Consider the following 276750-nt stretch of genomic DNA (forward strand, 5'->3'; position numbering starts at 1 on the left):
AAGTAGACTTCTCTTTTCATTAGATTATAGAGAGAGAAAAAAAAGAGTAAATAAGAACATGCTATTTTTAGGAAATAAGGAAATAAAATTCAGGACAAAGATAGCAGAATTTGGGGGTATTTAGTAGCTTCAGAAAAAAGGAAGAGCTTTCTAAGCAATAATCTTTTGCAAAAGGTCCATTTAATACTATAGCTACTGACTTCCAAATGTAAAGGGATAGAATAAAGAAAACAGCATTCTTGGAAACAGCTTCTTTAAAAAGGGGATTGGTGCTCAGAGAGGTTTAACAGTATCTGCAGCTGCAAGAGGTGGAAGAATGGCTCCTGTTCTGTTAATCTTGTACTATGACTGTACAGCTAGGGTTTTGTTCTAACTAATGCATGAACTCTTTCAAATTTTGCTTAAATATTAGATATGAGTAAAGCATAAGAATGAGAAAGGCAATTGTGGTTTAAATTTGTATCTGAAACAGCTTCTATTTGGATATTTTTGGAATACTTGCTACTGTAATACAGAACTACATGAAAAATTATTGCTTTCAGCCTGTGTTGAAGAGAATGTCAGAGATTTGATGCTCTCTTATCATCTTCCAAGTCTTTGTTTTTGTTGTATAAATACTAAGGGAACTGAGTTTTGAAATTTCACTAACTAATATCCATCTCTATCCCCATTAATTTCATCAAGGAGGATCTATTTCTAACATAAGGAAACATAAGCTTCCAAAAGAGTTTAGGAAGACAGCATAAAATTACTTTAAAGACTTCCAAATAGTACTCAGCGGGTAACTGTGGTAATTGAAGTACTGACTTTAGTTTGACCCAAATCTGAGCAGGTAAGACCCCTACTACCAGGGATTAAACAATGCTTTGGAAATTAATTTTGCACTGTTTAATCTTGCTGACAATTAGCATTAGAAACCTTGGTTCACAGACTACACCAGATTTTAGAGAACTGCCTCAATTTGGTGTGAGAAGTTGTTAGCAGCATGTGCAATGGAGGACAGCTGCTGTAGCTGCCAAGTTGCAAGGCACATTATGTCTTATGTGCTGTCTCACCTGCCTTTCAAAGCCTACCAACTGCAGAGGAAAAGACTGCAGTTTGCTGCTACAGGCTAGAGTCCTCCACTGTGGAAAAGGTGATTCCCCCTCTGTTTTGGGGGGACTGAGCATGCTTTGGAGGAAGCAGCTGCCCTTGAGGTGGGGCACAGGAGGATGGGGCTGCTGGCAGGAGCCTGGCTAGCAGTAACCTTGGGGATGGGAGCCAGGCAGGAGGAGAAGGTCCCAGGCAGGCCTTTGAGCCAAGGAGAGCCAAAAAAGGCGCTGGAGAGCTTCCTGCAGCCTGGAGGGTGATTGCCTTGCAAGGAAACTACAGCAGAAGGGACTTCTGCTTAAAAATCCTCATTATTTCTTTTGTGTTCTGGTTGCTTTGAGTTTTCTCCCCAAATCACTATTTGTTTCAGGGATGGTTCAAATGAAAACCGACTTTTGAACCTAAAAGCCCTTTTGGTGTTTAGTGTTTTGTGGGGTGCTTGCCCAGGAAAAAAGTCTGGGCAACTAAGATTTCAGCTGTACTGACCACGCCTGCATCTATTCATGTTATGGTATGGTAAAATTAAGATGGAAGGTGGACAGGGTAGCATATTTTCTTCTCTGCTGCTTGTCACAATGGCAGTTGTCCAGTGGGGTGGTTTACTGATACCATTCTGTTTCCCTGCTTGTTTTGTGACTTTTGATAAATCATCACTTTTGTATGTCTCTGTTTCTCCTCCTTTGTCATATTTATTTGTCATATAGGTTGAATTCAGAAGGCCTAAGTCCCTGAATGTGATGTTTCCTTGTTGGATAGGTGCTTCTGAAGGCTTGCAAGCAGCCAATTGAAAATCCAAAATAGAGGACTCGAGGTAGAATTTACACCATCTGTACATGCCACTAAGTTTTTATGCAATCTGCAAGTGATACTGTAAAACTGATAATACCTGTTAAGAGAAATTAATATTATGACAACAGTTATTGTAGGGAGATATATTACATTTTTATGACAACAGCTGTAATTTTATAAAGAGATTGCTGCAAAATTTGAGAAAGGAAAGAAGCCAGTACTGCCCTACTTGTCATTATGCCGTCTAAGATGTCTTTACACGAAAAAATAAAATCCCAGTGTAGTGTGTGGGATTAGAATCTCCCATGAAAGTGTATTGACAACAAAACTGTTTTAATCAGTTAAATTATCATTTTGTAAAAAAAAAAAAAAAAAAAAAGACAGATTTGCTTAATAACCTCACTACTCCAGGGAAGTAAAAAGAAATTGTCAATAAAAGCAATTACATGTTAAATGAGAGAGGCAAGCACAGTACAGGATGGGTCTTGCTTTTTTAATTTGTAATAGCAAATAATTGTCCTCATACAAAGCAACTTACCCTACGTGTCATACAATAGATCAATACTTGTGGATCACCTTTAGGATAGATTTTTTTCTGTCTAGCTACATTTAAGTGATGTTTCCTGAATTAGATTTTTCCTGTATGTTAATTAGGAATCTTTTATTTGGCAAACTGACTGAATTTGGATTAAAAAAATGATCTTTAGCATCATGAATTGAAATCTTCAAAGTTCACTAACCTTCCCCTTCAGTGTGCATATTCAAAAAAGGCTCTACCAAAATTAAAATTTCACAGGTTAGATAGAAGTCTCACATAATTGCAGGTATGACTATTAGAAAAAAATCTAAAAGAACCCATTTTCATACAGTTCATAACCACACGACTCATCATATGGAACTGTATTTCCTTAAATATGTTCCGATTGCTCTGCCGATGGTATCTGTGTTGCTAAGTGCAGCAGGAAAAGCGAGGATGCTTGCTTTAGAGAGGGGCTTGGGCTGATTCACTTCCAACCTCTTAGTGATAAGAGTATTTAGTGGGTGTTTTGAGTCGCTCATGATAAAGGGGCAATGCCATCTCTACCTTTTAGGCATCTATAATCTAAGATACTGTGGGAGAGAACAGAACTATAATACTTTTATAAACTGTTAAATTGTTGTGGGATAGAATTCACTGGTGAAGCATTTTTTCAAAAATCTGATATACTGTATTTTTTCTGAGGTCTGTATGATAGTTGAAGTTGGTATGTATGTGTGAAAACTAGGCTTCAGGACTCTGAGTATCTTTACCTTTTTCCAGAAGTCTTCTAAGTTGGATCCAATTTCAGCGATGAAATAGCATGGACTCCAAAGAAGTGGCATTTCTCATTGATGTAGACTTTTTTTTTTCTTTCTGCTTTGATTGTTCAATACAGGAAAAACTGGCCCTGAGGAAAGAGAGCCAGAAAATATAGAATGAGAACAAACAGCTAACTTGCAGAAACATTCAAGACCACAGTAATAGTTGATTTCTTTATGAGAAGATTAATAATCTTCCCCTTGTTGTTACACTGGATTTGGTGCGTAAGACCACCTCTGTTTCAAAAAAACCCCCAAATTTACAAGTGAACAGATGACAGAAATGTGTCTCAAGTGCTGATGAGTTTATATGCATAATGCACTAAAGTGAAAATAATTAAGAGCTGCATTGATCACAGGATTTTAATGTAGTTTCAAAATTCAGAGTGAAGTTGCACACTTTCTCCATTAGCAAAGCTGCTTTAGACATTTCCTGCTCACTCCTTCCCTGCCTACCCTTCTGTTGCAGCTTGCAGTCTCTATGGTGTTGATTGCACTTGTTTTGGGGTCTGTGCTGTGAACAGGACTGATGTAATTATCCGGATTAAGAAACTAAAAACATAACAAACCTCCAAATTATACACTCTTTTTCTAACTGGGATCATGCACTGATCCAATTTACAGCACAGCCCTACCAACAGTTGTTATGATGAGAGTGAGGAAGGGAGTGAGAGGGAAAGGCTGAATTCCACTGATGTTTCTCTTCTACCTTCAGCCATGTATACTATTACCATGTACTGCCATGTTAAGTGAAAGCAACCTGAAACCTTTCTTTAGCTTCTTTTAGGCCCCTCTATTAGGATAATACTCCCATCTGTGCACATGAGTTTAGAGGATCATCCTGAAAAGAGAGTAATACTCCTCAAATAACCAGGTCTCTCTATACCATCTTTTTAAAAACAAAATCCTGTTTTTAGCTAAGCCATTCAATAAATCTATTGTGTGCAATTATTTTATAGTCAAACTGGCACACCTGTGGAAGTAGCCACCCCTGGCAGGATGGGGCAGGGAGTGATGGCTACTGGTGGGAATTTTTGCAGCTGCAGCATCAGCTGAAGGAACCACAATGTGGAGCCAGAACCAAAACCTCAGGTCATGTTCATGGGCACCAGGACTGAATCAGCATGTTCAGTATTAGACCAGAACCGGTCTTGCAAAAATGTAATTCTTTTCAGGGTAATCCTTTCATGTGGCTCACAGAAGATGAAAAGTAGCTTTGGATTTCTCTGATTCTGCTGTTTCCAGTTTATTCAAAACCTCTCAGGGACTGTTTCAAATAGCTTAGAATGAATAAGTTAACATTCCAGGCCTGTCTATTGTTTTTTGATTATAAATTAGTTTGCAGTCCACCTGAAACAGATTAAACATTATTTTGTGAATTGTCAACATGGCTTAGGCACTTCTGAAATTCTTACTTCTGGGCATATTATGAGAGGAAGGTGGCAGAAATGACATGTGCAGTGCAAAACCTGATTGACCTTGTTCCACAGAAAATGTAAAGATAAACTATTTTTTAAATCAAATTGCAGATGAAAAATGAAAAAATGGTATATGTCCCTCCAAAGTGGGGTGTGTGGGGGGGAACGTATCAAGACAATACCCGTTGTGACAAAGCAATGAAAGCACAGAATATTTGTCTCCAAATTGGAAACTGAGGTGGTTCAAAGACCTGCCCAACTTTTTGAGGGGTCCATCCGTTTCCTGGCTTTGTTTTCCCTTTATTACTTAATATGCCTTTAAACAGATTTGGATGGGGGAGGCAATTTTTTAAGAATGATTTTTACATTAAATTCAACCTTTAACACAAAAATAATGAGTTGTTTCAATCTGCATAGAGATTGTTCAAACTCCAAACAATAATCAGCAACCTGGAATTTCAACTTACTCTTTTTGATACAAGTCAATGTCTTTAGTGGTTTTTACTGGATGAGAAACCAAAGAACTGTAGAAGACCAAAGATGCTTTTTCCTTTACTATGAAACAACATGAAGATGAAAGAGTTAGGTAAAGAGAAGAGAATTTTCCTAATCTCAGTTCTTAATGAAAGTAATAGTCTCCTCCCAGTTCCCATGGGTACAGGGAAACTCCTCCCAGCTCTGGTAATGGCATGTTGTGAGTTTTGATACGCTGGCTGCAACGCTTATTAGTTCAGTCTGCCATCTTTTCCCCCTTCCTTCCAAATGTTCAACATTGCCTCTTCAGTAGAAGTGTATGCCCCTCCAGTTCTTCCACATTGCAGATGCAATCATTCTGCAACCCAATTCTGTCAAAATGATCCAGTTAATTTGAACACTTTCAATAGTAGAGGCTTTGGTTTCCTTTTTCAGCCTGGATGATTTTGACAGAACGTGGAACTGAGTGGGCTGGGGGAATGGATTACACTTGGGCAGATGGCCCTTTAATTCATGGTGTTATTACTACTTCTATTACGGTGCTGCGATACTGTAATAAGCTCTATGGTGATCATAGTTCTATTGCAGTAGGTGCTATACAAACATAGAGTTTGAAATAAATTCTGTTCTGGAAAACTTACTGCGTTATGAAATAAGATATCCAAGAGGTTGAGGGAGAAACTGAGTCAACAGATAAGTGAAGAGGTGCATCCCCTCAGCACCAGAAGCGAGAACTGAAACTATGTCTCTGTTGACCAGAAGCATGGCTAGCCAACACCCCACTGAGTTCAAATGTCTCTGCAGATTGCTAGCGAGCAAGCTATCACACTCAGATGCAGTCTCTCATGTTCTTATAAAACACTACCTTCTGCTCAGCCCTTGCTGCTAGTGAGGGGAGGCTGGAGATGCAGGCTGAAAAGCCTATGCTGAGAAATTCATACTAAGGTTTGTAGAGGCGCTAGGTTTGAACTGGATTTAAAGTGTATCCTGGGATGACAGCCTGGATATTGTAGGAAAACTCTAATTAGAGGCTCACAGTCTCTTAGACAGATTAAAGGGGTTTAGGACCATGGCAGCTGCTGTTGAACAATAATTATAAATTAGGACTCCAGCCATGCTCCCGTCTGAGGAGCAATATTGTAGGCTCACCTTCGAGCAGTAAACTGAGTACAAGGCCTTATACTGTTTCTGATCCCTTTTCACAGTTTGCCGAAGTCATATCAATCTCTGTTGGATTCAGCCCGGGCTCTCCCATCTGCACCCAGGCTCGGCCTGACGACAGAAAATTCATGCTGTGGTTCCAGCTGAGCCACAAGTGACAGGAGCATAGACACGGTATCATTAGCAAATTGACAGGGATTTGTAGGGATGCTATGTTGTTATCCTGCAGATAAAGGAATTGGTTGCAAAGCATCCTTTGCCTTCAGTGGAGGTAGGGCCCTCCCCCATGCTCTTCTCCGAATAAGGAAAAGGCTTGCCATTATAGCAATGTCTGTGGTCTCCAGTGGAGCCCCAGCCCTTATTTCTAAGCACTGTACAAACACACACTATGACAAATTACATGCCATGAAGTGCATACAATCTAAACAGACAACAGAGATAAAGGGTTAGAAAGAAGCATTATTCTCCCACTTTTACTAAAAGAGGGGATTGAAGCACACAGAGACAGTTAGGTTAGGTTGTCTGAGGTGAGTGCAACAGATGCCAGTTTTAGCTGCCTAATAAGCAGACCAATGTTGGTCTGCAGGAAGATATTTAGCAGAGAACTTTAAACTCACAAAATAAATTCTTCATAATGCAGTATGTACTTCATTTCCCTGAAAACTCTTGAGATCTAGATAGTTTTCCTGTTATTCTGGAGCATGACAAAGTGTTCTCCCAGGTAACGCTAATCACTAGGAGACAATCCTCTTCCATGTCTCTCTAAATTATTGACCCAAAATCTGCTCCACAAAGCTCAGTGGAGAGATGCTATCTCCATGGGGTTACACTAGAGGAGTAGAAGTGTGTGGCACTGAAAGTATTGATTTTAGAGACTGCCTCACCCACAGGGTTGAATTGCCTGATGATTGAGTAGACTAAAGAGATTACATACTCTTGGAATACCTTAAAATTTAAGGATAAAGGAGTATGTTTACTTGTAAATAATAATGTGTAATAGTGGAATATTTGTAAAAAGATAGACAAACAGAGGATTCAGATGTTATGGAAGAGGAAAACTTACTTGTAGCTCTTCTGCTCTCACCTGGCTCTCCACAGTAAGAATTTAGGTAGCAACTGCATGAAGGCTCCTTTGGATGATTCCCTTTGCTTTTCCTTAATGACACCAGGGAGCTAGAAGCTGCGGACAGGATCCAATCCACAAAGCTTTGTCCAGGGTCATGACGTGAATCTGTAAGAGCAAAGGACTGAACTCATTTCTACATCTACTGTCTTAACCACAAAACCATCCCTTCCCAGTCCCGTCGAGCTCTTCCAAACCTGGCAAAATTAATTTGATTTTATTAAAGGGAAGCAAAAATGCTAATATAATGGATAACTTTTTAATAATCTTCTTTGTGCCAGAGTTTATACTTTTTTTTTGATTTTCCTGAGGCTGTATTACACACTGTATAGAATTACCAGAATGTATAATTCTGCCACAATTGCTCACTGATCTTTTCTTCTTTTTCAGTCACAAATGGTCTGACACTAGAAAATGTACCTATGTTACCAGTGAACAGGTTAAAGCTTTGTTAGATAAGGTCAGAAATTTCTCTGACAAGTATGTGTACCTGGAATACCAATCCAGGCACATCAGTGACTGAAAGGGGCATGGGAATAATCACAATAAATAACACATCTCAACAGCTTACTCTGTGTGGTTTCAGCTCTATTTTTCACCTTGCATTTATGTTTAACTAAACGAATACTATATGATGCTGTTAGCAGGGCTTCTTCTTCTTCCTTAGGTAGTCTCAAAGCCAGTAAAATAGGCTGTGGTGGTTGAACAATTATGCAATTAATAGCTCAATATGGTTTGCAAGTGTGTTGCTAAGGAGATAGTCAAAATGATTTTTTTTATTAGTGCCGTAACTCAGGGTGGGTCCCAAAGAGTATTGTAGTTTCTGCCTTGTTCGCTGTCATCTGTGCTCTAGATGTCAAAGAGAGAGTACCTTGTTCACGTTGTTTTGAGAGCATAAGGGGAATGGGACAGAGGACATTTTAGTGTATTGATTCTTCACTTGTTTTTTCCATCTTCCTAAACCATTTTCTGGCCTTTTAAATTTTCTCTGTCAATCATGTTCTTTTTCTTATTGTTAGAATAGCAATAAGATGTTCTGTATAAATGTCTTTCCCTTATTATATAATATCCTCAGTCAGGCTGTAGTCTATAATTATTTTCTGCTCCTACTTTTGTCTGTAAACACCTTCAAGAGGATTTTTCTCTTAACTCCTTCACAGTAACACAATTGCTGTGTTATTTCCTAGGTGTATCAGCTAGGCGTTTTTAAAAACTCCTACACAAAATGAGGTACTACGTGTCCGTATGTTCATGACTGTTAGAAAGCTGATCCTTAGGAGTTTTTGACTACTACTACGCCCACACTAGAAGTGCTTTAGAGACTTGCAGTGGTTCACCCACCAGTGCCTGGTAAAACTGGCAATACGCAGAACAGCTTTGCAGGTCATTACATCTGGGGCTGCAATATCACTGTGCCAGGATACCAAGGCAATCATGCTATCGCATGTACTGCCAAACACAGATGTGCTGCTGCAACTCTATACAGCAGCTGTGGCCAAAGGCCTTTCTACTTCAAGCGAAGGGAAGTCATGTGTCATCTCCTTTCACTCAACTCAGTATAGGATTTGAATTAAACAAGTTCAGGGTGTATATTAAGTAAGTTAAGCAAAGAGGCCTTTAGATATGTATAGAAGACCTTACTTAAAGGCATCCTATGACATGGTTTGGACACTTCCCCTTGAGAGTGATGCATGTTGAAGAAGCCATATCATGATTCATCCTACAGTTTCATCTTATGATTTGCATGTTTTATCTTCTGCCTGCTGGCATAATAAAAATGTGAATCCGTATGGATGTAACAAAAGATAACATATCCTACAAACAATGAGTAATGCCTCTTACATACCACCCCTATACCAATTAGCACACCATATTTCACAGTACACAGCCTCATAAAAATAAACCCTCCACATCACTGTTATTCACAAGTTATTTTCATCTGCAGTTAAAAGCTGAAAACTGAGAGCCTGCGGTCCCATGAAAAGATAGCTATCTGCTTGGATTTCCAGGACAGCTTTGAAAATTTTGGAAGAACCAGCTTCCAAGCAAAATCCCTTTCTATTAAACCATAACATATTTGCAATTCTACTCCTGCAATTAGCAGTGAGCCTACTGGGTGAATGGCATTTAGCTTACAGGCTTTGAGGGACTTGCTTGCTAGACTTTGAGGCTCCTGTGCAAAGCATGCTGTGATTCTGTGCGTTAATGACATGTCAGAGAGTGATAGCCTTGGGCAACAGAAATCCACAAACATGGAAATTCTCTGAATTTAGGGTTTTCACAGGGTATAGGGTATTCACAAAGATTTCCTGAAAAATGTGTCACATGTTCCAGTATATAAAGATCTCACTTTTAGCAAATGATATTTCTATTTGCCCTCTAGTCCTGGGAAACAGGCTTGAAAGTGAAAATGAATGTATTTGGATTTTACTACTATGTGGAACTTAAAAAAAAAACAAAACCTCATTCCTCAGCAATAAAAACTGAAAACAAAATATTAAATACTATGGATGTGAATCTGCAGTTTTCACTCACTCTTCATTCAGGCAGAACTTCCACTGAGTTTTACTAGAATCAGGACTGCCGTTCAGCCCAGTGGGCCAAAATTCACATAGATGACAGTCATTTCTGCTTCTTCCTTTCATTCATCTACTCATTAAGGGCTAGATCTTGACAGCAGGCTTAAGGAAAAAAGGATGATATGAATCTACTGTTAAAGAATAGCTCCAGGAGATGCTGTGACTCAGTCTTGGCTGTCATAATCTTTCCCCTCCTTCATGTTTGCTCCAGGGGGTTAGTGTATTGCTGCTGGCCTGTACTAGCTGCTAATTACAGTCCTCCGCTGGCTTAGACTGTGCTGGTAAGAGGAGAGCAATGGGTGCTGGCTTGCTGCTATGTGTCTTGGTCTACCTGAATACCTGAATAAGTCAGGTAATTAATAGAGGATTTTACTTCTATTATTCTTCATGTCTGAGTAGCCCACATCCCAGTCCAGCATTGCACATGTATTAATGTCAAACAGTCAAAATAATTTACAATGCCCTGCAAGACACAGAGCAGAGGTTAAGGGCTGTGTGAGAGAAGTCAAGGAGAGCAGAATAAAACCAAATGAACACATTAAAAGGGAAGTAAATATAATTCCTCACTCACACACACACATACAATCTTTACCAGAGAGGTGAGCAGCCTCCCCTCATTTGTGTGTATGTCTCCTCAGTCTCTCCTTTCTGTGGTGATGAGATACTCTCTGAACAGTGAAGATCACAACCTGGCCCTCAATAGTGCTATGGAGGGCAGAAAGAGCCTGTGAAGAGGCTGTAAAGCTGGGAGGTTAATGCACCTGCAGCCAGGCACAAAGCGAGAAACAGGCTGCCCTTCAGGGCAGTGTAAGAACCAAACAACTGAAGCTAAAACCCAGAGTAGGGCCATGGAAAGCCCCTTTCTCTAGGTCTCCTGCCTTTTCCTCTCAATGACGTGAGAGGAGAGGGTGGCACCTGGCATGACAGCACAGGGGGACTATGAAGGAAATCTGGCAATTCCCATAATATAGATATGGCCATGCAGAAAATGGAACTGGAAATAAAGGGGAATGACAAATGATGTAGTTCTACAGGAATGGAGGCTACAGGATAGAGGCCTCATGAAGAGTAAATACTTGAAAATTAGAGCAGGGAAACGAGCCAAAAGCCAAAACCATGCATGTTAGTAAGCAGCTTAGCACCAAAAACATTTTGAGATTGTATTTCTGTATTTCCTGTCAGTATGATGAGAGACACCTATCTGCACATGCTACAAGCCAGTGAGTGAGAGGAAGCAGGCATGAAGACAGTGGTGCACTTCAGACCAATTTCACAGAATAGATGTTCACATAAATCCCACTTACTTCTGTGCTAGTAATTCCTTAGAGCAGAAGACAGGATTGTAATGGGAATCCATGCCACAGTATCAGAGAAAAAAATATTTGAGAACCATTTTCCATTTGACCATCCTTAAAGCAGAGAGGGAAAACATTACAGAAGAGGAACAGAGGGAAGCTGGCAGAGTGACAGGAGCAAAAGACTTGAAGACTTCTGCCTACCTGCCAAAAGATTTCTGTTTACTGGCATCTCTCTATTAACTAATAACCTTTCTCATGTTCCACCATCCAGTGATCTTCTCCTACCTGGACATGGAGCACAAAGAGGAAGCTTCCTCTGAAATGATATCAAAGAGCTCATCCTTGACAACTTGGCAATGTTACCACATCAGTTGTCCTCATAAAGAACACTAGCTGGGTGGCATGCTATGGTTAGGCAGACATAAACTTCCCCAGTAAATCATCAGAATGATCCGGAGGACAACCAGGATAGTTTTGCCAAGGTGTACTGTCAAATTTGTAGCTGTGCTGCCACACGTCCCAACAAATGAATCTGTTCTCATTTCAGAGAGTTTGTACACCCACCCGCCCAGCCTTTGGCTCATGCTCTCACTCTTTCTCTACTTCATTAGTATAAGTTCAAACCTTGTCTTTCAGCAAAATCAGTGTGGATGCTGCTGGCTGAAGCATCTCAAGTCCCTGATTTAGAGCACTGTCTGGAGGTCACAGGTTTGATGCTAAGCAGATCGTGTGTGATTAAATAAATATTCAGATGATGAGCAGAACCCTTGCGTGGATGAGTGTCTCTGTAGTTCTGTGTTAATGACAAATGAGTCATATCATTTAGACAAACCGATCATGTCTTGTGTATCTGTTTATTAACCTAAATGGCTTGCTTCTGTTCCTGTTTTGCATTTATATAGAAATGAAGCTGCAGGAGCTAAAGGAGCTACAGGAACTAACTCAATCTGCAGGAAAGTATTGTGGGATAACATAAGAGGGCTAATCTGAAGGTGAATAAGGCAAATTGCAGTGGGGTTATGCAAGCACCAAGCTAATGGTTTTGGAAAGAACAGGAAAGGTTCAGAAAGAATTGGGCCCATTTCTGCCCATTTTGTGCCTCTGCAAACAATCTAATTGATTTTAGTCTGCCAAGCCACTCCTGGAAAGAAATGTTACAGAGTACAGCAAGGCTGAAACAGTCTGGCTCTCAGGTTTGTTAGCTTAATAAAAGCAAATAGCTTGTATGAACAAATGAATGGGTACGCTGTACATACATACACGCTACAGTGCTTTCTACCATTTGCTTTTTTGAGGGTGTTAGCAAGGCAACCCAAAGAGAGAGTTTGCTGATTGAAATAGATTAATGAGATCGAACTGTACCGGACTATAATGTTGAGGATGCACTTTGATTGGATGCCTGAATATCCATTGTTCCTCAGCTTCCACTTTAGAGCATAGCTTTTACTTTTGTCGATTTTTTTCTTCTAAAGGTGCCAGAGAGATCAGAAAGAGGAGAATCACTGAAGGACAATTTAGTGTTTTACTTACAGGATTTGAACAATGTGCAGCTGAGTAATATAGCTGTTTCAAACGTAAGCAAATACATCCAGTAGACAGCTAAAAACCTTACCCTTGATTCTTTCTAACAGGACTTAGTGGATGCATAGAATGCTGAGTTGTTTGATTTTAAACATATCTTTTCAAGAGCAGTGAGCAGAACAAGGCCAAATCCTCAGATGATGAACACAATCCTTGTGTGGATGAATGTCTCTGCAACACTGTGTAAAAGACAAATGAGTCACATCATTCTGACTAATTGATCTTGTCTTGTATATTTGTTTATTAACATGAAACCACTTACTGCTGTTCCCATTTTTCATTTACATAGAAATGAAGCTAGCAAGTAGTTAAGTTAGGCTTCCATTGAACTATAATGGTAGAGGGTAACCACTCATTTTCAGGTGTTTTTATGCTCATGCAATTAAAACAGCAAAACAATTTTTTTTTAAATGGCAAGCTAAATTGTGACTTCATTCCAACAATTGCTGCTCAGAGTTACTAGAAAAAGTAAAGCTATGGACATACTAGTTTTTCCAAGATTTTAGACTGGGCTTGATGCCATCTAACTTCAGGGACTTAGTTAGAGCATTGCACTTAACTCACAAGCTGGTGGTCAAAAGCTCCTTCTTCAGTATATATCAGTGTTTTCCTAACTTTTGACATCTGGGAACACTATTTCCTGAAATAAAATGGGTGGCACGTGGTAGATCTCCCCTGGCCACTCCGAACTTGGAAAACGTGGCTGGGCAGCAGCCTCGTGACAAACGTTGAGTATGTCAAACTGCACATGCTCTCCACCAGCTATCGGGGGCTGCTCACACCTGCCAAGGCCTTCAGACTGTTTGCTAAGGGAGGATAGATGAGAGCACAGGCTGTTGCCATGGCACACGCTACATTAGTACCGCACTTGCTTTGGGAACTACTAGTTTATAGGAAAAGTTATAAACTCCTAGGGGTGATTCAGCCCTTGTAGGGTTTGAGCAGCCTCTAGGGGAGCCAGCTGCCTTCTTGACTGCCTATACGATCTAGTAAAGCAATGTTTGTCAGGTAGTTGCCCTATGTTAAGGGGGATGATGCTGTTTTTTGTCTCTATCTGAGACAAGGCTGATCTGGACCTGAAGAGAGCACAAGGACTTGATTGCCAAGGAAAGACATGACAGAGGAAGATGTGGCAAGCCAGAAAAAATTTGGCATACTCTTTCCTGGTGGTCTGATTGACAAGGCAGTATCATGTTTGACAAGAGTATCATGATTCCAAGGACTCATCAAACAGATTGATAAGAGAGTAATGGATAAAAAATAATTGTTTTCAGCTTTGCATCTTCCTCCTCCCTTCAAGATAAAAATAAAGCAAAGTAGTGTGAAGAATTATTTATCTAGTGCTAAAATCATGACATGAGCAAACAAAACCCAAGGAAATAAAAAGGAAACCTGACTATTTCTCTCTATCTGTCCTTTCCCTGATGGTTCTTGCTTTTAAAAGAGTGATATACTTCAAAGTTACTAGAACCTGTTTTTGTTTTTCTGGATAGTTCTAGAAGTGGACTAGAAGTACGAGAACTAAGTCCCTTAGAAAATTTAACTGCTTTTCATGATGGCACACTTGCGACCAAGGAGCTTTTAAACTCTCACAATAATCAGTGTTTTTTCCAATGTGCGAAATGCTATAAAGTGTCCACAAAAGAAAAGTAAAATTAAAACTGAGGTATTCAGAGATAGCCATAAATCTATGCGGGGCTCCAGAAGCAGAATTAACTATTAAGCTGCCGAAGTAAAATTAAGCACAGTATCCTTAAACATACACTGACAACTGAATCTGCTAACACAAGCTACTGGAAAAGAAGGTGAGATCAGCCCTCTCTTTTGTGAGTGTTTGGGCCCTTCTCAGTAGTTAATGAGTCCAGAGACTTAAACGTGTTACCATGGATTTTGAAGGTAACTGAATTTAAGGAAGTGAACAGTTTGCGAAGAGCAAGCTGTACATACTCATTTTCAAATTCATATTTCTTCTATGTATTGTGAATGGAGACATGAAGTGGACTCTAATAGCCGATCTGTAACAAGCCCAGAGAAGAATGCAGTGGAAGGAGAGGCACAAAGTAAAGGATTGTGTCCTCTGCTGATGGAAAACACTATAGCCCCTCCTCAGCCGAGTTGATTTTCAACTAAAAAAGGCCAGGTTCTTGACAGCATTAACAGTAGGAACACACTGGCTGACAACAAGTTGGCTGTAGCCTTGGCATGAAATCATGCAGCATTAAAAAAAATTCAACAGTAAAGAAAACCAAGGAGAAATTTGAAAGTAAAGACACAAAGACTCAGTTTGAGCAGTTTAAAATTTAAAGAAAGTATAATGTTCAAGAGAGAATTAGTAGGGACAGAATGTCTTGTGTTGCTGATAGGAAGTAAGACGTTCTCATGTTGCCTGGTTCCTACTTGAAGGCAGCTGTGCTTATTGCCCAAACCAGAACCAGTTTAAACATAGGCACTTTTGAAACTAACCTTGATTCCTCTGTCATGAACATGACTGAAGATACTGTCTAGCTGGAAATGGCCAGAGGAATTATTTTCACCTCAACACACAGGGAATTTTCAATGCTGAATATATTTAAACAGCCTAAGAGGAGAAAGGAGTACAGCAGGAAGAAATTACAGTCAGTAACTGACCGTATGCTCTCAGGGTGATACTCACTAATACATGGAAGATGTACAAAGCCTTTGGTAGAAAGCTTCAGTAGTACATAGCATCTTTGCAGGGACACATTATTCCCACTGCCCCGATGGCCTACAGTGCAGCTGGATTGACATCTTACATGATTTTTTCTACCAGTTTTCAATGGTTTTTAGTTCCTGGCTGGTAGTTTCCATCCTGCTTCAATATTGGTTTAGCAATAGGAAGAATTTTACTGTCTAAAATATTAAACATGTCTTCAAATATTAAACAGTTAACATTCTTCTTCTGATTGTTAAATTTGTATTGAAACTGCCTGGAAACTGCGGTGCAGCCTGTATCTATGGAACTGGTGTCACAAGAGCTTGCTCTGCTCTTATATACATACATAAAAAGCAGACACTGTTTCTCAGTGCCTGGTCTTTTAAAGCCTTGCACTCTGCACAAAGGTAAAAGCTTTCTTTTCAGAATATGTGACTTCATTATTGATCTTGTAGGAAACAAATCCATGCCAATGAGCCTAAAGGGCCAGACTGATCAAAAGAATAGACAGGTTGTTGTTGAGGATTTTTTTTTTTCCTTTCTGTTCCAGTTTTAACAAATGTGATTCATTAAAACTGGAAGGTAGATAAATGACAAAATCTAGTTTTGGCAATAACTTCTGGGGGCAAAATGCTATCCCTGTTCATCCCCTGTGCTGAAAACAAAAGAGCAAATAAAAGTGCATTGTGAAGTAGCATCTAAAAAGCAGTAATGGTGTTTAGAGGTGAGATATCCTCACCCTCTTTCGATCCCTTTGGCATTACCCAGATGGATGTGCAGCCTAAATCATTATAACCAGTGAATTGCAAAAGTAGCTGCTTACCCTGATTCCGTGAAGTGATGTGGAAAATAAGCCATTAGGTTTGTAAACCTAATCACAAAAATCATGTCATGTCTGTCTCAGCCCAGCCACAGACCCCAGTTTCTGTTGCTGCAGTGAAATGGTCTTATAGTATGGAAATGCTCCAAGACTTTGCCTTCTGGTGCTGTTACCAGGCTGCTGATCTCTAGTGGTTCTGCTGTACTTTGTATCGTACCCATCCTCAGAAATGGAAGAAGAAAGTAAACATTCAGCCCCAAGTGCTTGTATTTCTAAAGAAGAATTGACATTTCATAAATACTGAACTATGCTTTTCTCAATATCCAATTTTCTATATTGGATTCATTTCTAAAATCCACTTATTCTGTTCAGAAGACTGAAATGTGACTCTAACAAGTCCTGCAGTTTCATAAGCAGTATGTAGGTTTTCATTCAATCTGACAGTTGCATTTAAATAACCCTATAGCTTTAGGGCATTGAGACAACCATTGTTTCATTATAACATTTCTATAAAATAATAAATAATCCTGTATGTGCTAACTCTTAAAAGGAGATAACACAAATATGGTATGGCCAGTATCAACTACTGAAAGAAGTGTGCAGTTGTGAAAATTTTTCTGTGAGCACGACAGGAAATCTCCAATCGCAGAGGCCAGATATCAACTGTTCTGTAAAACTGAACAGTTCTTCACAATAGTTCACTATTTCCCTAATACGCAGAGAAGCAGCCTTTTGACCTCTGCATTGAGACTGCCAGCAAAAAATTCTAGTTAATGACAATGCTTGTAGATTTTGGCATTTGTAATTTAGGAGTCACCTAAGACTTTCTATTCAGAATGCCACTGAGCAGCTGTCAGTTGTTAATCAGCTGAAGTCAATTAGTGTCCTTGCTATGGATTTGTGCAGTGTATGACAGCACTGGGGAGCTCTATGGGATTAGAAAACACCTGAAAAATGGGAAAGAAACATGTCTTGCTTCTGTGCTTGAAATTCAGGACACTTTTGAAAGTTTTCATCATCATTTGTAAACTAAAGCCTGAACCAGTCCTGCTCAGCCATTTTACTTAGCCTTACAAAACTTCTAACAAAAAGCACACGTCAATTGGTTTATCCTCAGAACAGCCTCAGTTAGTTTTTCACTTAAGGTATAACCTGCTGAGTATTCCTCAGTAGGTGAATGGTAGTAACTGAGCATGGGACCACTGCAGTGCTAGCAAAACATCTTAGCCTAAACACATCTTTAGTTTCATCATCTATTTTCACTGCGCATAGACCAGTCCTGGGTGCTACAGGGAAATCTGAAGGGAGTTCTGCATACAGCTAACGGGCAAAAACACCTCTCTTGTGAGAACAAAATACTGTACAGTGAATCGCTTCTAAGCTCATAGCTGACCCTGCTTTGAGCAGGAGGTTGGACTAGAGACCTCCTGAAGTCCCATCCAGCTTGAATTATCCTATGTTCCTATGAATACGGGAGGACAAGCTCCTGACTTTTTCAAATTATAAAAAAGCCACTGGACTGATTTTTAAACAGAACATAAGCTGTTGTATTTTTTCATCTCAATTCTCCCCATCCAGAGGGGCACACAACTCAAAGAAATTAATTTATTCTTATTTTTAAGAATCTGTTGAGATGAACTTTGATGTTCGTAAAAAGTAAAATTTTTATTTTTAAACTAAAATTTGTAAGTTTCTATCAGAAGCTGCATTCCATAGATCACTGGAGATATGCAAGTACACAGACAATGGTAATTCATTAACCGGATGAAGTAGGGGAATTTCGTTTGCTTTGTTGACACTTCCTTTCATATGGAAAATCCAGTGCCAAGTTTTCCTCTATTCATGTTCTGTCACCTCTTGTAAAAGTCAATATGTCACTATTTTCTGTATGTCAGCTGAGACTGATGGGAGTGCTGACTTTAAAGACAGGTCAGAAAGTCATTGAGAAAAAAAAGCCACAACCTTTGCTAGAGCAGAATGATGCTAAATGTCATAGAACAAAGATTTAGACAGCTGACATGCAAAATGTGTACACTGTAGAGTTCAGAGACTTGGTTAAAATGTAACAAAGTCTGCGATATTATACCCAGATAGCATATTACTTCCTTCTCCTCCTCCAAAACTCCACTTCCTTTCTAAGGCAGAGATCTCTTTTAGCAGCACTGCAGGTCTGCATCATCTACTACAACATTCAGTAGCATTTTGCAGGCTGTCATTTAGTGTTCCCTATCACTCGGAAGTGTACCTACTCATATCCATTTCTGGATATTCTCTCCTTTTACATTATTCCATTATCCCTGAATGGGGAAAAAATGACTGAAAGTTTGGTTTAAGGCTACTTTTGGCTACCCGAACTACCACTTAGAGCAGCCTAAGGAGAAAACAGCGGCACTAACCAGAATCCCTTTTCAGGAAAATGTCAGATCCAGGAATTGTGAACTTGTTTTAGTCCCATTTCCATTCCTTATTCCTTGCTACTTTTTAAAATTCATGGAGTACCTAGAAAAGCTAGACTGCAACACACTTTTAATGCACAAGAACTTTAGTCTGAGAGCTGAGCTGAGGGACTCTTATTCATACAAGTAACTGTCATCACAAAGAACTATCCTCACTGAAATCAATGGAGATGTATGAATTAGGATGCAGTTATCTCTTCCTGTCATTCTTCAGAGGTCACCATTTTGGACTGATGAACTGTGTGAACTGGAGTATCTGCCTGTGTATAGTTTAAGACCTGATTTTCAGCTGTTCATTCCTATGACCTCTATTGTTGTGTCTAGATCGTTACTTCAGGGCTCGAAATCAAAGGCAAATTCAGACTAAAAATACCGTAAGCAAATAATGAGCTTTAATAACTCGGTCTTACCTTCGAATTTCAAAAGATCTGTCACATCACTCTAAGAGCCACACATTTTGAAAGATAATGCCACCTGTACTAGAGGCACTTCTTATCATACCAAAAATTATTAATTCTTTAACTAATTTAGAGTAAAAATAAAAGTGAACTAGATACGCTCCCTTCTACCAATGGGTTAAAGAATCCTTTAGTTCTAAGTCATTAGATCATATATATGTGTGTAGATATAGATACACACACACACACACACACACACACACACACACACACACACATACATGTACCCTCCCACATACGTATACATACATGTATATGTGTATATATGCATACATATGGCCAAGCCTGGAAGGGATCAGGAAGTATTGCTACCTGGCTGTTCAGCGATCAGTGTGCAATGACTTGGCAACTTCCTTCTATGCTTGATAGAGACCTGGTCCCATCATAAATGTCATGAACTGACAGCCTCTCCACAGAGAGTCTAACAGCTCAAGGAGAAGACATGCTGGAGCCTCTTTATTCTTTCAGAGTCTTGAATGACTCTTACAGAGGATACAAAGTCAGGCTCTCTTCTGAAAACATAAAAGAAGTGGAGATCTTCATCACAGGCCCCAAGGCAGCTCTATCAGCTTTCTAGTCAGGTACGTCCAGATTTATCATACTGAAATATCTGACAGATTTCCTTTGCTAACCGCTTTCCAGGGTGCCTGTTTCTCTTTGAGGGCTTAGAACTCTTCTAGGATTTACGCACAGGTCTCTGTGTTGATAGAAAAAGCATCACCATTTCACAAAGGTTTCCTGGATATTAATGTATGATTCTATGAGATGTTATTTATATTAGGATGAAATAAAATTAAAGCAATATTCTGTCATTTCTAATTCCATGCTACATCTCTTATGGAAATGAAAATAAATGAAAATAAAGTAAGCCTGTCTAAACCATGCAAAAAATAAAACATTCTATTTTTAGTTTGTTACGGTATTCCGAGTTACTCATGGGGAATATCAAGGGACTTATAACCAAGATTTTAAGAACTTTGATCAGTACAATGGTTTGAATAATTGTGACTGACAACCATAATTATTTAAACTGTTGCAGTGTGTAGCCTTCTTCCCCCTTTTTAATGGTTCAGGGAAGAATATATGTATCATATTAGCATAAATTTAATTTACTTTCCCATACAAAATGCAAATCAATAAGGCCAAATTTTAAGTAGCATTCATTTAGTTTTTAATGCAGGGCTCTGCAGGGCAAGGATTCTTACCAAGGGTGAGGGATAAGCAAATCAACATAAATCTACGAGTAATTTGAACTCATCTATGAAGATACAGCACAGTCCTTCAAAGTATCCCCTTTAGACATGTGGCTGATGATGGTTGTAGGAATTCTAAATTGCTTGCTCTCTACCTACTAGTTTTCTCAATTGTGATGTGATGCAATCCCCCTCAAATTCTTCGCTAGAGACCCTTATTTAAAGGCTCAGACCTTCAAGGTCAGAACTCCTGCAATGGCAGTGAACACTAACTGCAGGTGCAATGCCCCAACTATTTTCTTTCCAAGGCCAAGATCCGGCCACTACTCTAGGGCCAGAATAATGAATATTGTAATTTACAAGTAGGTGATCCATTTACTTTGTTTTGGCATTACACATTACCAGTTATCATGACTAAGGGTATCAGAATCCAGCACTGCATCAACTTCTCAGACATTTGTAGCCTTCAGCAAACAAACCACCCCTGTAAAACACTAAAACCCCTATATATGAAAGCTCCCATTAGAGCTTGTTTTCTAACAAGTCTGGAAAAGTAAATAGGCTTTGAAATATGCCTGGAAAGTCATTCCAAATTGTAAGTCAAGTGTGACTTTCTACAAGATGACAAGAGTCTAACATGATTCCTATGTTTATATATATTTTTTAAGTCAGAGTTCTTTATTTATCATAGAATTTGAGAAACAAAAGTCTCCTGCCTTTGATTGCCTGGGAGAAAACATTTTACAGATGCCTCTGTAGAGTTCTAAGGGTTGTTTAAAGTCATCTGCTTTTTAAAGATGGAAGTTCAAGGGAAATAATTTCAAAGAACCTCAGAGGAGAGACACCAAAGTTGGCATATCTTCTCATTTGTATATTCTTTAGGTCTTGTTTGAAAGAAGAAAATTCTTGTTGCTTTGTGTGGACAGAAGGAACTGATGGAAATTGCTGCAAATTTAAATCAACTCCAAAAGAATGAAGACTTGTTCTATCACCTGCTGAAACCAACAGGGTATTTCCATTATTTCATTTCAGAACTGAAACTGGAGGTAGATAATGCAAATAAGAGTTTCAAGCATGGGCTACGGGCAGGGTATAATGGTTAAACGTCCCTAGTCCTATCAACTCTCCATCAAAGATGCTATACAAGGCAAGGCATTTGACTAAAATCTGTTTAGGAAACTTCTGCAAGACTTCTGCAAGACTGAAATATTAAAAGGGTGAAAAAACGTTCTTCATTTTCTTATCAGTTCTAATTATAAATTGTCATTTGTCTTCTGAGTATCATTCTGTCGTTATTAGCTTTTTTGAAGGTGATGGCAGTGCCAAACACCATGTAGGGGTTTATCTAATATTAGAGGATAATTTTGAGGTGCAACTTGCTTTATTTATGTACAAAGAACAGTTTTGGAACAGAAGTCAGAAGAACATTCTGCAATCCCCTTTCACAGAAGTTGCTAGCCCTTTAAAACAGACACCTTGTCTGGGAGTCTACTGCTTCTCTCTTACAGCTCAATTTAAAAACAAATACTGCGAAAAAGGCTACACCTTTATTGAAACACGTTCATTTTGTTCATTCACTGAAAAAGAAAATCCAAAACAACAGCAAGAAATGGTATAAACTATCTACAGGAGGTCTATCTGACCATTTCTGCTTAGAACATTATCTTAAATTGTGAGACTATATTGTACTCACAAAAATAAGAAGCCTTAATTAATTAAAAAAATAGATTGATAGTCTTTCATTTGCCATTGGCATGCTTACACTTCCCTGATCTGTGACACCTAGTGAACTGTTCACAGCAATATGACACAATAATTTCAAATAGGATGAAGCAATTATATTATCTAATTTATAATACAGTTGCATCACGGGAATGCAGATTATCAGACAAAATGGTGTGTCAGCTTTATTCAGGAGAAAGAAGAATTGTACATATCATTTTTCCTTTCAGATCTAATATCTGCTGTGCACAGTAACTGTATTTTCTGCTTGGTCATGGTTAATTTCTTTCTGTTTTTAACATATTTTCCTGATTTTCATAAAAGTACTGCAGTACTCTTTGTTATTATATTGTCTATAAACTCATGTTCTGTTTTAAAACAGTGTCTCAATGTCATTTATTTATATCTTCATGTAGCTCCCTTTTTCCAAAGTACTTAGGGCTCAGTGCCTTGAGAATCCTCTCCAGAATGTTTAAATGAAAGCATCTGACAGCTAGATTTAGTCTTCTGTAATCTAATCCTTGCCAGCCTGCATGTAAGTGCTATCCTCTCCCATATCTCTTATCTAACAGCTTGGATCAAGCCAGTCCCTCTCTGGCTTTCAGTCCTTGAAGGGCTACTGTGGGATGAAATGCCTTTGACAAGCATACAGTAATTTATTATTTTATCATAATAGCAGTTTAACAACGATAGTTTTCCAAAGATCGTCCTTAATTAGTTTACTGAATTTTATCAGCAGACCAATATCCAAAGGGTAGGTTGTTACTTAGTCTCCTCACTCCTCACTGTCTTTCTGACTCCCATCCTTACCATTTTGCCCTCTTGCATTTGATGTTTGATCAATATTATCAGAAAGCTGATCTGACCGCCATTGAAATGACTGCAAAACTTTCTTTGTTTTGACTGGAAACATGGCCAGGCTCAGATTTTTGTCTTTTAATTAACAAGAGGTTTTAAAGATGAGTCTCATTATATCTGGCTTCATTTGATCTCATAGTGACCTTTTCTGGTGCACTCACGGCAACCTTTCAGAGAGCTGCACTGGTACAAAGCAGAATCCTTACAGTGAGGTCTTGGTGGGTGAAGGGAGCAAAGCAATAGAAGAATAAACCTGCGAGCTCTGAAGGTGTTCCCAGAAGAACAAAGAATAAGACTAATTAGATTACTTTACGGCAGTGTTTAATCTTTTCAAATGAATTGAAATCTGTTTTCTGTGCCCCTTCCCTGGTGGCTTCTCTGAGCTATACAAAATCAGTGTATTCTTTGTAGATGTTGTTCTAAGGCTGAATAAAACCCTGTGAAAATGTCTAGCCATCTGACTCTGTTAATCCACTTTTACAGATTAATGTCTAAACTGAACTATAGTATCTGTCCGGCAAGACTACCTAGCATTCGCTCTGCTGTATAATCAGTCATCCCAATGAAAGGATTAGCCTGTCCCTTCTTAAGATTAATTCATCTTTAAATCTCTTTTCAATAAATTTTTGCAATTAAGATAAATGTTATAAATAAGGGATTTAATCAACAATGTAGTTTTAGTGTTCTTGTCAGTATAGGTTTGGTCTCTATACTTTCTGAAGTCCGTGGAGATTATTCAGTTTCTCTTGCAATCTTTTCCTTTTATCTATATGACATATTTAAACTTTTAAGATTTAATAATGATGAATAAGTTTGACATTGGAGCTTACAGCAAGTTAAGGAAAATTCTTTCATTTCAGCCAGGGATGGTCTAACAGCAGCAATATCCTGCTTCTTTTAAGGTTTTGTTCGGGGTCTTCATAGTTAAATGTAGTCTTTTTCTGTTCTTCTTAACACACTGTTACCATATTTTAGATTTGTGGACTAAAAGGACCCGAATTTCACCTGATCTATTTGGCTCTAATATATTGTTCTTTATGTTGCTTTTTCGGAGACCTAGGCTTAAAAGTGACCCCAGTTCTTTTGGCTTCTTAGTTCAGCAGAGGATTGAAGCCCTATTCTGTCTGTGAGGCCTGTGCAAGCTTCACCAATGAAATTATTAAAGCCACGACACACTGAATGTGAGAGGAAAGGTTGAAAAACAGTGATCCGGGAAGAACTGAGGTGTCTAAGTGTTTCTCAAATCCTACTCTCTCAAACATATTTAATGTATTAAAATCTAAAAGCTTTTGAAAGTTACTTTTATTCCTTTTTAGTTTCACTCCTCTCTGAGACAATTCTGAACCTTCCTTAAGATACACATAGCTATTACAGACGGCAATTCTCTCCTTCCGATTCTTATATTTAGATGTATTGTAGTGCATGCAAATAATATATTTTAGTTACCGGATGTTCATTCAAAGTGCATGTTTTTCTAAATGACATATGCTATTTGGGGATTTCATTCATTCACTTTCCCTAGTACTCCATACAGAAGGTAACACACACAATTACCTCCAGATGTTTCTGCCTGATAGAAAAAATACTAAGCCATTACCATTCTGATATCTTGCTGTTCCTTTGATTAAGTATATATGGTTTTGCATGAATTTATGATTTAAAGTTTGATTTGCGTTTCTCTATCCAAATACTCATCCAAGTTATTGATCAAATTCCTTTGCTATCTTGTCTGTTTCCACCTATGCTTTGAGTTAGTTTTCATCTTAAGTGTCCTTTATACATTTGCTCACTTATTCTTTTCCAAACTTTTTTCATTAATGAGCACATCATCCTTAAAACGTGCACATAAGCAAAGCTGGAACAAAAGACTTTGGTGCTTTGAGAAAGACAGTCTCCTCTTCCTTCATCTCCCACTCACTCCCATCACTAATTCCCGTGGAGCCCATGTTGCCCTCTATTCTTCACTTGTCCTTAGGGGGAAGAAGACATTTTGGAAATTGAATCCCAATCCTTTCACACTGCTCACATACTGAGTAGTAGGCAGTTATTCTTCCTGCCAGTTGCGGAGTAAAATTAGTACAGAGACTGGAAGAAAGTGGTGCAACATCTCTGATGGTCCCGACAGTACCCTCAACCTATGGTGCTGACAGTACTTGGGCCAACCCAGATGCAAGTATGAGACTCGGCATTTCTGGAAATCTAATTCAATGCGGCATGTGAAAGAGCACAGTTAATTTTGCTGTAGAGTTGAAAATGCAACTGAGGTCCTCAAATCCCAGTGTATCTCTTTCTTAAGGCACTCCACATTACTAACGTGAAATGGACAGATGGTTGTGCCTAATATAATTGGGTTTCCTCTGCTCTGCTCTCAGTTATAGGTGGGTCTAGATCATCACAAAATGCCTGAAAACAATCATTATGCCAAGATAAGGCAGAGGCTCCTCTAATTCTTCTCTTCATCACTTCAAAACTTTTAAAAGGTCAAACATATGTAGCTACTGGAGGCTTTTTCTTTACATGAAGTCCTACATTATTACAGCACTGACATAGAAATATATCATAGAGTTTACAGTTTACTGTATGTTATTTAATAGCTATTTATTGGGTTTTACTGTGGTTATCTGAGCAAATGTGCCACGGCCAATGTATATGTCCAGAACAGTAACACCAAAATGCAGTAATGGGAAAATCTTGACAGGCACTCCCTCTTCTGTTGTGGTCCTTGCCTTCCCTCCATTCAAAGAAAAAACCTCTAAAAGTTCCCTTTTTTTTTTTTTTTGTAAACTTTGTTTCTCCCTGCCTGGCAGGAGGGAGAAGCAGCTAATGTCTCCCTGCTGAAAGCATTAACTGATTGCATTGTTCCTTGAGCACAGCAGCTGTCCTTATACATTTAGACTCCCAGTGACAACAAAATTAAGGCAGCCTCCCCTTCTGTCAGGCAATAAAATGATTTTCTCAACTTCTTTATTTCTTCTGAGAACTTCTTAGTGCCTGCCTTTCTATGACTACAGTGAGAAGCTACCTCTGAACTGATCATAATGAAGGGGACCTTTTACTCGGAGCTTTCAGGAACGGCAACAAGGGAAAAAATAACCCAGATCCCAGTGTGCCCTGAGGACTTATTTCCCACACTTTTCCAGTTGCTTTAAATGTGTTCATGTGAGCAAGTGTTTAATCTCATTTATGCCACCAGTGGAATGCTCAGTAACTGCCCAATGCTTTCTGGTATCTGATTAAACAGATCTTGCTAACGACAACCATGGCAGAGTACAATTCCCCAGCAAGGAGGAAGGAAGGTGCTCCTCCTCTGAACTTTTTAATTCTTGCATTTGCAACAGTCCTAATGCTTTCTGCTAGATGGCAAAACTAAATTGGTATCCATACATTTCTGGCAAGTTTACTCTGTCTCAGTGTCTTCAAAGTACCTAGGCACTGTAAGGGATCAAAGACGAGAATCTGAACCAAATTCCATCAGTTCTTCCAATCCTAATGGGCTTAACATTAAGGGGGTAATCAGGTCTTCGGCTACCCTAAGATATGGAGACTGCAATAACTGTTCTGCTCTTCTTTTATTGCTTCAGCTTCTGTCAAAAATGATCTAATAAGGCAATCCAAGATTTTTCATTTGAAGTGGAGTCTACAGGAGGCACCTCAGAACAGTGGTGGGAACAAAGCACATCTGCACAGAGCCTATGGGGAAAACAGCACCTAGAACAATTTAAAATTCATAACGGAGTTGAACCAGGCCCAGGCAATACCGGACAGGAGGTCTCAAGTACATTTGGCACATCTTACATCTATGCCTTTTAAGATCAAGGGCTCTCTCTTCTGAGTCACCTAAGATTTGGGTCATTTTCTCTCTTTTTTCCCCCATCTGTACTAAACAATAATTTAAAAAACAGGCCTTCTGATAAGACACTTTTGTGAGGGATACAACAATCCCATATAGCTTCACCTGCCAGGATCTTAGGACTACATAAGTCAAGCATAATTTATTAAGAAAATAATTTTAAACTCAACCCTTTTCTCTTTCAATGACCTGCTTTGGATATTTCTCCTTAGGTAGACATCCTGCCTGAAAGAAAAGTAACAGGAATTGAAGCTGCATCACTGCTGCTGAATAGCTGAAATACATTTCTATTGCATGAATATATCTATATTCTCAGCTTCTGATCTGGTATATATTTACATTTAAATACATACTGTTTTTAATGAGAAAGTAACCCTTCCATCTTTTAAGAAAGAGTTTGGTCCAGTTCTGATTTTGTCTGCTTATGTGCAGTTGGTAGTTCCAGCTCAATACTCTAAAAACACTGATTCTACTATAACTTACAGATTACAGGAAAAAACACCACCACACAGCACACTAAGCTAAATCATCCAAAGTTGCCACAGCAGGATCCTTCACCTATTTTCTGAAACATTTAGTTTCATTTTTTCCTCTCGATCTGACCCTTGCAGCTCAGTACTGGTAATTAGCCCCCTGCTTCTTCTGCAGCTACTAAAAACTGGGGAAAAATAAATGTTTCCTTTTTAAACCATTATTACAAAGGCACAGCCATGGAACACTGAAGACTCACCCATGATGTAAGGGCAACTGTAATAAAATGACGCTCAGGCATTTGGGTTCCAGCCTTCAGAATTAAGAACAGTGTATTTTCTTTTTTCTTTTTTTTCAAATTAAAACTTCAGGCAGTGCTACTTCTGTGGTTTTAGAGTATTAATTCAGCTGTCGAAATCTCAGCTTGAAGTCGTAGCAGCCTAAAACCCCTTATATGAAAAATACCAATGTGAAATGATAAAAAAATTGGTATTGAAATAAGCAAGGTAAAGGCCTTTGGAAACGTGACTGCTTCTTTGGTACCCAGAGAAAGTGATCTCTATATAGTAGGATGGTGAAATGATGAACTTTTTATAAATTCTCATTGCAGGCAATCAGCAATATGATTTATTGTCGCACATAGTCCAAAGAGTACTTGAGAGCTTTTCATAGTAGCTGCCTCAGCAAAATATCCTTCCAATTACTGTATCTCTGCCCCTCAAATTAAAATTAAAGTTTAAACAATCCAGCTAAAGGTTAAATCAACTGCTATGTTGCTGTTCAGTTCTGAACTTTCTGCGAACAGATACAGTTAAATAGACATTTCATTAAACCAGTAAATATCAAAACCAAGCAAGAATTTACCAAGACCGCTAAGGAAGTATTCCCCCTAGCTAGCTATGAAACTGCTACTCTGCTTCTTGTTAAATCTATGCATTTAAATTTAAATCCTATTTTCCTCTTTCATACGAGGGAGATACTAGAACAGATGTTATTGACTGAGAACCTAAATCCTACAACGATAGTGTGTCCAACTTAAGAAATTTGATGGTGTTCTTTAAGCTCCAGTTGCTTGTATCAACCAATTGCATAAGAAGCTCAGCTTTTCATTTGTTTCAAGAAGTAAATTTCTGACTGGCAGGATTGAGGGCAATGCTTGGCTTGGGTACATTTTAAAAGCTCAAAAAGCCTCGCATATATAAATTCTAAAGCATTGCACATTTTGGGGACCAATTGTGATTTCTGAATGCATTCACCTGGAAATAGCTCGGTAAGTTCCATGAAGATCCTAATCTCCTGTTGCAATAAGCTTTCAGTAGCACATAGTGACAAAATTTTCCACTGAGATGAGGGAAAAGTAGCGCAGTACATACCAGTAACATCTGAAGATACAGAGTAGTTTTAGGTAGTTTTCAGAGGAGAGTGAAATGACTAACAGAAAAACTTAAAGGATCTTACACTGTCGATTGGCTTCATTGGAAAAGGATTCTAGCTCCAAACACAGAAGCTTTGTCATTCCCTGATTCCCTCTGGCTTTCTGTTCTGTGCCTCTTACCATTCTCAGAGATTAATTTGGAAATAATGCAGCCTTTTTGTGTGTTTGTATTGCGCTCCCGTTTACCTAAGAAGGTTTTCTGTACTCAACTGTTGACTTGACGCCATTCTCTTTCAGAAATTCTACTCAACTTAGACTATCTTGTAAAACAAAAGCAGTCTGAGAGCCCTTAAAGACATCGTTAAAAAAATTATTTCCGTGCCTTTCAAGCCTCTGGAAATATATATTGTATTACATGCCATCATTGTAAATAGCATTTCTCTTAATGCAATAATCTCAGTCCAATCTTCCAGTGGTGTGAATATGCTAAAAGGAAGGCTTAAAGAGAGAGATGTTAAGTAAATTACATTGAGCTAACGGAAGATATTTTAAAACCCTAGAAATATTGCAAATATTATTTAAAGTAGTTAATATTTTTACAGCTTTGTGAATGCTCATCTCTGGGAAATCTCAGGTAGCAAATACAGTTTTAATTTTCAATTTTAGTTATCACAATCTGGAACTGCAAATTAATTTCAACACTAAAAAGTAATAAAGATGTTTATTTTCTTAAGCAATCTAGCTAAGTCAGCTGTAGACTAAATGTGAATTAATGATCTCGTTATACCGAATACAAAATTAGTGAAATGCACCTAACAATAGTATCAACTGGAAGAGTTACAATGTTGAAGTCTAACCTTGTCTCATTAATATACTCTATTAGTATTAAAAAATGATATTGAGTTTTCTGTCTAGCACCTGAGTGCTTTTCTAGTGATTTAAGAAATGACAGCTTTTGTGGTATGAGTATAGCCTAAGTTTTCTTATGGGGATGCACTAAAAGTAAATTTATAGTACCTGCTGTATTGTTATAATCAAGATGCACAATCTTAGATGTGAAACCTTAGAAAAGTCATTGGATGTGACAGACAATCTTCAGTTCTAGATAGATGGAAAAAGTTGCTAAACTCTTCTTGCAATCACAAACAGTGGAAACAATAGGAATCAACAATGAAAACACAACGCTCTTCAAGATCCAACAGGTTCCAAAGTAGACGTTTCATCAATATTGACTGAGGATTTGCATCTATGTGTATATATGTTTACAGAAGTGGCAAGAGAACAGACAAGAAGTGGCCAAAAGGAGTGCATGAGGAGAACTGAAAATATAATCAAGAAAAAAGTTAAAAGAAGATTTGAGGTTCCGTGCAGATAGAACAGACTAGATAGGTAGACCTGTCCCTCATACATGGCCCCATGAAGAACTCAGGTCCACCTGTGTTTCAACACTCCTTGTGCTCAGAAGTTACCTGAAAAATTTTTACAAAGAGGAGGTGACTCAGTCTGCACTTGTGGCATTAAACAGAAGTCAAAGCAAATAGCAAAGCAAGAAAGAACTTATTCTCCAGCACTGAAGATGAACATCTTCAGCTTGTGAGCTTGCAGAGAAATTCGTCACATCATTGTGAGACTATGTTTCTGTGAATTTGTGAAGATCAGCAAGTGGAAAAATGCTATTTAAAACACTCACGTACTGAATGCCTCTTTGCTAGATCAGTGGGTATATTTTTCCCCGGAAAAGGCTGTCTTCCTCCCCGGAGCCAGCCAGTTAACTCAGGGTGATATTGGAAGGCTGTTAGTTCTTGGGATTTTTTTAGTTTTTCATGAATTGTAAGGGCTAAACGTGGTAAGAGAAAGTGAAAGTGGATAATGTTTCAAGTGCTGGACATTTACAGATGCATTTAGTTTGTGAATGGTAGAAGCACTAAAGAAATAAAATGGAGCTGGTGGAGGTATGTCAGGAGAGGTCAAGCTTTCCTGGAATTTGGGAGGCAGCAGTATTTTTGCAGGCAGGAAGAGGTGGTGGGAATCACTCAGTTGTGCTCAGTTAAGCTTCAAGAGGTGGGAGTACGGCCTTTGAGGTTCAGACATGCATGGTGAAGATAAAGTGGAAATGTAAACTAGCAAAGAAGGGGAACTGCTCCAAGGAATGAGATCCCGCTCCAGCCCAGCCACAATTTTGGATTAGAAAAGCCTCAACCTACTATTTGAGAGGAGACGGAGGATCATGGTCTGAAATGGTGACAGCAATTTCTTCAGATTCTCACCTAGCCACCTCCAAACATTTTTACTTCAAAGTGTTTCTGTGGTAAAAGTTCACTAATGTGTTTTCTTTACCTTGGGTTAACAATCCTGAGTCAAGAAGACATGTAGGGAAAATCAGTATGCTTTCTGAATAGTTTAAACATCAATGCAAAGCTATAAAGTTACAGTGGGCTATATAAAGATTTATTAATCAAAACATTTGCAAAATATTGACTATGCATGTAGCCTGTTAGGCCTGAGATATCATCTGCAAAATAAAGCTTAAATTAATCACTTCTTTTCAAACTGTAATCCTTGCTAAGTAAAAAATATGTAGGAGATAGTTCTGGACATTTTTCTAGCTACGTTTTATTAAACTTATTCTCTAATTTAAAACTATTTCCACTTAACAGTTGTCACGTAGCTGGTAGAAACAAAAACTCAGTGCAAGCAGCCAAAGCACGGCTCATGTAACAAATGTTGTTTTGGAATAGGCCTGGCTCCCTTTTCCTCCTTAAAATACCGAGAGAGACTACAAGTCCCAAAATGCAAAGCTCCATCATGGTCCAAACAGAAGGGCTGCAAAATAACACGGGGAGAATTTTGCTGTCTCTTTTGGGTTAGACTGCTATAGTGAACCCAGATCTAGGAAAATCTGGCAGTGCCTTTTCCATGCAAAAATATAGTTCTAGCATAAGAATAAAGCAGAGGAAAATGTTTTATTTACAAAAAAACCCCATATTTTAGCACCCAGTTGAAGAAATGTTCCCATTTTTCCCTTTAAAATTATGTTTTATTTAAAAAGTCTATTTTCGCTTGCATTTTTAAATGCAAAATATAATGTTAAAGCATTAAGTAAATGTTAAAACATTAAAACAAACATTCTTCACTAGAGAACTTGTTTTAAGTTTCATTCCTAATCAGAAAAAAAAATTTGAACACTAAAATGCACTAAAAAATGTTTCTTCACAGCACCAAAAGGGACCTATATTTTTGACAGCTCTTCATAAACATGAAGGCATCTGCAATTCTTTGTGAGAGTTTCTATAAACTACTTGTAGTTCTTTGGTTACTGGCAAATTCTTTTAATGAAGACTTTGCTTGGAAAACATGTAGGAATTTTAGTGTATTTAGATCTCAAAAAAAAGTCATAAAAATCAAGTATCTCTGATGAAGTCTGATGATGTCTTTATTCCAGTATCTACCAGGCTGGGAGAGAGGCATATGGATATGAGGGTAGCATTCCGGCCACTGTGAATAACAAAAGCCCTATTAAACACTGGAGATTGTACTGATTAGAAACTGATGATATAATTTGGCCTGAGATATTTAATTTTATTAAATGCCAAGATATGTACCAGCATAGCTTGGAGCACCTATGAATCAATAAATGTTGGCAGGCTGATTTTATTTAAAGATGTGAACTCCCACAAAGTGACCATACTACAGCTGATATCTTCAATTAAAAAAAAAATCAAACTGTTGGGCTGGCATGATGATAAGCAATAGCAATGACTTTATTTCATATGTGCCTTTTACTGTTTTTATTAAGATGTTTTATAGACAAAGTTTTAAAGTGCAAGGCATGTTATCATTTTATTTCCTTGGAACAAGTATAAGTCAGAGAGCTATAATGTATTTATAGAGGGATGTATACAGATAATAAATTTTTCAGCAAATGTAGGGGAGTGGGGGAGACACACACATCCCCCAATGTGGAGAAATGATTGGGAGCTCATACTCATGAGCCTTTATGTAGTGCCATTGCTAGATTAGATAAATTATTATAGGCCTCAGATACAAATGTCTGCTGCTATATTTTACCTACTATTTCAAAATCACTCTTTTGATTTTCCTTCTCAGGGAGACAAGGAAAATGGAAAACATATTACTCTTTTCATTACATGTATCTTTATTTACTGCTCCTAATACAAGAAAACCCCAGTTACTAACTAACCTTTAGTTTTATTTTTACTAAGCGCACTCAATCCCCCTGTGAATGCTGACAGTGAACATGTGTTGATGCAGGACATGTTTACGCTCCATGTGCGCCAGCTGCAGTACAGCCCATGGCAGCAGCTGAGCCTGCACATTTTGGCACTGTGGCAAGATGGAGTTCAGTGCTGCCACTGTGCAGGGTGCTGCTGTGCTTGGGTGGGCGCTGGAGGTCAGCCAACCGCTGCCACGCTACCTGCTATGGCCGCCTGAGCTGACTACCTGAAAGCTGTCTCAATGTATGTGTATGTATGTCGCACAGCAGCACCTGAAGTGTGTAAGATATTTCACACCTGAGTGTTATAAAATCCTGTTGAATATTCCTTTCTGAACTATGTAGGCATCTGATCTCTGTGTTTGACTGTGACCTAACCTGCTGTTTTAAGGCTATTCGTTAGACGAAAAAGAAACTGGAGGGAAAAAAATCTCAGAAAAAAGTGAATCTTAGGTAAAACCAAACTCTTTTGTGCATTAAATCCATGACTTCATGGAATAAACTTCATCTTTTCCTAACCAATAAAATAGGCACAGAATATAGCATCTCTCTTCTAACAAATAAGTGAGATACTTACATATGAGAGAAAGGTATATATACTAACCAGAGGCAAAAGGGATTATTTTATGGTTTAGACCATAAGAAAAATTTTCAAAAGCCTTGTGTGACTCAGTGGCCTGCAAGAACATCCCTGTTACAGATTCTCTCTGAATTGGAACAGTGTAGGTGTTTACAGAAGTTCTCTAAAGAAGCTGTTTATTGATCTATAATTATTTTACTTTACACATTTCACTACATACAGGAATGCATAGGTAGATAGATATTAAAAAAAAAACACTGCTGCCTTGTAAACCTGGAACAGCACAGATTATATGGAATTAAGAGTACAAGTGTTCCACCCTGCAGATAATTCTGAAATTTTTTACCACTGTAAATGAGAATAGAAACTGTAAACATTCAAAAATTCATTCTGAGCTACTCTATTTGAAAATATCAGAAAGTCCTCATAAATTCCAGCAATGTTGAAGAATGTTATTATATTCTACTATAACAAAAAACAGGGTGTGTTTGTGCTTGTGCACATTTGTGCACGCTGGAATGCCAGGGAGTGTAGTAAACCATATACATCATTCATTACAGAACCAACAAAACTAGTAAGTAAAAATGTTTGTATAAGACAAAACAGCGCATGCATCAAAAGAAAAAAAAGTCAGAGAAGCACAGACTTTGAAATGAAATATCCAATTTAATTCTGAGTCACTGGGAAATTTCTGTCTTGAAAATATCAAAAATCAACATGTTCCTCTTAATGTTTTGCTCTGATGAAACAACATTTTCTGATGGGAAACTGTTTCACGAAACATTTTCCAACAAGCTCTAGCACAAATATTGCCTATTGTCACTCTTTGGGAAAGCGAAAAATATATTTTATTTTAGCTTCCGTTCCCACAGTGTATAGGAAAGTGGCCTCTCTAATGGAAGTCTTTGAGTCAGAGTACTGGCTGTGAGGAACACTGTAGTTAATGGGACAATAGCCTCTGCTATTTCTCTTTACCTCTCTTGACCCTGAGTAAGCAAAAGTATCGTTACGAAACCCCACTCAGTAAAACTCGGTAAAACTTTTTCAGACAAGCTCATAAAATCAAATAATGACTGAACTGCCAAATTTCTGGTCGTTCAGAACTGATAATTGCTTTCTCATTTTATTTTACTCTTTTTAAAGAAGCAGAAAAAAACACTGAAGATTGCCAGCTAAACCAGAACTTTTCTACAGCTGCCCAGCTTAGTCTTTTTCTTATTTCCTAGGGCTTTAACAATTGACCTGTCCCACTGATGTTTCTATATGTTTGCTGTAATTTATCTATATATACACACCATTAGTTGAAGTAGCTTCTGGCTTTGTGGCCTTATTTAAAATCAGACAGGAAGCGACATCAGCATTCCTTCTTAGTGGCCGCCATAGGAGGAAAGGGGCTGACAAAATTCAGGCTGTCATTCACTGTGGACTTAGAGACAAAGTCTGCTCTTTCCTTTTTCTTATTTTTGCCCGTATTTTTTATCCAACACTTTATGTGAGCCTTTTTTCCTCGTCCTCCATTAGGGTTCATGTGAAGTTATGCAAGATTGTCTAGGAATGTTAATTCCATTTGAAAACTGTCATCATAAAAGGAGCATTGAATCCTCAGTAGGAAAAAAGGTTCAGTATTTAGTGTATAGTTTTGCTTTGTTTGTTTGCTCTTTTTTTTTTATTTTTTAGAAAAACACAACCACATCTGCAGAGTAGGTCTGAGACCTGGGAAGAGCCTCAGAGTAGAGAGAATTTACCCATGAGAATAACTAACTGCATTTGAAGTTAATTCAGTTTTCCAAGCTACTCATTACATATAGAAGTTATAGGAAACCATGATATGTTGCATAGGTATCGAGGTGGATCCCGTGTTATGATCCAGTATTCATTCAAGGGTGGCCATTTGTGATTTTTCTTAGTGTGGCTGAAAGAACAGCTCCACCAGGAGAGATAGCATAAAGCTAATGCATTATAACCAATCACATGCTTCAGAACCATGGAATTCTTTTTACTTCATTTTGGGAAAACTTAAAAAAAGTCATGACAAATGGGAGTTAAATCCACTTTATGGCACTGTAAAGCAACATCTACGTCCCAGAGCCTATGCTAGTAGCTATGCTAGGGGTAACTCTTAGATGCTCTAACTTTGCATACCTTGCTAGTACAGCAGGAAAGGTCTTAAAGAGCAACATTCCCCTTTTGGGGGAATTTTGGGATGCCTCAAGACTTTCATCAGGAGCTCAGCTGAAGCTCCCGGCCTTTTACTGGATAAAAGCGACAGAGATTATTAGCATAAGCAAACAGTAATAAACTCTGAAAAATGCATTCATTAGTTGAAGTTAGCAGAAAGAATAGCAGTGTAATCCTTTTCTTCAAAATCCGGATGCCTGTCTCCATCTTTTTAACATCCAAGTCTTCTAGCTCATTCTAGCTTCTTAGCCCTTGCTAAGATTATGGGCTAGATTTTAGCTCACCCAAAGTAATATAGTAGGAGTTAAACCTTGTAACTTCTTTCCTGCACTCTGCGTCAGCATTTGTCTCATACTTTTCTCTGCTAGAAGCAGCAATACCAAAAAGTTGTTCCAGCTCAGCCAGAAGGATTTTTAACAGCTCATTTTAGTCAATAAATCAATTTAGTCAATGGAGAAAGAAGTCGATCGCTCTTGGAAAACAGCACTTTTCAGTACTGTATATACCAGGCCAGCGTAATTGCAGAATAAATCAATAACCACATTAATCAATACGATATAAACTGATGATCACTGTGGGTAAATTGTACGGGTGTAAGAAGGCTTTCAAATAAATTCTGAACCCACTCAAACTGCATAGACTTTAAATCTACTAAGGGCAGTGAGACATGTGAAAGATTTGCGCTGTTTCTTTTTAAAATCTCAGGGATAGCAGAGCTGCAGAATAATGTAATTAAATCATGCTACACTCACACACAAAGTCTACTTCATGGCAAATTGAAAGCCTCAGAAAATATTCTTTAACTTAAACCTGCCAGCAAAAAGGAATTTCTCATAGGGCAATATATCAGGAAGAAAGGCCACGTTTAATATGAAGGAGTGCAGAGAAGAGCCCAAACTGCAATCTGGTTATATTCTACAGCCACAACAGCTGCATGAAGTTTTGCTCCTCTAGGCACAGATATTTTTTTATAAAAGCCACAAACTAAGCATATCATACTTTTTATTTTACTCATTGTCATAATAGCTGTCCTGTGAAAGAATGCTGGCAGAGACCATGGACTCTCATTGCTTACGAGGGAAAAACTGGGTTACTCCTAAAGAAACTGCACTCAGTGAAGGTTCTGCTGTCAGCTTGGCTTGCATTGTGCAAGCATGCATCTGCTGCATCTGCTCAGCCTGCATTGCGCTACATGCATGGCTGACCAAGAAGCTGAAGGAAACAAACAGGAATATAATTTGTGAAAATTTGTACTGGGCTTTTCACTATGGGTCTGAATGTGTTGTGGAAAAGGAAATTGTTAGGAGATGATTGGTATCGATTCAACCTCATACCATGAACTTGTATGTAACATTAGTGGGAATGCATAAGGGATTTATAGAGTTGGTGAGTATGGGCTGAAGGGACATGTCAAGCTTTAGCAGAAAAATTCAGAGCGCTACACTAAATGACTGTGCTATAGTCATACCAGCTGTTTCTGGCAGAGCAGAAACTGAAGCCAGACACCCCAATGTACAAGCCAATGCTTTAATTATACTGGCCTAGTCTTTCACGCCATCCATATAAAGCTGTATTTTCTCAAATGCAAAGATTCCAGACACCTGAATAACTCTTGTGAAAAACTTGCATATTTTAGAGGGTCTTCTGGTATCCCTCTGTATTTCAGAATTATTTCAATTCAATCTCTAAGAATAGGAAATATTTGTAGCCATTTTTTCAGTACTGAAATATATTGGCATACAGAGGATAGGTTAAGTAAAGAAATGATACATAACAGTACTATTAATTTGACATTCTAATTGCTACATCAGACATATTTTCAAGCACTAAGTGCTAGGAACTGATAAAAAGTAGTAGTTCATATTAAAAAACCTGAATGACTGAGGCCATTTAGAGGCCTTTATTGTACCATGCTGTCAAAAATGTCCAAGTGACCTTTTCTACGTGGTAAATTTCTCCAAGAAAGATTTTATACAAGCCATTTTAATAGCACTGCTTTTTTGCCTCATAGTTTTTGGATTAGACAATGGTGAGAGCAAGAGAAATGCCAAATCCACATACATACTCTGAAGATGACCAGGGGCATATTTGAATTATATACTAGCTCTCTGCCACCTTGTTTACATTTTTAGATAGATATGTTTAAATGCATCATTTGCCATTCTTTCGTATTTTCAGTCCACAACTATCCTTCTAGAAGTGGCAGCACTCCATTAATTCACATGGAGCAGCAGAAGGTAGCATATAGACATTATCTCAGTTCAATGACTGAGTTTGCTTGAACCACTACTTAAGACAAGTAATGCAAAGATTGAGATGCAACATATATTTCCACTCTACCTGTGCTTTGAAGATGTCATCTACACCCCTGTAGCAATATTTCAATAGTCCACTGCTTATACCATTGGTTATCAATCCACATTTACCCAAAAGCCATATTGTGGATGCATCCATGCAGGCCCTTGAAACCTATCCAGTCTTCAAGGTAACTAACAGCCAGGAGGAGTGGAATGTGACAAGTTTTCCATTACTTTGAGAGAAATTGTGGGGGATGGTGCCTCAGGAAAGTAGGTCCCGGACAGAAGGAAGGGCTGGCTCAAGTAAGGGCGCGCTAACGGTATACAGAGCAGGGCAAATTCTGCCCTAAGTTTCACCCAGAAAAAGGCAAAGAACAGTTAGAAATGTGCTCCCTTTTAAGACTAAAAAAATAAAATCTGTCAGGTGCTCTGTGGAACACAACGGCAGGCACAGCAAGAGGGTATCAGCTCCAGCCATCACTTTGGAAAGGTTTTACCGATATTTCTTTGCCCCAGCAGACAGAGCAAGGCCTGCATTCGCCATCCGTCGAGGAAATGGGTTGCCATTAGAGCTGCAGGGACGAAGGGGACTGTCAGCCAGCCTGCGAAGTTGTCTGCCACTGTGCATAGCCAGCTCTCCCCCATGATGTAACACCCAGCCAGGCAGCACAAGCTGCTGCCCCCAGGCCTGGCAGCTGCCCAAGCAAACCTCGTGCCAGCCAGCCCCCCGGGGAAAGCAAGGATGTAGCACATGCTGAGATACGCCAACAGCAAAAGACGCTAGAGGAAACTCTGTGGCACATTGCACTGACAGAAGAAAAGCAAGGGACGGACGAGGAAGGCAGCCAAGTGGCACATCTATATTTGCAGCAGGACAAATGGGCGCATGTATCCCACACGTTTTTAATAGCACACGATATATCAGCACAAAGAACCACTGTAGCCGAAACCCACAATAGCAATGCAGGATATAGCTTTCCTCACTGATTTTCTGTACAGACACTGGAAAAGAACAGGAGGGGCCTTGGAAAAGGCATCCGTGTGAGTTGAGTAGTATTTTCCATCACCAGCAAGTGGCAGAGGAAGGGAAGCAGGATCCACAGACATCAGACCAAGACAGCCCAGTCCGATGCTGCAGCCCACAACCTAAGCCATGCAAAAAACTTTCTGGGCAGATTAATTCTTGCTGCAATATAGCTTCCACACATATGCTCTGCAAATCACTGTAGGAAATTCTTACTGACTGCAGTACGGTCAGATATTAATAAAATCTTTCTTCGCTTTCACAACAGGTTTATACATAGGTGTGATTTAGAGTTTTGTGTCAAGTTATCACTAGTGCTGCATTCCAATAATCAGCAGAAACATAAGGTATTTCTGCACTTCAGACTTCAGGATTATCTTCATTTAGGGGCTGGTACAATAGCACAAGATACACACGGGGTATTTTATTTAGTTTCTCGGTATTCATATTCAAAAATTGCCCTATAAAGAAAGGGAAAGGCATTAAAAAAGTTTAAATAATCTTAAATCAGAGTGAAACATTGAGTTTAAAGTGAACTGGAACATTTGGATAGACTCAAAATTGCCTCTTTCAGGGAGATTTCATTGATGTATTACATTTAAAATAAAAATCTCTCAGTGTGACATCCTCCTCTTTATTTTTTTTAGTATTTTGCTTAGGTCATCAAAATAGAATAGGCAGTACTCTTCCAGCTGTTTCGAAATTTAGACCTGTCTGTGATCTGATCTGGTGCTCTAAAATCTGCTAAGACTGGAACCAAGGTTCCCAATACTGGGAACCTTTAAGTGGTTCAGCTTCCCAGTTATTAAAAATCATAAGCATCTTGTTTTCCTTTCTTCTTTTCCATCGCTTTCATTTGGACTTCTGGTTTTAGGGGTTTTACACTGTTCATATTTGCAGATTTTTTTCTGGAACTATGAGTGACAAAACTATTTTTTTCCTTTTTCCTTTTAATGAGAGCTGCCAGTCATCTGAACTCTTTCTATTTCAGCATCAAGTACTTTAATAATGTTTTTAAAAGACATAAGATAAAATCATCAGAGTTAGACACTTGCCATTTCTCACACGGTTCCTTAGTTTGATTAGCCTAGTTTCTTCCAGGCTAGCTACATGTGATAAACAATTTCATATAAAAGGAAGAGCTGAACTCTCCTTTCTTTGGACAGGCCAGACCAGACCAGACGAGGAACTCAGTTCCTCTTCAAAGGGAAATACTGAAGAAGAATGGGGCAGCCGAAGTGCAGAAGATGGCCTTCATAATTTGGAGAGCTACATTTATTCATACAGTGGTGGGGGGGCTATTATTAATTAATTATTTAAAGCTATTCTCCTTAAGACTGCTTAAGTCAGTTGTGTTCTAAGGCATTCTACTCCAGTTTAAATTTTTCATTGTTAGGCTTTAGGAACCACGACAGCAGAATAAAATAGTGAATTAGATTAATTTAAGAAGTGTTTGCTCAAATAAACATTTCCTAAGGGAAACATTTAAAAGAATTAAAAGAATTAAAACATTGCTTGCTAGAGTTGCATGTCTCACTTGGTTTTATCAGTTATGCTATCAAACATCTGACCATGCAATCTAGTTTTGCTAGATGCAAACATCTGACCATGCAATCTAAGAGCAATCTAAGAGCACTTCACTACAGTGGTGGAACAAAGCTGGATGGGTTCTGTTCACCTGGTAGCACTTAGCAGGGGTTCCAGTAGAACAGACAAGCTGTAATGACTGTCGAACGTTAACTGTAATTTTGCTAGGATACATGTAAGCGTGCATACAGATTCCTCCACTAACAATCCCATGACAGAATACTCATTTAGAAATCTGTGCTCCAGATTTAAGGGAGTTTAGCATGGGAGTCGCTTTACGAGTGGTCTTACTATACTTAAGGTTGTCCCATACTTTAATAAGGGCTACTCACCTGGGAATGACAAAACAGGACTAATGCAGAAATTATGAGGTTAAATAATGGAGAAATAAAAAGCATAAGTTTGAAAATCGTCTTCTACAATGAAAAAAGCACCTTGCAAAAAACATCAGTAAAGTATATAGAAATGAAAATAAATCTGAAGAAATTATTCATTGTTTAGTTTCCCTGCAAAGAAAAATGTTTTTACTTCATTAGGGTATTATCAAGATTTTTTAATACCATATCCACTTCTTTCTAAAACATTCTCTTCTATTGAAAGCTATGTTAAACGGCTTCCTAATAGCTCCTGTGATTAGCATCTTTGTAGAAATCCCAGAGGACAAGCTTCTAAAAGTGGCATTATATTTCTAGAGCATCCCTGTAATTAAGCGTCTATCAGGCCTTCTATTCAGCTCTGCATAACTGTTCTGCAGAAAAATGTCTCTTTGCTTAGATAAAAAGAAGAGCTGTTGTGTTTAAACTTAGCAAAAGCATTGTATATGTGTTATAAAATATAATAAGAAATTTAGATTCAGTTTAACTGAGGAAAAAAATGTAACCATTGCTTACTGGATGCAAGGATGGAAACCCCAGATCCGAAGATCAGACCTCAGTTCTTCTTTGCTGAAGCAAGTGTGTAGCCCGAAGTCCTGGTGCACTTGTACACACAGAAGTCTTCAACGTGAACCTCAGAGGATGAAGGATGAATATCCTTCAACTGAGGGATGTTGGCTCCCTACCGAGCCACTAAACAGGCTGCTGAAGAATCAGTGATCTCGCTGCTTAGGTCTCCCAGCCGGCGATGGTATGGAGTGCCAAGAAGGTCTGCAAGTGAGCTGGCAGGACATAAGCCAGGTTCCTGGTAAAAACCTGCTGGAAAGGTATGTTAGAAAAAGCTCCGTCAGACCCCTAAAAAATGGCTGTCATCTGTGTGAAACATTTGGTTACGTTCAGTATGAGGGTTATTAAACTTCACTAGTTGTGATATTTGCTCACCCACAGTAAATTAAAAAAAAAAAAACAAGTTTTTATGATAATTTCTTCCTAGTAACACTGCAGCTGTATATCCACAAGTACATGAAACATATCCTCTTTTGGCTTTGATAATGTCGGCACAAAAAACAAATCTTTAACAGCGAGTACAAATAAAATATCTTGTCTAGGGCTTTAATATACTTTTCATCATCTGCAATCTTTAAATCCAACCAGGGCATCTTTCTGTAATGCATGCTCTAGCAATGTTTTTCTCATTTATGATTTTACCTCAGTGCACGGACTTCTTGGAAGTCCAGCACATAGGCCCTAGAAGAAGAGGATAACTACACTTTTTGATTTTCAGAGATGTGTCTCTACAAGTGTGAGAAAAAACTTGAAGACATAAACTCCCCAAAGTCCAGAACAAAAAGGCAAATAAGAGCAGTATTAATTTAAAAAAAAAAAAAAGCCTGGTTTGGGAAGGAGTTAAGTCTTTCCTCTTTGGCGTTTTGATTGTTATTTCTTTTACAGTTTAACCCCATCTTACTGAACACAGGATGGGCATTTTTGGATGACTTCATTTAGTGTGGTATACAGGAAATAGTTAGATTACCAAACGGCCTCGCTCTAAACTTTCTGAGTCTGAGTACAAGCGATTAGAAGTTTTACCATCTACACTTTGCATAAACAAAACGCCTATTGTTGCTGTTGATGCCTAAGCCTAAGCTTTGCCTCTTGCGTAATACAAACCTAGTAGAGCAGACGCTTTTCACACTCTTCAAGGAGGGAGCCAGCTTTCGATACACCTGTACAGGAAAAGTTTGTAGTGACCATAAACAGCAAGCTTCCGGTCGCAGGGTGCCCGGGAGGCGGGAAGGCCACGAACCGCCCCGTACCGGCCACAGCCGGTTCCAGCCGGCTCTAACGGTTGGAACAACCCCCCCCCCGCGCGCCCAAACGGCAACCAATCAGAGGAGCCGGTAGCGCCCCTGGGCGCCAAAACAGCAGCCAATCAGAGGAGGGCGCGTGCGCGGCGCCTGTGCGGGTGCGGTGATGGCCGCGGAGGGGGAGAGATGGCGGCAGGCGGCGGCGGCAGAAGCGAAGCGAAGCGAAGCGGGGAGGGGTGGGCCGGGCCGGGCCGGCCGTTGTCAGGGCCGCGGCCTTGGAGGAAGGCGCCCCGCGCCGGAGGAGGCGCGCCGCTGCGGAAGCTGCGCCCGGGGGAAGCCCCCGGCGGGGCAGAGGAGGCGAGCGAGGAGCCGGGAGCGGCAAGAGGTGAGGAGCGGCGGGCGGAAGCGGCCGCGCGGCGCCTCAGCGGGCGGCGCCGCCCGTCGCCTGCCCGAAGGGCGCGGGCGTCGGGGCGGGGAGGCGCCGGGCGGGAGCCGAGCCGCTGGGCGGGCGGGCGGGCGGGCGGCGCCGCGAGCCCGGCTGGGGCTGGCTGGCGCCGGGGAAGCGAGGGGCCGGCGGCGGGGCCGAGGCCGGCGGCGGCGGCGGGAGCCTCGCGCCTGGTGCGCGGCCGGCCCGGCGCGCGTGTCCGCGGGCGGCGGCGGGGAAGGGAGAGCGCGGGGGAGCCGGGAGAGCTGCGGCTGGGCCGGCGGGGGCCGGGCCGCGTCCCGCTCGAAGCGGCGGCCTGGAGCGGGGCGGCCCGGGCGTGGAGGCGGCGAGAGCGGCAGCCCGGGGTCGGCGGCGGCGGAGCCGTGACCCCGGCGGGGCGAGGAGCTGGCGGTCTGGGGAGGCGCTGGCCGCGCGGGGAGCGGCTGGCGGAGCCCGGGTGGGGGCGAGGGAGCCTCGGGGAGGCGGGCGGACTTGTGGGCCTCCCTGGAGGAGAAGAGGGAGGATAGGCGGAAGCGGGCCCTAAAGCCCTTCTGGGATGTAGAGCTGCACGTAAAGGAACGGCAAGGGTAGGGGAAAGAGCAGTTTTAACACTGTAACCGTTAAAAACGTTAAGATGAAGCGAGTTCCGGGGATCAAAGCCGTTAGGTGCATTACTTTGCTCCCCAGAGAGTTCCCGTGCTGCCTCAAGTAAATGCTGGTCAGCACCCCTTTCGGTATGGGTGAAACCCTGCCTGACTGGGGTCAGGAACCTACAGGTACCTCCAGAAGTGGTGTTGTGGCTGTTTGTGTTATGTTAATCGCTAGCTTGTGTGCTAAAGTGTAAGGAATATTCAAACCGCTGTAATGTTGCGGGCTTTGTGTTTGGCACGCAGGGCACAAGGTCTGAAGTTTGTGATAGTAGTTCAGATTATTATGAAGTTAAGCCTAATATAATCTGTCGAGAAAAGGGATGGAGTTTGTAATGGATAAATGCTAAAGCTGTTGTAACCTCCTTGGTTGCATCCACGGATGCAATCTCTCTGGGTCCCCATGGCAGCGCCGCTGTGGCTGTTACACGCTGACCAAACCTGCGGCTGGCCCTCGCCTGACTGGTTGAGGGGGGGTGAGTGTAAAGTGTGCCAAAATCAAGGGAAAGGGGTATGCAAAGGCATTTCCTGAAGCGTTTAACTATTGTCTTTGTTTCTCAATATCCATACCACTACTTAAAAGCTTTTGTTAATTGGCACCAAATTAAGTGAAATTCCACCAGGCAAACTTGCCCCGAATAATGGTACAGTGACAGATTCCATGATAGTGGCGCAAGGCATGTATATAGTGCAATGTGATGTATGCAGTATACAGCCTAAGAATTTGCCATTGCAGCACAGATCTACTTCTGCAAACTTCAGTGAATAAAATGAAGCGTGTGCCTAGGTGTTATGATCATTTTGACCGATGTAAAAGCTACATCTTTATGGGCAATGATGGAACATAAACAGGAAAGAATTGAACCTAACTTTTAGTTCCCTGGAGAATTTCTAGAAATAATAGAACTACATTGGTGATAAAAGAAAATTGGTCTAAAATGAAGAATTGCAGTACTGTATTTAAGTGTCTTTCTAGAGCAGAGACGTGTTTTACCTAGAAGGTGTTTAGGACTAAAACCTCAGAGAAGACTAGAAGTATGTTCAGCCGTTTCCGTATCCACCACTACTACATTACTTCTTGATAATAGTAAATTCAGATTAAAGAAATCTGAAATTGTTATTAACATGGAAATGTCACGTGAATCTTAACAGGCATAGCATTTCCACTGATTACTGGAAGTTAGCATTAAATACTTTAGTGTATGTCTACTTCTAAATGTCATCTATCATAAAAATATTAACTCACTGTAAACAGTGTTCAGAAGAACTGCAGGGATGTGCACGCACGGAGATGCCTGCCTTAAGTCTGTGCTGAGCCTGTGCTCTCAAGCATCAGAGAGACAGAGCAGTTCATCATATGAATGCAAGGTTAATACAGATGGAAATTAATGAGACAGTCTTTTCCTTTTAAGTTGACAAACAAAACTGTTCAGGTTTTGAAGCGCTTTTGTGAATGGGTATGTCTTGACAATATCAAAATGATGCTTTTAAAGTTCACTTTACTCTTCAAATCATCATGACTTGACTCATTTGCTACTTTGACTGCCAGGGAATAGTTTTGATACTTTGTGTCTCTGGATGGATATGCCATCTGGTTTATCAGTTTCTTGTAGAGCAGGTTAGAACTTTTTTCTATGCTCTCTGAGGGAAGGGGAAAAACACAAACAACCTAAACTAATATTTGAAGCCATAGTATTCCTTAGTGTTGACCCTGTTCTTCAGTGCAGGAAAGAGAAGAAATTTAGCAGCTCTGTGTTTTATTAAGATAAACCAAATAAATGATTTTTCCTTGACAGCCTGCCCAGGACTGCATATTAATGAACCTGTGAGTAATTTCAGGCACTGAAGTTTTTTGGTAGTTTCACTTACACAACCATTTTGTATCTTTCATCGTTCTCCACTATTACTATTCTGCAAAAGAACAATTTCCAGTCCATATAAATTCATACTTTAAGACTTTTTTTGGCTACCAATTTGGCCTCCCATAGCCATGGATGAGAAGCATGTTTTGTTATGTTGCTTGCAGGATTATCAGCATGCATAGATGTATCTCTAGACTTCTGCTTGTTAGTATGCTTACACATTGCCATCTCCATGCTGCTGCTTCCTTTTTCTGAGGAACTTTGCTCTGAGTCACAGGAATGTAAGAAGTTTCCTCCTGCTTGAAAAATAGCTGGGCAAATTACTGGGAACAGTTGTACTAAACTGTCTCTGTCTCAGGGAGAACCTGAGAGAAATTACGAGAGCCTGGAAAAGTATTCTGGGAGGTGTCATTTTATGTTTGTCCTGTTCTTGTATTCTGTCCCAGTCTCTTAGCTGTTATTTAAGGCAAAATACTAGTGGAAATGGGCCTTTGGTCTGACCTGTTACAACTGATAGGATAGTCCTTTCAAGGAAAATAGGCCTATAATTATCAGTAGGACTACTGGGAATGCTGAAGTATTTAGGGGGAAGGGAGAATTTGATTCATTTGTGGTTATAAAGATGACACAACACAGATACTTGACAGTGGTGAAAAGGAAATATACTTGAGAGTAGAGCGAGAAGGAATTATAGGTCCCCAGCAGTGATATGAGACATGCCTTTTATTGGGTGCTTGTAAAGTTCACACCATTGTGACAACGTGTTTTAAGCCATATGTAGTGACTTGAAAGCCATGCTCACTCTGTTTATCATTCTAATAATTAGATTAAGGACTTAATTAGGTGACTTTTTTTTATTATGTCAAGGTGATGAAAATCAGTGTTCTTATTTACCTTCATACCCAACCCAAAGATGCTCTGTGGCTTCAAACTGCAGCAAAAGAATAACAATACCAGCTGATTTTGAGTAAAGGGCACTTGCTAGCAGACAAATTTATTTCAATCTCTGTTTTTAAAAAAAGGTGTTTGAAATCTGTTAGCTTTGTTCATCTGAGTAGTCTTTGGATTGAAGAGTCATTTTAAAGTGTGTCTGAGAGTATCTAGAGTGTCTTTGTAATAAAAAGTAGCCTCATTCAGATGCGATTCAGAGCTTTCTGATGCCCGTGGAAGGCTATTGAATTCAGTGGGCTTTGGATTGGTCCATATGATTGCTTTTATTTATCTGCTTTTCTCTTCAGAAGAAAATAATATTGTACGCTTAGTATAATACATTGTGTGACACAATTTCTGGTAATGCAAACAATGTGCAAAAAGTAAACAAGTTTATTCATTTAAAGTGTTTTTTTGAACAGGTTGCAGTGAAGAACATTAAATAGCCACGTCACAAATTATTGCAGGTCTCAGTTGCGGTAGTTTGGCACAGGTCTTTCACGTTTGCCATACAACTACAGTTGTTACAGTTGTTTACAGAGTTTCAGTAAATTACTACTTGTAAAATGAGACCATTCCCCTTACACGCTCACAGCTATATTTGGCACCACTCCATTTAATTAATGCATATATACTTATCCATGAAACGCAAAGCTTATTTCTTTAATGTAATACTGATACTTACATTTCCTTAATGTTCCATTTGTCTCCCTTCCCTATCCCCATTATCTCTATCAGGAATGGTGGTTGTGATGAAGTATTAAGGTTTACTGATGGTTTACTTCTAGAGGTCTGTAGCTAAACATTGTTTTAATCCTCAAGGAAAGGAGAGTGTAAGAAGGCAGCTAAGTAGCAGAATCCCAGATGTCAATATATGGTTTACCCTTTGGGAAGACTTTATTCCTCCAGAGCTTAAACCTGTAAAAAATACAAATGTAAATCTAACAAAAAGTAAATTTATATCCCAAACCATTTTTCTGTACAGTCTACTAAATAGCAGTCCTTGTTCTAATTTCAAAAATGAAACATCATCCACAAATGTAACTTGTATTGTAGCAGCATTGTGATAAAGCATGGACTTGAATAACTGTTTTGGCCAGTCAGTTTTGAAACTGCTCCATTTTTGCATGGAAAAAGTATTTATGAGAGACGTGAACCTCCACACCTACATCCCAACTGTGATAAAACGATGAGGTTAGAGGGTCATTTTTTTTTCCCCTCTGTGAAGAGTACTTGACTCCAGAGCACCCAGTAACCCTTCTGTTTCAACACCTGAAGTTGTAGGATCGCAACTGGAAGACTCTGTCCAGCTGGATACAGGCCAGAGATCTGAATCTGTTTACTGTTTTCCACAAAAACACTTCCTCATCGCTGGATGTTTTCTCCGTTTTCACCAGAGATTATATCCTGAGTGAGCGTAAGCCTTACAGAATCAAGTAGGTTGCTGCAAAGCAAGTGATCAGCAGAAGGGGAAAATGAAATGTTTTGTTGAAACATCTCAACTAGTCTTAATTTCAGTGACATCCCAGAAAACAGAATTTGGGGAGATTTAGAATGTCAGGGTCTTCCTAGTCTGTACTTGAAGTGCCCCTAACTACAGTATAAAAGACACCTAGCAGATTAAGATGTGCGAGCTCTAGCTTTGCCTTTAGTCTAAAGAAAGCTTATTTCTGTGCTTGCTGAAGTGTTATAGGCCAGGACATATGGAGACATGCACTAAGAATTAGGTCACTTCTACATGTTTTGCAAAAAGCTTTCTCTGCCAAAGAATGCAGGAGTGCTAGAGACCAGTCTACGCTTACCCATCCTTCCAAAGCAATGGGAGGTCACCTTTGGTAATGGAAAGTCTGTTCATCTGTGGTACCTCTTAGAGAAACATAGTTTTCTAATTAAACAGTAATATTTAGAGAAAGGAAGCAAAAAACGTACTTGATATTTTTGGAATTCTAATTTCCTCACTGCTGCTGCCATCCCCGCTGTCGCTGACTGTTCTTATTTCTATGAGATAATCCTCTTCAAATGGTACCAGAAGTTCAGCTGAAGTGTTGTTTGTCTCCAGTACATGAGTTTTGCTTTGTCTGTTCTGTCTATACAAAATCTAAACAAAAAGGGTTTAGAAAATAGGAGTTGCTGGATTTTTTTTGTGGGTTTTTACATTCTAATGGATTTTCTTTTGCAGAGAATATTTTTTTTTTACCATCTCCCAAACTTTTCAGAGCATTTTCAGCACCTGCAGAGTATTAAGCAGAAAAAGGGACTTAATCTGAAACAAATTCTATGGAATTTTGTGATGGAGACCACAATAGACAGGACAACTCCATTTACACTGCCTATTTTCTACATGTGATCCCTTGTCTATTAGAATTACAGCAAACCTTGGAAATAAGGTTATAAAAATGCTTATTTGATACAGTTTTGTTCTGTAAATAAAAAATGAACACACTTTCAGAAAACTTTACTATGCACTATCTTTTTGGCTGTATCTTGAAATCACGTCTTCTCTGTGGGTACTGAGTTCTTAGATTTTTACATTGGCCTGTTTGTGACAATGCATAGTCAGAAGTAGTCACGCTGACTCCATTGTAAAATTGCCACCTGTTAAAACATGGAACACTTCATAGCAGTATATTTAGAGTTCGGGGGCAAATTTGCATAATGGCATCTGGGATTTTTCTTAGTAAGCACATTGCAAGAACTAAATAGGATGGATTCAGTGCCTGTTTGTACTTAGGTCTTCCTGCTAATGTATCATTGTGCCAATGTACAAGGTCAGTTGCCCATGTCCCTTGTGCATGAGTGTATTGTTAAATCAAGATCGGGAATTCTGCAGACTACAGTAAGTTGTGTGTTTTTTTTTTTTTTTCCTCCCTCCATCTAACAAGCTTTTCTTGCTAGCATAGCAATGATGGTGTTTGACTCCTCTCTCTTGTCAATCCGGCATGTTTATGCTAAAAAGAACTGAAGAGCAAAGCAGAAGGAGAAACAGTTAACAGGAATCATACAGTAAGTATCGCGGTGAGTACTTAAAGCACTCTTACAACATCAAAATGTAATAGACAAGTATAGCCTTAGAAGCAAGTAGGCTAGACAGAACAGCTCAATAGTCTAGTTTTAACTTTACCCTTAGTGTGTGGAGCTATTCAAACACACATCACTAGGGTATAAAAAAATTAAATCTCAGACTACGAGTTTTTTTTTGTCTCTTCCCCTTAAGGCATAAATAACTGTACACACTTGGACTAAATTTTGCAGCAGCAAAAAGATTTTGGTCCTGATAACGTTTCTTCACATAAATGTTCTCCACTCCAACTTTCCATATGTTGTTTTGTGGCCAGAGCCACTGCAAACAAACTTTTACACTTAAATCCATCCCCCTAAAAGGAAAGTTACGGAAGGGCTCTTTATTTCACTTGCATGGAAAATACATATTCACATAGATCAAAGACACATTTATGAATATTCATAGTGTTAGACTTTCATATGTTTTATGCCTGTTTGAATAAGACATAATGCTGTAGAGACTGTTCTTTCACAGATGTGTGGAACACCATCCCAGAAGATGGGAATGCAAGAACCTTGCAAGAGTAAGCTTGCAAGGGAAACTAACAAGAGAGATCCAGTGTTGGAGACAGTATCAATCCCTGTGTTGGGATAAGGAGATCCTAGTCTGAACAACAGCCAGTCTGTCATACTTGTGTATAAGTGTCAGCCAACTGTCCCAGTAACTCAAGAGAAGTCGCTATTTTGCAGGCAATGAAGTCTCAAGGAAAACCTTTCAACAAGTCTCTTTTGTTTCTGTTATAAACAATATGTATGAGTAATGAAATAAATTACAGAAATTACTTACTTTGTAGCCTAATACTTCTGATTCGTTCTCCATTGTTTTTACATGTTCCCAGTTCAAGCATATTTTTGAATTTGTCAGTTTCCATGCGATGTTTGCTGGTGGTTGACTTGGTGCTTCAAAAAAAATTGTGATAATCACAAGATACAACTAGATATTAATTTGCATGGTGTAATTGCATGAGCTGCTGACAGGAAAGTAACAAATGCATGGATGATTGAAATGTAAGAGTAGGAAGTATTTTCCAGTCTATCATTGCTCTCATATTAGTCAGAATAAAAGATCTATTCATAGCAGGAAATCGCTTACTGTGAGTTCATTTCGGGATTTAGGCAAAGTCTGACAGTGTCTGACAGTTTCAGTTGCATTTGATAGATTTTGGTTTAAGTACTGTTTTTGCTATCTATATTTTAATATACTGTAGAATGTTTCACTGTACACATTTCAGAAAATCCTAAGACTAGACCACACAAGACTAGATTCTCATGAACTATGAGGACAGATTACAAAGAGTTACACACTACATCTGTATGTGAGTGTAAGCCATCATGAAACACTAAGATTTTGTAAGTCCTCAGCACAACAGGCTGAAAGTAGGTTTTTTTTTCCAAGCTTTTTTTTTTTTTTTTTTTTTTTTTTTTTTTTTAAGCTTAAGTGCTAGGACTGAAAACTTGCCCACAAGTGACTGAAACTGAATCCTCTGAACATGGGAAGCTGAAACTGTGCCTTTGCAATACATCTCAGATGTAGAATGGCACATAATTTCCTCTATAGTCTGTCCTCCCAGATCCTGCTTGAGAGGACAGCACTGAGAATATAAGAGGAAATATGAATTTGAACAGAATTAAGAAAAGAGAGGAAAGATTTGGAGCAGCCAGACTTCTAGGTTGTGAATACTCCAGACAAGAACTTAAAATGCTAACTAAACTTCTGGGATCTTTCTCCCTACAGTTCCTTAGATTGCTGATGAACACAGGCAGAGTAGAAGATACTGTAAGTTTGATAATGCACTCTAATCTCTTGTGTTTGGTATAGAGATAAAATAAACTGGCTGCACTGTGCAGCATTCTGCTTTGTAAGCAACTATGGAGAAATTTAACCCATCCCACTAGCAGGGAAAGGAAGTGTTAATGCACCACCCAGGTGAATCTAAGCAGATGTGCTCCTTCTGTAAGGAGTAATGTGAGATCTGAATAAACACTACTTTTCTTCATGAAGGCATTTGTATATGTTCACTGGAATAAAAACTGAAAATTTACTTAAGTGGTGTTAGTAACCCCTCTGTTTTCAGTGCATGTTTGGTACCAGCAATTTGGTCACGAGATATTCAGAGGCAAAGCATCTCAAATACTCAACCTGCTGGATTGGAAATCTTGGAAACACTCAAATATGGGTGAATGTCACCCTATACAAAGACTTTTATTGTAATATTTTATCTCAATCCATAGGCTTTGGGCTGGAAAACCATTACAGGATGATTTTTTTCAGACCAAAATTACTTGGTTTTGCTATACAGTGAGGCTCTGGAATAGGTGGTCATGAGTAGCACCTCCCATAACCCACAGTAGTCATAACTGTAAGCAAAAAACGACGAATGCTGTGAATCTAAAATTATTGGATTATTTTCACAACTAGCTTCTTGCAACCAATGTTGTCAAGGTTCATCAAAGTCCTAAGTCTGTGCTCAACTTTAAGTTATGTTGTTGCATGTTTTGCCTAATACTTGGCTTTGTTGCTCTACTGAGTGGAGGTTTAACCTTGCGGCATTTCTAACATATTTGTTGAGGTATGTAGTTGTAAAGAGAAGAAAAAAAGCTGAAATCTGTGTCAAATAATACATATTTAAAAAAAAAAAACCCAAACAACCTTGCACAGTTGCTAATGAAGCAGTATGTTGAAGTAGTTTACGCTTGGAACAGGATATGTACTTAGATCTTAAATTTATCTTACATAAGTAGATTTCAGTCAGAATGGTACTTGTTTGCCAGGATACCTGTTTTGTTTTTGCTTAGTCTATATACTAATGCCATGCACAGAACCTCTTAGAAGTCTTGGCAGTGAGTATGACACAAAGTTATTAGCTTGAAGCTACAGCTCCTACTGTAGCTGTATGTTGTTTATATTCTCTTGACATTCAATCTCAGTGTGCCTACATCTTTCAAGAGACTGGAGTTTAAAAAAATTAATAAATGTTTTAAAATACTGGATGGGTTATTTTGACTTGAATTTTTAAATGACCCATTAGTACAAACCTTAGTTTGACAGAAGATAAAAGTCAATGAACAGTAACAGCAAATTTACTCTTTATGTCCTGTCACTTGGCTGCCATGTCTTGAACCTCTGCCTTTTGTATATGTACACATGAACAAAGACAGAGAATGATTGAGTCCCATTTCCCATTAAGAAACAGTCTTGTAAAAGAGTCCTCTTTGGGTCCTTGGAAATGTCTTCTCTGGCTCTATTTTGTTTTTTGTTACTTATATTAAATTGTAACTTTTATTATGAACTCATTTTAGAAATAGGGTCTTATTTTGCACTTCAAGTAATAGCATCAAACAGCATGTGGACAAGAGGATAAATGATGAGGCAGGAGAAATATCTCCCTTTTTGTGCAGAAGGTATGCGCAAGTGTTACTGGGAGGGTGGTGGGGGGGGTATCATAAGGAAGGTATAAAAATCGGAACACTTGAACAGTATTAAGTTCCAGGCGCTTAGATACATAAGTCTTCTGAAACAGTTCTCTACGTGTGTTAGTCAACGGACTCTTCATTTTAGCGTTGAATTTTCTATGGAACCTGCCTGTTACATAGCTGCAAATTATATGCCGATGGAACAGCGTTGTAAGTATTTGCCTCTGTAAACTAGAACGGTCTTAAGACTGCTGCAGATAACTCAGGGAGGGGTCAATGTATCCTCCAAAGTTATCTTAATCCCCCCTCACCCTGATGATATTGCAGAGGGCTAGTTAGCTGCACGTAGGGTTCTTATGTTTAAAGTTAAAATAGTCTGCCCAACTTCCTACTAAGGTAAAGTTACCAACCAGGTAAATAAGCCTTTACATGCCAAGTGTTCTCAGAAGAAAGCTAACCTTTTAAATATTCTGGTAGAAAGATATAATAATGCTTCATCTCATCCATAATGCTGTGACAGTAAAGAGAAACGACAAAATGTTTACTTAAACTACTCAAAGTACTTTGGTGTTGGAACAAAGAGGGGTGGTTATTGCCTGATGGTGATGGCAGTAAATTCACGGGGATAGATAAGCGATTAGCCTTGAAAGAGTCGGAAACATAAAATTGATGCAAAGCCCTTTTTTTGAGACTCCATCAAAATGCTGCATGGCTTAGCCTAATGTTTATCCGGTAACCTTTTACCATGCTTGTATCTAGCGCTCCATATTAAACAAGGGAGCGCTTCAATAAAATTACAAGTACTTGTAGCTTACAAAGCACCCTAACACACTAAGAGCTACCTTCTTCCTATCATAATCAATCATTTGGTAGTGGCCAATTCTGTGCTTAAAAAACTAATCGCCATGCTTCACTGTCCAGTCATAAGCATCAACTGCTCCAAGTGATGAATGTTTTGGAACATTCATGAGCAAACGGGAGAGCAGTAATTTCCCTACAAAAAAACAGCATACCGTGACTACAAAAAAATCTTTTGAGTAGTGAGGCCATTTGGATTATTTTTGCAGCTAATTCAAACAAGATATAGGATTTGATTCAGAAAGCCAATCATTATAAATTGTTTATTCAGCTCTTCAGTGCACTTATGGAAGAATAGGAAGTACCTGTTTTATTGCTAAAGTTAGAAAAACTAGAAGTTAGAACATAAAAATCATCTTTCCAAGATGATTTTTTTTCATTCTCCTAAGAGCAAGAAGGGGAGAGTTGCAAGAAAAATGCAAGTCCAGAGTTCCACTATAACTTTATGTTACACTATAAACATAGCTAACAGACTTGTCTTTTAAGTAGACAATAGAAGAATAGCCCTTTCACCCAAATCAAAAAACCTGAACTTTCAAGTTTTCTTGGGAGCATCACTAAGTCTGAAATGTTCAGTTTGGGGGTGTTTCTCCTTTATGGCTATGCTGGCCTTGCCGAACGTTATTTTGTGGCTTCAATCCCACAGGATGGTGCTCAGCACTTCCTTGTTATCTTGGAGGATGGGCCCATAAAAGCACTGGTTTCATGAAGCAGTTTATCACAAACAATAGCAGATTTGTTGCTTCTATAATTGCAGGAAATTTAAACAGCTGTTGTTTAAACAATAGTATTTTTATGTTCAAAATGACTTTAGCATATAAATAGTATAGGGTAGATGAAGTAACCTTCGCAGGTTTGATTTAAGTCCACAATGAATTTGGCTTCCACTGAGTCAGAAGTGAATCCCAGGAGTCTCCTATGGCTAAATATTAAATTGATATCCTACATACTGGAGCCCAGGTAAATTTCATGGTGACTACAAAATTATCAAGGAACAAAGAAGTTTCTTAGTCAATAATTCCATGATTTCATTTTACGAAGAAATTTAGGATCAAGCTTTATTTGGCGTTCCCACATTTAGCAGAGATGGACCATAGTAAGTTGAAATGTTGCTTTTACACTTATGAGACAGCAGTATTTATTGTATGAAATAGAATACTTACGTGACTTCTTAGTGGTGACATTTACTGGGGTGCTAGAGGGCCCTGTCCCTGCAGTGTTGTAAGCTCGAACTGTTGCAAAATAGACTGTGTTAGCTTTTAGTCCTGTGATGTTTTTGGCTGTTACGTTTCCCTTGACTCTGACTTTACCAGCTGTGCTTTCCTTGGGATCATCTGTCCAATATAATACCTGAAAAGTAAGAACAAAGAACCAGCAACTAATTGTTTTCCATCAGTTAGTTACGAATCTGGCTGGAAAGCAGACATGCTGACAATGAACATTTCAAGCAGTACTGGATTTTGTGTTTTCAAAACTATCATCGGGAAATAAAACTAAACATGAATACTTAAAGAGAATAAAAGAAAATTTCAGAGACTGAATACTGATTAGGAAAGCAAATGAAATTTTTAGCTTTATAGATAGCCAAAAGAAAAATTTTGATAAGGTGAGAAATTTTAAAAGCGTGGCTGTTCTTATGGTTTGAAGACATCTGAAGGAGACTTACTTAAGATGCAAAGAAATATTTATCTCAATCATCTAGGCGGATTTTAATTATTATGTATCCTGTCTCTAGTTTTGATTCAGTGACAGCTATTTAGACGACTTGCCTTTTTTTTCCAGTGAGTGTTTGATTTAGGAAGGTTTGTACATGCTTCCTATTACCTTGATCTATACGTTTGTCATGACAGGACAGAATTTCAAGTTATTTCTGATGCTTGCACTGGGTTTACTTTTATCTACCAAAAAAATCTTCCATGCACTAAGAACTTGAACGGAAACCACATTTGAAATTACTTTGAAGTATCCCAGGTATTAATCTAAAAAACTCCATCGAACCATATCCTGGAGGCCCCTCCATTCTTCCCTGTGGATATCAGAGGCCGTTTACAGTGGGTTTCCATCCCGACTGAGTGCTTGAGACCAGAACTAAGTGGGAAGCAGTATGGCTGGCTGTGTACAGCAGGGCTTTGGCATTACCTGTTCCTCCTTGCATCTTCCCCTCCGGTTCAGACCCTGAAATGCCTTTCCCTGGCTCAGGCCCCAGAACTCACTGCTAGTACTTTGACAATACGCTCCTGCTTGCAACTGAATCAGGGTGCTACGTAGGGACAAATAGACTGTCAGTTTTTATTAAATGAGCAGCTGGTCACTGAGAACAGTTGCAAGAAGCCCCAAGGTTTACAAATATGCGATAGCACAAGGTTTTGATGGTCATGACTTGCATTTTTCCCAGTTTCTTCTCGTTAGTAAGGTTAAAATGCTTCCTGTAGGTCATGTACGTGCCCCAGACGCTGTCATGTTTAGACCGACAGCACTGTATTTGTGTAAGAGAAGGGATGATTAGCTTTGTTTCATGGAATCAGGCATGAGTCCTTTTATAGTAGTCATCACAAATGATTATGCCTGAGGTGTTAGTTTACATTAGAGGAAGGCTTAAACAGGACCCAAGTCCTGGGCTGTAAGTGATTGTGATTATTTCAGGTGAAATGTTGCTATTGAAAGTTGGATGAAGAACTCTATCATCTATTAACTTGGAAGCAAGGGAGGAAAAACCAGAATGTGAATGCATCTGGAAAATGAGATGTTTGAATATTTCAGAAACCAGCACTGCTCCAAATACATGTACTCGATGCCTCACCTCGTAGCCCAGCACCCTTCCTGTGTGCCTGCTCCATGCAATGGCCTTCCAGGATACTTCCACCTCTGCTGCTGAAATGCTCTGCACCGAAGTCCCTGCTGGTGCTATCTGTGGCTCTGGGGTCAGGAGAAAAAACACAGACCTATAGTAAACGAAGGTAGTAGAACATCTGTATAATTAAAAGGCTGATAATAATCAGAAACTTAGGAAGACTGATGAAAAGAGTAAGAGTTCTTTGGTTAAAGCAGCAGGCAAAGGCTTGGGAAACCTGTTTGTTATGAAACCCTAGCTTTGCTGTTAATTTAGTGTGACCATGAGCAGAACTGATTTTTCAGAATTGATCGTTACCCACAAGCTGGGCCAGATGTTGAGAAGAGAGCAGCTGCACTGAATGAAATGATGAGAAAAGGTGGGCCTTTTGAGCACGGAACTGTTTCGAAAGTCCTAATTTTTCCCATCCACTCAGTGGGGGAGCTTCTTGGGGCTGATGATTTTGAAATATATCTTCTACTTACAGAAATTCTGAAAATTGGTCCCTTGCTTTTTATTTACTTGATTTTCCTATCTTCTGTCTTGCTTTGTCTCTCTTGTCAAACTCCAAACTTTAAGCAGTCTGCTTACTATCCCTGCAGAAATGTCTCGTCATACCTGAAGCCTACTGACGATACTCAACCAGTAAACTAGTAACAGTATGGCAGTTTACCATCTTCTCCTGAGTAGACAATGGATATGGAGCTCAGGGTCCCTTCTCCTTCGTTGTTGTAGACACCGACTTTCACTTCAAAAGGAGAGAGAGGTGTGATGCTTTCATTTCTATAAACATATCTGCTTGCTTCTACTGAAGCCACCGCTGCCTTTGTCCACGTTGTTGAGCCAAGAGGTCGAAACATGATGATATAGCCGAAACCGTCCCCATTTTGCAGTTCTTCAGGTACTGGCTGTAGTGACAAGAGAATCGGTCGATAAGCGTTTGCAGCTATACACTGTTTTAAAGATTTAAGATTCAGCTATACACTGAATCTTCATTCTCTTAGTCTATTTTAGTAGCATTGATTTAGCTGACTGTGCCTTAGAGGAGATGGTAATGTTTGCTCCATCAGTCAATGTAATATTGAAATAAAAATCAAAATAATAAATCTGTTGAAGCAATCAATTTAGAAACAGAAGATTCTGATCAGCTCTGTAAAGAGTACTCTCAGGCATGAGGTTTTCAAAATTAAAAGCATCTCACTTAGCTTAGGTTGTATCTCTCCGAGTTTCTTTTTTTCCCAAAGGGTAGAGGAATGCTAGTTTTAGATGATTTTTAAAGAAAAAGATAAGATTTGGGAAAGGAGCAAATGAATACAACTATTTAACTGCCTGCATACGAGTCCAGTACTTTTTTTTTTAGCACAAGTGAATTATCAACTTCATGAACATATTGTTACTTAACTTTGTTTAGAACAGAAATGTTACTGCAAGTCAACATCGCAAAATTAATGTTTCTATTAATAAAATATCCTATCAAGATACGTACTAATGACTCATACTGAACAGGCAATTTCATCAACACTGCATCCAGCATGAGCTTTTTTATTTTCTTGGGATAAAAATAACTTCTGTGTTGGCTTCTCAAAGCAAAAGAACATTTGTGAAACAAGAAAAGATGGAGGAAGCATTCCTCAGCAAAGTGATGTTTATTTAGATGTTCACAGCTAAGAAAAGTGCACTGAAAAGCAGCCCCGCAAAACAGTGGGAATACAGGAGAGAAAAACATGGGACACAACTGCAGCCCTTTCAGTGATTCATAACTTGGAGCTCCAACTTCCTCTTCAGTAGAGCATCTCCCATAAGCAGTAGTGATGTGAGAAGATGGGAGAGAAAAAAGTATATGGAGAAGATTTTAGGGCTATTTTCTTTTCTTCCCTAAGTTCCTTCTAGCTCTCTGATAAGCAGTTTGTCAGGTAATAACCCTGATCTGGCGTATATAACAAATCTGTCACTTTTTAAATGTTTTGCAAACATTACTTCTCGAAACTGCCCCCTTATATCTTAGCCAGTCCTGAGAGAGTTAACTGTGACGGATAATGGTACCGTGGGGGTTTCTAAGAGTTCAAGCTACTTTCTAGAGCGTTTAATTTGTTTCTGAGGCTTCTGTGACCTGAGATTTAATCAGGATGTTTAGTTCATCACAGAAAGCTGAAGAGTTGTGTTCAGTGTTGTTGGCCTGGCATAATTAGTATTTCTTCTGACTGTTTTTCAGGACACACTGTGGAGTCCAACAGGATAATTTGATTGAGATCTCTCAGGTTGTTTTTCAATTTTCATGTTCTCCCTCTCCCAAAGAGTAGATCAGCAGAGGAGAAAATGAAGCAAAATAGTGAAAGATAGCTAGAGAGGAAAATTCAGTTCAGTAAAAGTGAAGTTTCACTCCATTTGGCACATGCAAAGGGGAAAAGACTGGCAATCAGTCTCAGATTTTCCTGTCGCTTCCCTTGCCCTCCCCCCCCCCCCCCAAGGTTGGTTAAGTGGCAGTTTTCAGCATACATTAAAACACAGGTAAATTCCATTTAGCTGATGAGTAATAACATCACTTTAATTCCTTTGGTTTGCTTTACACTATATATATAAAGTGTTACGTTTTTTCTATCTCTGGAAAAAGAATAAAGTCGGGGGAAAGAGAAGACAGACTACTTTTCTTTGCTTAACCTGAACTAGTAGAAGTGATTTTTTGTTGTTAATGGGTTTTTTTTGTTTTTTTTATAAGCAAGACATCTTCTATGACATAATAAGGAAGCGTTGTGGTTTTGGAGGCCCTGACTTAAGGGACGAGCTCAACAGAGATCATTCTGCACAGCCTGGCATACATCTCTCCTGCCACTAAGACATAACAGCAAGCCTGCCTGGCCCTGCCCTCCAGTCTGGATGCTTCTGCTAGGCTGGGCTAGCTCCTGATCAAATAGCTCCTCAGAGCTAGGTGACGTATTTACCTTCATCTTTCTAATTAATTTCCTACATCTGAACTGTATTTCTCACCTGTAATGAGGAATCCAGAGAGCAGGAGTTGTTTTGGGTCAGTTTTTCCACAGAGGATGGAGCCGTGACCAAGGGCCTGCCTTGTCACCTGCATCTGCTTTGTGAGGGAGCGCCTTACTGAGCTGCTCTCAGCGCACGCAGGGAGGCTGCCAGATGGGCTGGAGAAGGAGGGCAGCTTCTCACTACGCTTACTGTCTGCACTCTGCAATGACCTGTGCTCACACACTGCAATTGGTAGCATGGATTAACAGTTCAGAAAATGTATAGATTTTTGCTGGAGTGCTGCAGAATTAAAGGACTCATCTCCTTTAACACATAATAGGATGTGTCTTGTCAGCACAGAATTCCAGAATGAAAAACATGTAAACAAAACTATGAAGAATGTTAATGCAGAAAATGGTCAAGCAGATTAGTGTGTTAAGCACCTTCTGTACAACAGAGATAAGAGGGTTATACAGACTTCTAAACATCTTTATAACATGCCTCTTAAACTATTTCTTTTTCAAATAAATTGTTCACTGTGACACAGAAAACTTGCTGTATAACTTAAAAATTTTTTACCTCTCAAGAGGCAGGATGACATGCAGGCTCAGACAAAGCCAATGACCACGTTCCTGTGGATTTCGGTAGGGTGCTGATTTCACCAATATACTTTTCCCCGTTAGACAGCTTAAGTAAGTTAATTGATTTTAAAATTACCTCCCATGTGATGACGAGCTCGGAACGACTTCCTCCACCTCCACGTATATTTGTTGGTGCCACTACAGGAACTGGAGAAAAAAAAGGACATCGGTGCTTGCAGTTTCCCACAGCTATTGCCAGGAGTCTTGTCAACTGAAAGATGAGAGCTTTTCCTCTCAACTGTTCTTATATGCAGCTATTCTGCCTTTCAACATGTAGAACAGGGACTACATCATATAAGAGCACACTTTAAATGAACTGAAATTACGTTTACGCATTTTCAACTTTCTAAGGCTCCTGAAGCCACAGACGTATCTGATACATGAGTACCCTGGTTCAAAAAATTAATTAAAGAAGCTAGTAACATCAAGTATCTGACATTATTATGCCTCATCAGCTAATTGGCAAAATGATGTTCCATTCAGACTGTAGCTGCAACACTACTGATTTACTAATTAGGCGTTTGTTCCGTAAACATGTTGTTGGAGCAATATATTAATTTTTTTTAATTGGCTATATGCTTTTCTTTGGAAATTCAAGACTTGTAACGTGCTTTTCTCCTTCCTTACCAGGCTACAAAAGGCCAACAGTGTATGTATTAGAGCTTGAGGCACCCAGTGTTGGTTAAGGTTTATACCTCCATAGGTCCGTTCTCAAGGTCAAATAACATGCTAGTGTCCCCAGCTAAAGGGGCTTCTCATCACTCAAATTACTGTACAAAGAGGCAAGGAAAACACTGGTATTTCTTGCCTCTTGCTCCTTTTTTCCATTAACATGTCCCCCACATTACCATTATAACTGTTACTGGGCTTGTAAATTGGATTGTGATGCAATAGATGGGATTTCGGCAGGCCAACTTCCTATTACATACCTCACTATAGATAGACTTACTGGCAAGGATGATACCGTGGTTATTGTCTGCCGTTGGAGAAGTATAAAGAAAGAGGACAACTCTGAAACTGGCCAAGACAGAAATCCCCGAAACAGGTTTTTGAAGTGGCATTTTGTACTGTCTGCACCTTCAGGCCCTGGGTATTACTTTTATTCATTTCAGGAATGTTTTGTTGCACACTTCATTCAGCTTTCACTGTCTAAAAATTGGGTGTGTTAAGACTGGGCTGAGGACGGTCAGAAACAGAAAGGACAGCTACATCTCAGAAGCTTTTACAGAGATTTGTGCAGATGAACTCTGGCCCTTCTGCAGCAGTCGTCCTCCCAGTGCTACCACAGTTACTGGAGGGGCTTCTCCATGTTACCCCGGCCACCACCCTTGAGAACAGGGGCACTGGGCAAAATTATACCTGCGACTATGTTAGGATATCTGAAAATACAGTCTTTTAAACCATGTTTGGTCACCGTTACATTCTTATGGAAATCTTTGATGAAACTAGTATCAAAAGGAGGCTTCCTGTCATCTAGCTTTGAACTTCTACAAGATACCCATCCAGTTTAAGTTAATCATTTTGTTTTCCTCATATTCAGTAGAGAAAAATACATACCTCCACTGGGCTTTTGCTGTATCTCCTGTAATAGGTGTCTGAAACAGGTAGGAACAATGACACTTTGTAAGTGTCTCCAACTCTCCACTGACTATGAAAAACTTGTTTAGATTAAGTAACTAGTTTTTAGATGGTTTGAAGACAGTTGAAGTGAATCTCGTTCATAAATAAGAAAGGTAATAGCCCTTTAAGTTCATGGTGATTTATGTTGCTATTAAGTAAATATGTGAACACACTTTCACTACGAGATTCAAGCCCACATCTAAATCTTTATCTAATTTCATTCTCTCTAGAAACGTAGAAATTTCAAGATTATTTTGTTCTGCAGTCATAGAAGTGAATGCAAGTACAAATGGACTAAACTCTTTTGGAGAAGGTAGAATAGATATTCATTTTTGTCACTCACAATCAATGTCTTTGTGCACATTAGAGGTAAACAATTTAAGACTGAAAAGCACAGCATTAAAGGAAAAAAAATGAAGAAACAGACTTCCAAGCTTGGCTCAACTAGTATTTTGCTGTTTCATGAACCAGTTGATGCTCAGTTAGCGTGTATGTTAAATGTGTTCAGTACTTACCACATTTGCATGGGGAAAAAAATTTATGCTGCTCAGCAGAGCCTCAACTGGGTCATAGTTGAGAAACAGATGAAAATTTACAGTTGAGTGCACCAACAGAGGCTCATTTAATTCTCAGCTCCATTTTAATGAAATGAACAGTGGCTCATTTGCATCTACAAATCTACTAATGCTCAATCAGATTTTAGCTCGCAAAACAGCTATTATAACAGGGAAGTTCAAACTCACCCTTTCACTGCTAGTCTTTTGCTTTCTGCACTGCGATTCTGCTTTCAGTTTCTTCTGCTAAGAAATTAAAGATGAAGCCTCGTCTATGCGCAGCAATGTATTGAGACAGAATGATTTACAGCAGTGAGCGGGTTAAGTAACTAAAACCTGGAGTGAGTCTTTCCATTCCTTTTGTTGAGCTTCAGATTAGGCTACACTGTAAGAAAGCTATTCCTTATGCTATTGCCATGATAAATAATGTTCGTTTTATTGTTGTTTTTTTTTTTTTTCTTTTTAACCTACCCTTGTGAATGCCTCTGATAAAACTGAAGAAAACTTCTACTAATTGTACAGGTGGTTTTGAATATCACACTTTCAAAGCCCCAAGGTGGCAGAAAGAAGGACCCTCTCTAGATTACTTTTGACTTCATGATCCGTCATGTAATGCAGAGCACACATCTGTGATACTCTAATGGGGACTGCAAAATCTGTCTTTTTCCTGCCTGCAGCTTCTTTAACCTTCCCTTTTCACACTGACCCTTACTACTTGCAAGGAAACCTTCTTGTGGTCCTCCTGCAGCAGGAAGGAGTCATGTACCACCTAGCAGCGTAGATTCCCCCCAGCTGTCTGAGCCCGAGCAGAGTTGCTCCCTGTATTCGCGCTGGAGGCTCTCAGCTCTTGCCCTTCACTGTGGGTGCAGCCCTTCTGGTCAGTTGTGCAATCTGTTTCACTGCTGTACTGGTCAGGAGTTCTAGACTGTTAATATGCCTCATTTGATCTTTCTGTATCTGGCAGGTGGACAATTTCTGCTATGAAAACTGCTGTTCTAATGATCAAATACTTCTTTCTGTTACTGATGCTCAGTAGAAACTTCTGCTTCAATAATAGAAAAAAAATCTTATCAAATTTAAATCAATACCCTTGATACATTTTGAAGTACCTTGGGACAAACATGGCCTGTTGGCAAAAAAGTCTGATAAATATTCTGCAGAGCAAGTGGATGGCCTCTTTCTCAGGGTAATGTACAATACTGTATTTTGCGTTCAGTCTTGAAACGCAACTTGCCAAACTTCAGGTCATGGCAATGAGATAAAGCGTAGAACAGAGAACGTACTGTAAAACCTGCTTCCATTTCACCGCTTTCCCTCCTATAATACTGATTTTATAGGTGGGAGAGAGTTGATAGCCATGGGGCAGGGAGAGACATAAACCAAAGGTTTGGGCTTCAAATAAATTGTACATAACAGAGAAGGTCAAAGGACTGACAGTGTCAGCCATCCAAGAATCAATCTTCTTCCCATGAGGTTCCAAGTCCCAGAAGATAAATGTGTAAATGTTAGACAGACTGACACAGCAAGGATCCCACGTTGGAGTCACTGGAAGCTATAAGCTTCACTGGGCTTTGGATGTTACAACTTATTTCCTCTAGTTAAGGCCAATATCCTGTCCCGACTGATGCTCAGACATCAAATTCCCTCTGCAGCAAAGGCATTGCTTGCTTGTAGTAGGATATATCAGAGTGGGCATTATCCCTTTCTATTCAAGTAACAGAACAGAGCATAGACAGTTATACCTGGAAGAAAACAAAACGGTGTTTCCAATTGCTAGGGTGAAAGCCTGTCTTCAGAATGAGCATTAGGTATATTTTGGGAGATGTCAAAGGGAGGAAACATGGGCTAACTCCAGCCTTTATTGCTGGCCTAAGTGAACTGACTGCCGGGGAAGCATGTTGTACCTAAGCCAAGTCTGCCCATGCTTTGTGCATGAAGCCATGTCAGCCATGAAGCCTCTCCACAGAAAACTCTCAACTTGCAGACTAAATGGCAGATAGGTATGTAAGCAATCCTGTAGGACTGAGTGGCTCTGCTGTACTGAACTGCTAACAGCCTAGAGCTAGCAGCATGCCAGTGCAGCATACTGATTTTCTAAGACTGACAGAAACCAGGAACTTACTTGCTGCTTTAGTTTTCAGTAGTGCTGATCTGCTTGGCTCCCCAATTCCAACGCTATTGCTGGCAACCACACGAAACTCATACTCGACCCAAGGGCTTAAGTCAACCACCGTTGCTGTGTGAGTCCTACCATTAAGGACTTCAGGAACTAAAGATAAGATAGACTCGTAAATGAAAATGTATTTTTGCAGCAAGTAATGGTATATGCAAAAAATACAAAGCAGCTCTCAGATTGCTCACCTGTTGAAACTGCCTGCCATCCGACTGAGAAAGGAGTCCTTGTCTGAATATTGTAGAACTGGACTGGACTATTATTATCTATTCCAGATTTCCACGATAACAGAGCAGTGGTGCTAGAAATAGGTCCAACTTCAACATCTTCTGGTGGACCTGGGGGGCCTAATATGAACATTTATTTTAAGATAAAGGTATTTAAAAGAGAAAATTCATTGCTGGACTGAGTGGGCAACTCTTACTTAATAAGGTGGTGGAATTACTCAGGAAGATGCAGTTTCATAATAGCAGCACAATCTCTAGATGATATTTTAAATGCAAACCAATGCAATGTCTGCATTACAATTTTTGAATTCACGAGGGATTTTTCACTCAGGAAAACAAATATGTTACTAATAAGAAAAATATAAGGAGGGTAATGACTTTTGTCTGGCAAAGAAAATTACCCGTTATGTCTTTTGTTGAACCATGCAACATTTGCAGAATTTCTTTTGATTTAACAAAAACTGAGGGTTAGAAAGAATACAGGATTGCACACCCTACAGATTTCTCATTTCTGGTTAAGGACAAAGTGGATCTGCTCCCATCACAGCATTTCTCTTGCTGCTGACAGTAAAAGGTCAGCTAAATCTCCAATCTGGTCACTTCGTTGACCATAGAAAATCGCCTTTCATACAATCTCAAGATATTGGAAAGAAGACAAGTCTTTTGTTTTTCTTGTGTCCTTTCGCCAGCCTGTACAGTGCCCCAGAAATACCCATCGAGGAGCAGATGACACCAGTTTGATGGAGGAAGAGGGGACTTCCCTGTGCGTGGCAAGAGCAATCTGTCTTCCAAAAAGGCCATGACACAACTGCACGCTCATCACCCTGGGTTAGCTGCACACCTGGATCATATTGGCCAGAATCTCAATCCAAACTTGGACCCAAGGGTACACGATACATACCACTGCATTACTGAAATGTTAAATTAACATTCTAGAACTTCTTAAACAACAGCTGATGCTGAAAATTTCTAATTCTTTCAGAAGATATGAGATAGACATCTACATTTACTGGACATACCTCTTACAATTATATGTCCTGTTGCAGATTGACTGTCTATAGTTGTTTGTACTATGCAGACATATTTCCCAGAATGATGTAGCTGAATATTTCTTATCATCAAATCCCCAACAGATTCCTGGAGATACACGGAAAATAAACTGATTACTCACAACATGCTTTCCATCCTGGACACTTTTATAAATTGCTCAATATTAATAAAAAATTCAGCTTTTAAATTAAAATATTCATAGCTATCATCAGTTTCTTTCATGTGGACATTTTTATTACAGCTTCACAAATAACTTTATGAAGCATCTTTATGAAATTTAAGAAAGAAAAATAAACAGCTGCAGCCCTTATAAAGAAACCGTTATTTGCCATGCATATCAGTCATGATGGAAGAATTATGATAAATGTTTGTGTGGTCTAAAGGCTGTGGCAAATAGTTTCATTAAGCACTATGGAGTTTAAAGAACTTACTCCTCCAATTCTTTCAAAATGCTGTATTCCTCTTTTAAAATCAATTATATTGCCATTGAAGGACCATGTGAACACCACATCGACAGAGGGGTCATGAGACACCTGGCAGGGAAGGACTATGCTTTCTCCAACTGTAACATCCATATTAGAAGGTGGAAGAGTAATTACAGTCCTTTCTGTGGAGACAAAAAACTTCCCTTGTATTAAAATGCTTATAAAAATAGTAGATCTTGAATGAGTTTTGTACCATTTGTGAAATGGTTTAAAATTGGCCCAAATGTTCCATAATAAAGAAAATTATCTCTAATATGGTGATGATTTCAGAACACTCTTACCCAGGTATAGCCTATTGCTTTTCCAGTATCAATGCAGTGAGTACGCTGGGCGCCTCACGGAGAGCTTGCGGACGTCAGAGGCAACATTCTAAATTAGCCGTACCTACTTTGTAAAGCCCGTAGTCAATAGATATGATTTCAGCTCAGAAAGTGCAGAGCTGATCATTAAAACTGTTAAAAATAAGCCCATGGTTGTTCAAACCTTGAAACTCTTTTCTTACAGGAAACCACAGCAGAAGCAAAACTGGTGTCTTGTCTTCCCTTACCTTATACATTGAAATTCCTCTGCTTTTTAATCTATATTAACAGTAGTGGTAGTTTACTGCATAGTGTTCTTTACTTTACATCTTCAAAGGAGATCTCTCAAAAGACAGAATAACTAGCTATGTAATTTTATTAACCCTTTACCCTGAGAAACACACACTCTTAATAAGGGAAGTAGGAGTCTGTTGAAGGGAAAAGAAATGGGTTTATATGGCTTCACGTCTGTTGACGTGACTGGCAGACAGATTAAAGATAACAACCACTTTGTTGTAAGCAACTCTCTTGAATACAGCTTTTGTGCATGAAAATGTTATAAAACGGTGAGAATCCAGAAGCACATGAATGAAATGAGAGCAGAATCTATTCAACAATATTAACACGTTCTGAAAATAATGTGAGAGGAGAAGAAAATTTGCAGGAGCTCTATTAGTTCAGCATTCATCCTGGCTTAACCCCATGTGTTAGAAATGTATTTGAAAATTCAGGATTTGTTTTTACCAAGGCCTTGGTTCTAAAGGGTTGATGCATGATAGGCCACCCAACACGTTACCTTCAAACACATTTTCATTCAGATTGCCAGAGTCATTACAGAAAGCGATTAGTATTTAGGCAGTAATGGGCAATACAGGCTGAAGTTTGAATGACTTCTTCACAGAGTTACACTTAGTGACTGTTGAAGCAGTGGTCAAGTAGCAATGAGGTGGAATACTGCATTTTCTGCTAGCCTTTTAAAAAAAAACTTGGATCTCCCTAGTTCCAGTGATATACCTGATACGGGTATCAGGTTATATTTTCTGAGGAACGTAAAGAAAGAGCCTGTCTGATTTGTATTGTTATAAACAAATTAGGGGATTTTTTTCTGCTATCATTAAGAAGCTTACGGTCTAGAGAAAGTATAAGAGATTCTCATAAGGAGTTAAGACCTGGAACACACTTTCTCAGATTTTTCTGCATACTGATTGCTCAACTATTTAAAACTATCATCATGGCAGTTTCACCAGTTTGTTTGATGTCAAGATCTGCAGAAATGTGAAGGCCTCAGGTGACAGTCTTGAAGGTACTTGATGGTTATTTAGAGAAATTTCTTCCTTTTCCTGGAAGCAGAGCGTCAGATGCAATAAATTCCAGATGACTCAAGGGCCATATTCCTTGCTGGCCCAATTCCAGTGATTTCAGCATATACTGGCAAAGAACCTGTTTCCATAAATCTCAAATGTATTCCACTATGAAGCACAGGTAACTTCATAGAGTAAGGTTGAAAAGTATCTGGGAACGTCCACAGAGATTTCTTTTCTCGCTGCTTTGCTCCTGCACTTTATATTTCTCGCAAATGAAGTAGAATTTCTCTCTGTGAAGTATTTTTCTATTGTAATCATGCTGTAAATGTTAAAATAAGAAGAAAGAAACAATATTCAAGTGTATGTCAAAAACTGGAAAGTCTCTTATGTGATACCTGGAACTTCTTTTTGCCGCTAGCAGGCCAAGAAGCATTAGCTACTAGCCCGATACGGTTCTTTGTATCCCCTCCTCTCTTCCTTCAAGGCCATCCTATAGGACTGTCTCCCTGCTTAAGCCTATAACCGTGCACGCACATCTCTACAGTAAACTATTAAAGCCAACTAAGTAGGCCAGCAAAGAAACAAAATCCTTCCCCAGCACATTAAGACTAAGCATAAGTTCTTCATCTCTTTGAATGTTTATGACATGCTTTTCCCCAAACTCCACCTATGTTTTGTCTGTTCTGTCTTTACCCGTGCAGGAGAGATGCCTTCCCACATCTTTGCTCAAATGTGACAAAAAGATTTTGCTTGATTTAAAAAAGGGGGCCTGGGAACACAGTCTGTTCTGCCCTCCAGCCTCATGTGGCCACTGGGTATGTTTTGGGCAATGGTGCTGGAGAGAGACGGTGACAGGGAACTGGTTTCTTTGAAATTCCTGCAAAGTGCCCTGTCTCCACAGCTCCCTTCTCCTTTAGCGTGTGAAATGCCACTGGGAAGGGACAGGGCTGTCTCTAACAAGGCTCATTCACAGTGTCAGTCAATTAGACTGGCAACAGCGTGTTTTCTGAGCATTACATTGGTAATATTTTGGAGTATACATTGGAGTAGATCGCTCAGTACCTAGATAAGCCTAAAGGGTGGTTGTATGGTTCAACTTCCCAGGCCTCTCAGAGAGGCTCTAAAGCCCATGACAAACTTCCTGATGCCAGGTATAAACTGCTGCTAGTATTTCATCTGTCTAGCTTAAGCTAAGTTGTCAGATATATCTGTTTTGCACTGCAGTCCTTGCCTTATACTCTGCACTGCTTTGACTACAGCTGGAGATATCCTCTGAATTGGGTTTACCCCAGCGAAACTCCCAAATGAATATGCTTACAATAAAGATAAAATTCACCTTATATGCTTTAGTTCATTAAGCTCTAATAAAGCTTTGCACTAGTGTGGAATTTTCCATGTGCCATGTACTCCCTGTCCTTCAGATTTCTCTTTAAAGTATCTATTCCTCACAAGACCCATGTCACCTCTACTGCCAGAAGTCTTAATACTACTTCATTCTGTAACTCATGCCTCTCTGTATTGAATAGTTAGCAGAAGTGTGTTTTGCCTCTTTTGCAATGTATGGTGTAAAATTACAGCAATCTATAGATAAGTAAAATACTACAAATACATTATTTTTTCTGGAAAAATTGAAGTTAAACTAAGCAAGAACTATACAAACAGGATTGAAGAGAATTTGTAATCAGGTTCAACAGTTGCATTCCAAAACCCATAGCATACAAATAGAAAATCACAGAATCACAGAATGGTTGAGGTTGGAAGGGACCTCTGGAGATCATCTAGTCCAACTCCCCTGCTCAGGCAGGGTCATCTAGAGCACATTGCACAGGAACGTGTCCAGATGGCTTTTGAATATCTCCAGCGAAGGAGACTCCACTACCCCTCTGGGCAACCTGCTCCGCTGCTCAGCCACCCTCACAGGAAAGAAGTTTTTCCTTATGTTCAGACGGAACATAGGAGGTTCCTATGTTTCAGCTTGTGCCCGTTGTCTCTTGTGCTGTCGCTGGGCATCTGTCCCCGGGGAATCTGTCCCCATCCTCTTGACACTTCCCCTTCAGATACGTGTATACATTGATCAGATCCCCCCTCAGTCTTCTCTTCTCCAGCCTGAACAGGCCCAGCTCCCTCAGCCTTTCCTCCTAGGAGAGATGCTCCAGTCCCCTCATCGTCTTTGCAACCCTCTGCTGGACTCTCTCCAGGAGTCTCCATGTCTCTCTTGTACTGGGGAGACCAGAACTGGGCACAGTCCTCCAGGTGAGGCCTCCCCAGGGCTGAGGAGAGGGGGAGGATCACCTCCCTCGACCTGCTGGCAACGCTCTTCCTCATGCAGCCCAGGATCCCATTGGCCTTCTTGGCCCCAAGGGTGCATTGCTGGCTTAGGCTTAACTTGTTGCCCACCACAATTCCCATGTCCTTCTCGGCAGAGCTACTTTCCAGCAGGTTAACCTCCAGCCCGTACTGGTGCAGGAGGCTATTCCTCCCCAGGTGCAGCACCCTGCACTTGCCTTTGTTGAATTTCATGAGGTTCCTCTCTGCCCATCTCTCCAGCCTGTCAAAGTCCCTCTGAATGGCAGCACAGCCCTCTGGTGTGTCAGCCGCTCCTCCCAGTTTTGTATCATCAGCAAATCTCCTGAGGAGACACTCTGTCCCTTCATCCAGGTCATCAAAATGATGTCCTTTCTGTAAAATCTTGAAGCCTCTGTCAAGGCCAGCATTCTGTTTTATAGAAAGGGGCCATTAGCTTCAGCTGGTTGTGATGAAACTCTGTGAGTTTTTTGAAACTTTCTCTCAACAGAAAGTGCCAGTAATACTATGGTTGCCCGTTATGTCAGTCATTATTACTTCTTGTACCATTATTTGATCACACATCCAAACAGATCAGAAATAAGACAACAGCAAGCCTGTTACAGAAATGTTATTAGTTGGATTAAAAATTCTAGAGACCATTTATCACTCTGTTAAAACCTGCAGGATGCCACCTTAAGGGAGAGATAAATAATGTGAAAAAAATGTGTGCTCTGGAATAACACTACTGAAATTATATTTTGGAATATCAGAACTTAAAGGTTTCTCTTATAATGTGACAAATAATAATTATATGCTGTTTTATAAGAACTCTGCTTTCTTACTGGCCGGAACCTACTTGCCTCTGCCAAATGAATGTTCAAAACCGTCCTACAATGAATTGTACTGGGTTTGTGTGTGGTGTATGGTTTTAGCAGAGTTAGCAAAAAAATCTCTTACGACATTACCATCCTATTGTATCTTCTGTTGTAGCCTGCTTATATCCAGGGACACCACTGACGCAGTTGTTCACCTCTGTGGTATTTTCTGCTTCTTTTATCGAGTTATGTTTAAGACTCCCACCTCAAAATACTTTTAAAAGCTCTTGGTTGTACATTATCTATCTATCTAGCTTAGCAACTGCAGATACGTATTATACAGCAAATCCCATTCCAGAGGAAAAAACAGATAAGATGTTGTGAGTGCTTGAGGTATAATAAAGACTTCTCACACAAAGAATAAACAACTCAATGAGCAGCAATAAACTTAATTTGCACATTAGATATGCTTTTCCAAGTTCTGACATTTCAGTTGAAAATAATGCTGAAGCAATGAGGCCTATAATTGAACAGCCAAAACTTCTCCAGAGGGGAAACAAAAACAAATGTTCCCTGCAAACAAGATCATTTTTATACCATGTTGTTACTCAGTGTTTTAATAAACTTTGTAAATGCCAAACAAAATATTTTTTTCATTTTTGTAATGCGATTTTCCCATACTGCTCCATTAGGATATATACATGTGATATGTGAAATGGTATATAACCCTAATGAAGTCAGAGCTTCCTAAACCCTATACTTCTGGTTTTATTCACTGCTAGCTGTGCTGTAACACTGTCTCAGATTACACATCGCATTGCAGATGCTAACTGCTCTTTCATAATATGAATATGAGAACTATTTTAGCCAGCTGCAATAGGTTAAGGAGGAAGTCACCCTGGCAGGCTATAGTAATTATTCTGAAATCACTGAAAATAAGTATATTAGGGGGAAAAAAACCAGAGCTACAAATTATGTCTAATAATGTGTTCCTCTTGTAACTACAATTATTATTAATGTTATGTTATGCGTAACTGTTAAATGTTTCTTATTATCTGACAAGTTAAAACATTTTAACTTGTTCTCCTCATTTCAGATCAATAAACATGACTACTTGTATAAGAAAACACCTCTATTGAAAAGATCATGCAGGACATAAGAGAAAGAAAACATACCAAGTTTGCCTAGTTTTTCTTTTTTTTCTCAAAGATCAGCGGATATAGAATATAGCCATTTCATATGCTGCTCACAGGAATCTCTGTGCAAACAATATCTCTTTTTATGTCCTTGAGCTCTGGACAAAACCACCTAAAAGATAGGACTGTACTAATGCCTTTTATTAATGGAGATAGACCATCCATCAATATAGCAAAAACTTAAAAAGTGAAGGACTATTTTGGACATAATATAATTTGATGTGTCCTGCAATATATTTAACTGCGTTTCAAAGAAAGGTGAAAAACACTGAAGGGACGATACACCTCTGCAAAGCATCACTGAATTGGTACTACAGTCAGAATGTGCAGTTATGCCTGTAGCTCAGCCCCACCGTAGACAAGGCTGTAGCTTTGGAGGGAAGGAGAATTACAGCAGACATGACCTTTTGACATGATGTGTCTCCTAGCCCGTAATATGACTTGCTGGATATTTAAGTTGATGGTCACAGGATGCCTGTTAGGGAATTTATTTATGTATCTCTAACTAAGTATCACAGCATCTACAAATTAGACTCCTGGCCTCTGCAAGGTGATCGGGAAAGCTGAATTAGGCATTGAAGATCCCTAATGTCTTCAGCAGGAGGAGTAACACCCTTAGAAGAGATCATCAGAAAACAAGAGATTGCTCAGTAAATTGCCTAGAAGTTACCAACAGGAAAAGCTAAGCATAGCAGTGCATCTGAAGGCTTGCTGTTCCTGCTGCAGCTTAGACTGACAGCCAGTAAGGGCTGTCATCCAAGCGAGTCCAAGCACAAAAACTCCTTTTCTGAGAGTGTACACCTACTTGGGCAATCTTCACACTCTTCAAAGTGATACCGATCCTGTGGCTATCCACCTTTTACACAAATGGTTGGAGTCCCACTGTTACACCACTCATCCAGAGAATAGCAGATCTGGGATCAAATTCCTCACAGTATAGGGAACCAAACTCTCTGTCTCCCGTTTCTCTTAGTCATGACTTTGTACAAGTCCATTGAAGAAGAGCTGTGAACAAAGAGAGGAGCGCTCCAAGGGGCAACTCATTCAGTTCTGTGAGTGAGGGCATGCGATGAGGATAAAGGGGAGATAAAAGCAAAGAAAGAAACCATGCTTTCCAATCTTAAGGGTTATTCCTGTTTTATATCCAAGTACTATAAAATGGGATAGGTACACTATTACCTGCACTTAGTAACTTACTAAAAAGAAAGGGGTGGGGGGGGCAGGAACCAGACAAGACTTGAATTATTATAACTGGTAGTGTTACGCAGTCAGAACAATTTTCACTGACATCCATGCAAAGTTTGGGAATCACCACGTACTAACTTGGTAGTTGCACTCTGGTACATCTCGTCAGGTCTCATCAGTCACTTTGTCTTAGTGTTTGACTTCTTACAATGAAACCTGACTGGGACAAGTTCACAGGGATGACTCCTGAAGAGACAAGTCACTTAGTTTTTAAGGAAGAGAATTAAAATTTTAGATCATATACATTATGGAGAAGAAAATAATGGTAATGTGAGAGGAGGCTGTTCCTCGCTCTCCCTTCAGAAAAAAAATCTGCCGAGTTACATGAACACTCGTAGTTAATTGTCAAATTGGTTTAGCTCAAACAAAAATCATATTTAAGGAAATACAGGCAAAAAAACAATTGCTTTCAAATAACGGAGTGCCAGCTGAGATGACATACCTTAAGGTATTAATATCTTGGAAAATAAAATAGTCTGAAAGAATAGAAGATACCCTAACCAGTCCCTTGATTTATTAGTAATGGAATCATTAGACTGGGGAGAGCTTTGTTGAGGATAACCATTTTAATATTCAGAATCAAAAGTCATGGGAAGGACCAAAGAATAAGTCATGGGACTTGCTTGCCAATAAGTTGCTTGGCTCTGCATTGTTTTGGAGTTATTTACCACAGTCGTGACAGCAACTGGGACACAGAGAAGAAGTGGGCGGCTTCATCATCTACAGGAATAGAGCATATGCAACATATATGCACCATGCTGAAGAAAATAAAACCACCTGAATTTCAGATTAATTCAGAACATCTCATTTCTTTTTGACAGCACAGCTTTGAAGACTCTTCTGTAGTCTGAGATGTGATGTGAATTATAAATGAGCTGAATAAACTTATCCAAGCACACTGCAAAAAGGCCACTGAACCTCCAAACTGCCTCTGTCCGCCCAATGGCTGCAATAGTGTAGCCCATGCCTGCAAACTTCTAAACATTCCTGAGTGCAAATATTATTATTAATGTTACCATATATTTCTGTTGATATCTTGGGAGGTCTGCCTGATAAACAAATTGATCATCGGAGTGGTGTGGCCATGAGATTTTCTTTGCTGCAAGCAAAAGCTTCAAACGGCAAGTAAAAACCTGCCAATACTGACTGGCAGAGTCTTGGGCATCCCAGTGTGTTTCAGCAAAAAAGCACGTACTTTCTAACATTCATAAAGCACAAATGGAGATACTAAAATACCTTTCACAACCAGGTTCCCTGAATTTCTGGCAACTCCAAATTGATTTGTTGCTATACAAGTGTACACTCCTGCGTCTGATTTGGTAATGTTGTAGAGCGTAAGACTGCCATCCTCCAGTAAGGAGACCCTGAGAGGGGAAAAAAAAAAAGAAAAGAAAAAATAATTCTATTACAGGAACTGTAATAAAAATGCAGCGCTACTTTTAGTATTTAAATGCTTTCATTATGCTTCTTTGCTGCAGCAAACTGAATATACATCAACTTTTTCACCTCTGCTTATTACTGATCTCTGTATTGGGAATAGTTTATTGACATACTGGAATTGACCAGTAAGTGATCAAGCTTGCTTTCTTGTGGTACGTTTTAGAGTCTCACGAGGAGGAATTAAGACCCAACTTGCTATCTAATCGTGCTCATTTTACCGTGGGATGCATTTTTCTTTTCACATCCCAATGTTCTTATGCTATCCTAACGTTACGTGTGACGGTCAACTGCCTGTGCAATTTTGTCACGATTATTAAAAGATATTAGCAGACTAGCTGAAATGCCATCTCACAAGCCAAGGAACCAAATCAGATAGACCACTGTCTCATAGGGCCCTAAAACCACTTTATTAGTGACTATGTTGTTTACACTGGTTTGCAGAATATTGGCTAGATTGCATTTAACAGTAATTTCAGAACCACTCCTGGGTTTTTTGCATGAAATTAATTTCTGAGTTTATTTATATACCTCTTCATGTCAATGAGGTACTTTAGGATGTAGGAGTTCAGACTAAGTTTTTCTTTGATAAGCTTTCACAGTACTTGGCACCTTTGTGCTTATACATACAAGGGCGCCACTTTAAGGTTTGGGGATTTTCTTCACGAATATATAGAACGCTTAGCTAGTCAAAGAGAAATTGGACTGAAAACGGAATTAGTAAAGCAATGAACTTTAGCACAGAAAATAATATTATCCCGTCATGTTGCGCTCATTTTGTGTCAATTCTTCCATCCACTCATTCCAGCTAACAGACGTTTCAGTTCTGGACCAATTTTTTTGGAGTTTATAGGAACGCTAGCGAGCTCAAAGATATTAAGTTCCTAGAAGTTTCATGAAAACAGGGTCAGGGTTTCTATTCATAGCCCCTACAGCCAGGAAGGTTACTGTACGAGCACAGTCCTTAGCAGGCATCAGAGAATCTGCACAGGACAGAGCTGTTACAAATCACCTCATTGTGGAAAAGTTGCACTCAAATGCAACACCTTCCTAGATCTGACAATACTCAACTGGAAGTCATGCATCTACAGAAAAACAGGCTTCACTCATTCCAGTGCTTGCAGAAGCACTGCTTCTTCTTTTTTTTTTTTTCTTTTTTTTTTTTTTTTGGTATTCCTCTTTTAATTGACATTTAAATCAAATACAGGAATCCTTTCATATAAAGACAATATCTAACTCATGCATCACAGCTTGGGTATTTAATATTTATTACCAGCAACATAAGATCGGATGATACAATGAATTATTAAAGGAAATGAACAATAACAAGAGCAGAAGTTGAAGCTGACAGTAATATCATAGCCATTAAACACACACAAAACATCATAGTACCTTGCTGTCTTCCACTTTTGTATTTATATGCTTGTAGCTATATGCATAACACGCATTAGGTCTTGTTCTGCTTCCCGTTACACGTTCTGAACCTCGCAACTGCCTGAGCAAAGAGCTAGGCTCTGATTTCTGGCCGCTGCTTTGCGACACAAATAACAATCCATCTTGTAGCCCTGCCACGGAGTCTGCAAAGAGCGTGAACAAGCTCTGACTCCAGTGGAGGCAGATGCCTGATTTGGAGTCAATTATCACAGGCTGTGTTCAGCTAACTGTCAAATGAAGAGGAGTGCTCGCACCTGTGCTTAGTGTGCCAGGTGATCCGATGTTGGAGACCAGCTAGTCCGGGGGTTGTTTGTAAGGGCTTAATTTTTTTTTGTTTGCTCCCACTGCTGAATCAGCAGGATGCTCTAATGTGCCTCAGAGCTGATTAAATTCACCTTCAAATCTACATTTTTCACCAGCTGTGATTCGTGCTGCTTCTTCCCCCCATTTCTCTCCTTAAAAGATACCATGTTGGAAGGAGAGGACCAACCCCTTTCACGGTGTAAATTAGTGCTGCTTCAGTGAAGGCAAAAGAAAACGGGTTTTAAAAATAGTAGTCCTGCTGCTATGTCACAAAGGTGTTTAAAAGGACATATCAATAAGTGATTCTCTATGGAGCAACTTTAGGCAGCTGAAGCTCCACAGTCTGAACTGAAATCTGAACTTAAATCCAAAGGGATGCATGTGTGTGGCTAATTCATATAAAAGACTCATGAGAAGTAACCAGTGTATGTGTGGTCATTAGTCCTGCCCTGACACAGCAGACTGAATTACAGCTGCATTGCTAGGTGGCTCTTGGGGAAGAGTCCTCCCAGCATTCAGCACCTGCCCATGAGATTGGTCTTCCAGGGCCGTTCGTTACTTCTCTCTCCATTTCACATGCACCCCTGACCAGAATGCACACCAGTTGTGTTTCCCTTGCCTTTGTCCTGTGCATCGCCCCTTCACACAAGGACTGGGGCCAAATGCCACGGGCATCGTCCTGTAAGAGGATACAACAGAAGGAAAAGCCCTGCACAACCAGTGCTGCTGACTGCGAATAAACTCCTGATCTCTGTTCCACAGGATATATCTTCAATCCCGTGCTTTGCTATGCAAATCTACTCAGTGTGTTCTCTGAAGCTAAATTTTTACTCCCTGCTCATTAGGGTGTTTTTCATAATTTGTGTGTTCTCTTGTCTCAGCTCAGTCTTTTCACTTACACCACTCCAATTTCACATTTCACACTGTCATCAGATTTTGTCCATTTGAAAGATCTGGCCATGAATAGGGGCAGATTTAGGAATGAGAAACAGGTGAGTGGTAGATTGTCCCACCATGTTCTGCGGTGCAAAGGCAAAGGTTGCTTTCACTGTCTTTTTAACAATAGGGGGCTGGTGCTTAGCCCCTGGCAGGAGCATGGCCTAGCCTAGCGCTGCCAGCTACGGTGCGGCAGTGCGCAGCCCAGCCCATGCAGCATGCCAAATTCCCTGCGGATGGCAAATTTTGTCACTGGAGTATGTAACTGAAAAGGGAAGGGATTTAGACTTCAATGAAAACTCTTTGTTACCTTGACAGTGGTCAGCAGGTACCGCAGTGGTTACTTGCATGCAAGTTGTAGTACAATGAGAAAGTAAGCTGGGTTTAATAATCCATCATATACCCATATTAAACTGGAGAGGAGCAAAATATGAAACAATAAAGTATACTTTCAATATAATGATGTATCAACCAAATGACATTTTGAGATAGGGATGGAGGAATAAGCAAGGAAGAACTGTACTTTTCAGATGACAGCCCTATGCTGCACATCAAAACAAGAGGCTACAGGTGCCTCTCCTTTTCAGTTTAGAGAGATACTCGATGACAGTACTTCAAGGATGGCTTTAAACATGAAGAAACATGTGCAAGTGTTTCACTCCTGCCTCTGCAATTTTTTTTGCATCTAAAATCAGTTTGTATCAGCTGCTAGAAAACACTGCCATTAGAAACTGCTGGTGATAAAACAGTTGATTCAGTTGACCAGTTAGCTAACGTGTGTTGGCTTTACTGGTTAGTATCAAGATATTCATGTGTTGATCTGCATATGTTCATAAATGGGATACCTGAGCTTTAAGTTCTAATGAGCTAATTTAATGAGTTTCTCACCATCAAATATTAAGGCCCTGTTTATTGCAGTTGCACCTAAAAGTTCCAGCAACAAACTAGAGTCTTGAAATGGGCATGGGGCAAAGCAAGAAGACACTCCCGGTCCCCCGAAACTTCCAATCTAGGTAAATATACAGGAAAAAGACAGAAAATAATAAAGAGAAGTATCTCTGAATGTACAAGCTCCGTGTTTAGCCCTCTCTATGTGTATCAGGGACTGGAAAATCTCAGGGTCTTTTCCTCTCCCTGAGTCACAGGTCAGCTGGGGGCCAGGACCATTCCCAGTCTTCTCTAGTTTACACTAGTTTGCAGTAGGTGCTAGAAACCATTATTAGAGGTTTCTCTAATAATTTCATTATTATTCTATTATTCTATTATTATTCTATTATTTCATTATTATTCATTATTATTTCTCTAATAATTTCATTATTAGAGGTTGGCGCTCTCTTCTTACCTCAACTTGTTTTAGTTGAGAAATGCTTCAGCCAATTAAATGGAAACTTTCCTCTTGAAATCTGAAGGAAAATTATATTACCAAAATGCTTAGGGTCTTATTTTGCCAAAGAAATGAAATTTGAAACTCACGCTAAGAAAAAATCCTTCTAATTGTGAAGTTAAGCCAGCTCAGAGATGGGTTAGCGGTTATGGCTCTTTTGCTGAAGTTGTGTGATGCCTAGCTGAGGTTTTTTTTCCTATATTCTTTACTAAGAATTGAGACTTGAATAACTCGACATCCTGGTTTATCCACAAAGAGGGCTTTGTACCCACTCAAGTGCTCTTTAGATAACCTTTGCCCTGAAGAAACGTTGTTATGAAATAGTATTTCAATGATTAGGCAAGCTAAGAATGACATGGCTCTTCCTACCGATCAAAACATGACTTAACAAAGAGAAACCATGATGTGAGCTAATAAAAGTTTCAGAGCTGTTTGAAACAGAGGTCACATTACCTAAACAACATTAGAAAGCTAGCAGTAAATAAGATACTCTGGCAGAATTTATGTGAAAACACAATGGACTCGAGGAATTAGTTACCAGGAAAGGGAATTAAAGCAAAGAATGTGAGCCATTTCCAGATGTACCAAGGTCCGCTTCAGGAGAGGGATGAGAATGCAGACCACAGCAGAAAATCAAGATGATGCATTTCAAATGCAAGAAGAAAGAGATGTGAAATGCCAACCCCGCCTGCTGGAATGAACAGCAAAGTCCCCATGATCTTCAGTGGAGCCAAGATTTTATGCCGTAGGTAGATTCAGATGGACTGCATTTTATGCTCTTCCATTTGTCTTTCAAATAATGACAGGCAATAGGAATATTCTCTTTAATAGACTTTGGATCGAGCTCTTTAGAAAATGATTAAAAGGAAGCTGTGAAACACACGTCTCACCTGCTCAAAGGCTTGCTGAAAACTGTAACTTTTCACAACATTTTAGGCTATGTGAAGTCTATAGATAATAGCTCTTAGCGTTTGCATCAAAAGACAAGGTAATTCCAGGCACTTCAACAAAAAAGAAGAGTTTAACATTTCCGATATAACGCAAGAAGAATATTTCCTCTGCCGGGAAAACTGGACTTCTGTCAATAAGTAAACCAGCATTTGTCAAAGGGCAAAAGGCACAAGATTTGAAGCAGACCTGTTAAATACATCCCTGCTAAAGAAGCAGCAGGAAGAATGAAATGAGCTGCATGGAACACAGCTGTTCATAAAGCCCTGTTTCAGCAAGGGACTGTTTAAGCGTAAGCCTAACTCCGAACTGACACCTCTGACTTAAAAGATGCCTAAATACTTATCAGACTCATGTGTGATGCCTATGCTGCTGCCTGAATTATGCTGGGTGCTACCTCCAGGTGAACAGCTCAATTAGACAAAGATGCTACAGGTGGAAGAAGAGATGACAACCTAGTTATATAAAGCCATAAGAAATTCCTCCACGTATGGGCTAACTGGAAACGCCTAGAGATTCATTTCATATGTAAGAAGCATGGGACCTTGCCCCCGCCAAAAGATGGATACGGCAGATGAAATTCACTTCAGAGAAATCATAATATAAGATAATCCTATTGAAAACCAGTTCAGAGATACGTCTAGCCAATTTTCTGTCTTGGACAGTAGCCAGTAGTGGGTGCTCCTGGGCGAGGACAGGGCAAGGAAGCAGTGGCAGTTCCCAGCCAGCATCCTTTCCCAGCATCAAGTGATCTGTGACTTGAGGTTTTGATCCAGAGATGGCATCTTCTTAAATAGGACCAATTCAGTCTTCAGGAACGAGTCCAAAGTTCTCTGAATCGCTGTAAACATTCCATCTCACAGCAGGTCGTGAGACATCTTTCCTCAGTTTATTTAAGCATAGTGTAACCTATCTTCTTTTGTATTTAAGCTACTAATTACATTTGATTGATCCACATCCTTCTACAGCAAGCGGCAGCAAACAGTGGTTCCCTCCTCAACTCTGAGTCTCTTGTAGTTTACCAAGCGTTATCATATCCCGCTACAGTCTATCAACTTGTGATTTGTATTTTACTTTTCAGTTTAGGTAACAGAGAGGTGTATGTTAACATATGGATGGGGCCATGTGTTTGGACAGTGCAGCTGAGAAATCATTCCCTTTCTGAGTGATTCCATCAATATACAAGATAAGCTTTATATAAGGAAAGGCAAAACAAACAACCTACCCAAGATCTATTCAAGTCAAAACCCTGTACAGTGCTCAAAAAGAACAGTTTGCAATGTTTGTGCGGGAGACATGAGACTGGGAAAAAGTGAGAGCCCATTAAAATTGTCACACATACTTTTTAAGTAAAGAACTTGAGAAATCAAGCAGGCATGATCGGTACAACTTTTAATTAACCAGGCCAAACAAATCATCTCTGAAAGCGTTGTCTCATGTGAACAAAAGATTGTTGATGGCTGTTTACTTTGATCTTAAGAGCACGAAAAAATAAAATACGTATTTAACAAGGATGATAGAAAAATAGAATCTGAGAAAAGAAGGTGGTGGCAACTTATTAAGATTGTAAAGTACAGCCAAGGCAATTTTGTGTGCTGCTGTATTGTTCAGCCATTCTGTTTTAGAGAGAGGAACAATTTTAATTCATGTATGTGAAACAGATTAATTCAACACAACAATCGAATTACACTGGTGTAAAACCAGAGGTGAATCAAAACTCTTTCACAGATTTTGAGGGTGACAGAGCATTGGAACAGGTTGCCCAGAGAGGTAGTGGATTCTCCTTCGCTGGAGATATTCAAAACCCGTCTGGATGTGATCCTGGGCAATATGCTCTAGAGGACCCTGCTTGAGCAGGGAGGTTGGACTAGATGATCTCCAGAGGTCCCTTCCAACCTAAGCGATTCTGTGATTTCAGCACTGCCAATAAGATAGTTATCTCTTCAAGGGCATAAAATAATGCCTTTCAAAATAAAATAACCCTGATATTTAATGTAAAGATTCACTCTTCTCCTGTCTGCCTCTAACATCAAGTGTCTGGCATCTCATAACGTTACTGAAGTCATCATCACAGTGCTGTACAGATACAAAGGCAGTATTTTGGATCTGATGAAATCAGAGGCAAAGTAATTTTTATTATCTGAGCTCACATAAGATATCCTCTTCAAAATCAGGTCATCTTGGTTTACTGCTCCAGAACAAAACTACCTTTGCTTTCATAGGTCATGAAAAGATGCATTGTTTATAAATTTCTTCAGGCACGCTAACAGACACCAAGACTTTAAATCAACTCTTCTAATTTTACAGAGATTGGTAAGCATGAGAGAAGCTGAATTTAAAAGTACAAGAGGAAGTAAGTAAGAGGCAGAAAAGAGAGCACAATTCTCAAGCGGCTCAGAACTACTAGTGATTTATGCAGATGGAAATGTAAGTAAAGTTTGACTGTGTGAATGAATTGTACCTGATGGTGACAGCTCTGGTATTTTTGAAAAGGTCCCACTGAGTCCCATCTGAGATCCAACTGTCTGTATTATATGTTAATGATCTTTGTACCTGTTTATTCTGTTCTGAGTGCAATTTGTATGCTAACAGTTTTGCCATTTAATAAACTACATTTAACAGAAGATTTTCCTTATCTGCATGCTGATATAAATGAGCTTCATAAATGACTGATAATTAACTGGAAATAAAATAAATGCCATTAAAGTCTGTGCTAACTGTTTGGATCAAACAAAGTTGCAGTATCTGGCTAGTGTTATTAAAATAGTTTAGAAAAGAATACTGTTAGCAATAGTAGAAGGTGACAGTAAAACATTGTACCTTGCTAGTAGAAAAGGGACATTATTTTTGCCATTTTTCAGATAACTTAGGAAGTAGAATCTCTGCACAATTTGTGAACAGCAATATTTATTTTATGCAATTACAGACAGACATCTGAACTGCACTGTTTTACTGCACTGTAAAGCTTGCAGACAAAACGTAGTATGTTGAGGAGATGGTACTCACATTAACTTAAAATGGAGATGTTTGTCAAGTCCTTTCTTTCACATACCCAAGTGCTAAATGAAAGGCAGAGGTCCTCATGCAACAATCAAAGAAAAAAATTGACAAGAAAAACATGTCTGCAGACATATGTCTACATCCATTGTAGCAGTATGTCTCAAATCTTGCAGCTGGGGAATACTGGGCAACAGCACCTCTATGTGTACAGGAAAGAAAGACATGCCAAATCAATAATTAGTTTAGTAATGAAACCAAACAAATAAGCAACCCTCCCAAAATGTTGCTTATCATGTTTAAATCCTTTCACTCTTCTAAATCAATGTGATAATTTCAAGCTGCTCATGGGTCTACCCACCGCCAGTGTGCAGCTCCACGCACCAACAGTTATGGCCTTTTCCCGTGTAGAGAACTTAGCCTAATGTCATATTTATAAGATATGCCCTGTTTATGGCTCTTTTCTTCGCTGTGTCTTTCCTTGTCCTATTTAAAATCTGCATCTAAATAGTGGATGTCATGACATGAGGTATCTAGTATAGTTCCTAAGACACGAGCCACACCTTAAGAGTGTAGCATATCCAGCTAAAAAAAAAAATATTTCCTGGTTTATAGGTCGACCCTGTGGACAGGACACAATGAAACGTGGAATTTATTTAGCCATTAGTCTGATCAGTGCGAACATTCATAGTAGAAAAAATTATGTTACAGTAGTATACTGAGAAGGAAAGAATCAGGAATCAGAGTTTACAAAATCCTACGGTGAGAATCCAAGTGGAAAATAAACATAATTGCCAGACGAAAAAGTTACCATTTTTCCTATTTGCCAAGAAGTGCTGTTTTCATAAGATCTTAACAACCCTGGTACCTCAGAGAAAAGTTCTTCCAGCAAAGGATACTACGCCCATCCTTACCGTTATTCAATCTAATTGTACCAGTAACCATTATTTTTTATGATGATTCAGACATTATTAGGAGTCGAGATGCAGCCATTCATACAACCACATTCACTCCAGATGTAAAACTGAGCCCTTAAGATGGGACTTTAGTAGAGTTTAAACAGTACATAAGGCCCTGGATTACCCTGCTACCTTCTTACAGAAATATTCTTCCCTATCTGCTTGTCAGAACATATTTGAAAAGTAAAAGTACAATACAACCTGCTGTTGCCTTTAAAGTATTCTATATATCAATAAGCAAGTGACAGAAGGTACACAGGTTCGTACTGGCTTAGTTTTCAGAAACCCTGGACAGTACGTTCATAAGCACATGCATGCACATGCACTACCAGATAGGTAATACTGGAGATGCTTATGCAGTAGATAGGTTCTAATGTTGGAGTCATTAATTTTTAACAATCAAATCAGGAAAGGGATTTTTGGATGATTAGTTCAATTTCCCCAACTCAGGCAAACAGAATTTTCTAAGACAGTGAAAAAGATACCAAAATTTCCATTTTCCTCCCCTGAGGAACTCTCACTGTTACTTTGCCTTCAGCCATCTTTCTGAGCTCAGCTCAATTCCCTCTATTCTTCTCCTCAGTCTCACAACACTGATCTTTGGTGACTTCAGCTTCCACACTGATGGTTATTACTTTATGCATATGCCCTTGCTCTCATGACCCTCACCTCTAGCTTCCTGTGCCCATTTGGCCGTTTGTAGGAAACCCAAGAGAAATCCTCATTAGGCTATAGAATTTGTGCTTAGTTTGTACTATAGTAACAGGGACTGTACATGATTCACTGAAGCCTTAGATCCACATCCTTGTTTAAAATTACACAGAGCATAGACATTCTTTATCGAGTATATGAGTAATATTTTATCACTTGTATGGGTCCATTAAGGGGTGTTTTATTCTGCCTTTCACTGAGAGCTTTAAAACGTGTGTTAGTTCTCATAGAAGAAAAAAAGAAGCGTCTTTCTCTAATAAAATTCCTGTTTTCCAACATCTTCTTATAGATATTCAGCCATTAGTTCCAGCAGGTGGCTAAAACAGAAGCGTTAGCATCCTCCTACAAACCTTTCATGTTGATCAAGCATTAGCCACTTTTTCAAAGTGCTGTTCCTATGCTGTCTCTCATGTAACCCTTCACACTCAGAAGGGCCCCATAAACTCCTCTCTAGAAGTCTCTTTGTTCACCATGCCCATAGCATAACTGAAAACAGTCCATGTCTGTCGTGCTAATCAACAATGTCTTACTGCTTCTTTTAACGTCACCTCCCCAGCATATCCTACTCCATCTCTTGTCTCTCATTTTACTCTTAGTTTGAACTCTTTTTAGATCAGGAACTCCCTTTTATTCGGTGTTTGTACAGTATAGCACAGCACGCTTTTCATCCATTACTAGTGTTCCTGTATGCTATGGCAATACACATAATAATAAAGACAATGGCAATGATGGGCATGACTGTACAATTTGGACTAGAAGAGAAGCACAGAAGGTTGCATTCGATCATTATTTTTTGTGCATATTCCTAATTAGGAACCCCGATTCAAAGCCCGCTGAAGTCAGTGGAAAAGCTCCAGGGAGAGTAGCTGGCTTTGGATCAAATCCTAAACATCAATCTGATTATGGGCATGAAGCAGGAATAGAACATGAACCTGAAAGAGAGACAGGGCACAACACTGACGCTTACTGGGCTTCAGTTTATCACAACTCTATATGACATGGAAGAGTGACAGATTGCTTGGGACATCTTCAGCATGTAGCATAGCCCCTCAGAAAGGTTCACCTTAACAAGTTTCCCAGGAGTTGAGTAGGAACAATTTAAAATTCTATTGCAAAGATGTCATACAGGAAGGGAATTGTAATAAATCCAGTATCATACAGGTTGTCATTCTACCTTAAACATGGGAACATATGGTTCATTTGCTTACCTGATGCTCATGCTATCCGATGTGCTAAACACTATTGCATTAAGTAGTCAGCAATACGTGATGAAATTAGGTTTATTGGCTTGTTCCATTATGAAACTCTCTAAGGAGAGAGAAAAGAAAGGAAAAGCCCTTTTCTTATGCCTTCTATCGCACTATTATTTTCTGTCTACTGCCTGCCAGCATTTCATGGGGTCAAGTAGCAATGGGGGTCCCCTTCTGCCTTCTCATTACTTTGCAGTGAATTGACTTCAAATGGAAAGATAACAGAGAAAGAAGAAAGGGGAAAAACAAAGCACAAGTAAGATTAAGAAGAAAAATAAAACATTGTCTTTTTCTTCCCCTCATCTGTGCTTCTTCTTCCTTCTCCCTGCATCTCCCTCCTCATCTTTCACTCACTCTTACAGTTTCCACTCCCCTGCCTTCCCTCCCATCTTAGGGGAGAAGACAGAAATAACTCGAAACATGGAGAACACACAAAAAACAAAAGAAGGGAAGACTGAAGGTACTTCGGGTTAGTCAGAGATGCTTCCTAGCAATCCTTTGCTTGTAAAACTTTTCTTATGCCAATATCATCAGTTTTGTTGGATCACCAAACATTTCCACTCGTGCTTACTCACTGTTAAGTGAATGCTGCTATGTTTTATGGTCCTGCTAGATTCAATTATACTACTGAGAAGTAAGCACAGGCAAATGTTAGGCATGCCTACATACAATGCTGAAAACAGGAAAATATCACTACGGTTAGCAACTAAATATACGTGAATATATTATTCCTGCCTCTACTGTCTTTTGCAGTATCATCTTTTCTGCTACCTTTCATAAAAAAAATAGAGGCCACTATACTCTAAGCAAAAGATACTTCTTTTAGACCTAATATCCTTGTGACTCTCAGCATTCCCTTAGAAAAGGTGTAACGATGGGTTTTGTCTTCTCAGCGTCAAATAGGTAGTAGCAGTGTGGCCTGGGAGATGAAAAGGCAAAGCAATCTCAGATTTTGCAGTAGTTTTCATATCTTAACATGTAACTTCAGACCAAGCATTGAAAGCAGGCGCACAAATCCATGTCTTTGATTTCTGTCTGTCTAGTTGTTAATGAGGAATAGAACTGAAACGATTAATCAAATTTAGCAGATATGGAATCAACTCCATTGGTTCCCTAAGTAAAAAAGAATTTCATCAAGAGGTACGCTTAATTTGCATTCATGTTGGCTTACAGTGATGCTGTCCAAGATATCTGGAATTGCTCTGATTGCCAATGCCCACAATTCAAGTGTTCTAGTTAAAAACTAGAATAGGAAATGAACCTCTTTACAAGCATACAGGCACTGATAAGATAGACGGGTTACGGCATATCCTTAGTGCCATGCAAAGCTTCTCGTGATAGAAAAGCAAGAAGGATAAAACGGATATGCACTTAATCTACACTTCAAAAATAATAGCTATATTAATATTGCATTCCTATTCACTTAACCACATTGCTGTAGAAAGCTGGGAATAGCAGGCTAAGTACTGGAATAGTATGAGAAAATATATCACACATAAAACTAGCTACCAGCATACAAATGTCTATACCTTTATCTACAAACAGCAGCTGCTTAAAAGCAGGGTGGTTTCTGGTATTAAGAGGGATGACAAAACAAAGCTTCTCTTTGGCTCTGCTACTGATCTGGTGCAAGTTCAATATAGCTTTTTCCCCACAAACACTGTGGATAGGTTTCATTCATCCCTCTTAGTTCATCTAAAAGTTAGGCACCTCATTTAAGAGGGAGGTGCCTGCCAAGAAAATGTAAGTAACTATCTTAAACTGCATATTGACTTCAGCTAAATGACAGTTAAGTGACATCAGTCCTCTCTCTCGTTAGTACAGTAGTGCAAAATTTGGACTTTTCAATCCATTTTGTCATGATTTCTCCTCAAGGAGGGTTTGGGTTTTTTGTTTATTTTTGATTTTTTTGTTTTTTAAGAGACTAGATATTCTGAAAGGTTTCAGTACAAGCTTAACATTGTTGACATTCTGGTAATTGAAGTGTTTCATTGCAATTTGTTGAACTGCCCTGACACATTTCTTCTCAAATTGGTTCAAGTCAAAATGCTATTTCACAATACAATATATTTGATATATTATTTTTAATTGGTGGACTGAGGATTTTGAACATTTACCAACTGGCTTTTATTTTTTTAAATGCCCTTTTTCTAAATCCAACAGTACTTGACAGAAATACACACTTTTCCCCAAATAATAAAAATTTAAGATGTGATAAAATTTTCATACTTAGAATTGATGTCCAAATAGCGTAACAGAAAGAAAAAGGAAGTAGATCACAGCTACAAGTATTAAGAAAGCTGCAAAAGAACAGTCTTGCTCAGGAGACAGATGGGGTTCAGATGCAGCACACAGCTGCAAGCCGATTGGAGCCCTTTAAGTTAGCGAAACCTACTGGGTCATTGCATTTTGCATGGGAACAGGGGAATCCCTCCAAGTTTGATGCTCCACAGCTGTAAGGCCTCAGCAATTACCAGATAATCCCCCCCCCCCCACCAGAAGTCTACAGTTACATCTGTTAAAGTTTCTTTGCATAAGATTGCTGAAAGACCACTTTTCATTTCAGTGGTCAGTCATTCTCCCATGTTTCCTTTGATAAATGGCAATAACTTGTATGCAAAACACCAAAACCATGCACAGCATGGGAGAAATATTTAACTATATATAGGAGGTTTGTTTACATGAGAATCAATTCTCATCCTTCACAAAGATGGAACCAATAAATACTGAAGATATTTTATTGAATCCTAGACATGCTTTTCGTCCACTCCCTAAAAAGAGATACTATGCATATTTGCTTATTGCTGATAATTAATGCATAGAAAATGTTGTATATGACAACGCATTGCTTCAGCCTATCTCATTTCTGTGTTTTCCCTCAACGATCATCATTTGAATTCTGGGTAAAGCAAGTCACATATGTTTATATGCATTCGCTACAGTGTTTAGGGATCCTTGACTTGTGGCAAGGGAATAGCACTACCCTCTGGTAAGCAAATGGGATTCCAACTCCCATTTATTAAAATGCTTCAATCAAAAAGAATTTTTCCAAAGCAGTAAGTTTTCCATGAGGATCCTGAACCTATTGAAAGCAACAGCAAAACAGATCTCTGATGAGATCAGTGTTTAGACTTGCAAATTTGCTTTAATATACAAATTGTTCCCTTCTGCTCTTTTCCTCCTTTCACTCAGTGGACACACATAAGATAACACAAAGAAATTCTTTGTACTTCTTATTGAGAGTATGTATATAGCATATGAACATAATTTGTATCTATGTCAAATACCACAGCTTAGGCATTCAGAGCATGAGTTTCCTCTCCCCCCCTTTTTGTCTTTCATCTCTGCATTGAGCTAAAATCCACACTACATGCCAGGGAAGAAAAAAAAAAATCTCGCATTTAGTAGAGGACAAACAAAACCTCTAAACTTTGACAGCTACCTATTAGACAAACAGTACTGCTCCTAAAAAGATCATTCCTCAAAACTTCAATTCAAAGGAGGTTAATTGCTCAAAAGAAAACCTGAAGCTGTGTTAGATGATCCAGGGAAGGCAACCGGGGGAGGTAGAAGGGAAAAAATCATCTGAAGAGAACAGTTAAACAGAAAAATTTATGATTAGACAACTGTGGAATTTCTTTTTGATTCCTGGCACTGATAATCTTGAATTCCCTCTATAAAGTGGCCAGCTGCATGAAACAAATAAATCCAACTACACAATGGCCAAGCCATATGAATGGGGGTTGACTTTAGCTATTTTGGTGAATTTTGAAATAGAATACTGAACTGTAGAGGGAACATTAAGATGGGGAAAGAGTAAGCAGACCTTATTCAGGTAGGTTTAGGCTTGTTTCACCCTCCGATATAAATATCAATTGATTTTGGATTGTTTTTTGAAGGACACGTGTACATGCTTCAATTGCCACATGTCAAAGTATATTCTGTAAGTCAGAGCATCGAAGCAGTTGGAGAGAGAGGCAAGAGGGGACAGAGGAAGTTGTCTCTGCCCCAAGAAGGGGATTAAGGATGGGAGACCTTCATCATTAGACTGTGGCAGGAGAGTCTAAGGAACTCCTCAGACTCAGGAAATCTAAAGATACTGATCAAATAGCAGGGGCTCAAATATTGCAACTTGATAAACAAAAAACAAGCTCAAGTGAAAACCAAAAGGAAATAAGCTAGAAATATTTCATGGTGCTTTTATTAACAACACAGCTTAGTTAGTGTTTCCTAGTTAGCACATTTATTTACATACTTACAAACTGACAAATATAGAGCAGTGTTATCTTATGATACTAAGAGCTCAGAGGACCAGGGAAAGCATGCATGACCATCAGAAATGCACTTACACCATGAGTAAGAAGATAAAAAAAAATCTTTTCCTTTAGGGTGAAATATTCCTCAGAGATCTAGTTGCACTATTCCAGACCAATTCAATCTTTTGGTGTAAGCCATTCTAAAAAAGTTATGTTGTTTGACTTATTTAGCAATATGTCCATCACAGTACTGCTGTCAGAACAGAGGGATTGTTCCCCCCCACCCAGCATATATCCCAAAGAGATAAATTTAAAAAAAAAAGAGAAAAGAAGAGGGGCTAGGAATTCATAGAGCTTCTAAATGCTGCACAATAAAACAGCAGAAAGAACAAAAGCTCTAGTTAAAATAGTCCATCTGTATGTGACATGTCAGTATTTAATCATATAGACACAGAAAGGCAGAGCAGGTTTTTTATTTTTTTATGAACAAAGATGCATGTGATTGAAGTACTTCAATTAGATGAGAAAAATTACAGCCATACAAATCCATTTTCCATCTCAAAGATCTCTGGAAAAAATATTGTATAGATGATTTTATCTTCCTTAAAACTGCAGTATTACATATTTTATCATTTAATAATTGAAAAGCCGCATAAATACTACTTTGCGCCAATGGAAGCACTGGTATAGTGTTTTGCACATGGAGAGTTTGAACTCCTTCCTTCTTTGTCTCAGTGTAAATTCTGCTTTTGTTTACTTTTGCTAAGCAGCAGGTGGACTTACGGGATACTCTGAAATCAACCCATGTTTATAATTGTTAGTAAATTAATACCAAAGTACAAGTAAATACCATATGCAGTATGTAAATAACTATTATCAGCAAATCGGAGAATATCACGATACTAGAACCTCAAAACGTAGGCTTAATTGAGCTATGTTACACATTTTAGATAATGCTGCTCTCCCTGCTGCCATACGCGGGAGCATCAGAAAAATCTAGATATTACCCTTGGCAAGTTATGCATACTGAATGCATTTTCTACATATTATAGGAGTAGACTGCATCCAGTAGGAACTAATAGGCATTGTCATTGACGAGACTGCACGATCAAAATGCAAGCAAACAATTTCACTAAGCACTAATTAGAAGAATACTTTTAGTTAATAACTGAGTAGTTAAACAGAATAAAACTGGCATTATGGAAAAAAAGGAAGAGTCATTGGGCAGCTCTATCTTTTCAGAGATGCTGGCATAGACTGCTTATTCAAGTTTTGCTGTGTTTCATTGTGAGTACCTATGAAAAATACCTCTCAGATTTTAACTTTCACATATACTCTTCAAATTAAAGCCATGTGCAAAGCAGTGGATTAGACCTTTATTTTTACTTTCCATCATTGTATGTTGCTGCAGTATGGAATGGAAAGATTTGTGTCATTATTTTGGATATATGTTGTTTCAATGAATTTCAAGTGATCTGAACCAACTTCCCTGAGCAACTGGCACTGTCTGTGCATTATCTTGTGTTTGATCTCCAGAGCTTTATGACGGACTGATTCCATACTTATTCTGTGAAAGTATGGATGGGATACAACAGCATTGCTGCTATTTGTGAACTGGAAGACTGGCTGAGAAAGATTATGATTCTTAGACACTGTTACCCATTTCATCTGTCTACATTGTATACAAAGAAAGCATCTGAGTAATAGTTTTGAGTAGTATACACAATACATCACTTAGCAAGTAGCTTTTGATTTTAACGTCTGCCCATTTAATTAACAGTAGCTTGTGATAGTGTAGTTAACTCTCAAATCAGCAGAGAGTCTTGACAGACAAAACATCAGTAAAGCTCTGTCCAGGTCCATGCAATTATATATTATAGATTTGCTGTTATTTTGAAGATTAAGACTTTTAAAATTATCTATCAACCTGTGAGAACTAGCTTCTTGAGCACTTTTGCCATGTAAATGTAAAATGGAAGAGGGAAACGTTCAGTAGTCCAGTGTCCTGACATGTTATCCTAAGTCATTTCGTAGGATAATTTTTCAAGCGAAAGCATCAAGGAGTGTACGATATTTTGCAGTTGCCCTTCCTTGCAAAGTTCTAGAAGGCTAGAAAAAGTTACCAAGGCTTAGTCATCCTCTCTTTCTACTTTGGTCTCATTACTCCCAACACTTTTGTAGCAGGCCATAATTAAAAAAAAAAAAAAAAAAAAACACACACACACACCACCCAAAACCCCACAAACACAAAAACACCCAAAGAACTACCTGAGACCACTTATGTAAGCAGGCACCATTCCAAGAAAAACATCAAATGGTCAATTCTGTTCTCCCCATTCATTTTTAAAGTGCCTAGTACATGCGCTCTTACCCACGATATGCAGGAAACCACAGCAGTCCTGCTTTATAAACACTTATCAAAGGTGGCACAAACTTTCTTCCAGTTCCCATTTATGTAATTAAGTAAGGAAGTTTGATGGTGGTTTGAAGGAAACGTATATCAGAAAAAACTCACTGTAGTGGCTAGGGAACGTAATGTTAACCTGGTCCACTGGCAAAATCTTGTCAAAAAGACGACAGAGAGAATACGGAGGCTTGATATACCCTATGGGTTATTACACAACCTGTACGGATGCTGAGCAATTATGCTGCAGCCTGGGGGTATATTCCACTTCCCTAAAACATTCCACTGATGTCTCCTACATGAAGCTGATTCACTTAGGCTTCGCACGTGGTAAACAGTCAATTCTGGTAGCAATACAGTGAATTAACTGCTGATGAACACAAACATATGTATCATACAATTACCCATGTGTATTTCATTTAGCTTTGTTCTCAATCAGCTGTATATCTGCAGAATTGTATGGCCACTGCTAAAGACAAATAGGCCTCTGGCATCAAAGTTTTCCATCAATGAGCTGTCAAAAGCAATACTAAGTCAGCTGTGTTTCAGTCCTGTTTAAATAACGTTAAAGCAGAGGACACCCAACAACCCAGCAACTAGTTTATTACAGTACCTTTTGTTCTGGTGCAAAACCTCCGAGCCCTTTTTCCACTTAACAGCCGCTCTGGGAGAAGCGCTTGGTTTACATCCTATTGTAACCTCACCTCCCACTTGAACAATAGACATTTTTTTCACAGGATTTTTGGAAAAATCAGGGGCTGCAGCTTTAAAAAAAAAAGAAGGGGGGAGAAATAAAGAGCAGCAGCATATATGCAGTTGACAAGTTAAAAGAAGTTGCTAAATTTTTCTCTTTGAATAACATAGTAGATGAATCCAATAATTGCTTTGCTTTTGTAGTTCTTGCAAAAGTAGATAAACAAAAACGTATTTAAGTACCAAAGAAGGGAATTCATTGTGTCTTATTTATCTTACCGTTTCTAAACTGCTCACTTGGAAAAATACTAGTGATACAGTTTTGTAGATCTTCGAATCTTTGCTTAAGATAATCTGAAGACTGGAAGAAAGGGTTCATCTCGGACGAAGAACGATGTTCACAAGTACAACTATGTTAGCATAATAAAGATCTTCCTCCTGATTCTAGCAAGAGGTGTTTGCTTGCAGAGAGTTTAAGAGTATTCAGTTGTAAATACATTTTTTCCTGTGACTTTCTGTTCATGGATAGACTCAAATCTCTGAACTTGTATTTGTTATGCATAAGGACTCGTTCATAACTTTATGGGAAAACTCACTCTTGGAGAAGGAGAAAACAAATCCTGTACAACACTTAGGTGTTGTTAAAGTCTGTTTCAATGGTTTTACTGGTATGAGTGTTGAACAGTTTCACATTTGGATGCCTTTTCATACATGAACAAATTCCATTTCATGTGCTTCTCTAGTAATTGTTAGAGATTTATGTTGTGTTTACATGCATAATTGCTAGATGTCATTTCATATCAAAACATCGTCATGCTCTCTGTAATGACTTTTAAGAATTGTAGAATAATTAGTAGTAACTCAAAATAGTGAGAAACAATATTCATTAAACTCGCACCTATGTGATAAATTGCATATATGCGAACAATTCTCCCAAAGCACACCCTTTCCCCAAACAATCATGAAATCAAGAACATGATTCACAAAGAGTTACTAGTAAAGAAGTATGTGCAGACTGGAACTGCCAGGTAGAATTTAATCCATTCACTTCTTAATTTAAAACTTTCAAAAGGGTATCCTATTCTAGTCAGCATCTACTCATTTTAACATTTACTCACCTATCACTCGCAACTCAGCGCTGGCATAAATAGTATCATATTTGTTTTCTGCGACACACTGATAGAGGCCAGAGTCTGACATATTCAGCAGGGTTATGATAAGAGTTCCATTTTCTATTTGAATTCTCTCCTGATAAACAGAGGGGAAAAAAGCGAAAACATTGACAGAATCAGTGAGCGTACAATCAATCTCAAGGTTTTCTGGTACCTTACTAATGTACCTGATCATGATTCAGAAGTAAGGATTTTTGTTTTAAAAACAATATGGACAAAAACATCAAAATATAATGACCATTGTGTAATTTCCTCTTACAGAGCCACTGTGCTCTTCAAAGCATTTAAAAAAAAAATACTAGGCATACACTGAAGAGTCATTGCTTTGGGAGTGTTCTCCACCTGTTCCAGCTAGAGCATGCTTTTAACTGCGTAGTGAATTGCAAGTTTGTAGTTTTATGCTTCACCGTGAAACAGACATTGCAGGACAGGTATAGCTGCACCACGCAGGGAGACTTAAACATCTTCCATGTAACCCCTGAGAACTGAAAGCACGCAGCCCTCTCTGAAGGTATGACAAACCACAGTGTACTCTTCTCACCTGAAGATATGAATCTAGAGAATAGAAAAGCTCAAAGGGAGAGCTCAAACGTAAAGGAAGTTTCATCAGATCTGTATTTTACCGAAGAAAAACGCGCTGAAAAAGTTCTACTCAAAGTCAACACTAAGTTCCTATTGGAAACCTACAGGCAAGCTGTTCAGGTCAGGAGAATAAGGTTCTCACGGCTTGAATTTCTATTCACCCCAAGTTGCTCTAAGCTTTAGCGTGGTTCTGCCAAAACACATGAAACCGCACAGTAGGTAAATTTGGGCCAGCGCTTGGTCTGTATATTAAAAAGAAATTTTATTTGCCTTATTTAGGCAAATAGCTTTGTGCTACAAATGTAACTTAGACCCAAATACTTCAAAATTTAACTACTACCAGCCTTCACAGACAATAACAACTCCATTACAAAGCAGAACATTGAAGAGAGTATATTCTCCAAACTGGATCAGTATGCAAGAAACCCACAACAGGGAATATAAACTCCATCACCATAAATGCAAGTTTGAAACTACAAGTATTACTGTGCTTTTCAGTCTGACACTACTGCCTCTGAAGAATTTAATGGGACCATACATTGTTAAGAGTACACAATACAATCCTCTGCTGAAAAACTATAAGCATCTAGAATATATTTGAGCTGCTGAATGCATATAATTGTATATAAATGCTAATTGTCACAGATAAGCCAGTTTCACAGGCTGTTCAGTGGACTTCTTTTGCTGTGTACATCCAGAGGAGAGAGTGCCACCTATTGAGCCAAACTTCCTCCTCCAGCCCTTGGATCTTCCTTGGAGGTCACCCAACTAAGAACTGACCCAATCCAATCTTGTGTAGCCTGGAAGTTAGATGAGAGCACAGCCTGCAGTTGTAGGGCTGGTATATTGCAAACTAATTAACACCACTACATTACTTATCCATTGTTAATTTTTGAGGCTCTCGCTACAGATATCTTCTGCGTACTTAGTTTTACCTTCAGGCTGTTTGCTATCATCTCAATGCATTCTAATTTTACAAACATCCTTTGAATATAAAAATCCATTGTGAAGTAACACTAGCATTTCATACACATGCTGAATTCTTCATCGTTCTTGGCTAGCTCTTTTGAGCTACGCAGACAAAGAAAAATAAAGTGCAACACGTACGTAAGCAGAAATAACGCAGAGATGACCAACTACGTGGCCAGAGAGAAAGGTTTGCCAAATTAGAAAACATGCTCAAAATCAGCTCTAAGGTGGAAAGCATATGGAATGTATATCTTGTATGATATTTTCAAGAAGGATGCTGTGACAGAGTGAATATTTTATTGCTTCTCCCTTGTACTTTCACCTCCAAACTATCCATTTTGTCCACTGAGCAATAACATTCAGTATTTTGTTGCCTGAAGTATTCCATTTACAATACGCTAAGTACTGTGAAAGCGTTGGTTGAAGACATCTGTAGAGTGCTTTATCCTTTTTTACTGAAAGGATGCCATTGAAGAGTGACAGACTCTAAATATCACTGTCTCCAAAGAGAGGGGGAAAGAAGGAGAGAAACTAAATCTTGCTTAGGAGGAGGCAACAACATGAGTAAAACTATCAGGTTCTGAGAAATTGCAATTCTAGTAAATTCTGGCTAGCCTTCTTCTGGCTCTGTTTAGGACTAATACAGTAGAAAACCATAGGGAAGATCAGACCCCTCTCCAATTGGTTCAAATAAGTACTAGCAAGTCAAACAAGTGCTGGTGCTGACCTAGCAGACGCTAATTTACCCCATATGCTTTGGCAATGCTTCTGTATCTGTTCTTGCTAGGCAGAAGTTAGTCAGAGTATTGTTTTCTCCTACTAAATAAAACTGCATTACAGATAAGCCATGCCATTTTATGGCTGAAGGATGCTTAACAGATTAGGGAAGCCTTGGCCTCAGTAGAAGACAGACAGCAAAGAATCCATTGCCACAGAAGTTGTTTTCCACAAGGTAGCCAACAACTGAAGACAAAGATGGCTGAGCCAAAGCTTGACCACCATGGGGGGGGGGGGGGGGGGGAAGGGGGGCAGGAATTATACTATCGTAAAAGAAAGCCAAAGTCAAGTTCTCAAAGACTTGCCACATAAACATTTGAAGTCCAATTGATTTCTTCTTTCCTCATCCATTCCTACCACTCAACTATTTCCCTTTCCACTTTGGTCTTTCTTTGTCCTTGAAGTGAACCACTTACTCACCTTTTGCTTATGACATCATGTGGTTTCCTTTAGTTTATTATTCTTCTACATGGTGTCAGATAATAATTATACTCAATGTTAACTCATTTTCACAGCTGACTAACTCAGTTAACCGATTAATACAGTACAAGAATAGTGTAGTGGATCAGACCAAAGGTCCATCTAGCCTACAGATTAAGAGCAGAAACAGGAAAGTGTATGTTAACAGGCTGATCAGTTGGTAAAACTAGCTGATATACTCTTCCCACAGACAAGCAATTGGCATCCTACAGGTTTCCTGAATTAGAGACTGCATCTACAAGCATGCATTTGGTAATTCTAGATAGAACTTTCTTTCACTAAGTGTACTTGTTACTTTTGAATCTGTGCATATTTATTGCCATATCTTGTAGCAATTAGATGGCCTGCAAGATACACCAACATCTTTATACAGTATATGTATATTTATAAATCGTTGATACATGTTTTTAATGTCCAGTTATTGAGGCTTGGTGTTGCAAAGAGTTTATGCTATTGTATTTATTTTCATGTATTAAAATACAGTAAACATCTAAAAAAGCAGAGTGTAAAATGAACACCATGACTAAACTGTGAAAACAGAGACGTGTAAGAAAGCAAACAGGAAGATAAAAATCTTACCTCTGACATGAGAGGCTGGCCATTTTTTAGCCAGCTGTAGGAAGGACTTGGTTTTCCTTTTGCCTTACATTCCCAAAATAAACTGTCATAGAGGGACAGAAAGGCATTTTGGATTTTTTTATCCCATTCAAGGAGTGCTGAAAAGAACATGCAAACCATGTGAAGCAGGAAAACAGTGACTTTGCTGGAGGTATGCTACTATTAATGAACTGAACAACGCTAATTAGTATTTGACCAATGCATTCATATTGTATTACAAATGTATTCTAAACAGCAATGCTCTGGCATTAAACTTCAGGACTAACTCGGGGAAATGTTAGCAATCAAGTGGTTAGTGATCAGGAAGTTCAGTTCAGATGTTATTCATTTCGGTAGCCTAAAACAAGCAGTGATTTTTAGATGCCTCAAATTCTGGATGTCCCATCTGAAAGGACTGGGACACTGGTATTCTGAAAAGTAGCCCTCCTCTTGAGGTATTTCAGTCTGTAGGCCAAAAATAATAGAAGTATCAAAACCATTAATCAGTAGCTAATAAAAATGATGGGTTGTAAATGATACAACTCATCTGAGTCCATGGATTCTTCAAATGTAATTTACAATACAAATACAATATGAAGAAAATAAAGCTATTCAGATTAGGCTAATATGTTTCTAATATTTGCAAGAGAACAGCCCACTGGCACAAGTTTATTACTATGTGAAATGTGATTCTTGCAGATTCTGGTATGAACGTTATATACGCCCAACTAATCACTTAAGGACTGAACTGAGCAGGAATTAACTTGACGGAGGCTGACATTTAGAATATGACTAACTTCTAACTTTGAGATAAGACCAAAGCCACGTACTTAGCAAGGTACTAGGTCAGATCCCTTCAACTCCAGCCTCTAGAATAAACAGATACTGTATTAATGTCCTGTAGAAGATTCTTGGTTGGGTTATGAAAACGCAGCTCTATACACTCCAAATTTAATTCTTATAAAGGACAATTCCGTTTCAGGAATGGAATCGTCATCCCTTGAGACAAAGCTCTCCCCTTCTACAGCTCCGTAGAGCTATAAGGCTGGTAAATAGCTGGTAGTCGCATCCTGACAAAGGACCCCTACATCATCCAACATCAGATTCACACAACTCCAACAGCCCAGTTTACAAGATGTGAAAGTATCTGGGATAAAGAATTAAGCATAATGACCTTTGCCAAAAGTAATTCTAATTACTTGTCATCTTTATTACCTGCAGAGCTTAAGATACTGGATCCGGGTACCCTACATAAAAGAACAGACAGTGCCTGGACCAGAAAGCTTATTTCCTAAAGAAACAAGCTATATACAAAGCAAATAAAAACACAGCTGTACAGAAATTAAGCAAGAGGAAGTCAATTATGTAGATAATATACCAGACCACTCCTAATATGATAACAAAACTCTTGTGCAAATGCTTCATGAGTACTGCTGATTTATTTCACTAACAACAGGTATTAATTCACAAAACACAATTAATAAACACCTTGTTTTAAACTGTATTAACCAATCGTAATTTCATAATTACATTTGCTGTTATTATTCATGTCCATGTAGTCATCTGAACTTGATTTTAATGATACTGCTTGATTGATATTCTGTGAAAATTAGTGGACAATGAGAAAAGAAATAGCTCCTTAAAAGCACAGAAATAATTAAATATTCAAAACAGCAGCAGACTGCCCAGTTCCTGGCATAAATCTTGATGCTGCAGGAACCAGCAGCTTATCAGTAAAGTCTGTGTCTCTTCATTAGCAGGGACCACAAAAACCATACACACCCCCCAACCACATACACACCCCGCCACGGTCTTCCCACCAGATATTAGTCACAGGCTCATAATTTAGCTGTCTTTAGTTTTTTCATTGTTGTTTTATTTTTCCTCTCTTTAGCTCATAAATCTTTAGAAAGAAGAGGGAACCTCCACAAATTCTTAATCGTGTCAAAATATGTTCATTTTCCCCTCTATGTACTACGAATGGAAATAGAGAGCACATAATCCACTTTGGCTATAATGAAGCATTGTGTGACTCGGACCACAGGCAATTAATGAGCACAGGAAGGAAGACAGAAGAGATCAGTTTCACAGAAACATTATTCCTCACTTTTAGAAAAGGAAGAATCAGACTGTGGGAGCAGGATGATCTTCCTCTGCTTTGCCTTGTTCGTCAGTCTATCAAACATGGTTCACTAGAACAGAAGGTGAAATAGTGTTCCTCTCATAAACTAGGAGCTCATGAATCTTTCCCGGATCTGCTTCTGGGGCAGCACAGCTTTATGCTGCGGTGAGGCACTGGAAGTAAACCTTTTTGTCTGCCCTTACTGCTTTGTCTAAGCAAGGGATTTTCTGCCTCATATTAACCTTTACAACTTCATCACGGCACAGCCCACATTTCCAATCTGAGTTTTAATGCAAAATATCTTCATTTGCTGAGGAGTTAATTCAGTGAAGGTCACTGCAGACCTCCAATCATTTTTTTAATCAGCTTAAGCTGAGCTACATTTCATATCTTCAGTAAGGGGCTAATAGACTTCATCTACAAAATGCATCTGCACACTACCATACTCTAAATGAGTAAATTAATCTGCTTACCATAGACAAATAATTGACCTCTTGCAATGTTTCTTCCTCGAATGTTTCCTGCGATACACTCATAAGAGCCTTCATCTTCTTGCTGAACATCTGGGATTTCAAGTATTCCTTTGGTTTTGTCCAGTTTGATTTTCCTCATCAATGAGGTTCCATCAGACCTCTTCCAGCTAATACTAGGGACTGGACTAAATTATATTTCATTAGAGGAAAAAAGAGAACATTTGTTAAAGTAGCAGAGATAACATGAAATCCTTTCCTTGTAGCTTAGGGGAGGAGTGATCCTAGTCCTTAAAATAATAAAAGGAGAAATAACTTATGCTTCTGTAAGTGATATACAGAGGTTAATAAGCACACCTTTATAACTCACCTAACTTGTTTTGGAGGGCAAGTCCTACAGTGGGACTTCATCCCTCAATCAGCTGTATGATTGATTGCTAGCCTAATTTTGATTTTGCCAGTGACTCTTAGGGCCAAATCCCACCCTTAAACAACAATAACAGATTGAAGGAAAGACTTTGGAAGTGAAAATAAACACTACAGAAGCACTGAATTATTGATTGGTTTTCAGAGCAAACAAATTCTCTGTAGCATTAGAGGTATTTTCACACCTCAAAATATGAAACATTGGACAAGAATTCAGAGGAGCTAAAAAGACCAATAGATCTAGGTATATAAAAAAATTGGGAGTCAGGGTGGAAGAGGCAGACAGACAGTTGAGCAAGGAAGTGGGAAAGCATTATACATTGACTTTGAAAGGAGATAAAGACAAAAGAGAATATTTCTTGTTTCATGTTTTCGTAGTTTTTTTATCATTTTCACTTATATTTGGATCAACATATGCTACGTGATAAGAAAATAGTCAAGCGGGAAGAAGGCTACAAATATTTCCTGGATTTCTGGTAATATCACAAACCATACAAGCTTTACTTTCATGATCTGTTATGTCACCAGAACACTTTGAAATATTAATAGTCTTTGATTTCACAGTTGCTTTTCTGTTACTGAAAAACAGAGTAAGCTGCTTTTTCTTAAGCAAAAGAACAGTTACATTTTGAGTAGCTTTTTATAGAAGCTTCGACTAAAAGCTGTCTACTTTTCCACTGGAAGCAGTATCAACAGCAAGCACTCAGTACTAAACTTTAAAATGTAACTTTCATTTAAATTAAAAGCACATATTGTCCTTCTCCGATAGTCCTTAACGTCTCTGGCCTGGCATTTCAACTTGCAAAGCATTTATTGCTTATTAGTTGAGACTGTAACTGCTCTCACTTCAAATTATTCAGGTCTCTGGTTCAAATCCTTGTTTATTGACTAAAGAAACTATGTGACTAATACACACTGGAAAAAATTAACCTAACACAGGCAAACTTAGGCCTAAATCCTGTATCTTGGGGTCTGTTTGGCTATGGCATTCATGAGATCACTTACAGATACCAAGAATCAGGACATGTAAATACTGTGAGTGCTTGTCTAATTATGTGGATTGAACAACTGGCCAGATGTTAACAGTGTAAGTACAGGTGTATAAGCAAAAGAAAGACTACTTACAAGACAATTTACAGCAAGACCACTCTGAAATATGATGAGTAACAATCATGTAGGATTTGCTTATTTCTGCATTGCATTATAAACTCAAAACACAGGGCAGATGCACTGGAAGTTAAGCATTCTCTGAATGCAGGTGGAAGTGGATAAGCAAAGCAACAGCACCTCTAAGCTATCTATCTATCCCCTGCTCTATAAAACATAACCAGAGACAACAAATTTAACCAAGGGATCTCCAAGAGCTACTTAAGAAGCACAGCTATTTGGCTAACTAGCTTACCTTTTCATCATAACCAAGCTGTCTGTGGAAGTGGTTTGTAACTATACACAATTTGTTCCAGACTCTGAAGTTAGCCCTGCATGATAAATATACTCACACACTATTCGTACACACACAAAGTTCGATTTGCACATGACCCCTCCAATATAGCTGAGCAACTTATCACCACCTTTATTATTTGTAATTCACTATGAGACAGAAATCTATTCTTTCAGGTGCAAACCTGTTTAATGTTATCCCTTACTACGAACCTCAGGTGATCATGTCTATTTTTGTCAAATGCAGTAGCTGGTCTGTTAAAAGGTGCTATTTCCCCACAAATCTTGTATTGTGTCATTCATGCAGAATTTCTGTAAACAAGGTTATGTTTTGATCATTTAAAAAAATGCAGCTATTGTGCAGAATAGGTCTGCCCCACTATTACCATGATCAAGTCAAGATAACTAGAAGTATTTGCAATCTTGAAATAGATTGATAGAGACTGTTGATGACACAGGAGAGCATGGCCAGGTTCTAAAGTGCTATTGCATATTAAACAATGGATGAACAGCTACTGTACAATAGAATCATGCAGTGCATTGAATGCCAGAAGCACTTAACTACTTTCTTCAAAGCTACTCCTGGATTTTTCTCTTTTGGGGAACAGATTAAAAGAAAATCAACAACTACGCATGAAAAAACACAGTCAGATGCATTCATTCATGCTCCACTACCTGGAAGCGCTTCATCTAACTATTTCCTATTAGTCTGTACTAACATGAAATAGACTGGTACTCATGAATAAGTAAAGTCTGCAGCTGACACCAAGGCCAGAAGCAGGACTCTGTAGAAAAAGGTCTCTTCTGTCAAGTCAAGTTTACCAAGGTTTGAGTTGAATATGCTGTCCCGTTTTCCTTATCCATAGCAGATAGTTATAATGACTTCCGTAGGGACATTTCAAGGCAAACTCTCCTCATTTTGGCCCTATCCTTCATAACAAGGAGGTTTCAAATGTACGTTCTCTTATGTTAACTATAGCAGGATGACAGATATAAAACTCAAGAGTCTTGTTTATCAACTTCACTCTATTTAAATGCGTAATTGCAATGAATACTTAACAGCATTTTTTTCTCCTGTTGGGGAGAGGGCACTGAGCAGCCTAGTTTTATCAGAAGAGGGAAATCATTTGTTAGGACAGCAGCTCCTCTTCAAGCTGAATTACAGGTTAAGTGAACATTGCAGACTACAGGAGGGTCAGTATTTCAGCTGCGTGACTATCATCCATAAAAAGAACCTTCATTTTCAAGGCAGTTTGAGAAGCTCTGCATTTCTTCATTGGCTTTTCTGATATCCCATGATCTCAGGCTTTCCAGCATCTTCAATCACTATATTTTGCAGAAGGCAAGCTTTTGTCTTGTTTCACCTTCTTCCTACGTTACTTACATTTTTACAATAGAGACCCTTAGCAGCAACCTATTACTGCAGGCCATATGAACCATTAGGATAAAAATCTAAATGGCTTTGAAAAGAATGAATTTAAAATTCACTTTAACAAAAAAAAATTTTGCTACATGCTGTTTTTATTTTACAAGTCGATACTCTTAAGAAGTGAAGCTGTCCTTTAAGTATAGGTGAACATAAACAAAAATCAGTTTACTCTATACAGCCTTGTGAATCCTTGTAGGCTTGTGCTGCATAAGCATATTGTATCTAAGGCCAGCATCTCACACTGTTACAGATTAGGACCTTGCAATGCAACAGACCTGGGGTGGTCCTGCAACAAAAAACAATGACTTCCCTTTCATTTAGTCAATACCAATAACCAGGTTAAAATAGGTAAATGGGGCTGCAAATTTTCACAATATCCAAAAAGCAACGAGGACGCTCTTCAAATTTATTACATTTCATAACAGCAAAGCCTTACTTTCACCTGAGTAAATAAGAAAACAGTACACAAAGAGGAGTGTCTTTGTACTTAAATCTGTAGTTTATTTGAAAGCTTCAGAGTATCTAAAAATACTGGGCACAGCTACTAATTTTTATTTATGTTCTACCATACAGATGGAAGAACCACAAATCCATAAGTTACCAAGTTGGAAAAAAGGAGATGGAAGATATTTTTTGGTTGTGACAAGTCTTGTCCCACTGAACAAGTTTATTTGCCTGCTGTGTTACACCCTGCACCAAAACTGAAGTTCAATTTTTTTTTTGCAACAAAGACTCAACAGCCAGCTGTTGCATTGCATTTGTGCCTTGTCTTTCATCCTCTGCATCTGAGGGCTCTCCACAATAAAATTAAGTCTGCAGCTTAGAAAACGAAGACCATGTTTGTGCGTATTTAACTAGGCAAGTCTCAGCTTTGTCTCATTGACTTCTGACACACAGAAGAATTATAACCCAAGGGGCATAATAATTAAAATATACAGGCTTCTAACCATCTTGCTCTATTATTTGGGAAACAAATAAACAAGTTATATGAAACTTGATGTTGCTACTCATTCTGAGGTCAGGACATCATTGGAATCAAGATGCTCACCTTAACTCATTTAAGAGAGCATCTTCCAGAGGTTCCAGCTCACCACTTAAGGTACAAATCCTAACATTATCAGGAGATAATGGGTTAAGAACAGCAAGCTTCACTTGTGGCAAATCGATTCATAGGCATATAATTTCCCCCCCCCCCAATCTTCCAATTGATCCTTCTATAGCCACCTACATAAAACCCTTGAGGACATACTAGAGCAGCCATTTAGTCAATAAACTAGGCCTGGTATTTTTACGCAAACTGAGTGAAGCTGGTCACATTTGGAACCCACTTGTGGCTGCTCAATTATCTTCCTTATACTGACAGTCAGGAGAAAAACCTTCTCTAAATACACTTGCAGGAAGAAGTTGTGGCATCTTCCCACGAGAACCCACCTATTCTAGGTTAAAAGAAATCCTGTTACATGAGTCACATGCACTTTACAACCTCAGCTGACAATGACCCAACTGCAAAAATCCAAACAGATTACTGCTTCGCTATTTTAGAGAAGCAGATGAAAAACATATTTACATATGTAAAACAGGTGCAGTTTAACTCACATACACATCAGACGTGGAAACTATTTTGTTTTCACTCCAGATCCTACTCTTACTTCCACAAGAGAAAAAAACTTTGGAAGCCTTCAGTAAAAAACACAATAACTCAACTAAACATAGTTGTAAGCCACTCCCTTTCTTCAAAGACACAATGAAGAATTTACATACATGGCATGATTACTATAGCTTGATCCAAAGCATGACTCAACACTGGCACAATATTAAAACTGTCAACAAAATGTGTATTAGTGTAGAACATGGTCTCATTTATTCTAATGAATTGCCATAGACCTTAGTATTTCAAATAGTCAAATATCTATTTCCTACCTCAGTTTACTCTCCACCTAAAGGATTAAACAGCAGGTAATGCACGTTTTTGATCCAAGTTCTCTCCACCAATCACCATACAGATGTGCACTACTTAATTTCCTTTTACCCCCAAACATATTTCCAAAAGCAAAGACTAATTTACTTTCCGGAAGTTTTTCCTCTACTCATTGCCTCAGTTCTACAGAACAGAATTCACACTCGAGAGCTGACTGAAGCACTTTTGATCGTTTGGGTTTGTCACAGGCAAAACAGTCTCAGCTGCTCTAGCATGACTGAGCTCCAGCTTCCCCTCAGTTCTACGGCTTCGACTCCCAGAAGGGCTTTAGGGCCCGCTTCCGCCTATCCTCCCTCTTCTCCTCCAGGGAGGCCCACAAGTCCGCCCGCCTCCCCGAGGCTCCCTCGCCCCCACCCGGGCTCCGCCAGCCGCTCCCCGCGCGGCCAGCGCCTCCCCAGACCGCCAGCTCCTCGCCCCGCCGGGGTCACGGCTCCGCCGCCGCCGACCCCGGGCTGCCGCTCTCGCCGCCTCCACGCCCGGGCCGCCCCGCTCCAGGCCGCCGCTTCGAGCGGGACGCGGCCCGGCCCCCGCCGGCCCAGCCGCAGCTCTCCCGGCTCCCCCGCGCTCTCCCTTCCCCGCCGCCGCCCGCGGACACGCGCGCCGGGCCGGCCGCGCACCAGGCGCGAGGCTCCCGCCGCCGCCGCCGCCGCCCGCGCTCTGCCCCCGCCCCGCCGCCGGCCTCGGCCCCGCCGCCGGCCCCTCGCTTCCCCGGCGCCAGCCAGCCCCAGCCGGGCTCGCGGCGCCGCCCGCCCGCCCAGCGGCTCGGCTCCCGCCCGGCGCCTCCCCGCCCCGACGCCCGCGCCCTTCGGGCAGGCGACGGGCGGCGCCGCCCGCTGAGGCGTCGCGCGGCCGCTTCCGCCCGCCGCTCCTCACCTCTTGCCGCTCCCGGCTCCTCGCTCGCCTCCTCTGCCCCGCCGGGGGCTTCCCCCGGGCGCAGCTTCCGCAGCGGCGCGCCTCCTCCGGCGCGGGGCGCCTTCCTCCAAGGCCGCGGCCCTGACAACGGCCGGCCCGGCCCGGCCCGGCCCACCCCTCCCCGCTTCGCTTCGCTTCGCTTCTGCCGCCGCCGCCTGCCGCCATCTCTCCCCCTCCGCGGCCATCACCGCACCCGCACAGGCGCCGCGCACGCGCCCTCCTCTGATTGGCTGCTGTTTTGGCGCCCAGGGGCGCTACCGGCTCCTCTGATTGGTTGCCGTTTGGGCGCGCGGGGGAGGTTGTTCCAACCGTTAGAGCCGGCTGGAACCGGCTGTGGCCGGTACGGGGCGGTTCGTGGCCTTCCCGCCTCCCGGGCACCCTGCGACCGGAAGCTTGCTGTTTTAGAGGTGTGTGGCTTTGAACTCTGTTCCTGGGAATAAATACTGGCTCCTTTGTCTCCCTATATTTGCTTTCTTCAAAACAAATCGAGTTTTATAACTGGACTGGAAGAGCGTTTGTGTGTGTTAGCCCTGATGTTTTAACATAAGATGCACGAAGAGAGTTTTGCAACAGGGACTGCACCAAGAATGCTTCTTCCTGGCGAGCTTCCTGACGAGGAAGTAATGCGCAAGCTCTCGAAAAGCTACGATGTGAGGTATGTGGATTGTATTTGTTTCTAGGGGATCTATGATTTGCTGAAAGAGTACTTTTTAATTATGTAGTTTTAAGTTCTGCCAGATAAAAAGAGGTCTTAAAACTCAGTATTCTCTTTTCCTATGCTTGTGTTTGAAATGTGGAAGTGCTTTTTGAGCAACATCTGGTAGGTATGATTTGCTGTTCCACGTAGAGAAGAAATGCTATTGCTCTGAATACTGTGAAAGTACTTTCATTTAAGACTTTTGGAGACCAAAACCACAGCAGGTTGCCTATAATCTGCCTTAGATGTGAAAGATCTGTTATTCATACCGCAGAGATAGTAGCAGCTGACAGCATTGTCTGAACCAGTGGACTAACAGTGTGAATATAGAAAATTATGGATAATGGGAATGTAGTTCTGAAATCCAAGAGAGATAATAACCGTTAGTCCTTGTGGCAGATCAGAGGTATCGCTCAACAAATGTTGAGCTGAATTGATTTTAACATAAACAGACAATAGTAGGAGCTAGAGTTCTAGCGAAATTTAGGTATCTAAAGGTACAGGTGGCCACACTGCTGTATTTTTATGCGCCTAACTAAAATTGTAAACAGCTGGAGGTAGGCTCCTCAGAGCTTTTAGCAGTTCCACTAATCACCTATGCGCCTCTAAATAATCCGGTGTTATCTGGTAAGTTATTTCATCTGCAATCTTTTTTTCTCTCCTGCTTTATTCATATATAAATGTTAGCTGTGAAATAATGCTTTTCTATTTATTGCCATGTTAGTGAAAAATTTGGTACAAGGCTCTGCTCGGTCGGAGAGGAGAAAAAGCCAGCACACTGAAAACAACAGTAGCGTTCTGTTGTAGACTTCTGACCTATTCCAAAAATCTGTAAAGAAGAAATTTTCCACATGCTCCGTTAAAGAGTCTTCACTCGCGAACAGCACCTGTCCAATGCACATGTAATCCACTATATGCACTTTATTAGTATGATATCAAAAAATTCTGTGGAAAAAGGATTAATGCACATGGATCACTAGTGTTTAATCAGTAGAACCCAGAGGAAGTATAGCAGCACCAGTTTCAGCTGCAGTCCTTTCTATAGAGAATTAAATGTGCACTAAAGATGCATTAACTTTCTCAGTCATTCCATTTTCTGAGCACAGGATAAAAGGTACTGTACTTGCTGAGGGATTTCATTATCCATATATCCTTTTAGTCCACTTCAAGCACTTTTTTAGGAGGAAAAATAAAAGGCAAATCCTGTGTGCCCCATTAGCATGACTCATCTTCACCTTTCAGTAAGGAGGCACTGTTTTGTATGTATCATTTACTCTATTTTTGAAATGTTTCAATGTAGTCAGTGTGTCTGTGTTATACACATTCCATGCAACAAATAGAAATACAAAATGACAACTTGAAATGTAAAGTCTGGAGTGACACACACAATTAAAGAATCATTTTAAAAAGAAGTTGCTTGACAGTATTTGGAAAGGAAAATCAGCTTTGGGAGAAGCGTTCCAGTGTGGTACTTGCGTATCCTGGCCCCTCCTGCCCCCCAAAACGCATATGCCTCTGAATATGGCTCTGTAGAAATATTCTTCTTTCTCCTTAAATACAAATTAGCTCTGAGATTAGTTTATATAAAAATCTCATGTGAAAGGAGAGGCCATTTCTCCTCTTATTAACTTTTTATTTGCTTTATTTCTCTGCTTCTCAACATAGCTTCCACAGGAACGTGTGATTAATTTGTGCTGCCTGCAAGTCAGGCTTTTAACCTCTGGGAAAACTCTAAACATTTTAAAAGCTTACAGCCTTAAAAAGGATTGTCAAAGTGAACTTATAAACTAAATAGAGGTCAACAATCTAAGGTTATTTTAGCTTTTTTTAAAGAAAGTGTACACTCATTGGAAAGACTAGTTTTCTTAGATTGGTTATGTTTATTCAGTTAACCATTGCTCTTTGAATACGGGGCACCCCTTGCTGTTTAAATGCACTTACTACTTCTGTAAATGAATGCTACAGCATAAATAGCATAGGCAAAATACAGACTACTGCTAGTCTAATAGATTTTAGCAGGAAGGGCTACTGCTGAGACTTCTTGGGACTGTACAGCATCTTTGTGGAGAAAAGATTGATAAAAGCTTTATGAAGTTTTGTTGAAGTCATTCTAGACAGTGCATTACTATGTGGTCTTGAAATTCAGCCCGCTTCTCCAAGTTTTGTTCTTAACAATGATGTTACACAGAAAACATACTCATATTTTGATACGCATTCACACAGATTTGATGTGAACCTGCAGTTAGGCCATGGAATGCTGAAAACTGAAGTCAGGTCTCACCCCAGAGTAAACTCTTTGGGATTATAATCTGTGTTTTTTGGGTTTGTTTGTTTGTTTTTTTAATTCAAACACAACCAAGTAAGCTTCGCTTCTGAGATTTGCTTTCTTATTTCATTGGGAGCATGTTGCACAGAACAAATCGTAAACCACGATAAAAAAATAAATTTCACAAATTCACATTCTGATTGAAAAAAAATCCACTCTGCCATTTTGAAAGAAACATTATTTTTCACTGTAGAACAGTGTTGGGAACCACATTTTAATAAAAACAAAGAATCTTACTTTCCGAGGGCAAAGCATTCCAGTTTAACAGATGAGCCTTTTGCTGCATATGTTGTTTCTGGAAAACGTACTTCAATCTTTGGTTCATACTCCCCCATCACACCTGTTGAACATCAAAAGAGCTAGCACTCCAGTTGAGCCTCAGACCTGTCTAGTACAACAGAATTTCAGTGTAAAAGAGAGAATGGTATTAATAGTGTTAGAGCCTTATGTTCCACCCATGAGAATCAACATGTGATTCCATGGATCAGGCTTGGGCTGAAATCCAAACCTATGCTGAAAGCTTATGTTAAATGTGTAAGTTCTTTGTGTCTGAAAGTAAAGCGCATAACTTTTGTACCACTTCTGTATATCCGGTATGTTTTACTAGCGCATTAATGTTTTGGGGAGAATTCAGGGCTCACGTATCTCGTGACCTTAACACTGGTCACTTTGATGAATGACCGCTTCTCAGAACACCTGATGGATTATGGATGCAAGTGAGAATAATGGGACTCTGTCTGAAATAAATACTTCTAGAAAATTTAGAACTTCTTTAAAATACCCAGATGTGAGCTCCAGGCTCCAGTATAGCTGATGTAACTACATGTAATGATTGCATTTGAAAATCTGGCTGAACCTCTGATAAGCCATAGATAATCCGGTATCAGGTTAGGATATTTAATTTTGCAACAGGCTAGAGATCACTTCAGCAAACTAAACATCATTTAGCTGAACTTCTTAAATATGGATACATCTTTCAGTGAAATCCATTGCAATAGAAATGATGAATATGAATCAGATATTCTCCCTCATGTAGTGGTTTTGCACAGATCCCACACTGAAAATGAATCCTTCCTTTTTCGTTATTTGACAAGGATCTGGTTAGTATTGTATGTACTATTTCATGCAGTTGCTTTAGACACTACTTGTTTAGGGTCCCTTCCAGAGGCCGCTGAGGTGAATGGGAGGAGATACAAAGAAGAGATTGGGAGGGATTGACAGGATGAGACCTAGAGGAAAGGAATAAAGAAGTGGGTTGATGAAAAGGAGTAAAATAAGTAGAAGGGAACATCTCTATACTCAGTTTGTTGCAAATTAACTTTGCAAACTTACTCTGGAGCTGTAAGTTTGTTTTGGTTTGATCGAATATGTCATAAAACAACACCATCTCTTGGTGGAAGTGTTATCCTATAATGTAGGGTAGATTTTTATTTATTCTGAAAACATGACCCTCTACAGATTTGTTACTAATCATCAAGCCTGCTTTAAAAACTGTATCAATATCTTTAAATTTAGGTGAGAAAATTTATAAAGTGAACTTTGTTTAAAAATTTCTCAGGTATGTCTCTCTCACTGGGAACATTTAATAAAAAGTGTGGAAAAAAATGTGTGTGTGTGTGAGTTTTACTTCAATTGCTCACTTTGAAACAGTTTTCTGGATTTGATATTTGAGCCATATGTAGATTATAAATTTAGGAGGCTTTGCCAGATTAAAATCTGAACACAGGCAATCCTGGGATTAAAAATATTAACATAACATTTGGCATTCTTTTGCTATTTTTCAGTGACACTGAACATTATCTTCTTGTGTATGTGCGTTATCTTGCTTTTCCTGTCTTAGCAGTTCAAATCACATTTCAATCCAATGGAAAAAGTGGAATTGTGTCCCACTGCACAGCTTTTTACAGAGTCTTTTACATCCACCAGGATTTATAGCAGTATCAGTTCAGATAATTGATGATTGACTAGTTAGTGCTGTGTTGTTTTTTTGTTTTTTTTAAAGATAAGTGTGCTAAGATAACTTACCATCACTGCGGAGAATGAGAGGAGTAGGTGGCCCCTGTACACTTTGCTCAGCTTTAGAGTTCGTTACAACACAAGTATAATTGCCCACATCAGATGGCTCTACCTTGGCGATGTACAGGTTTCCTGTTTGTTGTGAAACAAAGCGACGGCTATCTTCCTGAACATATAAAGTATTATTGTTGAAGATCCATGCATAGGACAAGCCTAGAAAACACCAAATACTTATAATGTATGCTTTCCATTATAGTCCACTTCATATTAGTGCTTAAATGCAAGATAACCAGTTGGAAGAGGCAGTCAGTTACAAGGCAGACCATTCCATTGGGGATGAATAAATTAGTTCAGGCAAGATAAGCATAGGCTAAGTCTTAAACTCATTTCAAGCTACTTCAGAAGATCACACAAGTTTTTGTCCCCTGATACTTCTTGTCTTCCTACATCAATGTGTTTTTAAGTAGGAATGGCAATGGTGGAATGCCATGAGAAAGCTGTTTTAGTAAATAACTTCTATTTATAGCGCTTTCCCTTTGAACATCCAGAGGACCACTTGCTGGTCACACAGCGTTATGGCTCTCTTTACTCAGACTGTGGAAAAAAAGAAGCGAGTAACCTGGGGCTTTATCATCGGATTCTCAGGAAGGGGAAAAGCTCAGCCTCACGCAAACATTTCAGAGAGGTTTATTTAATATTCACTCCTGTTGCACATTTGATCTTCCTCATCATCTCTAGTGTTCTCATCACCTTGCATACTTGCATGCTGTGTTTTCTGTCCTGTTTCGGCTGCTTTTCTTAGGCCTTTTCTACCGCCTTATTTCATAATGTGATTCACAATACATACCTTTGAATAGTCCGCCTTGGTAGGGCAGGACTCTGTGCGAGTTAGCCATCTGAGGAACGTGGTTCTCAAAAGGGCTTTTTGGCCAACCCCAGCTATGCTGCTATTGGTACCTTAGCAAGCTCGTTTGGTGCTTATAACACGCTGCTCTGCAGTGTAGATACACCCTCAGTTTTCTGTCAGCCCCTTACACAGCTGCTGCTCCTTCTAGCTGCCTGACATTTGACAGCTGACTGCAGCATTCGGTTGCATTCCAGCAGTGGCATGAGTAGTATTGAAATTCTATTTTTAATAAAACACAGTAAATCAGAAGTTTCAAGTTTAGCTTTTCTTAATTAAATGTATAATTCATAAGCTAAGTGTTCTGCCAACAGCTTCATTTTTACACATTTCCCCTCATCAACAGTCCCATTTGAAAAAGATTATTTACTCCCCTCCCCCAATGACATTGGTACAGTATGATAATCCATCTGCAAACTCTGATAATTTTGTGGAATTTTATGTTGTCACCCTCTGACACTGTAGGACTGTCATTAGAAATGACGCGTCTCCAGGGAACAATCAGTGAGTCTTTCTATACTTGGCTAAATCCTGCAGTAGGCTGCTTTTTACTGTGGCCATTGTACAGGCTTTTTTGATGTACAGTTAACCCACGGGATGCAACAATTCCTAAAATAATGTACTACTAGCCGTATATTACATTTCACAGGATGGTTTACTAGTCCCTCGTGGGCATAGGAATGGGTTGCCCAGAGAGGTTGTGGAGTTGCCATCTTTGGAGATGCTCAGAACTCAACGAGACATGGTCTTGGGCAACCTAATCTAGCTGCCCCTGCTTGAGCGGGAGGGTTAGACCAGATGATCTCCAAAGCTTCCTTTGAACCCCAGCTATTCTGTGATTTTTGTAATCAAAAGACGTATTCCTGCTATAGGAACTGGTGATAAAACTTGAATTAAAAGAAGCTAAATTCTCTGTGCAAGGCAGACTGTATGCTTCCTACTAAAATCTATTAAAACCAACTTTATGCTATAGAGAGCTTGTTCATGAGGTCAGTCTACAAACTGACTGCATGAATTAAATGCAAAAGAGCCAGTTCTTGTCTCTCCTACTTTCAGTTCTCGGCAGTTTCCAGTTGACTTTAGCTTCCAAAGTTTCCATTACTTTCTCCCTCTGTCTGTACTGCACTACTGCCTTAGGGCCTGTTGATGAATTTTTCCATTAACTGGGAAAGCCCTTTCTTTTCATATTTAAATCCTTTCCTCCCAGTATAAGGGATATAAACACTTCCACTCTTCTAACTGCAGGTTCATCACCAGCCCCCAGGCCTTACTTGCCTAGAGTCTAAGTCAGACCCACTAAATTATGTGGAAGCCCTAATTTTAATTGACTTCAATGGGAATTGGATGACATCTCGAGAGAAAGAGAGAGAGAGAGAAAGGAACCAAACTTTGGAGCTCAATCCTTTTTCTCTTCTAAGACAGAACACTAGCAGCCTACTCCCTCATAAGGTATCTTTTCTTAGAAAGTTACATTAAGCTAAAATATTAAAAGATGTAATTGACTAGAAAATCTAATTTTGCATTATAAAAGAAGTTACTATTACTTAAACATTTCACTTTTGGGTCACTCAGAATAAATCAGATTTGTAGCAGACCCATTAAATGAGCAAAAGAAAGCAGTAAAAGGCCCATGCCATCGTTTTTATGGTTACATTCATTTGCATGAGTAAATCAGTGGCTGAGCAGTCTCTAAAAATAATACTGAACAGAAGATAGGAGAGGTATAGAGGGGGTAATTAAAAAAAGATAGTAACTGGCTAATGAAGTCTAGCTAAAGTGAACACTTGAAACTTGTTGCTGCAAGCTATTTTACTGAAGAAGTTAGTTATCTTTTGCTTGGTCTATTTTTGTTTTCCATTTAACCACAAGATTTCTGAAAAGCAGAGCTAGTGGGATCACACTTCAACATACCTATGATAGTCTCAGAATTATTAAATCACGCAGGCAGGTGTGAAAGGACTTCAGCGTAAGAGGTCTTATACAAATCTTAGCTATCAAGCACCAAAAATTTTTATGGTTTTTTTTCTCCTGTTTTTTTTTTTTTTTTTCTTCATAGCCCTATGCATCTGTAAGGTCCCTTCAGGAGTAACCACTTTAGTGTGATACTAAAAATGAAACAATGTGTTTGAAGTAAAGGAATGGAGAATTTTCCATATTAGATCTATTTTCCAATTTTCCATTGTTCTTTTCATTACAGTTAGTGTCATGTAGAAAAATAAATGTGTTAAATAAAACTATGTAGTTCTTTCCTCATGTGGTAAGCCTATATAAATATAACCACCTTTAGCCCATTGTGTTTACAAGGATTAAAAATTAGGTAATATAGCATCATTCATCCTTGATGTAAGTGTCTTTGGAAACATCTTTTGCTGTCCTGAAAGGAGCACATATCGTCCAAAGTATGTGTTAGATGGCAGAATTATGCTATTAACAGTTGACAAATATCATTCTTCCTGGTTTGGCCTCTGTGCTAGAATTGCTTATGCTGAAATTGGTGGAAGTTTTCGCTGACCAAGGCGTGCCAGTGTGTGCAGTGAGATAGAGCTTGAGATGATGTAAGGTCAGTCCTTGCTCAGTGGTGTTTTAGATAGGTGTCAAGCAAGCAGGATTTGGTCCCAGATGTTGGGGTTTTTTTGTAAACTTTTGAAGTGAATTGCATAGAGTAATGCAATGTCTTTCTGTCTTTCTGTTCCAAAGACAGAAAGAAAGAATGCAGTATGATTTACCTGTAGGTTACAAAAAAAATTCTGCTAACCTTTTGGCAATTTTACATTTGAGGAGAATCCTGCTGCCTGTACGTGCAAATGAAGACAGAAAATAAAATTCAGAGCAGTATGAAAGTTTCAGGATTTGGTTTACAAAAACATCTACAGCAAAATGGAGTAATGTTATTCATACAATTTTTGCCCTCAATTTTTTAATGTAATGCCTATGTGTCAGCCTCACAGTCAAGCTTAGACAACATTGATCACCTTCAGCTAATTAATTTTTTAATTCTGTTCAGCTGTTGCATAATAAATACCTGACTGCAGCTCCTGTTAGCATATACTGCTTGATTGGTCTCAGCCCAAATCAACATATTTGAGCACTGAACACTGGAAAATGTTATTTACTCTCAAAAGACAATGATCCTGATGATGTTATTGACTGTGTGAGGAGATGCCTTGGCATGTACAGAACTGCCTTTACTTCAAAGGGGCTACATGTCAGGAGAGGGATAATTATGGTAACATAAAGTTAATTAAGCATAGGCCAAAACATAGGATTACAGCACTAATAAAATATCCCGGGTTCTTCATTTTCTTTTAGAGCCAATAAAGAACCTAGAGCAGGATAAGGCCACTAAATCCAAGTAAACCCTGCTGCCGAATCCCAGAGCATATCTGAAGTCACTAGACATTGCAGTGGTTGTGCTGAATGTTTGTTAGCTGTGTTTGCTTAGGAGCTGTGTGCCCGAGTGATGTCAGTCTTCCTCATCCCAGAGGCCCCTCAGAAGTAGGTTAACCTAACTTTCTGGACAAAAACTATCTGATAGGCAAGTTGTGAGCTTGGCCAAGCAAGAGGCGAATATTGCCTAACCCAGTCAGCCGTGAATCGTTTCTTACGGCATACAACTGGGAGAAGAGCAGCTGATAATCACTTTTGATACACTAGTCTAGGGACTAAAACATCCTCAGCCCAAGCAAATTCAAGTCGATACTGCTTATTCTGCAGGAGAACAGCTAAAGGCTAGTCTCACAGAGGAGACTTTCTACCCCTCTTGTTGATGCTGGCAGAAAAGAATTAAAGATTCATAGGGGCATTGAGAAATAAGAGCAGAGAGAAAATGACTCTAAAATGATGAGTAAGGCACTCAGCTTTGTAAAGAGAGATACATTTCAACCTCATTTTAAGATGAGATATTTTATCAAATGACTGTTTAATATAAAACACAGAAACAACCTGGCACAGGGACTCCAAAACCCTTTTTACCTAGAAGTCCTGCTGCTTTTCTAATCATATCTTCCATACTCCTTCCTGCACATCCAGGTTTTCTGTTTGCTGGCTTCATGTACTCCTCCTTCTGCTTTTCTGCTGGTTGAGAATTTGGCATGTTCCTCCACTAAGGAGGTCTACAAGTTTCTCACTTTGAGAAGTTTTTTAGCTAACCCTACTATACTAATTATAGTATAGAGAAAAGCCCATACCGTAAAGCTTCAGATCTTGGAAGTTCTTACGCATGATTAAATGCAAATGTATGAATGATCCTGTTGCTCCTAATATACTAGGATTCTTAAAGCTCCTTGGGGGACCAATTTGAAGAAAACAGGCCTTATATCAGACTTCAGTTCTAACAGAACAAACAACAGCCCAGCCCAGCCCAGCCCATAGTCAAGTATTATCATTTAGTCAGCAGGTTCCTAATTGCACAGTCAGTTCAAACTCATACACAGCCATAGAAATGAAAGTATCTTCAGACTGCCTTCCTCCCCTAGATGCTTTTTTTTTTTTTTTTACCTCTTAGACGTACATAAGACCTTCATATTTTTTATGAGTAAAACAATGCTATGTTTTGATCACATATGGAAAAAACAGCTGACCTAAAGAGCATAGGCTGGATAGAAGACTTAGCCCAGAGAAGGAAACAGAGCTTTCCCACACAGCACTCAAGAGCCTTACTAACAAGCAGAAGAAACTTAGATGCTCAGCTTCATAAGGTGTGTTAATGAGCCTCAAAAACGAGCTGAGCCTAAAGAGAGGTTGATGCATAAATAGGCAAGAAAAGGGGGATGAATGAAGAAATGAAGGATCTAGTGTAGGTCAGCTGGTTAGTTTTTTTATTTGAAAAGAAGGTTACTGTTTTTTTTAGTCCATTATCTGCAACAACTTTTCCAATATCTTGCTAGGTCTAAGATGTAAAGTTATGCCTTTAAAATGTAAGATTTTTCTTTGAGTCTTGTATTTAGCTTTACTGACATTACTAATATTTCTTAATAGAAATTTAGAGATTGACTCTTACGAGCTTCAGTATGGATACAATAGCAATTGTGGGAGGCTTTTGTTCTCTGAGAGTCAGTTTAAGATCTAAAGCTGTTGTGAAAGCTTTTGGAGTAACTGTTCTAAACCTACTGGTTCTTGCTTCTTACCACCTAGTTGCCTAATATATTGTATCTCTCTTCTATTAGAATGAAATGAGTTGTTTCTCATGTAGAAACAGAAATAGATTCTCAGTACGCTCTGAGTAAATAAGCATATACATACACACAAAAGCAGAAGTAAATATATTCTTGTCCAATATATCAAAAAACTAAACTTGTTTGAAAATCAGCTTTGTTAAAACTTAAGCTTTGAATGTTTTGAATACCGTGAATGTGAAAAAGCATTCACAGCATACCACAAGCACATCTGAGTGATTAAATGGCATCTACCAAATTTACCTCCCTGTGAATTTTGCAGAAAGTCTAACTTTAGACTGTTTGTGAAAGAGGGCTAGATAAATTTGGCAATCTATCAGAGTTTCTGCAGTGAGAGAAAGAAAGGGAGGTGAACTATAGTTATATAGATACTCTGGATATTGGGAGCATCTCTCGAGCTCTCGTTCTCTTTCTATTTATTTCTTTCTAGTTCTGGATTTAGTATGGGAAGGAATTTAAGATCATGACAACTGCTTGTTTTCTTAGGTCATCTTCACCTTTATTTCTCTTCTATCACTAGAAGAAGCATACATAGGCTTCCTAGGTTATTAGGAAGGCAGGAGGCTTTAGCCAGCGCCCCTTAGTCACGCATCAGTATTCTAATGATAGTTGCTTCAACCACCTGCTGCACAGAGCTATTAGGTTTCTTCTGTCGTGTTTAAAGTCAGAGGGGAAAAAAAACAAACAAACCAGTAGCCATCAGAATCATATTCTTCTTCCCTCTGTGCAACTGTATGTGTAGGTTTGTCAAGTGACTCATCCAAGGGGAATGAGCTGCCTGTCCATAGGGAGGTGTGCCTGAAGGGCTACATCCGTCTGCTGCTCTTCCTTGGGGTGTGTGCTTTCAGTTACATGGATAATTTCCTTCTAATAGCATAGTCAACATTTTCTACTTGAAACAGTTAACCTCAGTTTCTCTCTAAGCACTTGTACTGGCAACGGTCCACACCAGTTAAAGATTTTTATCTATGAAGTTGGATGGGAAATTCTAAGGGCAATCTTGTTTGGTACTGTGTAGAACACACTGTGTAACTTATATTGTCTTAGTATGTTTGCTTAGTATGTCTTTTCCTGTTGGTAGGGTGTATCTTCTAAATTCTTCGTTATCTAATTCTCATTCCATTTAAAATGCCTTAAGAACACTTCCAATTAATTCAATTGAAGCTATGCATAAAGCTAGCAGTCCTTTTTCCTGTGGGTATTGTGAGTCAGAAGCAAGGGTTTCAATAAAAAAAAAAGTCATTTTCTATAGAAACAACTTCCTAAGCATCCTGAAATAGTACACAACCTATCATAGTTCGCACCGTGTACTTAATCCCTATAGCATATAATTTTGGCTCACAAGTATGGTGTTTATGGATGACAAAGTTTCTGTTCTGCGGAGACTGGTTATTTCAGATGATGTTGTTTTTCGTGCCTGTTGGTCAGCAACTCACATTTCCAGCTTAAGGAACACTGTGGCAGAGGGTTTGTTCGTGGATACCATTTTGTCAGTTCAATTAATCTGGGTTAAACTCACTTCTGAACTATTTATTTGTTCTGAATGTTTCCTTCTACTCACTCCTATTCGTCAAATTATAATTTTACGCTACAGCAAGAGGAAAATGTATAGCTTACTGACTCAAGGATGAATGTCTTGTCTTTCTGCTGTCCCATTGATACATCTCAGGAACTCTTTCAAGCTTTTTCTGCCCTTTAGAACAGGGTCACACTTCATCTCCTTGATTATATACCTCTTTCATACTGCTATAAACACTAAGTGAACTGGCATTTCCTCTCTATTCAAGACTTACTGGATTTAAATTGATTGATGGGTTTCTTTGTCTCCGATATGCTACATCCTCTTTATAGATCATTATTTACCTTCTTCTCATGAGAATTTGTCTTATAACTGTTTCTTTAAGAAGAATTGAGGAAACATTCCTGAGAGCAAGGCGTCAGCGCTAGCACATAGTAAACTGAAGTTCCCACGTATGTAATGATCACTTCCATGGGACGCTGAGTATGAGTGATCCAAGAACTGTTGATTCTTTCAGTCTCGAACATGACAATGTAATTAGTCTATATTTCATTTTTAAATATATAATCACCTTTCCAGACTAAAAAAAATTTCAATCATCTTTAGTTAATTTTGCTAGGAAACCATGCTTTTTACTCCAGACATCAAAAGAGCTGAAGAGGTTTTGATCTGGTTCTAACACCACTTGAGAATCCCTATTGCATGAAACTTTGAAGAGTAGGTATTAAAAAAAAAAGAAAAATCACAAAAGATCACTTGCTCAAGACCTGCTCACTTCCAGGAGGTACACAAATGGAGTTAAAAAAACCACACTGCTCCAGCAGTGCATGTACATATTCAAGCCCTTACATTGCTGTATAAACACTGATGTTGGAAGCAGTGATATAGCTATAAGAAGGGCAAAAAAGAACATTCTACCCTATGCTCAGGGATGCTGTAGATGAAAAAATGATTCCGAAATATTGTGCTAAATGCACTGCACTACTGATTCATTGCACATCACCTGGACTTTACCTCATCCAGAAAGGAAGTCCTCAAATACGTGTAATTCAATAACCATGCAGTTAAGAAGCAGTAGTAGGCAATGGCAGCAGAAGGAAGGCACCCTCAAATCAAGTCTTCAGAAAGCCTGTTTTACTCAGACCCATAGTCACAACTTTCAAGATGATCAAGCAGCCTGATCTAATTAGATCTTCTTTGATCAGGGTGTCAGGCTAGATGACCTCTGGAGGTCCCTTCCAACCTAAATTATTCTGTGATTTTATGATTATCAGGAGAAAATCAAGAACAGAAAACAATTTTTCATGACAAATCTACTGTGTAGAATTCAGAATTCAAACTATAACATTGAAATAGCAAGGGCTGAAAGCCAAAATAGTCACTTCACTCAGACCTGAAGTGATTTTAATTTAGAAAGAATTGCTCTTGGTGGGTGCTATTCTGCCATTCCACATGAGTAAGGAGCTGAGATAACCAGGCATAGACAGGAAATACTCTTTTAAACCTTCATACTTCCTTTGCTTGTGTGTCACATGCAAAGAGCAGTGACACGTTCTGGTCTTCAAGTAACCATAGAACAGTAAAAGCAGCCCCATAAGAAGTGGACACCCCAGCATACTTTAAATAAATGAAATCCAAATTTGTAGTAAACGATACACTTTACGATTTTATCTTTAAAAACACCATGCAGAATGTATATATGAAAAACTCATGACCAGCTTCCTAAGTCTTCAGTACTGTGCGAACAAGCTTCCGTTAACTTTTGCTTCAGTCAATGTGTAAATACTTTGAGACCATTTAATTACACTTTTTAGACATATTCCTTTCTCCAGCAGCTTCCTAACATTATTTAGTCTTATTAGCACGTTCTTGCTACACCTATATCAAAAAGAAGTCCTATTGTCTTAAGCAAACGGTTTCTCCAGTTCCTGAATACCTTGTGTTGATTGCACCAGATCTAGAAGTAGGTCACTTGAGGCTCAGACTGAGATGTAGAGAATCATGAAAATAATAGCTGAGAAAAATTTCTGGCTTCTTCCAACATCTTTCTGAAGCTAAGGCTCACTTTGATTTGAATAATATTTGGTATTGCTTCCCTGTGAAAATGTCTAATTCTATGGTAGATGTAGGATCCAGTTCAGTCAATAGTTACAAGACATTTAAATTTATTGTCATGAATATTTAAATTTAGAGTACTTGATGCTGAAAACCAGAACATCATAATTGACACTGTAAAGAAGACTTTCATTTTTTAAAAAACTTCAGATAGGCTGCACAAATTCTAGGGCTAATCAGCCTGTGAACTGCATAGGTTACTTCTTAAGCTAAAGGAATTAATCTTTATTCAGACTGCACACAGCTTAGAATATTTCTCATACCTCCATGATGAGGTGGAGGACCACAAAGCAGAACCACTCCTTGTCCTTCTCTGACTGACACTGTGCTTCTTGTTTTGGTTTCAAAATTTTCAAGGTCTATAGAGGGAGGGAGAAAAAAAAAATCCCAGTTATTGTCTATCAAATTTATTCCTAACTGAGATCTAAACTCTGCAATGCTTACACAGTTAAAAATCATCAGAGGAAAAAATTCACATATTCAATAGCATAATATAATCTCAGTGTAAGAATTGATATACTGTAAGAAAAAAAAAAAAAAAAAAACTTGTCCAACCTACAATCTAGTCTTTCAGAACTTATAAAATACCTATTCCTAAAGTAGTTATTCCCTAACCCAATGAGTTTATATTACAATTCCTAATTGCAAAGCTATTATTCCATGACTTTCTCTAGCATCATTTTTTGGAACTTATTATTAGACTCATAAAAATCCTCTTAAGTAGGAAAAAGACGTTTTAGTTTGTTTCCTTATTTTAGCAATAAAAAGCAGGTGTGACCTTTTATATATGCAAATGATAACTAAATAGCATTAGGACTCCCACAGTGTGCATGTTTAAATGACTATAAAAGTACATCATATTTTTAAGGAGTCTGTTCTGTCCTAAAGCCGTCTGCAGTCATTGGGCATGTTTTAATTGACTTGAATGAACTTTAGCTCTAATTTTACAGGGGAGAGTGAGGATACTTTCAGTAGGAAATAATGTGATGGTTTAGGGAAATCTCCTCTAAAATATATCTCCCTTTCTTGATTTGCATGATCAACTGTCAGTTTTTTCTTATTTTTTTACTGAGTCTACCACCACATCTCAATCGTTTCTGCTTTTTCATATTTTACTAAGATCTGGAAGTAATTTTCTCAGTCTCATTCCCTTTAAATAATAAAAAATTACAAGAGATGGTGCAATCGATATACTTTCGATTGTATTATTGTAAATTGATTATTTACTTTTTGATCCAGCTCTCATCCTAATGAGAAGACTTACTACTTTTGGCAGAGTATTTTGGGAAATGATTGCTTGAAATACTTGCATTCAAAAATCTGTTTTCATTAAAAAAAAAAAAAACCCTTTCCTTAAAGCTCTTTATATGTCTTATATACTATTTGCCTTAAGCTTGTTTTATTTACCTTGCTACAGGTTTTTGTTTCAAACAATTGTCCCATTTTCTTGCTCGGCTGAAAAACTACCTGATCCAGCATTCAGTAGAGAGAAACAGTTCTAGTTGGTCAAAGCAATAATGATTACTACCTGTATAGGCTCAGCTATTTATGTCAATATATCAGTTTGCTCCCTCTTAGTTGAACTTTACAGTTAATTTTTCTTTTCCTCCTCTTCATCTCCTGTGTATTGGTCTCCTATGAAGGCATTGTCTACTCAGAGGTGACTGAATTGAATTAGGCAGCTGCAGCACCTCCTCACACTGTCATAGTCACAGTAGATGGTATCTGTCAATACACAGGGAAAGTGTTTTAAACTGTGATGTTCTTTTAATTGCCTGCCTGCTAGATCTCTGGATTGCAGTCTATATGTTTGGGAGGGGGAGGGGGAGGGGGCAAGAAAGGCAGAAGCAAGGTGTTCATAGTTTTATTCTGTTCTGCAGTATTAATTGGAAAAGAAAACAATATTGGGTGAATGTAGTATGTCTGACTAATCAGTGTTTGGGTTCATACTTAAAGGTTTTATGGTGTATTATCTGAATGAGTTGGGTCTTCTTAAGGGTTTACTTGTTCTGAAAATTCAGTCTGAAAAAATTAAGAATATTGATTGATACACTACACAGCTTTCTTCTTTTTGTTTTCTTCCTGTGCGGGCTAAGAATTTTCTGAGGAGGAAAAGACCAGTACAAAATATTTGAGAGGAAAAGTGACCCCTGGGTGCAAATGTCAAGGTATCACCTGGGGATTCACTTGAGGAGCTGGCTGTCCTGAAGCTCATGTGGTCTGGGATAAGGTACCGACTTTGTTATATGGCAAAAGACCCTTGAACCTTCCTATTTACTGTGTTAATTAGAGAAAAGGTTAGAAAAAGGCAACAAGATTTCAAGACGTATGATTGCCTTAAAGATACTGTCCCAGACAAAGTGTTCGGATCTTCTAGGATTCAAGCATTAGCAGCAAGAACAGTCACATTTCCCTTTCCTAGCACATTCTTTTCTTTTAGTTGTTAATATACACAGACTATGCAGTTTCTAAAGAAAAAATTGATTAAAAAATAACAAAAACCCATTTTGGGCAGTATGGAAAATGCATGTAGTATAACTGGTGGTTTCCAGTTCTTTCCGGTGCGGTAAATTTTTGCAGAGCATAAGTTTTCACTGGTTATGAGAGATCAGAGAAAGAAAAGTAAGAGCAATGCAGAAGTAAGCAAAAGGTTTTCAAGACAATCCAGAATTAACTGTAATATTTTACTCTGAAATTGGAATAGATTTGGGAAAGTAGTAAGTAGCTGGTATCTTAGTTCAATGACACAATATGTCATGGTATGATTTTACTGTCATTTAGGAAACTGCATCACCTGTCCAGGTTCTTCATTTAAAAAAGTTGGCAAATATCCCCAATTTAAATATTGAAAAAGCAGTAGTACTACATAGCCTATGGGACACATTATTTTATAATTAGCAGTACTAGTTTGGAGTATATGGGGAGAAAGTTGGCCTTGCCTTTTTAGTCTACCCTATTCAACCTTTAATTGAGTATCAAAATCTATATGCAGAAATCCTACTTCTTTCATAGCATGTTTATAGGTCAGTTTTACAAAGCAGCTCAGTTCTTCACAGTGCTGGAGAAATTTTCATCCCGTTATTCTTACCACAGCTACAGAAAGTAAACATGGACGCACATCATTTAATCTATTCTTTTGGCCCAAGACAGACACAGGTATACGTATGTCCTTCCCAACGGATACTTTTCTGAACCATTTTTAGACCTCTGAGGATAGAGATTTTCTTTATTCTATTCCAGTGCTCGACTTTCAAAAGTCTTCATCACCACTACATCTTCTATCAAAAAAACCCCAGAAATTTGGTAGGCCTAATTAGGAATGCTCAATGTTTTCTCTATCTGAAGTTGGTTTTGATAGGTGTTGTATCAAATGAATTAAATATCTCTTTCTGCAATAAAGAATCTTTACATATTAAAAAAAATTAAAAGCAAAACAAAGCAAAATGAGTAAAAATAACTCATTATGGGAGTCGTAGTCTTATTTCCCTCTTTATCTTAGTTGGACTTTTTTTCCATGCAGACTTTCTCTCAAGGAGTACTATGACACCTCATTCACATGTGATACAATGGTGAATTATGAAACTGTCTGTCTTTGAGATGTGGCCCAGGGTGATAACAGAGGAATGAGGTAGGCCATCGGGAATAATGTTTCTTTTTGCTGGAAGTGGTATTTCTGCCCAAAACATTTTGCATCCTTTTTCCCTCTGTGTGCGCGCACGTGCGTGTGCGTGCTAATTTTCAATGATTGATTGCGATCTAAAATGTTTTAAATATAACAGAATAACCTGAAGATGCATGTAAGTGTAGATACTATGTTTGTCTCTTGTTATTCTGAAAATCTGGCCACTTCTCGTAATCCGATGTTGCTGGAGCGTGTGGTCCTCAGTGTGCGTTTACACCAACAGCAGCACAACCACTCTGTCTTCCCTGCTGCTGTGGTACCTAGCATAACTTTATAACATAACAAGACATAACCTAATAAAGTGTACTGTTGCTTGTCAGAAAGAGTATCAAATAAGATAACTAAGATCAGGTGCTTGGCATGCGTTTCGGTTGCTAATATGCACTTAGGAATTGTACGTCTATTTAACAGATGGTGTATTTGCTAACTTCAGTGTTTCTGCAGAGATGTGTAAATAAATTATCACCTAGTTCCTACATAATTCCTTCCGTTCTTTGCCCATATTTATCTCACTTTGTGAACAATGAGTTGCCTCACGCTATCAGCTGTGAGTTTTAAGAAAAAACCCAACTTTTTCAGCTCTGTACACATTGGCGGATTCCTATCGGTATAGCACAATTAGTCAAATGTGATAATGAGGTCATGTAGAATAAGCAAAACGCGCAGGTGAACAAGTGATTCTTCACAGTGAAGCGTGTAGATATATGGACTCAGTTGTGTGGTAACAAGTCATCTTTAGCTGGGAACATTTGCACACCTAAGCAAGAAAGATGCGTGCTTAGAGCAAGCAAAACATGTTATTCTGTGGAAGCTGAGCTAGCGAATGACAGGACTTTCTCTGACAGAAGTTGAAATATTTGAGATGGAGAAGGGTCAGTTCCTCACCAGCTATAAATACAAGAATGGGGATGGAATAATGGGACAGATCTCTAGCTGGTATAAGTCATTATTACTCTATGGAAGTCAACAAAATTATGCTGATTTATGCCAGCAGAGGGTATGGCCTGCAAGTCTGCAGTTTAGATATCCAATTATCATAAAAACAGAAGGTAACAGAATGGCCTTTTCAAATGAGAGTGAGCATCAGGGTAACTTTACTAAATACTGAGCTGCACTTCAAAAGAGGCGGGCAAACCCACGGTGATCAGTGAGTTGTTTATTTGAAATGATGGATGATTATATATGGAGATAGATACAAATGGAATTGATATACACAAATATTTCCTGCTAAAGTACTCATGTTACTGAATTGATAGGCTTGATGATCAGTCACACAGTATGACAGTATGATTGTTTAGTGTTTCAGTGCCATGCACTGACATAATTGCTGATTGCTCTGTGAATATATATCTGCTCTACTTCCTTCCCCCCTCCCTTCATTACCTACATATCAGACCTTTTTTCTTAATATAAAACTACCTTGTAAGTGTTAGAGTGGTAGGTTTAACTTGCACAACACTATGTATGAAAACTTGATAGGTTATCCTGGGATTAGGGAGTTATTTTTTTTAAATACATACAGTAAGAAGAAAAATCTAAATAGCAGCTCATCACAAGTAGCAACTCATTTGTTTTGACTTCCATGTGTTTCAAATTCCTTAAACGGCAAGTATAGTTATGACATGTCAAAACCACATACTGATCAAGGACAGCTTTAAAAACTTGCAGAATGCTAGTCGTTCTCACTTCATGTCTAGTTTAAAGTAGGTTGAGAGAAATCTTTCCTTTTCAAGATGTAATTTAGCAGGTAAGGTAGAGAATTAATTCAAGGAAATAAAAAATATCAGAAGAAAATACGACAAAAGAAGTTATTTGTATGTCCAGATTAAAATCCTTTCTGTTCATACCTAATCCACTGATCCTTTCTAATTTGTGCTGTTCTTATAAGCCTGCTTATTTGATTTTTTTTTTTTTTTTTTTTTTTGCTCAACCATGTTGCACAGATTGTTTTCTTGGATCTTTCCGACTGTATTAGTTTCACAATCACAATAGTAGTAGCTACAATTCTAAAAAAAAAAAAAAAAGATTCATTTAAGTAGCTAACTGCAAGAGAAGATAAAAAACATCTCTATTTCTTGAAAGGTATGGATCTCACGTCACTATGACATTGACAGTGTATGGAGTAGAGAAGAATTATGTGGCACTGAAGTGTTACAGAGCTGACACTGAAATAAAGAGAAGCCTGCCTGAGTGATCCAGTGATAGGAGGATAGGATAAGATTTAGGTAGTGAGGGATGAGCACTAAAAGTCTTGAAGATCTCTATTCAGCTGCCCTGTTTCTAATAGCTCAGTCAGAAATGTAAGTATTCTGCTTTATGGAATGGAAATGACCTAGTGGCTATTTCATGATATTTTCAGATATTTCCATTTTGCTCTCTTTTGAAGCTGAAAACATTAGAAAAGTTGTCTTCATATTTCTGCATTTCTTGTGACGGCATTTCTTCTGCTGTCTGGGCAGAGTTGAGAAATAGTAACGCTTCTAGGGGAGAAAGGTGTAGGCCTGTGGATTTCTGTTACTTTTCAAAATGTGGAGCCTGTTTGAATATGTCAATGAAGCAATTATGGAATTTTTGACGTTCTGAGTAAAGTAGGGTTATCGTTGCATTTTAACAGTGTAAGGCCAGGATTTGCACAGCACAGTTCATTCTAAGTTTAAAGGTAAATACAGGTGATTTTTTTTAGTGTCTTTTGTTTGCATCAAAAAGAAAATATTTGTTAGAATGAAGGCTCAATGGTTTGGATATGGGAGAAAAAGATAAAACCAACCTAGTGGTTAGATCCTTGAACATTAAGCCAAATCAGAACGCTGTTTCAGAGAAACATCGCTATGTTTGAGATAGCCCAGTTTAATCAGTTCCCTCAAAAGACCAAACCGCATTCTTACCATGGCCATACTTCTGGATTACAGAGGTAATGCAGAACTAACGATAATCTCTGCCAATTGTCAGGAGAACTTTCTGATTTTCTTAAGTCAGAATTTTTGCCTTTTATCAGTCTTTAGGCAACAGTACAGGACAAGAACAAGGTAGAATTTGATGGCACAGGACGTTTCCAGTTCCATGTGAGGCTTCACTGATAGTGTTTATATGAAGATGATTAAGACATGCATAAGGCTCAGCAGCCTGACTTAAGCAAATAGTGCTCTTTGTTACATATTATCTTTATAATGCAAAAATACTGTAGATAGTAATACAGAAATGTCCTATGTTCATTCTTCAAATAGAAAAATAGAAAAAAAAATTCTAAGAAGCAAACAAGGAAACTGGAGCATTTTACTTTATGAAATTGCTACAGACAATTAGAGAAAGTCCAATTTATCACCCTGCATAATTACTAATAGTTCATCTGAATTAATGCAATGCTTTCATGAGCTTTTGATTTTTCATAAATATTTTATCATTACATAATCCCAAATATTATAGCTGTAATTACTTATTATTGAAATATACAATGAGTGCAAAGACATTAGAAGTAAGAGCAGTTTACAAATGAGCAATGTTCCTGAGGACAAGTTAATAAACTTTTCCATATTTCCGTTGAGATCTGTCAGTTTGTGATATATCATACCTGTTCCAGTTTCTTCTGCTTATTTTATTAGGTATGATATATTACAATCTGATTTGTATTACTGGATGTGATGTATCACAATACAACTGACCTTGCAGGGGAAGTAGTAGTAGTTCTTAAAACTCAGTCGTTCTTAAAACTCAGTCGTTCTTAAAAGAAGCTCAATGTTATGATTTGATATAAGCATTTTTAGCATCTTATGATTATGGGCTATTATTTACCTTCATTTTTCTGTGACTAAAATGAATTATGTGGTCCATTGGTAAGCGTAGGTTTAGATTCTGTATCTGATTCAGAGGAGTCTAGTCTGTTAGAAACCCAAATTGAAAAACTGGATCCTTATTGGATCCTCAAAATTGGGCTATTGTATCTCAAAATCTAGGAGGTCCCCTATTTGGGTAGATTTGAGGTTTGTTTTGCTCTCTGGTCTATGTGAAGTCTTAAACACTTTAACTGGACTATGACACTTTTAGAATCAGACCGTGCACTTTGACAGAAGGTCATGATTATCTGTTTCAGGTTGGTCCAGAAGACCGCTAGGTATATATAGCCTTATGTGTTTCTACTTGGTATTGTTATAGTGAATAACCTTTCGGGCAGATCAGTACAAATCTCTTGCAGTTTAGTTACTAATAGTGGGTGTTAGCGAAATATTTTTTTATCTCTGGAATTTTTAATGTTTAAAAATATTCTAAAATAAGAAGTTAAACATTATATTGTATGCTGCTCAGCTTAATCCTGGGTAGGTTTAATTGACCTAAGCAGGGCTTTTTGCTTAGGTTTTCAGGATTTGGTACAGAATAAAATCTAATGCTGCTGTATTAAGTCACATGAAAAACACTGCTTAAAACAGTACAGTAGGACTACATTCAAAACCCTCAATGAGCTAATAGTGGAAAGAAATGGATAACTGTGAGTTTAAGTAATCCCTCTTAACTGCCTCCTATAACTTGTTTAGACGAGCTAGTCAATAATACAATAATGCATACCACACTCTACAGTTCAGTAACGATACTTGTAACTTCATGTTTCAACATTTGAAATAAAATGGAAATAAATGCAATATATAATTTGGGGCACTGTGAAGTGATCCAATGAAATCTGATTCCTTATTAAAAAAAACTTTCAGATAAAAATCCTTAGCATTCTGTTATAAAATAAACTTTTCAATACCATAAAAAATTGACAGCAAAGATAACTGTTAGGATGAGAGTTAATGAACTTAGTTTCAATAATGACAACACCCAACTTCTCTTGTAAAAATAAAACAGTTTGAACGTTAACTGGTGCTCAGTGTAAGCAGCCAAATTCAAAGGCAAATAATAAATGTGATGTATTTCGCAACCTGTTAATTCAAATATGTGCGTTGTAATGCCCTGAGGTAAGGTGGGACCTCATTCCTGTCCTGTCATGTTTAGACAGTAGGATGCAACTCATCTCAGTTATGTTTATGGTGATTCAGAATGGAAAATATTAGAATCACAGCATGCATTTAAATATATCAATCTTTCCTTTTAAATTCATTCTGAATTTTTAAATTCAGAGACAGTATTATGAAAGAAAACAATTATCATATACTCTCTCTTAAGGTTTTCACTGTTAAACTGCACCTCTTATGTCCTGTCTGTAAAAACCATTTGCGAACAGGTAGCTTCTGGGAGGTGCAAATGGTAACTTTTGCAGAATCCTGGAATTACCAAACCTCCCAAGTTCCAATGGATTTAGCCATTGCTGGTAGCTTACTCCTGGAGTTGGCTCTGTGAAGGCCATGCACTCAGAAATCAGCAAAAAAAGGAGGCTTACTCACTTTTTCCAGATATGTCCCAGAGGCATGGCTGATTTCATTTCTTAACAACTTTCACTGGAAAGTAAATTTTCTTGTTCAGCTTTCAGAAGAGTAGTAGACACAGATCCCCTAACAGTTCCTTTGTCTTGATAGTAGTGTCACTACTGTTAATCTATTGCCCTTTACCATCTAATCTTAATTTTTTAAAGGTTCTAATTGATTTTCTATGAATTCAATTTGAGATTAAGAGCAGTGTTATCTCTAATTGAGGTGTTTGAAAGCTGCTTAGCACCTGAATGTCTCCTTTGACCAGGACAGGTGAAAAATGACTGTAATTCCTACTTTTGTTCTAGTTTTCCATCTGAGGTAAACATAGAGGCATCCCATCAGAGTTAAAAGAAAAGCTTCCCTTCTTATTCTGTCCTCAGGGAAGCCACCAGAACAATCATATGCCATTTCTCTTGTCCTTTAAAGCCTGGCTCTTCACATCTAGCATTGATTGCCCTATCAGAGCAGTTTGCCAAACCAAGAGGGAAAAGCACAATCATCAGGTCTTGTCCTTTTCCAAAGCTGCATAATCAGCCAAGGAACTTTATCAGAGCTCCTATATTTATTTGAATAGCTTTGGAGTTTCTAAGGGGAGTGGAATTGTAATTTACACATTAGGATCCACACAGGCCCCTTGTCTTCAGTTCAAGTTAAATGATATGAATAGCCAATCCAGGCACTAATTTTAAAGGTGGGGAACAATAATTTCTGCTGCAGCCTGATTGTCTTTTTCAATTAAAGAGTGCAAATGCCCTTTAGAAAGTAATATCAAGCTCCTCTAGAGGAAAAAATGGAAGGTCACAATTAAATTAAACAGGGAGAGTGAAGGGAAGAAATGTCCTTAGCTGACTTGATTTTTGTTCATGCACCAAGAAACCAAGTGCAAAGAGACATATGCTGTGAAGCTGCAGTGCTGGTCTGCATCTGCTTTTTGTTATTTTTCCCCTTTCACAGAGTTAGCAGCATAAAATATTAAAGCTCTCTTTTGAACTGAACGCACAAATTGTACTGAGCAGTAAGTATTGATGGAGCCTCAGGGCTTTTACTCTAAGCTCCATCTGCAGGCCAGAGGCATATCGAAGGATCTGACCCTCTCAAAAGGAGGGGAAAGTAAGAAATATATTTTTAATATTTTATATTCCTGAACAGTTTTCTCACTTGTGACAGCAGAGTTCATTTGTCACCTGTCATCACAGAATCACTTTGCCTTCTGCATGAGTTTTTTCCAGATTGGAGTGTTCTTAAAGACAGATTTTTCTCCCCCGTCTAAATCTCTTGGGCCAAATTTATCCATAATAGAACTATGCTGATTTGACTGACTGACGTACAATGGAGATTGCCCTGTCTCCCTGTGTCAGAATGCTTCTTGGCCTGGGCGTTGACTTTTATCCCAAATCAGCTTCTTTTATTTATATTTGCACACCATAACTAATATGTTATTAACTAATATGTTAATAACATAACTAATTAATTAGTTAACATAACTAATATTTTATTAGTTATTTTTTCAGTAACATTTAGAAATGAACATTTACGGCTTTGTACGTTCTCCATGCCAGATCTGGCCTGCCTATTGATGAAAGCTGTGCCTGCGGCCTTACTCATTCACATCATGTAAAGTACTGAAAAACATTCATCCTCCTTGAACATAAGCTGTAGAATAAAGAAATTTATCTTGTATCTTAGAACCTTTGTGTTAGACAGGATCAGCCTTTGCTACAAAAATAAATAGTAAATTAATTTCATTACTTCTTATTCAAAGAAGCCACTCTTTTATTGCAAAGAATTTAATTCAGTTTTTCTTTTTTCCAAACCTTCATAGATAAATTTTTATTTTTTGTCAAACCGAAGATTGAGAAGCTTATGTGGACATTATAGATAGTGCCTTCAGTAGATTATTTTTGGAATCTAAGTCACATATAGTCTGCAATGAAAGTAGGGCAGATAAAAGAAAATCACCCACACTGTAAGTAAAGACTGATTTTACCCCTTAAAAATATTAAATCTTATCAGTCAGAATCTAGCAGCTCTAGAACCTGTAGATGCTTTGTTACCTACCATATCTCAGTCACATATATTGCTTTTCCAATACAACTTGCAATGGGCTGATTTAGGATAAACACTTTTATAGGAATTGCAGAATAGTAAGTAATACGTAACTGAAAGATAATCTTCAATTATTTATACAATCCCTATTACTGCTTTATCTGGCCAGCTCACTGCCTGAAGTGTTCCTTACAACATCTCTGTAATGTGTATCTCTATTTTGTAGATAAAGAATTTATGTGCAAAAGGAGTGAGAGGCAATAAAATAAAGTTTTTGATGACTAAAAATTAGACACTAATTCATCCAAATGGAATGAAACAACTCTAACAAAGAGTTCTGGTAAAGAATAGCCATCAACATGGTGGTGAGATACTATGAGAGATATGAGATTAAATCCGTTCAGGAGAAATGACAATGCAGCTTGGGTTTCTGATAGTACTCTATCTAGCATGACATTAAATAAAAGGGGAATGTCACTGCCATGAGCTCCAGTTATTGTGTTTAACAAGAAAGTGGAGGCCATGACTACATGTAGTGTCAGTGTGCATTAAATGGGCTCTGAGAACCCAGATCAAACTGAAACCTTTAGGGAATGGTGGAGAAAGCAAAACCCATTTATTATGTAGTCATACCCGTATATTCTGTTTTTTAAGATTTTCAGGCTGCTCTTTCTATCTCCATGATGTCTGGATATTTGCATAATCCTACTCCTGTAGTATCTGAACTTTAAAACAGAAACACTATTAGCACTCTGTCTCTTCCTGTCAGCTAGCGGGTGAAAGAGTTCCAAGGGTTTTTTAGTTACTGTTGAATGCTGGCTGATGGTTTCCGCTTTTCTTTAAGCCTGTGACAGCCTGCGTGTACACAGACTTGTGTGAAGAAATAAATACAAACAGCTGAGTTGAATGTCATGAGGTCTTGCATCATTTTTGGTCTTTGTGCAAGTAAGCTGCATCATTTATAGTATCAGTTCCCTCTGAATATTCTTAAAGTAGCCTTAAAGGAAATGCAATGCAGCTCTTCAAGGTGGCTAGAACAATGTACAGACCCCTTAATGTAAGTGTGTATCGGGTTCGCACAATGTTTTTTCCCTACTTCTGTACAGGAGAATTGTGAAGAAGAAAAAAGTATCCCTGAGGCTGCTGGGTCTGCTCCGTGGGGAGCATCCATTAAAGCAAAGACCCTGATGTAGACTCACGTCATGGGGAACCACTGCAGAGTGTTGGAGTGTTGGCACAAAGTGTCCATAGTAATCAGAGCTGATAAATGGAAGTTCTAGTTCAGTTCACTCCAGGCAGAGATGTTCCAAAATATGGGCTTTATTTCCAAGTAATAGAATAAATTCTTGGTATTTTTCTTATAATTCATTCTATTCAGAAGCTTGCACCTGGTTGTACACAGGGAGAGGTGCGTACTGCTGCTGTAGCTACGTTGACTGTTCAGTCATAGTTAAAGAGTCCAAAAGACAATTTGGGGTTGTAAGCCTATTTGGTGACATAAGGAGAGATGAAAATAGCATTTCCATCCTCCAAAAGTAATCAGTTTTGAATGATGAATGTTGCTACTGGAAATTTTATTTTTTCCTGCCTGCTCATGAGAAGAGGCAGATTGTAAGGTGTTGTCAAGATCACTGGGAGTCTTGTGCTGAGCCTGAGAAGCCCGGTCTATTATATCTGGTTTTCAGTACGTTTGCAAGTTGAGATGTGCTTCTGCATTTTATTGATATATTATAGACTATACTATACTATAATAATATATATAAGCTAGCACTTTCAAGCCAGTGAGGTAGGTTTAACAGATTGCTTTGCATTTGTAGCTTATAAAATGTTGTGAAGTAGAGTCAAGTTTATGATTTTACCTGAAGTGCCCCTATGGAGGATATGGGAATGTAGTACATCAGAAAAACTCTTGGGTATGCGTCTTTGGTGGTGACCTGGTCCTGTCAGTGGAAATCTCAGCTCTTTCTCTTGGTTGCTCTTCACTGAGCAGTTATTGGCTATCCCTGAGTTACTTCTGAAAACTAAATTAACAAGCATATGCGTCCTTTTGAAAAAGAAAGAATTTGCAATGTTTATTATTTTGGTATAAGCTGATAGATAGGCTGGTCAGTATGCCAGCCTTTGCATGCGGCGATGAATTCGCAATCAGTTTAAAGACCGAGAAAGCTTTACTCAAGGTGGAAGTTACAAGAAATAGTACACCTTTTAATCAAATACGGTGGTTGCAGGGGGATTTCTGGACACACAGAGTACCACAGTAACAACCAGTCCAGAAGTGGATGCGCCATTTAGACTAAAATTCATGCATGTGCAGACTTCTTAAATTCAAACTATCTGATCTGATTTAACTGTATTGATTTTTCCATTTTCCGTTTCAAAGCATATGCTGCAAGTAAAAAGGGTTATGACATTTTGAGGCATGCTATATTGCTTTGTGATGTTTGTGTAATTTGTGTGCAGTCAAAGGTAAATAACATGATGAAGTAATCAGATGAAAAGTGGGCTTTCATGCTAGCTGAGCTTCTCACAGTCATTCTGATAGGGCTTTGCAAATACCTCAAACTTGTCATGATCTAGCAAAGACTAAACGGACTAGAATGTTTTTAATATCTTTTCTCTAAAATGGTTAAATATGAATAATGATTGTATTAGTGTTTTTCTATTGCCTAATGGAAAAACTGTCCAGGAGGAATTGTTACCTCTCAATTTATTTCAGCAAAACTGTGTCTTCTATCTTACGGTTAACAGATAAACCACACGTGAGAGCACTTGTGAGCTCTAGGTTTCTTCCATGTGTTCCAGCGCTAGCATGTCCATCCAGACTTCTCTGAGCAGCTCAGTCAGCAGTGCAGCCTATCACTAGCCAAGAGGAGGGCAGATGGTCATATTCACAGAAATGCTACTGAGAATAGGGATCCGTTTCCTGACCACCCCTTTTAAATCCATGAGATCCAAGTTGCGGGCCAAAGATGCCAAGGCTTTTTCTGTAGTTGGTCTGTAGCACTGGGGAAAACTTTTAAATAGACGGTCTAATATCTCCACTGTGTGCCCTAGTGTGTGTTTCAGCACAAACTGACTAGTCCTGTTTTTGAATTTAAATTATTGTCATTGTTTCTCAGAAGTGATGATTAAAAATCTTTGTAAGGCCTGACGTCTCAGAAAGCAGCAATCGTCATGACTGTCTATCAATGATGACAGAACGGTTTGGCTGAGAATCTCATGGAAGGTCCTTAGCCAACCAGAAGTTTTAAATTAATTTTCTGGGTTCATGCCCTGAATAATTATAAATTAGGTTCATATATCATTTTTTTAATAGCGGAATAATTTTTGTTTGCTTTATTGAACTTACTTCTGCTGTGTATCTGTTAATGTCTCTATTATAGGCATGCATGACAACTAAAAGAATTAGTAACAGTCCTGGGTAGACTGTTTTGCTGCAGCTAGTTATGGGTATTTCCCTCAAGACCAGTTGTTTACATACAGTTACTTTTACTTAAAACTAATGAAATAATTAAAACAAATCCCCTGTGTGCCATCGATAGAGACCTAGCTGAAGCAGTATTCAAGCATTTTCCTGTAACAGGCTTTTTGTTTGATTTTCTTTTAAGGCATGAAATGCAGTTTACATGGTCTTCATTATAAAAATAGATTTATGCAAAACACCTTATTAATATGCATGCAAACGCATATTGCCTCCACAGAATAACAGAAACTACAGTTTTACTAATCAAAATACTTCTTTTAAGCTTGGATGCTTTTCCATTCTGTGAGTTTTGGACATGGTTGTTATTCTGCTATCTCTGTCTCTGGCACAGAAACTACAGATGCTGCATTTCTACCCGGATGGGCTCTGCAGCAGTTTTAGGAGTCTGGCTCTCTGGTGGCAGCAGTACTGAGGCATTTCTCCTAGTGTAGCAGGGCTCAAGGCATATGCTTGCATTTCTAGTCCCACGTTCCTGCAGGACAAACAAAAACTCTGACGTCTGGGAAGCTTGTGCCCAAGCATCTACATTTCAGTTTAGAAACTAAATTGCGTAATTGCCTAAATTGCTGAAGTAAAACCTTTCATGTGCCCATCCCTTTCTTCCAGCCTTCTCTCTTGATGATATAGGGAGTTCTCTTTGAGGTTCCCTTTACTTAGAATTTAAGCATTACTGGTGACCTGCTGTGGGACATCAATACTTAATTCACTCATGTGGGAGAAAAAAAATGAAGTAATAGGTGGGTTGTGACTTGGGAGCAGAGCTCAAAACTCAGATCTGTCACTTTGTTGTGACATTTTCTGGCTACGCAAGCTGGATCTGAAACCAGCACTCTTTAACCAGGCTGAAAGATCCAGATCAGCAGCTCCAGTTCTTGCAAAATGTGCATTAGCTTTTGAAAGTGTACTGCTTGCCGGGTAGCCAAAGCAGCATAGTATTTATAGGAAACTTTAAATTTTACTCAGCGACAAACAATTGATCACCAGGAAGCATGAGTAACATAGGACCGCCATCCTATGTATCCTGCTAATGCATTTTTGTGCTCTTGTTCTGCTTGCTCTATCTCATACTCTGTGTTTTCAGCCTGTAGCTTTAATAATCTATGCCATTTCCTTCTGTGCCGTATTCCTCTTGCAGCTTTCATTTGACAGCTCTGTTTTTAATAGAGGATAAGCATGATACTCCAGCTGAATCTGAAGACGTTTCTCATCTCATGTGGCATTTGTTTTGTTACTCAAAGAGCTTACTATTTTGAACTGAAGAAGAAATATTTTTTGCAAATTAACTGGAGATGTACATAAATCCATGTCCCGTAAGTGTGAGGGGAAGAAGATCTCAAGTTTCCATAAGTATCATTAATTCAAATTCAAGCTCAGCGTTATCTACCTTGTAGTAAAAAGACAAATATGCATAAACCCTGCTGCTTGGAGAATAGGCCATGTTCAATTATTTATTGCGGTGATTGCAATGACATGCCAGGCAATCCCATTCAGGGAAGAGTCCCGTTTTGTTATGTATTGAAGGGGTCTTCTAATATCAACATACTTGCTTGGATTTTAAGATATACTCTGAGGCATTGGATGAAATAAATATATTGGAGAGCAACAGGAAAATATGAAATAAGAAAATGTTAGCTACAAAATAACTATTTCAGGATAATTTGTTCCACTCATCAGATCATTAGAGTATTTTCCATGTTCTGTGTTTTCTCTCTTGTAAGACAAGTTAAAACTCACAGTTGCACAGTGATAGCTTTGAATATAAGCGTTTTTCTGGGTGTTTTCATTTGCATGTGTAAATGACAAGCTTCAATTTACCTTTCTTTTCTCTTTTGTATGGGAAAGGATGTACATTTCTGTCACTGCCAATCAAAAAGTAGCCTACTTCTTGAAAATGGCTTCTGTGGTGGTTTTTAAGAACTGGAAGATTAATGTGGGATGGTAACTATAGGTTTGTCTGCTGCTGTGGACAAATGAAATTTAACTTTGCTCTGAGTTGCCTCCTGAAGTAACTTTGGGAAGTATCTTGGTGGGAGTTTGAAGCCTAAGTAAACGGTCTGCTTGATATTTAGCCCATTTAGCTTGTAGTATGTTGGCATGTGACTTTTAGCAGTTAGTGAGTTATGTGCTTCAGATGGCATGCTTCAGCACAGAGTATCAAAGGACTAATGTTTAACAGCTGAAAATACGTAATACCATCCACGCGGTCCATTTGCTGACAAGCAGGTCATCTAGTTGCTAAGTGTGCCAACTAATAATACCGGAATATGCTTCATCCTCAGATTTTCCAGAAATTATCTGTGATATTTCCTTTCAGGTTTGCATTTGTCTCAGCCCAGACATCTGCCCAGCAGCCAGACAAAGAAAGGAGTAATTGCAAGAGGATACAATAGAGCATCCTTGCTTTCTGTTGGAAGATGCACTCCTATGTTTAGATCCTTAACAATCTGTCTGGCAAAGAAAATTGTGTACTGGAGTATAAGCTGTGTTAAGAGTGGTTGTTTTAGCCCAACTGCACACAAAAAATTCTGCTTGGGCGTGTACCTCTTTGTTGTAAGTTGAAATTTTAAGTTCTTAGGCCAAATGTTGGCTTGTTTTTCTAGTCAATTTAAATTTCTTTTCAGTACCAGGGAAAGCTTCCAATGGATCTTCCCACAAAGAGCTTGAAGACAGGATGCCTCTGTCCCAGTGAGCTTCTTTCATTCTATTGTTGGCTATTGGTGATTCATTGACAGTTGTGTAGGCAAAACATGGACCAACTTCACGAAGACATTTCTTCTCTCTCTTCCTTACCACTGAGACTTTCCCTTGTAAGTTTTCTTTCCCTTCTTTCACTCTTTCAACCTTCTCCAAACCCTTCGCCTTACAAAGAAGAAAATTTTCCAGAGCTATCTTTCTGTCTCCAACCTCCCTATGGCTACAAACTGGCTACAGGCAAAAGAAAACATTGAAAACCACAGGAAGGAAGTGTAATTAGATATTATTCAAATACCCAATCGTAGAACAGTTGTTTATCAAGCACCTAAAGCAAGTGTAGCAAGCCAATATGATTCCCTCTTGCCTGGGACAGCAAGCAAAGTGTAAACAAAGTGCTTCCAATTTATTCTGGAATTTAAATCAGCAACAGACTTTTCAAGAAAAATAGGAAATACTTGTGAAATTTGCATGTGATGAACAATCTCTGGAGCCTTCTGTCTTTTATGTGTCTTTCCCAGATATTCCTTGTTCTTTTTTGCACCTCCTCCATGTCTGAGGGAATTACTTTTAAGTCTTTCCTGAGCTCCCTTCCTAGCCTTTGCTGTTTTCTTGTGGATTATAGATTCCACGGATAATTTTTTTAGAAGGCCATTTATTCCTGCTGCTTCTATCTGAAATGAGATTTGTTCTGAAACGGAACAGTTTTCATCTCTGGGTCTTGTAATAATTTCCCATGTATAAAAGGTGGCTTGCAAGGATATTTCAGAAAAAGTAGAAAAATAATGAATCAAAATTTTAGCTTCCATTTGACCAGTGCTTGAGAATCAAAAGATCTTTGAAAATTCAGGGTAAAAAGTTATTAAATGTGGTATTAGTGAGCCACAGTTTGGTCTGCTTTACTAAAAGAGAGTCTGTGAACCACCATGACCTCTAATATCTCTTGACCTCTAATATCTCCTTTACATAACCTCTATGACATGAGATTTTCTATGAGAAATGGAACAAGATGAATAATTAATATACATTTGCTGGTGTCTGAAATAGCGACACAAGGTTGGCTTAAGACACATGTTTTGTTAATGAGGTTTGAAAACAATTGCTTTCTCCAAGCAACAGACAGCTCAGACCTTTGCATTGTGAAAAAAGAAGTGGAGGTAAAATCTTTGGAGGCTTTTTTTTACTCTTGTTTTTTTTTTTTTTTTTTTCTTTCAGGATATTAGCAGAGCTCAGTAACCACATATAAATGATGGGAGGAAGATTTTTTTTAAAAAGAGGAAATACATGGGGAGGAAGACTAAAATAAGTTTTAAACTGGTTCAAGACAACATGTATACTCCGTCCAGTCTAGCTGCAATATGAAACATTCTACAGACATTTTGCTACCTAAAGAAGGAGAATGTTTCTTACTCTGTTACTGTAGCAAAATGTCAGTGTAGTAGTTAGGGGTACAATATTTCTGTGACTCCTCTGGACCTCATTATGCTATAGAAAATGGAAAGCCTAACTTTTTGCAACATTCCCCACGCTCACTCATAGCTATGTACACTATAGCAAGAAAGCACTGTCTTAAAAAGTGGAAACACCTTTAGTAAGTGAAAACTATTGCAGTCATCTTCCTTGACCCTTCAGTTGTCTGAAAGTTATTCCTGCTCCTGAGGGCTAGCAGGTTTCAGATGTCTGTTTTTATTATTAATACTTACTAAGAAAGATTTTTTTAAGAATAAGCACTGCTGAAGTAAGTCAAACTTTTTGAACAGAAACATCGATGATACTTTAGTTATCCAATATATTACAGTTCATGTGCAGAATTAATCAGAAAATAACGCTGCAATAAATATGATCTTCCCAACTTACATGCAAATTGAAGCTTTGCCTTCCTGCTCAGAATTGTTCCAAATGAATTTGTGGCCAAACACTGGTATGTTCCAATATCCTGTTTTTTGTGTGGGTTATTGATTGCCAAGCTGCCTCCAACCAACCTGTAGTGATAACTCATGGTAAGATCAATATCTGTGCCATTTTGCTTCCACCTTTGAGGGGAAAAAAATCAAATTATGCTTATAATTTACAGATCCTATTCATGTTTATCTTAAATAGCGTGCTGTAGCATACCTGTAACAATAAAAGTGTAGTTAAATATCACAAAATCATACCATTTTTCACACAAGACTGCTTCTTATATCAATCTTATTGATATCAATAATTCTGTTTTTGAAAAATCTTTACTGCTTTTATGCTAGTCAGCAGTGTTCATCCAAATGTCTACAAATAGTAATTATAACTTATTCATACAAACTAAGTTAGCCATCCAGTTGGGAGTATGGTATGTGCCTTGACTTTAGCTACCTTATTTTTTATAATACAAATGGTACCTGAATGTGTTTTTCAGTCCTGGCAAATGATGTCATAAATTTGGTTACAGAATTGATTTGAAGATATAAGCCAGGAAGGATTACACTTCAAAGGACAGAAGAAAGCAGAGAGAGAAGTTCTTATGTAGCAAGTTTGAGATTGATAAAGTAATGATGAGAACGCTGCTATTTTAAAACATTGTCTCTGTTAGTCCATTAAGTAGAAAGTGGATTGTGTCTGCAGCGTTTCACAGCTATTTATAAATATCAAAATAAAATCTATATTTCAAAGAAAATAAATATTATATCTTTTAAGAAGGGATATTTTTGTAGCTTTAACTTTGGTCACATAAGGGTTGAATTTACATTGTTCGCATGAAGCCTAAAGAAAGCATAAAAGTCCTCAATCCGTGATCTGCAGTCACTGGGCTTATTGATGCCATACTTCAGGCCATTAATAAACCTAGTAGTACATTTTATTCTCCTAATACTATAGCACGATGATGTCTTCAGCCTGTGTCATTGGTGCTGACCTACACGAGCATGATGGGAGACCCCACCCACAGAGCGCAAAGACCACAAAAGAATTAATCGTGCTTCACTTTGGCTTTGCGGAAGGGTTTATGGGAGTCCTCTAAACAGGAACAATTTTTCTCCTTGTAATTATCTGAAAGATCATGATATATTATATTTATAATATATTATAGAATATATATATTCATCTCTACAGAGATGAACTTACTGACAGTGGCAGCAGTGTAGCAGACTACTTTCCACAGTGAACACCTTGAGGCAAACTTGCACTGTAGCTATAATCCTAGAAAATTTACTCTTTAACTTACATCAGGGTAAACTGATGTAAACTTGGTGGAAGCTAAGTTGCCAGCTGATATCAGGTGTCACAGTTTCATTGTAGTCTATGTAACCAGACTAATTTCCATAGTTTACTCCTAACACCTGAGAGACCTTTCTCTATGCAATCAGACTGTAGAGATAGCTGTTTTTTTGGAGGAGGTTTTTCAAACTGTTGTGAAATAGGATTCTGTGTTCCAAGGGGAATTTTGACAAATATGTACAAAGGAAGATAAGATCCTGACCTTTTAAGCGAGCGCTTGTTTTTGGAGATGAAGAATGATTGATTAAAATATGAAATCAATTGAATTCTGTGACCAAACTCTAGTAGCATTAAATAATTTATCTGAGTCTGCCAATCATTGCCTCCTTTAAGGAAAGGCTTAAGAAATTTAGAGGCAACTATAGATGACCAGTATTTTCTTCCTACCAATTGCAGCTAATTTTTGACCTTTGAGTACCTCTGCACTGTTCACTGTACCTCTGCACTGTTCACTCTTTATGTTTTCCTTTGGTTGGTCAAGGTTTCTGTTTGGGGGGTGGGGGGGCGATTACTGTTGTTTTTTGCCAAGACAAGCAGAATTTTACCTGCTGCCCGTCCATGAGCCTTTTCCGTGAAGGAGTAGTCTGTAGCAGAGTCAGGATTTTGCCATACTTCATAATGCACATACAGTGCATGCTCTCTGGATCTTTCAGTTTTTTAATATAGATATTTTGGTGTTTAGTTTGCCAGTTCTCTTTAATTTCAGAATCCATCACTGAAGTAACTGCTGTCATCATTACATGGCTCCCAATTAAGCTCTATAATTGTTTTTCAAAACAAATGCAAAGTTGTTGGCTTAGTTGCCACACATGAATTCTTCACCGTATCCCCATAATCATTCTAATCACCATGGTACAGTGATTATTAAATTGTGCATATAGATCAGGAGTTCATCTCCTGGTGTGGGCTTTTTCCTAATTAATATGCTTATATCAATGAAGAAGGAGAATTAATGAATTCATGTGATAGACAGTGATTTAAAGACTTCCCTGTGTTCTGCAGTATGCCATCTAATACACAAGAATCTTGGAAGGATTATTTTAACAAAATTTAAGGCAGGGATAGCCTGTGTATTTTCTTGAACTTTTTCGTACAGCTATTGGAAAATAATTTTCATCAGTTATAGAAAATACATCCTGGACTGATCATTTCAGAAAATAAACTTAAGAAAAAGCCTATGTTCTGATACTGAAGTCAGTAGTTCCCTACAAAAGTTGGACTTCTCAAATAGTACTGGTATGGCCAGACTTAAAGCAACTATGTGTTTTATGGATTCACAGACAGTTTCATGATCCTTTTGCTTTAAAATCCAACTTTTTTATAGAACACCAGTCATAAAACTTCCGCTGTAAGTTCTTTATTAAGTTAAAGACTTTGAGAGCATATTTTAGTTCCCCTCCCCACCGTCTTAATGTAAAGTTCTCAAGTGGTATGTACTGTATTCTCTCTCTTATTATTTCTTCTAAAATTGTTTCATTATCCATTTATCCTTGCATTCAAATTTGCCAGTATTCTTCAAAGCCACTGAGTGATGTTAAGTCCTTGATGTTGGACTTAATGGGCACTTTCTTCTTAGGTAGACTGCATTTAAATCATTTCAGCTCCATTTATAGGAAAATAAACTTAACAATAGCTGATGATTTCCTCATAATTGAGTTCCTCTTATTTGTATTACTTAATCAATACTTGATCAAATAATTCCCATCTCCAAGCAACTAAAACAGAGGATGGGCAGGATTTATTAACGAATATAAATATGTGAGTAATGTGTATTAAGAATCCCAGTGCAAATATGGAATCTGTGTTTCGGGTAATATCTTATGAAAAAATTGTGGAAAAAGTAGGATGAACTTCTGTCATCTTTTCACAGTGAAATAATACTGATCTCGCTCAAAATTTCAAAGTAGAACAGAAGAACATAAAAATAGTAGAACCAAGTGTGGAAATATTAGGCATCTTTGCAGAATATAGATACTCTTAGGACTTGTTTCAGAAATGTAAACATGTTTCGTTTTACATGTGTTCAGGGCTAAATTCTGTACCTGTAAGCTTCTCTGATACTTAAACTTCCATTGTCCAGCCTGAGTAAACTTTCTTCTAGCACTACATATTTGCTGATACCAGCGATCCCTCCTACACCCATATCCGTGTTAAAGTAAATGTAGCACAGCTGAGGAGACAGAGCCTTCAGCTTGGAACACCACATCTTAGAGAAATTCAGAATATGAAACTTACTTTGATGTGCTAAAACAGCTGTTTGGTTACCTATAAACTTTTGGTGGGGGAAATTTTCACTTTTGATACAAAGTTGTATTTTCTGATAAATAGGTAATTCACCAGCAGACTTCTGATCATATCTCTAAGGGCAATACTATATAACAGTTAAATAGTAATAATTAAATGAGTCCCATTCCTATGATTAGTGAACCTGGAATAGAGTGATGTTCCATAGAAAATGTTTACAAAAAGGAAGAATTTTCTTTCAGAAGATGTGCTTTTGTTGGAAATTATATGTCAGCGTTTTGGTGAAACTATTAACATAAGAAGGTTAAAAGAATAAGGGAGCTCGTAAAGAATCCACTTAGATAATGTGCAAATATTTTGATAAAGTCAAACATAACATCTTATCAATCTGTTTTACTTATCTTAAAAAATAGATACTTAGGAGTATTAGAATTTCCTGAAGAAACAGAAATGCTCTTTGATTTATTTTCTACCTCTATAGGTAAAATCCTGAAAATATTACAAAACATGCATGGCTGTGTCATGATTTTGTTCCAAAGTAATCTTAGGTAAAACTGATTTTATATATTCTTTCCCTAATGTGAACTACTTTCTGCATGATACAAATTAAAAGAGTTTTTACTTTCTCACTTTCTCCCACCAAATGTAATCATTTGAAGGAAGAGATGTTGAGTTTTCCTCTAAAAAGAAAAACGTGTGATCAGTTTGTACCACCCCATCAGTTTCTCCTGAATGTTAAGTCTGCATGGTTACTTTCTGCAGATCCATAAAAGCAGGCATCTAAATCAGACATACATCAAGGGGAAAATCTCCCTTTGATGGGGTAATCTCCATGGGCATTGTTAAGTCTGATCACTCAAATTATTATTTTAATGCCTAGTGGAGCTCTGCTTGGTAAAAGAAATATTTACCTATGGCTGATTGACACTTGGGAGGCATAACTTATTCTCTTCCTACGAACAATGAAGAAACCATTTCCAACGTGATCCTTTCAAGCAGAGTTCTCTCTGGTAAAAATAAGGGAGAGATAAGCACAGCATGGGCTTTTAGGAGTCAAGGAAGATCACTGAGAGTGGTATTTAATAAGGAAAAATACCTCTATGTGGGCTTAAAAGACTCTCTTTTCCTTCATTTTCTAACTGAAGAGAATATCTAGAATAAACAAGCACATCTAGGGTTCCAGGAGTAGCAGTCTCCTGTCCTAGAGAGGAACATGTGAAATAGACAGAAGCCAATCTCCAGACTGAATGTCTCACTTAAATTGCCCCATTTTCTTACAGAATTCCAAAATATCTGAATTCTAGAACTGCAGTACTTTATTTCTTTGAGTTTTGGGTAAGGTTGCAAGCTCCCTTTCCGTATCTTTCCTGCTGCTGTCTACTTTAATCTTTGCTTATCCATAGACCTTAGCAGCCTAAGAATCATAAAGGTATTTGGGATTTCTCCCTTCTCCCTCTTGGAAAAGTTCTCTTATAATTCTTTTGGAAGAATTCTCTTGGAATTGTGCCTCTCCCTAATACTGTACGACTCAATACCCACTGGATTTTATGTGCATTTCTTAGTAGCGTACCTTAGAGAACTTGTATGATCAGTCAAGTCTTGACACTTGAAAGTAAATCCTAGTTTGCCTAAAATCACGTAAAAAAAACCCAGATGTGTAACATGGATGTGTGCATATGTGATCTTGTAACTTATTCTTTCAGGAACTGCAACTAAAATGAAAATATGTATGTTTTAAGTATTTAGTAATTCTTCAAAATTAGTGATTATTAACAAGAGAACCGAGGCCGAATGCCTTATTAATTCTACTTCCCTTTTGAAATAAAATCTGCAGTGAGTCAAGGGACAGCATTTTAGTGAACAAGTACACTATGTCAGTGTTGTCATTGGTTTTTTTCAGATTATGATTAAGACGACTGCATTTTTGGAGTTACTTGGAATATTCTACAATCTCCCCCTGTGAGGGTTTCTGAGGTGCTAATACAACCAACTTTCATCTTAATCAGGACTAGATGAAGGCTTCCCCAGTTTACACACACCACTGAAATGTCAGCTTTTACCAACAGATGCAATAGAGTGCAGAGACAGCTAGATACCGAGTGCCCTTTCCTCCTCCTTGCTCTCCTTTTTGTTTACTCCTCATTCTTGACTTAAACTAGTCTGCTTTTTGCCCTGTCTCATTCCATTTCAATTAGTTAAAAATACAAGCCTGTATAGTGTGCAATGATTATAAACATGTTTCATGTCATTTGCATTCATCCTAGACTTGCTCCTTCTGTTCCCTTCACTTTCATTTGTCTGTTACGGTTTTTTTCTGTGTTACTTTGATTTGGACGGAATTTGAATCTCTTTATCTTATTTTACTGTATCATTCTATATTATGCCAAAATACTAAAGTATTATTATTCTGTAATAAATAATGCTTATGCTCCCCTTGGAATTCTTACTCTTTTGTTCAATTGACTGCTCTTTGTATAGATTATTGGAAAAAAAACTCAATTTCAAACTCACATGAAAATGTTAAGTTCAGAATTTGGAGTAATCATGTAATATAAGAGCAGAAGAAAAAATGTGATTAAAGATGAGTTAGAGCTGAGCACCTTTGACCAAACAGGAAATGTCAAAATACTGCAGAAAACGCTTGGTTGACAAGCTATAGGTGACTTATTTCTTTTTTTCAGTGTGGAGGAGGGGTAGCTGCATTAGACTGAATGACTTTAATGAAAGGAAACTGTGGAACTGCGATATGTTCATGGATAGCCTGTAAGCGGAAAAAGGAACAGAATTCATGACTTAAGTTAGTTGATGGTAATCACTCAATCAACTACAACAAAAATGCTTACATGAAAAGAGTTAGAAATCTAACTTGGAAGGTTGTACTTATTTACCACCAATATCACCTAAACAGTTAAAATAGTAGACCTGATAGTTCTACACAGTTTTGACTACGCAAAAAGGCATAGTAGATTATTAGATTGCCATTTAACAGGAATTTATCTAGATTTCCTAACACATGCACTGATTTTAGAGGTATTTGTATCCTTATTTTTGTTTCCGCTGTAAGCAAATCCACATTCTCTGTTACTTCCACTGTAAGCAGATCTGCGTTCTCTGTTACTTCTAAAATAGGAAATTAGTGTCTCTCTTTTCGATTACTTAGTCCCCATGCCTATTTTAATCCTGTATTTTTTGTAGTGTGACTATTAAACATACAGGATTTTGAAATGAAGTTGCAAAAAGTTACTAGTATAGCCAGTGGGTCTTTAAGAAGAATATAATACAATGCATAAAAAATAAGACTTTTAGGAAACGCTAAGCTTAGTATCTTTAAAAAAAGATACTAATCCGCATGAAATCAATCCAATTAATGAATGCAAAAGGAAAGCATAAAAAAGCATAAGAAAGTGAATGGGAGAATGCAAGTTTGTGTGTGTGTGTTTGGAGGGGAATTCATAGTTCACTTGTGTTAATGAAACCTTATCTGTCACCATCATTTGTATATATGTGTGGAATGAATGAGTGGAATACATGAGTTAATTTTTGTAGGTTACTGAGGAAGCTGTATATGTAACTGGATATGAAGTGAATGGATGGATGAACTGGAAAGACCTGAAATTCATGATATGAAGCAGATCACACGTGCACAGAATAGTTGAGGTTGGTAGAGGCCACTGGAGATGATCTCATCTAACCCCCTGCTCAATAGGGTCATCTAGAACAGGTTTCTCAGGACTGTGTTCAGTTGAGTTTTGAGTATCTCCAAGGATGAAGATGCCACAACCTCTTGAGCTGTTCCAGTGCTCAGTCACTCTCACAGTAAAAAGTTTTTCTTACGTTCAGATGGAACTTCCTGTGTTTCAGTTTGTGCCTGTTGCCTCTTATCTGATTGCTGGCTCTGCTGAGCCGAGAAGAGTCTGACTCTGACTTCTTTACACCCTCCCTTCAGATATTTATGCACATTAATAAGGTATCCACTGAGCCTTGTCTTCTCTAGGCTAAACAGTTCCAGCTCTCAGCCTTTCTTCGTACGAGAGGTGCTTAATCATCTTAGTAGCCCTTCACTGGACTTGCTCCAGTAGCTCCATATCTCTTTTTTGTACTATGGATTCCAGAACTGGATCCATTACTCCAGAAGTTCCATCTTGAAAACAGCAAGAACGAATAGGATGGGGCCTGGGTGAGGATTTCTACTCATATAGAGAGGCCACCTTTTGAAAAGGAGATAAAATATTCCTTTACCAGTGCAACATTTGGAAACAGTGAATGTAGTACAAAAGCCAAATTCTTAATTAGTAATGAAAACTCTACAGAGGAAACTGTTGTGTGAGCAATAAACAACTATCAAAGAAATACTCTCTAATATTCGGTAGAATACAATTTTGTTTGGTATCTTGCATGAATGATTTCTTGTTTTTCATGTTACTTTTCCCAGGCCATTGCTTTACCTTTTTTCTGAAGAAAGCGTACTGTCATTTTTGTCAAACTTCCAACTTTTCCTCCTGTTAAATTCAGGTTTCTAGATCCTTGGTGCAACAAGGTACGTTTTAAATGATGAGTCCATGGCTATTGGATAAACAATACTATGGATCTAGATTTTATTGAGTGAACCAACAGGATATTGTAAGCTAGATATCAGAACTATGCCTTACTGTTTCTCTAAATAAACACTATAATTGCATACATTAAATGTTAGAATTAGAATTGGGCAAAGATGGTGCTCTTTTGTTTTCCAAGCGTTTATAGAGATACAGAAACTGCATTTTAGCAAATACAGATGTGTAGCAAGAATACCTTTTTCCATTTCTCACAGCTGTTTGGTGAGTTTGGAAGTAATTTTGTAAGTTTTAAAATACTTTTGGGGCTGCTTTCAGTGATGTGCCTTTTTATGTGTGTTAATTTTCATAACAGTAGAAGAGAAAAATATTTTTCCTGTATTCCTCAGGTTTGATTTACTTGCATAACTTTTTAGCTTTTCACTGCCTTTTTTCTCCCTCTTCCCCTCAGATTTCTAATGAACAGGCTTCAAATGATGTGATATCATAACTATATAATTAGAGATGTATGTATTTTCTTTTTGAAATAGAGGATGTGAATGTGAAATTACTTCATTTTCAATGCAATACACTAGGTCCATTAGTATGGATGGTGCATATAGGTTATCTTGTACTGTGCCTGAACTGACCAGTCCTTCATATGGCCCTAGCCTCAAGACCTTCTCCACATTCAACAACAAAAATGCCCTGCAGGCTGACAACAAATCCTGTCCCTCCTGGAATTAAACAAATTTGAGGCCTTTCTAGAAGGGGCCTAAGGCTGTCCTGCTTGCCATCTCAAGAGCAGCTAGGGGCACCCTGAGTGGCATAAATTCTCCGAAGCACTAAAGATGTGTGAGGTTTTTCTCCCCGGTACTAGTAGCTGGAAGTGTTTAGAGTGGCTGTGTGAGCATCGCTACAGACAAGTAACGTGGAAAAGTAACAAACCTGGAAAACAAACAAGCCTAGCTTTGGGGTCCACACTTGCATAGCTACTGACACTCTAGCCGTGTTGCTCACCACGTTAAGGTAGCTTACTGTGTACTACCGATTAAAACACAGTTAAAAAATTTACAGTGAGACAGCACTTTTCCAAAGTTGACTTCACCTGTAGTATGGGAGAGGATATCCTTTGGCTGTACAATTCAGTAGTATTTCTGGATTCGCTGAGCCCATAGAATAAGTGATATCATATGGCTCTTGGATAAAAATAGGACCATGTAGGGTGTCTTCCCCTGTGAAAGAAAAACAGTAATTTAAGGTTAGACATCTGTAGTGTGTCCTTACATATAGAAACGTCCTTTGATGTTCTTTACTTTTGGTCAAAAGCTAAGGTCTGCTGCTGTTACATTCTGCCGATAATCCACCTCCAGGCGTTTTATTATTAAGGAGGAAATATTTCAGGACTGATGGATAATAAAATCACACACCCCAGGTGTTAATGATTTATTTAGCAAGTGACCGTGAAGGCTAGTTTCTTTGCATGTCTCCCATGGAAATTATATGGCCAGCTATTACATGTCCCCCTCCCCCACCTCATACTTGTGCTTTAGATTGTGACTGGAAGCAGAAAAGGACAGAATTGTGACATTTTGTGTTCAGAGCTTATGTGGTTCGGACTAGCTTGGTAAAGTTAAGGTGTCAGTCTTCGTATCACACTGAAAGACAGGCAGCTTACTGAGTGAGGCCCATCTCTGGGCAATTCAGACATCGGCTCAGCTTTCTCTGTAGCGTGTTAGACTATATTGTGTGAGAGAACAGATCAGCAAATAGCTTCTAAACGATGTGGTACATAATGGTGTGGTTTTACTCCTTTAATTTCTGTTTCTGCTTTAGATGGCCTTTGTTTCTTGTACTGGGTTCTAGAAAATCACATCACAATATAAGGGAATCAGTCATTTCCTTCTCCTCATATCCTTTAGATACTTTCAGTTAATATTATTGTATACTGCAGCTGACTCTGTCCTGGTTTCAGGCTTACAATTTTTTTTTTTTACATTTGGGCCCTTTGAAAACATAGTGATAGAGTTATATAAATGTTAACAATGATTATTCATCAAATATATTTTGAGCAACATCACTGGAACCTTTTCATGCCTGGTGATTTAATTCCTGGTGTCTAATTACGACATGTAAACACAAGAGAACAACAGGACTGTGGAGTGAGATGAGACCCTTTTATTCCCTCAGAGTGTTAGGGGTTCCTCCAGGAAATCTTTTGTGGAGATGAAGTGATTTGCTCACAGCTGTAATCTAAAATTAGCGACAGAACAGAGAAATGAGCCCAGATCTTTGAATAAAGCTTAGCTACTGGACCATCCTTCAGTTTTCAGATATTTTACATGAATCCGAGAGACCCAGAACGTCTACAGTACAATTAATTACATAGGTAGCTGGAAAGAACAGATATAAAAGTAAAAACCTAGCAGTTCTACAGCTGCATTCTGGAAGTAGCATAAATGTGGGCAGTAATAGTGTCTGATTTTATTCACCTATTTTATCTGCTGTTCAGTAGTGAAAGAAGGAACTTACCAGGGCCAACGCTTCACTGCGTCTTGTGTCATCATATCAGCCCCAGGCATTGCCCTCCTGTTCTGTAACTTTGTAACTCCTAGATGATTTCCTCAGTTGCTTCAAAAGAGTTGTGCTCTACTGACACTAGGAGAGGTGCTTCCTATATCCCCAAAGATGGTCAGCCATCCTTATGTATTAACTTAGCTCCTGTCTCTATACAATTCCCTGTGTCTTGCTCCAGCGCTAATCAATGGAACCCCATTTAGCCAAACTCCTCCTGCAGAGGGCATAAGCAACTACACAAAACGCATGTGAAAAATCAGATCATCTGAATCGGGTATCAGTTGTACACATATTGCGTACACGTCCTTTTATACTTTTCAACCACTTTTGTCTATTTCCTCTACATTTTAAAAAGGCCAGGTCAGCACTGTTGTCAGCTTCCATGATTTTGTGAGACTTGCTGTTTTTCTGAGCGTTTCTGAGAGCTGTTTTAACTGGAATTCTACGAATAATTTAAGTCATTTTAATTCATGAGTATAATAGTTAATTTTTGAGAAAAACAATTGATTTTTTATCTTCATTTCATCCCTGAACATTTTCAAATAAACCATAAAAGTTAAAAACCCTATCTTCCTAGGAGTAAGATATTTTTCTATTCATGAATGCAGTCACACTTTTCTACTTTGGATCTAAAACAAAAAGCATCTGGCAAAAATTTGGAAAGTTATGATCAAATAAAAATGGTTTATACTTAAGCTTTATTGACTAAAGTCCAAAAGATGACACTTAATGATAAAAATGTTTTCCACCTATCTTAGTTGAGATATCAACTCATGAACGCTATGTATCTGATAGGACACTTAACACTGCATAACCTACATAAACTCACAAAATCTGCACAGCTGTGAGTATATTTTCATGAGCAGTATCTGTGAGAAATAGCCTTCAAGAGAATTGGAGTAAAATTCAAAGTAGCAGTCAAAAAAGATTAATTTGTTCTATACCACAATAGCTGTTTGGGTAGACACATCTCATTTTTAAGACTGTCTGTTGTTACAAGGGAAATGGAATGGACCTATATACATTGGTTATACTGGAATGAGAAAAAGCATCCACTCACTTTAGTACATAGTGTTATAAGTAAGTCAGGCTAGTAAAACAGCTGAGATGAGCTAGTGGTTTGAAGGTAAAATATTAAACTTGTCTGAACATTATATGTGATAAGTGACATAAAGGACCATAAAATGCTCTAAATCACATTAAAAAGTATTAATATCTGTAAGTTTTTCATTCCACTGAACTTTGCGGGTTATATAGGAACTTAAACTAGGCTTCACATATTTCCTTACTTATCCGTAACTAGTGGACACAGGTGACAATCTCAGAAAATATGAAGCAAGCAAGGAAAGAAGCAGTAACTCAAATACATTCAAGATATAATATTGCCTTGCTGTTTGCCTTTGGTGGGGTTACTCAGATACCTAAAGAAAAGCATGTGTTTCAGCTGTTAGTTCTGTCTAGAGCTTAAATTCATTTTCTTTTTTTATTTTTTATGTTGCGGTTCTGCTGGGGGTCTTTAGTCATAGAGCAGTATGCTGTAGAAAAAATAAATAGCTCATATCTTAAAGTGCCAGCAGTCTAGTCTGTTCAGAAAGATTACACATCTCCCAGTATGGACTCAAGACCCAAAATAATTTTTTCTGTTTTTTTTTCTTCACACTAAAATAACACGTGTTTTCCAGATTACAGAATCAAATTTTCACAATGCAGTAATACTCCCTCTTCCATGACTTTGGGTAGGGAATCAGACCTGGCACATCTAGGAAAGAAGATACCACTGGAATGGAACAAAGGATTGTAAAGTAAAATAAACCTTTTTCTCTTTCTCATGGAAGTCTTTCACTTTGTGTGGAGCTGGGGAGAAGATAATTCGTTCAGCTAACCATGTGGGACAAGGCAAAACCACTGTCAGAGACTGCAGCTGAACATAGATAAATAATTTTTATCTCTTTTCATGTTGCTCTTCTATTTTTACTTTCTTGCCATATTTTGAGACTTCTCTTTCCATGGTGCTACAAATGATCCTATGACTTGTCTTTTCTTTGGTAGGAATCATTCTTGCCTTCTGTGTTAATCTACTAAGCCTATCAGTCATTCTCAGTACCTTCCTAGAGCCTTCAGCTAAAAGGTTTTCAAAAGCAACAAAATAAGCGAGGAAAAACGTTCCATTTCCAAAACTGATATATAGCTGGGTGGGTCTGAAATTAACAGTGGTGAGCTGCGTAAAATATATAAAAATACCCAGTCTAGCTGATAAGAATGTAAATATTTTTGCAAATGAGCTTGGTGGAATTAAATTCCCATTCACGTTTCTAAATGGAATTTAGACTCATTTGTCGTTCACAGACTTTTGAACTTTTCAGTATCCTTAATACTGCACTGTGTCAAATGTGGACACATGGAATTTACATGTACTCTAATGTCTCCTTTACTGGAGACATGATGCAGCCCCATCACAAAGATACTGTCCCTGACTTTTAGTAAAGGTAGATTCATGCTATCATTTTGTTGTCTTTAATATCCTTTTCTTGCTGCATGATCTGCATCAGAGAATACTATCAAATTTGTGAGAAATGGTGTGTACTTTTAGAGCCTGTGGTGTACTGTGAGTCCATCTGTTATTTATACAAAAGGTCAGACTGGTCACTTCTAATTTCCTGGTGCTTCTTTCTGCATTTTTGCTAGAGAATGGTGATACATTTCCCCTCGTTCTCCAGATTCACTACAACTCACCATGATTTCTATAAAGATAACATTTGTTGAATGATGTTTGTTTTTGTTAAGATTTAAAGAATTCAGAATTTTTTAATCTATTGGAATATGAATGTTTGATTAAATATATGCTTTTTATTCATGAAACTTGGATGTGAGTCCACAGCATGATGCTTGAAAGCAAATATTAATTCTCATTATGAAACGTTTTATATGAAGTTAAAATGTATTTCTTTGTGATACCCAATCAGTTTGATCTCTGTAAAGACCGTAATTATGCTAATCTGAATTCAGATCTGAAGTAAGAAAGTGAAACAACATTCCTTACTCATTATATGATACTGTCTTCCGCCGGTATGGAGATTAACACAATGCCAATGGAAGAAAAGGAAGCCTTTTTTTTTTATAATGATGTATCAACAGAGAATTTCATTGTGCTTTCCTTTCATTGCTTTATAGATAACACTTAGTTATATAGAAGTGTGGTAGTTAGGTCAAATGTAGTGAAAGTTCTTGGTTAGTCGCAGTAAATATTTAAATGCTTACGCCCTGTCTCATCCACACAAGGAGACTCAGTTTAATGAAATAAAATATGGAGTCCCCACTTAGTCAACCTAGTTTCCACCTAAATCCTGTTCCTTGTTTTTTCTTGTTGTCTAATTCTAGCTGGCTTCATATTTAGCTCAACTGGAAGTACTAGGCAGTACAAACCTGTGTTGAATTTAGGCTGGCAAAGTCCCAATCTGTAGGTGTGTATAAATAACTTGGTAGACTAGTATGGCAAACCAGCTGTCTTTTGTTTTAATCCCTTTCCCCTCTCAGATTCTGGTTTCTATTATGATTTCTTTGCAGAGTGGAGTTGTAATTACTGTTACCCTTATTGGATAGAGACAGCTGAGTGAAACTGAAACTGGCCCAGGAAACATCATGCTGCGTTTGTGTAGAAAGACCATATGATGCTTTTAGTTTGTGGGTGTGAATTAGCTCCAGACAAACTCAAGAGGATTCATTGCTCAGGGCCTAGAAATGTAGAATTCTGTTGTTTTGAGAGATTCAAAGTGCACAGTGTTAGCAGTTCCTGAATTTATTATTTGTATTGCCGTAATATTTTGAGGCCCTGATCAGAGAGGAGGAGTCCTTTGTGCAGTGTGCTGTACAAACAAACAGCTAGAAGACTTAGCTTGCTGTGACGAATTCAAATAAGTGATGTGCTACAGCTGTCCTTAACTCACATGGAATTACGAAAAAGGCGTGCACGGGTCATGTTGCTGCCTAGGTAGATATATATGTAGCGTGTTAGTATGTCCTTCCTGAAGGATCATAAGAATAAAGAGACCAGAATAACAGTAAAACCTGTACTGCAAAAAGCTTCTGAATGCAAAACTGCTATAATTCACATAAGCAAACCAGATAAGGAAAAATATATCCAGGCTATTGAGTTCCAAGAAGGCTGTAAATTCCAGTGGTAGTGAGTTTCCAATGAATCTTTCTTAATGTGCCTGAGATAGAGCCTCATATCTGATCCTAAACATTAATATGACTTTATGGGCCAAAGCTGACACCTGATTAAGAGGCCTCTTTTAAATCAGAATGATAGTAAAACACCTGTCATGACTGGCAAAAAGTAGGGGACAAAGGACTTGGAGACTTCTGCCTTTTAATGATATCATGAGTAGAAAAAATATGAAAAATACAAATGACTTTAAAATCTGTTTAATTTTCTTTGCAGCCTAGGACATCAGTTAGTTTTAATCGGAAGAGAGGGAATTTTACGACCCGTAGATTTTTAAACGTGAGTGAGGCTTTTCCTGCAAAAACATTGGGGTTTTTGATTTAATCTTATCAGAACCAGAATGCAATGATTATTTTCTTCAACCAGAAACTGGATCAGGTAGCTAAAGGACGTAAAGGAGTATGACTGAGGCAAAAAGAGAGGTAATGGATGAGACAGTATTGGTTTGCTAGCAGGGAAGCATAAACTTAACGCATGTCGGTGCAAAGAATCAGATATTAACATTGAAAGAGACGATGGGAAAGGAAGCAAGGAGGAGAAAAGGGGCATGAAAGCATTCTCAAAAAAGAACAAAACTTGTCCGTAGTATACGCAATAGGAGGCAGGCCTTCTTTCCTCTCCCTCTCAGAGATGTTCAGTTAGCAATCAGAATGTGAACCAGAAGATTAATTTACAGAGAAAGTGAGATTAAAAGAGATTTTATAGGTCTGAACAGCAGAAGTGACCTAAAGCCTGTAGGATTTCTCCAGCAGGTCTTCAGCTTTCATTTGTTTTCTCCCTTCAGACATTGATGTACAGAACTTTAGAGACACCAGGCTCCTTTCACATTTCAGTTTCTATTGAAAAAGTCAAACTGGAAGCAGTGGTGAAATTCCGCATTATCTCTGTTATCAGACACCAAAACCGGAAAGACCCTTAGCTATCTCTGATGTAGTGTGAAAGGTAGACACCTAGGAGACCTGTAGGGAAAAGTACTGGCCCTCCTGAAGTCGGAGAAATTCTCCATAATGAATTGAAGCTTGGAGCAGTAGCCCAGATTTTATATACAAGGCTCAACAGGGCAAGACATCTCTTTCATCCAGCATATATTCTCAGTAAGCTAGCAATACCCCTTTCTGAGAGACTTGAAAAATAGTGGGTGCAACCAGATAGAAGGCTGTATAGCTATGAACCTGTGATGGGAGCAATCTGCCCAAACGCCTGCCTCTCCCATCCCTCCCCTGCCTTTCTGTGATGCTCTGAGGTTGGGTTTAGCTGGACCTGAGAGTCTCAGTCTGGTTTTGATTTTATAGTCCATGTCTTGTAAGACTGGGATAGTTAGAGCTTCTGCAGCCTGGGAAAATAATATAGGAATGACAAATGTCTTCAACACGAATGATTCTGTATTCCCTAAACTTTATTCCTTGAAAAACTATCCAACTACTCCAGTATTTTTCCTAATATTTAAACAAAATGTGGTGTTTTTAGTAGATCACTGAATTTGGATTTAGTTTTTAGGGTGATCAGAGACTGATGTTTCTTGAGTAACACACTCAAGTTATATACTACCTGCACCTTCTCCTGAAGTACTTTGTTATGAAAACAAACAATAAATATGCAAAATATTACTGTAGTTACTAACATAACCATCTGTCAAGATAGCCAAAATCTAGCATATAAAATAAGGGTGTAATATATCACAGGAAATAATTAAGTAACTATTATGCAGAAATCATCATATTCTTGAATTATGAGCATTTTTCAATTAAATCTACATATTGATGAAAGATTTTGTCGAAATCTGACACTTAAAACATTTTTTACCAGTTCTATTATGATAACCAGTATCGTTTCATCACTTTGAGCTAACTTTCTGTGAATATATTTGAATACCAGTGAATATATTGCCCATCTGTGTTTTGATCTAACAGATACACATGTTCTAATTTCAAAACAAGTAATGGCAAATCTCTAAATTCCAAAATGTGATGAAATATTTGCTCATAAGATCATACTGAATTTCACATCCAAACTCTAACTTCTGATTTACATGATATTGACTGTATTCAATAAAAAAACGTAATATTCTCTACAGGTTCCAATCTCTAGAAGCAAGCTCTACAGAGTAGGAAAATTGCTAATAATCGATGTTCTCTGGATGCTATTCAGTGAAGCTTCCGTAGTTTATACCTTTGGCTGCAGATGAACAGAGATTTTTGGACAATTCATTATGGAGATATGTATAAAGATACTATACCCTGAATAGGTGTAGGGGCTATAAATACACCAATGTGTGAACATTAACAATAATGTAATATTTTGTTAAAAAAAATTATGATTAACAATGTCTAGTTACTCCTGTGCTAGAATTACTAACTGTACATGACTTCATTGGTTTTATGGAAGGATTCTCTGAAGGCTTTTGTGCTGTTGTGTGCGATGTAGACAAGATAAAGGCAGCCTTTTCATTTGTGCCAGTGATTTGTTTTATGTCATGAACTTGGCCGTGTCCTTCAGATATAGAACTATAGATATAGACATCTAATTATGGAGACAAATATCCACATTGAAGTTAGAGGGATGTGTCTCTGTGATGTATAGTAATCTTGACGTGCATTCTTCTCAATGAAATTTCATTAGTTTTTGTGTTACTAGGCAAGGCAAATAAATAATAATGAACCTTTTCCAATCTATTGCACAACCATTTCGTTCACTGTAATTTCAGTTATAAGTGAGACCTAGATTTGATGATAGATTCTGTTTGCTGAATTGTACTGTTGTAATATTCATTTGGCGCTGTTGCCAGACTGACTGAAGGATTAATTCAGTACTTTACAATACAGGAAAAGATAACAGCTGTATCATTTAATATCCTGCCACTTAAATAAATCCAGCACTTAGTTCCTGTATAACTTTTTTGATGTGAAATGCAACTGTGTTCTGCCATCTTGAAAGGATCATGATTAATTAAGTCAGATAATTTTTACAGCTGCTAGTGTTGGTCAGTTCTGGTTATTTATGTGATGACTCAAAAACTGCATTGCAACTATATATTGATGCTCAGTAGAAAGGGAGAGAGAGGGTAAACTTTTACTTGAATGATCATGTAACAACTTTGCAAGCTATAGAATTCAGTTTATACTCAAAGAGAAAAATATTGATTTGTGAAAAATTCTTCCAGCCTTTAAGATCCATTTCAGCATCAGCTTGCTTTGCAACCCTAGAGTTCCTTCCAGTGGCTCTGAAGATGAAAGGAGACAAAAGGGAATTGCTCCAGTGCCTCCTTCCCTTAGCTCACTGAGCAAGCCTCAGGGAAGGAATAGCCCTGTCTCTCTCTTTTCCCCCTTTTTTCCTGTTAGGATAAACCACATGACTAGGGCTAAGAAGGAGTTAGACTGAAATGCCTTATTGCCCTGTGCTTTCTTGGCTAGCCTGAAATATTTGGGACAACCAAGCCTTTTAATCTCCAAGATCATTTACACAAATCGTTACCATCTTTTGTGTCCCCCCTCTTCTTGCCCCGTAGCAGAAAGACATGTGGAATCTGTTGGGAAAATAACAGTCAAGTACAACTGAATTCCTAAGGATGTTATTTTTTCCTTTTTCAGCATGACTGTAGTTTCAGTATAGAAAATATTCCGAAACCTGATGAATGTTAAGTTTGGCTAACATTTTTATAGGTGGCACTAGGCACATACTTCTATGCTTCATCAATTTTTTTTCTTCTCCTATGTAGAGAGTATGAGCCACAGTGCTTTGAAGTCAGTGAAAGCCTTTCATATACTTCAGTGAGCATTGGATCAAACTCCTGCTGAAAAAATATGAGCAACTGATACTCCATTTTTTCTTAGTCTTCTCTGTGTGTGCAAACACTATGCTATGTAACATACATTTATTCTATACTTATGTGTGTATATATATGTATAGAATGTATGCATCCGTACAAGCGAACATACACACTCGCACAGAGTTTAGTTAAAGAGGAAAAGAGATTTACTAAGACTGTCTCTTTGATCTTCTATTCATATTAACTGTCTACTGTGTAATAAATGATAATTGGTTTACCAAATACATTGGTGCTTGAAAAATATACCAGTTCTGTGTACAATAGCTATTGAATATCGATGGCAGCTGCATTGTTTTCAGCCAGATATTTAGCAGCAAAAATCCAGCCAGATTGGAATGAAAATGGAATGATGAAAAAGGCTAGTTTGCAAATAGTTTGAATATATTAAAGCAAACAAAAATTCCTCTTTTGTTTCCAGAGGGCATGCTTTGTAATTCCCATTCATATTCAATAGAAAACATGGTAATGTGTAGTAGCATTTTGATTTTCACAGCATTATGAGTCCTAGACCTTGTAGAAAGCTAGATACAATCACCATTATAGGGGACTTCAATTGCAGGTGGGTGTTTAAGCTCTGTGTACATGTTATTTGAATTGTGCTTATTTACTTTGCATAAATGGGACCAAATGGCTGCTTCATAGATGTTTTCTTTTCCAATTGAGGCTTAAATAACAGGCGTGAATGAAACTAGTCATGAGTTGGTTGTAAGAACTTGAAATCAGAGATGATCTTGTGTGTTGATAGAAAGATTTAAATTCTGGAATAATACTTAAAAATAATAGAGATTGTGAAGCTCATAAGAGAAAACTGTGTGGAGAGACTTTATTTTTGCACCCCAAATTGACACCAAGACAAAAATCTTTAGCACATGGGAAGATCTGATAAAGAAATTTCAGGCTGCCACCTACTTCTTGCTTGCGAATAATTGATAACTTGAGAAGAAAATCGTAGAAAATAAATCCTCTCGAACAATTAAAGCAATCTCAAATCAGACAAGATTAAAAGGGTCTATATTTTCTCATATATGTTTGGAGAGGAGAGCAAGAGATATTTATAACATTTTGAAACCCAAGGAAGGCCCTAATTTAAATTAGGTTAGTCAAGCAGGGTATTCTTGGAATAGTTGTTGAATTGACTGACTGATTTGCCTGTGCACGCCATCATAGTGTCTGGACTCATTTAGTATGTTAACACTAAATTTGGAACTTAAAATTAAACCAAAAAAAGGTCTTTCCTGACCAAGGTACTGTCAATTGCCAAATTGTTGGCCAGTCAGGAAACTCAAGGGTCAAGCAGCAATGTCTCCTTACTTTCTCTCTTCACCCTTTTTATTACCATGGAAATAGAGAGTTGCTGGAATGTGGTATGGGGAACACCTTCCTGCTCCAAAGGGATTTAGCTTGATCTTGTCCCCTATCCTTAACAAACAAAAAATCATTCCAGTTCAGCTCTGGTTTAGGCTTTGCACATGGCATAAAAGTAGAGGGATATGGAACATACTACCCAAGCTAAATGCTGTCTCTGCTCTTATGCTGTTCTTTAGGTGTCTGCTTTTGGCTGACTGCCATGCAGTAGGTTCAGTGAACCTTTAATCTTAGCCAGTATAGCTGTTTTGATGTCATGTACCTTCTTGCGTACCATCATCTGCAGATCTGGCCCAGACTTGGAATATTTATGTTTAATTATTATTTTGGCATTCTAGCAAAAAATTCCTGACTACCACAAGTAACAGAGGGGAAATAGCGATTTAAAATGTCTGTATCTCAAGAAAATCGGGTTGGGATTTCATGGAACATAGACCCACCATTAGAGAGACACCTATTGCATTTCAGAAGCCTGCTGAAAACAGTGCGGTGTAATAGCTCCCCATGAAAGGGCATCATAATCCTTTACTGTGGAAAATATTAGGCAACCTAAATATAATTAGCATCATGTATTTTGTTATTGTGTCAAGCACTGGAAGCTCCCAGGCACTTTTAAAATAAATAGAATAAACAGAGATAAATGAAACTGAACTCTTAAATATCATCAGCTAAGATCTGCTTTATTACTGGCAATTAAACAGTAAAAGTCAAAACACAAGCTATCATTATCACTCATTGATTAAAAACCAGTTAGAACATTGCATTTCGAACTAACCTACTGCTTTGCTCATTACGCATTTCAGCATGAGCAGCAGCACAATATTTCAGAAATAATTAGGAGCACAGTATAAGTGATCAGTGCTAATGTTCTTGAAAAAAATTGCCAAAGCAAATGATTATAGATCAGCCAAAAAACACTATTTGAAGCCATCATCTTTTGTGACTATTTAATATCTTCATGATGATCTTTCTCTAAGCAAACACAAATGAAGTTACAGCAGTTTCATTAATGGTATTCTAAAATTTAGCAGAAGCAGCAAACATAATTTTGTATACGCTCGTGTTGGGAAAGTATCTGTTACAGCTTTTGAGTTACTCAGACAATTTCTGTCTCTGTTTTAAAGGGGCTAATATTAATATATGGCAAGCTGGGAATGTCTCACTGTTAATTATTATTACTGTTCTGTTTCATTCAAGCAAAAAACGATGTTTTTCTGATGTGTTTTCAAAAGAGTAACAATATAAATAGCAAAAAGAACCCCAAAAGAATGGAGAAAACGAATGCAGGCTGATAGGGAAGTGATTGTGTCTGTACTGAAACTCTTTTGGAGCAGAGATCAAAAGGGAAAAACTCAATAGACAGGGCATATGTGACCTCTATAGAGTCTGTGAGCCAGAATTATATGAGTGTAAATGTCACTGGTGATATCAGCAGGCTGAACAGCCTGGGGTGAATTGGTAAGGTGGAGAGGCCTTTCATTATATATCATTAAGACAATCCTTTTCCTCTTCTGATGTAAACGATAGGTATAATCTTTGTTTCAATGCTATATTGTTCAAAAAGGTGTGATTTAAAATACAGTTTTTCCTAGAGTTCCCTATATATTCTTCTTGAGGACCAACTGCCCTCGCAGGCATTCGCATCAGAAACTCTGTCCTTCGTCTACTCGTCTGCTGCTTTGCTGTCCTACCACGGCAGTGAGAAGAGGCTGGCTTTCTTTGAAATGTTCCACTTCCGCCATCCCTTTTGATTCTCACGTTTTTAAAACAAAGGGATGAAAATTAAAAATTCTAAAACTTCTCATGAAAGGTTTTACAGTAGCAGTTATTCTCCAGCTAAAATTAACACTAACAAAATGGTTATAGAGTTAATTGATTGACAAATTCTATTATAGAAAAACTAACTAGGTAATTCTTTCTCTGCAGACTCATTTTATAAGGCAACTAAGGAAGAGTATACTTCTGTGAATGTTCTTTGTTACTCTGGTAATTCATAGAGAAGAGGAAAATAGTGGAAAGCACAGAGCATGGAGGACTTTACTCTCACTCCAGAAAAGAGCACATAGAGCATGGGATGATAATGTCACTTGGGGAGACTTTGCATGATTTGTCCTCTTGTATCTCATGTGCATATGTTTCCAGAGGGAAATGACTAATCAGAAATGTTTTTCATAAGCAGATAGGAAAAATCCCATATCTTTTCTGGTACCTGTTCCACCATGGTTGCCACTTTAGCTGTGTGGCATCTATTTATTCTCATGGCTGCTTCCTTTCATCTATATTTTCATTACTTGTGGTGATCTGGCAATTTTAAGAAACGAACATAAACTTTTAATGAAAATATTTCTGTTTTCGTCCTTATCTGGAAAGCTGTTAATTTCAGGTCAAATCTTTGCCCTTTCTTGATTGTCAATATTATTTTGCAAAACCAAGTTTTTCCGGCTGGGGTTTACACTGATCCTCTATGCTACTATATTTAGTGCTTAGGGTACACTTTGGGGTTCTACACTTCCCCATGCTTTCATTTAAATTCCTCCTCGTCCCTGTTCTTTCAAGAAGCCTACAAGAGCTAATCTATGTCACATGCCTTCTCCCCACCTGGAAACAGAAGGGATAGTGAGAGTGCAGGAAGAAGAACTGAGTCCAAACTTAGGTCCTTCTTATGCTTATCTTAGTCCATTAAGTCCTATGCAATTTTGTGCAATTTCACTGCTTGGGCTGCAAACAGAAATAGAGATGGGCAACCTATATTTTGAATAACCTGATGGGTGCTTAGTACAGGGACAATAATGAAATACAGCAAAAGCATTTTGTATGTATTACCTTTCTGTAATTTTTCTCTAATCCCAAAATCACAAAAATGCTGTAATTCTGTGGAAATCTTGCGTACTTGGAATGCATTTTTTTCCTAGCCTCAGTAAGAACTGATAACAGGCTGCTAAATTACTGCTTAATAAACCACTAAATGAGCGCCATCTAAGATCACGGGGCATTAAATGACAACTATTCAGAGAAAAGTAGAACTGCAAGAGGACTCTCTGCATCGAGGGAAATTGGATTAGTCATCTCATCCATGCTAGTGGTGAAATTCAAACTGAAGCAGATTTTAAAATAAGAAAGCTCCATTCTGTAATGTGCCAAAGGAAGAAGCGTACTCAATGTGTGGGCTACTTCTTATCACGAGAAACTTGCAGAGGTGAGTGGGACAGTATTAGAATTATGGAGATAATGTGAGCAATAAACGTGTACTCATCTACAAACACAAAAACCCCAAAACATTAACATAAAAATTATATAATCAAAAACCATCAAAAGAACTGGAGCTGGTGGTGAATTTCAAGATGCAAAGACAAAAGGCCATGTTGCACTTGAATTCAGGCTCTTGAACCACTAATTTCAGTGGGGTTTTGGCATTTAAATAGCTGTCATTCCTGTGGGGGTTGGGACCTTATCAAAATCAGTAGAAAGGCAACGTAGAGGTCTATGAAGTGTTCCTTTGTTTCAGTCCATATATCATAGGCTGGTGTCATCCGTCTACAGGAACGCTTGCCCCAAGAGGCTGAGAACATATTTGCTTGACTTGTAGTAGCTGGAAAATTGGATCATCTTTACTGATACTTAATATATCTGCTATGTAGTATCACCAGCAGAGTTATGGCAAACTGTCTGAAGGACATATTTCTGTGGAATGACATAATCAATGATAGAGACTCCTCTAATATAGCTAGGTTTAGAGTGCGCAGTTTTAAAGGGAATAAACCAAAGCATTACATCTGTCTTGTTTCCTCAGTATTAGCATCCAACTGAATTTACAACACATCTGGTTGTAATGCATGTATTTTCTCCATGTTTGTATTTTCACATGTGTCTATTATCTCTAAAACTGCATGGACATTTTACTGAAATGTCAGTACATTATAAGATAGCATTGATTTATCATGTGGGGCTGCAGTAAACATCCCACTTCAGGCTGATGAAAAATTGAGAGGAGAATTTTTTTTTTCTTATAAATTACTTACTTAGATGATATCCACAGTGTGGCATTTTGCATATATCTCAAAACCTGTTTCTTGTATAATGCATCAACTGAAGTAAGAGTGTTTAGGCACCACAGCCTAGGTGTTAAAGGAAGCAAAATTTAAACGTGCTGTTTGAGCTGTAAAAAGCAGATAAAATTTGGTGTCAGTGTTCCTTCACTGTAACTATCTACATACAGTGAAATGATCAGTTGGCTACACATTCACTTGTTAGGATATGCTAAGGATATGGACCGAATGCTTGGCTGGTAGAAATCAATTTACCCGACAGGACAGCTGACCTTCCAGTGTACTAAGAGTTGTACAGTATATTGTTTGAAACTTAAAATCCTTAATTAAGGTTTTCCTTTTCCTTTAGTTTTGTGTGAAAAACCTGCTTCTTTAAATCTCAGGTTTGTTCAGTCTCAGCTCAGAACAAGCATATCCTTAGCGCAAAGCTCAGATGAGTTTAACTCAGAGCTAGATACTTGGCAGTTCAAAAATATTTCAGGACTACAACATAAAATCTTGCATCAGGTTAGGTTTCCTTAAAACATTAATGAATTTCAGTTTATTTTTCAAATCAAATGTTTTAGATTTTTAGCCAAAACAGTGTAAAGACAAGTTGTTTAAAGGGACAAACTGAGAATCGGCTAGGCTGGATTCTATTAACAGAGATTTCAGTCTCTGTCATACAGGGGTTAGAGGCTTAAATTATGGTCAGTTTCTTGATCAGTAAAACTTAGATAATCGATACCGTTTAAAACCATTTAAGAACCTGGGCATTTAACTTGGGAAGGAATTAAACTTCAAATCTTCAAAACTTTCAGTCTGCTGCTATCTGTCCTGGAGGTATTTAAGAACTGTAGACATGCGAATTATTTATACGAAAGCTCACCCAGCACCTAAAGTTGTACTTCTGTACCTGTCTAGATATTATCAATTTTGACAGCAGTGACCCAGCTCAGCACTCTAATTCATGCTTAGACCTCTTGGGATTTGTCCTGTAGACATTTCTTCCTCTGCCTGCCTGGAGGAGCTATACCAGTCTCAAAACATGAACGCAGGAGTAGCTCCAGTTGAGACACATACCTTATCCTTCATGAGTAATCGAAAGCAGATCAGTGGTTAGAGTGCTGCTTTGTCATACAGAAAATCTGAGCTCCATTCTCCCCTAAATATTCTACCTTCTCAGAGGCTGATGTCTGAAAGTTTTTCTGGGTATGATAGCAGGTAGAAGCGTTTGAATTGAAGAAGTTCTTAGAAAAGGTAAATATCACTACAAAACAAACTTAGAGGTATTGTGAGGATAAATCCTTCAATATTTGGGAATTTAGACACTATGTCATATTAGGTCTTGAAAATATATTTGAAAACAAAAATCGACTTGGAATTCAGATAAACTTCTTGTGGATTCAGATTTTATAGTGAATGCTTATTTTGGATTTTTATAAAAGAAAGCATCCAAGAGAAATGGTAAAAAGCTGGTTTGTTGTTTGCCTTCTGTACTTTGAAATGTTTTTTAATAATAAGGAAGTGTTCCTCATCCCAAGATCAATTTAAATGTACAGTACAATTTAAATGTTATATAATTATTCTTAGATTGTTTAAACAGAAGATAGTGTTGTGACTGGTCAGTAGGCCTTGGAAGCCAGTGGCAACATTGGGAATAAAATCTATTCCAATTTGCAGTCAGATCGCTACGATATTAAGGAGACATACCTTTCTTTGAAGGCCAATTTGTAGAGTACATGTGTGCCTCTATTTTAATTGTAACATCACATAAAATTTGCTATACTGTCAGCTTATCTTCATGAAAGGGTTAATTTAGTGGAAAAAGTGCGCTAATTAGAAGATGACAAGTCATAGACAATAAGGCTGTTTGTCAGGCAAACATGGATTTTAATACCTAGCATATACCTGGAAAATGTTGCATAAATGACTAAATTTTGTCTGGCCTGAAGCAAACTATTTCTGCTTTGCAAAACCACAAATGTTTGCAAGAAAGACACAGATAAAACTCCTCTTTTACTTCTAGTACTTACTGTGTAAAAGAGAATAAATCTGATTAGAAATAGTAGTTGGAGGTGTAGTGTTACACTGTGGTTTAAGTTGCGCTATATCATCAGTGATTTCAGTAGGTTTACTCTTAACATGAGTGAAATAAGAATCTGATCAATGCACAAGAGAAGACTTTACTAGAGATTAACCCTTGCAATTTAGTTTTCATATTACCCCTATTGGTATGCATTTTTTGTAGGCTATAAGAAAAATAATTAATCATCTGAAACTATTTGGTATAAGTGAATGAAGTGTGACATTATTAGAGGATCTTATGTTGGTGGGAAGCCCATTGAACCACGAGTCAAAGTTTGGGTAGATTTTCCTTCTAAACTATAAAGCTATTTTCCAGGGTCAGTCGGGGCAAATTCTATTAGATGCAGAATATGCTGCAGTTTGGAAGGAATGTCAACTTGGATGTCTGTTGGGGCAATCAAGAGATATAAACAAAAATATGCCCAAGAGCACATACCAATTAAACAACGGGGAAGCCAATTCCAGCAGATAGTGTTTGTTTTCTGATTTTATAACATGCTTCCATTTTCCCAGGTAATTTTCCCAAACAGTAATAAGCTTTGCATCTGTTTTTAAGGAAGTCCAATTGCAAACAGTATACCCATACACATGAAGGCAATGCATAAAAAATAACCTACCAACCAACAAAGCTTTGTGATGATGCATAAGTGCCTTAGCATCTCCCTATCTCAGATGGCCTTTCTCCGTAAGATGCACTACTGCTGCTAAAGCTGGGGGAGGAAAGGGAAGGGAACATCTCCCATGAATGTCTTCGCATGATTTCAATAAAAGGAAGGTGAAGTTGCTGCAGAATATAACCTCTGAGCAATCCATTGCTTTTGAATGCTCTTTTTCCTCTTCTCCTGGATGGTTTGAGGAGGCCTGTGCCCCTTGACCAGCACTCTCTTTGAGCAGGCATTGGCAGGAAGACAAAGGTGCTTAGGGTGGGATTTCCACTAGGTGGGATATGACTTCAGTTTAGATTGTTTGTAACATATTTACAATATACTGAATGTGCCAGATGTCCTGTTACTAAAAGGAAATCATACTTATTTTAGACTTATGCATCAATAAGTACCTCTAAGTTTACTGTGACTTTTCACTAATGAGATAAGAATAACCTTTGTGTGTCTTCTGTTTTTTCGGGGGCAAAAGTGAGTAATATCCTCAGAAAGGCAAGTAATGTAGTGATTTTTCCTATTCAGAGAAAATACTATCTCAAGAACATGGGATGGTAATCTGACAGACCAGGGTATTGTGAGGGAAAGACAACAGTTTAGAGATGCAGTGACTTTCCTTGCTGATATATGGAAGAGTATCTTCTGGATTACTTCAATAACCTTTCACTTTTCCCTCAAAATCTTCTTTCTTCTTTTGTGCACGATTTGGCACTATAAAGTACAATTACTCTTTTTCTAACAACTTCCAGGGCTGAAGTGAAAGGGGCATTTGCCATTACATAAACATTTTTTCCATTAGAACCTTTCATTCCTACTGATGATAGCTCACACCATGGCAGTGCTCATGGGGGGTTTGATTAAAAGACCTGACTTACGTAAGTAGACACGAATAACTTCCAGGTAATTATAGCGAGTTGAAAAGCAAGAGCTGTTTGGAGCTAAACAATATCGCATACAGTGATCTAATTAGCAGCAAAAGTGATTTCGCCAAATAGTATTCTAATACCAATCCAATTGCTACGAATTTTTAAGAACAGTGGCACAGAATAACCAAGATCTGCTAACAATGAGATGCAGTATCTGTCACAGGAAAACATATTGCCCATTTAATAATGAGACTGTAATTAGAGTAGAATAAAGTGTGTATTAATGTTGAACAAAGGATAAAATGCCATGACATTATGCTATACAGGAGAAAAAAAATCCTATTAGCAAAGCTCCAAAAAGATTTAAAAAGCAAGCCTATAAAAGAAAAAGCATAGAGATTAGGATTAAAGTCTGTAGGTCCATCTCCTGCAGCAAAGCTGATAGATGGATTCTTTAGACAGTTTCCTCTTTAAGCTGCCCTACTAGAACAATGATTTGTCATCTTCAGATGGTTTTTAAACCATCTAGGGATCTAGATCTAGGGAAGCAGAGAGACCTAGAAAAGTGTGAAGTGCAGATCTTCTGTTAGTCTGAAGTCTACTCCCAATTCTGAAGGTGCCCTGTTATTTGCTTCCCTCTTACCTTCTCTGGTAGAGGTCACAGAGGAGGCCTTATCTCTACCTAAATACTAATTGTAATGACAATGCCACTGGCTGTAGAAATTATTAACATAAATTCTGAAATGTTAGATGTTTGGGTTTGTTATCCAGTTCCTGAAATCATGTAATTCCATAAGAATTAAATATTACTTTTCATGTTGATTTTTTTTTAAAGTCTGTCACTAATGTTTAATGAAGGATATATAGAAAAGAGGAGTTCTGGAGAATAAAAAACTAGAAGGCAAATAAAAATAATCTATTTGCATTATTATTTGAAGGCCTAGGAATGTAAACCAGTCTCATGGAAAATGTTCGTTTGGCCTGCAGTTTTACAGTGTTTGCAGCTGATAGCAGCAAAACTAGGAAAACTCTAGGATCCTGCTGTAGTAAGACCACTGAGAGGACTATTTTATAGTTGGTACAGATATTATAGCTACAGTCAAAAATGGTTCATTTCTGTCTCACATATTTGCATTCATTCAGCCCCTACCCATGGCCTCATTGGACTAACCCATTCCATATTTTTCTCAAATTTCAGATCAATATATGTTTCCGAGTTGGCTTCCCATGCCCACACCAGCAAGCAATTTTAGTAATAATCACAAGAGTTTCTTTTCCAGATAGTCATGAAAAAAATGCTCTGCATCCCTAAGAGGTCAATGTTTGTACTGTAGGCATGATAACCACTGCCTAAATAATACTGTATTATTCAAAATGAGTCTGTGAGCTCAAACTCTGTGACAACCACATTTTCTGGCCTGGGGAAATGTTAAAAATAAAAAAAAAAGTTTATATATATATATATATATATATATATATATATATATATATATATAAAAGTTATGTATATAAATATATATATATATATATTATATATACACATACATATATATACACATACATATATATACACATACATACATATATATATATATAAATCTTTTTTTTCCTAACAAATTGGAAGAGAAAGCAAAACAGATTTTTGAAAACCAGTTACAATGAATGTGCTAGCAGGAATTCTTCAGGAATGTCATGTAGGTATGAATGCTGTGAATTCCAATAAGTTTTCAATGTTAATTTCTGCTCTACAAGAAACACACATACATATACAGCAATCAATAGTCATTAAATGAAAAAGAAATAGCAGATCGATAAATAGAGACATTTCATTTTCAAGTTCCTGCAAACAATGGAGCGGATGATCAGTCTGTGATTATATGTAAGTAGTAGACATTGTTATAATTCTTAAAAGTGAGTGGGCAAGGTCTTCACTGGTGTCAGTTGTGTAGCTCTGCTGGATGGGAATATTAAATCACATGAAAATTTGACCCCTGGGTTTCCATTACTTAAGTAAAATAGACTTAATCTTTTTTTTGCATTTCTAAACAGTTTTTTTCTGAACACAGAATACATCCTTCTCATTCTTAGTATCCATTCACAGCATTCCAGTATCAGCATTTTTCCTCTAGTGGAAAGCTACAGACTGCAGCCGAGATTCTCTTCATTTTATGTAGCGCAGGTCCATCGTTCTGACCATATTGAAATCTATGGTTTAAATTGCTAGTGCTTTAATTCAGGCATGGTGGTGAAGATAGAAAGGATTTGATTATTAACTTCCAAGGATGTCCCCTTTTGTAACTATCTGATTACCTTAACAGTATGCTGGACCAAGATGCAACATTCTGAACTTTGAAATGGGGGATCTCAAAATCCAGATTAGAGTTTTCAATTTGTCATTTATATGCTAACATACAAGATTTATAACGTTTGTCTATAACATTTGTAAATGAAGTACCCTACGCTAGTAGGGAAAAGGAAAAGGAGAACTTATTTGAAACTGCTGAGAAAATGAGATGGTAGCTTCAGATGACAGATGCAAAACAGTTTCTTCAAGTTAGGCTTGTTGTAGAAGTGAAAGATCAAACATAGGCGATGGCTATAGATTTATTTATAATGGTCTTTAGCCATGAGCAAAATCAAAAAAAGACTGTAGCTCAAGAGAAACGTCCTGTGCAACGTGGGAGGCTACAGCAGATGTACAATTTCACCTTGTTCTGTGCTTATATGAAAATGGTCAGGAATACTTTTTGGTTGGAAAATACTTATTCAGGCAAACTGAAGCGTCCCACAAGATTCAATTTGGATAAGAGAGGTTACTTAGGTCCAGGAATAGAACCTGGATAGAAATTTCATGTACTTTTGCTTAATGCTAATGGCAACAGGCATACCAGCTTTACCTCTGAAACAGGAAATAAGACTTATATTAAGAATTGTATTTGTCTTGAAGACAGTGGTGTGCCTAACTTCAGTAACTTAGGTTCCTCATTATTATTGTACCATATTATGGTACCATATTATTATCATGTTTACTTAATCTTTTGTAGTTAAATTTTCTATTGCTGGCAATAGCAAATGCTCAAAATATTTTAAGTGCTTAATCACCTACTAATTTCAACTTTTCGGCAGTGATAATAAAGTGCAACTGAATTTTCTTTGAACCTGTTGCATACAAAAAATGAAGAAAACCAAAGTATTTCTGAAGTACCAGAATATTATTTTTTAAGGTTGATAAGTGAAGTTTCATACAAAGAGATGAAATGATTTGATATAAAACAGAAAGGTCCGTGTAAAATTCATGATATAGAAAAAACATATTTCCTCTAATGTAAAGTAACTAATTGAAGAGATTAGGAAGTAATAATTATTTAAACGACTATATAAATGGGTTATGCCTTTCAGGCTATAGAAGAGACTTTTACAGTAGTCTTATATAGAAAACATAAAACTCCTGTAATGACTTCCATGAATGCTTCACTTAACTTTAAGAACTGTAAGTAATATCTTTCTGACAGTTAAATCAATGCAACCTAAAATTTAGAAGTGTATTGACCCTCAAAGAAGCATCTGAACTCTAACCTCTTTTTTGCCATATGTTTGTGCACTTGGGGGAATTTGAAAAAGACAAGATAGTTTTCTTGGAAATGAAGTATAAGGAAGACTGTTCTGTAATGCTGATTGCACCAGCGCTGTATAATATTAAACGATTTGTCATTCCTTGTATTTAACAGGTCAGCTTGATGTGATATGGGTATACTGGGGAAACATCTCAGTAATACGCTTCATTGTCCCCCTCAGAATAAAAACTGCTTGGGAGATGGGTTTCTGATTGTTTTGTGTCTTAATGCAAAGCTGAAAAAAACTCTTTACAATCTCCAAATAGGTGTGGTTTTCTGAATTGCTCAGCATTGCCCTAATTCTTCCCTTTTCATAGCCAGTGATAAGACTACCATTGCAATCTGTGGAAGCATAAAAATAACAATGATGAGTCTTTCTCAGCATCACACCAGCTAACTGCTACTGATGCAGGTTGTCACTTTTTTATTGAAATTATTATTATTGCTGTATTGTCATTTCTTTCCACATGTGCTTCATTATCGTAGTAGCTGAAACCACACTCTTGTAAATGGATCCCTTTTGAAATAGAGTAAGGAAGGAAGTTGTTATTTTAACTCCATGGTGCTTTGTAACATCATCCAGTTCATGTGGTCAGCAAGCGGAGTAGGAAATTGTGCACAGGCTTCCTGAGTACCTCTTCGTCAAAAGAGGGTTCTTCTCTTACATCGCATTACAATGAAGAGAAATATTCACATGTCTCACATACTGGCTTATCTTGCCTGTTTTTTGCCCTTCGGATAGTAACACATTGTGGTTCTGATAAAAGACAGGAAATGGAAATAGTGAAGGTGTTCATTCTTGTTCTTAAAGATGGTGGGACCAGTTCTGTGTAAGCCCTTCTAGAAATGAACAAGAGCAGACCGGTTCACTGTCTATGACTGGCCCATTCTCCCATTTAAGATAATAATTGGGATAACACTTCCCAAATCTGATGCCTACAAAACAGGGTGATAGATTGGAAAAATAGCTAATTTTCCCTTCCTGTCTGTCATGTTTTTTCTCCATCTTGCAAACGTTCTCATGACCTTTTTGATAATAATATTTTTTCTGCTAGCTCAATAAGTGTTTGGTCCTGGCATTGTACCTGAGTGCATATGCAGCAATTCCTGGAAATAAGTTTTTGCTAGAGCGTTGCTGGCCCACATCAGACCCAAAAACAACTGGGACCACTGCATCTAAGGGGAAAGGCAGATGTGATACCAGAGGAAGATGAGAGAGAAGGTCTTCTGCAGCCTACATTAGCCAGTGCCATGGATTGCAGTACTGGAGGAGCAGCTTGTACCATTAGGAAAGGACCTCCTTGAGGTAGTCTCTTTCTTCAGCATCTGATGCGGTCAAAACAGTACTCTAATCTGTTTGGTATGAAGGAGAGTGAAGCTGTGGTGTAATTAGTAAAATCTTAATGAAGTCTTTCTAAAAATAGAATAGGTGAAGCCTATTAACATCAATCAAAGTAACTAAGTAATGTCATAGCCCATCTATCCCCAGGCACAGTCACGTTCCTTCTCCCTGCATTTTGCAAATAGCCAAAAAACTTAGTTGTCTTGGAAATGACAGGGATATTGACTATCTGCCTTTCTGGGGCTCTTCACCACCCTTTTGCCTTCCAGGGGCATTAGGTATTCTCTTTAGCTTTGTTTTACCAAAGTACGTTTGTTGTTCACTGGTGTCAGAAAATGAGTTGACTGACATGGCACATTCCCATAAAATTAAATATTACTTTTCACTCTCCTGAGAAGATCAGTGCATTACCAGCCATTCTCTCTTGCTAGGTGCTTGGAAATCATTTATAGAAATACAGCTTTCAGGGTCACTGTTTCCCCATGTCATGAGAACCTCCATCTTGTCCAAGAGAGGCTTAGTTCTTATTATTCTCTGACTCATCGATGGGTCTCCAACTGCAGCTGTATGTTCCGAGACATCTTAACATTTCCAGACAGGACTAGTTCATCTCCGCAGTTTGCTTTCAGAAATAGCAAAGATGTCACTGGTCTTAAAATATATGGTCTGTTGTTCCATTCCTAAAGGTGCTGCTATGCTAACGATAAATCTGCAAGAGACTGCAGGCAGAGTGTGGGATGTGATGTATTCAATATTCATCACGCTGTGACCCAAAGGAGTATCAGGACACTTTACATCAGGAAATTTCTCTAATTTAGCACTTCCAAAATGATGGGCCAAAATACAGCCTGGGAGGTTGCTGTTGCATCTTCAATTGAATTTGGTCCAGTAAGCCAAAAGACATTGTAAAAAAGTAGTTACAGTCCCATTTCCAAGATGAAGGTTCAGACAAGCTAGTTTGGATTTCAGTATTTATATTTTCTGCAGCTAATTTTAAGGACCTGGTATTTTTTACCCTCTCTTTTTTCCTCATCTTTAAATCTGGAAAAAAAATTTGCTGCTGTCATAGATAGAGACCATCAGTAGAGCAAAGGAAGAGTTGCAAAGCCAATCCCAAAACTGAAGACTGCATATATGTATTTGAAAGGCAGAGGTTTCTGGGAGTCACATAACAGAAGGGTCATGACAGCCTTTGGGAATGAGAAGGACATAGAGAAATCAGGATAAGTGGTCCGAGAGGAAGACAGAAACTGCAAAAATAATTAGAAGACAGCTCTCCTCTTTCCAAATGGCAAGGAGCTTTGAATAAGTGAAAGATTGAAACAAGGAAGCTCAGTGGCTGGGCTCAGTAGGTGGCTGCATTGTTTAGTTGCAGTGAAATTGGTCCCAAAATGGGACTGTACATATATTGCTGTTTAGGGTGTCTTGTTTGTTCCCACAATATCATACTTTCAGATCAGCCATTGGAAAAATCAGGCAATGCTTGTTTCTCTTCTCTGCTAAGATCTGCAACCTGTATTTATGTAACATCTTATATTCCTAAAGCCCGTAATAGGAAAAGGTGGGAAAATGGCTTTTGCAACTTATTATGATCAAATTCCCATTATTATTTGCATTGCAGCATTGGATAGAGCCTGTAACTGCATCTGAAACTTTTTTTTTAATTCCCATATTCATAAGAAGGCAGCATTCTGGAGAGTTTGCAAGCACATCAGGCAAGACAGATAGAAAGAAATAAGCAGAATTATCCTTACTGACAAATGAGGGAACTGAGGGACAAGAGAGATGAATGACTAGTCTACCGTTACACAGGCAATCTGTAGCAGAACTAGGTGTGGCACCCATTTCCAAGTTGCAGCCTGTTGTGTCATGCATAAGACAGCTCCTCTCATTTTGATATTGTTGGCAACTAGCGTTGCACAATAGTTCTAGAATACAGAGGAAAAGTTAGAAGGGGCTATAAGAGAAAACTTGGGACGTAGTTTTGTTTTGAAGTAAGAATTCTTTTCTTTCTTGACTTTTCTGGCCACTTTTCTTTTTGCATTGCCTTTTCAAAATTCTGTCTGAATCTCTAATCCAGAAACTGAGAGTTTTTTCTTGACATATTATTATCAAGCAGCGTTTCAATTTCAGCAACAGCGTGAAGAGATGGCTGTCATGTGTCCGTATAGCAAATACACAGAATTTGAAATAATGATCTCTGAGTTCATCTTCATCACCCTTTTTGCCTCTGGTGCTCTGTTTAGATCAGATTATCTCATTTAAATAGCAGTGGGTTATGCAAAAAAGTCAAATCTATTCCCTCACTGTGTCGCTGTGTATGCATACATTATTTTATTTTAATCTATCCCTTAAGGCAGTTGGAAAAAAAGACAACAACCCAAAAGTCACATAAATATGTGAGTCACATAAAAAAAACTCTGTTGGAAAATAAGAATTGGAGGGAATATTACTCTTTCCATGTTCTTTCCACAGATTCTAGGAACATAGAGAATATTTTTATTTTTGGGTAATTGAATGGCCATTTTCTTGGCAATAATAGCTAGCTCTGCTCTAGAGCGCATTTAATCCTTACATTTAAAATATGTCTGGATCACTGTTATTTTCATACTGAAGGTCTTGTTTAACAGAAGGAGAAACAAGGAAGAAAGGACTGACTAACATCATCTAACAAATTGGATTGTCTTCCAGGTCCCAGCCCAGGGCCCGCAAGACCCTCTGCACAACATCGTGCCTACTTTCTAATTTTCCCTCTCAGTTCCATTACGTCTAAATAGATGTGAAACATTCATATAGTATATCAAAGAAGTTTTGCCCATAACTTCAGTTTGACTATTACCATCAAGCATATTTTTGAATGTCATGTGGTGAAAATCAGCATAACTCCACTGAAATCAATGGACATAAATTAATTTACACCCGAGTATAAATTATCCCAGTGAACTCAGTAGGGGCTTTTGCTATTCCTTTTAATGATGGCAAGATCAGGACAAATGTGCTCTTGTGATCTACTCTTGGTGCTTGAGAATATGGAACGTTTAAATTTTTATCTATTGTTAAGTCTCCACAAAACTGAACATGTTAACGTAGAAGTTAGCTCCTAATCTCTTTTAACTCTGTTGGCCCAGGATACTCATTAAAAGATGATCCTGTTACAAGAAAGATGAAAATGAAAAGAAATTTGAAAAATGAAATCACGAAACATAAGTGTAAAAATATCTTGTCCCTCACCAAACATTACTGCTTTTCCAGCGATTTGTATTTCAGGACTCCTGTCTATTTCAGAAGTGCTAAAAGCAATCACGAAATTTTAGGGGCATCCTATACTCTTAAAAATTGGTACAAGTACTTAGACTAACAAAGAGGGCAATGAATCAGGAGAGGTGCTGGTACCCAAGCATTTCCATCTTAATTTGACCAAGGACCAAAGCTGAGCATTTGACTTTGAACTTTCAGCGCATTTTAGTGGGAGAGGAAGAATATCTGCCATGTATCTAATATTTACATACCACTCTATATCTGGTATTCACATGAGGGAGGAGGCTGGTGACAGCAGCATGGCTGTGCCAGACTGACTGACAATTAGAGGAAAGACTGGATTCCTAAGCAGGTTGGAATTACGTACAGTTCAGCATACTTGGGCCTAAATGAGTGACTGTTTACTTGGAATCTCTGCAAGTCTTTTAATATGAAATCCTTAACATGTTGGCTGTTTGTGACTGAAATGGGCACTTTTAGTATTGATTTAACGGAAAGTCAGATCTTGAGATTTACATTTTTAGCTGTAACCTATTAGACAAATTATTATCTGGTTTAATTTAAATTGTATTTTAAAATACTATTGTAGTCTGCACAAAAGTCAGTTGTCAAGGTTTCCGTCATAGACAGTGTGAAAGGTCAGTTCATCCCAAATCCATTATAACCTCAGAGAGTTCCGTTACTATTTTCTATCTGGTCTCAGATGAGTCTCTAATGGCTCGCATGAGTTAATCCCATTTATATGATTTTGTGAAGTAGGATTGTCAAGTTACATGTTTTGAATTAGAAGAAAATTTCAAAGAATAAACTCCAAATATCAAACTCTTAACTATGAATAATGCCCAGCCAGCCAGAAAAGCACATTTTACCTTGCAATATGCTAGCAACCTGTTGATGGTTTAATTAAGCACCAGGAATACTGAAGAAAGAGATAGAGGATAAAGCAGTCCGGCATCTAGCAACTGTATTTTCTCCTCTGAATAAAATCTAAGGGCAGAAGGGATGCCCAGGACTTCAGTCAGTGACAGCTTGGGTTGTGTAATGGTCTGCCACCATGCTACCTGGATACAAAGGAGGAAACATCTATATTCGCTTTGGGCATTAAGCAAGATTTCCTTTCATTATTAGCACTTATGTTTTGGTAACCTTTATCATTCTTACCTGTTTTGGACTTCATAAATGAATGTTTTTATTTTTCCTTAAGTGAAATGTGATTTAAAGATGTATTACTAACATGGATGCATTCTGAGACTGTGATAATCCTTGAAGTGTGGAAACAAAACCATCCTTGCAGCCATCCTCCCATACACTGCACTAAGGGGTTCTTTATTTACCTAGCTTCACTAGATTGCTTGGGAGTTAGTAATGCCATGGCTAAGAAACGTCTGTCATGTGCATGTTGTTAACCAAGTAACTTCCCTGCCCTGCAGCAGCTTCATGGGAGAAGTGCCTAAACCCTGTAGGTTCCAGTCAGAAGTCATGGTCTGATTTTCAAAAATCCATTGTGGATTCTGCAATAACATTATTGGGACCTGAACCTTATCTGTACAGTCCAAACAAAAAGTCTAAGGGGTTCTGCAATTCAATCAGGGAATAGACCTTAAACAACAGAAATGACATTGCAGGTTATTCATGCTGACTGCATGACTGGACAGTCCTCTGAAGGGTACTTACAAATTTCTATTTTTGCGGGGGGGGGGGGGGGGGGGGGTTGAATGCTACAGTTTCGAATATCTCTTAAAAGCTGTGACCTGGAGTAGAGCTTTCTTGTGATCTTGAAACATGTTTTTCTGGTTCAAAGGCAGCAGCTTGTGTTGCTGAAAATTAAAGGATGTCCTAATGAAAAGCTCCTTAGTCACTTGCTCATGCGAAGAAGTACTGTTAGTTTTGGTAATTGTATCTCTTTTCTAAAAGAATTATGATACTGATAAAGATTTATCAATCACAAATAATGGAACATTTTACCTGTGCTGCAGCTCAGGAATGGCAGCAGAATTATTAGTTTCCATAGCAACACCATCTCCACTTTCCAAGGTCAAAAATTCCTCCCATCCAATCAGTGGAAAGCAAAGTGTGTCTTCCTGCGACTACCTTGATATCCTGTAAAAACAGTAAGAGATATTGGGTAATTAAAGTATAGATTCACAACAAATACCCCAGTTTTCCCTGTGTAAAGTCACGTTCAGCTGCACCATTGTTGAGTTAGACACTAGAGATGTAATAAATGGTCAAGACAGGGTCATTTCAATATAAAGATATTTACCAAATTAACAGAAAGCTTAAAATGTCGATGTAAGATATATGCAATATTTGAGACCCATTCATCCTCTGTGCGTGACATAGAGATTGCTGCCCGGGAGTGAGTTTTTCCAAGTGAGAAAGCAAAATCGCTGAACCGTTCACTGAACGTTGCTGGATTAGGAGAAAGGGTGTGGGCAAAAGTGTGCTAATCTTGCCTTCTAAATGTTAGTCATACTTTAGGATGTTTCTTTTCTTACACAGATTTGGCATCTGATCCCAGAAGGGATCCTTTGATGAATGTAAGTTAGGTAACAGAATCTGTAACTGATGCAGAATGAGCTCTCTCACAATTATGGAGAAGGCAATATAATGTCATACATGCACTATGTAAAAAACAAAAAACTTTTTTGTGTTAAGGTTCATTCCTAAGAAGTGAAACATGCACCTGTAAGGGTTTACATAACAATTTGCTCTAATTTCCTTTGACATTTCAGCCAACATATGATGAATTAAATCAGGAAAAAAAAATCTGTTTGGCCTTTACTCCTAAAGGGCAAACTAGTAATTCACTGTTGGGAATCAGTTCATAAAACAGCTGAAACTAGAAATCACTCAATAAAATGGGTTTACAGAATCATAAAATCATTCTAAACCTTCTAAGTGCTGAAAATTTTCTGCTGAGAAATTATGCTTATGATCCACATTCATGGATCCATATTCTCTTCTCACTTGCTTCATTTTTCATACTAGTGTGAAAAAATATCATACAGCCCTTACATTTGTTACTGGTATGAATTAGAGAAGCTTTTTACACAGTGAAGAAACTCAGTTCTTTTGGAAATCATTCCACTTCCGTAATGGATCAAGCTCTATTCATAAGTTTTTATAAACTTAGCCTAAAATTTGTAGTTGGTCTTGGGGGGGGGGGGGGGGGGGCATACGTATCAAGCTGCTGCACCTTTGCCAGTTGCCATTTCAGTTGGGGAATGCTCAAACATTGAGAAACTTCTGAATTTTCCAGAAAAGTAAGCTGAAAGAGGATTTACTTTTAATCTTTCTTAAAGGCCTACTTCACACACATCTGGGGTCTGCAAGAAGCACTTCAGTGTCATTTAAAAGTATAAATGGCTTGAGTTCTTTAGAACATATTTAGATAATTCTGTTGAAGTAGAACCACAGAAAATGGAGCTGGGTGGTACTTTTGTACCTTGAGCAATCCTGCCTCAGACAAGCTTAACTGCACCTGAAATGTGATCAACAGATACTTGTCTATCCTAAAGACTTACGGTGAAGTTTCCATAACTTCACCAGGAAACTTGTAACAATGCTGTCGGTTTAAAAGTTATTCCCAACATTGGATATAAATGCCTTTATTTGTCTCATCTCAGTGGACATTTCTTTCTATAACATTTGCGTATTTGAAGAATATTATCATATCTTATATTAGAGTAATCCTATTTTTTTCTCTTAAGTCAATTCTTAACATCTTATTCTTGTCTCTTCTGGATTCTTTCAAAATACTTGGCATTCATGAAGCACACTGCCCAAGTCTGAACATAATATTCCAGCTAAGGCCTTCCCAATGTAGAGTAGCTATTTGCTATTTACACATTTGCAAATGATGATTGTTATTTCTGTAGCTGTATTCAGTTCAGGATCCACTGTAATCCCTTCTTTAAACTGCCTGCTTATACTGAAGGTGTGCATCGATTATTTCTACTTGAGTGAAACTTTGTACTAGTCCTTATTGAATTACATCGTATTTATTTCTTAGTATTTCTCCTGTTTTCCCATATTTGTCTCAAAGCTATTATATATGTCTCTGATATTTAGGACAAAAAAAATCTTACCTTTTTTTCCTTGTCCTTCCTAAACAAGATGTACCCTTCCAGGTCAATAGTGCAATCATGTCAATTCTATCACTTGTTTCTGTTTGCCAGTTAAGTTAGGTTTTTAATTATTTACTAAGTTCTTATGTTAAATCTGCCTGTGTCTTATATCTATTTTTAGATTGGTAAGATTTCCATCATCTGGACCACTTCTGCTGTCTTGCTCCTCCTCTGACCTCTACTTTCCTTATGTCCCTGCCTTCCCCTGTCTCCCGGTTTGTTTCTGCCTGGATACATGACACTGCCCTTAAGTGTCCTTGCTTGCAGAAAAAAAGTAATGCCATATACCACAAACAACTGCTACCTCTCTTTATTTCTGTAGTGGCCAGGAACACCACAGGGTGAAGATGCGCAAAGCATCTTACTTTTCTAGAAGGAGAGTGATTCCCATTTGTTAACAAAACCAATTCTTGGGTGAGAATACTTGCTAGTTCGTATTGGTAGATATCAACCACTATTTGCTCTTTGGCTCATCGTGCTTCGCTTATGCTGTTGCATTCCTCCCGCGCTGCAGCAGAGCTGCATCACGCTTGGAGACCTCCACATTTGTAACAGCAGTCAATTTCTCGCATTCCTATGAGCTTCTCCTTATGCTTCCTTGGAGTTTCTATTTGCATGCGCCTCCTCTGCTGGACATTTTTCCTTGGTGGTTTTTCTTGATGTGGGCATGTAGGCCACATTTCCTAAAACAGGACTGGATTTGCAGAAGCAGAAGAACAGGTAAAGAAATAGCTAGCAGCAAAGATGTAATTGGTGAGAAAGCATTTCCCAGACATGGGAGTGCTGCCTATTCTGGTCCCACTTTCCTCAATGCTCTCTCAAAAATTTCCGGTTTCTGGTCGCTATGCATTTAGCAAGTGAGTTATTTTGTGCAGGGCAACCACAACCCTTTTTAAAGGTACAGCAGTCGTCAAAGGTGGTAATTATGGCTCAAAAGAAAAAGAATTTAAACCCTCCAAGGTTACTTGCTACAAGGTTACATGCGCTTTCTGGGGGAACATTCTGAACAATCACCAGTGAACCCAGTTAGCCAACCAAATCCATCCTCTTCCAAGGTACTTGCCCTTTGTTACAAGGACAAATCCTTCTGAAAAACTCCTCGTTTGCTGTTCTCCTCTCTGAGTCTTCTGAAACCAAGAAGCAAGTACATGTTGCTGCCAGTATTGAGAATGTAATTTTCAAAAATCTTATTCATATGGGTTATTGATTAATATCTTTAGAACTATAATTCTCCTGCTTTTAAGATTGCAAATTATGGGACATTATTGTAACTATGAACATACATATGTGTATATATGCATATATATATATATGTATGTATATTTCCTTTAAGTAACCCAACTGTTTTACTTACTTTACTCTGACAAGCACAAGGACCTCACTGGCAAGCAGGCACTTAATAATTTTTACAATGTCTTTCCAACAGCAGCTTCCATGGGATTATTTGCTGTCAAAATAAATCAAGAATAAATGAAAAAACTGAAATATTTATGACATAAGAAAAATCTGGTTCAGACTAGAAACCCCACACTGGCATTAAATCAAGAAATGTAACAAGATAAATTGTGCCATCATACTCTTTGTTTTCTGGATGTAACACTATCACTTATTATAATTGTTATGCCACAGTTTGAATAGTGGGTCTAGATAGATAGATGGAAAACAAAGCATGTTAAATATGATCATGGGGGAAACGTTACAATTTCCCCCAAAAATACTGATTGTATGTCCATTTGTCAACAGTATGTAATTCATACAAATATATTTCTTACAGAAGTAGTCAGGATCATTTTTTATTGTTTTCCCATTAGAGACAACAAATCAGTAGAAAAAGACTCAATCCTCAGATATTTGTTAGCTGTCACTTTTTCTTCTTATCTATGGTGGAGGAAGATATATATGTTCCTGGAACATCTGAATATGATGTCTGCAACATGTAGGTGCATATTTCAGAGTAATAGATGGAAATACTGTGGTGGAAAAAAGGTGGTTGAAATGAGAACAGGAGAAATACAGGTCAGTTATATATCTCTGAACACAGTGCAAAGCTAAGTTACTGTCTGACTGGTTCATGCTGGGCTTGTTTCCCATTGAAAACACTCTAGCTAGTACTATTGGAAACAACGGACACAAAAGCATTGTGTTCATCAAATCTTTCTTTCTGGGTATCTGAAATATGGAAAATTTCAGTCTGAATGTGGGATGTGAGTAGTTGCATTGACTTCATGGCTTTGCACCTAGCGCATAGAGGAGAAAGTCTTTTATTTTGTGTCCCCAAAGCTGGAAATTGTATTGCTGTTTTCTTGGCCTGAATGGAATTTAGAAGGAGATAAGGTATAGTTTTATTTATTCATTAAAATGATCTGACATACGTTTAATGCATTAACATAAGTGCCAATGTTTAGTCCATTATTTCATAGCTTGAGGTGAGGTTTAAAGTAATGACTAGACTTGAGGTTTTGAGATATATACTTTATTCTCCTGCTTATATTTTTTAAGTATCCCGTTCACGTGATCAAGTCTATGTACAAAGGAAGAAACGCACTTCTGGTGTCACACGAGTTTTCATGAAAATATGCAACATTTCACATTTCTGCCACAATTGTCTGTTAGTTTTGTAAAAGCAAAAAAGAGTCAGTTCAGGTAGCAAACTGACATCTTTCTGAGGTAAAGGTTGTCAGGCAAAGAAAATGATGAGATTTTGCTCTTAGCTAAATTCAAGCAAATTGACATTTTTACCCATGGCAAAATGTTGCCGTGTTTGCAGAAATAGTAACTTTCTGACCTGGTGAAAAAAACCAGTGTTTCACAACAGGGATTTGGACCAAATTCCACAGTGATGCTAACAAAGGAGTTTCACTGCAGTGTTGGTATATTGGTATAACTAATTGTGGAGAGAGATCTGTTGAATGCACGTAGGAGGAAAGGGATAAAAATGTGCAGATAAGAGGCTATAATCCAGGGAGTGCAATGCATAGCCTTTTCATTTTGCAGCCTCAGCTTTCCCTCCCTCCAACTTCCACACATCTATATTATCTTTTGAATTTGGCCTTAGATACTTTTGTATTCTTCATCTGCCAGGAAATAAGCTCACTCTGTCCCAGCTAGGCTTGCATTCTTGGCACACCATTGTTCCTGATCTCTATATTGTCTCCTGAGCACCTGATTTGAAGGCATCTAATGTGAATTTTCTCATGAATGCCAATGATATACGGCTACATTTTTCTTTTCAAACTTTTTATCCCTGAGGCACTTTCTGCACTCAAACTATTTTCCAGATATCCATAACCAACTAAATAGCAAATACTTGTAATACCAGAGCGGAAGTATAAGACAACAGTCTTCAGGCTCCAGCAAGATTTACCTATGTCGTTGTAGCATGTACTGTTTATTTAAAATTATTGAACCATATTTTGAAGGAAAATAGGTACACCATGTTATTTAACTAAGGTCTCTCCATACTAATCGCTCCTGTTTTCCTTTTGTCACAAAAGGAGTTGGATTGTCCTTGTGTTTTTCGTCCCTGACTATTTACTGCTCTTCCTAGGGAAACTGAAAACATTGCATCTTATCTACAAGTCAAACTCAGTATTTAAAGCCTTTGAGAGCTTTTAATCTTGGGTCCTCAAAACGTTTTCCTAACTTGTAACAGCTCACAGGGTTTCACATGACTTTGGAATTCATATACTGTGCAATGATGCAGGTGCTTTGTTCCTGAAGCACCCCTAATTAGGCACCTTACTAGCCTGTGAGCAGTAATTGGCCAGATTCTACCTTTGTATCTATGATGAGGCCTCACTTGACTCAGTTCCCCAAATGGATTCATCGGTATTGGCATAAGCACGTCCAAACGTCCTGACTGACTGACTAAATAAATGGCCCTCTGTGATGACTATGGATAAGGCAATAGCCTCAGGGTGAGCAAGCTGCCAAACAAATGGGATGCACTGTCCATTCTTCAGTTGAACCTATGTATCTTCTGATGATGAAGCAACCTTCTGACAATTCAACCATTTTTTAACATATGAATTCAAGATGCAACAGGATTTCTGTACTTTAAAAATATTTTTGATTTTTCATGTGGTTTTATTTTTATAGACAGCAACAATTAAAAAACTTTATACTGTCCTTGAATATTACTATTTTGAAATGTAACGTCCAAATGGAAGTATAAACTATTTGGATCTGCTTTGAAGCTGAAATACTTTTCTCCCAATAATGCACTGCAGAATGTACCTGTGTGCTTTGTATGCAGTTAGCGTCCCATTAGTATTATTGTAGTAACGCTCTGGGAAGATATTAGTGAGTAATACATCTTCACCAGAACATAATGGATAGATGCGCTAGTTTAATGCAACAGCACAAACACTTGTGTGGGCATTCGCAGTTGTAAGTAATTCTATCTCAGTAGGAAAGAGTCAATGCAAGTATTTGAAGTATTTAACCAAAACATGCAGACTGAAAGATGCAAACTCTAGTATGTTACATTGTTGACAAGTCAGCTTAAAATGTCTTTTAAGCAATGTCTTTTAAGTAAACTGCTTAAGTAGTAAGTTGTAATGAATATAATTGTGGTAACACAATTAAAACCCTTATGCTTAACCAAGCCTTATAACCAAGCCTTGGGAAAACACAGAAAGATACAGTTATTTCATAACAACCATGTTCTTTGAAGCAGATTTACTAGTACTTTTTTTTCGGTTTATACACAGTATACAATGTCAATAATCATTCTGAAAGCGCTGTCTCTTGGGCAAAATAAAAATGTGCTTCACATACTCAGATTTCAGTTTTACTAGTAGTGTTTCCTTGTAACTTAGGCGTTGTAGACACACTAGCTTTTTATATAGGCATGGGTATGTATATGGGTAGGTGTATGTATAGTTCGAACAAAGGTATAGTTCATTTCAGTCATCTCAGCTGTAGTCAGTTTTTGGAAATATAGAATTGTGGTACTATTTTTACTCTTTGTGGTGATATGTATAATAAATAAAGATGGAAATATCTCCCCTGTGGTGTAGTGGGATAAAATTGTCCCGGAAGCTCGTTTAGTTTTAAGAGTGATGAAGGCTTTTCTGCTCATAATTAACCCCTGGTTGGCCTGTTGGTCTTGCAGGTCTGGGATAGGCTGCATAATAACAGTCTGTGTTGAAAATGTTAGGGTGCCCTTGCCCAGGCAATATACAGTTAGGGAGCTTCAGGGAATGTCTTCGCAACTGCAGCCTTTCAAGAACAGTGCTGGGCAGTGTGTTCAATGACTTCAGCTATGGATTGGCTTCAGCCCAGACTTACCTACAAATACCTTTCAGAGAAATGACAAAATTAAAATATTCTACCAATTCAATTTGACACTGTCCGGAATGGTAAATGGTATTCAGAAGAAACTGCTTATTCCATCACATCACCAGATGTGCAGTCACTGAATTAATTACTAAAAAAATCTTAGTAATTTCTTCCTTATAATGTCTGGCTTTGTATAGGAACATATTTTGATTTGGGTCAATTGAAGACAATGCACGATTACAAAGTCAACCTGTCAACAAAGGATTACCTGTTGGAATTTCATTTATACGTAGGACTGTCCAAATTGAGGCTAACAAAAATATTTGCCACCTAATTAATTGAGGAACGTATTGTCTCTTAAAATATTCAATGAATTGTTAGGTTTTTTTAGTCACCCCATTTTACCCTATGCAACGTAAAACGTAACCATAGCAGTTGAAGAAGTTCAGAAATATGTCATGAACGTTAGTATGCATCACTGATATTCCTGGAGGCAGCAGCAAGAATCAGCATCCATTTACAGTGAAAAAGCTCCTCATCTTTAAGATCCTGAAATGTGATATCAAGAAACAGAGTTTCCTACCCTGCTACAAATGTACTTCAGTTCCATGTGTCTCAGTGTTCTCTGTTCCTAGCAAAAATGACCACTTTTGATTTTAGGAAAATGTTGATTTCTGCATTAAGTGCATACCTGGGATAAACATAAGTGCCTTTGACAGTGGAATGTTAGCCTGCAACTCTTTTCATAAACTAAGTGAGGCAAAAGTAGAGTGAGGCAAAGTGAAGTAATTATTTATCTTATCTTGTTTGATAGAAAGAAAAACTTCAGTCATAAAAGCTTCCTGGGGCAAAATGGATGACCATAAAGGAAGATTTGCAACAGTGACAGCAGCATTTAATGATGACTACCATGTTTCCAGCAACTGAGGGAAGGAAACACTAGTTCAAGCCTGTAAGTTTCTGTAGGCAATGTGTACAGTGGTTGACGAAAAGATTGTGTGCTATTGACCTCCCATCTCTTTGCATTTGCAGATACACAGGTCCTAGAGGCATGCTGGAAGGATCAACCTCACAGACAATTCTCTGTTTTGTTTCCCTTTAAGATTGCGGGGTAAGTCTTCCGTTGTATAATATGCAGCACATAGGAAGTTAGAAAAAGCAAAATATATTACATACATTACTAGCTTTGAAAACGTTTTGGAATCCTTGGTCCAGCCGTATGGCCCACCCACAACATAACTCCATACTGAATCAAGATCCAGGTATTCCCCAGCCTTCCACAGAAGGCTTTCATGGAAAGGAGATCTAGAAGCTTGGATTGACCTATGACCATGCCATGCTCCAACCATTCCCCATCTGGATGATTGGGTGACCTTCACCATGGTGGCAGGGCAAAAGATGCCAACTAACGCCCAACTTGTTCCAACACAATACTTAGGTCATCTAACTCATTTTTTCTGCCTGTCAGGACAGAACTGACAGACATCTTCCTCTTTTAGTTTCACTCTTTTCCATGACTCTGTATCAGCAGTAAGAGCATCATCTGCCACCAGAATGTTTATGGAGGAGAGCTAGAAATGATCCTTTTTATTAAAATTAAGCATTTAAATAATGCACTATATGCCAAAACAGCAATCTTTATCAAAGCTGTCTAAAATCCAAATTCTCACGTAGAATCTATGACTCAGAATACTTAATTAAACATGTGGCAGAAAAATGCTAACATCTGCTGCAACATGATGGCACCTTCACCTATGCACTAGATCTAACTTCATACAAAGACTTGGGTTGTGACTTCAAAATTCGTGAGTCATTCAGGGTAGTCTGTCCAGTGCCAGCTCCCTTTTTCCGTTAACTGACAGATCCGCAAGGGCCAAATATGAGAATTCGAATTCTTCAGCTAAAATAGGGCTGCTATCAGTTAATATTTATTTACATAGGAATGGAGACTCATATATCTGTATGAAATCTTTCCTGTAAGAGTTAACGAGATGGACACTTGAGCCTAATCTTCAGAGATTTCTGTGACCTGAAGAAGAGAAATGCTTGTCATGTGAATCAAAAGTTTAGTGGGTTTCATCATATAGATAATTTCCAACAGTTAGAAGATTCTGTACTAATCACTCAATGCAGTCTATAGTAACAAACAACAAGACGTGTAGAACAGGTCTAGTAAAAAGACTCAAAAGGTAGCTTCCCTGGTATGAGTGTAAGTATGAATCAATTTTCAATTCAGTACATTAAGAAATACATTTTCTGGAGAGATTTGAAAGCGTTAAACTTAACAAAATTGAAAGGGTAACTTATAAACTAATTGCCATGTTCTTTTAAAATGTTCACAGATTCATTCCTTACCCCAAAGGCTAAGACTGAAGAGCGTACATTCCCTTCACACATAACAGGTTTAATATCTACTTAATATCTACGAGTGAAAACTTAAGAACTCTAGAAAATAGCCTTCCAAATATTATCAGTGTAATAAAGATAAAAAACTTGATTCAGTTCCAGTTGCAGTTAGTTGCAAAATTCGCGTTTACTTCAGTAATACAGGATCAAAATTAGAATGTCATCAAAAGATAGTGAGCAAATTTCTTCAAGGATGGGGATATTAATAAAGAAATTGCTGATAAACCTTTATAATGATATCTTGAAGACTTTGCCTTTTCCAAAGTCTCATGCAAAGGTTGTTTCAATAAGAGCCATATATCTCATGAACACTTTAATTTGTGCCGCCGGAAAGTCTGCTATTCAGTGTTTTCCTTTTAATCTTTTGCTTGCTTTATGTTACATATCCCAGATCTTTTATTAAAATTCATATTAAAGCTATTGTAATATCTTTATGGTACTCTCCTTTTAAACAAGTAATATCCTTTAGTAACAAAGCTCTTAATCCTGCATTCCTTGCGTAAGCATACCTCTGATTGGCTGCCATGGAAGGGATGAGAGGGCATGGAGTGACAGATGCAATCTCAGGTCACCTCCTGAGATTATACCCTCCATCATGGGTATAATACTCCAGTCAAGGTCAAACTGCCACGTTACTCAGAAGCATAATAATGATCCTCTGTTTGTCCTCCTCAGCAAGAGACACCTAACAGCTGCCTTTACCTTGTATCCATTCATTGAGATAATGGCTGAAGGGATTTCCCTGCAATAGCTCACAAATTCCATTTTCATGAGTATGCAGCAGGAATTCACCATGTACTGAGAGTCCCTCTTTTTATTGTTCTTGGCTTCTTGATGTATTATATGTATTTACTGGCATAGAATTTCATTTGCACTTTATTGCTCTAACATCTTTCTCTTTCTCGTTTCATTGTTGCTCGCTGTTTGTTACTCCACTGAATTATAGCTAGCCAACTTCGAATGCTGGGCTCCACAAACACTGTGCAGGCACCAAACACTAGTCAGGGCAACACCTGTCTAGCACCTTCTCCTACTTAAAAAAATAATGTTAAGAACAGTTTAAAGTAACTGTTTTTCATATCCTGTGTTCTGGAGGAGAAAGGGGAGGAATAACGCGCTTTGCCTACAAAGTGTGTCAGGCCCAAGGTATGAAAAAAAGCAGGACATGAACTGTGCTATGAGTGGTATTGAGTGGGTATTGACACTTGGAAATATGACACTTGGAATTATGGGTTGGGTAGGATGTCCTCTGTCTGTTCCCCTGACTCTCTTACAAGACTATTTGAGTTCTTTCCCCCTTCAACAAATAATGCTGGGACTTTCTATCAGAAAAAAGGTAGGAGGTTTTCCAGATTGAACAAAAAGTTTTCACGGAGCAAAGTTGTAGGATAAAGAGGAAGAGAGCCTAGACTTTGCAGAAACATGTGTTCGAGCACTTTTTTCTGTTTTGTTGAAGGGCATTAATCGATTTACTTGTAATCTTCTCTTCACTTGGGCAAGTGATACAATCTCCCTCTCCCAGGAAGGATAAGACTAAAGAAACTCCAGTGTTATGACGACAGGGATTTCATAAGAGAGAGCTTGCAACCAGCTTTCCTGAAGCATTGCACTGGGCCAAGATGCCCACATTTACCCCCTTCTGTTTGCAAAATGCATTTAAACTCATCTGAAACAGTTTCAGCCAGGAACAGTGGCAACAAAACATTTAACATATTCTGCTGGAATCTAGCAACAGTTTTGGTCCCTTGAACTACCTCTTTATGTATGTAAGTGTGTGTGTATGTGTGTATGTATATATATCTGTATATCTGTATGTATGTATGTATGCCTGAAAAACAACCTACCCTGAAAAAAAAAGAAATTCAGCTTGATCTACTAGTATTTAACATCGTACTTACTGTACGATGTACTAGAATGATGAGTGTCTTGTGCCCACTAGGATATTACAGCAAGATATAATGCCAGTTGTCCTGTAAAGATCAAACTCCAAACCGTACAGGACCTCCCTCTTCCCCTTGGATTGTGATTTAACCTTGGAAGTGTATAATCTGCAGAGGAGCTACTACAGCCATGTGGGATGAGAAAAGTATGCATGAGCCAAAGAAGTAATGCAGGCTGGTTTTGCTGGACCCCAGTCTCAGGGCGAGCACCCTTGGGGATTCCCCAGCAGCTAATGAGGTGTGATTGTAGGCTGCTGTCTTTCCTTCTAAGAGGGTGGAGGGTAGGAGAAGGAAGAGGAGAGGAGAGCTCTTTCCTCCTCAGAAAACTTATTTTCACAAAACTTACTATCCTGGAGAACTGGGCCCCTCTATGAAATTCTTCTGAAATTGCTGCTGGCAGCAGAAAGACACTCACGCACACAATCTGGGTGATCATCTAAGCCTTCTTCCCTTAAGAAATAAGTCTACGAGCAAAATGTCTAAGAGAAAAAGGGCTTAAGGCACATTTGGCATGTTTCCCAGTGGCTGTCCCGAGTGACTTTTACTTTATGACAGTCAAATTTGTAAATGAGATTCTCTTTTTAAACTTTCTTCCAAAAGTGAATGTATAGTTCAGCAAAACATCAGTGAGTTCAGTCCTTTTTGAAGTGTTGGAGAAGTGCTCTTTTGAACGAAGGTCTTAGAGAAATGTCTTCAAAAGGGGAATAGTGAGTCTGCCTGCCACTTCTGCATCATGAATTCATGCATCAGAATTAGTATTTGTAAATAAAAAAAAAAAAGTGAAAGCAAAGCTAATTATAGAAAAGAACCTGGGAATATGCCAAATTCTTAACAACTGGTATTCAGCCTGGCAGAAGGTATTAACAGCACCATGAATGTAAATTATTAGCCTTGAATTTCTCCAAAGAGCTGTCAGGGAATCCTTAGATTTTGTAATAGCCATATATTGCTTCGTAGCAATAAATAAGGAGGCTAGGTCTACTTCTCTGCTGACCCTCGAGGACACAAATACCAATAGGTTAGGTGAATTTGAACTGGCCAGCAGTGAGACTATGTTGAATGCTATGTTGAATATAAATACAAACCAGGCAGGACTATAGTGCCAGGGTGACTTTAAGGTTAGTTGAACTGTACCTGTGTGTTATTTTTGCCTAAGATGAATTCTGCGATCATTTTATTTGCATGCATGTGTGTCAGGAGGGAAACGTAATTTTAGGGCTTACTGTGTAACAAGTAAATGATTCAGTGTGAAATGATGATCTTTATCAATCCGTTCTTCCTTAGTGATACTATTTCTGTTTATTGTCATTTAAAATCTCTTTGATAACCAAAAACAGAAGCAAAGAATCAGTAGATTTCTATGTAAGATTGAACTTAATTCTATGTGGTCTGTATATTTTAAGATCTAGAGCAGTGAATATACAAGTAGAATAATCAATCCAGCAATCAGAGAGAGTGATTATATTAGTGTGCAGACAGAGATCAAGGTGATGTAGAGACAGGAACATCTGTATAAATTACTTACCTATTCTGCTCGAACAAGTGATCTGGATGTTGATGGAATCCAGAAAAAAAAAAAAAAAGGAGAGAGAAATCCTTTAGACAAAAGCCAGGGAGAAAAGTGCTGGAGTTCCTAATGGCCTCGCCAAATCTATAGAAAAGTACCTTTTCTATAGAAGGTTTTCTGTTGCTATAATAAGGGAGAGGAGTAGAAGACTCTAGGGTTGACAGAATGATTATGGACTGAATAACCAGGGGAAAAACACCTCATTACACTAGGCAGAGTTAAAGGATTCTGCTGCTTGTTCCTGTAATGTTTGCAGACTGCTTGGAGCTTAGTTCTTCTGGCATAAGGTGCGACAGTTTGTATGAGAGTTTGGAGTTGCTGCTGTGAATGGAAGAAACTAAGTAGACTGCTGCTCTGTGCAAAGTTCTGTGTCAAAGGGAATGGATATTGGTTGACCAGTGGCATGGACAACATGTCAGAGCCAACAAGCTGTCAAGGAAGAAAGGTATTTGATATGCTACGGAATGTGTAGGATCAGACTATGACTTCTCTTTGTCTCCATGTTCAGTCCTAAAAAGAATTATCCATGCCAGCTCTTCTCATGCAGACCATGTGTGGTCTTTGCAAAAGCTGATCAGGAAAGCAGTCTGTCAGAGAACAACCTCTGAGTATTTTCTCCTTCTGTGGAAAGGCAGAGATGAAAGGAGCTCACAACCCTGTTCTCATTTGCAGTACAAACACATGGCACTGACTGGGCTTTCAAGCGATAGCACGGTCCAAGCAGAATTACCAGACAGAACTGCTCGAAAACTAATTTGTCTTTGCGCCTGTGAGACAAGGAGCAGTGTGTAAAGGACGATGCCTACCTGAAGGCTGGGATACCTACCAGCCCAAGCTGTACAGGAGGAAGAGTGAGGGTTTTGAAATCAGCTAATGCTTCCCTGCCCAACTGGGTTGGAACTGAGTGAACAGAAGGTCTACTATTCTCAATTAAGGCTTTGAGGATGAATTATTTATTAGTATTTAATAAAATATAAATAGCTTTGTCTTTCTTAAACAGCTTGCCATGCATCAGACATTTAATAATGTTTTGGATTTTAGATGATTACCATGTTTCAAAGCATAGTAAAGCTTACAGAGGTACAAAACTTCCTTTTCTATTTAAATTGGTAATTTGTAAAGAAAAGACAGGCTTATGAGCATATTAGTGAACATATACAGAAAAGCACATGTTAATGTGATCTAAATAGAGGCACAAGGTTAGAAGCTTCTCTTACTGCAAAGGAACATTCAGCACGTTTAAAATAAGACTAATCACTTTTCTTTATTCCTACAATTGCATATGTCTTTCTTTTTCCTTAGAATTCTGTAGACGCATTCTTTCAAAGTCGCTTCAGAGTCAGTTCACATCACATAGACCAATTGTATCATGATGCTTAAAAATTATGATGTAATTCTAGGCCTAAGATTAATTGATATTTGTTTGTTTCTTAATAAATGTCTCTTGCAATCCATCCTATTTTCTAGGCCTCATGTATGAGTTTTTTGCTCATTCAGAAGGCAGACTTTATTTAGTGTCACCAAGCAGTAGAAGAAAGAGAAAGAAACATTAATACATGTTATTACATTAATTACCACTGGACTCCCATTTTGCACGTAGCACATTATTTGTTAAAAATAGATTCTATTTCTTGATAATTATGCTGCACTAAGAACAAGTCACGCATGCAAGTATCAATACATTTGTATCTGCTGGATATGCAGCAGACAATTTATATAGATTCAGAGTATGTTAAAAAGACAAAATGTTAGCCTGAATAGTCATCACTATTTATGAATGTTTTCTTTTCCTGGATACACTAAAGAGATTTGAACTTGAGCTTGCTATTCTGGAGGTGTTCTTATGTTTTGACAGGTAAACAGGGTTGGATACTCCAGTGGTATAAACAGAAATAGCTTTGAGCTTTATGGATCCATGCTAATTTACACCAGTCAGGAGTCAAGACCAAAGAGATTTGGAAGAAAAAGCCTTTAAATTTATCTGCGGTTAGATAATAATGATTTTACTTAGGATCTCTTAATATGTAGAGAGATAATGTTTAGAATAACTTTAGCCTTAATGTATGCACGTATTTAAAATGTATCAATTCTAAAAATGTACTATTCTAAAATGTGAATGTCTGTGAAAACTACCTGTATCAAAACCTGGCCATGACTAGATATAAATATGTAGGAAATGATTTTCACTGGTATTGCATTTTTTTTCTAGTGGCAAAACCTCCATTTCATTTCCACTTTGTTTTCTCATCTATTAGGCTATATATTGAAAACTAATGCGGCTTTAACCTGTTTTCTTGTAACATCAATGCTCTGAGAAGCCTCTTATATAACGTTCTCTTCAGCACTTTCATTTAGACTCTTTTTTACACGCTAAAATATGTTTTTTGAATCACAGAGAATAGTGGAGGAGAAATTGCACAGTGCCAAAGGATCTGTTACAGCACAAAAACAGAAAAGTGAATTAAACACATAGCTGTCTTACTCAAGGCCATTTTGAGGAAAATTTATTTTGCAAAACACTTATGCAAACGATTCTATGGATTAAGTACCCCAAAATATAACTAGGTTCTGGGGAACTGTATGCAACCCTCAACACAGAGTTGTTCTGAGCATCTGTATAAGCTATAACAGCACTCAGAAATTAACTAGCATCTTATTAACATACTGAAGAAATCCTGAAGTTTTGGTTATTACAGTAGTAGTGTCAATTAAAGGATGATGGCCAAAATTCAGTCTACATAATTAGCTATTAACTATTCCTCTTTTGTTCTCCTGCCCTATATTTTCTGTCCTAAACAGTTGCTGCATTTTTAATCCATTCATGTCTGTATTTCCATAGTGGTGAAAGAAGTTAAAGGTTCAAGGCCAGATTTTCTTCCAAGGTTTATCTGACCGATACCAGCCTCACAGCTTCATTTTTCAAAGAGGAACAGGAATTCTTACTGATGTGAATCATGAAATTCAGTTGATAGTGCTGGGATTTTGGTTTTTTTTTCCTCAGGTGGATTATGTTCATGTAAGGAGAATGGAGTATTGCAGTCAAAATCCTCCATATAGGTCTAAATCAAGATCAATGTTTCCCTTTTGACAACGATATAGAAAGCACCTACTTTCTTTCTGATCTCATACCTGCATCAAACTGTTTGTTTTTTATAAACTATTCCTATTGTTGTTTTAACAGACTTTAAGAATATCAAAATCAGTCTTCTAATAATAAAAGGGATATATCCTTATCCCAAATCAGAACCAAGTTTTGCTGGTTGGGTTTACTCCTAAAGCATGTGATTTCCCCAGACCTCTCAGAAAGGTTGCCCGTTGTTTTAAGCCACAACAATTGCAAATGTGTACAGAACAAGAAACAAACATTCTGTCTCAATATATCCTTGAGTACTTTTCTTAATAGTAATGATATTGACATTTTTCACATCAAAAAAATAAAAAAAGGCAACAGCCAAAATTTTCCCTACATTTAGTAAATGTGCTCAAAGGCAAATTATCTGCAAAAACGAAGGCTGGCTATTATTACTGCTAATGTATCTGGCCAGAGGACATCAGGAGGAACACAAAGGACTTGTTTAAGGAAGTCACTGAATTTAAGGGTCTTTTTAGACTGTAAGCTCTCTGCTTCAGCGTCTGTATGCTGCTAAGTTTGTAGGAGGGTTAGTCTTTACTTGGCAGTAGAGGCTACTAATGAGTATATTTTTGGGTGGTCATTTGCATTCTGTGCTGTAGTTGCAGGATCACTCTCGCATTAAATGTAAAGCCTGTCTTTAGATGTTTTGCGGAGCAGGGACTATTTATTAGAAGATTCTTCATTTGAAAGAACAGTTTGATTGGTGAATCTGAACAGTCCAAATCCCATGGTCATACTACCCTCTTCTCATTTGGTGAGTATTTCCATGGAGCGGGGATCCAAAACCCAATAACAAGGAAGTCTTCATTTGCAATCTTTCTGCATCCTTTTCCTGAGACTGTACCAGTTCTATCACGTTTAAGATTGATTCTGATGGGTTTGGCCTGGCACGAACATTTGTCCCAGTAACAGCCTACTAGCCTACCAACACGCTAGTTTTTTCTTTGCCATTCGAAGATATGGATGATTGTATGGAACTAGTATACTGTAAAAGAGCCAAAAAGGCCAAAATCCTATGCTTTTTGAAACCTATCTAACCCTTCCAGTGATTCTACAAAAATTATTGTAAGGGTATCACTTGCAGTTTTGTATACCTGTTAAGCTGTTTCATCAATAAGTTTCTATGCGTTTACTTGGAATTCCATTTATAAAACCTCACAATAGAGTTCAGTCTCTAATGGGTTTAAATGCACTTCCTGTTTTGAAGAAGAGACATTGAGAAGGATCTTGAAGTGACGTGTCTGCAGTTTTGTATGCTAATCATACTTTCACTAGAGTTATGTTCTTAATAATGCAGATTGTTTCCTCGGATCCTGTAGCTCTTCCCCAACTTCTTGTCATCCATATATTTGATTGCGCTCATAAATTGCTTGTAGGAACTAATAACTTCTGCTGATGTTACAGTGCATGTCACTCCAATCGTTAACTCAGCCTCTCTCACAGCCCAGGATTTTCTCTAGCAGCATATGTTATAGGTTTAGCAAGAGTTTAGGGGACTGAATAGAGATGCTGAGAAGAAGATGATGGAACTGCATTTCATTCTTGAAAACATCCATTTGCTGATGATGATCTAAATAATGAACTATTTTTCTTGACATACAAAACAATAGTGTTACTACATAGTCACACAAATCAAATTTTCCACCAGTTCTAGGCTAAGAGCAACAAATAGATTGATTATATTCCTCTTTTGGTCTGTACCTCCTTGAAAAAAACTATCATTTATTAGAGGAAATAACAAGTGCTAGGTCTGAAGGGATCCACTGTCTTTAGCTTTTATTTCCGTAAATAAACACATTTTCATCAGGGTGCAAGATCATCAACATGTATTTCAATATGTGTATACATCAGAATATATCAACCACAATTACATTATGTGGAGGGTAAATCCCACAGTAATTAATGTAGGTAATAAATACCATAGAAGGTCTGATTCAGCCTTATGAAAGTCAAGGAAACATATTTCACTGACTTCAGTAAGATTTGGAAAGTAAGCTTTCTAAAGATCAGGGTCTTCCCTTAACTTATGATACAATCACATATTGCAGTAAATATGCTTATACTCCATCTGTATATCTGTAGGCCAGTACCCTCATACTTCAAGCAGGACCTACAGAATAAAAGCTGATTTTATGCTTCTGTGTCTATCTCAAAAAAAAAAAAAGTTACATAGGATAGGATAGGATAGGATGGGATAGAAGGGAAAAGAGAATGGGGAAAAGGAAAGAAGTCTCAGTTATTCCACAGTGCTACTCCTTTTCTTTGGAATTACACTGGCAAATAAAAAGTGTGTACAGGTCAATGTATGTTTCAAAAAGAAATTTTATATTAGAAAAAGAATATCCTAATACTAAGTACAATACATTACAGTGTATTTCACAGGTACTGAAGGTATCATTCTTTTTGGAGAGATTTCCAACCCTCTCACCCTCTTGACCCAAATCACAAAAGTTATGATCTATATTTCACTACCCTTTGCATTCCTGTGCAGATGTACTGAGGAAGTGAGGGCTGCCTACCCTTTCTCGTATCAGTCCTACCCGGCAGCAAGTAACTACTAGAAAATAAACATAATGTACATAAATACATTTCTCAATTACATTCATATTCTCTAATATGTGATGCAAGGATGAGAAAGCCCCTTGCATGAGGTTTACAACCTCATAAATTTTCTTCAGTTACTGCTCAGAGCATCTCCTCTTATCCACTTCAGAATCCATGTGGCCAGCCTGTGCAACTACAAGCAAAAGACTGCGATAATACAAGTAAAAGTTGTCCCCTGAAGAAAATTTCAGGCACTTTGGGTCTGTTTATTTTGGTCTCATTAGGCTGCCACAACGTGATAAATGATTTAGGGTAAGGATAATTTAGTTCATGGCACAATAGGTGTGAAAGAGTATTCCTTCATATGCCCTTCCCATAAAATTGGCCTTAAAAAAGTAAAGTCTTTATGTCTCAATAAACACAAGCCGCATAAGTATTGTGTAACAAATGATATATTGGATAACAATCTATAAAATTTTATTGGGTTATGAGGTTTCCATTGATTTGAATTTTACCCAAAAGCAAAGCATTACTTTTTCTCTGAAACACTAAAATAAAAACAGAAATCTCCATTGTGGTCTTTTAAAAGTATTGCCATCAGAAACAGCTCTCAACAATGCAATCAAACTCCTAGAAACAGACTAGAGTTCGCCTTGTCTCCTTCTTGTGCATGATTGAGAAAACTCTGCAAATCAGTTCAAGCGGGGATTTCAGCACTGAGATACACCACAAAGCTCACCAGCAGCTTCTGACACCGGATGTAATTGCAATACAATTCTATAATGGTCCATTGCCACGTTTCCATTGCGAGATGTTAGTGGTTTACTATGATTGGTAGAGCTGAGGGAAACTGTGGAAGAAAAGTCAGTTCATGCTGTTCATTTTGCCCAATTACCTGTTTTCTGAAATCCAGAGTTTGCACAGTTTTGAGGAAGACAAAGTCTTTGGTGAAACTGGAAAGCCCTCTTCACTTGAATATTCGAACTTAAAAATCCACATGAGAGGATATCGAGGAGACAATAGTTTAAATCAAACCACTTTTAATGCTCTTTGGGAACAAGGAAGAAACAAGGGGACCAAGAATTTTATCTAGCGCTGTCCAGTGACTGACCATGGTAATCATTTTGTGAAGTCAAACCTGGAATGGTTTAATGCTTTCTCAAGGTCAAATCTGGACACACTGACACTTACGTATATGAATGTACTACAGTGCTTTACTCCCAGTCAAGACAAGCAAGCTTTTCCCTGTCTCCAAAAAAAGTTACCGTAACTTTCACAATAAGGAGAGATATAATATTTGTTCACAGAGCTGCTGAGACCCAGAGGAGCCTCGTATGGGTTTGTGGGAAAAGATAAGTTTTTATTTTGGATACAGAGCGTGTTTCACTAAGGTCAACACACTTTTCCAGTGGTGGCCAAAAACTGACAGCAAGTTAGACATATATATTCAATTACAGCAGTGAAAGCTAAAGAGAAAAAATTGCAAAGTATATCTTTGCAACATCGGAAATAAGGCTGACAGAGATACTGAGAGATTATCTGATGACTTTATCTGCCCCAACACAAAACCTGTTTTTACAGGCATCACATCAGTCTCTCAGAAGTTATGCTAATTTCGTGATAGATCTTCAAGAATGATCTGTTCAAGATTGGCCTTTGCTCATTGTTTCTCTTGCCCACCTCATGACCATATCAGACATGGGCATTAGTATGGTCTCCAGCCATTCCCTGCCACAGCCAGGACCTCAGGTACACCTGTCCTGTGAAGCAATAGCCCACTTTTCCAGCAGCTTGTTAAAACAAAACCTACGGTGGTCTCCAGAAGTGTTCCCTGAAGAGTTTGTTACTGGGACGCATTTCCCGGAGGCCAGCATCTCCTACTGCCTCTTTCATGCCCTATGCCCTTGCTTTATGCCAGTACACTCCTTGTGAGCAGCCTGTCCTGCAGACAGTGAGAGGCTTAGGAGTGGGCATAGCTTTAAGCATTATGGGTAGCACCTGTGACTTTGGAGCAGTTGCTCATCAGCTTACATAGGTGATTCCTGGATCAGTGCTGAAATGGTTAGTAATTTTCTGCAGTTTAGCCCTGGTAGGATTTAGCTGCTAATGGATTGTTTGTGCAAGGGCCTTTCTTCTTTTTGAATCTCTCCCAATCTCCATTCTGAGACTCCCTTATCCAACTTTTTATGCCTCCCCTTGATCTCTACGGATATTTAGAAGTCTTAGATAGAGGTATGAATTTTCTTTTTTAAAAAATCAGGAGCATATGGGTGGAAGATTATATGGTAGAAGGGCTTTGTTCAGAGGCTGTTGATTGGATGTGTAGTAATGTTTTTGTGTTTGGCTGAGTCTTGGTATTTTTGTAACTAGATGGACTGTAGGTGCATGTTACTTACATAGATGCGAAGTAAAAGCTACTGATCCTTAAACTAGGGAGGTGAAGCACAAACAAATCTGTTCGTGCAGGTATTAATTACTATTATTATATCCAGCAGAGGGCAATAGTGCCTGTGCATTTGAGCCAGTTCATTACTTTACACACCTTTTGGTAGATGAGACTAGGGCACCAGTATTTTATAAGTATTATTTCAATGATTTATGCTACATGGCAGAATGTGGCCTATCAATTAAGAACGCCTTCACTGCAATCATATTCATACTGTCCATTTGTTATGTTCATCAGGCGGCAGACTCTGTGATCCACTGTGTGATCACCCACTTTAATTAGTGTCTGTGAATGTATTCTGATAAATTACAGAATTGGATACCATATTACTCATAATAAATGAAACGGTACAAATGTTGCGACAGGCGATAGCACATTTTTAATAAGGTATGCAACCATTAAAGTTAACACAAAAAGGGGCCACTAAACTATGTAAAAAACAACCGGTAAAAAAAAAGTTAAAAATACAGTTAAAGCTATAGTTGTCAACCACGCATGACAGACTGAAAAATATACTCATTCTGCGTAAGTCTGTGAGGATTTTGTGCTGGACACTTTACATGGCCTTGTTATTAGATGTCAGATCTTTCCACATCTGCGTTCTTTTTTGGAGCAAGTGGTATAAAAGCAAGTTCCCCGTGCTGATGGTACCTCTGATACCAGAGCTATTTCGGGCTCTCCAGCTGCTGCGCTGTTCCAGGCACTGCCGTGTTGGGACAAGCACCGAAGCTTGGCCAAGGTGTTCTGGAAGCTCAGTAACTCAATTTTCTCAGTAAGATTTGCAGAGAGATTTGGGTGATTTGCCGCAGCAGGTTTCCAGCAGTCACCTCTGCTGCATCAGAGGAAGGGATAAAAGTCAGCAGGCAATTTGCTTTCTTCACTGTTGACACAGCTATTGGAACAATGATTGTTGTCATTTTTGGTCTATCGCTATTAGCACTAGACACTGAGGAAATGACACTGGGAAGTCTGAGCTTATAGTCTGGCACATTCAAGGTCCTAGGTCATTCCAAGTGATGGCCACTGCCATTACTGTTTTTCCAGGAGTGGTGTAAATTTTAGCTATTATACTAATTACTGTGCCTGGCACTGTTAACTATGTATGGTGGCAAAGGCAAGGCAAAGAAAAGTTACAAGAGATGGCCCTAAGATGGTCTCAGACTAATACTACTGCCATAATCAGACCCCAGGGATTTAGATTAAAAGTTTTGCTGTCCTCTGAATGACCTTTAAAATTCTCCACTTATCATGCATTCCCACATTCAGTTGAAATATCAGCTTTAGTTGCCCAGTTAAGAAAAAAATCCTACATGCTGCTGATGAGGAAGTCAGTTCTTGAAATGAAATTCACCAGTTTGTAAAGTAAAAACAAACACTGTATTTACAATCTGTGTAGAGGAGCTTTAGACATCTCCATGGACAGGAGAGGTACATGGGAAGTATACAGCCTTGAGGAAGAGAGCTCACAAGTGCACAGCCCCTTCCTTCATGTTATTCTTCTGCTTTGGGGTACAGCTCATTTTCTAAGGCATCACCATGCAGGTGAAAAAAAGGAGGTTAGAAGAAAAATGCCCTCTATTCCTTTAGAGCCTGATGTGACCCTTAGAAATTGGAAAACATTTCTGTAATGTGAGACAACATGTGGCTTGTTTCCAAAAATTTTACCCCTCTTGCCTTGAGCTTGCCACTTACTACTGGATGTGTGTGTAGATGCCATTTTAGGCATCAGTTCTTTTTATTTCAATGACGAAATAGCAAAGTGCTAGACTAGCTATTAACTTTGTGCATGCGCGTGTGCGACCATGCACATGCGCCCACAGGCACACGCACACACGCACACACACACACACACACACGCATAGAGTCTGCCTCTCGCAGAGCAAATAGGCAGCTCTGACCCTCTGCCTGCAAGTGATGTAAAGGGAAATACATCTCCTGCTTGAACTGGTGAGAACATGTGCCCAGAGTACGGAGAACTAAGCACTTTTTTAGGTGCAATGATGACAACCGTTATTTTAGAACTCGTAAAAGAAAAAAAAGGCAAAAATTCTGGAATTAAGATTCTTTACAGGGTTTTATTAAAAACGTGCTTTCACTGATGTATTTTCTTAAATGAACTTTATATTTTCAGCCTACTCATTTCATAAATACAGTTTTGATACATGAATCTGTCCATGAAGGTTCTGTAAGGAATTAATAAAAGGATCTCACCTGGTTTTATTTCAGTGGTGCTTATACTTAAATCTCTCCACTATTCTTTAGCAGTTCAGGGATCACAAATATCACCCAGATATATATGATATATAACACTGTTCCGTATGTTTGGTTTTTGCCTTATTTACAAAAAATAGTGCAATAAGTTATTGTATTACTATTTGCGGCACATTCTAGTAAATCACCAATGACTGGCATCTTTGGGATTATCCTTTTTTTGTTTTTTTTCTTGTATTTTAAGTTTTCCTTTGTCCTTAATCAGTTCAATGCCCTGAATTAATTTCCTAATGAGTGCCACTTCAGCAGTTCTGTGGAAGGCAGCAGTTCCTTAGACTATGACATTCTTTTGTGCCATTAGAGCATTTGCTGCTGCTGTTTTCAACAACACCAGGGAGCAGAGTTCTGGGGACCTACTTTCAGCGACTTCTGGCAATGTTTCTGCCTCTCAGCACATATATAAATAATTTCTTACCCGAATCATATTCCTCAGGAAATTTTTATTTGTGAATCGTCAATGACATATTTCAGATTTAGTGAGCATTAGAAACTTCTTTGGGGAAAAGAAAGAAAAGCCTTATAGTATCTCACAATCAATTTCTAAATTGTGTTTTTATTTCCCGAAATCTGCTTTTGTATCTGCGGATGTGAGTGGGTCATCCTTATGACTGACTTTGTACTTCATTACACTTAACAGAGACCTCCGGTTAGTCAGGGTATCATTCTTTTTTTTGGATATTGCTGTTGGTTGCTCTGGCTTTTGAAATGACCATCTCAGCACTGTCAAACAAAGTGGTTTCCTGTTAATTCCTTTCAGGGCTTAGATGGATTTTGAATCAATTTTGCTGAGAAGCTCAGACAGACAAAGAGGTAGAACTGTGAAATGGTTAGTCACTTACATTTTACCTGAATCAGTAAGCAAGGCACTTTTTGTAAGTTCATATATTTCATACAAAATTTCTATTCTACCAGTTACTGATTTAAGTTTGATTTTGGGTGTCTTGCCTATATGTTCCAATTCAGTCCCCTGAACTCCTAAACCAAAGTTGGAGATTATCCATTATTCAGCAGCTTCAATAAGACTAGCTTTAAAGCTAGTAATCTCTTGGTAAAGCTGTGCAATTAGTGCTGAAATACCTCAAGTAGAGAGTGATACCAAATAGCATTCCCCGCGCAGAGGGGAAATCACAAGATTTTTCAGCCCATTTCTACAAGTGCCTTCAGTGAGTCCATTAATGCCTTGGCATGTCTGTGAATCTCCCCTTCCCCTCCATGTTTTTAATTCCATAGTCTCATTTTTGCTCTTGGAGCCCTTGCTCAAGCTTTCATGAGCTTTCCCACACGTAAGAGACGAGCCCTGAGACGTTCGTAGTCCTCTGTGGCCTTGCCGGGGATGTGGCGCTGCCCTGCCTGCACCAGGATGGGGCCAGTAGTGCTTCTGGCCCTGCGGCCTATATCTCCTTCCCTGGGGATGGAGAGATATGGGGTTCTCACCTCCTCGCAGCCCTGCACGGACTTGTGTGCCAGGAGCTGGGGGAGCAAGTAATCTCTGCTGGTCGCCTGGGGCACAGGGTCCCGCTGCGGGGATTTCGTGGGTGCCGTGCCTAACATGCAGCAAACTCTGTGAGCTTCCCCAGCAGCCCAGCTCTCCCCTCTGCTTCTGCGAGATAGGGCTTTAACAAGCTGAAGTTTTACTTTTCCTTGTGATACTGGGTTATGGGCTGCATTTGGACAAAGCTTTTGCTTTAGATGTCTTTAACAGTCTTCATAGCCACAGTAGTATATGTTTTATTTGAAAACATTACACTTAATACAATATAAAGAGGCTGTTACTGTTTGTTTAGCTATGTTTACCACTGTTCTTTCTTCCTCCCCCCCCCACCTTTCCAGCTGTTTTCCTGATGTCTTTCTAGAGTTACCCAGTATATATTAGGTTTACTTACTCCTACTCAAATTCCATTTGCAGTAGAAACAGCACAGTTATGTTTCTTCCCCCAAGCTCAGCGTCCTCAGAGGAGTATTTAGGTTAAGAGCAGTTTATTCCTAGGCTGGAAATGCAGTAATTGTAAAGAGGTTCATAAGCCAGGATTCTCCTTTGCTTCAGGCTGCTACTAAAGGCCTAGGTGATGGCTCAGATGCAGACAAAACCTGAAAATTGTATAGCAGTGGGGCACGAAGCATTCCTGCTGCTGCAGCACGGGCAATCCTTGCAGCATAGCCTGGTATTTGTGGTATGGTGGCAGCACTAGGGGTGAAATGATTCCATAAATGGACAGAAATACATATAGAAAAGTGGCCGAACAGTACACTAAAATTATAGCCCTTTGATCAGTCCTTCCAGAAAACATCAAAAAGAAGGGCTTATGTGACAGATGAGGCTATAAGAGTCAAGAGCCTTCATCTAGTGGGAGTAAAGCTGGGAAAGGCTGAGATATCCTTATGAACTAAGTAATAGAATTCTGTTATATTTTTGCATTTTGTGACAGCGGCACCTGAATTAGGTGCCGTTTCTAATCATTACAGAATACCTCCTGCCTGGGACAGGGGTTGTTTTGCGGGAAATATTTGTAAGTTACTAGTACAATAGTGGCCTTATCCTGGTCTGAGTTGCTTGGTACTTTAGACAGTAATGATAGCAAACCTGAAGGAACCATTTCCTTCTGCTGCTACAGTTAAAATTGAATATTTGTTTCTGTAAGAATTCCCTCATTGAAGAATAAGTTCTTTCTTCATGTTCTTTCTACTTCTTATGTAAGGTTTTTGCAAAGAAATAGCTGAGTAACTAATCCTGTTTGAACTGTAAAGGAAATGAAGATTTTCTTTTTAAGTATGGTAGGATCCCTCTGACAGGTCTCTTTGTGGCTGTGACCTCTCCAAACAGATGGCTACACAGCTGGTCAGGCATTACACGTTCATATAGTTAGTAAATATTGCTGTTTAGTATGGATCTTTTGGTGCAGAAAATGAGCCAGGATTGAAAATACAGACCTAATTCATGAGTACAGTGGACAGAGTGGGACCAGAGAGGGCTTTAGGCAGTGAAGTTAGAACTGCACCTGTATCAGCTTGAGGGTGAGTAGTATTAGAAAGACGAGGGTTAAAAATATGTATAGCTTTTAGCTTTGTACGATAGCTCCAGAAAGGACTGGGTCACCTCTGTTGAGAGCCTTCAGCAATATGTCATAGCTAATGATGTCAGTGCTGAGAAAAAGGTGGCAGTTTAAGTGAGTATAATAGGGGTAAAACCTCTAACCTGCTGTGAAGCCTAAGCGCTCTTGTTAAAACAGCAGTCAAAACAATTTCTGGGAGAGAGGTGATTCTGTAGAATCTCCTGATGATTGCAGAACTTTCCTGCTATTATCATCCAAAGGAAAATGAAACCATTCTGTAATAAGTACCTGAATTCAGGAAATTAACAGAACAACACCAGTTTGAAGAGAGCTTAATACCAGGTTGCAATAGCAGGGCCCAATTACGATATGGTATGCAAAATGAAGCAATGCAAATCAGTTATCAGCCAAGGCTTATTTGAGTCTAAAGGATGCATTAGAAATTGTTTTTGTAATAGTGACTGCTGCTAGACATGCCAGAGAGTGCAACTGAGGCATGAAGTATGATCAACAGCTACAGTGGAGATGAGCCTGGACGCACAGCTTGACTCTCCAAAGACTGTGTATACTTTCTCTGTGAAGAACTGTCCCACGATGCAAATAACATGCCTTCTTTTGTTTACTTGGCTCAAGGATGAACTCCTTGGAAGCTGTAAGAAAATGGGAAATGCACAGAACGTGTTTGCGTCACTGCAAATACGCCCAAATTCTATCTAGCATGCACACCATCGAGATTTAGATTCTTCAGTTTAGGGATAGGAAACTGAGTCCATGCAGAATGCTGTGTAGGCCATGCAGAACAGATGTTTAACTTAGGTGATTCAAATCTTCATTTTATCTAGACTCCTTTGTAAATGGAGTTATAGTGAGGTTTGCTGTGGTCCTGCTGTTTTTGTAATTTTGTGGTAGGATTATCAGAAACTGCTTGAAGAGATGAAGTTGCAGAAACTTTGGTGCTTTTAATCCCCATTTCTCACACCAAAGGTAACGCCTATATGCTATCTAAGGCCAACTTAGTGTATGCACTACTTGTCGGAGAATGTTTTGGGGGAAATGGACCTGGACTGGTAAAGCATATGATGTACAAGGGTTTCAGAAAGAGATGCACATTCTCTGTGGTCCAGCCCTACGTATTTTTGGTGGACTGACCTGGGAACAGACAAGGCGGTGGAAAAGGGTGGAGTCTGAAATGGACAAAAGCAAAGGCTGTATTTGATGGGGAAAAAAATCACAAAACATCTGAAAACTCATTCATTTTGATACTAGGAAACAAATTGCAGATCTTCAGCCCAGTTAGGTTCTTTAATTTTTTCCAATGTTAGCAATAATGATGTGAAGGAAAAAGGGTGCTAGTGAAAAGCAGTTGTCCTAAGCTTGCTGACAATCCAGCCTAGCATGTCTTCCAACCAGAACAGGAAATATTTCCTCGTTAGCTGAATACCAGTATTTCTCCTTGTCCCCAGGTCTATTAGCAGTGGAATCTGAACACTGTGAAACACACTGTTCAGTAGTTCAGTATAATAAGAACAATTCTCAAACACAGTATTTGACAAGATATCATTTCATCAATTCTGAAGCTCCTCAGAAGTATACTAGTCTCACAGAATTTTCTGTGGGAAGATATCTCAAAGTATATGGGGAAATTTCTGCCAAAGAGAGATTCTAGAGTAGTTAGGAGTTTAGGCATGAGATTATGAGCGGTGCTGAAATTTCTCCTCTGCCTAAATAGTTATCTCTGGTATCCATGAAGATTGTCTTATCACAGACTACCACCTGTTCTGGGGAGATCTCTCCCTAGTTTTGATCATCTCCACCCTGAAAAACCTTCAATACAAAGGTTCAACAAGTGCAATAGAGGGTAATCTATCTGATCCAGGCTAGCAAATTAATCACTGATCTTTTGTACGTCAAAGGACTGCACACAGTGGTGGTGGCTGTAATTCCCAGACTCCTAGCTATTCTAAGATACTCCAGTCTCGGAAGAGACCTCGTCTTCTACACTAGAATGGAAATGAATAAAATTACAACATTTTTGATAGCCTAAGATTCTTGTTTTCCAGCCAGCCCTCTCCCGTGGCACAAGTTTAATAAGAGAGTCCTCCCAAACATTGCCACGGAGAGCTGCAATGTTCATGATCCACAAAGTGGTGATGCCCACAAAGTGTAAGTCATTAAAAAAATACAAAATCGTTCTTAGATTTAACCCGAGGAATCTCATATATATAAAATGGATCCTTTTGGTAATCACACCAAGCTATTCTGGGATAAGGACAGTATGTAGCTTACAAAAATTAGGTAGTATCCTTTTTATTTGTTTCAGAGGCCTCTGATAGGAGCGGTGGTCAGACACGCGGGAGAGAGTTACTGCATACATAGGCCGCTAGGTCACACATATATAGCTAATAAAAACAGTTATCTAGAAGCCAATTATATTGGTTCCCATATTATTATGTCGGGTAGAGGGCGAGGATGTAACACTGTTTCTCTCATCTTTTTGCTGTTTTCCATCTCTTTTAACAAGAGCGTTACAGCAGATGCTGTCAAGAATTTTAATAAAACAAATTGTGTTGCTGAGCGTCTTTATTCATTTCTTCTTGTCTTTATAGGCTAGAAACATATTAGAGGGTCTAAGTGAGGTAAATTGCTCTTTTCTCCTACTCCCTCCTGCCTGTCCCTTTCTGTCTCTCTCAATTGCTTTCCTGAGCGCTGCATGCTATATAGTTTTCCTTTTGCAGAAAAACTAAAATACAAAGAAAGCCCCCAAAGATCCCCACACTGGCACCACAGGATATACTTGTTACCTGGATATTTACTCACACAAACTGTCAGTCAGTCCCCTTAGCTCCCCACTGCCACAAACTCCAACAGGGCCTGAAATGCCTCCTGCATCATTTTGGAAAGAGAAAGGGAGGGAGCACACAGACAGAAAAGGCTCCCATGTGTTCAGATAGTATGTGCTGGAAACGGGGGAAATGGTGGGGGCGTAAGGGAACTATGGTGGCAGAACAAGTCCCCAACTCCCTTCAAATGATGAGCAGAGTCCAGTCACGAGAAGGTGGGAAGATTTGGTGGCAGCAGTGTATTGCAGGACTCCCACAGCTTGCAGAGCCAAACTGGTGTAAGCAAGATGGATACGGCTAGAAAATGTCCCAAGTGTAGACAGAGCCATGCTGAATAGCTGCCCAGAAAATAAGTTGACCAAATAACAACACAAACCCAAGGGATAGTAATATAAAAGGTTTGTAACACTGACTGATGGAGGGCAAAAAAAAAAAAAACACCCACAAACCAAAACCAGGAAATATGCCAATAGCATGTAACCTGATTAAATGTGCACAGCTGCTGCTAGCAGTACAGAAGAGAGATCATCTGTCTCCTGTCCTCAGAGCATGGAGATTGCTGCATTCATGAGAAACCAAATCATTTACAAGTAGAAAAGTGATTCCTTTTTATGTGAGTTAGTGATTCACAATTTTGCCCTTTTCCTTCCTATGATTTGGGACAGGTCCTTCCCGAACAGTTACTTTTTTGGCCCTTGCAAGGTTACCTTGCGCACATATGAACCTCTGTCCAGCCTTAGATATGCTGTGAACAAAGGCTTGTTGTCTTGGAGAGGCTCAGTCATGCTAAGAGCCACCACCTCCGTAGGAGAGCTGAAAAAAGATCATTTCAAGGCTGATGTTTCTGCTACTCTGCCCTTCCCACGGTTTTTGAGGCCGGTCAATTGCCTGAGAAAGAATGCTAGAAGATTTCAGCATCCAGCTATGCCAAAAAACCTCGAGTGGGCAAGTGCCGCTACATGAAGATGACAGAAACTATAGGCAAGCATCTGGCTTAGGGACATCCTCACTTTAGGGGTAGTCAGAGGTGAATTGCCTGACTTAACTTAGCAGGGAAGTCACAGACCTAGCAAGATCTTGGCAAAACATTAGCTGTTGAAGAAACATCAAAGAAGCAGTTGGTAAGGCAAATTAATAAAGATGAGGTGAGCTGTTAAGAGCCTTTAATTATCTCTTTGACTACAATGGGACAATTAATTTTACAGTCCCTGAACAAATGGGTGAAAACACCTTTTGCCCTCAAGAGTAAAAGCAGAGGAAACCGCTAATCAACCGCCCATGACCCATCAGGCAAACCCCACTGTGTTAAGAAATTGCAGCTGGGCAGAGAGCCTGACAGATATAAGTCAGACGCCTTGGTTGGAGCTTCTCTGAGGAAAGAATGTGGAGTTTGGAGCAGAAAGTTATGGCAAAAATCTGACGTTTCCTTCCCACCTCAGTCTGTGTGCAAATTCCTGTGTTTGTCTTGGTGAAAAAATATTTTTCCAACACTTTATGCTCATCTAATGTGTTTAGTAGCCTCCTAGCACCAAGGTGGTGTCTTCTGGCCTTTGACGACTTGTTGCACAGCTGCTGCACATGGCCAATATCTCTCGTCAAGACTGACAACTATATAAGTACAGTGTCCTCATCTGCTTTGTTAGAGGGTATTTTTATCTTCTGTCAATACGCTGTTCAAAGATACTTGATTTTCTTTTTAGTGGTGCAGTATTTCTTCTTACATAGCCTGCATTTTAGAAAAACTATGTGTAAATAAAGGAGACTTGCAAAAAACTGCTAGTTTATGAATGGAGATAAGGTACCTCATTATCTAAATACTAGCGTGTTCCCACAAATCAGGTTTTTTGCAGTCCCAGAGACAACAACTGCGGGTGCAGGTAACTAGTTGCAAAACCGTGCCTGAAGTTATTTGTGCCTTCACTGTTTAAAGAGAGAATATGGAAGACTAGGCTGTAAATTTTCCCGTGTATCTATTTATAATCCACTTTGACTGCAGCCTTTGGTAAGAAAGAACAAAGGACTTCTTGAGACAGTCTTTTTGGTGCTCAGTCTCTTAAAGAGAGTTCCACTTTTAAGCTTGCTTCTCTGTGGCAATTCAGGAGGGTCTGGCTGCACCTGAGGGGCAAAGTCAGCGTGTTTGAGCACTGACTCTGGGCAGCATAGTAGAATTAAGACTTTTTTTAAATTTCCATTTCCCTGAGCAAGCCTTCCATCAGGAAGGTGTGCAGCATTTAACTGACCTCTGGCCGAGGGTTGGTAGAAGGGGATCTGTGGCAATTCTCTTGAAAAAATTCAGTCGAGATTTTAAGCAAAGGGAATGTTCTTCTGTAGTAGCATGCAGTTAATACAGTTCAAAAAAATATATAGCCTTGAAAGCCATTTTGAAGAGCTGATGTATTTCTGTATACCCACAATACAGGGACAAATATTCTTCTAACGAAAATTTTCTGTTCAAATACAAATAGTGTTTCATACCTGCATAATGCAAACATACAACTTTCTATTTCGAGTCTCCTTTGGGATGTTGGCACCTTGTTTTGTGATAGAAATATTTGCTTCAGTAACAAGAAATTAATTTTAGGGTAGCTTATTATGCTACCCTGTGCATTTTAATACTGATTGTAAAGCTGAAAGAAAAGGAAAAGAGACGTCTTCTCTTTGATTTAAAGCACTTAACTTGTTATATATTATTTAAGAGTTTATCCTCAGCATGAAAGGTAACACCTCTAATGCATGACCATCAGTACCTCACCAGCATTTGAAAACTATGGTTGCATATATTGGTATATTTTATTTTTCTTTTTTACACAATAAAATGTGATATATGATAGTTGCTAACTTCATATAGGTACTGATTTGGGACTTTTTAGTGTCATAAAACCTCTGAAGCAGAGGCTCATGGAACATGAAACACTGACATAGTGCCTCTGGAGCACCAGAGCCAAAGCTGGCTGATGAAGATATGTTATTTGTGTTGCTGTGGTGCTTGGAATTACAAGCGCTGCAGGGTTTATTTTCTCTGTCACACACACACACAGTGTCGTGCACACACACACACAGGACTTGCAGAACTTTTTCAAATGTTGGAAGTAGAAGGAAGTAGTCTGGCAGTCCTCCCCTCTTGAGTGGGGCGGAGAAGGAAAAGAAGGGGAAGAAAAACAAGAAAAGGCTACCGTAAAGAATTGAATAATCTGCTTTTGCCTCTTAATTTTTATCTGTGAATTGTTGCAATGTCAAAAAAAGGACAAGTAACTGTTATTTAAATAGGCTGCATAGTGTCTGCTTCTTGTTTAATCATCCAAATACATAAGTACTCTGTGAGTGCTGCAGGAAACGGTTTAGCATTCAGCCTGATTGTTTACAGGCTGTGAGAGGGGACCCTTTATACACGTAACAACTGTCTGAATGCAAGCATACACCCAGGAAGCACTATGGGAGTATATAATTTAACATAAAGCACTAGTCAAACAGTTGCTTGTTTCCTGGAACCACAAACTTTCAAAACTTTTTATAAAGTATTATGTTTCCTTTAAAGCTGTGTCATACACTATAAATAAATGACAACACCAAACCTAGAACTACTTTGCAAATCTTTGGATTTGCAAATCTTTGCGAAAGCGAAGTTCAGTATATGTTGTAACCTTTTTTTCCTTTTTAATTGTTAAGATAAGCAACAAGGGAAGCTTTCTTCAAGGACATAACTTAAATTTTCTGGAAATTTGCATTTATTGCCTTTACACCTTCAGATGGTAGAAATTAGACGACTGTCATAACCCACTTCATTTTTTAATATGCAGTACAAAGTCATATGAAAGTGCCAAAATTAGCACTGTCATCTTCTGTGTTGTCCGTTTTACTGCAGCACAGAGCTGTGATATACTCAAAAAATATACCTGTAGTGTCTGTTACTAGCACAGTCTCCAGTAATGTTTGACTCAAACCTCACATGCATACAAATTCATTACATTCTCCTCTTGCAAGAATAAATACATTTGGAGCATCAGCAATTTATAGAAACACAGCATAAATAAAGCAGTGAATTTTCTGCATTCTCCATCCCTTATGCTAATGAAAATTACTGAGGAAAAAAAATAGAAAATGCAGCTCCCCCAGCATTATTCATATTGCAGTAGACAGCACAATTCTGTACTTACAGATCTGAACAGTGAAATGTCTCAGGATCTTTACAATTTTCTGCAGAACTGTTTGAAGCTCTCAGCAAGCCACAGTGTTCATCGAGGCAGAACGGAGCCGTATGGAATGTCTATGCAGCTGGGAGATAATGGAACTATTTTCCCAGCTGGGACTACAAGCCTTTTATCCACTGAGCATTGCGTGTCTCTTCTCTGGTATTAACCATGAAATACACGGCTTTCCCGCTGTATTCGTGATAGGACCCGCACAATTAGTGCTTGAATCAGATACACAGAGCTGCTACAGTTTATGAATATTGCTATCTAGAAATCTTGAATGTATAAAAATTAGCTCTGTACTAATCATCCTTCAAGCAGGCTGAGAGAGCAAAAGCACAGCTGTCATACTAGTAGCATAAAAGATTAAATGTGCTCTTACTATTCTTTTCATACCAATATGAGCTCCTGTCAGGTAATCAGAAAACCTATCTTCTTGAAAACTGGGGCACCACTCAGGTTTAGAACAGGAATGGGAATAATTTTGTTTGGTTCTTGGTCCCATATTTGCTTCATGCACTCCATGAAATTAAGCTCATAGGATGCAAGTTGACACTCAGATTATATTCCAGCACTGACTGTACTCCTGAAACATTGTAACTACCCCTTCTATGTTTTGCATATTAAATAAAGAAGGAAAGGCTTGCTTGTCTAAAGTAGCACAGACATAAATCCTGATTGCACGTAAACTTCAAACCGTAGATTTCCACTGTTCCTCTTGGGATTGCTTCAGCGAGATCAAATGCAAAGTGCAGACGAGGGAATGCCTTTCCCTTAGTAAGCAGAAGTTATTTGTATTCACAGGGGTGGGAAGTGGAAACAGCAGTTTTCAGAATGGTTCTGCCAAGAAACGTGCAATTAGGTCGCAGGCATTGCTTCACCACATTTTAATGTAATCTCAATGTAAATCCATTAGTTTGTAATGGGATTAATTGCATGGCTGTCTGAACAATGGCAAGTTGAGAGGAAGTGGAAGTCAGGTGGCAAAAACACACACAGAGGCAAGCATACATGTTAAATAGACCAAAATAAGAATTCAGAAAAAGAAATAAGAGCAGTGTGTATCTTCTTTAGCTAGTTTGAATTTACCCCACCTATAAACGTGGAGCGGTTCAGCAGATCTCCTCGGTTTCCAGCATAACTGCTGATTTCAGGGAGCTTGCACCAGGAGTTTAAAGTGTTCGCATACCTATTCCCATGTTGCCTCAATGGCCCTGCTGCAGTACCGATCATTTCAGGCCGCCTCCTCCCTCTCCCCACTGTAGTGTGGACATGCTGCAGCGTAATGGCTCATTCCTCTGCGTCTGAGCATTTGTGCTTTGTCCTCAGCCAGTCGTTAGCCCGCCCAGAGGGATTGCTGGCAATGATAAGTTTACTTTTACTTGAGATGGCTATTTGGTTAAGACACCTTTGAAGAATGATGAAATAACTGTAGCAGAAGAGAAGGTGAAGTGATGGTCTCTCCGAAAAGTAGAGAGCACATGCTTGGAGGAGGTTTCTATCATTTGTCCGCAGGGGAAGAACAGTTCATTGGATGCAGCCTGATTTAAGAGATGTGGGGTTTACCAAATCTCCATGGAGGGCTTCCTGTATGCCCTCGGAAGTGGTGCATCTGTCCTTGTCTCGTCTTCATTTGTAAAATGGGAACAACAGGATTGTAGGAAGTCAGATGGTACTGCAGAATGGCATCATTAAAGCCAGGGAGGTAATCAGCAGAGTGGCGACAGCGGATCTTGTAGGTAAATGCCACAGGTAGTGTGGCAGCCCCCAGGCCGTGGGGCGCCGAGCGCCCCCCCCCCTCCTGTTGCAGTGCGCACATAGCCACCCTCCCGATTAACATAAACAATTTCACACTTCCATCATGTGAGCATCTCAAATGAGCTGTACCAACAATTAATTAAGCCTTGCAGCACCTTCTGAAATAGACAGGCATTATAATTAGCAGTTCTATTTTTAATTAGGAACAAAATTTGAAATGGAATTTTAGTTATTTCCTCATTAAAATTTTCTTTTAAATAATGGCAGTGCTTTTTCTAATTTGTATGAAGAGTAAATAGACGACGACTTGCTTACAACAGATTAACCCAATCTTCTTGTTGCCAATTTTTAAAGTGTATTAAAAATCAAATCTTTTCTCTGTTGAAACAAATGATTTTGCCTATGCATTGATTGTCTAATAAGGCTATCTGGGAACAGGACTTCTTGGTTGCTGGGGAAACTAATGCTGTCAAAACTTTTTCAGTTCCAACTGGGAGTGTAAACAAACATTTTAGAAATGTCCCTTAATTCTAAAAGTAGGTTATTCATTTTGAGATGACCAAGCATTTGTTGGTTGGTTGGTTTGTTTTTTCAGGGAAGATTGGAATATTTAAATACTGCTCAACTCTGAACTTTGAATCTCTGAATTGTGCATTATTAGAACTTGTGAAGTTCTGCATTAGTATTTCTGAAGGGAGTATTATACTCTAGTAAAGATTATGCCTGTATCTCTTAGAAATGAAGCAGAAAGTGATGTTAAAATTGAATATGAAAACAGTCTGTTCCTCAAGATCGAGATGGAACATTTAGATGTTACCAAAATGTTGTGATTTTGCCTAATTTTCTTTCCAAACAAATTTTCATTGTCATTTCTTTGCCAAATGTTTCACTTTTGAAGAATTGCAATATTTCAGCAGAAAAAAGCTGCCCAACAGTTGTTTTTTAAAGCACAGAAAAAATAAAAGCCTACTTTAAAACATGTTACCTTACTGTATTTCCAGGAGTCAGAACCCCCTTAAACAATTCATTTCAACCATTAAACCTACTTGCTGTTTATGTCTGGGTTTTTATTATATGAGAGCAGGAGCAGCTGCTGCTGTATTGTAAAGCAATTTAGAATGGGAATCCAGTTACGCCAAAAGTTGGCACTGGTTAATGAACAGGCAAAAATTTCCAGAGTTCAGAATGAATTGCACAACACCCTTCCGTACCTTTCAGGGCACTGTTGTAGACTGAAAATAACTCACAGATAGGATCTAGTCTGTAAACTAGGAGGCAGATTGAGTCTAGAGTATAAGCTGGAAGACAGAAGTGAATTAGCAGGTGTTGGGCCAAGGTGTTCCCTGAGAAAATTCTGCTGAGAAAGTCTAGAAGTCATGTTCTCTTTATTTTCTCTGTAAAAATTGGAGATGCCGTCAAATAATACATTCATTTATTTGTAAACACTGTCACTATACCTTCAAAAAGGGATAGAGCTTCCTGGCTTACTGCAGGCTTCTTGTGGGCTGTAGATTTCAGTTTTTCTATCTCTTCTTTAGACATAGCAGAAGATCAAATCCAAGATGTCTTCAGCAACACTGTAAGTGAGTTAGATCAAGGACTAATATGATCTAGACTCTTTCTGCTGCGCTCAGATGGCAGCTTGTCCTTGAGCTAGTCCCTGTGATCACAAAGACAATATTTAAGGACTGAGATGAAACCCACTTGAACAAAGGAATGTGATCGCGTCCCACTGTGTGTTTTATTCAGGCAGGGCCATCTACTGCTTTGAAACTGATCTATTAAGCAACCTAACTTGCTGTTTGGGATTAATGCTGTATGTAGGATTTTGGTTACTCTAAAATCTTTGATTGTCTCTGTGAATCTATAGCCACTGCTCAAAGAAGATTGAAAGTAAATTTTTTAGGGCTTATCAAGGAATCAGTGCAGAGGCAACGCTCCTGGGCCTCAGTCACTAACTAAAAAGACTTCAGTACAATTAATGGCTCTACTACGGGCATCCTGTGTGATGTTGGTGAAAGTTCCTACCTAAAGCTACCGCTCACTGCTTTTGTAAAACTTCACAGTATTTCAGTGTACTGCTGGCAGGTAATTACCTTTAAATCATTGGCTTAGTTTTCCCACAGCCCTGTTAGACATATTCTGAAATAAATAGGAACACACAGTAATTGCAAGCTAAATACTAGGTGAATGCACCTCTGCAATTCTTTTTTAATACAGAAGTAATTATGTAATTTCAAACACATGCAGTTATATGACCTTTGTCTCATGAGAGTTTTGGAAGTCTTGTCAGAGAGATGTCTACTAACTGAGAGATGGATGTTGGAAAACATGGACAATGGAAAACCGAGAGCAAAAATTTGTAATAATTCACTTGTGTTATAACAAAAAGAAAAAGCAATATGAAGTTAATGGGGCTACTGGACAAGTTGGAGATCAGATTTGATTCACAGAGACAATCAAAGATTTTAGAGTAACCAAAATCCTACATACAGCGTTAATCCCAAACAGCAATTTAGGTTGCTTAATGCACAGCCTAGGTGTGGGTATCCATTCTGATCTTTGGATCTTGCATGCAAGAGGCCTTGAAATCACACAGAAGACTGGATTATTGTGCCCTGAGCTCCCCAGAGAGTCTGTTTCTGGAGCTGTGCCAGTTCACTCCAGCTGGCTCCTAGGGCTTAACACCTTCATACTGAATATACATCAGATATTTCTGGGATTTATTTAATTGAGTAACGAACTGAAGAGTAACAGCAGTTGTCAGAAGAGCTAAAAACAAATTTTAGATGATTTTAGGGCATGAGACTACCTTTAGAGAGGATCAGTCCAGCACAATCACTCCAGCAATGAATTGTGTCAAGTGACTGGAGAGCAAAAATTAAGGTCAGGGCCTTACTGTAATTCCGCATGGCATGGCTTTATTCAGCTACTCAGCAAGATTAGTAGCTTTTGCAGTGGGTTGCTATTTATCCAATAGGAAAGATTTTCAGATGCCTGGACATGATCAACTCACAGGCCTAGACTGAAGAGAAGTCCCACATTTCAAAAAATGTCTTGGGAGTCATAGGCATGTGAACCTCTGTCAATTGTACTTACGTAAAAATGGTTCTTTGATGGAAGTTGTCTCAAACAACCTTTTCTTAAGGATTCGCGAATGTAGAAACAGGAGTCAGTGTAAGATACTGCTAACACCATGATCTTGCTCTGCAATTTTCCCACACTCTTTAGAAAAAGGAGGAATCCTGCCCTCTCCCCATTTATACAGCTGCATTCAAGTTTCACGCTGCCTTAGCCATTTAGGTGATGTGTATTAGTAGCCTAACCCAGATCTTTCTGAGCTCTGTAACTCAATCATCCGTATTGCTAACTTGTTAGAATGGTCCTTGGCATTGGCTTATGCAAAACTAGCAGGCTCCCAACTAATGCCAAGCAAGTTCAGGAGTGAGCATGGGCTACAGACCCCTCTCCTGTGAGGCGATTCAGAGGTAGGTGTCTGCTCTGTTTTGGGAAGTAAGAAAATGTAATAGTGTGGATGTGGATTGTTCTATTCCAGCGGATCTAGAGACAGGGAATGAGCCTGGGAATATTTCAATTACTACTATCCATCTGGCCTTATGGAGTTATTTCTGTAATCTTCAGGGACGAGGAAAGGAATTTGCACTGGAAATAATGCTCGCTCTTTTTTCACAGGCTTTTGTATTGTTTTTAAATCTTTATTATATTCTTATTCTGCAACTGGAGAGAGCACCGTCTCAGCAGCATGTCTTCTCTGTATGCTTTAAGCACTGCAGCTCATGTGGAAGAATGTTAATCCAGAAAAATTTAATGTAATCTGTAGGAAGTATTCTTTAAACCGAATAGCTTCTTCTTCCGTTGTCATTGTAGATTTTATTTTACTTTTTGGAGAAAAAAGGAAACCGAAGGAAAAGGGATCTGCAGGTTTAATGTAAGCTGTTTGAACAAGAGGGTGTGTCTTTAGCTTTCTGCTGAGTATAAAAACAATTAACAATATTGGGTTTATTGGCCTTTTTCACACTAGATCTACTAAAGAATCAAAATGGACTAGTACAACCCTTTTTTCTGTCCTGACTCTAGTCTTTGTATCCTGTTTCTAGTTTAGGTCTCCCTTTTATTGGTTGTGAGGTAGTGATTGAACATAGTTATGGACAACCTAATAGATAGATTCAACACTTGGTAATGTAATGCTTTAATTGCACAGGGTGAGTAATTACTTTCCAGATGAACATGTGCATATAACAAACACACACACACAAACACACGAATAAACTAGAAAAGAGGACCTCTGAACTGTTGAGTGTCTAACTCAATGAGAAAAGAATGAGAGAAGGAAAGAAACCATTCAGTGATGCAGTTAGTCCTGTTAAAGTGCCAGATTGATCTCAGCCTCTAGAATAAATGCTAAGGTTTATTCAGTGTTAATCCCTATAGAATGCACCGGTTCTTAATGATCGTTTCAGCAAAGGTGACCTCTGAAGCGATGAATAATGCTCAGTGTAGAGCCTAAATGGTTCCTTTACTTTCATTTGATCTGCATTATTCTCTGATGCCATTTCACTTTTGCTACATTGCAATGGATTTGAAAACTTTCTGTCCTCTACAGATACCTAGTTCTGACGGGGGGGGGGGGGGTGTCAAATCAATACTTGTAAGCTTATCTATAATGGAACTGAAAGCTCTTTAACCCCAGAACTGAACTGTCAGGCCTGATTGGAGATAATTGGACAAGGAAGTTTCAAAAGTATAAGCAAAAATAAGCACAAAGGCTTTTATTAAAGTTATTTTTGATATGGCTGGTAGTGTTATTGAGTGTAGTTTCTGTTTTGAGAGCATAGCCAAGTGCGAACACTGTTGAACAGCCTTACCTATCAAGACAATTACCCTATTCTTAGTGATACTTTTTAATGCCCTCAGAATGGCTTTGTGGCTAACTGTAGCATGATTTTCTAGTCATAGTATATACTTTAGGAATGTATTTGGGGGTTTTATTCATCTTTTTGTTTTCTTCTTTTTTTTTTTTAAATAGAAAATAGCCGTCTGGCAAAACACCAGTTGTGCTTCAAAATTTTAGTGTTTTATTTGTGGTTGGGGCTTCCTGGCTCTGAAGCATCAGATAAGTGGGTCACTTTTCACATTGATTTTCGTTAAGAGAGAGAGAAAACTAGAAAAAATGGAGTCTGAAAATTACAATGAACTTCCAGTGCTACACATCACAATTCTGCTAAATGGTCAGTGGATCAATGTTCACCATCTGTGCTGTGTGGAGGAGAAGCCTACAAAGACATCAGTGGCTATAAGTATAGGGTACTAGATGTCACATAATGGGTATCAGCTGGAAGTAGTCATTCAGCTGTGAGACAGAGAAAAGCTTGGGAAACTAGGCTAAAATAGAATCCTTTACGAAAATTCTCTAGTTACAGAACTTGGTGTAGCTCCTTTCAAATGTGGCTTTCTTTTACCCGGTACTTGGCATACTGTTCTGAGTTATGTTTTGCAAAAGTGCTTGCAAAACTTATACTTCATTTTGTGTCCAAGCACTTTGTGCCAAGTAATAGTGCCTTCCAATGGTCCATCTTGCCCATCTAAGTAGAAAAGTCAGTTTTAGAAGACACAATCATCTTTGATATATTTTGTCTGTCTTGTTATAGCTAACCCTTAAATTTAGCAAACACTTAAACATTAATGTACAATGAACAGTAATAAACAACAAACAAGCGTTAATAATCTACAAGTTCTGGCTTGGCTGTCTCGCACTGCTGACTGGTCTGACAAATACAGTGTCCCTTTCCTCTAGTCATCTGCTGAAGAAGTCACCTATTCCCTCAGCAGATATATCTGTTTGAACTGACAATCTGGACTGATTGTCAGGCAGTCTTTTTGTGATACTGGTACTCTTTGTGACCCCTATTTCCCCTAATTTTCCTGAAGTTGTTGCAGCTTCTGTAATGCTAATTAATACTGACTGTTTTAAATGCAGTTGTTTTCCCTTATCTGTTCATGTTTCTACAAGTCCTCAGTAACTGAGGTATTTTTGTGCTGCAGGTATAGTTTTTTCCAGATCTCTGCTAAATTAGGTAACAGTCCATGCTGTTCAATGGAGTCTTGTAAAATCACTTCTAGCACTTTTATGAGATGTTCTTATCTTTTGTTCACCTTGCATTTCTGTTTTGCGTTTCCTATATTAGGTGTCATTATCATGGTGTCTTCAAGGAATTTCTGATCTAATAGTAAGCACCACCTTTTGACAGGGGGGAGTAGTGTTCAATAATATGAGGGGAAAAATGTGCAAATCCTGCTAACCTGCATTAGGAAACCCTGTTACCTTTCTTCCTCAGCAGTTGTTCTGGAAGTCCTGCTCCGCTTCTGTCTGAGATAATGCAGATGTTTCTTCTATCAGATTGCAAACTCTCATCTGCACTTTTGCCAGACAGGCTTCCCCAGTCCTCTCTAGCTTTGTATCAATTTTACATTTGTAGCTGGAAGCAAGCATCCCTTTCGGGGGCTGAAAGCAACTGGGAGAAGGAAGTTGTTTCCAACACCATTCAGCCTTCAGTTTCTTAGCTTTTTGTTAAAATTGTCATTCTAGTGCACAGTACTACTCTTAGGAGTTGCTGGCTTGGAGCATCTGGGTTATGGAGCAACTGCATTATGCTCAAATTTCTCTACAAAGTTCATCATGTGATTTTGGTATGTCTTCTTTACAGAAACAGGCAGGTAAAGAATATTCTTAACCTAATTGGGATCTACTTGCCCACCTTTACCAGAACATTTAATTTAAACATATAGTTTAGTTCACGTACAATACTGTCAGCCCTGAGTCTGTCTAACCTGAGACACCCAGCCCTGCATTTTCCATCAAAACTCTAATGGTTCCCCTGCTTCCATTAACATTAACAAATGCTCCATTGTGAAAAAAATTTTCAGCTGTTCCACTGAGAAGTCTTGGTTCTGGGGTTTTTCTGCAGACTTCATATGGACTCAGATCAAGCCTATAATTCTTAGACCATTCATATGCCCTGAGGAAAAAAAGATGTTGCCGTATACGATGAAAGCTGCTTTTAAAAAATAAGATAAAATAATAGATTTTCAAGTTATTCAATTATGTGTATGTGTTGGTGGTTGAGTAATGCTTAGAGTGCATGAAAATTCAACGCAAATGCTAAAGCAAGCACAAACAGTAAACTATCTTGGAGGCTGGCACCTCTATTTGTATTGGAAGAGCTAAATAATAATGACTTAATATATGTACAGAATAACCCAGAGCTGTGCTAGAAAAGTTCTGCCTCTTCCCTGCCTTGCCTGTAAGCTGCAATCTCAGTTTCTCTCTAAGGCCCAGTCAATCTTCCTCTCCCTGTCCATAGGGATCTGACGCCCATTCAGTGCAAATAAGCGTGAAGAACAGGAAAAGGTACTCAGAAATCTGCTGCAGTGGGGTAGCACTCTGACTCCTTCTGTGAGTGAGGTATTGATGGACTTCACAAGCCACATGCAGAGGCCAATGTCAGAACAGCTGAGAGAGGTGCATGCACGGATGGCTCAAAATTAAGAGGCGAGTTCATTGATACCTCTTGTGAGTACGTCGCAGACATGAGGTCTCCAAATGTGGCTATACAGATGTACTTCTTGCCTCACATAAGGATTCCTTGTTTTGGCTCACTGGGTTTCTTTATCATACCAAGATGTTAGCATCTTGGGATAATTAATATATATTAAGGCCCATTGCACATCAACAACATGTGGTTTGAGGTTTCCTATTAGGCTGTCATCTTGGTATAGTGCTCTTATTGTGCCGTAGGAAAGGCATGGGACATACCTAGAGGCTGTTTGCCAATGTTTTTGTCTTTTATGTCCTAATCATCACACTGACTTCAGTTTATTCATTGATGCTTGTGGCCCAGGTGTAGGAGTCCACAAGAAAGTGAAAGGAAATGCTAAGGCAAGGGGGCAGATTTGTCTTTCAGTTTGCATGATGCAGCCGGTTCCCCGGGTACATGATAGTTGAGCATTCATGCATCTCCCTTTTCAGTTTTAGAGAATTAGAAAACTAGACATTCTCTCTGTCTTTCTTTTCAGGAAAAAAAAAAAAAGAAGAAGAAGAAGAAACTGCCATTTCATAGAACAGAACATTTTAAAAGCTTATTATTTACAAATTTTTTAAAGGAAAAAACAATAATTCAGTGATGTTGAAATATTTCTCTGGCAATTTAAGAAGAGCACATTTTGAGTCCTATATTCTTATGAATTTGGCCATTTATGTCTGCAGGTATCTACTCTGGAAATGTATTATACACATATTATTGTGTCTGAGGAGTTTATTAAGTTTTCTTGAAGCAGGGTGGAGCAGCGTTTTTCTGGGTGCTGTTTGGCAATGCGTTGTCTTCAATGACCCATGTTGATGGTGTTCTCCCCTCCGTTGTGCCAGTGCTAGATGACTGGGTTGCACTGCACCTCAAGAAAATGAAGAAGCATAGAGAATGAAATTGTTTTCCAGTTCTGTTTTTCTGTGTTCATTTGATGTGAACTGCTAAGTGAGCTGTTATCCTGATGCTTCTGTTCATTAAGAAGCGTTCCTAAATCCCACCCTTCTTTTTTGTAACTGGAGCTCTGTTATCAATTTAAGTCATATTTGTGCAAACTTTCTGATTTATCAAGGCTTTTCCTTCTGTCTGTGCATCCTTAATCTCATATGGGAATAGAGCATAAGTCATTTCAAAATGGGGTGGTGTTTTTTTGGTCAAAAAATTATCAGTTGTATAGTTCCCATAAAGGCCATGTTCTGTGGTAAAGCTTTATGCCTATAATATCTATTTATAGATGTGTTTTTTGTTTTCACTCATTTCTATTTTTATAGAGAATAGTATGACTGAATTATTATTTTTGTAATTCTCTCATTTGCCCAAGTATCCTAAGTGTAACTGGCTGGAGAGCAGGTGAAAAGTCAGTATGTTGGCTTGGATGCCACTCCCTGATTCTCTAACAGACAGCCCTGCCTGGAGTCAGTTTTCTGAAAAACTTTCAAGCGTTGCCAGCCTTGAAATGCGAGAGTGGACCTGTCATTTTGTGACCTGATCAATGCAACCCACAGTCTGCCTGTCCCTCTCACAACTTTTGGCATTTTTGCTCCTCTCCTGGATTTGGAAAAGGAAGTGGCATAGGGGTCTGCTATGTTACTGTTAGTACTAGAAAAAATACTCTGCCTAGTGATGAACCCAGTTCAGTGGACCAGATATATCCAACATGCAGCTTCCTGTGTGACTGCATATTTGCTGTACTGTAATTTGATAAAAAACCAAATGATAATATTATTAATTTACATTAGGAATCTGGAGAAAGATAATGAGGTTTCGATTTCCGTGATTTAGAGGCTCAAGTTTGCTGAAGAAGTAAAAATTACCTGTAACGATATGCATGAATTGCAGCAAGGAAGGATCCATCACCAGTAAGATATTCACCCAAGCACCTGCTTACTTTCTCTCCCATCTGGAGCAGAAGTGCAAGGAAGCAGATAATTGTTGATTAGGGAGACACAGGTTGGTGCATTTTAAAAATGAAACAAATGCTCACATGGATAATAATGTAGGTTCACTTTTGACCAGGTGAATGACTTAGTATTACAGCTAATACTTGGAACTTAGAATCTATATATGTTGCATCGTAATCATAGTTCCCACAAAAACAGAAGTGGATAAAACTTAAGATTTTTTAACAAACCCTAGTGTTCTAACTCTTAGCTTTGTTGTAGCACAAGCCAAAATATTGCATGGATTCTGGTCAGAATTTTTTGAAGTCTTATTTAAGTGTACATAAAATTGTGTCGTTTGGAGAGTTTGTTTTTCTTCATAACAAGACACAGTTTCACATATACCAAAGACTGATGCCTCTGAAATGCTGAGTGTTTTCCGTTTTGAAGAGAAAGTCCAGTGGGTGACTGGTTGTAACAGACTAAAAAGGCTTTCACTACTAAACTGGCAGCTGAATTATAATTGCAAGTTTCAGTGACTGAAAGTTCTAACTGGGGGATAATTTATAGTATAGAATTATGCTAGGCTATGGTGAGGAAAGATTGGGTGTTTGTATCTGTTTGCATCAAACAAAAGGCAATTTAGTTCCTTTGAATTACACACTGGCAGATCTTACATTTGATCAGTAATAAGAAGAAGAATGTAAACTCTTAACTTTCAGCGTTCTCAGTTGCACACAGGAGTATGCCCATACCTGGAGTGGATACTATTAAATCCCATCTAGCTCCACCATGGTTTTAACCCAGGTTATACTCACAAGCGTCTTCTGTGGTTAAGCCCAGCAGTATGCTTTTACAGTCTTTTTTTGCTGAAGGAAAGGAAATTGAACAAATAAAAAAGGATGGTGGATTTACTGTCCTGTATGTGATTCTTCCATGTGAATGTGAAATTTATGAAAAAAGGATAAAATATATTTGCTTTATCTTTGTCTTGGGGCTCCTGGAGGACCTTAGTGTCCATCCTCAGCACATTTCAAGTCTTGAAGAAAAGAAAATACAGATTGTAAACTTTAAAAAAAAAGGTCTATTTTCTTCTTTTAGATGAAGATGAGTATATTTTAAAGAGATATATTGTAGCAGTTCATATTAACCACAGCCAGACTGGATTACACTTTTTTTACTATTATAAAAATGTACAAAACAGCCCTATAGTACTTCCTTATTAGTCTAGTTCCTTCAGTTTGGGTTGCCATTGATGTCAGTGGTATTAGATCAGTGTTAAAGGAATAATTAAACGAAGCTCTCTGTATTTAGCCAGCCACCCAGTTTCTACAAGGTTCACCAAGCCAATATTTGAGCATCTCTACCTTTGTCAGCCTTTGATCTAATTCAAAATATAAACACCGGAGAGCCCATTGTATAATACTGCTGATATATTGGTCTTCCTTTAGGTAACTAGTATATAAAATCCACTTATTAAAAGCATATACATGAGAGTAGTGGATAGAATTTTATAGATCTGGTTTTACTGCAGAAAATGTAGTTATTCGAGGATCTCAAAAGCTATAAACCTGTACCTAGGTTTTTACAGTGCTGAGCAAGCTTAGATAAATTAAAACATAAAATTTTTCTGCATCCTTCTTTGGATTATGTTTGGAGACATTTTTCATTTGTATTATTATTTTTTAATTTCAAATGGCAAACACACAAAATATTCCTCTTTCTAGTTGTAGCTGAAGTTAATGAAAAGAATATAATATTCAGACAGGGATCGTCTGTATAAAGTCACTTACTAGATGCTTTGTATAGAAATATCTTTGTGTTTTGACACACTGATTTCTTGTTTTCTGACAGTGGTATAATTTGCTTTAAGAATTGTTTCAATCAATTCCCAAATATTTCTTATGCAGCATTGGATAGAAATAATTAAATTTTGTTAAGTTATATCAACCTTTGTTATGGAAAAAAAAGAGATCTCTTTATGTAATCCCATCAACTTCCCCCTCAAAGATCGGTTTAATTAAAACTACTGCCTCTTAAAACAGACCATCGCTTATGACTATAATGGAGTTGTGCAGGTTAGTTTTTGTATTACACATGGTAATTTCTTGTTGCTGCTGCCTTGTAGAATTGTAATGAGACGTACTGTAATTAAGGAGCAGTCTGGCTTTCCATTTTAAACCTCTAATGTATTTCAAGGGTGCATGCAAGGATTTATCTACAAGGATAAATCCTGCATAGGCTACAGCTTAGTGAAAGACAAATCTCAACTCAGGAAGCATTTCATTCATTCATGGTTTTCCCCCTAAAAGTAGTGAAAACATACAGGAAGTTTGCTGTGGCTTTCAACCAGCACAGGGTTTATTCTACTGTTGAAGGATGTTTACAGAATCAGCAGGACTGATGTAAATAGGTAACAAAAGTTACAAAGAGCAGCACAGAGTAAGGCGTTCTGGCTTTATCAGATACTGTAATATTTTTAGAAAGGCTTTGAACCGTACCATTTTCGTGGACTGCTTAAAACTACAGTATTTAGCCCATTCTCAAAACACTCTCTTATTCAAATGGCTCTCAACAGTTTAATGCCCCATCACTCTTCCCATAACATAGCCATTTGTGTAAATCTTTGTATGGATAGTCTCTTTTCCACTATCCAAATCTTTATGCATCTCTCAACTGTGCAATGGATTTTATCAGACTATTAAAAATAAATTATGCAGGCTTCCTGCCACACAATCAAATCCCTGCTTGTTAAGCATTTAGTGCCAGTGATCAACCCCCCTACATGTCAGAAAGGTTATAGCTTAGCTCTGTTACTTGCATGAAATAAAAGCTTGTCTTACGGACAAGTCTCTCTCTAAAGAGACTTGCTTGCTTTTACAGTTTGTGTTCTGCCTATGTCGCTACTGTTCTTAAAAGTTGTTTTCCAGATTTCTACGTAATTTCATGAAATTTTGCTTTTTAAGATGGACAACACAGCACCCATCTACTAAAGAAAAATGTTGCAACTTCAGAGAGAAATCACCTGAAGACATATCAGCCATTTTAAACCCATGAACCTTGTTTTAGCTGATATCAGTGAAACTAATCGATGCCCAAATCTCACAGTTCTACTTATGTAAGAAAAGATAATAGTTTACCAAGATCAGTTTCCAAACAAAGATCTATATATCATGTTTAGTTGTTCCCCTCTCCTTTATGCCATTTGTTTCAACTTGCTCATGGCAATTGTTGCACCATTTTTTCTCATCTTGGTGCATAAACTCTATTGAAAAAGCAAACATCTCAAATTAACTTCCTAGTAGCTCATTTTAATTTTGCCTTGTGCTGAGGGCTGATAACCTAAATCAGCTTGATTGCTATTACAGCTAGTAAACAGCATATATTACCCACTGCTTATTGCTGCTAATAGCTTGTACATAATCCTAGAGGCTATGTGTATTCATCTAATAATTAATTTATTAATACTATCCTTTCTGAAGGAACAAGAGATGTCTAAAGGTACCAGAAAGAGGTGAAAGAGGGGGCATTGTGCATTCTGCTTATCAAAATCCCTGCTTAAGAACACATCAAACTCCTGCAATGGAACTCAGGGGAAAACGGTCACTCACGTTATCGTTGTGTAAATTTCCTTCCTTACTTAAACTCTTGATCTTTGTTTGCACTTTCCGATGTCTTGTGAATAATGAAATTGAGAACTGTAAGAGTTAAGCTATATCTCGGGAAAGAGAATGTAGCTCCAAACGTATTTGTTATTGTAAACTTTCACCAGCAAACAAGTCTTTACACAAAGTGACTAGTAGCATGGTTTCAGGCATGGTACAGGAGGGGCAAAGAAACGCTTTTGCTATTATTATTGGTAGTATGCATAGAGACAGAGATTTTAAAACATGTAGATAAGAAAAGCATTTGGCGTTCACAATTCTTAAATGCTGCTCTGGCTACGATAGTTAAATCATACATTTCACCAGAGCAGCTTATTCATCCAGAGTCTCATATTCTGCACTGCTGGATGCAGCAAAGGATATGTCACATCCCCTTATAGACACTGGTGTGCATAAAAGATAAACTATCTATTATTACTACCAGTAATGAATTTACTCCTTTATCTCCAGTAATAAATGTCTGTAATTTAGATCTGTGGTTCAAACCTTGTTCTTGAAAAGGTCAGCATTATGGAGGTCATTGTTGTCACCACAAAAGGAGTCCTGGGCCTGCGTCTTTGCCTAGTAATGATGAGTGTGTCCCTTATTGCCTTAGTAAATACAACAAAATTGCCACAGATTTGCACCAAAGCAGTGCACCCTCTCATTTACTGAAAATGGTACTTCTCTCAGCTACTCCGACGTGACATCCTCTGACACTAATAGAAAATTAGAACCAAATATCTGAAAGTAGAATTCAATCTATTATTCTCAAAACTGCTGAGGACAGAAATGGCATTGCCATTGTTTAATATTGAGGGGAAAAAGAGACAAAGTTAAAAATCCAATTTGATTGACAGTAATGATGAGCTAGAGAACAATTAGCTCTATTTGTGAGAACTAGTGTGACTGGTGTAGAAGTTGTTAGGCTATTCAGTAAAACTAGCATATGAAATAACAGAAGGAGGGAAGAAATATGTCAGTATTATTGCTGTGTTCATGAAATTAGATTCATTATCCTCTCCGGTTTCTGAGGAACAAGTCTGTTTAAATATCAGACCTGTGTCCGGGTCAGCGATTAGCACCAGGCAGGACTGAAAGACTGTAAAGCGTTCCGTTAAGGATGGATAATACGGTCTTGTGAGTACAGTGTGTGACAGAGCTGCAGCTGCAGCCGAGACAGAGAGGAAGTTTACATATGGAATCATATTGTTCATGAAGTGCTTGTCATGAATAGGTTTTATCATTCTCAAAACCACAGGAAAAAAGGCCCCGAAATGTGTCTATTGATGCTGATTTGAAAAGCACGTTGTTTGAAATCAAATACATTTGGCGTGAGTTTCTACCAGCTGAGTTATGTTTTTCCCAGGACTTGACAAAGATGGCCGTTACCCTTTTATGAGCTCCCTGATCTCAGGTTGTCAAGAGCTAACCTAGTCCTCAAAAATAAAACGGACTGGTTTGTTTTATGCCCAGCTGCCTGTGGGCTTTGGGGTATCCTGGCTGTTGGCCATCCAGGACATCAGAAACCTTGCAAGGCTTGTTCTCCTTCAACCATGAGTACCAGACTAATCACCTGGGAGGGCTTCTGATGGGTGAACGGTGATGGCTGCCAGCCACAAATGGAAAATCCCTCTGATGGACTGACCTTAATGCATGTCTCCCTGGCAGAGTTGCCAGCTGTGCCATTTGCAGAGATAGTGTACATCTGGTGGGTTTTTGTGAAAATGAAACTAGACTGTCAAAGGGTCCCCAGCTCTCCAGGGCTTGACCTTATTTAAGTCACTGACAAATCTGCTGAACCAAGAGGTTTCAGGATCAAAATGTGGAAGAAAATTCTAGCTACATGACTCAGATATACTGGATAGGCTTTTCAAATAATCTATAATCTTGGAACAGTGTCCTTCAGGAGCATTGTAACATAATCCTAAGGAGGTCAAGACTAGTTGTGAAATGTTGATGAATGTGTTGATTAATGGGCTGGTTGGATATGAGGTTTAGATGTGGATTATATTTAGGTATCAGGAGTATTTAAGAGAAATTTAATCCCTGAAATATCTTTCCTCTCTGATCAGACTTGAAGCATGCTTTAAACTAGGGCATCCCTAACCAGTCCCACTGCTCAAGGAAGGAAGTCAATGGGCATATTGCTTGTGTAAGAACTCCAGGTTGAGGTCTTTAGGAAGCCTTTTTTCCAAATGCAATATATGGCACATCCTAAGTATCTCAGTTGGCACATTTAGTAATATTTCAGTAATAAAGTCTTCCTTTGAGGTGATAGTCCTCAGTATTATAACAGAAGTTTAATTAAAGGATTAAAAACTCTTTCTTTTTGGTTTACAATCTTCAATTCTTTTTCCCTCTAGAAACTTAAAAAGGACTACAAGAAAATATAAATTTTAGGAAAGGAAATTAAGCTCCAATTTTACTTCCATTAAAATTACTGAGACTATTCCACAGGTTTTACACATGAGTATATCAAAACACCTTGTAAGTGTATTTATCTTCACAACATCCTTATGAATTAGGGAGCTGCAACTGTCTCCATTTTACAATAGAAAACACCCACAGAGCAGGCAAAGGCTAATTTTACAAAAAGACTCTGACATCTCTCTTCACCTCTGCCCAGAACTGTAATGCTTCCTACCACCAAAAAACTGCCAGATCCTGAAATCACCTAATATCCATAGGCAGCTCAGAGTTTAGTATTAAAATTTTCCTGTGCCTATGCATCTACTTATACCTCTCTCAAACTGAGACTTAGGCAGGATCCGGATTTTAAATGTCCATCTGCCTATCCTGCCTGCAGTCTAACAAACTGCACAAAAAAGAGGAAGCCATCTGGAGCTCTTTTTTTAACTAATAATGGGTTGAGGCTATGTCTCCTTCCATACAATTCCTGCTTCTTAATCTAGGCATTTTCGTGATGAGCCTGATGTATGTCATATACCCCTTTCAGAGGCTCCTACTCTCTTTGCAGTTACGTGCTCAAACTAATCACTGAGGTGCCCGGAAGTGCCAAACTTGTGTCCAGGATTTTACAACACACCTGGACTGACACAAAGTCCAGTAGGTCCCACACCTCTTTTTGACACTTCCTGAAAGTGTAATTTATGCACTTCTTGTTGATCCATGGAGTAGCTGCAGAAATGTGAGGGATTTCAGACCTTATGACAGCCCCTTGAAACTGCTGCATAGTAGCTTTATGTGGGCATCTGGAAATCCCGGGCAAAAGTAAAACAGCTCAAATTCCTCCCAGGCAGGGTATTTTATGATACTTTTGGACATCTGGCAGCATAGCATTGGCCAAGCATGTAAAACAGACCTGTGGCAGAAGGAAAACACAAATCTGGATCTTGTGAAAAACAGCTAGTTCCTTAATCTCTGAGTTACCCTTCCTCTCCAATCAGATTTGAAGGATGCTTCAAACTAAGGCATCCCTACCAGTCCCACCACCCAAGAAAAGACTGCTTACAAAGTCAGTGGGCATATTGCATGCATAAAAACTCCAGGTTCAGGTCTCCAGGAGGGTTTTTTTTTTTTTTTTTTCCAAAATGACAAGGGCAAAGCATAACCAGGCAATGAACGATCAACATTCAACTGTTGAATGTTTCTCCATAGTGTTTTGTGAAAACTGTAGTCACAACATGCAGTTTGTATTTCTGATATGAGCCCAGTGATTATTTCCTCCTACCTAAAGATTAGGAACTGTTTAAAATACTTGATGAATGTTGAACAAAATACAGTGTGAAAGTTATAAAAGGTTATTAGTAAACAAATTCCTATAGACATCCAAGAGCCACTTTAGATACAGCCATGTTTTTATTCTAACTGAGCATCATTTTCCTCTCAGTAATGTTAAATAATGTATATGCACATCAAAATGTCTATTGCAATGTAAAATCACCCATCTTGTTAGTGGACATAGTGCACAGTGCTGATTTTTGAGAACTCTGGCAAATGAAAATCCATATCAATTCTTCTATTGCAGAGCTGAATTTTCCTTTTTAATACTGCAGTATCATATACATTTGTCGCTTACCACCAAGTGCTACTGTACACGTAGAAGATTCATTCTTCTGTACCTGAGATTGTAAATGCCACCTATAGTTTTTTTTTATTTCTGCTACAGGTCTTCTTTTACATACATAATTCATGAATTTAAATGCAGTTACTGAAAATGTTTGCAATATTGTATAATCCCCTTTATATCTTACAGGATACGTTTGATCTTTAGAAGGATTTGTTTCTTGAGAAAACTACAGCGGTATTTAATTATTTCAGTTTAAAATCAAGCAGACTTCATAGACAACATTTTTGGTTAACCTCAGTGGATTTAATTTTAATAGCATAAAAGAAGTGTGGAATCATGATAAGAATCAAAAATTCTTCTGTTTTAATCCTTTCTCTGACCTGCTTGTCTTCTGTAGTCTTCGGTAAACTGCTCCAAAATGTTTCCTTATTTTTTTCTTCTGTAATATAGTAAACAAAACTCTTTACGCAGGTTATAGGGATTTTGGTCCATATCCTCTCAGGTTTCTGATGGCCATCCATGTTAGTAGTAACTAGAAATATTACAGTGTTTGAAGATCTAGTTCTTTTTGTGTTAGTCAGATTATGCACAATATGTTATCCAGACCACAGTTTCTCTGTCAGTTACTATGTGCAATGATAATTGAAGAATATTCAGTTACCATTCATCAAGTGATTCATGTATAAATTAGATGTGCAAATATGCTGATTTCTGCCAATGTAATTGAATATCCATCTCTGAAAATGAGGAGTTCATTCATCTCTTTCAGTGAAACCCCAACTCTCTTGACACCACTGAAGGTAAAATTTCTCCCTCAGTATATTTGGGTTGAAATCCTCTCCTTGCGGTGGTAAAAAACTTACTTATTGATTGTTGTGGGACCATAATGTCGTGAATCTTGTCTGCTGTCTTCTAAAGTAAGTAATAAATATCCAGCCAATGCAATGATTGACTGGTGGCATGGTCGCACACGCCATTACTAGGTTAAACACATGTGGAAGCAAAGACAGAATAATGTGACTTGGGATTGTTTTATTATATTCTTTTTCTTGTAAAAATGTTTGATTCATTTTTATATAATTCCTAGTAATTATAATTTAAACAGGCACAACACATGGAAAAAATCCACTTCTCAGAGACCTCAAAAGCAGATCTCTTCCCCCTATTTATTCATTTGGTTTTAGATAAACTTTTAAAAAAGTACTCCAAAACACCAAAAAATCATTAGCATTTAATTTCAAACAAAGGAAGAAAAACACAGTCTGGAAGTGTGGATTTCCTTGTGTTGCCATTGTCCCCTTGTTTTTGCTTTAGCTCTTTAAAGTGCACCCTTCACTGGGGGAGGGTGGGGAATCTAAACCGTCGAATTGGTCTTTCCATTAAAATCAGCAACAATACTCCTATAGCTTGATAGAGGAGCAAGATCAAGGCAGGCATGTTTGTTCATGTATTGAACATTCCTGCAGGATATCATGTCTTTTGTCTGAGCTGATAATCTACTATAGCTTTCTGATCAGGTGATTTCTACTCACTAAAAGTTGTATGGCAGGAAGAGATTGCTGCTTTTTGTCTATGTAATTGCTTTGAAGACTTAGAAGTAGATCTTAATCTCAGAAGGGCAATATATATATATCAGAGAATCTCAGGAAAAAAAAGTGTTGCTAATGGGTATGCAAGCAAGATGCAGTTGCAGATTTGTCCATGCACAAAAAAGGCGTGACACAAACCAGAGATTAGGATCTGGCAGCCATGAAATTTAGAGGGAAAACTCTGCAGAGAGCTTGTACTAATTTCACTGCCATTGGTTGTAAACTCCCATATAATACTTCTTTCGTATTTCTCTTTGGGGTTCTGAAAGCCTTTTCACATATAATTCCAGATTTTCCACTTGGAAATTCACATACCTTTCTTCCTCCAAAAAAAGTGGAAAATCATCCTTTTCTTACAGGCAAGGAAAGAGCAACGTAGAAATCACAATGTTCACACAATGTAGGGAGGCTGACCCCACCAACATCTGAATAAAAGAGGAAAATAGTGACGGTGAGTTTTCAGGGTTGTTATGAGAGACTATAACAAAATCTGTATCTGTAATTCCAGGAGATGATATTTTAATCCCAGAATTAAATTTTTTCAGTTTTCTTAGATTTAGCTGTGGTCAGAAGTAAACATGGGTTGAGCCTGAGTGCATCAGTGAGAGCGTGGTCTGTTGTGTCTATTTACTGTTTGAGGCATGCCATGCGAGTATAGTCCTTACAGAATCACAGAATGGCCAAGGTTGGAAGGGACCTCTGATGCTCATCTAGTCCAACCCCCCTGCTCAGGCAGGGTCATCTAGAGCACATTGCACAGAATCGTGTCCAGGCCGGTTTTGAATATCTCCAGGGAAGGAGACTGTACCACCTCTCTGGGCAACCTGTTCCAGTGCTCAGTCACCCTCTCAGGAAAGAAGTTTTTCTTCATGTTCAGATGGAACTGCCTGTGTTTCCTTTGTTTGTGCCCTTTGTCTCTTGTCCTGTCGCTGGGCACCACAGAGAAGAGACTGGCCCCATCCTCTTGACACCCTCCCTTCAGATACTTGTAGACATTGATGAGATCCCCCCTCAGTCTTCTCTTCTCCAGCCTGAACAGGCCCAGCTCCCTCAGCCTTTCCTCCTAGGAGAGATGCTCCAGTCCCCTCATCATCTTTGCAACCCTCTGCTGGACTCTCTCCAGGAGTCTCCATGTCTCTCTTGTACTGGGGAGACCAGAACTGGGCACAGTCCTCCAGGTGAGGCCTCCCCAGGCCTCCAGGTGAGGGCTGAGGAGAGGGGGAGGATCACCTCCCTCGACCTGCTGGCAACGCTCTTCCTCATGCAGCCCAGGATCCCATTGGCCTTCTTGGCCCCAAGGGTGCATTGCTGGCTCGTGGTTAACTTGCTGTCCACCAGGACTCCCATGTCCTTCTTGGCAGAGCTACTTTCCAGCAGGTTAACCTCCAGCCCGTACTGGTGCAGGAGGTTATTCCTCCCCAAGGAATAAGACAAGGACCCTGCCCTTGCCTTTGTTGGACTTCATGAGGTTCCTCTCTGCTTACACATGGCTTCAGTCATAGTTGTCTTATTATTTGTACCATAGCAGTGCCCAAAGGCTGTAACTGAAAGAGGGGCTGCCTTGAGCTAGGCATCATAGGACACACAGATAAAATACATGAAAGAGGACAGCTTTTACCCTCTAGAGTTTAACCCCCTAGGAGATGAGAGAGATGGGAGAAGGGAAGTGTTTTTAATATCTCAGTGTTATGGGAGATCTGCGATAATGAGAATACAAATGACTTGCCAAAAGTCAAAACAGCAGGAGGCATTTAATGCATGAGTATCTCTTAATTTCCTCACCTTATTCTTTTGCTGAATGTGCGGTTTCTCACAGTACTTCCCTACCCTTTGGGCTGTTAAGTGAAGATCGCAAGGGGCCTGGGTTCCATTCCAGGGTTTCCCCGGGGCCCTGAGGTGGTACATGTGATGATGCACCTAAGGACTCCAGGGAAAACCAGTGCTTCTAGTAGGAAAGATCCATAAAATGACAGCTGTGATTCCTCAGAAACAGGATATCTGGCTTCCACCCTGCCCAGTTTAGATTTTCTAATAACTTTGAAGTTGTTAGAAAGATTTGTGAACCTACACCTGTGTTACAGTTTCGGTACAGATTTTTTTCCCTCTTATAGTCATGGCACAGAAAACTGTTTTTCTTGGAGTGCTCATTACCATGATGTGTCAATGAAATGCAGTACCCTGTCTTTTCTGTTGATTACTGATTCGGTCCATTTTATATGTTCTGCAGAGTATGGTCCCGATGTTGTGACAGGGCTGAGGTGAAGTTCCTTTGGGAATATCAGGATTATAGTTCTTTGTTGTGGTGTATCACAACTTAATTTTTTCCTCTGCACATTTTAACTGTCTCTGCCTAGGTGTCATTTGAACAAGCATATTCTTCCCTTTAAACTCCTTCTAGTTGTTTTGGCATGTTGAAGATAGATATTGGATAGATAATACATGACTATTTTTTCTGTTGTGTTTGGATTTTTTCTGTATTGTATTATGTGGCTTGGAGTGTCTCTTTCTGTGTATTTACACTATCACTAACATTATTAAAGCACTTGGCATGGCTGGAGTCAAAGCCCCGCAGGCATGTAGGCTTCTGTTTGCCAACTTTTACAGATGTCAGGGCATTTCTGAGTTCCCTGTAAGACTACCAGATATTCCACAGCTGTTGGCCGTGCTTTGGCTGGAAGGATGCACCAACAGCATCGACCAACCATCTCTTAGAGGCGAATGAACCATTTAGTTGTATTTGGTCCCATCATCAAATTCACCCTGATACTATATTGCATATAAATTTGAGAACCTAACAAAAAACTAGATCCAGTGCAGCTCATGATGTTAACAAGCCTGAGGAAAATGGATAAAAAGTTTTGAATGCTTCCTAAGAATACTTAAAGCTGGTTTATCATTGTTGCTACTGAATACAGAGTGGGTTTGAAGATCTGAAACGTTTCATTTGAGGAAGAAGTTGGCTTCTTGTTCTTTTCCTCACGCTGTGTTGACATGTTTTCATCAGCTACATTGTGTTACCTCTTCTACATTAAAGGCTAATCACAGACTTGGAGTCTGCAGTTACCAGCTACAAATAGAAAGATTTCTCCCTGTGAGACCACAGCATTCCTCAAGCAATTTTCCACCTTTATGCAGGGTTTTTTGTTTTGTTTCATGAGGTTTTTTTGTTTCTTACCATCTGCCTTGCAATTAAGTTATTTAAAAGCACCCACATCAAAGACGTGTTCTGCTTCTCTACAAATAGACCTCACTACTGCACTGCAGAAGTGACAAAAATAATCTACCCAATTCCATAGCTCATTATGGTGAAATAAATATTTTCCTCTAGTATTTCTTATTGACTATTACAAAACCAAAACATAAAGGCATATTTTCTAAATATGTCTAAAAAAAAAATTCCTAACTGAATAAAACTTGGTTAAGCAATGATAATCAAATCAGCAGCATCCATCTTTGTCATCTTTTTATGCATACCTAAATGATATTGTAAAACTCATGGAACTTTATTTATGTATTTTTAGAACTTTTTGTTGAATTCATTGCCTGTATGAGAATAAAGAAGATAAGATCCCATACATATATTAAATTTATATTTATTTTTTATGTGAAAAATTTACGTGTGGCTTTTTAACAGTATTCCTAGTTTTAAGGGTTTGTGAACTGCAGAGAACAGGTAGGGTTGAAGAAAGGGAGGGAAGAATGAGATTGAAGAGCAAGCCTGAGAACCGCTGAGACACCGAGTACTTCACATTAATTGTTACTGTAAGAGTCTTGTAGAGAGGAGCGTTTCAAAGGATACAAAATTTAAACAACAAGGTTATACTGAAGGTAAAGGCAAAGGAAAAAAGAACAGATTAGAGAAGCCATTTGAAATAAATGGCAACTCTGGCATTTTTCCCACTTCCATTTTTTTCACTATCCAATAATAACTGCAAAGAAAAGGAAAAAGAAGGCAAAACACTCAAAAGAAGACAATTTCTATCAGAAGGAATACAATTAATGTGGGATGAAAAGCCATGGAGGAAAAAGAAATGCATAAAACTCAGTATCCTGTTCTCAGGAGAAAAATTCAGAAAGATAAAAATGTGCAGAAGGGTTTCCATGACTTGACAATGAAGAACATGTGTAAGAAGTGACCTGTGCTTACAAGTAATTGGAGCTAGCGTTTCATTGCCTAGATGGGTGACTACCTTTGTGTTTTTCAAAGTGGCCTCCCTAAACAACCAAGCAAGCTGAGAAAACCTCATGTCTTATTGTCTTCATCACTGGCCCCTGCTGTCAACCTAAAAAGAAAGTAAATTGATCAGGATATATTTATTTTATTCAAACACTAATGTTTTCCTTCAACAAATTTTGTTTTGTTTCAACAAGAAATGCTCCAAACTCTTACGAAAGACACAGAATTTTGCAAATTCAGAATCTCTCATTTGAGCCTGATGGAACCTGGCTCTTCCAGCTCTCCTGTCACAAAAGCACACAGTGGAGCTGAGGATTGTTTTGAACTGGATATTCAATTATTAGTTGGTCTGCAGAGGTTCAGATCAGGTCTGTCTCTAGGCCATTCTTAACTGCATTTGAGCCAAGACTGGAGAGGCAAACCCAGTGACCACAATGACTTTTGTTAGCCTATTCCTGCATGCAGCAGTGCGCCTTGTAGTTCAGGAAAGTCAGAATTCCCAGTCCCATGTTTGCCGCACTGCTCAGCCCAACAAACAACTTTGCCCATTTTTCATCAGCTAGGGTGCTCATAGTTCCTCTGATCCAGCTTGGCCAGGCTCAGAGTTGGAGATCACAGGTTTAGCTCCTCGCTTCCACTATCTTTCCCCTTACTAGGCTGAGCTAGGAGTCTCCTTCTCTGGAGATACTCAAAACCTGCCTGGACGTGACCCTGTGCAATGAGTTCTAGATGACCCCTGAGCAGGGGGGTTGGTCTAGATGATCTCCAGAGGTCCCTTCCAACCTTGGCCATTGTGTGGTTCTGTGAGCGATGGATAGCAAACCTCCAGCCTAAGTGAACTGCAAGACAGTTTCCTTCCACTTAGAAGTTTGTTTTGATGCTTTATCATTCCTTTGTTTTTCAATTTGAAATAAAACTCTCCAGAATTTTCCCACTGATTTTACTTGATTAAAGGAATTATTTTCCCATAATGGCTTTTTCCTACTCAGTAATTATTAAATCCTCCTATCTGCTATCCTCCTGAAAAGCAAGAACAAGGGCCACTTGAGCCTGACAGCAAGACTTCGGCAAGTCCTTTAGAAATCCTTAACTTCTGTAACTTCTTAGATATCTAGCTACTTTTTTTTTTCTGTTGCACATTTCGGAAACCTCAGCTGTCACCTGTACACCATAGGTGTCAAGTGATCCACAAGGCACAAACAGTCAAAACACAACAATATGCCATCCTTCTCCATGTTCCCATGATTAGAAAGCCCGAGACTACAAAAAATGTCCAGTAATTGCCACGAGCTCACTTCCCTGGGGAGATCATCTTTTTTTACCGTAGCAGTTGCTGAGCAGGGATCCATCTCGCTGTATGAAGGTTCAGCATTTTGTTTCAGGAATGGAACAGTTTTATCCAGCTGATGTGGATGGCCCCTTACCATCTAAGCCAAAGGACAAGCTAGAATCACCATTCACAGGGATTTGACTCTACCTGGGTATTTGTATTCTCCATTTCCAGGGACCAAGCGTTTGACATGTGGGTACAATAGAAAGGTTTGTCAACTCTGAAGCTATCAGAACAAAGGTTTTGTAATCTATTACCAGAAAATAAAAACCACTAGCTTTGCCTTGTTATACTTTTTCCCCTTTTGCTTTCATTCCACTGATCGAAAGTAACCAAATTTGGAGTAATTGTCAAGTTTTGAGAGAATTAGGCTAATCATTTTCAAAGCAATGTCAAAAGGAAACCTCTCAGCTGTGGCAATCACTTTGTTGCTGTGTATCTGTGGTAGTTGTCTTAGAAACTTCCTTGAGATGAAACTTTCGAGCAAATGAAGGATCTTAGTTTTGGAAGAGCTCCATAAAAGGAAAGATCACAGGTATCGTCGTTTTACTCTTCTCATCTCATGTCACTTTACAGTCAGTTTGTTTTCACACTTGGTTTTCTTTTGGATTTCTCCTTTGTACTTCAGGCCTGATCTAAGGCTTATTTAAGTCAGTAGAAAGATTTCTACTGATTTTAGGGGAACATGTCTCCATACAAAGGAAAATTCCTCAGAAATTCTCTCCCGTTATTGCTTGGACTATTGGGACTTTTTTCCTGTCCTCTCAGCCACTCCTGCCAAACTGTCTGCTGCCTCTCAGGTCATCAAGGAACCCCTTCAGGATGGCCTGGCCACCGCCTGTGAAGTTGTTCCAAAATGAAGTATGCTCCCCCCTTCTTTTCTGAACTGTCTTTTTTTTTCAGAAGAGGCCTTTCTTTTGCAATTCCTGACGTGCACATGTACATATGTGTCTATGTACACACATCCACATGGATATATGTATGTATACATGGTGTAGGTATACACCCAAAGAAAGAGTCATGTAGCCTAACCACAGCTCAATGTTGGGCTCATCTTATTCTTCTCCAGTGTTACTGAAAAAAGTTCTTCAGAGCTTCAGAGGAGTCCTCCAGGGCTGCATTTATTACAGAGGCCAGCAGTATGGAGTTGAAAGCACAAAACTGTAAGCAACTCTGTTATAATGCACTTTTAAAGAAAGGAAGAGTAAATAGTCAGGGTGAGCTCTGTGGTGTCTCTACATTATTATCTGTTATATAATACACACTTTAATAGGCAGGTGTTAATGAGCAAGGTCTTAAAGACTGATCTATTCTCTCAAGATAATGGCTGCTTCAGAAATGAAACCTTTAAACCTAGACAGAGTGAAAAAGTTTAAATCTTGAAAGCATGAGGAGCTGCAGCCTGTCTCGGGAAGAATAAACCCAGACAGCAGCCCACTGTAGAAAGCTTAACAGATTTACGTAATGCAGAAACTGGGAGGTATTTGGAACATCACAATTACATTGTGATGTTACATCACAATTACATTGAAGTCTTGTAATCAAGTTATTCATTTTCTACCAAGCAAACTCAGAAGATCAATTATAACTGATCTAATATACATAAATTGTGTTGTTTGCTTTTCCTTTCAAAGGTACTTTTGATTCAAACATGTAAAGATCATTTTCACTTAACTCCTTTGAAAATGAACTAGTCCAAATCCCAAACGCACATCATTCCAGCAGAGCTTGTGCAGGTAGGGCAATTGTCACAATTTGACATGAAAAGCAGGTGTGAAAGACAGAGAAAAAAATAATTAGGATGAAAAGTGGCCATGATTTGTTAACAAAACCATTATTGCTAAGCTAATGAAAGAATTACGTTTTCATTCCTGTTTTTTTAGCTAGGTTTTCTTCTTATGCCCATCATTACTCATCTCAATTTCCTGAAGGAGTACTGGATAACCTAGTCCTTGGTAATAACAGATTTAATAATGTCTTCCATCTATATAATCTCTTTAATTCTGAAGGACACCCAAGAGATTCATGAACTTTATAAGCCATATATAGAAGAATCATATACAAATTATGTTTGCCTGGGCCATCGCCACTGTCCCTAAGCACATTCTGGAGAAAAAAGATCCTTGTTTTTACATAAAAAATCTTAAGGTAGAAAGGTCTTAACATACAAGCTTGTGCATGACAGCAGAGTTAATAAAACATGTTGCATCCTAGAGGCAGAAAACAAGATTACAGACAGTGCTCTGAGTGCAAAGCTGTCGTCTTTCCATGACGATAAAACACACAAGGTGATTTTAGCACTATTAATTGTCAGAGATAAGAAACATGTCAAGAAAGGGCATGAATTGGGAGTTCTGCTGTGAGTGTGACACGTGGTACATGTTAAACGCCTTACCTGCATTAGCAGCTGAGGTGCTCCTTAGCACAAATGAGATCAGAACAGACAGATTAAGTCTCATTTGCTTAGGAAAGAATTGTGGATGTGGTTTGTATCTAAAATACCCAAAGGCAAACATGCGCTTTAATAATGGACTAAAAAAGATTCGATACTATTTCCCCACAGGGTTTGCATATTTTGGAAGGAGTCTCTTACCCAGCTCCAGAAACAAAAAGAAACATAAATCAGAGAGCTGTATAAATAAAGCATTCACAAGTCCATGTTTTCTATCATTAGCCAAACCACTCATTGTTATAACTATTCCTAAGAGTATCATTTTATCACAGCCTAAGCAACATATTTGTACTACACAAGCCTGCAATAAGTACTTATTAAAGTCAACTATACAATGTATTAAGTGGAAACCATTTATAAATACAATCTGAGAGTAGTCATTTTGAAAGTATTGATAGAGCCTCTTACTAGAATGATTGGAGATATTACTTACCCAACCATTGCTCAGGAATAAAAAAGTGTGTGGTGGAACAGAATTAGCACTGCTATGCTCAGTGAAACCTTTACTATTAGTCAAAATTTGTCGGACAAGTTTGGATGGCAGGTTTGGACTCGATGATTGTATTCACAATATGTGTAATGCATACAGACTCACCTTAGCTATAGCTGCATTTTAGCTCTTCAGGTTAGGATATTCATTCTCGCTCTGGTCCAAGTTGGCTGATGATACAGATAAGGGCTATACATGGTTCCCAGTTAGACTAAAAGGCCATTTTCACCTATCTGTCATTTTAAAAGGGCTTAAATATGTGTAAGCTATATTTGCACTCTCTCTGGTACTATTTTACACTGTGAAAATCCTCTTTCCTGTGTAAGCCAACAAGAACTACATAATGAATTTCCACCGTGGTTCTCCCAGCTAACGGAACGGATAGCACAAAACCAGAGATGCTTCCAGACTCTTCCTCTGTGCGCCTCTGTGTAAGCTAAAAAAAAAGATCAGGAGAAATACTGCATTTGCCTACACCCTGTTTAAACATTGTAGGAGGTATATCGCAAGGTTTAAATATTAAAAGTCAGGAGCATAGGAATTGCAAAATAATTCTAATTTTTAATGATGTTTCTGTCTCTTCCAAAACCGATTGCCATCGATTATGGTGAGAAAGGCAGCATTTTTCCTGTGGCCAATTTTTCTTCAAATGCAGTGAAAAGGAACTGAAGGTTAAAATAAGAGTTATAAGAACGCACAGTAAGACCACGAGGAACAGGGCAAGAAACAGCAATTCCCTATGGACTATAAAATGAAAAAGGCTTACTAATTCATAAACTAAAGGTGTCTGTGCTTTAAAAGTGAAAACTTATGGGACCTGAGCTTCAATTTTTCCATTTTATTAACCATATGACGTGCTGTAGGCATGTAATATCTTACATCTGGAATTCACTCGGTTCCTCATTTCTATCTTACAATACCTGCCAACACCTTAAAATCAGAGCATTACACAGAGACAATATCCTCTGGCAAAGGCTCGCGTCTGCTGTAGGAAAATCCATTTCATGATGTACAGGGCTGGAAGGGAGGAAGGAACGAAAGGGAGCAAGCACAGAGAAACAGGCATGTGGAGGGGATGAAGAGGGAAGGACAATAGATTCCCTCAATACCTTACCAGTTAATTTCTCTTTTTAAAGAGTTATTCTTATTATTGTTATTATTGCTCTTATTATGCTGTGTTGTGATAAGACCACTATGTGGCTATGACCTCAGACCAGCTGAGTGAAGTGCTCTCCATTCAAATGCACCTTCTCTATCCTTGTGTATCTTGAGAATAGGGTTTGGAAATAGAAAAAAGAAAGTGCAATATAGGAAGTGTTGTTATCACCTTTCTACAGATGTAGACACAGAAATAAGTGCAGAGAGAATAGATGGAATTACGGTAGCTGCAAGAATGAACTTTGAGTCTCCAGAGTCATAGTCTTGGGACTTTTTCTATGACAGTCAAATTTTTTTAAATTTTCTAGTGATGATTTTCCAGGGGAGGGATTATTCTTTACCTTCTGTGTTATTAAAGTCTTCCATAATCATCACTGTCACAGAGCAGAAGCTTGCTCAATATGTCTTCAGTCTGACCAGCTATAGCACTTCTTATGTTCTTAGTATTGCTTAAGATTGAAAACATTAGAAACAAGACATTTCTCCTATTTGAACTGCTACTAATTTTTAAAACTGGCTTCCAAATGAACTAGATGATGAGATTACAAACTGTTTTGATTACTTACTTGAATTCTGCTTTCTAGTTTGTATCTGAGCCATAATCACGGAATGGCATATTACTGCTGAAAATGAACTGTTGCATGAGGTACAAATGGGAACAGCTACAGGTGATACCTCAATTCTTCAGAAGGTGATTTATGAAGCCTTCCAGACAAGGTAGTGTTAGCAGTAAAAAGAAGCTCTCCAGGGAAGAGTAAAGCCAGAGCAGGGAGTGGAGAATTGAAAGATGCAGTAAAGAAAGATTATTTCCCTTAATTATGCTTCTCAGCTCAAGGACTGGTTCCCTCTGATGGCAAGACACTTACATTGTAATGCAGGGTGAGGGGAGCACATATGGCACCTGCTCTTTCCTGTGGATATTTCTTTAAAAAAAAAATACAGATACAGTTCATCAAAGTACCTGTGAGACTTCCTGGCTTCCTAATTTATTTTTTTTATCCAGATGGTATATGACTATCTAAATGCATAGAAAATTCCTGACAGTGGAAAGCTCTCTAGTTCAGCAGGCGAAGCTGTTGCAAAATCTAGTGTTTTGAAGTGGAGGCCATGCAGTCAGATCTGAAATAAAGCAAATAGTTCTAACTCTGTGGGTAATTACTGCCTGGAATTTACTACCGAATGAGAAGCGTGTTTTCCTAAGACACTTTAAAGTTGTTACCTCGAGGCTGGTGTCTTTCTGAAAGAGGACCTCTTGTTAGACTGATGTGGGAGCTGTCAGATGCCTGTTGTCCAGTCTGGTTTTCTGTATGTAGTCATAATGATTCCAGTTTGGCCATGAAATCTCTTCAGGTGTATAATATTACATTGTAAGAAAGAATCCTGAAGACTTAACTGTTGGACTTTAATTTAAAACTCTCAGTTAAGGCAAGTGCTCCCCAAAACAAGCTACTCAGAGCCCATCCCAAGCGAAAATATATACATTTATCTTTGCAGATACAGTACAGGAGAGAAAACATAAGAAAAAAAAACAAAACCCTTCCAATCTGAATTTTAATCTGGTTGCAAAACTGAATCTTCCATACTGGCCTCAGAGCTAGGAGATTAAATGAACAACCAGCCTGCCATTATCACAAATAAGTATTCACAGATTAGAAAGTCAGAAGAAGTTGTTATGACAATATCGTCTGACCTGCGTAACACAGACCACAGGAATGCCCTGGATTATTTGATGTCATTATTTGTTTTTTAGAAATCCCATTCTATTTTTTTGTAATTGCTGGGGATGGAAAACCCACCCAAGCCATGGGTAGAAGGTCCTTAATTTAATGTTGTCGCACCTTTGTGAAAGTCCTTCTGCACATGTGTACGTCTGTCCTTGTACATATGTCCTTGTACAATATCTTCTTCATATGTTTAAGGTACTGGTAGCTTTTCTGGGTGAAAATCTGCCGATTCACATCAGCCAGTTTGAATGGGTTTGGTATTTCACCGTTCAGATCAGAGATAAGGTGTACTTCAAAGAACAGCAGTGCTCCACAGAAAGCTTTAACATAATCATGAAATTATTCTGGAGAACGTTTTTGTCGTGGACAGCTCCACACTGCTGCAGCGTGTACCTATGTGACAGAAACAAGACCTGTATGTGTTTAAACTCTATTCCAAAATGTGCAACAGGCTAGGATGTCATGAAATATTTCCAGTCTTCCGTACCTCATTATCTGCACCTGTATCAGTGGGTCTTGCTCTGGCATACAGCACTGCTCAGCAGTGAGTAAGCGGGGGTTGCCTTTAGGAGATTGCCTTGAAGATCTTCTATTTTCATTTTGGAAAGTCTAAAGTCTTGGACAATGTGTATGGCAGAGAAGTTTAGAAAGTTAGTAAAATAATTGCATCATCAATTAAGCATATTTGGAAGTATTCTTATGCATTGTTTTGCATGATTAAACAATGCTGTGACATTTAAAACTGTTAACGTGGGCTGCTTGTAAGAGTTTGCTAGTTAAATGCAAATTGAGACCTTCAGACTCAATTGTGACTAATTATTCAAAATATTACCATTAGTAGGTGAGAGTGAATTATATGAAAACTAAAGGGTCTAATATCCAAATTTTATACTGTATGAGCATAGCTGTCAGAGTTTTCCCTGCACATAAATTTCCAGCACTGACTATTGCTGGATTTATTGTAATTGCGTTCTGATAATTTTACAATAATAACATGTTCCTGTTACTAATAGCTGAAGGAGTCATAGAAAAACTGATGTATTTCAGGTGGCCAGATGTGATTTTCAGGTGATCAGATTTGACATATGTAACACTGTCTACCTAGCAAATGAGGGGCACATTTTAGAAGTGAAGTGAGGAAAAAGGGAAACAGTCTTGATATTGTCTTTATGGGACTGGACAAGTTTCTAAGTACTGTCAAAGCTCCATGAAGCTCCTTGCAAGGGTGACCCTAAACCTTTCAGAACAGGGTATGGAAAAGCTTTCCAACTATGAAGAGCAGCTGCAACTTTAATGTGACTGTTAGACAGCTGTATAGAGATGGATTTATACTTCCTCAAACTAGACCCTCAGTGTGCACATAATCTTTGGCACTTGTTTTCGCCATATGAGCCATATTCACCTTTCCAGTGGCCTGCAAACTTATGACTTCGTGGTTTTGAATTACTAAGGTAAACAAGCAGAAATTGGGCTGAAGTCATTAAACTTTAAAAACTGGTGAAATCTAACTGAGCTCAATCAGAAAAAAAAAAGTGGTAGTCACAAAGACCTTAACACTTCCAGTTCCACTAGTTGGAAAGACAGTCCTAGAAATTATTTTAAAATGCTCTTGACAGATATTCAAATATAAATGTTTTTCTGTGAACACTTCAGTTACAGAATTTAGAAATCTTCACTTTTTAGCCTTCCTTAGTTTACATATGTTTTATTCTGTATATACCTAAAACTGGAAAGAGTGATTTCTCTAAGACACAAACCAATATTATGTGTCAGTAACAGAGGTAGGCCAAGTCTAATTACATAATAAATTTTAATGATTTCCATATGTTAATATCAAATCCTTGCTTTTTGTAATATTACAAAGCTGATGGAAAAAATGAACTGACATAATCCAATTTCATATCAGGAGCTGTCTTATAATTTTAGTAAAACAACATTTATTAATCTGTTAAGTAAGTCACTGATATGATAAAAATTATACTTAATTTGATAAGACTTCATTTTTCATTAAAGACTTCCTCAATACATCAGGGAATTCTAGTCTCACCAGAAGTCTTACAATTTAAATGAGTTTAGGTTAGGTAAAACAAGATACGCTTAATGATTTTACAGCAGTTTCAGTATGGCAACATTAGTATTATCAGGAAATAGGTAATGTGCTCAGCTAATAAGTAACACATGAGTGTAAGTAAACGCTCCGGCTCTGACGGCGCAAAACTGTCATTCAGGATTGGAGGCCACCTCTCCATGGCAAACCTGATGATCAGCTGAACCTTTCAGAGTGAGCTTAGATGGTGTTCCTTAAAAATGTAAATTCTCCCATATTGTTTTAACATAAAAACAGGCAAAAATATTGGATCTGAGATTTTCTTGAAATTTGGAAGCTTATTGTAACATGAAATCAGTGAGATAATGTCAAGATTTAAAAAAGCCACTTGTGCTAATGCTTTCCACTTCTGACAAATGGCATGTATTATGGTACATGCGTTTGGTATGAGGATATAGTCAACTTTTTTCTTGTTTAGATATAGGAATAGTCATCTGCTTCAGATGCATAGTCTTTCATTTCCACATTTCGTCTTTGACAAGGAATTGGCACTATATGCTTTGGAAGCAAGTAGGTGTCTGCAACATGCTTGTTTGGGGCGCTATCCACTCTGTCTTCATTCGTAATTCTTAAGTAGGTGGCTCGCAACCCAGACGCATGAAGTTTTATGTCTCTTGTAAAATTTTGTAGCTAAATACGCTGTAACATCTCTTTATTAAAAAACAAAAATAATATCAATTTTATAAGTCATATATGCTGAATGCTTTTGTTAACCCTATCATTCATGGCAATTGTTTTTACTAACTAATCACACACTATGTGAAAAACAGTCCTTTTTATCCTTTTAGATTGTGTCACTCTTCGAGGATCCCTAGCTCATACAGTCTGAGAGGTTAAGAACATTTTCTCTGGCATTTGTTATTTGATATACTGTCCCCACTTTTTCTTTGTCTAGAGTGGGCAGTCTTGCTTTTTCAAATGCTTTAACAATTCCTGTCACCTTGCAAAAGTTGTTCCCATAACCAAACTGGAAATATCAGCAAGTGGCCACTAAACCTCTACTTCAGGCACCTGCTGGATTAGCTAGCACCTTTTTACACAAAAATATACTGTCTATATTGAGAATATACATTATGCCTTATCCTATACCTCCTTCTCATTATACTCAATATATGATTCACATTAGAGGTGCCAGGTGGCAACTGTTGGAGAGATGAGGAGGGATCCTCTCCTAGCAAAATAATAGTAATAAAAGCTCAGGGAGAGCACAATCCTTTAAGCTTCATCATGGGGGACCAGAGGCAAAACCCTTACACCAGCTGCGTGCGGCTGGGAGCAGTTAAGCCCTTTCACTTTTTTGCTAGAGTTGGCAACACAGCTGGGCTGATACAGACCAACCCAGAGTGAGCAAAACAGAGCAAACAGGAAGGTTCATGCAAACTCCCCGAAGGAGAAACCAGATTCCACACAGCTGTGCTTGTGACATATTTCTCTTTGTTAGGTAGCTGTCAAACAAAGCTGCTGAGAATTGTGAAGGTTATGTTAGATTACAAAAATGAGATGGGAGATAGTAGGCACTCTGTCAGATAAATAAGTCATAATTCCTTCAAGAGAAAGGAGTCTAAGAATAACTCAATCTAGAGCTTAGAAGCAGAAATGCTAATGAGTTTAAATCAGAGCTTATTTGCATGCAGGAATGCAAACTCTGTAAGTATTAGCTTTGTAAGCTATACAGTAACCTCTGTGAGACACAAGTAATGTGTTTGGTTTCAGTAAAAGATGCTGGGCTGACAGCCCTGAAGTCTCAAAGATTGTTTACTCAGAGAGGAGATAACGGCAGTATCAGCAACAGTGCAAATGGTTCCTCTGGTTGCGCACGCAACATTGCACCCCTCCGGCTGGACACCTTTGAGTCACGTTGTGATTCTTCCCATATTTATTGCAAACAAATCTGGTCTCTGCCTTTTGTTTACCCCTGTATTCTGTCTTCCTGCCTTGGTATGCATTTTTAATTAGATGCACTCCAGTTCTTTCACTGCTTGCTAACACTTTAATTTGGAAAGCACAGTTTTCATTAGCTCTGCAAATATCCGCTGTTCTTTGCAAAGTCAAATCTATTACTTGCAAAATAACCTTGCTTAGTCCTGGTTATCAGTTATACCAATAATACTGTGCTCTCTAATTAGTCCAGCTGTTAACTGTTCAAATTCACATGACTTTGCTGTATTATGTAGCTCTGCATCACAGTGATCAATGCTCTCACTGTGGCAGATATTTTCTTGCAGGGAAAAGCTGCTTTTCCTGGCTTCTGAGAGGTTCAGGGTTTTTTTCTAAATTTCAGAATGATTTTGTCTTGCAGTTTGCAGTTTTCTTCGTAATCCCACTGTAATGTACTGCCTATCTCTAATGCCTCTAAACCTGCCACCTGTAACAAACAGAGGATTTTTCTGTCTTCAGTATCTCTTCAGAACTACTTGCTTCCAATAAAATACAGAAGTGCTATAATCTTCCCTTCCAGTTCTGGGCCATGTTCTGTTCCGGGCTGAAGGATTCAGGTGGCTTCCTTCTTTGCCAGTGGCTTACTTGCTTCTGACACCAGGTAATGAATGAGTGGCACATAGATATATTGAAAAGATGGTGAGTTTTATACTTTGTGGCTACAAGAGCCAGCAGGGATTAGCATTACAAAATGGAACCCCCTTTCATTGGAAACTTTGGGTACAAATAATAAAGAATCCAGTACAGGTCACTCGTAATTGCAAGGTTTTAGCTACCATTTTATATTTTGTAGGGGCATTCTCAGAAATCAGTCTTTTGTATTAACTTCTCTATCCTGACCATCCGTTAGCAGTACAATCTTTCTAACAGACTGTTTCAGAAATCTCACAGACTATTTCATAATTTGAAACTTTTATTAAATTCCATTATGCTTTGCCAAATTGATTCAGTGAAAAATACTAATACACTAAATGTGTCCATACCTTTTCCAATAAATTCAACTTTTTTTTTTTTAGTTGTTAGCTCCCATGTTTGCTTTCTAAATGTATTTTTATCTTATTTAGAAAAATGCTTAAGCAAGCTCTAAAGTTGAAAAAAGGCATTTAATTTTGGGTTTGAATGGAACATTGTTCAACTCAGAAAGAATGTTTAATTATTATTTTTTAAGTCTGCCAAAAGCTTAGACAAATTTTTATGCCATGTTGACTGAATTCTTTTTCATATTGAAAATAAAATGCAAACTCTTTTCCAAAGCTTTACCTAAAATTACTCTTTTCAGTTAGAAAGAAGATGCAGTATAAATTTGCCTCGGGGGATAGATAAAACACTGAGGGAGGTTAATTCTCATCCCTTTACCTTTATTGTGGCAAGGACAAATTTTGCTGCTATTACAATCACAGACTGAAAACAGGCCCACTGGTTTCAGCAGAACCTGCTCACAAAATAAGGTATTGCTGACTGTGAACATATGCTCAGTATTTCTTGCTAAATAAGTAAACCCTCATAAATCAAGGCACATGTGCCATTTGCTATTGCTTGAAGTGGGAACAGGTAGATGATTGGAAATCCCTTTCCAAATCCAGGCGGCAGTCAGAAAAGCAAATGAAATGATTCTGGCTAGCTCTGCACATGCTCAGAAATAAGTCAGAATTCAAGAGTTCATATGAAATTATCTGACAGAACAGTTAACCCAGAATTGAAAGCAAACGCTCTTACAGTAGCAAGGGCAAATTTTGTTACTATTACAATGCATTATCACTCTCTTTTAAACTTGTTTGAAACAATCTGAAAGCATAAAACAATTTCTTTACACGTTTTCCGATTGAAGTCTTTCAGCTGTGGAGACATTATTCAATAACAGAGTAAAACACCAAAGATGAAGGTTTGCCTTGCTTTTGATGTTGTCGGGCAGTCTGATAGAGTTTTCAGTTAATTTGCAAAACGGATCTGATTTGAACTTAACTTTCAAAGAATAGTCTAGCAGTGCGTTGCAGCATCCCCTGAGGAAAGGAGGTTTTTATCCAGACACGCATGCTGGGTGGCCAGACACTTAACCAACTTCCTAGCAGAATCCTTTCCTAAGTGTAAGTGTCCATCAGCAGTATAGAGGGAAATTTATCCAGGTTTTTTTTTTTTTTTTTTGATGCAGATGTTATAAAAGATTGTAATTTCCTCCATGGCAGTATATACATCTTTCGACTTTGATTTACTACAATAAGCAGAAAAGGATGTAAGTTACACTATTGACTTAAATAAATACCTGCAAGCCTGAATACTTACTGAAGAGTATGCAGGCCATGGGAAATTCTTCTAGTCTAACTGAAGACAGGCAAAATCAGATTTCCAGTGCTAGCAAGGTAAATGTTGCGGTCTCATTGCCCTTGGGATGGGACCGAGACTTTGCTTTGGCAGAGCCAGAGTGTCTCAGCCCCTGTCCCTCCTGGGGCCTGAAGGCATCTCCCATGCAGGAGCATCCTCCTGGGAGACACAGTGGCAAAACTCACCTCCCACCGGAGGAGCCGCACGCCCGTTTGTGGTGGAGAGTAAGTCAGTCAGGCCTTCCACATGTCCATGGGTGCCTTTATTTGAATAAAACCTGAATAAAACCATGATTCCCAGGTGCTGAGAAAGCGTGTGACAAGCTCTTCTTTCACAAGATCACTGCAAGAGGTGGTTTAGATGAATTGTCCACATGGAAATTGTGGGCAACTTAAGGCCCAGTCATGCATAGAAATGTTTAAACTTTTCAGGAAAAATACATGGAATTGCTATAAAGAGAGTAAGATAGAAAAGTTTCAGTTAAGAAACTAAAGTTCTGTAACTCAGCTGAGCAACACCTAATTAAAAAATTTCAAGATTTCAAGATTTCAGATGAGGAATTTGAAAAAAACTTTGTATGTGGAAGTATACTGAGCTTACACAAAAGAAAATCCATGCACGGAAATTACAATATGTTTATAAAAGGTTGCTGAATAGAAGAGAATGGTCTTAATAGTTCAGATGACTTAATTATACCAATAATTTTGACAGGACTAAAGATGAACTATTTTCTCCTCTGTCTAGAAAACTGCGCTAAAAAGTTCTATTATACGATATTAAAAACCTTTGAGTAACACACTGGCTAGTGGTTTCGCATTCCTCTCAGTCCTCAAAGAGGCCTTGGTTGTGCACATAGAGACCTGTACACTCAGTTTAGTATGACTAGGGTCTTGAGCACAAACCGTACTGATGGCTTGTGTTTAAGACCACTAAGTTGTCTTTCAGACGTGACTGGAACTATTTCCCTGCTCTAGGGGTCTAATGCAGTTCTGACAAAATTTTTTTTGTAAGAGCAATATGGAAGGTGGAGAATTTAGGAGACTGTCAGTGACAAGTTTTAAAAAATGTAAAAATAGGTATTTGGGATATTTTAGAACCTCTGTGATATTTAGCCGAGCTTCAGATATCAAATTAGCAGAGTAAACATCTTTTCTTCTTCTTTATTAAATTAGGTTAGACTATCCTAAGTGCAATAAATAATGCATTGAATTTACATTCAAGTGTTTCTTTTTATATTAGCCTAGGTAGTAGTAAAACAACATTTGCAACAGCATCTTGCTCCAACTGCTGGAAAGTTACCCTTTGATAAATAAATAAATAAATAAATAAATAAATAAATGTATTTTAATTGGAAAGCCAGAATTTCAGCAGGGACACACTGGCTTTGTAAACAGACATTACACTCAAGATAGATTGATGAAAAATTAAATCCAGTCTTGGAATGTATTCTCACTTCCCTTCCTGGAAAATAAAAATGAAACAACAATTTTCCAGTGCAGTGAGATGCAAATTCTATTACCTTACAAGAACTGTGATCCAACTGGAGTTCAGATTGTTAATTCCTTTACTTGCAGCTATATAAAAAAAAAAATACTTCTGCATTAGATAGGAAAAAAGTGCCACTAGATAACATCTGTATGCATTTGCTTGCAGAGATTCCTCAGGTTATGGCGGTATAATCCTTAGCTGCTGAGAAAGCATTTGACAAGAAGGAATGACTGTTTTCCAACAATTTCAATTTCATTCCCACTTTTACAGTGGGTCAGAATGCTTTATGCCTATCTATTTGAGCTTATAAAGACCTCTGGTGTCATCTCCTCATATTTCCCACTAGACCAATGTGTAAGATAAGAGTGTGTACTTTCTCCTTTGTTGTCCTTCAGGATCAAAGGTATTAATGGCTGCAGTTTGGATTGCTCAGTGGAAGAGTGAATTATGCAGCTAGAAATCTGAAAATAAGATTTCAATTATTTGCAGGTAGTATATAGATTTTTTATGACGGATCCTAATAAGCCCTCTTTAGCTTTTGATAGACAGAGGTCTGTGTGTTTTTACTGAAGGAAATCAAATGGGAGAAGAAAGTATTTTGATTACACATGTTGTGAAATAGTTGACTAACGGGCATATAAAGGACTGGATTGTAAATTGGGCTAGATCTGATACAAGATTGGGGCAGCTAAATGTCAGCTATTGTCACTCCTACCTTTCAGGTATCTCTGCTTAGAGAAGACTACAAAAGCCAATGTGTAGGCTCTTCCTACTATACATGAGGAAAATTAGGCACCTGGAGGTCAGGTGTACACTTCATCTTTTAGGCAGAAATAATATATAAGTATTTGTTTACAGCACAGACTGTTGAGCAGGAAAATTCATAAAATAAACAGACTCAGCTGGCCCCTAGAAAAATCTAAGAACATAAGCAACATGTAAATTCCAGGCTCTTGGACAGCTTCCTCAGGGCTGCAGCAAAGGGCCTCTTAAATCAAGGTTTTCTTTAAATGGCAGGGGTGGTAGCACTTCTACCATCGTGCCCCAGCCCAGGGTTACTGCATGCACACAGGAAGCGAAGGGGCCCCCCGACAGAGCCACCTGTGCCTCTCGGGCCTCTAGGGCCATTCTTCACAACCTCAGGGCCAGCATGGGTACGTCTGGGCAAAGTATGCAGTTGAGACCCAAAGGCAGAGTATTGCTCAGCCATACCTGTTGGTGATATCCTGGACAGGGAGATACTTCCTTACTGAAATCGGGGTGGCAAAAAGTTCAGCACTTTCTGAACTGATGATCTAGGGCTTAAATGAGGAAGTCACCATAAGTTACAGGATTTCGGATGGAAGGCAAATTTTCAGCTTTTAACAATGGTGATATATACACCCTGCAGTTAGGTAGGTTGATAAGCTATGCACAACCATCAAACAGCTCAAAGGAGTGAGCACAGAGATACATCTTTTTAAAGATATATCTTTGCTCTTCATATACTCCCACACAGAAGCAAAATGCCAGCAGGGACAAGTTGTATTTCTCTTTTATGTAAGATAGATGCTTATGTGGTCCCTGTTACCTAAACATCTCAGGACTTCCTAAATCTGTCATTTATTTCACAGTACCATATTAAATTGGTAATATGGGGAATGGATGCACCAAAGGGCTGAGTAACACAAGAAGTCCACACAGGGGGTCTGGAGTCCACAGAGCAGGGAATTGGTCCCTTCTTTTTCTCATTTCCTGACGATCAGAAAATACTTTCTTCCGTGTTTTCATCCTTCTCCCAAGATCAGATAAGCTTCTGCAAAAGCACAGATGCTTCAATTTCTTCCTACAGTTTTCTCTGAAAATCTCACATTTTCTTCATTAGCTTTAGAATTTGGAACTTTATTTGCCCTAAGGGGCAAGATTATGTGCTTCTTTTGTTATATACCTCATGTGATATGAAAACAAATTATTTTGCTTTGCCATTAATTTATCACAGTCTTACCACAGAAATACTTTAATGTATCGTTGAAAGCAACATCTGGGAAAATGTCAGTTCATAAGTGCCTGTTTAGTCCTCCACAGGACAATATTGCTCTCGGAATAAAGTGATAATGCCTTTACATTACACATTAGTGTCCATGATTTGGTACTTTATGGGACATAGCGTGCAAATAGACGACAGTGAGGCCTTTTCTCATAAGAGGTCGTCTTTATGTTCTTCTTTGTGTTTGGAAATACTAGAGGCACGGGTTAGCAAAGCTGTCTTTTCTGCGAGCCCACAGGGAGGACTGTCTACCTCAGCAGTATAAGTGCAAGGTTTTAGAAATATGTCTTCAGTCATTCTTGGCAATACCCCTATGTTCATTAGTAAAACAAAGGAATCATTTCCAAAGGTGTTACAAATTTCCAGTATTACACAAAGCCTGCCTGTATTCCAGCCTTCATAATATGGCACTTTGTCAGTCACTCGCAGAACAAACCTGAAAGTATCATCTTGTGCTAGCTTAGTAAAAGCTCATTGTGTTTTCTCCAGACAGCTTGGGAGATAAGGCTTGTGACTACTGATTCATGTGAGTCTAATACATTTATTCTTTTCTTATGAGAACACATATCCTTGTATATGGTTTCAGACATATAGAGTAGTGGTGATAATAAACAGATGTATTATATTGTCCAACTAAAAGTGCTGAGGAGACAGGTATATAAAAAGAAAGATATAGTAGGTGGATTCAGTAGCAAAAGCGAAGGGGCTCTGAACATCCATGCTCCAGCAGTGCAGAGCATTATTGCTGGTGGCATTGTTGATAGACTCTATTTGCCTATAAAAGATGGTATACAGTGCTGATCTGACAACTCTTCATGTAAATACTTAAGAAAATATTTGGGGGAAAAAACACTTCAATCTCTTGAGTCCATAAGCCTGAAAGGAACTTGCCATGAGGCTTATTCTTCTCTAGGTAATTTTCTTTTCACTCCCCTAAAGGCAGAACTATTAACAAGACATAAGATCTTTATTGTTTCTGTGTCAGTGCTGGAGGAAAGAATCCTACACACAAGATGCTTATTAAGAGGTAGGCTTTTGTCATGCTGCGGTGTGCTTTTTTCTTTTTTTCAATGCAGACTTTGTGGGGCATGTTTCCACAGTTACAGATATGCTTTCTCTGTAAAATTGAATTATTAACCTACTACAGGGTCAGCAGAATGACTTCTGGAGTAGTGCAGGACAAATTCTGGTATCTTTACTCACATTGGGAAGCATCATGCTCAGCGTGAGGCCTCACTGAAGGATCTACCTGCAAAGTATGCTCTTCCTGAAAATTAAATTCCTAGTCACTTAGATAGGGGAGCACAGTACAGAACGCAGATAATCGGAAGCAATAGCATAAGCTTAGATGGATGTAAGAAATCCAGATGGAGTGGGATGCAAATGACTTCAAGCTTTGCTTTTACAAAAAGAGGAAAACAAAAATAAAAATCACCAGTGGACTTAGAGAAACCTCTATGTTTCTGCGCACTTAGTAGAATCTCTTTTCTGTTTCAAATACCTACCACAGATCTTGCAAACTAAAATTAAATTGTTCACTTCCTGAAACTGAATATTTCCGTTCCCCAAATTGCAGTTTGCTGAAACTTTCTATTTACTTTAACAGAATAAGACCCCCTATAAAACATCCCCCTCTGCATGATTTTTCTTTGGCCACAATGTTATATCATAATTTCTGTATATGTTTTGTGTCTTCTTTATGCACGGTTCTTCTCTGTATGCCTTAGCAAAGGAAGGAAATTTACGGTCTAGTGTCTGCAGCCTTTTCTTCACAAATAAAAAAGAAATAATGCTGAAATAAATAACAGATGTCAAATCATGTCACAGTGTTACTTGGAGATGAGAAATGTGCTGCTAACCAGAGAGTTTACAAGTCTTACAAGCTAGAAGATAATTATGTGAGTATTGCTAATCAGATGTACTTAGGAATAAAGCAATGAATAAACTAAGGAGAATAAGGAAATCAAAAGCACATGTTTTGTGCATTCACCTAGAGCTCTCTAAGAATATAAATCTGTCATTGACATAATTTTGTCCTGTGTGAAGTATTGTCAGTGTCTTTACTTGCATTGAGGTGGCATATAGAGCTAAGTGTAGGAAGCATGAGACCCTCATTAGGGGTCCCACTACTGTGAGGAAGCTGGTTGTCAATTCCTAAAGCCAAGGAAAACTCTGTATTTCACAAAGAAGGACAAATTTTAGTTTAAAATATCTGTGATTTAGTGGGCATGGATATACTAGGAACAACGGGTGCTTCAGCAGTTTTAGTATTGGGCAGTGGCTTTTCTCTGGCTCCCCAGTTCCTCATACCAGATTACCGGGTAAAGATTCGGTAGAAGATCTACTGATCTAGGAGCAGTAGATGTGTCCTGTCTTTGCTGTTGTAACACTGCAGTCCCTTAGCTGTGTCCCTGCCACAGCCCTGACAGAAGATTTGCTGTCCCACGCAGTGACAATGCACGTTGCCAGAGTTCATTTCTTGCTTTTTTACAGACTCTGGGAGCTTGCATGAATGACAAATTATACAGAGAACGCACCTCAGGTTTTTCCTTCTCTTTTTATCTGTCTTGCCTCTTCCAAAAGAAATTTCTGTAAGCATTGAGGGCATACCATTAATGCACAGCAGGCTGGTTTTCTGAAGGTCTCTGTATAACCCAAGGAGGACAAAAAAACCTAGTCAATCAAAAATATGTAGGTGTCCAGATCCTTTTGCAAATTGCATTAGACGCACATCTGTATGTTTATGTATCTCAGGGAAAGGCTCCCAACACGTAGGCATGAAACCAAGACGTATAGCTACTGCAGCTCCTGATACCACCTTCCGTTAATGAGCAGGAAGGGAATCCATCTTCTATTTAACATACAATATCTAGTTTTAAGAGTCTTACCAGGAATTGAGATGAGGTTCATATGAAGCAAAAGGTCATTGTGAACATTACAGTTCAGACTATGCAATGAGTGCTGGATGAAGAAAGACTTGACAAATATCTCTTAAATTTGCAAATGAATTCAGCTTGAATAATCCTTGGCCCATTTTGCCTTCTTTTTTCATAGGTAATCTAATGAAGGAGTCTACTATTAGCAATACTCATGTGAATAACAAGTTTTAAGAGAAACTGTCAGAAAACTCACAAACTTGCCATATAGTCTCCAGAGTCCTCAAATTCCTGCCAGAATAGGAATCTTTGACATCTTTATCAAATCAGGGTCCTGCTTACCATATGGCCAGCCAAAACTTGTCCAAATTTCTATTCAAATAAACTTCATGAACAAGGTGCAGATGATAAATTACTTGTGAAGATTCATCAGGAAAAATCTTGATCTGTTCGTGGTCAATTTGTTAACCAAAAATGGGGCAATATTTTAGAAATAAATAATGGGTTATGAATTTATCTCCCAGCCTTCCTCACTCTGGAAACATGCTGCCTTTCCATTGCTCCTGTTCTTTGTCTGTAGTAGTCATTGAACTCAAACCTGTATGTAGCAACACAGAGATCTTTTGTAAGGTCACTGGATTGAATTTGATCTGTTATCTAATCTTGCACAAAACCTGTATTAGAAACCCCAGTGGTAGATATAGGAACATCTCTAATTTCCCTGTGTTATGACATAATGAAACCTTCCATCTTGCACTGTATGCAAAGCAATAATAGAATAGATAGGAAGAAATTTCAGTTATGTAATGTCTAAGATCATCAATAAAAGCAATCTGAAAATTTGTTTAGCACTGTTGTAATTAATTCATTGTTCCCAAATTCAACAGCCTCTAATTTAGTAACTTGAATTAAATGGAAGAAAATGCTAGCATATCTTCTGGTGAATCAGAGTTAAAAAAAATTCGTAGGAAGCTTGTCTAGCTCTTTAAAACAGTAGATGCTTAAAGACCAAATAAAGACCTAGGAGTTTGCTACAAGACTACTGAAGCTAATGGAAAGATTCTCTACTGAATCCCTTGAACTTTGGATCAGTCTTAAATAAGAAAAAGCTCAACAGGAGTTTTGTTAGGGGAAGCAGTCCAGTGAACTGTAAAGAAAGGAAGGAATTGCCTTATCTAAATCAAATGACAGCACTGAAAATGAGGAAGAGGTTATTCAATTCATGTGTTGTTCCTCGGAATATTTGGTTTCCTTTTGAGTACAAAAATGGTTCATATTTCCTTGATGAATAGTTACTGTATTCTCAGATAACCACAAGCATCACAGTGCTTCCACCCTGCTGTGACTTAGCATCATTCCCAGAAGATAGGGTCCTGATGTATGGTGCACAGTTCCAACAAACCAGCATTTTCTGTACAAAACAGTAACTCTCTTCTTTGGAGGTGGCCTCTTCAGAAATTATGTCAAAAACACATTGGGATGCCCATAGGAAAGGTAGGAATGAGGATAAGAAAGGGTCTTCCTGAAGCACAACAGCTGAATCTTAGTTGGAGGAATTTGTTCCTTTTCTAGCCTTTGTTTAGCTCAGCATTATCTTGTTCATGTTTTTTGTTCCTAAACAGCCATACAAAATCACTTTTAAAAGCCTGAAAGACAGAGCGATACAAAGTAATGGCATGTAACATGAATAAAAAAACTGTATTTTGACTTCATTTCCCTTTTCATGTGACTTAAGTATTATAATTATTAATTTATAACACAGAGGAATGCATGGTGTTCCACAGATGAGAAACTTGCAATCTAAATAGTTTGGACAGCTCAGGTATGAAAAGTGCATACCAAATAGAAATATGCAAACTCCTCAGGAAAAAAAAAAGTTAACTTGTACTCTTAAGTTAATGTCGTCTTCCTCACTAGAACGTCCTTTTCTCTGGAACAGTGTTCAACATGACTACCAGCTTTCCAAGAAGAAGAATCAAGGTCTTACTTTCTGGAAGCAAGTGGTTTGGGCCCAGGATACATCAAAGCTTTGGAACAAAGGTCGTAGTTGACAAATCTGCTCCTCTACCACAAGTTAGTCACAAAAGTTTAAATCAAGCCAGGAAGAGACAAAATCTTTCTCAGGAATGATACCAATGCTGTGACCTGAGTTCCCACAAAAGTGAGGGTCACTGCTAAACTCCCCCTGTCTTTACTGTAGATACAGAACATTTAGTCTACCAAAACATATATATTGCTAGACGTAAAAAAAACACTGCACATCATATCCATATAAAAGGTTTTGTGAGGTACCCCAGTATGAAACTTTAGGTCAACCCCTAAACCCCCTAGAATGAGTAGATACCAGCTTAGACCTTTATTATGCAACTCTCATAGATAAATGTCCTTAATCAATCATTGTTTATTATTCCTTATTACATCCCAAGGAACAAAAAGGAAATTTTTTCATCTCAAAATGTTTTTCAGAACGTGGAAATCCTTCTCTCCTCAGGCCTAGCTAAATGGCTTGAAGCTGAAGACCAGCTGGGGATTTACCTGACTAAAGAGGAATTTCCTAGTATCAGTTCTCCAGCGGTGTGGCCCCTCTGCTATGCTGTGCAACATCTGGTTCATGGTTAAGGATATGATAGTGCAGTTTTTATGTACCACATAATTGTTTCAAGATGCAAGTGTTAAAATGTTCTTAAATCCCTTTGATACCCTTGAGCGTTGCTGCAATACAAATAATAAATTATATGGAAGGAATCTTCGAAAAAAAGAAAAAGCTCAATGATATTTATGGAAACTCATGATTCTGAAAATCTTGCTTTATATTAATAATAATTATAGCATTTCATGTGGCTTGCCATATTTCTTCACCATTTGGATTAGGTAAAGACACGGAATGAGCAATTAAACCAAGCTGAGGGGAAGAGCAACGTGGTCTCTGTGTGTGGGATGGTTTCCAGGTGGGATAGCTTTCATAAGTGCCTTAAAAAATACTCTGCCACATGGCTCTTTAGAGGCCTCCCTACAGAAGCAGCCCAATTATTCATTCAGAGGAGAAACTGTTTTATTACATGTCTTGTAGTTCGAATGGTTAGACAGAAATGTGGGACACTATGCTCTAAACAAGGTTCTGGTCCTTGCATTTGTACTTGCACTCGTCCTGCAGAGCAGTAAAAGAGTTGCCAGCACCAGCTGGGAGATAGGAATATCATTAGCACATATTTTGTTTTGTGTATCTTCAAGGTTAGTACGAATCACAAAACCTCTGCAGCTAAAAGAGGGGAAAAGAGCACAGTTCTGGAATAAAACTTATTTATTTTTCAAATTAATCTGGAGAAGTGTTAAGATATAATGGAAAGCTTGCCTTTGGCCCAGGAGAAGACCACTGCTGTGCTGCACCATCCCACAGAATAATCTTCTCTCAGAGAGTCGGTTCTCAACCTTGCTTAGAAAGTGTCTTTTTATCCCCAAAACATGTTATTGTACTCTTTGACTTCCTAGCTCCACTGGGCAGTTAAGGAGAGAGATGTAAACCTGAGGCATTGCTCTTTTCACTCCCTGAATCTCGCTGCCACCTCTCCTTACCCAGTGGGGAATATCGAGGACTTGCGCCTACAGGTGCTGTTACAGGCCTGTTTGTCTGTTTAATGCTACAAGGGTTGTACTCTAGCTTTTATGTCAATATTCAGGTGAGAGATGGGGAGTTTATAACTGCTGCTGATTAAGAAAATGTGTAAAATATTTGAGCATTTTTTTTTGGCGGGGGGGGGAAGAGAAGAAGTTGTCCTCCTTTATATCTAGCACCAAGTTGTGCTAGTTCAAATTAATATTGTGCCATTAAGGTCCATGGCTGAACTGGGGGTTATGTGGTACCACAATCTGGCACTGAATTAGCAGTGAATGATTTTCAAAGATTTTCCTTGAACTAACATTGACTTAATTGTGTAACACATTGTATATTACCATATGTACACATTACCAAGGCTCTTGATTATTTTCTAATTTAAATTTCTCCAGCAGTTCTCTAAAGGGCACTAATTCAGTATCACTGTAAAAATGAAACTTACTGACCACCATGATGCTTGCCTGAAACCATTGAACCAAGCAAAATATCTCCCCATCTATTCATAACTTTGTATTTCCCCAAAGTAAGGAATGCCTAGTTAATTCTGGTCAGTGTTTACACAGTAAATGAGCATGATTTCAAATTGTTCTGTTTTATTTTAAAATTGGATTAGTTTATGTTTCTTCATAAAGCAACTACATTTGCTCAAGCTCATTTGTAGGCACTCCAGAGACAACCATATTGGCAAATGAATCATCTAATCAAACAAGTAAGCTAACTTTGCCAGTCCATTAGCTGTGGCATCTCCTGCGGACAGAGTGAGCCCTTCATCTCAGAGGGCAAGACACAGCCAAGAAGCCTTGGCAACTAAGTGGTGGCCCTTGATGAGACAGCGTCTTGAAGGGCCACATTTTTGTTGGCATAGCGCTTCTGAAGTCAAGAGAGAAATGCTCATTTACAGCAGGTGTAGATTTGCTGCTGGAGTATCCTGCATTTTATCTCCCCAGGAAAAAACTTATTCCAACTCGGAGAGACTGTAGCGTATGTCCTTTTTCATGGTGAAGAGTGGGAGAAGTATAGAAAAGATATAATTCTGCTTGTCCACAAACTCAGAGGAGAGCTGTCACTAGTAAGACTCCATGCCTTTCATGCTAAAGGCATGAAACTAAAGCTAAGAGATTCATGAGATTTAGATAGGTTTCCCTGTTTTGTTCCATTATTCTGGTTTCCTGTCTAATGTTTGCTGTCAGGGCCAAAGATACCAGAAATTTTAATGCCACCAAAAGAATTAACAAATAGAGTGCACGTATCGACTAAATATATTGGTCTGAGATCTTAGTAGATGAAGTTGTCAACTCATAGATCTCCTGAGGTTCCCTGTTTCAGTTTACATATGTGCACACATGTAACCATCAACATGGCAGAGTCGCATGAAGCTTGACAGCCATAGTTCTCCATAACTTGTGAACACTTTTTTTCCTGCTTAATCCACCAGAAATTACCTTTGATCCACTGATCTACTGTTGGGATTTTTGATTTCAGTGCATACAATTCATGGTGCAAAATTGGTTAGAAAAAGAGAAGCCTTGTTCTATCTAGAAATTATTGAACAATAATATTGTTTGCACACCCACAACAAGAAATAGTAGTAAATTAGCCGGGGTTCAGCCCAGAGATTTTTGAACCTATGTGAATTTTTCAAAGAGAGTGGCCTGAGGTTTTAATTTACAATCTAATCTGAACTTAGAGAAATTGTAGCCTCATGATTTCATGCCCAGCATGAGAGCACTGCGATTGACATTCACACTACAATACATTTAATGAATATGCTGATAGGTAAGTTAAAGATAGGAAAAGAAGATGGGAAAGCTTATGGCAGAAACCTAGCTCTGAATTTAGATACTTTCTCCATTCCCTCTGCACTAACCATTGTCCGCTGTTTTCCTGAGACTCTTTCCATTAATAGTTTAGATTAGTCTTTTTCTCATGAAAGAAATCATCAAAATGAAGTCTGAATTATGTTTCAGTAGCAGATCTGAACATCTTTCAGAAACTCCAGATCACAATTCAGACCAAAGATATGAGCAGTCCCTTACTAGGAGGGCATTACACCTGCATCTTCCTGGATATGAATGAAATTTGCCCCTGGACAGACTAAGGAATTCTCTCTTGTCTGGAAATACTGATAACTGCAAAATAAGTGAAGGGTTAGATAATACATTTTAAATAAAGATATAAAAATTTATGATAAATATAATAATGGTTATGTAATTATTTAGCTACATCAGACATGGGACCTCAATCTCATAAAATGTGTACAGGAAAAATGGCATGTGCATGAAATTCTGTGTGCTGTTACATTTTGGGAAGAAAACAAGATTAACACAGAACAATGTCTGCATTGCTGTGTTACATGATGTTTATTGGATGTCAGCATGTGTAAGTAAACACTCACTTGTGTAGGTACCTGAATTAGCCTTTTCATGCTTCATCTCTTTCTTCCTCTCCTACATTTCTAAGATTTGTGATGCACCATATAGTGAAATATCCTGCTGTAATTAAAGCATACCTAGACAAGACTCTCTTTCTCAGAAACTGATTAAATCAAGAGTCTTAAAACGGTTTGCTTATTTTTATACGGGTGTTTTTGAACCCTATTGAATATGAGTTTAAACACTACAAGCGAAATGTTAGTTTTTGGTCTGTAGTACGTTTATAGCCCTCAGTGTCTGAAACAAGTTTATCTAAAGGATTCTGTTCACGTAAAAGAAATTGCTGTGATCAGTCACAGTGTAGTATGGGATCAAAGAAAATGCTGAATCAAGGTTTGTATTTCATTTCACCTATTCAGCAAAAGACAGGGAGCACTGCAAGTGGGCAGTTAAATGTTCTGCAAGGAAGCTACAATTAATTTTATGTGTTCCCTTACCCCCTACATACCCAACCTCCCTAAAAATGAACGAAACCGTATGTGTTAGATGTATTTTTTGCTTCACATTACGCATTTGCCTTTCAGGGACAAGACGACTTTGTTTGCCGCGGCTGTTCAGTTTGGGTTCCTCTCTACGCATGTTCCTGTGGAGGTAAGTTAACAGCACAAGGAATTTTTTCTCTGGTTTGCACAGGCTGCTGTCCTTTTACTAGAAAATAAGCTGGGGAAAACCTGAGCAAAATCTAAACATACAAGAGTTTGAGTTCTTTGATGCTTCACTGAGCAAATAACACTTGTCTCCTTCCCCTTCCCCTTAAATGTGTCAGATAATAGCAGTTTTTAAAAGGTCATAATGTGTATTTGAGTCCAATTTCCAGTGCCAGCTAAGAGGGAAAAGCTAAAGCTCTGCTGTTTGTTAGTATCGACCATAAAAACACAGCACATGGCCAGTCTATGCTCACTACAGTGGCTGTGTTGCCTTCAGATGCCAAGCTCACACCGAACTCCCTCAGACACTGCCACCCCGTAGCTACAGCAGTATGGTACATGTGCAGGCTCCCACAAGGGTTTTCAGCTTCCTTTGCAGCAGGAAGGGAAACAAAGGTAGTCGAAAGGATGGGCTCTCCGGTGCACATGAATTTCGGCGCTCGTAGCTTTGCACCTCTTGAACTGGATAGTTTAAACTGCTTCAGTTTGTCCATGGACAACAGTCACTGCAGTATAGATGTACCCTTCTGGTGCGCTACTGGTATACATACAGAAGAGTTCTGTAACTCTTCTGGGTGGCCTGCCAAGTGGCAGGCTCTCAGCTCTAGGGTGCTTGTTTTCAGGTCTTCCGTTGCCTGTGGTCTTGAAACAGTGCATGTGAACAGATACTTTAATAGAGAGTAACCATGCAAGAAAATAGCATGAGGCCTCCCCTTTCCTTCTCTGTATTGCTAGGGGACAATTATAGCTTTGTGAGTAACAGATGCATCAAAAGCTCTTGCACTGCCAGATACCCTCATCACTGAAACTGTACCACCAAGACACTCTTGGAGCTGGTCCACTGCCAGTCCAGGTGAAAGAAATAGGCTTAGAAATAGGGAAATAAAATAGAATAGAGCTTCTGATTCATGTAATCCACAAAAAGAAATAATCCTGGAAAATGTGTTTCCAATATACAATTTCTAAATCTCATGTGGTCCGAAACCTGCATATGAACCTAGTTTGCATGAATTTTAATCTGTTGACAGATCCAGATGGATTCATTTCCTTTTCTAAACTGTTGCACCATGTTGTACACTTTGGATTGCTATCATATCCTCCCCAAAAGCTGTTGTACTTTGGTGTTGGATGAAACCAAAATGGAGCTACATCCATTAAAAATTTGGATGGAGAACCAGGAGAGAAAAACATGCAAGTCCTGTCACTTTGTGAGTAGGACAACTACGTGATAGTGGGAAAGTGGGTATTAAATCTCTTTTACCGCTACAGAGGTGGTGCCTATGAGATGAAGTGATCAGTGTGTATCAATTGAAGTTTGTAAAGCATTTGGGGATGAAAGGTGCTATATCTTGGATGTCAGTCTTGCAGGGTGCATGCAGACTGACTGATGTATTATCCAGCCCTCAAATCAATTTAAGATTACACTGCAATTTGGCCCATGGCCAGCAGCAGCTGCCATCATCAAAAGAGCATTGCACAGTTTTGCATACAGAGCTGTTTACGAAGGAATGCCTACTAAGATCATGTACACTGTGAGCCTTTCCAGCAGGCTGAATTTGTAGAGTATTTTCACTAGATAAGAGGGTAGTAACTTGAACAAGAATTAGACTTCCCTCCACCCGTCAAGAAAAGAGTGCGTCGAACTCACTGCAGACACTGACACAGGTTAAGCTCTTCTGCCATCTTACAGGGAACAAAGAAAAGGAGAGAGAAAGCCCATGTGACACAAAACACAAACAAGTGGCACAGGGCAAAATCCCTTGAGGAAAAGATACTCCAGTGCTCTGGTGTTGTAGGATCAGACTTTAAAGGCCAGACAAACTTTGCCTCTGTGAAGAAATAATAGTCCTCTGGGACAGGTTTTGCCTTAGAGATCTAGAAACTACCACCCTCTTCAGTCCCAGGCCCAGGTATTATTTCTTGGCAAGTGGGGTGTAACCTTCCCCCTTTGCAACTGTCCGATTCTCCACTCCAGAAGAAATTCATGCATTGCACATGGAATGTTTGGCCAATGTATCATATATTATCTAACATTAATAATGAAACCGATCACTGATTATATTAGATATTTTTGTCACTCACAAAACTGTATTTCTGTGTAGTAGTCATTTTTAGAACCACAGTGTAGGCAAGATTGCATTCAAAACAGCTAGTCTTTCCCCCCGCTACAAGCCCAGGGAAAACAACTCACCCCAAAAAAACTCTTCCAGGCGAAAAGCGATACCCAGAAATCAATGTTCCTCTGTTCAGTACTTGGTTCAGAGAGGGATTTCCTGACGTACCTTAAATAAAATGTCTAGACTTAGACTTTACGAAATAGGATGGTAGTACAGTCCTACCGTATGGATATGTTGGAGAGACAACATGGGTGTCTTCAACAGAGTGTGCTTAAGAGCAGAAGGCAAACATATGATCCTACTCTGCTTTGCACCCATTGGTACAATTTCCTGAACTAAGTTAGTGCTGCAGATATTTGTAACTGTGAGGCAAAAGATTCTCAGACAAATATCCAGAGTGTGGGCACTGAACTAACTGGACTATAAACTTTAGAAAGTAGTGTATCTACTTAAAAAAAAATCAGAGAGATGTCAATTTCATTGCCAAAATGATCTGGAGGATATCTGAAGGAATGTAAAATAGGTATATTATATGTTCCAGATATGTGCTTACTTTTGCAGAAGTTAAGACAGAATATCTATTTGCATGTAAGAAATGGGAAGGAGCACATCAGGCAGTGTATGCAAGAGTCACGAGTACCACGTACACCACCTCCTAACTCTTTCGGGGTTAAATATGAGATTTTAACATTTCTTTAATAAGTTTCTTTTATTCATTCTCCACCATTTGCATTCAAAGCTGATTCTGAAATCTGAACTTCTTTTTTTTTTTTTTTTCATTCACTGAGGTAGGCTTAGTCCAGGATTTAAACCAAAACACATTTTGGAAACCAAATGCAATGTTAACTTTACTTTCCTACCCATTTTGCTAAATGCAAACTTTGTTGAATGTATAAAATTGCAGAAACATTGAGGCAAAAAAGGCTGATTATCTGAAGGGATAACATACCAGTCTTAGACAAATGTCTACTCTTATTTACATCCATTTTTTCTCATTTTAAGAAAAGTGACAGAAGACTCAGCCATTTCTTAGGTAACAGCTGTCTTCTGAAGTGAAACCTTCCAAACTGAAACCGAAACTGAATCCTCTTAGGAGGAGAGCACAGCCTGTTTTGACAATGGCAGTGGCCCATACAGCATCATTTTCAAATTACAGTATTTTTAACTTGCCACTCTAGGGGCAAAGAGGTGATAGTAACCACACCCAAAGATCCCATTTTGCCTAATCTTTACTGTACAGCATCTAGCCTGCAGTCTACCACAGAGAAAAGCTTTTAACGTTACTCAGGGCTCAAATCTCATTTGTTAGAACTAACGATTCCATGGGAAGATATTCCAAAGAATCACTACAAAGGCTTAAAGTGAAGAGTCTGGCTTTTTTCTAATAGAAGATGTGATTTTTCCATATAGCAGGCAGAGATTCTCATAGCAGCAATAAAGTGGACAAGAACAACAAAAGAGAAGAGAATTCTTTTCCACACTATTATTTATAGCTTCCTCCCATAGAGAATCTTCCTGGTGAGGAAGAGAAACCCTAGGAGTTAAATCACTCCGTGTGGCAGTGCAGATATGTAAATTAAACATCTCCCAACAGATGAATATAGCACTAATAAGGATTCTGCTGGAATTGTCTGGGGGAGACCTCAGGTGGTAAAGAACTATAGGATTAAGTGCTTTGTTATTAGAGTTCTTTTTCTTTAAATGGATGATGGAATTGTGACCATAAGAGTGAATGTTTAATGCAGATTAATTTAGTGACTGAGGCTGAGTAAGAGTGGTTGAAACCAAGGAAATGAATTAACACACTTCTTCAAAAAAGCTTATCACTGGCCTCTCCCCATTGTGGGGTAATTAATCAGCTTTATGATGGAGACCCAGGGATCCTCTTACAGTGAGCAGAGGATTTCTGAAACAGAAGTACTAAAGAGTCAGGGACAAATTCTGCTACCTTAGAAAAATCACAGGCAGATTTCTTGTTCAGCAATAACATCTCTATATGGACAATTCTGTCAAAATCAACCTAAAGAATCTAGAATTCTCATGTATTTACGAATTGTATCTATTTACTGAATCGCAGATTCTCACTTTGTGACATTTTTAACCTCTGTTCTGCCAAGGTAGTCCCTGCTTGCAAACCAATGCGCCATGGCTCATCCCTTTATGGATAAGTAGCTTCAGAAACAGTAAAGCAAATCAAGGGGAATTAGCTCCTATCGTCCTCTTATCCAGTCTCCCCTCTAGTGACAGATAATCTGAAAAAAACTTAATGACTGTGAAACCTATTCTGAAAGAGTCCATTTGTTGCAAGAGATGAGATGCAGAAAGAACATATTGTTGATACTATCTGTAAGAGACTGGTATAACATCCCACAAAGATAATGTGAACTTGTATACCTCCAATAGCAATTACCTCTCATAAAGCTCATTTTTAGAGGTATGAAAGCATTTGCTTAAAAACTATTGAGTCGGACTCTGTCAGCTCTAAACTGGAAATAGTAGCTATATATAACGGTGAACCTGAAAGCTAGCAAAAGGCTCTGGGTGCATTGCATTCCCACGGTGAGGTAAAAGCAACGTGCCATGGGCCCAGCTGGGAATATCTCGGCTCCGTCTCTGGGTAGGTTTCCCTCAGCTCCCTTGGAGCCTGTGCCTTCAGTCCCAACGAGCACATACAGTATAGTGTTGCTAACCACAAGGTGGTGCAATGAAAGATATTAATAGCAGCAATTAACAGACCTCGTTTGCCCACCTCTTCATGGGACAATCAAGGGGGCAGTGCTGCGGGCAGTGCTGCGGGCCAACGCCCATTCTTCCCTTCATGCCATCCTGCCCGCACAATGTTGCTGCCTGCACCCTGCTGTAGGAGGGAGGAAGTGATATAAGTGGGATGTAATAGAAAGGTCTAGGTGTCTTTTTAGATAATCTGTTTTAGATGCAAAAAAAAAAAAAAAAGATTTTTTTTTTTCCTAGAGAAAAAGGGCAGGTTCAGATCACAAAGATTTATGCAAAACTTCCATGCATTCCAGTAGACTAAGAGCCTTTAATGAACCTGAAATTCAAGGCAAATATACCCCATTTCAGTTTATTTCATGTCAGAGTGCCCCATCCCTTCTTTGCGTTCTCCAGTGAAGTATCTAAAGGATACTGAAAGTTTCAAGTTCAAGCTATAGCTGCAAGCTGTACTGAAGGCCATCGAGCCTCACTGGGCCTCTCCCCAACCCTCCGCTGATTTTAAAATTTACAACAGACTAAGAGAGATTTGAATATTGCCTGACTATTTTGCGGAGCTCTAAGACTGTGCTGATAAATGATTCATGTAGTACAGCTATACGAGTGAGATTTAACAAGAGAAAAAAAAAAACCCTGAAACTAGCTTTATAATGTTGTCGTTTCTCTTTTGCCACTCCCTGTCCTCTGGTACTGTGGTACCAGGAGACTGCTACACAGAGAGCACACACAGAGTTGGTCTTTTTAACCTGTAAAACCCCAAAATTGAGGGACTTTATGACCAGAGCGGAAGGGGCCACCTTGCAGCTCGGCCTGTATGGGCTCATGCACGTTTCAAGTGTAACTCTGTTGCTCAGGAGCAGTTGGATGATCTGAATTTCTGCTAAGGAAGTAAGTGGTCAAGGATGGCCACTGGCCAAGGATGAAATTATATTTCTGTGATACCCAGCTAAATGCTCAGTCCTGCCTGGTCCCATCAGATAGGAATTGACTCCTGGGAAGTTACTGTTGTCATATCAGCCTGTGAACTATTCATAACCAGTCTCAGCTCTCTGAGATTCGTAATGTGCTTGTGGATTTTGGCCACACTAATGTTTTGATCATACAATCAGGAAGGTCAGGAACTATTATTCATTACTTGCTATCACTGAAGACCTAGCAGGCCTTTAGTAACATTATCAGCTAGTAAGTTTTTAAGGAAAGGTCAGTGGAATTTGAGTTTCACAGGGGACTTAATTTACCTCTCTTACAATTCAGGCTCTTAAGGGGAGAAAAACTGACCAAGAGCCATAATTAATAAACTGTTAGATAACTGCTGAATTAAACATTTTAGCATATTGTCTGACCTCATCACATAATTTAGCAGTCGTTTAAAGAGCAGTAATCTTTTGAAAGGGAAATCCAGTCTCTTCCTTTTCAAAGGCATGTACAGCAGTTGGTGGCAGTGGGGTCAGTGTTATTTAGCAATTTGCTGGCTTCTGTTAGGCTGATGCATCACTAAACCTTACTTTGTGCAAAATATAATTTGAGCGAATGAGTTCTGATGTCTTTGGTGCTACCACGAAGGAAGGCCTTTCATCTCTCATTGTATTTGCTATTAAAATTCATGGGTTTTATTTATATACAGGATTTCTCTGCCCCACAGTTATACTTTTCCTTGACACCAAATATTCGTTACATGTATCTCGCAGCCTGAGACCCAGAAGTCACCATTGGTTGTATATATTCCTCTTCTTTACATCTTGTCCTACACCTAGAATACTGCTGTTGTATTTCAAGGTCCTAATTGGGAAGGTGGCCCTGTTATGCTGAACACTGTGCATACAGAGATAAAAAGACAGCAAGAGATAAAAAGACAGCATCTGCTTTAGAGAGATAAGATGCATATTTAGCCAGAATTTTTACCTTCCAGGTAAGATGTGTTCCTACTGGTCTGCTGGCTTGCTCTGGAGGAGGTAAACCCAGCTTCAGTGGAGCTATGTTGATTTATTAGATAGCAGTCTGACCCCTGGAGATTTGGGGGGTGACAGACAGCCCAAGTTTTGCGTCGTTTATCATCCCGTTACTCCTGGCTAAGGTCACATTCTGCGGGCAGATGGAAGGACACCCTGACTTGTACCTCAGCTGGGGCACCTGTACAAGAGTCTATGGGAGAGGATGGCAGGGATCCCATCACGATCATGTAAGTGACACCGAACATGTTGGAAGCAGCTGGCTTTCTTAGATCTGACTCTTGAAATAGGTTGAGGGTTTTCTCCTCATTGCAACACAAGTTTTGTCCCCCCGCCTGACCCACACAGTATTTCCAGCAGGTTCTCACTGACACTGCCCCATGCTAGCCAGAAGTTTGTGGCACGTAGCAAAGGCAGGGCTTCGATTTTGGGCACTAGGTTATGCCAGGGGTATGAATACAACTACGCTATGCTGCGAGCTCAGGAGGACTGTCTGTACCTTGGGCTCCACCGCAGCTGAACTGGGATTTGATGCGTGCAAATTGCTCTCTGATTCATCTCTGAAGGTCAGGCTCTTGGAAGGTGTTTAATAAACAGCTACTGTAAAAGGTTGTTAAGAAGTCTGATGAGGCGTTAACTGTCCACTTTGTAGCTTCCTTACGTGGTCTGGTCACGGCCCAGACACCAGCAGGCCTCTGCGCCTCCGTCTGTGCCTACCTGCCTCGCTTACGCTTACGAGGGGAGCTGAGCTAATCCCATCAGTCTAAAGGCAATTTTGCTGGTAATCACAAAAAGAGCTCTAATTCTTCTACGTAATTGCTCAGATCCTGGTGGAAAAAAGTGCTAGCAATTTAAGACTCTATTATACAAGCAGGGGATGTCCTCACATAGGCCCTATCAACTGCTAACAGCCAATTTGGTCTCTAATCCAACTCAGTCTTTAATGTTTAGTAAACATAAAGTCCTGGTGAATAAAACTTTTACTTTCATTGTCCGTTTTGTTTCAAATATCAATAAAACCGTTGCAAACATTAATTAATGCCATTAGATGTAGTAAATATGCCTGATTAGTACTTCCACATTTAGGTTAAATGATTTGCCCAAACGAGTAGATGAGTAGACGGCAAGGGAGGAAATGGGCCCCAGCTGAGAGCTGTGCAGCTCCAGTAGCGCTAGTGTGGACCATTCCCAGGGGAACGCAGGGGCCCTGTGGGGAGACCTGGAGAAACAAGGCCTTTGTGTCCTCAGGAAGAACTGCTGCTCTTCTCTGTGATCATTCCTTGGGGGTTTGGGTGTTCTGGTTTCTGCAGGGTTTTGTTTGTTGTTGTTTGTTTTTTAAAAAGGGTGCTGCCCATGGAGGCCCAAGCTCTGCTCCTCCCTTTGCCTCAGCAGGTGCAGTCCTCAGAGTCTACTGGTGCTTATTTAAATGAGAATAACAATCATCCACTTGAAGCTGAGGTGCTTTAAGAAGTGGTTATTTTCACTTTGCCCCAAGCTCCTATTTTTTTCCAGACTGACTCTCGGTTGTGACTGTCTATGCTGGAAGGAGATAGGAATTTTGTCTGTCTTTTCATGCTAGGTAATTTTTGTGTTTTACTTTTGCAGTTTTTCTCACCTTGCAGAAATCACAGCACTTTAGTTCTGGATCAGGCAATGGGTGGTGGATGGCTTTGGTTAAAGCAGAACTACACAAGAAAGAACAACATAGAAATTTTGGAGCAGTCAGGCGTGAAAAATGTAACCTTGTAAAAAAATATGTCTGATCCCTTAGGGACCTTGATTTTTAATTTTGTTTGAGGGGAAAGTTTTCATCCCCTCATTTTGCATCCCCTACCCCAGCACACCTGCTAGGAGGTACTAACCCACTCTCTGCCTTCCCCTGTGGTGTGTGGGCCCCAAAGGCTGTCCCAACAAGGATTCCCGCCGAGAGGGGTATTCTTGCGGTGACTTATCTCTAATACTCTCTCATATTTCCTAAGCTTTTCTTATGTGCAGCATCTCTAAGGCATATTCAATATTCCGGGGATTATAATTTCTTTGCCAGGTTCAATGGATATGAACTTCTTTATTTGACTGAAAACTAATGTAATCTTATACTGAGATAGCTACCCTGAAAAAGCTGCAGCGGTATGAAATACTAATGGAGCGAGGTAGGAGCAATTTTTATCTTTGGGCATGTTGTCTAATCAATAATATATCTACCCCCATCTCATTTGTTAGCTACATATAGGTAAAAAAGTCTGTATTTTGTTTCACAAAAATTTTATGTTAAAATATATTTAAAGACACTCTTGAGACCTCCAAATCATCTTGAGAAGCCTGGGTTACACTCCTGCAGATCCCGTTTTATTTATGTATATATCTGTTGTAGAACTGGGCTGTAAATTGTTGTGTTGCTTTATGCTTGTTGAGCACAAACTTCATTTCATCTGAGATGCAGTGATATTTAAGTAGCTGATTAAGTGTGACTTTTTAAGGATGGAAGGTGTTTTACCGCCAAAGCCACCTATACTCCTCATTACAACCAAGTTAAATGCTGTGTGAAAGCCATCATAAATCTAGCTCTTGCTTACTGCATTCTGCAGAAGGCAGGTTCGATACTTTTGACAATTAAGGTCTTTAATTATGAAAGATGAGAACAGATAACATAATGTGTCATGTATTTCTTTCTATTCTTTAAAACTACTTATAATACACAGTTTGGATTTGCTGAGTTCTGCCAGAGTGATGATTTGCGTAGTGTATGGTGGATGCAGTACTGATTTGCAGAGGCGGAAGTTCAGGTTTTTGGTAGAGCAAAGTTGCTGGTTTGGGCACAGATCAGGCTGCCTTAATCTTCCCCATCATCTTCGCCAAAGGAGCTACTGCTCATACCCAAGTACCGTCTTGTCTTCAGTGCGTGCCAATGACTGGTGAGCCGACAAACGAAGTGCTGTTTGATTCGTCAGCTATGAAACAATTAAGAAGATCCAATATCTAAACGGTTATCATTCGGTTTCAACACGAGTGGATTTGCAAGGGTCATCCTGTGAAAGGCAGCTGTGGTATGTTTTCTCACTTGTGCAGAGTTGTTTTTTTTTGGTGACAGACAGGGCAGGGACTTCTCACATCACTCACCGAAGGCTGAAACTGCTGCACGACTCTGCAGTCAGGTAGCAATGGTGCCTGCAGTAGCACATGTCCGCTAACTCACACAACACAGTGCTGCGTGAATTCCTGTTGGCAGCATAGACAGGCTCTTAGCATTACTCGCTTGCCTACTTTGTTTTCAGATGTGTTTTTAGGTGCTTGGTGGATGAATCCTGCTTTAAAATATTTTAGCAAATTTAAATGCCATTACTTTGTAAGCCTGTTATCCTGCTTTGTCACTTTTCAAATTAATTGTTACATAAACAGTGGAGGTTGAGAAGCTTTGCTTGCTGATCACTGGCTGCCTCAGTTGACCTCCAGTCTGCAAGATGAGTCAAAACTGAATAGCTAAGAAGGACAATGACTCATGCTATTAATCTAAAGTAAATAACCCCCTTTTTTATTCTAGGCAGTATTTGCTGAAGGAAATCTGTGCCCTCTTCCTAGCTATCTCTGACTATTGTAATTCTGGATCAAAAATACCTTTGCCAAAACCTAGTAAGATATTGATAGTTTTGGAACAACTAACCACATTCACTTTTAACTTGTGTATTTTGTATTTGCAACTAATTAAGTGTTTTGACTGGAATTAATCAAGATGATACAAAGTGTAATATATTAAGAATTATGGACATTTGTCTAATTTTCTCACAGTATGTTGCAGTATTTTAATCAGTATTTCATCCCTGCATTTAGAAAGGTAACTAAGGAAGAATTAATTCCAGCGACCCAAAATATAATGTTAGCATGTGCGGCTAAATGATCTAAACAGCAGTGGCCTGATTTCCTCTGTGGTTACCAAAAAGCCAGTTCTATTGATTGCAGAGAGGGATGTATGCATTGAAGAAAGAGGGATGTGTATTTGAAATACATAGTTTTGCTGTAAGTTTACACTAAATCATGCTTTTCACTCTGAACTAGAGGGAAAAAGTTACATGATTTGCTATTTTAAAGATTTGTCATCTGCATCGCAGAGGCCACAGTACTAGAAAGAAACCAGGAGTATTATCTTTTTCTTAAAAGACATTAAGTAAAGGATGTTACGTAGTTTCATATTTGCTATCTCTTTATACTTAGCAGAAATAATTAAAATTACTTCATACTTGAAATCTTTTTCTAATTTAGCTGCAATAGAATACAGTTCCAAATATGAGAAGGGGAGTAAAATTTAACCTTGCAATCTATAGCCATATTTAAGGTTAGCTCTTCAGTATCCTCAGCTCAGCTGGCAATTTTCAGTTTGCAATACATGAGAAGAGGCACGAAGAGTAAACACATACCCGTGCACACAAAATTGGAAATAGGGAGTCCCACTGGGCATTTTTATTTATGATACACTCCTTATCCTAACTAGAAATGCCTATGGCACATTGCAAATGAGTGCAGACCTTCTTTGTGCCTGATTATGTCTTTGTTCTTTCGCCTAGCAGTAGGAAGGCTTGCAGCCAATGTATTCAGTTTCATTAGTAGGAACTGTCATCCTTAGGTTGTGAACTCTACTACTGCAGAAAGGCAGCCTCATGTTTATCTATACAGGGCACTGAAGAACTGGATTTATTTATAATTAGACTCTCCAGGGCCTTGTTTCTCAGAATGTGTTCAGTATTAAAATAATGCATGAAGGAGGTAGACATGATCACTAAAAAATGATTCACCAATATCTCCAAATAAAATCACTGAGTTCATTTCACTGCTATTTGACACAGCTGTTAAAACTGATAACTAACTTTTTGCTGAAACATATTTTATTTTGATTTTTTTTTTCCATGGAAAGTAGTAATTTATCAAAACAGAATAAACTCATAGTAGTAGGAGCTTTTCTTCAAAAACACTTTTAAGGCCCTGAAATTACATTCAGAAATAGATCTTCACTGGCTGGAGTAAAGTGAATAACCCACTAGTTACAATATCCTCTTTAGATCTTGGTAGCTGTGTTCGAGTAGTTATTCTGCCATTCTTTTTCATATACCCTAACATACTGGAAAAGCTGTAATCGTTTATTTATTAAAATTAAGCAGCTTGACATTCTGCAATTTCTATCTAAAGGGAAGATCAGCGGTCCCTGCCTGTATTAGGAGATCAGATAAAGCTAACAGACAGAGGACAGGTTATAGGCTGATACAAGGATATTGGAAACAATTGCTCCTCTAATTAATTCATCGAGTGCTTACCATACTTTTTTCAGATCAAATGGTCATGTCAAACTGTTTCATTGCAATACAGCTAAGAGGAGCTGATTTGAAAAGAAATATTTCCGCCAAGTAGGAGCTACCCCTTAGTGAATTTTAAAAAGTTTAAGAGCTACTCTGACAATTGTGTCACATTCTAACATGTCAGGCCAAGCTGAAATGACTGCATGAACACGTATTGCGCACTGCTAGAACTACGGCTGTCACGAACTGTGAAAACAGTATGAAATTAACAAAACTGAAAAAATTGATCTAAGAGTTTTTAGGGATATTTTCTGATATTTTCTGTTTTTACGACACTTCAAAAATACTCGCTTCTAGTCAAGCTCAGCAAAGAAGAAAAAGTTTTCAAACAATGTTCCACATCAAGCAGAAAACGTTATTTTGACTAGCTCAGGTGAACTCCTTCTTTCTGCTGCTGCTTTGGTGGTCAAGGCAAAATCTTCTCCTTTAAAAATACTGCATTTTTGCAAAAAAAGCTTGTATTTTTGAAATCATGTCTTTTTTTTATACTGGAGAAAATCTGCAGTAAGAGTGAAGCAACACACACATCAGGAGGTCCAGCTAGTAGGAGATAATGGAAGTTTTAACTGAATGAAAACTTCCAGACAGTGATTCAAGAAATAAAAACGAACAGGATGACTTATTTATCTCATGCAATTTTGGAAAACTGAATGTGTTGATGGGTTTCAAAAAAATCTATCCTTACTCTAATCCCTGAATGAGAGTGAACAGAATAATTCTCTTTATTTTAGCACAGATGGTTGGAAATGTTCTTCCCGATACCAACAAAAGTCTCTAACAAGCCAGAGGAAAAAAGTATTTCTCTATGGTGTTAGCCTTAACTAAACTAGCCGTGACAATGG

At 38.5% G+C, this 276750-nt stretch overlaps 1 protein-coding gene across 7 annotated transcripts; it reads right to left on the minus strand.

Moving 5' to 3' along the window:
* Nucleotides 1–46757: 46757 nt before the first annotated feature.
* Nucleotides 46758–213001, minus strand: CNTN6 (contactin 6). 7 transcript variants are annotated; one of them, XM_009689045.2, is made up of 24 exons: nucleotides 212453–213000; nucleotides 182173–182265; nucleotides 178654–178788; nucleotides 149952–150078; nucleotides 140676–140851; nucleotides 121777–121872; nucleotides 111811–112014; nucleotides 110023–110125; nucleotides 100581–100765; nucleotides 97968–98104; nucleotides 94527–94656; nucleotides 93329–93479; nucleotides 74933–75060; nucleotides 66498–66673; nucleotides 66036–66153; nucleotides 64978–65136; nucleotides 64739–64885; nucleotides 60519–60589; nucleotides 57508–57742; nucleotides 56805–56920; nucleotides 55168–55354; nucleotides 50520–50632; nucleotides 48602–48770; nucleotides 46759–47590 (listed from the first exon to the last, which is right to left on the minus strand). In XM_009689045.2, exons 3-24 carry the CDS (start codon nucleotides 178706–178708, stop codon nucleotides 47490–47492), a joined length of 3084 nt encoding a protein of 1027 aa, XP_009687340.2. In that variant the 5' UTR covers nucleotides 178709–178788; nucleotides 182173–182265; nucleotides 212453–213000; the 3' UTR covers nucleotides 46759–47489. The 7 variants fall into 7 exon arrangements, with proteins under 7 accessions (XP_009687343.2, XP_009687342.2, XP_009687340.2 ...); XM_009689046.2 differs by lacking the exon at nucleotides 182173–182265 and having other exon boundaries at nucleotides 140676–140800; XM_009689044.2 differs by lacking the exon at nucleotides 182173–182265.
* Nucleotides 213002–276750: the final 63749 nt, after the last annotated feature.

The sequence above is a fragment of the Struthio camelus genome, chromosome 14 (genome assembly GCF_040807025.1).
Source record: "Struthio camelus isolate bStrCam1 chromosome 14, bStrCam1.hap1, whole genome shotgun sequence".
In the NCBI taxonomy this organism is placed as follows: Eukaryota; Metazoa; Chordata; class Aves; order Struthioniformes; family Struthionidae; genus Struthio; species Struthio camelus.

What these genes read in the sequence shown, in the direction of transcription:
- CNTN6 (XM_009689044.2), bottom strand. Translation starts at nt 178,708, where the DNA reads ATGGTGTTGCTATGGAAACTAATAATTCTGCTGCCATTCCTGAGCTGC. An exon ending in TCCTCCACCTCATCATGGAG is followed by an intron (nt 112,015 to 121,776) that starts GTATGAGAAATA and finishes GGTGTTTTCTAG; the next exon opens with GCTTGTCCTATGCATGGATC. An exon ending in AGGACATATAATTGTAAGAG is followed by an intron (nt 65,137 to 66,035) that starts GTATGTCCAGTA and finishes TGTTCATATTAG; the next exon opens with GCCCCCCAGGTCCACCAGAA.